Raw genomic sequence first — 238,612 nt, forward strand, 5'->3', positions numbered from 1 at the left:
AATGCTCCCGCCAAAAGGCACTCTGTCACATGCTCCCATCCTATTTATGTGCAATCCCAGGATGCATTGCAGGAATGCCTTCCCACTGGAACTGACATAAAACAGAGTGTGCCACTGGTTGGTTTTCCTCCACTGTCTAATGAGCTCCCTCATTGGCTGCAGTGGGGACACTCCCTCAGACCCAGTGAATCACACCTGGAAACATGTGACAGGCTAAACTAATAGATCAGGCCCTCCTGAGAAGCAGAACAGGGCCATAACTGTGCTTTGCCTAGCTCCTATTAGGAGGGTGCTACAGACATGTATAGACTGCTGCCCTCTCACAGAGCTTTTACATTTTGACCCCAGATCTGGCACACTTGCTGGGGATAAATTTGCTTGAATGCAAAGCTGCCTGAAAAATTAATAAGGGACTCGTCTATGCAGATGTTTTGTTGGGGCTTATACACATCTACAATGTTTTGGGACTGGTATTTACAAGGGACAGAATTTTGTGGAGCTGATTATATTCAGGGTCACCCTGAGGACTAGTATATTGTTGTTTAAATGCATGAAACACATTATATGCTCATATGTACACCTAGCCATTGCAGAAAAGAACATGGGTATATGATGAATCGTGTCTGTGGACCAATATGACTGCAATTCATTTTTCGTAAAGGCTCTTGTTATGGGTTAGGCTCAGAAAAAATGTTAACTTGGAAACTATGATACGTTTCCAATCAAATGGTCTGGCATTATCTGGGTTAGCGGTGATGTATTGTTGTGCATATAGATTGCTTTGGTTCACAATCAATTGATACAGATCTACTGTGAAAATCAGCTAAAAAGAATCAAGTGTGTTGTTAAATTTGCTGTCTTTACCTGAATTCTGGGTTGGGCTGTGAATGGGCGGATAACTGGTGCTGCTGAATCTGGGGCTGCCAAACAGGATTTGCAAGCACCTCTGGAAGGAAACTATGGCCTCTGTGTTCACATTTTTCGTGGTTGCGGTACTCTACTAGTGCTAGCCACCTCACCAGCTTGGACTGCACTTCTGGGACTTGCCATGTCACCATGAGATACTGCAGTACTGTGATAGTGGGCAGTATATGCAGAAGAGGAATGAGTATGGTATAACATCATACAACATGTTCAGGAGAGGAGTGCAGAGGGTATGAACACATTGAATGTGCAGGAGAGGAGTGTAAAGGGTATGTGACAGTTAGAATATGCAGAAGAATAAGTAGAGTATTACATTGGACAGGAGAGGAGCATGGAAAGTAGGAAACTGGGGTGGGAGTAGGGCAATGTGCAGAAGAGTAGTGTGGAGGTTATGACATTGGGCAGTATGTGCAGGAGAGGAATGTGGAAGGAATAACAGCTGGTTGTTTGTGCAGTAGAGCAGTGCGAAGGCTGACAGTGGGCAGGCATGAAGAAGGAGCGCATGCTCCGCAACGTGTCGCTGTTAGTCTGTAGCTCGGCATCCAGGATGTGACGTCACGGCCCTCGGACGAACGGAGCCTTGGCAGCCTATGAACCAGGGAAGCCTCCTGCAAGCACAGAGGAGACCTCCATTCCTAAGCACAGTTGTGTCCCGTACCAGAGGGACCCCCTTGATACCTGATGCCCAGGACCATTTGATTAACATTATCCCACGCTCAATTTACCTTACTCTTGTGAGTAAGATTGTTTTTATCCTGCATTAAAGTCTCTTGTTACTACACTTAGATTGGCTTTTCTGGTTCTTTCCCTTTTGTTTGGAGGGTTTGAACGGTGGCAGTATGTGCAGTTGAGACATTTATAGGGTATGATAGTGGGCTATATGTACAGAAAAGGAGTGTGGAGGGTATGACATGGAGTTACATGTTCAGGAGAGAAATGCGGAGGGTATAACTGTAAGCAGAATGTTCAATAGAAAGGTTAAGAAGATGACATGAGAACAGATAGTATGTGAAGGAGTGCAGTGTATAAGCAATGTATACCTCCCAACTTTTGAACTTCAGAACACTGGAGGAGTGAAAAGACATGCGGCGCGCTACGTCGCGGTAAATTGTGGGCATGGTTAAGCGCCTAGCAGTGGGAGGGGCTTAAGGGATATATTTAAACAAAACCCAGGCTTCCTTGTACCTATAAAATATGCTTTGATTGCTTTGTCTGGGCCTGCCTTAAAGAATACATTTAAAAAAATAGTGAGGGTCTGCATAGCAACCAGCAACTGTTGAGACAATGAAGACTTTGGTGAGAAGTATATAATGTACAGTATTGTATATATAGTGCAGGAGTGTGTAAAGCAGAGCACAGGGGTTGGGGAGTGCTGCAGTCAGTGACAGGTTTAGGAGACATAACGCAGGCTGATGGGGTCCAGGGTGTGTAATGCAATGTGTTCAAGAATCAGAAGAATGGAATGCATAGAGGGTTGTAATACAAGCGACTGTCAGAGACTGCGGACATGATACAAGAGACTGTCAGAGACTGGGGACATGATACAAGAAACTCTCAAGGACTGGGGACAAGATACAAGAGACAGTCAGAGACTGAGGACATGATACAAGAGACTGTCAGAGACTGCGGACATGATACATGAGACTGTCAGAGACTTCAGACATGATACAGGGGTTGTTGGAGACTGTAACATGACACAAGCAACTTTTAGAGACTGCAGACATGATACAAGGGTTGTTGGAGACTGTGGACATGATACAAGCGACTTTCAGAGACTGCGGGCATGATAAAAATGACTCTCAGAGACTGCGGACATGATATAAGCGACTGCCAGAGCCTGCGGACATGATACAAGAGACTGCCGACATGATACAAGCGACTGTAAGAGACTGTTCACATGATACAAGTGACTGCCAGAGACTGTGGACATGATACAAGTAACTGTCAGAGTCTGTGGACATGATACAAGCGACTGCCAGAGACTGTTGACATTATATAAGCGACTGCCAGAGACTGCAGACATGATACAAGCGTCTGCCAGAGACTTCGGACATTATACAAGTAACTGCCAGAGACTTCGGACATTATACAAGCGACTGTCAGAGACTGCGGGTATGATAAAAAAGACTGCCAGAGACTGCGGGCATGATAAAAATGACTGTCAGAGACTGCGGACATGATATAAGCGACTGCCAGAGCCTGCGGACATGATACAAGAGACTGCCGACATGATACAAGCGACTGTAAGAGACTGTGCACATGATACAAGTGACTGCCAGAGACTGTGGACATGATACAAGTAACTGTCAGAGACTGGACATGATACAAGCGACTGCCAGAGACTGTTGACATGATATAAGCGACTGCCAGAGACTGCGGACATGATACAAGCGTCTGCCAGAGACTTCGGACATTATACAAGTAACTGCCAGAGACTTCGGACATTATACAAGCGACTGTCAGAGACTGCGGGTATGATAAAAATGACTGCCAGAGACTGCGGGCATGATAAAAATGACTGTCAGAGACTGCGGACATGATATAAGCGACTGCCAGAGCCTGCGGACATGATACAAGAGACTGCCGACATGATACAAGCGACTGTAAGAGACTGTGCACATGATACAAGTGACTGCCAGAGACTGTGGACATGATACAAGTAACTGTCAGAGACTGGACATGATACAAGCGACTGCCAGAGACTGTTGACATGATATAAGCGACTGCCAGAGACTGCGGACATGATACAAGCGTCTGCCAGAGACTTCGGACATTATACAAGTGACTGCCAGAGACTTCGGACATTATACAAGTGACTGTCAGAGACTGCAGACATGATACAAGAGACTGTCAGAGACTGCGGACATGATACAAGCGTCTGCCAGAGACAGCGAACATGATACAAGCGACTGTAAGAGACTGCAGACATGATACAAACAACTTTGTAGAGACTACGGGCATGATACAAGTGACTGTCAGAGACTACAGACATGATACAAGCGACTGTCAGAGACTGCAGACATGATACAAGCAACTTTTAGAGACTTCGGACATGATACAAGCGACTGTCAGAGACTGCGGACATGATACAAGCAACTTTTAGAGACTTCGGACATGATACAAGCGACTGCTAGAGACTGTGGACATGATACAAGCGACTGCCAGAGACTGCAGACATGATACAAGAGACTTTCAGAGACTGCAGACATGATACAAGAGACTTTTAGAGACTGCGGGCATGATACAAGCGACTTTCAGAGACTGTCGACATGATACAAGTGACTGTCAGAGACTGAACACATGATAAAAGAGACTGTCAGAGACTGAAAACATGATACAAGAGACTGTCAGAGACTGCGGACATGATACAAGAGACTGTCAGAGACTGTGGACATGATACAAGCGACTGTCAGAGACTGAAGACATGATACAAGAGACTGTCAGAGACTGCGGACATGATACAAGAGACTGTCAGAGACTGAAGACATGATATAAGAGAATGTCAGAGACTGTGGACATGATACAAGAGACTGTCAGAGACTAAAGACATGATACAAGAGACTGTCAGAGACTGCGGACATGATACAAGAGACTGTCAGAGACTGCGGATATGATACAAGAGACTGTCAGAGACTGCGGACATGATATAAGAGACTGTCAGAGACTTCAGACTTGATACAGGGGTTTTTGGAGACTGCGGACATTTTTAGTAGTATACAAGAGACTGTGAGAGACTGGAGACATAGTACATGACATATTAAAAATAAGTGTCTGCAGCGCTCTCCTAAAACATAAAATGCTGTTAAAGTCTAATTTTCCTGAAGTTGAAAAGAAGATGAATGATCCCTTCCAGTGATGATGTGCCAGTCTTCAGAACACTGGTGAGTTGAACTATTTCATTTTATATTATTGATATGAATGTAATAATAGAAATAATGCGCTTCAATCAACCTGACAACATACCAACCATGGTGCCGTGATGATTGAAGCGCTAACACCAGCCAATGCCCCAAAATATCAGCCGTGGAGACCACCCACAGGCTCTCTTATCCACTTGCCAACCGCCGCAAGTACATATACTGTGGCGGTCAGCCCCGGCCAGGCAAAGTGACGTACCGGTACGTCACTAGCCTGTCACTGGCTTGTGAGCCAATGGAGGGCGAGCGCGCGCCCGCCCGCCCCGGCACGTTCCCTAACAAGTCAGTGCGTGTGACCGGCTGACCCGATGTCTGCCGGTCACTCGCGATCGTTCGCCGGGAAGGGAGAAAGGCAGGCGGCTAATGTAAACAAGCCGCCTGTCATTCTCCCCTGTGTAAAAATGGAGATCAGACGGTTCTACTATGTAGGACCGTTGATCTCTGTTTTTACACCAATAGCCATGTCCAATCACAGTTAGAATCACGCCCCTAGGACACACTTAACTCATCCCTCTCCAATACAGTTAACCCCTTCCCTGCCAGTGTCATTTTTACAGTAACAGTGCATATGTATAGCACTGATTACTGTAGTAATGTCACTGGTACCCCCAAAAGTGTCAAAAATGTCAGTCAAGGGTCCGATCTGTCCGCCGCAATGTCGCAGTCCCGCAAAAAAAAAATCGCAGATCGCCGCCATTACTCATTAAAAAAAACCACCAAAAATGACAAAAATCTTTCCCTTTGTTAGTAAACGCGATAACTTTTGCGCAAACCAATCAAAATACGCTTTTTGCGATTTTTTTTACCAAACATATGTAGCATAAAAAAAATTGGCCGAAAATGTTAAAAAAAATTGATTTTTACATTTTTTTGGGGGAATTTCATATAAAAAAATGTGAAAAATATTGTTATTTTTGCAAAATTGACGCTCTTTTTTTGCTTATAGCGCATGATCAAAAAATCGCACAGGTGATCAAATACCACCAAAAGAAAGCTCTGTTTGTGGAAAAAAAAGGACGTCAAATTCGTGTAGGTACACTGTCGCACGACCGCGCAATTGTCAGTTAAAGTCACGCAGTAAAAAATTACAAAAAAAACCCTGGTCAGGAAGGGGGTAAAATCTTCCGGGGCTTAAGTGGTTAATTAGATATCGAGGTCTTTCTGGGGTCCAATCAGGAGGGGGGTGAACAGATCCGCAGAGCAGAAAGGGACAAATGTAAATTTTTTTGTCTTTTTTCCTGCATTTTGACCTTTTCAGACCCGTGTTTGATCCATGGGCAGTCTGATTACATCGGTCTACCTCCCATCCGCCATGTCTTCATTAGGAACAACATGGAAGCACGCAGTCCTTTTCCATTTTTCTTGCTGGATGTGGATGGACTGGGAAGTGGAAATAAAATGACGTTTGATTACTCCTGTCTGCCCACTTTCTTGCAGCTTCTGATCATTCATGTCTGCCTAAAATAGTGACAATGTAAGAGAGAGGACCCCAGAACATGGAGTGTTCCTGCTGTATCTGTATACACTTCATATCTGGGCATGTCAGTTTCTTACACAAGGAATGTATGGAAGCCATCAGCCCACCATACAGCCTGAGGAAAGTGACGCACACAGAAGGCATTATTTATCACTCATATTTTTCTACAGACGAAAATGAAAGTAAAGGGGGAGGGAAGGGGGGCAGCTTCCGGTTGTCAGCTTCCGGTTGGCGCCAGAAGTGTTCGTACTGAGTGCTGTGTGCTCTGTGTTATTGTTACTGACAGTCTTCTCATCATGGCTAAATCTCCTCACAATGTGTGCGCTTTCTGTGGACAGAAGAGTGGAGGAGAGCTGGGAAGTCTGCAGAACACCAGTGACAGCACCATCCTCGCTCACTATAACTGCCTGGTTAGTAACTTCTTACTCCTCATTCACCTTGACAGCCATTGTTCCTCCTCATCATGTGTATTAGTGATGTGATCGGGGCACACTTCTCTATGGCCTTTGTATCTGCTATGACAGTTATAGCTGCTCACATTCTGCAATTCACACATCTTTGTATACAGCAGTAATGTTAGATACATCCAGGCTTGTAATAAGGATTGCTTTGTATGTGGATTAGTACAATCCGGGAGGGAATCCAATGAAGCTGCCTTGGCGTCTCTTTTTTTTAGGCGCTAATACCTCCTGGTAATCTGCCAATCAAATTCATGAAAAATCTGACAGCGACTTCTGCGTCTAATTCAGGAAGTTCTAAAATGCACCGCTTTAACCACTTCTGGAGCGGAAAATTTGCCCCGGGCAATATTTAGCGATTCGGCACTGCATTACTTTAACGGACAATTGCGCGGTTGTGCGACGCTGTACCTAAATAAGATTGATGTCCTCCCACCCCCCCCCCCCACAAATAGAGCTTTTTTTGTGGTATTTGGTCACCTGTGCGATTTTTATTTTTTACGCTATAAACAAAAAAAAGCAACAATTCTGAAAAAAAAATATATATATTTTTCACATTCTGCTATATAACATTCCGCAAAAAGAAAATTTAAAAATCATTTTTTTTTTACCATTTTAGGCCAATTGTTTTTCTGCTCCATATTTTTGGTAAACAAAATCGCAATAAGACCCCGTTCACACTGGGGCGAGCCGACTTTGCCGGGTGACCTGTGAAGTCGCGGCGCGCAGCTCGCACCACGACCTCGGAGCGGCCGGCACGGACTTCATATAATTGAAGTCAATGCAGGTCGCTCCGGGTCGCCCCAAAGAAGCTCCGGACCCTTTTTCTAAGTCGGAGCGACTTGTGTCGCTCCTATTAGAACGGGTCCTGTGCTACTCTATGGCGTGCGACCTACGGCGACCAGGTCGCCCCAGTGTGAACCGGCTCTAAGCGTATTATGGTTGGTTTGTACAAAAGTTATCGCGTCTACTAACTACATTAAACTGTCATTTTTTTTTAATAGTAATGGTGGCGATCTGCATTTTTTAGCGGGACTGTGACATTGCAGCGGACAGATCAGACCCCTAACTGACATTTTTGACACTTTTGGGGGGACCAGTGACATTACTATAGTAATCAGTGCTAAAAATATGCACCGTTACTGTAATAATGACACTGGCAGGGAAGGGGTTAACAGTATAGGTGATCAAGGGGTTAAATGTGTACCTAGGGGCGTGTTTCTAACTGTGGGGGGCGTGGCTTGTGAAATTACCAGAGAGACCTGTGATCCTATATAGAAGGATCACAGGAGCTCTGTTATTCCAGAGAGAAGAACGGTCAGCTGTGTTTACAACAGCTGACCGTCCTTCTCGCTCAGCGGGGAACGATCGTGGGTGTCAGGCGGCAATCTGAGCCGCCTGCCCGCTGCATCAGCTTCCCCGCTGAAAAAGTGGGGGCAGCACCGCCAGCGGCACGCGCTCGCCCCTTAGCTGCACGCATGTGACCGATGTACCCCTAAGTCGGTTTGCCTGGGAGAGGCACACTATATAGTATAGAGGCGGCGTGTGGTCAGCAGCCGGTTAAAGGTGCCCATACACAAGATATAAATTCATTGGAACATCTATCACTTGGAGTCCCGGTGCACACATATGCGATGCGGGAACCCTGCAAATCTACTGCGGGTTCCCGCATCGCATTCAACTCGCAGGCACTTCACACATATGCGAATCGCTGGGGGTGTCAATGCAAAATTAACGAAACCCCCAGATCAGTTTGGGTATCGCAGTGCGAACTGACAGTTTGGACATGAATCAGATTGCAGAGGTGTGAACACCCATGCGATCCGAATCTGGTGCAGACCCAAAAAGGGTCCTGTGCGTGTTGTGTCCAAATGCAAATTCAGCCATACAATATGTATGGCTGAAATCGAATCGCACAGACATCGCGTGTGATTTTTTTCAGAGCAGTGCGCTGCGAATCGCATGCAATGTCTGTCATCGCATACATGTGAACCGGCAAAGACAATTCGTTCGTTTTTCGTCCAGTTAATGGACGCAAATCTATCATCCGTTGTCTAGGCAATCAAAGGAAATTTTGGAAAATTTCTGTCTTAAAAATAAAAAAAAAACATAAATTAAAAGGTTAACCACTTAACCTCTGGAAGATTTACCCTCCTTTATGACCAGGCCATTTTTTTGCTATATGGCACTGCTTTACCATAACTGACACTAGGCAAATAAAATGTCCTTTTTTCTCAAAGTCGTCTTCCAGGACAGCCCATGAGACCTTAGGCTCCTCCCCCAGGGACAGGAAACACATTCCAAAATTCAAATAAAAGGCGGTGCCTTAGTCCTCACCTTCAGTATTTAGTGTTTCCTCCGGACAGGGGGTAACATGTTCCTGGAACTGAAGCTCCCGGTCTCCTGGACTGTCCTTGGAAAGACTTGGAAAGATGCATCTCCTCAGCCCATAGCGGTACCCCCTTAGTGCCGCAATAGGGGCTGACCGCTGTCTCCTGTTCTTCTAGCCTCTCGGCAGGACTACGGATGCTGTCTGGTGGAACGTTGGGGAGTCCACTCCGTTGGTCGGCTGGTTCCTTGGAGCAGAGTCCTGTGTACCCGGAACCGCTAACTTCGGAAGAAATTTTGAAGTTGGCGCCAAAAACGGAGGGGGCGGAACTCAGCGTATCCACTCTGGCCTCACGGGAAGCGACAGTGTCACTTCCGGCGCAGTGACGGCATCCGCGGGCGCCGGAAACCCTCGTTCCAGTTTCCGAAGGCGCGAACAGTGAGTACATATGGGCGACCGATGTTAGGTGGAAACAGCAGTGCTGGGATCACCATACAGAGCGATGGACACGACAGTAACCGCACAGGCGGTGGAAGTCGGCTCTGGCATCGGCACCTCTCAGGTAAGCAAGGGGAAATGTACACCCTATTTGCAGATACCTGTTAGGAACTCCGTTCCCCTTCCCCCCTCTCTTTTCTATCGTTAGGGGCAGGGGTTAAGCAGCACCGCTCCCTCTTTTCTAAATCACAAATGGGGGATAAGCGGGAGGTGGGAGGAGGACAAGTTTCCCTGATTATAATTCTCTTGTCTTTTATCTTCCAGGCCAAGGCTCAGGACAATAACCCACCTCAGCCCCCCAAAAAGAAGTGTGCTGTATGCGGAGAGAAACTGAGTTCCTCTTGGAACAAAGCAGTGTGCCGGGCATGTATAGCTAAACTGGTCAGAGACGACCCTGCAGTCTCTACCCAGAAAATGCTGACCTCAGTGAGAGATGAACTAAAAAGTACCATTAGTTCATTCAAAACTCTCGTTGAAAAGATGCAGGCACCAGTCCAGCCTTCCACCCCAGCTCAGGCTCCATTGGCCCAGGCCCCATCTTTGAATATCCCAGTGGGTTTGGAGGAAGTTTCTTCTTCCCACTAGTCCGGTGGGGAGCAAGAAGGATCAGGATCAGGGGAGGAACCCATAGACAAGGATTCCCATAATAGCTCCAACTTTAAATTGAGCTTGGAGGATGTAGATAACCTACTAAAGGCAGTTTATACAACTCTAGAAATTGAGGAGGAAGAAGTGCATCTCTCTAAGCATGACTTGATGTACGCTTGTCATAAAAAGCATGCTAGAGTGTTCCCTGTGCATAGCTCCCTATTGGATATGATTAAACAGGAGTGGAATTCTCCTGATAAAAAGCCTTTTTTTCCAAAGACTTTGAAAAGAAGGTATCCATTTGACAACAGTGGGGATCAGCCTTGGAACAAAATCCCTAAGCTGGATGCCTCCCTTTCCAGAATCTCCAAAGGCACTGACTTGGCATTTGAGGATTCAGGAGCTCTAAAAGACCCTATGGATAAGAGAACTGATATCTCTTTGCGTAGGGTCTGGGAAGCCTCCATTATGAGCTTAAAGCCAGCCCTGGCATCCACCTGCATAGCCAGACACCTGGAGCTCTGGCTATCTCAAATCCAAACACACTTGTCTGCTGGAACATCGAGGGAACAGATTAATAAATCATTTCCACTCTTGTTTCAGGGAATTGGATTCCTGGCGGATTCTTCAGCTGAAGCTGTAAGAATGGCAGCAAGGACCTCAGCTTTGGCTAATACGGCCAGAAGAAGCCTATGGCTCAAGACATGGTCAGGTGATGTTACTTCTAAATCTCGCCTTTGTGGTCTTCCCTTCACAGGAGACCACCTTTTTGGCCCAGGCCTAACAGAAGCCCTGGAGCGTACAGCGGATAAAAAGAAGGGATTCCCAGAAAAGAAGAAATTCCCCTATGCTCAGAGGAATGCTCGTGGCAGGGGTAAACAGCAGAAGTCTTTTGAAACCCAGCAAAATTTCAAAAAACATTGGACCGGGCATAAAGGAAAAGGGAAGGGCAACATTCTGTTTAACCCTCCTCAACGCCCCGACAAGCCCCAATGACTCCCTTCCCAGGGTGGGAGGAAGTTTAGGGGCCTTCCTCCCACTATGGAAGAGGATTTCTTCCAGCCCTTTTATTCTAGACCTAGTAGGCCAAGGACACAGGCTGGAGTTCTGTCTTCTACATCCAGAAAGAATCTGGGTCTCTCTGAGGGACGTCACAAGAAGGATGTGCTTGATGACCTCCTGTTTCCCAGCGGTCCCCTGGGCAGGGTTCCAACTACGTCCACTCCAAATGTTCTTCCTACAGAATTGGGATGGATAGTCAAGTTCCTTAGAACAGAAAGTAAAGGTTCCCACCAAGTTGAAAAGGACCCTTTGGGGGTGGAAATCCTCTCTTCACCTATCAATAAGGCGAAGCTGGACCATCCAGGTATCACAGACATATCTGCACCACCACCAGATGAACCAGGACAATTGGTTCCTCAACCAAGAGGTGTTTTTCAAAGTCACAACCCCTTGGGGCCTACCGGTAGTGGATCTGTTTGCCTCCTAGGCAAACAGGAAAATAGAAAAATTATTTTCCATAATCCTAGTAGATATAGAGATGATCCTGATAACCCCATACTGGCCCAAGAGGCCATGGTTGGCACGCCTTCAGGCATTGGCTGCACTACCTCCAATGACCTTCCCTTGGAGACTAGATCTCTTAACTCAAGGTCCGGTGGTCCATCCATTTCTCAGGACCCTAAACCTGTCGGCCTGGTATCTGAGGAACAAATTCTAGGTTCTCAGGGGTTCTCAGACAGAGTCATCCAAACATTGACCAGCTGTCGAAAACCGGTCACTAGGAAAATATATGCAAAAAGTTGGAAGAAATTTCATTTTTGGATGGTGGAGAATCAGAGATTTTCCCCAGATATTCCAACTATCTTAGATTTTTTTCAAGAAGGCATAGACAAAGGTCTCTCCCTAGGGACCTTAAAGGTACAGGCTGCCGCCCTTAGTGTCTTCCTTCGGTTCTCCCTTAGAGAAGACCCTAATGTGAATGCCTTTTTCAGAGCAATTGCCAGGACAAAGCCAACCAGGATTAAAACGTGTCCAGCTTGGGATCTATCCCTGGTACTCCAGGCTTTGGTTACCAGTCCGTTTGAACCCTTGGTAGACCTGTCAGTAAAAATGCTCACCCTAAAAACTTTATTTTTAGTAGCTATTACTTCGGCTAGAAGAGTTAGCGAATTACAGGCTCTCTCAATCAGAGAACCTTTTCTTATGATTTTTGACGACAGGATTGTGCTAAAAACAGATCCAGGATTTTTGCCCAAGAGGGTCTCTTCTTTTCATAGGACTCAGGACATAGTCCTTCCTTCCTTTTGCAATTTCCCAAACAACAATAAAGAAAGAGAATTTAGTTGTTTGGATGTCAGAAGAGCCCTTCTGAGATACCTGGAGGTGTCTAAAACCTTCAGGAAGAATGATACTTTGTTTTTACAATTTTCCGGCCCCCATAAAGGGGAAAAAGCTTCTAAGGCAACCTTAGCTAGATGGATCAAACAGGCTATCACAGAAGCCTATATGGTGAAAAAGGTGACTCCACCTTTCATTACTGCACACTCTACTAGAGCACTGTCCACGTCTTGGGCTGAAAGGGCCGGTGCCTCTCCAGAACAAATCTGTAAGGCAGCTACCTGGTCTAACTTTTCGACCTTTGTTAGACATTATCGCCTGGACCTCCTATCTTCTCAGGAACAGGCGTTCGGTCGAAAGGTGCTCCAGGCAGTGGTCCCTCCCTAGACTGGTAAGTTTCTTGCTTATCGTCTCATGGGCTGTCCTGGAAGACGACTTTGAGAAAAGATGGGTTATACTTACTGATAACTCCTTTTCTAATAGTCTTCCAGGACAGCCGGATTCCCACCCGATTTATCTGGTATTATGTATAAATGATATGTGTATATATATATCTATGTATATGTTTTACAGGGTGTCCTACGGTTCTCATGAAATACTGAAGGTGAGGACTAAGGCACCGCCTTTTATTTGAATTTTGGAATGTGTTTCCTGTCCCTGGGGGAGGAGCCTAAGGTCTCATGGGCTGTCCTGGAAGACTATTAGAAAAGGAGTTATCAGTAAGTATAACCCATCTTTTTCCCACAAATATAGCTTTCTTTTGGTGGTATTTGATCACCTCTGCGGTTTTTATTTTTGCGCTATAAAACAAAAAAAGAGCGACAATTTTAAAAAGAAAAAAAAATACTATAATATACAATATTTTTTACTTTCTGCTGTGAAACATATAAAAAAAATCGAATTTCTTCATACATTTAGGCCGATATGTATTCTGCTTCATATTTTTGGTAAAAAAATCCCAATAAGCATATATTGATTGGTTTACAGGAACGTTATAACATTTACAAACTATGGGATATATTTATGGAATCTTTTTTGCTAGTAATGGCAGCGATCAGCGACTTATAGCAGGCCATCCAAATTGCAGCGGACAATCAGACACTAACTTACACTTTGTCTGGAACCAGTGACACTGATACAGTGATCAGTGCTAAAAATATGCACTGTCACTGTACTAATCACACTGCCAGTGCAACGTTGCACCCAAACTTAATTTACGTTCCTTTTTCCCTACAAATAGAGATTTCTTTTGTTGGTATTTGATCACCTCAGTGTTTTGTGTTTTTTTTTTTTTTGTTTTTTGTTTTTTTTGCATTATAAACAAAAAAAGACCGACGATTTTGGAAAGAAAAAAAAACAATATTTTTAACTTTCTGCTGTGAAACATATCCAATAAAAAAATTAAAATCTAATTTCTTCATACATATTGGGCCAGTATGTATTCTTCTACATACGGTATTTTTGGTAAAAAAAAAATCCCAAAAAGGATATATTGATTGGTTTACACAAATGTTATAGCATTTACAAACTATGGGATATATTAATGGAATCTTTTTTTTTTTTTTATTTTTTTTTTTTTATGCTAGTAGTGCCAGTGATTAGCATCTTTATATTGGGTCTGCATTATTGCAGCGGACGATCAGACACTGACTGACACTAAAAGTGTTGATCAGTGTTAAAAAAAAAAAAAAAAAAAGCACTGTCTCTGTACTAATGGCACTGACTGGGAACGTTTGTTACCCCAACACTTCATATTCCCTATATGAGCTTAGTGTACCATGTAGGGCTGCACGATATTGGAAAAAAAGTACATTGCGATATTGAGAGGGCCATCCATCCAGGCTAAATACAGGGTTAAAACACACATATACTATACAATAAAATGCAGTATTGTGATGATGAGGAGGTCTTGTGAACTAATAACTTCCTATGCTCTCATCCTCTGGGGACAGTTATCATTCAGCATTGTTCCCAGCTATCTCTATTGACAAACCCCCCCCCCCCATGTTACAGAGAGGGGGAGGGGTTATATAGTCCTAACATACTTCCTTCCTAGAGTGACAACGCTGCTCCTCCTAGATACAGTACGGTTGTCACCTTAGGAATAGAAGTATGTTCCTAGCACGATCAGCAGGTGAAATTAAAGAAGAAAAATAAATTGTAAAAAAACAATTGTAGCCTCCGCCCCCACCTCTACAGACCGGTGAGCTGCAATAGGTTTCATTTCTGCACTTGAAGGGCTAGTTCAGCTTTACAGAGCTAACACTGCACCATCAGAAATCAGTGCCTGCCATTGGACGGGAAGATCTATAAGCAGAGAAATCGGGACTCACAGTTGTGGTAGAAGAATACAGCCCGACAATGCCGACATCCGTCCCGCATGTTAAGTCCGTCCTGCAGCTCTTCTGACCGAGCGGTGAGCGCGGCACAGCGAACCAATCAGGTGTGCAGGCACGCGTAATTGGTTCCCTGTGCCGCTGCTCACGGCGCGCTGCTCACCGCTCAGTCAGGAGAGCTGCAGGACGGACATAACATGCGGGACGGTCGGGTTGTATTCTTCTACCTTCCTTCACTGTGAGTCCCCAATATCGGCTGATCCGACGATGTGACTATCGCCCACTCCTGCAGCACGATATTCGATGTTACATCGAATATCGTTCAGCCCTAGTAACATGTACTTTTATGTGGAAGTATCCTGTTCTCTTTGTATTGCTACCTTTAATTGAAATCCCTGATGTTTCTGCCAGTCCCTCTGCTTTCCTGTTAAACTGACCACACTAAGCAGGAGAGCACAGCGTGGTCAGTTCTCTAGCTATGCTGGGAACTCCATGTACTCTCCTCCAATGATCAGACTTGTCCTGACACACCCCAGCTGCACAGCCATTCACTGGGAAGCTCAGTGTGCTGCTGCTGCTTCTCCTCCCCAGCTCTAATGCAGCTGAGTACAAAGGGAATGTAATCACTAATCAAAAGGGGGGGAAAAAAGTATTTATAGTTTTTTTTTTTTTTAATATATGTATAGAGAATGTTATTTGCGTGCAGCTTTTACTAGAGAAAGTAATGTATTCTAGTCCCTGCAGGAACACAGAATCCATTTGTTTCACCCTGTCAGAAATGAGATAGGCCTTGCCTTGTTTACATAGAGAAACAAATAAAAAACAAACTGTTGTTACTGCACATGTGTGGAAAGAATTTTAACCTGGAAGATAAACGTTTGTGTCAACGAACGGTCATATCTAAAATAAGGAGCATAGGAAAAGCACACGCAAGAAACACACAACCATTAAGATAGACAATTTTTATTTACCTTTTTGTTGTAATGTTTTTTTTTAACTGCAATTTAATTGTTTTATTGCAGTGTTTTCTTTTCTTGCAAAACATAGAAACATTAAAGCTCCGTAAAATGCCCATCTCTAAAGTCTCAAAACGCCCAACAAGCAAAATCCCATTCATTTCAATGACCCCTGTTCACATCTGAGCGTTTTGTCGCCTGAAGCCCAAAAAAGTACATGAGCTTCTTTTTTGGCAGATTACAAGTGTCAGGACCTGTCATCTGCCTGCTCAGCTGTGATTAGCGGAGAAATGCCCGCTGAGCAAGCCGATTCTGCTTAGTGGAGGTGGCCGTATGAAAAGAGCCTAAGGTGGCATGAGTTACTGGATCTCTTATCACCCCCACCTTACTGCACTGTACTTTCCTAGCGCGCCACTGCCCATCACTCCATCAAGCCAAGTACATACAGGCCGAAAGCCCGGCAACATCAGCCGGTTCAATAAAAACTGGCCGCCATTCGGACATTTGTATGGCAGCCGGTCCCACAGAAGCCGGCCATTCAGCATGCACGGAAAGAACTGGCTCCTAACTTTTTTTTTCTTTTTTTTTTTTTTTTTTTAATATTTTATTGAATTATAAAAATGCAAAGTTGCAAGCATACAATCAGCCAAAGTTGGCAAAAGTCTCCTAACTTTTTTAGCTGGCTCGTAGATTCCAAGAAAACTTGTCAAGCCCTGAGTTAATAGCAGCAAATCCGCAGGAAAGCTGCAGATACGCTGCTCTGCACCGCACCAGCGGTCTGGGGAAACCACAGCACATCAGTGTAAAAGCAGCCCTATACTATTGCTTTATACACCGACCTGAAGATCTCTTCTTTCCTGCTGCTGGCACCACTCTGGGGACCGCTAGCAGGGATAACAGAGTGCAGTTGGTATCACTCCATATGGGACAGGAGTCAGCACTACAGAGAGGTAGCTGCTTATGCGGCTCTTGCTCCCTACTACAGAGCCAACCTTAAAAGTAGCCCCTCTGCAAGTTCTGGGATGGTAGGTCAGCAAACTGAGGATGCGATCTACGGGTTGCTGACCATTCTACATATTTCTTTACTGGCTAAAATGTTTTTATTGACAGTTTGTTTTCTCAGATTTTATTTTACTTGCTTCGTGCTTTGTCCGACACCAGTGAATTCGGGCAAGAATTGAGGGAAATCTTCCCAACAAGGCCATGGACACCAATGAATACTTGACAGGGATTTTGTTCTATTTTCAGGCTCAAAACTAAAAAGTATAAAAATTAATAGTAAAGCAAGACCATTCCAATCTTGAAATGTTTTTGGTTTGCTTTGTTCGTGTCTTTGTTAATTTTTTTTCTTCCATGTTTCTGTCTTTTCATTTCAGATTTTCTCACCACTAGTGTTTACAACGGATACGGAGGATGAACCGGAATTTGTTATTCCATCTGTGCTAGCAGAGATTAAAAGAGGAAAATCGCTGGTATGACATTTACATCAATATATATATATATATATATATCAGAAATGTAGTACAAGAATGGTAGAAAATTCTTTTTTGGAAAAAGCTGCTTACCGGTCGTCCTTCCCTTTTTTTTTTTTTTTTTTTTTTTTTTTTGTGTTACTACCAGGAGAGATTTGGGTTTCTGGCAACAAATTAGGACCATTTGCAATGTTACAATGAAGTTGTCTCTGTGTAGTAATGTGACACCTATAGTTTGACTTAATGGTTTAAAAATATGAATAAAAGTATAACTTAAGGCCCCTTTCACACAGGCGGATCTGAATGGTCCCCCCATGCATCCCTATGGGGCATCGGATGTCAGCGGAGACATGTCAGCTGACATCCGATCCAATCCGTCAAATCTGGACGGATAAAAACCCTATTTTCCATCCGTCCTGCGGATCGGATCAGAACGGACCGACGTTTTTGTTTTGGATAGAGTGGAGAGGGATTAGAACATCTGCCAGTTTTTTTTTTTCGTTTTTTTTTGGTCCCCGGAGATTCAGCCTCTCTATTTGTCCTGTTTAACATTATCATTGAAAGTAAAGGAAAACCCCAAATTTTGGGTTGTTCCTAGAAAAGTAATAGAGGGCAAATCTTACAATGGGGACACGAGTTCTGGTAACCTGGGGGTTCCCAAATTTGCAGGTATTTCCCCTCACTACTTGTTTGGCTACGGGACAGGAAATGAATGGAAAGCTCCACAATGGGACGGAGATGGCGAAAAAAAAATTCTGATTGGGGGTTATAACCCTCCCTTGCTCTATCCAAAAAAAAAAAGCATCTGAGTGGGGCACAGCGTCAGTGGCATGTGTGGGTCGCCTGGGGGATCCCTCTTTCAGCTGGGCAGCCTGGGGATGGTATCTCCTGTCTGAGTACCTTGTGGGTCCCTGGTTGCAGCAGCGCCCCTTGGGTGGTGCGGTTCCAGGGAAATCTCAGGAGCACTTCCACACCCTCTCCTGGAGATGGCGGTAATTTCTGTGATGCACTTTCAGCCATCCTGGAGTTGTATGATTCTCGTGTAGAGGAGTTGCTTGGACACTAGGTGAGCAAGAAGCGCCCCCTGCCATTGCTCTCTTCCTCAGATCATTCGAAGCTCGAGTTGGGCTCCACCATTTCCGCATTTGCCGCAGCCCAGGATGATGTCTCCTCTTCTTCCTCGGACAATCAGTAGCACCTAATTTGTATTCTACTGGTCATGTAATTTCAGACAATATATGGTTTGGGGGGTCTTTAACAAACTCTGAATGCTGTAAGGGAAAAATAAAAAAAGCAGAGGAAAAATTGCAAAAATGGCCTTGCCAGCTAAGTTTAAATGTGGAGCACGGCCTGGAAAGAAAGGGTTAAGGGGTTTAGAAGGCGGGGCTTAAGATCATGTGACCGTTGTGATTAGCTGTCACGGTGGTCACATGATCGGAAAGTTGCCAATTGTAATCAGCGATCAGGGGGCTCTCCGTTAGCCACCTGTAACTGTGCTTGGAGCGGACAGGGCACCCACTCTCAGCACAACTCTATCGGCATGCTGGCGCATGCAAATATGCTGCTTATCGGCACCAAGGCCCGACCCCTGAGAGGCTGCATATTTGCATGTGCTTGACGCCAAGAGGTAATGGTTAACAGTGCATATATCTTGAGATTTTTAGTGTAGTAGTGAGGCTTTCACCCTAAAACTGAACTTCCGGGCAGATATGTAACAGTACTTGTGTATATTAGATCTCTTACCTTCCATTATTCTGTACCCCTTTTTTATAATTTTTGCAGCAGTCTTTGAAGAATTTTCTTCTCATCTTCTCCTTTCCTGGGCCCGCAGACACCAGTAATGATAATGCCCCTTTGTATTTTTTTTCTTTCTGAGCAGCCCAATTGCGTTACAACTTGCTGTAATGGGAGGACCCAAGCTGCTCAGACTCCCACCAAATACCGCAATTCTTATGGTTTTCATCCCCTGCTGCGGTCGAGCTTTAGTAAAAGAATATACAGTATCTCACAAAAGTGAGTACACCCCTCACATTTATGTAAATATTGTATTATATCTTTTCATGTGACAACACTGAAGAAATGACACTTTGCTACAATGTAAAGTAGTGAGTGTACAGCTTGTATAACAGTGTAAATTTGCTGTCCCCTCAAAATAACTCAACACACAGCCATGAATGTCTAAAACTGCTGGCAACAAAGGTGAGTACACCCCTAAGTGAAAATGTCCAAACTGGGCCCAAAAGCTATTTTCCCTCCCTGGTGTCATGTGACTCGTTAGTGTTAGAAGGTCTCAGGTGTGAATGGGGAGCAGGTGTGTTAAATTTGGTGTTATCGCTCTCACTCTCTCATACTGGTCACTGAAAGTTCAACATGGCACCTCATGGCAAAGGAGGATCTAAAAAAAATAATTTTTGCTCTACATAAAGATGGCATAGGCTATAAGAAGATTGCCAAGACCCTGAAACTGAGCTGCAGCACAGTGGCAAAGGCCACACAGCGGTTTACCAGGACAGGTTCCATTCAGAACAGGCCTCACATTGGTGGACCAAGGAAGTGAGTGCACGTGCTCAGCGTCCTATCCAAACGTTGTCTTTGGGAAATATTACATTTTGAGGTGTCGGATTTAGAGAAAAAGAGGGGGTACCTTTTGTCCAAATAACATGTATGAAAAAGATGAAATGGAGGCATAATGGATTTTGATGGTACCATAAACACTGGATGTAGATTGGAGATACCAATTTTGTATAAAGAAATATATTTATTAAATCACCATAAAACCATTGGTATAGAAAATGCATACATATAAACAGATCATATACATCACAACTAAAAAGACTCTGCATAGCTGATACCATGGATGGGACAACAAATAACCTGTATTATCTGCAATAAGCATCGTCCTTGTAAACTGTGCCCCATTTGTAAAGTCTTTTCAGTTGTGATGTATATGATCTATTTATATGTATGTGTCTTCTATTTTTATGGTGATTTAATAAATATATTTTTTAATACAATATTGGTATCTCCCGTCTACATCCAGGTGTTTATGGTACCATCAAAGTCCATTATGCCTCTATTTCCTCTTTTTCATTCATGTCTTTGGGAAATAAGATGTATGAGTGCTGCCAGCATTGCTGCAGAGGTTGAAGGGGTGGGGGGGGGTCAGCCTGTCAGTGCTCAGACCATACGCCGCACACTATCAAATTAGTCTGCTTGGCTGTCGTCCCAGACGGAAGCCTCTTCTAAAGATGATGAACAAGAAAGCCCGCAAACAGTTTGCTGAAGACAAGCAGACTAAGGACATGGATTATTGGAACCATGTCCTGTGGTCTAATAAGACCAAGATAAACTTTTTTGGTTCACATGGTGTCAAGCGTGTGGCGGCAACCAGGTTAGGAGTACAAAGACAAGTATGTCTTGCATACAGTCAAGCATGGTTGTGGGAGTGTCATGGTCTGGGGCTGCATGAGTGCTGCTGGCACTGAGGAGCTACAGTTCATTGAGGGAACCATGAATGCCAACATGTACTGTGACATACTGAAGCAGAGCATGATCCCTTCCCTTCGGAGACTTAGCCACAGGGCAGTATTCCAACCTAACGACCCCAAACACACCTCCAAGACGACCACTGCCTTGCTATAGAAGCTGAGGGTAAAGGTGATGGACTGGCCAAGCATGTCTCCAGACCTAAACCTTATTGAACATCTGTGGGGCATCCTTAAACAGAAGGTGGAGGGGTGCAAGGTCTCTAACATCCACCAGGCCGTGATGTCGACATGGAGGATTGGAAGAGGACTCCAGTGGCAACCTGTGAAGCTCTGATGGACTCCATGCCCAAGAGGGTTAGGGAACTGCTGCAAAATAATGGTGGCAACACCAAATGTTGACACTTTGGGCTAGGGATGCACCGATCCGACTTTTTTGGACCCGATACCGATATCTGGCGTTGTGAAATCGCAGATACCGGAACCGGTCAATGTTACCGATCCATCTAAAATGGCCATATCGGCGCCGATATCCGATCCGAATATCGGATTGGTGCATCCCTACTTTGGGCCCAGTTTGGACATTTTCACTTAAAGGAGTACTCTCTCTTTTGTTGCCAGAGGTTTAGACATTAATGGCTGTGTGTTGGGTTATTTTGAGGGGGCAGCAAATTTACACTGTAAGGCCTCTTTCACACGGGCGTTCCGTTTTTATCTTCAGTTCAGTCACGTTTTTTTTGTTACGAAACGGACACAGATGTCAATTTTTACATCAGTTTTACGTCCGCCGCTGCTCGTTTGTCGTCTGCCGACGCCCGTTTTACATCCGCTCACATCCTTTTTTTAACATTTTTCCATACATTTTTCATCGGTTTAATATCCGTTTTTCATCATCATTATTTCCCATGTCACTTTGCTCTTCCCCAGCATGCATTGGGTTTCCCATGCTGCTTTGTGGTCCCAGTGAATGACTCAGTGTGCATACAGTGTGTTCCCTGTGTGTTCTTGTGTCTTTTCCTGAGATTTATAGCAAAACGAGCAATGGCCCCTTCCTGATTTTGGGATGATGTCGCATGCTTTATGCTTCTGTATTATGTGAGGGGAGTGGAGAGCCGGAGGAGGAAGACTTTTCAGCGAAAACGCCGCACCTATTGGTCTCATCCCATGATGCTGAAGAAGCCCTCTGAGGGATTTCTTTCTCTACACTACGCGGATTTGAGACGGTATCCGGTGAAATTCTTCAATTTCACTCGAATGAATGTAATCACATTTGATTTTGTCTTGGAGAAATTGTTACCACGTCTTCAGCGGATGGACACCAACATGAGACGCAGTGTGCCTCCAGCGGAGCGTCTGCTAGTCACTCTCAGGTAAGTCAGCTGCTGTTGTCATGCTATAAAGAGGCCCCCCAGCTCTCCTGTTGCAATAATGTTTACTCAATAAGCTAACTCCAACCCACCTAGCCCCCCACTATAACTGACACACTGCCCTCGGAAGAAATATTTGGTAGGGCATCATATACATTTCCAAAAATTAAAATATACTTGTTAAATTTACTCACTGGCCACCTTATTAGATAATGTCAAATTAGCCAATCACATAGCTACCACTCATTGACTTTGGGTGAGGGTGGAGGGTGTTGTGCAATACTCAACATAGTATAGTTGCGAATAAGGGGCAAATGTCAGATAACATGTAATTGCCAAAGAAAATGTACTTTTCCGTTAATTCTTGTCTATTTTCCTTATGCCTAGGTTTCTTGCATCCGGACAGACATTCACGTGTCTGAACCATTATTTCCTATTGGGGATCTCCACAGTATCGATGATCGTTCATGACACCTGCAAGGCCATATGGGAGGAGCTAAGACCAATTGGAATGCCTGTCTCTGATGCACATGTGTGGTTGCAAATATCTGAGGGATAAATATCTGAGGGATTCCTGATGAAGACCCAATTCCCCAACTGCCTTCGGGGCCCTTGACGGAAAACATATGCGGATTAGAATGCCTCCTGGATCAGGCTCCAGTTATTTTAATTACAAAAAATATTTTTCATTGGTGCTGATGGCTATCTGTGATAGCAATTATAAATTCGTTATGGTGGATATTGGGGCATATGGTAGCACTGCTGACTCCCGAGTGTTCAGGACATCCACATTGGGTAGAAGGCTTTTAGATGGACGTCTGAACCTACCAGCTGACAAGCCACTGCCAGGAACATCTGGACCAGCTATGCCTCACGTCTTAGTGGCTGATGAAGCATTTGCCCTCTCACGTCATCTTTTAAGGCCATACGGCAAACATAATCTAACAAGCCAAAAAAGGATTTTTAACTACAGACTTAGTAGAGCAAGGAGGTTTGTTGAGTGCACATTTGGAATTTTAACAAACAAGTGGTGCATTTTTCATAGTGCCATACAACTTAAAGTGGAAAATGCAGAAGAAGTGATCAAAGCATGCTGTGTGCTACACAGTATTGTACGTGATAAAGAATGCATCAGCATGGAAGATGAAGATGAAACACATTTGCCCTTTGTGCAATATAGTGGACTGCGACCAAACCACTCTGCTCTTGCTCTACGAGATAAATTTGCTGATTATTTCATGTCCCCTGAAGGAGAGGTTCCATGGCAGTATGCCCATATGTAATCAGTGTCAAGATTGTAACTGCACTTTTCTCTTACGTCCTCCGACAGTCGCCGCCTCTTCATATTTGTCACTAATGGGGTTATTGACCTTTGCTCTGTAGGAGTAGCTAGGCAACAGAATATATTAATATCAAAGCTTTTAGCATATCCCACCCCCAGGGGGTGGTCCCCTCAGTCAATACCTCCCTGCTTCCTGCATTTCCAACTCAGTTTCTAATGCCTAGCTCAGGAGTAGGTTGGGCTGTTCCTGTGCTGGGGCTCTTAGTCTCCGCTTCTTTTCTCTTTTTGATTTTATTTGGAGTTTTTTCTCTTTCTTCTACTTAGCTGTTTGTTTTCAGCGTTAGTTAGCTTCTTCTGATGAAGATGATCGTGCGGAGCTGGGTCTCAGTCTGGCCACCCTGGATCCCAGGGCTCAGGGCCAGGGGCTTCCCAGCCTGCCATTGAGCGTTCAGCTTAGGTTTTGCCCTGGCACATTGAACGACCCATCCCTGTTCGCTGCAGGGATGCTATCGGTGAGGTGGCTACCTCACTGGACGCCATTGCGGTTTCGCACCGCAGTTCCGCTGCGTCATGCTTGCGACACTCCCTGTCCTCAGTGCAGCGGTTTGGTCGCTGGAGCAGGCTCCCCACGCCATCCGGACTGGTAAGTGTAACTCTGTGTGGGGACCTGTCTATTTGGGTGTCAGTCTGGGACTGTGTGACCCTGCATGTCTGTGTGGCTGCTGTGCTCCCTGTCAGTTCCTGTGTGGACTTGCTGCCTGTGTGTGGGCTGTGAAGGGGGAGGGCTCTCCCGCTCTGCTGGATGTAAGCATGAAGCAGTCTGATTTGAGGCATGCTCTGCGGCGATCATTTTTTTGAGGCAAAATCATGGTGGCCGATCCTGTGTGGTAATGCACGGCGTTTTGGCGGCGATCGATCAGGCCACATGTCGGCGTCATGTTCTATTTGCCCAAGGAATCCTCAGCCGGGCGGCCATGTTTGTGTAGCTTTGCATAGGCTTCATAGGGGCGGTCAGTCTTGCATCACTTCCTTTTGCTCTGGGACAGCAATCGGTGCAGCAGCCTGTGTGATCTCTCCAGGTTTTTATCTTCCCTTTTTTCCTGTATTCCTTGCCCAGTTTCTTGTCCCTGTGGGGGTCGGTGTATTCAGTGGGTGCGGTGGGCTACGCTCGCCGCGATCTTAAAGGGGCAGTACCCCTTTCTTCCTTATATTGCTGGGGCATGGATTCTCAGGATTGCAAGTTTCCTCCCAAAATGGTGGGGGGCCAAGGGGCTGCTGCTTCCCCCGAGGGGGCTGATCTGGCCACTATTGTGGCAAACTTAGCTGCTCAAGTGCAGATGCTGGTGGCTGATCGATCCACAAAACGGCCCAGGGTGTCTATTTCCTCTGATTCAGAGGGCGATGGGGCTGCTATGGCTGGAGTGCCCTTCTCAGGGTCTCACTCATCCCTAGACCTTGTGGGGTCTTACGGGGAGGCTGAGGTGGAAGGGGTTGATAATTCTCCCCCTGGCTCGTCTGAAGAGCTTGCACTCATGGATGAGTTAGTTGCTTCTATCAAGCAAACGCTGCATTTGCAGGATGAACCATGTCCTCCTGCTTTGATGTCCTCTTATGGGACGCAAAGGAAACGCAAAACATCGCAGGTTTTTCCTTGCTCTACGGAATTTCAGCACGCTGTTGATGAGCAATGGCGCAATTTAAAAAAGCCTTTTGCTGTACCAAGTAGGTTCAAGCTGCGTTATCCCTTTACACCGGCTACTGATGAGCGTTGGTGTGTGCTGCCTCAGGTGGATCACGCAGTGGTGATTTTGAATAAATCAACTGCGATCCCTGCTGAAGATACCCCCGGTGTTCCGGGACCCGACGGACAGGAGATTGGAATCTCTGGCCCGTCATGCCTATACGGTTGCTGGCTCTATGCTGAAGCCTATTTTTGCTTCCATTATGGCAGCCCAGGCTATTGCGGATTGGACGCAGGTGCTCAGGCGCACTCTGGTGGCTGACTCGGCCCCGCCGACAACTTTGGCTATGGTGGATCAGATTCATCAGGGTGTCATGTATTTGTGTGATGCGGACTTGGATTTAGTCCCTTTGGTTGCGCGTCTTTCTAGTGTGGCGGTCTTGAACCGTCGCCTGATATGGCTGAAATGTTGGTCGGTTGACCAATCTTCCCGCAAGACTTTGGCTAATTTGCCCTACGCGGGATCTCTCCTTTTTGGCGAATCTTTGGATACTCTGATAAAGGGTATTTCTGGGGGTAAGAGTACTCTCTTGCCCCAATCTCACAAGAATAAGTTTGTTCGTGGTAAGAAGAATGCCTCGTTTAGGCCCTCTCGGGGGTCCTTTCGTGCCTTTCGGGCGCACTATAAGGGTAAGCCCTTCAAGGGCCAAGGCTCTCAGAAGAAGCCGTGGATGGTAGGGATGCACCAAATAATCGGCGGCCGAACATTATTCGGCCGAAAATAGAGAAAATAGCACTTTCGGTGTTCGGCCGATTCAGTCAAAAGGCCGAATAATTTTGTGCCGAATAATAGGGCTGAACGATAGTCCATATGATATTGACTATCGTTCTGTGGCCGTAGGCGATATTCATATTGCCGAGGTCACGATATTTACAGGGGGAAGGGACTCGGAGGAGGACAGGAGGACTCACAGACTTCCGTGTTAGGCAGGGGAAGCCGGGACACTTCAGCGGTGAGCATACATACATTACTCACTGGTGCACTGCAGCCCGCCCCACACATTCAGTGAGTCTTACTCTCCCTAGTTTTTTCAATGGCACATTCAGGAAGCCAATCACGCCGTGATTAGCTGCACAGCGAACCAATCACGCGTGCCTGCACACCTGATTGGTTCCGCTGTGCCGCTACTCACGGCGTGATTGGCTTCCTGAATGTGCCATTGAAAAAACTAGGGAGGAGAGTAAGACTCACTGAATGTGTGGGGCGGGCTGCAGTGCACGAGTGAGTAATGTATGTATGCGGCTGTGCTCCTTTCCAGGCTCCTACTAGTCCACCTCCAGCCTCCTACTACTACCACTATGAGAGACTGTCTGTCACTGTATAATCTGATCGAGTTGACACTGACTGACTGTCACTGAGTAATTGATGTTACCACATTAACCCTGACCTGCCCAGTGCCCTGTATCTGCAATTAAAATTTACAAGGCTGCCTGCATGCTTCCTGATTTCCATTCCCAACATCCTTCCCAATCCCTACAGTGTCACTAACATTAACCCTATGGTACAAGGCTGCAGTGTGCACTGAATCCCATTCCCTACAGTAACATTTAGGGAGAGAGAGAGACATGAGAGGACGAGAGAGAGAGACATGAGAGGACGAGAGAGAGTGAGAGGACAAGAGAGACACGAGAGGACAAGAGAGAGGACAAAAAATTGGCAAAATAAATGGAAAAAATGCAAAACACCGCGTTCGGTTTTCGGCCTTCGGCCAAACATTTTATTATTCTTCGGCTTCGGCCAAGAATTTCATTTCGGTGCATCCCTAGTGGACGGGTAAGCAGAAGTCCGGGCCCGCTGCCCATAACAATGCGGCCTGAAGGGACGCCCTCACCCGGTTCTGGGGTGGGGGGACGTTTGCTCGGTTTTCTTCAACCCTGGCTGGACCGCATTCGGGACAGATGGGTTCAGGAAATGGTTCAATCTGGATACAAGATCGAGTTTCTTTCTCGGCCGGCGGGCAGATTTTTCCCCTCAAACCTTCAGCTGACTCCGGAACGCTTGCAGGATCTGCACCTGGTGGTGCGGGCCCAGGGAGTGGTGGTTCCGGTGCCTCATCGGGACAGATTTCGGGGGTTCTATTCCAATCTGTTCACTGTGCCCAGAAAGGAGGGCAAGGTGCGTCCGATTCTGGACTTAAAAGCTCTGAACCGCTTTGTGCGGGTTCGCAAGTTCCGCATGGAATCCCTGCGATCAGTGGTGGCTGCCCTGGTTCCGGGGGAATTCATGGCCTCCATCGACTTGAAGGATGCGTACCTTCACATCCCGATTTTCGAGGGTCACCAGAGGTACCTTCGATTTGCCATTGCGGAGGATCATTATCAATTCGTGGCGTTGCCCTTTGGTCTCGCTTCGGCTCCGCGGGTTTTCACCAAGGTGCTTGCGCCGGTTCTGGCCTTATTGAGGGCCCAGGGCATTTCTGTCCTGGGGTATCTGGACGATATCCTGATTCGGTCCGCGACCAGTCAGGGCCTGGTAAACGACCTGTCCATCACGATGCAGACTCTGCAGGAATTCGGTTGGACGATAAATTTTCCAAAGTCAACGTTGTGTCCGTCGGTTCGTCTTCCCTACCTGGGAATGATTCTGGACTCTGTTCAAGCGAAGGTCTTCCTGCCAGAAGACAAGCTTCGGACACTTCAGTGCGAAGTCAGGTCCCTCAGGGACAATCAGTGCTCGTCCCTCCGGACGTGTATGAGGTGTCTGGGATTGATGGTTTCGGCCTTCGAGGCGATTCCCTTCGCCCAGTTTCACACACGGGAGCTTCAGGTGGAGGTCCTGGCCAAGTGGGACGGGCGTCCGCAATCTCTGGATCTGCGGCTGTCGTTGAGCCGTCTCACCCGAAGGGGTCTTTTGTGGTGGCTCCAGTCCCTGGCGGTGTCGGGGGGGCAAGTCCTTTTGTCCTTTGTCGTGGACGGTGATCACCACGGATGCCAGCCTGTCGGGCTGGGGTGGTGTTCTGGGCGTTCTGTCCGCCCAGGGGACTTGGTCGGAGGAGGAATCCTCCCTTCCGATCAACATTCTGGAATTGCGAGCGATAAATCTCTGTCTTCTGCGTTGGACGGACAGGCTTCAGGGCCGTCCAGTCCGGGTACAGATGGACAATGCCACAGCGGTGGACTACATCAACCACCAAGGGGGCACCAGGAGTGCCCGAGCGGCTCGGGAAGTAACCGACATCCTGTCTTGGGCCGAGATGCACGTCCCGGCGATATCTGCAGTTCACATTCCGGGGGTGGAGAACTGGCAGGCGGATTATCTGAGCTGTCAGACCCTGGACCAGGGAGAATGGTCCCTTCACCCGGATGTCTTCCAGATGTTGTGCGCGAAGTGGGGGTCCCCAGATGTGGACCTGTTCGCGTCTCGTCTAAACAACAAGGTGGAAAGGTTCGTGGCAAGGACGCGCGATCCTCGGGCAGACGCCTCAGACGCGTTAGTGGCGCCCTGGCATCAGTATCGCCTGATGTATGCCTTTCCACCGATTCAGCTGCTGTCCAGGCTCCTTCGCAGGTTGGCCTCGGAACCGCACACAGTGATTCTGGTGGCACCGGACTGGCCTCACCGGTCTTGGTATGCAGACCTCGTGAATCTGGCGGTTCGACGCTCCGTGGCGTCTGCCACTTCGAGAAGATCTCCTGTCTCAAGGACCGATATTCCATCCTGCTTTACAGTCGCTGGCTTTAACGGCCTGGCTGTTGAAAGCCAGGTCCTGAAGGATAGGGGTCCCTGAGGTCATTCCCACTTTGATCAAGGCTAGGAAGGCCTCTTCGGGGAAAATTTACTACCGTACTTGGAAAGCGTACTTTGCCTGGTGTGAGTCCAGGGGGTATTCCCCTCGCTCGTACTCGGTGTCGAGTGTTGGCTTTCCTTCAAATGGGCGTGGACCAGCGTTTGGCGCTGGCCACGATTAAGGGTCAGATTTCTGCGCTGGCCGTTCTCTTTCAACGCCCTGTGGCGTCTAACTCTTTGGTTAGCACCTTTGTTCAAGGGGTGCGACATTTGGTCCCTCCTAGGAGGGAGCCTTTGCCTCCATGGGATTTGAACCTTGTTCTGTCCGTGTTGCAACATGCTCCTTTTGAAAATATCAGGGAGATCTCGTTGTCTCTGTTGTCCAAGAAGGTTGCCTTCTTGGTGGTGGCGATCACTTCGGCTCGCAGGGTGTCGGAGCTGGCGGCCTTGTCCTGCAAATCTCCGTATTTGGTGATTCACTTGGATAAGGTGGTCTTGCGACCTAACCCGTCTTTTCTTCCGAAGAGGATCTCGGAATTTCATCTCAATGAGGATATTGTTCTTCCTTCGCTTTGCGCGAAGCCTAAGCATCCGAAGGAGGTGGCTTTGCATTCCTTGGATGTTGCTAGGGCGATCAGGGTTTACCTGTCATCAACTAAATCCTTTCGCAAGTCGGATTCTCTCTTTGTCCTTCCTGAGGGACCTCGGAAGGGCATGGTGGCGTCGGCTGCGACCATCGCCAAATGGATGAGACAGACCATTGTGCAAGCCTATGCTTTGAAGGGGAAGGTTCCTCCTTTTCCTGTGAAGGCGCACTCTACCAGGTCTCTTAGTACGTCTTGGGCCTATCGTCATCAGGCTTCTGTGGCCCAGGTGTGTAAGGCGGCGACTTGGTCGTCCGTTCACACCTTTTCAAAATTTTTCAAAGTGGATGTTCAGGCATCGGCAGATGCTTCCTTTGGCCGCAAAGTTCTTAGTGCGGCGGTGCCTTAGGGTCCCTTGTTTGGGTCCTTGGCTGTTGGGGTGTTTTTACCCCTAGGTTACTTGTTCTTTCCTGGGTTGTTGCTCCTGTTGAGCACGTTTTCCTGTTGCCCAGTTGGTTCTCTTACTTTTGGTAAGGTTCCTTTCTCTGATGTGGGTACTGCGTTGCTTTAGGCGCGGCTGCTTTTTTCCCACCCCTCATGTCTACACTGCTATGGGACGTCCCCATTAGTGACGAATATGAAGAGGCGGCGACTGTCGGAGGACGTAAGAGAAAACGGAATTTTTGTAAAATCTTACCTGTAAAATTCCTTTCTGAGTCCTCCGACAGTCGCCGCCCCCGCCCCTCTTTTGGGGTTTGTTTATGTACTCTACTGCTATGCTACTGAAACTGAGTTGGAAATGCAGGAAGCAGGGAGGTATTGACTGAGGGGACCACCCCCTGGGGGTGGGATATGCTAAAAGCTTTGATATTAATATATTCTGTTGCCTAGCTACTCCTATGGAGCAAAGGTCAATAACCCCATTAGTGACGAATATGAAGAGGCGGCGACTGTCGGAGGACTCAGAGAAAGGATTTTACAGGTAAGATTTTACAAAAATTCCGTTATTTTCCTTTTGTTCAATAAAATAATATTTTCCTTTTTGTTCAATAAAAGAATAAAAACAAATTTTTTGTCAGTAATTTTTTTTTTATTAAAACGGCATCAAACATAACAACAAGTTCTGACTTTTTGTGGTTTTAACATGAAAAAAATAACATTCAAACTCCAAAGTTTTTTATCCAAAAAACGCAACATTATAGGTCATTGTAATAGGGACTTGGAGCATTCCCGAACTGCGTGAATGATGATGAAGACGTTTGGGCCTGGGACATGAAGGAGTCCTGTGAGCTGGAGGTTTGCTGGCTGCTGGAGGGGTTTGGCTGGGTGAATGGTGGTGCATGAGACGGTGGTCCACATGGTGGGAGGGTAGGGGTTGGCATCCTATGATATGGCTGCATTGGGTTGTTGGGGGGTAGGATTGCTGATAGCCATAATGGCCAGATGATGTACCCGGCATGATTGGATGCTGGAACGGCCTTTGCTGCATGTTATACTCTGGTATGGCTTCCCCAGCCATTGCAGCTCTTACACATGATATAGTAACATTTGAAATTTGCATTTGGACCTCCATTTTTCTGTTACTCTGGGTCTGTACCAAATAGTGGTAAAGGCTGCGAAGAAATGTGGCATCGTAATTATTTGGGTCATTGAAGGGGTCCATGGCTTCAGCCCTACGCATTGCCATCATGGCAGTGTCCATCTGTGTTGGTGCCGCACCTCTTCGCTGGGACCCTCTAGAAGCTCTGGGAACCTGTACAGTAGGGAAATTTGTTAGAACATTTGTCTTTACAAAATTTTTACAATGGGGCTTTTGGTTTGGTAAACTTCACTTACGGGCACATGTTGTCTTGCTTGAGTGCGGACTTGGACATGTTGTGGGGACACTTGTGCCGACGTTTGAGGTTGCGATTCGTGGTCACTTGTGTCACCCTCTGCTTCGGTGACGTCTTCCCCCTCCTCTTCAGTTTCTGTAATGTTGGAGCTGGTGCTGTAATACAATACATTGATAAATGATTTGTCCTACTATTCAAATTGATTACATTTTACGTAGAATGACAGCTTAGTACTCACGGTCTTAAGTCCATTACATTACGTAGGAAGGAGAGCATCTCAAAGAACAGACTTCTCTTCTTCTGGCTGACTCCTGCCCCAGCTCTCCTCAACCTCATCATTAAGTTCCCTCCTGTAGCGGTCCCTCTGTGACCTCCACATCCGTGATGATTTTTCGGCCTATGAAAAATGGATAATATGAACTTCATAACATGACAGATGTGAATGAAAGGTGAACTACAAGTCTCAGCATGCTAACAGTGAAAGATAAGGTAATATAACTTTATATTTCACCTATATGTCTCTTTTCGCATGCTGAGACTTGTAGTCCACCCATATGTCACAATTAGGTGGACTACAAGTCTCAGCATGCTAACAGTGAAAGATAAGGTAATATAACTTTATATTTCACCTATCTGTCTCTTTTAGCATGCTGAGACTTGTAGTCCACCCGTGTCACAATTAGGTGGACTACAAGTCTCAGCATGACAACCCCACCCTCACATCCCCCCAACAGCTACACTTACCACGTATGCCACGTTGCCTATCACTCAATGTAGACCAGTTGGGGGTAACCTCACGGAAAATTTCTTCCAACAGTCTTGACTTAGTAATGCGGTCGCTGTATTCCGTGCAATGCTTGTCCCATATGCCAGGCCTGGAATGCACAAGTTGTATGAGCCTTTTGTGGGACACATCACGGGCCATGACTGCAGGTTGATTTGCAAATGTACTTGGGGTGTGGTATTACTGGTGTTGATGTCACTTCCTAGACCACTACCTGGGTCAAAGTTTAGATATTAATACTGTATTTTATTGAAAAAAAAAAAAAAACTGATAGGAGCGGATGTCATCCGTTTTGCGTCCGTTCCGTTTTTTTTTTTAAGGAGGAAAAATAGGGGTTCTCTTCCGTCCAAAAAAAAGGACATGAATGGAACGGACGCTAAACGGATGTCAGCGGATGTCCATCCGCTGACATCCGCAATCCCATTGACATGCATTATGTCCGTTTTTTCATCCGAAATCGGAAGGGATGAAAAACGGACATACGGAACGCACGTGTGAAAGAGCTCTACTTTACGTTGTAGCAAAGCGTCATTTCTTCAGTGTTGTCACATTAAAAGATATAATACAATATTTACAAAAATGTGAGGGTGTACTCCCTTTTGTGAAGCACTGTAGTATCTGTCCACCATGTTGCACTTGTTAGCGATGTGGTGTCGCCGATTTAATCTCTTTCCCTTTGAGACTTCATCTGGATTTGCTCAAACTCATAGCCTCTTTTTTTATTTAGTTGCAGTTTCCATGGTATATTTTAATAGCAATTTTTTTTACCTGCAGAAATGTTCATACTGTAAACAATATGGAGCTACTATTGGTTGTGAAGTTAAAAGATGTCACAAAACTTACCATTATGAATGCGTGGAAAAAGACAAAGGCCTTAGAGACGACATGCGATATATGTAAGTTACATTTTACATTGTTAGTGTATTCTTTAGTGTTTGAAAAAACTCAGCTAGACAAAGCTGTTCATATGTTATGGAAATGTAGGTGTTAAATTAAGCTTACCACAAAGCTGGCCAATTTATCCTGATCATTATGATAAAAATACATTGGCAGAGGTTGGCTTTATTGAAAATGATTGGTAGATCCAGTGATGAAGGCAGCTGAAAAAATATGCAAATCTTGACTTTTCTTGTTAGACTTTTATGCAGGCCATACATGGGTAAAATTCCAAACCATTTGTTTTCCAAAAATCTGAATTTTTGTGCTGTAATGGTGCCACCATTGTATATTAAAAAAGAATAGCGCACACATGCAAAAGAAATGACTATCAAATATGGAGACAGTCCATAAATAAAAATGGGGATTTGGTCCCACCATATGGCCATATCGTGCTCAAGCCCACCACTACGTCAAAGTACCCCATTGTCAGTGGGTCCTACACTATCCATAAAAAAAGGATGAATCCAGACTTCTGAGGTTGAGCACCCCACCCCCCACACACACCTGTACTCTATCGGTGTCCACTATCAAGTAGATATAGGAGGAGTCCCTTGTAGTGCAGTTGCACATCTCTCCCAGCAAGGAGTGTTGTCTCCAAGGGTTAGAGAGGCTGGATTCATCCTTTTTTATGGATCGTGTAGGACCCACTGACAATGGGGTACTTTGACGTAGTGGTGGGCTTGAGCACGATATGGCCATATGGTGGGACCAAATCCCCATTTTTATTTATGGATTGTCTCCATATTTGATAGTCCTTTCTTTTGCATGTGTGCGCTATTCTTTTTTAATATACATGTCGCTTGGTTCATAGCTGCACCGGCTTTAGATATACATGTTCAGGGTGTGCTCCCTTAACTTTTTGCTTGTTTATAATGGTGCCACCATTGATTTCGAAACTTAACCATCCTTCTTTTTTCGATTCCATTTCTCACACGATTCTCTCATCATTGGTTTATAAATTAATTTTGTTTTTCCAAAAAATTTCAACATGCCCCGATCACTCAAATTCGATGGCTGCACGAAAATCTGCTCTTGCTGCAGTCCACTAATGGTGCGAAATTCGAACAAAAATTCTTAATTACGATTTTCGAAATAAAATTATTTTAGAATTTGACCCATGTATGGCTGGCTTTAGGCCCCTTTCACACCGGCATTCCAATCAGGTACACCTGCCAGTTTTTCAGACGCACCTGATCTATGTATCATAGGTCTATAGAGCCTTATGTAAGGCCTGGTTCACGCCTATGCAGGTTACAGCTGATGCATATTCAAGGTGCATTTTGTGTTTTTCAAAACACTTTTTTGATCCATTGAAGTCTATGGACCCAAAAACACAACTTGCTGGACCCTGGCCCTTTCCATAAAATCCACATATGTGAACAAGACCCATAGTAAACCATGTTACATGGATTGTAGTGTGTTTCTGCAAAACTGAAAACACACTTTAAAATTGCATAGGTGGGAACTAGGCCTAAAGGATATAAACAAAACTTGTATGTATACATGTATACACGCCTACATCCAGTTATGGGAAAAAACAGAGAAGGATTGTGTCTTTTTTCCATTTTTGCGGACTTGATCAGAGGTAGCCTGATGTAAACAGACAGCAAAGTCCGTCTACACCTGGCTGCCCATAGAGCTGACAGAAACTGAGCATGGGCGTGATATGTGTTCTGTTTAGCTCCGATCAGCACAGGATCTGCTCACAGATTCTTTGCTGATTGGAGCAGACTCTGCTCCATGTGAAAAGAGCCTTTTATAGGTTTTTCTGCCAAAAATCCCTATTGGGTAAAAGGTACAATCTCAAATACTGTGCAAAAAGAAGGGCCAGGGTTAAGGTAGAATTTTTCTAGGAAAATGTTTTTACATTTAGGCTGGGTTTAAACTAGCTGCGGCCGCGGCTCACAGCAGGGGGTCCGGTGTATCCCTGTTCTCAGTTTCTGGTTCGAATCGGGTCAAACTCTTTGCCTAAATTCGTACCTGAAACGGACCAGAAGACGCACAGGGCCCTTTTCCAGTGCAGACCGCGGCTTCCCCGGAGCTGTGTGAATCGGCTCTATTGAGAGCCGGGCATACTCTCCTGTCATGCAAATTGGATGCAGAGAAACTCACATCCAACTGTCAAAAGTGTGAACCCAGCCTCAAAGCGTATTATAACCCAATTTAAAAAATTATATTGTAGCTTTCTGGTCCTTAGATGTGGTGGCTGGATTTTTTGTTTTTAACACTTTTTTCCTGTGTTTCCCCCCCCCCCCCATCTACCCTGTTTCCCCCCCCCCATCAACCCTGTTTCCCCCCCCCCATCTACCCTGTTTCCCCCCCCCCCCATCTACCCTGTTTCCCCCCCCCATCTACCCTGTTTCCCCCCCCATCTACCCTGTTTCCCCCCCCATCTACCCTGTTTCCCCCCCCCCCCCCATCTACCCTGTTTCCCTAAAAATAAGACCTAGCATGATTTTCAGAGATGGCTGCAATATAAGCAATACCCTGAACATAAGCCCTAGTAAAATCCTTGATCTCAGCCCCTCCGTCTGCAGTATTCGGAGAGGGAAAGTAGAGCTCCGGAGAGTCCCATGAGTGCCCAGTGGTGCTGTAAGTAAGGTATTTTCCAAAATAAAATTACTAAAGGAGACACACTGCACATTACATAATCTTTTTACAAAATCGATTACATAATTTTACAATAACTTTATCCAAGGTTTATTTTTGGGATTACAGAATGTCATAATTGCTGACTTCTGAGCTGAGAGGGGGAGAGAACTTTTTTTTAACATTTTATTTTTTTATTCCAGGTTTTTTAGAACATAGAGAGGGCTAAATGACACAGCACAAGCACTGTGCTGTCTATCATGCTTTAAAGGATCAGAATATTTATTTATTTTAGGGTTACAATCACTTTAAGATCGTCATTGTACATACCGTAAATAAATAAGACATCCCCTGAAAATAAGCCCTAGTATGATTTTTGTAGCCAAAATTATTATAAGACCCAGTCTTATTTTTGGGGGAAACACGGTATCAATCCTGCTATTAACAGTTTCTGTCCAAGGAATACTGCTGCACTGAGCAGCATTTTTAGCCTGGTACAGGAAGTATGTTGGACTACATAACACCTCCCTCTCTTCTTAATAACAGGGGGTAGTGTTTTGTAGTCCATGAAAATACCAGGGAATAAGGCTGGCAGAAAGCACAGGAAGTTACCAGCTCACAGGATTTTTGTCCAAATGAACACCTATTTTTTTGGTTAAGCAGATAAAATATAACCCCTTCAGTGGGGGGGGGGGGGGGGTTTAATTTATCTGCTCGACCAAACAGACCAAGAATAAGAGAATTGTATACACTGTAACTCAGCGTCTCCTGGTCTTTTTGACATGGCTTTCATTGAAGGTAACCTGTGTTTATATAATTCATAATTGTTTAGGTTTGTGACAAGTTTACAAGGTAGAAAATCTGTGCAACTACTAATTAATTTATTCCATTTTCTTTTAGAAAATGGTACAATCCAATTGCTGCATGTACACAAAAGCAATGAGCCATTCTACATAAATGACTGACTTTCCCTGAACTGGCCCACATAGTAAATATTTTAACAAACCTAAACAAACTATTATGATATAGGATCAATTCAATTTATTTATTTATTTTTTTACCTTTTTAAAATTTCTACTATCATAGCTTGTGATTGTCAGATTTTTTATTCCGGTTTTCAAGCTTTCCACACGTTAACAATAATGGATGGTATATACATTAGAAACCTGAATCATACATTATAGGTTAAAACCACGCATGCATATCCAAAACAACCCAAAGAGACTACATTATACATCTCTAGAACTGCAGCAAACTGTTTTTAAGTTCATAATTTTTTAAGCCCAATTGACACAGAAATAGATATGCAGGCAGGGAATCGTACGAACAACCTCCATTTTCATAGTCTTAATCTAGCCATAGATTATGCAATTTTCTTTCCTTCTGCCATGGGACCCAACCTGTGGGCATATCTTTTATTGTCCATATAACCTAAAATTGCCTATTGATACCGTGTTTCCCCGAAAATAAGACCTACTGTTATTTTCAGGGAGGGCTGCAATATAAGCCCTGCCCCGAAAATAAGCCCTAGTTTAGTGCAATAGTGTGAAATACCTTCGGTACAGCGCTGCACAGCGCTCAGCTGATTTCCCGCTCTGCTCTTCTGCTCTCATAGCTGTCAGTGGGGGATCTTGGCCCCTCCCCTCTGCAGTGTTCAGAGTGGGTCACAGAAGCGCCGAGCATTATAATGTAATAGTGTGCCTCGTTACAGCGCCGCTCGGTGCTTCCGTGACCCCTAGCTGTCAGCGGGGGAGAAGAGAAGGAAGAGCAGCGGAAAATCAGCTGAGCACACAGCGGCGCTGTAACAAAATTATTAACACTATTATAATATAATGCTTGGCGCTTCTGTGACCCGCTCTGATATCCCCTGCTGACAGCTATGAGAAGAGAAGGAGATTAGCTGAGGGGCGCTGTATTGAAGGTATTTCACACTATTACATTACAGAAACACACACTGGACATTAAATAAAACAGTCATAAAGTGAATTCAAGGATTTTACAAACACTAAACTAGGTTCACACAGGGGTCTCCTGACAGGCAGGGAGGGAGATAAGACCTACCCCGAAAACGAGCCGTACTGTGCCCTTTGGTGCCAAAATTAATATAAGACCCGGGCTTATTTTTGGGGAAACACGGTAGCTTACATCTAATTTAAATTTTTACAGACATAGAAAAAGGATCTTCGTATGGCTGGGCACCCATTTTCAGCAGAATGTATTCTTCCTTCTCTAGGTTCAAAGATGGCATTTACAGAAACGATCTATGTTTAATGCTCTTTTTCTTTTATAGTGTCTCTTGTTCTAAACATGTTGAAGTAATAAAGAACAGTGATGCCCCAGAAGGTAAGTTTTTTGTTTTGTTTGTATGACCAATCGTAAGCTGTGGATTGGAAATTCTGCATTTTGTAGAACATGCTAATATTTACCACCGTCAAATGACACGCGTATTGTTTTCATTTTATGGAAGCTACACATTTCTTATTACAGTAGTTGTATTGCATTTTTCATAGAACAGAAATTTGTAATACATTTGTTAGGTAAATCACATTTCTTTTTTTTTTTTTTTTTTCTTTTGTTATAAGTTTTTATTGAATATTTCAACAAGGAATATAAACAAACAAAACGTCCTAGAAGACTGTATGAGAGCCGGTTCACATTTGTGCGGCTGCGGCGTTCGTATGTAATATCGGAGCGCACTGCTCCTTCATTACATGTGATCGGCTGTGCAGTGCGAGTTTAGCCATACACTTTGTATGGCTAAATTCGCACCGCACCCGCAGCAAACACGCACAGGACCCTTTTTGGCAGCCGCATCAGGATCGGATTGCACAGCGGTTCACACTTGTGCGATCCGATCCTGTGCGAACTGCAAGATCGCACTGCGATATGCGATCAAACTGGGGGTGTCGTTAAGATTACATTGACACCCCCAGCGTATCGCATATGGCAGTGTGAACTGCCGGGGGTGCGTTTGCGATGCGGGAACAGGCTGCGGATTCGCAGCCTTCCCGCATCGCATAAGTGTGAACCGGGGCTAAGGCAGGGCTTGACAAATTTGCCTAAAATCTAGGAGCCAGCTAAAAAAGTTAGGAGCCAGTTTTTTTTTTTTTTAAACGAACAACCAAGCTTTATTTAATAAAACGGATACTAAATTTACACATAAATACGACTAGAACCCCACTCTCCTCTATAGTGCAATTGGATGGAAACAGGCTGTCTGTCTCTTTCCATCCGATGCCATCTGATCCGATCCACGGGGTGGATAGAAAATAGAACCACTATCCGTCTGTTTTTGGTGGACAGGATCAGATGGCGGCAGATTACTGCTCCATAGAGGAGAATGAAGGGTCCGATCAGGTCTGCCTGAAAAACTGACAGGCGGACCTGATCAGACAGCCCGCGTGAAAGGGGCCTTCGGCTGTGGCATAACGATGAGGAAAAAAAAAAAAAAAAGATATTTTATATATATATATATATATATATATATATAATATATATATTTTTTTTTAATAATAAGAATTGGAAAAAAGAAAAACATTTTTTTTTATTTTTTTTTAATAATTAAAAAAAAGAAAAAAATTATTTATTTTTTTTACATTTAAAAAATAAATTAATAATGATAATAACCACACTCCCTGTCCACTTACCTTTATGCAAAGGTAACTGGACAGAGAGATGAAGCCTTAAAAAACTTCCCTCTCCTCTTTGGAAGGAGATGGGAAGGCATTGAGAACATGCATTACTCCCGGCCACCACAAGAGGGCGCCAGTTCCCCTAGCCTCTCATCTCACAGAAGAAGGCCGAAAAGCCGGGGCCTCAATTTTTGGACGGCGCGGAAGTTCGTTCACTCGAGGAGGAGGTGGGGGGCGCAAAAGGGACAGGACACCTCCTGCAGGGCACCCCAGGCGCCAGGTCGCTAATTCTAGTCGCAAATGCGACCTGGTGCCCGGGGTTTGTCGATCCCTGGTATAAGGTATCATACCAGTTACATCCCTGGAATTTTTTTTTTTATATTATTGTGACCTAAAAAAAGGCAGTCCTACTATTTGAAGCAGTAGTTTTAAACTCATGCCAGACATATTTTTGAGTATTTGACAGCAGTATCTCTAGCCAAACATGTTGGCTCTTCAAAAAAAAAACGTTTTGTAGCTATTGGGCTACAGTGGGTACAGTGCATTGTCTCCAATACAAAGATTTTGCATCGTTCAGTAGATATGGAGTGATTTAGCTCCTATATTTGGCTATTGATGCTGCTAAGCAATGAAGTAATATAGACCGAGGTTCCGGCCTTATTTCATCTTTTTGTATGATGGAGATTGTCAGGGACCGCCTTCCAGTACCCCTGAATAAGTGGACAAGTCCACCAAATGTGTGCATTCGTTCGCCACAGTCCCTTCAGCACAAAGGTGATACCAAAGAGGACATTGCATGTAGCTTATTTGGAGTGTAATACCAGCAAGTAAGGAGTTTTTCATTTGTTTCCTCCATTTTAGATGAGATAGAGGACACATGGGCAAACTGCATGATCTTATCTTTTTGTTCAACAGTGATACTTGATTGCAAATCTTTTTCCCAGCTGGCTATATAACCAAGACATTGAGGGCCGTGGAGGGATAATAAAGCTTTGTAAAATAATGATATACAGTGTGGAAGGTGGATCTTGGACCGCATAACAGTTTCAACATGGTTCAGATCAGACGGTGTACGAAGCAGCTGTGGCAAATTATGCACAAAGTGGGATAGATGTGCATATCGCCATCAATCAATGGTAGTGGCCTCAATGTTTCCACAAAGATTGTAATGGGTTTACCGTAATATTCTCAAGAATTTAATGAAACTTAGGTTGGCATTCTCTAAATCATCGCCTAAAACCTTTATCCATAGATCTGGCAAGTAAGTGTGACCAAGGAGAGGCATTAATGGAGAGTTGTACTTCCAGGCATTCCGGGAGTGTAATAAATCCCTTAAGGATAGAGTGGATAAGGTCAAAAGGGATGTCGAAGGTGCCAGCTCCCTAAATGAACATGGAAGCCACAGAACCACAGACAAGTCTTTGCAAGAGCTGATTCCACTTGCACCCAGAGTTTGGAGTCGCTACGTTGTTTCCAGTCTGCAATACGCTTTAGGGCAATTGCATAATAATATAATGTAAAACTGGGCAATGCCAACTCACCCATTTGTTTAGTTCTATAAAAGACACCTTGAGGGATTCTTACACGTCTGTCTTTCCATATGTAATGTGAGATGAGAGATTGTAGACTAGAAACAAAACCCATGGGAATTATTTGGAAGAGGAACAAAATACGAGGTAATATGTTGGTTGATCTTGATTACCTTTATTTTGCCCAGCCATGAATGGCAAATTGGAGACCTCCTATGTAGATCTATTTTGATTGCATTTAACAAAGAAAAATAGCTGTGTCTAAATAAATCTGATAAATAGGCAGTCAAACTAACGCCCAAATATTTTAGGGTTACTGGTTGCCAAAGAAAAAGAAATGAGGGGATGAGCTTCAACGCCTCAGTTGATGGGATAGTAATATTTAATATTTCGGACTTGGACATATACATTTTATAGTTCAATAAGGCTTGAAAGGTGTGTAGGGAAGCCATAAGATATGATAAATAAATTCTGGGTTGCTGAACATAAAATATCATCTGCGTATGCAGCTAGTTTTTGTTCTTTCCCTTGCACCTTTACTCCATGTATATCAGGATTATGTCTGACCATTTGGAGAAAGGGTTCCAGAAATAAAACAAATAACGGGGACAAAGTACACCCGTGACGTGTTGTTATATAATGTACACGGGTTACTTAGTACTCCATTATTCTTTACTCTCGTGGTGGGTGATCCGTATAATGATGTTACTCGACTTATCATTTTGGGACCAATTCCCAGGAATTCCAAGGTCGTCATTAAGTACTCCCAGTCCACCCCGACAAACGCTTTTTTCAGCGTCTAAAGATAACAGGGTGGGCTGGGAGCTGTGTCTGACATGAAATAATTTAGTTTGAAACGAGTTGTCCCTGGCTTCGCAGCCTGGGTCAAACCCTGTTTTGGTTTAGGTGTCTCCATCTCTGGAGCAGTGGGCGGAGCCTAGCAGCTAGTACTTTTGCATAAAGTTTAACGTCTATATTTAATAAAGAAATAGGACGGTAATTTCCGCAGTGGGCCGGGGGTCCTTTCCCGGTTTTGGCAGAACAGTTATATGAGCATTGAGAGACTCAGGACGAAAGCCCTCCGCACCCAATATTGAGTTGACATATGAAGTTAAATATGGATTTAGGGTGTCTTTAGATCTTTTTGTAGTATAAGATAGTATACCCATCGGGTCCAGGTGCCTTTCCTTGTGGCATTGATGGTGCTTTGTAAAATTCTTCCTCTGTGAATTCCGTCTCAAGGGCAGTCAGGACCTCCTTTTAGGTAATCTAGGTTGCCCAAAATACTGCGTGATTTTAGCCCTCTTTTTCTCTGGCGGTAGATCAGCCAACTCCCCCCTCACGTTGTAGAGGTCCACATATAAATTGCAGAAGACTCGTGCAATGTGAGGGAGGTGTGTACCACTCCTCTAGATGTTGTCTTAATTTTAGCAATAAAAGTAGCTGACTTTTTTTTTCCTTGAGATAGCAAGCCAGCATCTTTCTAGGCTTGTCCCCCCACTCATAGATTCTTTGGGAATTAAATTGCAAGCGGTTTTTAGATTGTAAGTTAAGTGATGATTTGAGTTCTTCTCTCTTTCATCACATTTTGTTTTAAATTTTCATTATCTTCTTCTGGGTTCCCCCGCCAGCGCTTCAGGATGCTCCTTTTCGGCAAGTGCCCTCATGGAAAGCCACTTTCCATGGGGACACCCGTGCGGGCTCGCTCCTCAGCCGCCCTATCTGCACCTATTGTCACAGAGTGGGTGGCTCGGCCCCGCCCCCCTGCTCATTCAGCACAGCATTTAATTGACAGCAGCGGGAGTTAATGGCTGCCACTGCTATCTGTCTGCCCAGGGAGGAGGGAGACAGTGGCAAGAGCCTCAGTTCTCATTCACATCGCTGGATCTGATCGGGCTCCGGTAAGAATAAGGGGGGCTTGGGGGGGGGGGGATTCTGCAGCAGAGAAGGTTTTTTTTTTTTTTTTACCTGAATGCATAGAATGCATAAGGTGTAAAGCCTTAAGGCTTTAGTACCACTATAAGGCTCCATTCACATTAGCACGTCTCCAAACTCACGCAATTTCCAGTGCAACTTTGATCCGACTTTACACTCTGGACCAAAGTCGCATCAAAGTAGTGCAGACACCTTTTCAAAATTGCGCACAGATTTGGATGGGTGCCATTGCAACCAGTGGGCTGCGACTTGTCATGTCCAAAGTCACATGACAAGACGCACAAGTGTGAATGAGCCCTAAATGTATGTATAGCCAAAACTTTTTCTCTTGTTTTGGATAGAGTAGGAAAGGGTTAAACCCTTGTCCTTGATTTTTTTTTTTTTTGTCTATTTTGTTGGGGAGACTTCTCTTCGTAACAAAGTGAATGGAAATCCCCTCTTTGATTGTCACTGGAACAGGAAAATTTACCATCATCTCTTTCCTGATGACAAATGTTAAAGCCTAATTCTAGGAATACTACAACCTTTTATATTGTTCGTTTGGGTCAGCTGGCCCAAACAAACTATTTAAAGTGATAGTATTCAGGAAGTTATTCTTTAAGTTTGGCATATCCAACGCTTTTTAATTTGCATCTTGGATTATCCATATTTATAAATAATTTGGATTGTTGTCTAGCTCGGTGACCACATGTTGGTGATCGATATTATATTGCCAATGGTTAATGACCTGGTGGCTGGGAAACACTGGGTTAATATCATTACTTTTGATTTTGTTATATCAGTCATGATAAACACGTTTTTGTTTGAAAAGAGAAGTGTGGGCATTACTGGCCAGAAGTCACCCAATTTATCACAAAGGTTCCAACTTTACCAGTTGCCCAATGACCATGTCGATCTGCCTTGTGGGTTTGATGGAAGGACTAACGAATACTATAGCCCATAGAACCATGTTAAGTTACTTGCTTTACTAGGCTCAAAAAGCAAATATCTTACATTGGAAGAAACCTCTGGCTCCCTCTTTACGAGCCTGGAAGGCACTAGTGATTGCCACACTCCCATTCTATAAGGCCACATATTTGAATTGGAGTTGTCCCCCGTTAATTTGAAAAAGTCAGGGGTTGCTGGATCTCCCTGGTGGAGACAAATGGTTTGTCCTACATGGGTGCTTTATTGGGTTGGGGGGAGGTGTGAATAGAGATACTAGCCCTCTGATGGATAGTGGGCCTACAGGCTTACTCTGCCTTTTTGGTTGGTATATGAGCTGAAGTCCAGGATACTGATGTATTGTTCTTATGACTCTCCTGATGGGGGAACTGCCTTACATGGAGTCAGACATAGTACCTGTACTGTTATCCTGCACTTCTTGCACTGTGTTCTTCCATTATATCTCTTTTGAATGTTGACCAAGTGGAGGGAATGTACTCACACGGAGAGGGGTGAGGGGAGGGTTTTGGTACTGGTTGGTCCTGTTTAACCCCTTCTTACTGTTTTCCCTTTTTTCTTTTTTTATTTGTTTCTGATACTCTTTGGTACCTTGTATATTTGTTTTGTATTGTATGGTTTTATTGCAAACTGAATAAAAATAATTTTCAAAAAAAAAAAAAAAGTGTGGGATATAAAAGAAAACAATCATACTTGCCTAGGTGAAAGCAGCACTGGTCTGATGCTGAATTTGTCCCCTGCCGTCTCTAAGAACGAAGCAAACAAATACCTTTGATCGCTCAGTTCTTGGTCTTCAGCAAGCAGAGAGCCATGGGGCTGTCAGTTAATGGCTCTCTGCTCTGCCCCTTCCAACGCTCACTAGATAACTGGACTGTGCACGGGGCGGGAGTGGCTGGCTTAGGCTCTTAACAACACGCTAAAAGGCTAGGGCAGCTGCTGTTCAAGCATCTGGATGGATCCCGACATTAAATCAGCTCTTCAGTAATTTTTTCGTCTTTCCATCTATTAAATCCTCTGCCCTTGTGTTAACTTTGGATAGCAAAACTTTTTTTTTCTGCCAGTAAATACCTTATACAGTCCTCTTTCTCCTTCTTGTCTGGTAAAAAGCCTAGGCTAATGACCTCATGCACAGCTCGCTCTCTAATGCCTTTTACACACGCAACGATTATCGGCCGACCGATCGGCCGTCTTTTGTCCAGTGTTGTTGTGTTGGTTGAAATGTGCTATAGACTGCACACACATTTTCTCGGCCAACAAAAACCAACTTCAGAAGTGATGTCATGTGCTGGTTTACTTTCCGTGTGTTTTTTCTTCTCTGAGCATGCCCAGTCTTGCTCATCAGATTTTTTTCTGCCGAAATCTGTACTGACTGACGGAAAATCGGCCGTTCTGTTGACGGCCAACAAAAATGTTATAGCCTGCACACCAGATTTTGTTCGGCCGAAAAGTCGGAGTCGGTTGTCGAAAGCATCATACTAACAAGCCGACAATCGGCCGATCGGACGTTGGCCGAAAATTCACGGCCAACTATCGATGCGTGTGTACGAGGCATTACTCTTATGAGAGTTTGCCAGCAAGGGAGGAGGGATGAGTCATAGGAGGGCCAATGATGGCTGCAAAGCTCTGTGTGTCTGTGTAAATCCAGGAAGTGAGCAGGCTGCGGCTTCAGATGCCCACAGTTAATATGGCTGCAGCCAGACTCAGTAGAGGGAGAATTCTGCAGTAGATTTGGCAAGTACAGAATCGCAGTACATATAAAATAATTTGCAAATTAGTTGGAGGGAAGCTTCTAAATGGCAAATATGTTTTTATTACAAATTATATGCGCAGACTGCAGTTCCTCTTTAAAGTCTGGACTGGCTGAGTGGAGTCAGCCGACGGCAGACTTTAGCCTGCTGTTGGCTGAATATGGGTCACAGGAGTGCAGAACTAAGTGCACTCCTGTGACCCACAGAAGTGGGGCCAAAAGAGCTTTGTACTAACTACATTTTTTTAGATATGTCATGTTAAAAGCTTTTTACGTAAACAGAAATGTTTTACACTCTTTCAGATACTGTAAGATCCAGAAAACCAGATCGTTCCTCCACATCACAGGAAAACAAAACCCCGGTAAAAAGAACAATTGTCACTGTTTTTCACTGTATCCTATTTAACCACTTTAAGACCGGAAGGATTTGCCCCCTTAATGACCAGGCCCTATTTTGTGATTCGCCACTGCGTTACTTCAAGGGACAATTGAATCGTGCGGCGCTGTACCCAAACAAAATTTACGTCCTTTTTTCCCCCACAAATAGAGCTTTCTGTTGGTGGTATTTGATCACCTGTGCGATATTTTTTTTTTTTTGCGGGACTGATGCATTGTGGACAGATCGGACCCCTGACTGACATTTGACACTTTTGGGGGGGATCAGTGACATTACTACAGTAATCGGTGCTAAAAATATGCACTGTTACTGTAATAATGACACTGGCAGGGAAGGGGTTAACACTATGGGTGATCAAGGGGTTAAATGTGAGCCTAGGGCAGTGATTCTAACTGTGGGGGGGGGGGGGGGGGCGTGGCTTCTGAAATGACTATAGAGACGTGATCCTATATAGAAGGATCACATGAGCTCTGTGATCATTTCAGGGAGAAGGACGGTCGGCTGTGTTTACAACAGCCGACCGTCCTCTCTCAGCGGGGAGCGATCGCGGGTTTTAGGCCTCCTAGCCACCTGAGAGTGATGTACCCCATACGTCGCTTTGCCCAGGAGCGGCTGCCTGCCACAGTAAATTTGCGGTAGGCGATCGTTAAGTGGTTAAAGAAAGAAACCTTTTAAAAACAGAAGTAATGTTTTTCTTTCTTTTTTTTGTTTTTATAATAACTGTGACATTGCAAGTTTAAAAATAGGTCATGCACACTTACAAAACTGAGAGGGAGTTTATAAAAATGGGAACAGCTAGAATCTGGCGCAACTGTGCATTACAAACAATTGGCTTTTATCATCAGCTTGTTCAGTTAAAGAGGAAGTAAACCCTCCTCTGCAACTTTTACCTATAGGTAAGCCTATGATAAGGCTTACCTATAGGTACTGTAAATATCTCCTAAACATGTACCGTTTAGGAGATATTTACCTTACATGCAGCCAGTGACGTCACTGGCACATGCGCTCTGAAGGAACGGCCGCTGGTTCCGTTCCTTCAGAGCCCCGTGCCGTGACCGTCGGGCTCCCGCGCACGTGCGTGGGAGTGACGTCACCGCGGCTCCGGCCAATCAGATGGCCGAATGCGGCGATCCCGGAAGACGGGCGACAGGTAAGCGGCCGGCACGGCGGGGGTCGTTCTAAGCATACTAGCTCATTATGTGTTTCTCTTTCAGGTTGCAAAAAAAAAAAAATATATGGGTTTACAACCTCTTTAAGCTTTCAAAATGAAAGGTAGAAGCAGAGATGCACCGAAATTTCGGCTGCCGAAACATATCGGGCAAAAATGGTGTTTTCGGGGAAAAAGGTGCCCATAATGGCCCCCAAAAAAAATCGCCATTTGAACACAGTTTTGCCATGAATTCACTGCATTTTCAGCCACAGTGTTACTGTGCTTATGGTTTGTTTTTCATAGGTAATGTGACTCGAAAAGCGCATCAGAAACGTAACACTGGTGTGTTATTGATGCATTCTTGCTGTGCTTTTAACGCATTTCAGCGGGGCGTATTTTGGTTTTTTTTTTGTTTTTTTTTTAACTGACAAAAAATGCAGTCAGCGAGATTTTTAACACCACAACAGAAACGCAACGGACCAATGGGAAGACATACATAGAATTTAAAGGGATACATTTTTCTTGTGCTAAAGGTGCCAATAAGGGCTGACAATAAATTCATATTCATTTAAATGTATAGGTTGAATAAAATAATATATAAAAATATATTTTTTAAAAAAATGTCATTTTTGGCCAAGTGCATCCTGCATTTTTGGTTTCGGGAACCAAAATTTCCATTCGGTGCACCTCTGTTGTCATGCACAGCTTCTCCAGATTTGGGCGGGTCCCATTTTGATAATTTCTCCTCTGTTTTGAGGCTTCGTCAGAAGGTCTCCCAGCTTTTGCGCAGGCTTAGTGCAAGACCTGGGAATCTCTATGTCCTCTTGGCTTCAGCATCTTTTCCTGCACAGCTCACACAAGTCGATCTTGCATATACAAAGAAAAAAAAATGGAAAATCTCCATATACTCAATCCTATATCCAAAGTTGAATGCAAAAAAAAAAGCTGTAAAAGTATTGTCGAATTTGGTCAAGCAGAAAAAAAAAAAAGAAAGAGATAATCCCTGGATCAACACTCTCTGGTGTTATTACCTATAAAAAATGTTAACATCCAGTTATGTTTTGTGGATTTAGGAATGTATGTAGCTTTGCTGGCCACAACAAATTCTTGAAGGCGTCTTTTATATTTTCACAGTACTTACTGTGAAGAAGCCTTTCTGTATACTGTAATCTCGTCCCCCCTTGTCTTTTGTAATGACCTGAAAGTGAATAACTCTACACCAAGTTTTCTAGAAGGAGGGAAACGGAGCGCCTCTAAGTGCAGTATGTTTAATCCAGGAATACATACAGAATATAAAAACTCACATGGGGTACATGTACTACATGGTATAGGGCTCAAGAAGGCTGGTGCCGGGAGATGGTAATTGAGTCCTAAGTCCAGTGACCGAAGATGGAATGCAGATAGAAGCTGGTGGATGAGGTAGGACAAACAAGGCCAGCCGTTGTCTTCCGGGATCCACTTCTGCATGTAAACTGGAACGCAGCGTATCGCCGCGTGACGTCACCGGGACCAGATGGGGAACACGGCGCGTTTCAGAGCATGCGCCAAGCTCTCAGCGGGCATGCGCGCTCTTTTTTCAAGTGTACGTACACATAAAGTGGGTACGGAAAGTATTCAGACCCCCTTAAATTTTTCACTCTTTGTTATATTGCAGCCATTTGCTAAAATCATTTAGGTTCATTCTTCCTCATGAATGTACACATAGCACCCCATACTGACAGAAAAACACAGAATTGTTGACATTGTTGCAGATTTATTAAAAAAGAAAAACTGAAATATCACATGGTCCTAAGTATTCAGACCCTTTGCTCAGTATTTAGTAGAAGCCCCCTTTTGATCTAATACAGCCAGGAGTCTTTTTGGGAAAGATGCAACAAGTCTTTCACACCTGGATTTGGGGATCCTCTGCCATTCCTCCTTGCAGATCCTCTCCAGTTCTGTCAGGTTAGATGGTAAACGTTGGTGGACAGCCATTTTTAGGTCTCTCCAGAGATGCTCAATTGGGTTTAAGTCAGGGCTCTGGCTGGGCCATTCAAGAACAGTGACGGAGTTGTTGTGAAGCCACTCCTTCGTTATTTTAGCTGTGTGGTTAGGGTCATTGTCTTGTTGGAAGGTAAACCTTCGGCCCAGTCTGAGGTCCAGAGCACTCTGGAGAAGGTTTTTGTCCAGGATATCCCTGTACTTGGCCGCATTCATCTTTCCCTCGATTGCAACCAGTCGTCCTGTCCCTGCAGCTCAAAAACACCCCCACAGCATGATGCTGCCACCACCATGCTTCACTGTTGGGACTGTATTGCACAGGTGATGAGCAGTGCCTGGTTTTCTCCACACATAACGCTTAGAATTAAGGCCAAAAGGTTCTATTTTGGTCTCATCAGACCAGAGAATCTTATTTCTCACCATCTTGGAGTCCTTCAGGTGTTTTTTAGCAAACTCCATGCGGGCTTTCATGTGTCTTACACTGAGGAGAGGCTTCCGTCGGGCCACTCTGCCATAAAGCCCCGACTGGTGGAGGGCTGCAGTGATGGTTGACTTTCTACAACTTTCTCCCATCTCCTGACTGCATCTCTGGAGCTCAGCCACAGTGATCTTTGGGTTCTTCTTTACCTCTCTCACCAAGGCTCTTCTCCCCCGATAGCTCAGTTTGGCCGGACGGCCAGCTATAGGAAGGGTTCTGGTCGTCCCAAACGTCTTCCATTTGAGGATTATGGAGGCCACTGTGCTCTTAGGAACCTTAAGTGCAGCAGAAATCTTTTTGTAACCTTGGCCAGATCTGTGCCTTGCCACAATTCTGTCTCTGAGCTCTTCAGGCGGTTCCTTTGACCTCATGATTCTCATTTGCTCTGACATGCATTGTGATCTGGAAGGTCCAATCAGTATAATCAAACACAGCTGGACTCAAATGAAGGTGTAGAACCATCTCAAGGATGATCAGAAGAAATGGAAAGCACCTGAGTTAAATATATGAGTGTCACAGCAAAGGGTCTGAATACTTAGGACCATGTGATATTTCAGTTTTTCTTTTTTAATAAATCTGCAACAATGTCAACAATTCTGTGTTTTTCTGTCAGTATGGGGTGCTATGTGTACATTCATGAGGAAGAAGAATGAACTTAAATGATTTTAGCAAATGGCTGCAATATAACAAAGAGTGAAAAATTTAAGGGGGTCTGAATACTTTCCGTACCCACTGTAACTTAACTGTCCCTATCTCCCTCCCTTGTCTCCCCTATCTGCCCCCCCCCCCTCTGTTCTTCCAAGTTCCATTGAGCACTTATGAAACCCATACATTGACTGCTTTTTTAATTGTTTGATCATTATGCTGAAGAAAAAAAAAAAAAGGAGCAGAGTGAGAGTAAGGAGATTGGGATGCGGAGGGAAGCTGAGGCAGTGGGGGGGGGGGGGGGGGGTTAGCTGAGGCAGCTTACATATGGAATTAGTATTATGCAGCATGAGGGGGTTAATATATTGCCACTGCTGGTCACTGATGCATTAGTGACCGACCAGTGGCAGTTAATTAACCCCTTTGTGCTGCATTAGTGCAACCAGTATCAGTGCAACCAGTGGTAATTAACACTGATACTGGTTGCACTAATGCAGCACAAAGGGGTTAATTAACTGCCACTGGTCAGTCACTAATGCATCAGTGACCAGCAGTGGCAATACATTAACCCCCTCATGCTGCATAATACTAATACCAATGGTAATTAAATTAACCTCTTGCCAACCCGTTACAGTACATATACTGTGACAGGGTGGCAGCGACAGGTGTACGTCGCTACCTGTTTTTGGTGTATGCCCCTGTTCTATCTGTTAAAATTATTTGGGGGAAAAAGTCATTTTCGGTTTTCGGCCAAGGGCATCCTGCATTTTCGGTTTCAGCCCAGAATTTTCATTTCGGTGCATCCCTAGTTTTTAGCCCCCAAGTGCATACCTTTTACATTTATCAACATTAAACCTCATTTGCCACACATGTTGCCCAATTAAACAGTTCATCGAGGTTGGCTTGTAAGTTGGAGACATCCTATGAGGATGTTATTCCACTGCATAGTTTGGTGTCATCTGCAAACACTGAAATGGTACTTTTAATCCCAAACTCTATATCATTTAGAAATCTATTAAAAAGTAAGGGTTCAAACACTGAACCATGGGGTACACCACTAACAACCCTAGACCATTCAGAGTAAGAATGAATGAATGACGCGGCTGGGCAGGAAGAGCTCAGTATGGCTGCGTTTTCTTTAGATTGTGGCAGTGAACTGGGGGAGAAGATTCCCCCACCCCAAAAGGTGACCTTATCCTTTTAATAGAATTGCTTATTGTTGTTGTTGCATAGGAATGCCTTTTGTAACATAATGACAGTTGATCATTTTTAATCTTTCTATTATCTTCATTAAGGTGAAGAGGACGCGTAGGTCTACACAAGGGTAAGATTTTAATTTTTTATAGTGGTTTTATTTGTCCTCATGTTTGCAAATATCCTTCACTTCCTGTCCTGGTGACAGAGTGGTTCAGGGCATGATGTGGCTGTAACCCTCAACAAAACTAAAAAAAAAAAATGGTTTCACTGAATGAAGTATTTAACCACTTGCCGACCAGTCACGTTGACTGTACTGCGGCAAAGTGGCTCGTTATCGTCTGGTGACGTAGACCTACGTCACCAGACATTCCCCTCTCTCCGCCGGAGGCTCGCTGTCGCTGTATTCGGTTACAGCGGGAGTCGGGCCAGGGGAGGAGCGGCGGTGATCACCGCACCAGTGTAAGCATGAGGGGTGGGAAAAACGCTAACCAAATAGTGAATGTAAAACTCCAAAGGCTAAACTTAGCCAACCTCTTAACATGAAGCTCAACCAGGAACAGGAGCTCACCCAGGAAAGAAAAAAACCCTTAAAGAGAAACAAACCAGTCTCTTATAACCCCCCCCCCCCTGTGAAACAGGAGCAATCATCCCGGATATTTTATCTTCAAGGCTAGCCAAAGCAGATGCCAAGTCATCCTTAGTAACATAGGTAGACACAGAGGCATTAGAGGTAGCAACAATACCTGATAAGTGTAATGGCTCCGAATCGCCACTTGCCTCTCTCAGGGGAATATAGCACAGCAGGAGCAAGGCTAGGAGTTCCTAATCCTGATAGTGTAATCCTGATAGTGTAACTAGCGTTCCCTTCCCTGCTGCTGATGTCCCAATAGTAGAAGAAGCATAAGAGCTGTGTCTGTCAATGGACGATAGAGAAAACTGGATTTTTGTTAGAACTTACCAGAGAACCTTTTCTCTGAAGTCCATTGACAGACGCAGGACCCACCCCTCTGATATGGGGAAGGTTGGTTTCTTCTTCTCAATGCTTGCAATGAAACTGGTATGCTGGAGCAGGGTGTGTGGGGTTATGCCTATAGGGACAGCCCCCGTAGGCGTGGTAAACTTTTTTTTTTTCCTCTAGTACTACTCATGTAGAAGGCAGCATAACCCAATGGTATAAGAAGCATAAGAGCTGCATCTGTCAATGGACTTCAGAGAAATGGATTTTACGGTAAATTCTTACAAACATCAGCGCAGCTGAAACGTGCTCATGCTAATGATGTTAATAAAAAGACTATGGCCCCTTTCACATGGGCGATATGATCTGCCTGTCAGTTTTTCAGGCGGACCTGATCGGATGCTCCATGCATCCCTATGGGGCAGCAGGTGTCAGCGGAGACATCTCCGCGGACACTAACGGCTATCCCATCCGATCCTGTCTGTGAAATCCCGACGGATGGAAACCCTATTTTCCATCCGTCTGGAGGATTGGATGAGAACAGACAGGCGGTCCGTTCTCATCCGATCTCCCCATAGAGAACAGCGGGGGATCTTACAGCTCCATCTCTGCACACAGAGCGGAGACGGAGCTGTCATCCGCCTGCTCAGCGGAAATCGGTGGATCTATCCCCCCGCTGAGCAGAACGGACTCCGTCGGGCGGTGCCCCTGTGTGAAAGGGGCCTATAGCTACATCTTCTGGCAGTAAAGAAGTATGCAGAATAATAATATGCATTATTACATTTTTTTTTTCAAAATTTTGTTTTGATTGGTACAAAACCATTATACATTCCCTATAGACTTCAACAAAGGTTCTTGATATTGCTGGGCATTCATATTTAGCATCATGTATTCTTTTTGCCCTAGGCTTGCCTTGTCATAATATCATGATATTTATTTAAATGGTCCATTTTTAATCTTTTGTAGTACCCTTTCCTCTCAACGGGCAAAAAAAAAGAACTACGCTGAAGAAGGTAAGGTTTTTTTTTTCTATTTAGGTTTTCTGACTTTGGAATGTTGCATTCTAGGAAATCAGCTAGCATCTCCTGCTCTGCTACAGATTTGTTACATATTTCTTTAGACTTTACATCAAACAGAATGTTTCGACTTATGCATGTGTAAGGATAACATTTTAATTTAGGGATATAAAGTAGTAGTAGTTTCATTGATACGACAAAAATGAGTAAAAAGATTTTAATGGTTTTAAAAAAGTTATCTCAGATTATCATCTGTATTTATAAACCGTGTATTGCTGAGTGATGGCATTTTGCTCATAAGTGTTCTAGGAATTGCCAGTGCTCCATAATTTGGTGGTTGGGTAACAACGCATTAGTGGTCAAAACCTTATAATAAATTGCATCTCAACCACTTCCCGGCCACCCGTCGCCTTTTTACTGCGTCGGGGGGGTGTCTCTCCTGCGCAAACCGACTTAGACCTACGTCGATCTCGCACAGGAAGCTAGGGGGGCGAGCACGCGCTCCCGCCCCAACTCTGCAGCGGGGAAGCCAATGCATGGGTCAGGCTCCGATTGCCGCCTGACACCCGCGATCACTCCCCGCTGAGAGAGAAGAATGGTCTACTGTTGTAAACATAGCTGTCCGGTCTTCTCCCTGAAATTATCACAGCGCTCTGATCCTTCTATATAGGATCACATGTCTCTATGGTCATTTCACAAGCCAGGCCCCCCCACAGAATCACTCCCCTAGGCTCACAAATACCCATTGATCACCCACAGGGTTAACCCCTTCCCTGCCAGTGTCATTATTACAGTAACAGTGCATATTTTTAGCACTGATTACTATAATAATGTCACTGGTACCCCCAAAGGTGTCAAAAATGTCAGTTAGGGGTCCGATCTGTCTGCCGCAATGTTGCAGTCCCGCAAAAACTCGCAGTTGCCGCCATTACTAGTATAAAAAAACAATAAAAACAATAAAAATGACCTAAATCTTTCCCGTAGTTAGTAGACGCGATAACTTTTGTGCAAACCAATCAAAATACGCTTATTATGATTTTTTTTTTTTTTTTTTTACTGAAAATATGTAGCAGAAAACAAATTGGCCTAAAATGTTTGTTTCTCTGTCGCTCATTGACAGACGTAGTCCTCGTTGATTAATAACAACTCGGGTTATACTGCCCTCTACAGGAGTAGGACTAGACAGGAAAGAAAACGTTTTGGCCACACCCTAGGGGCAGTCCCAGAGGGTATATCCTCTCACTTCCTGCTACAGCAAATCAGTTTTTTTCTGTCTAGTTAGGAGTAAGGACCTAGATGCCTTGCTAGGATCTTCGGTCCTGGCAGGATTTTTTTCTTAGAAAGATTTTTTAGACCGCTTTTTTCCTGTGAGATCTTCAAGCAAGAAAGCTGGAACTGGGCGACGTGCTGGATGTTGAGATCCAGTGGTCACCCCAGTTCAGCCTACGAGCGCGTGCAGGCCATAGCTCCGCGATGGGTCGGCCGCGACATAGTCCCACTGGACGGGGACTGACCCTGCGAGTTAAGCGTCTCGCTTAAACGCCAATGACCATGAGTCACGGCGTCCGTATTGGTCGACAGCCCTCCCACCCCGGTGGAGAGGGGTACTGTCAGGAGTTGGCGCCCGCCTGGTTCCGGTATGGTGAGTAGTATGTTCCCCCTTTTCCCCCTGACGGGTTTGTGGTGAACGCGGGCCCCTCTCTGAAATGGTAAGGATGGGTCTCCCCTCTATCCTATAACATGTCACAGATCCCCCTATTTGAGTGTGATTTTTGTGAACAAGAAACCAGGAGGCTTGGTTTGGGAGCTGACAATCTAATGTCATTTCAAAAACTGTAAAGATGACTGAAGTCAGTGGCAGTACTAGAACATTACTGTGGTAGCATAAGGTATCCTACCTGTCAGAGGTGTTCACAGGGCGATGTCTATGCATGTATAATTGCAGTCCAGATCGCATTCCTCCAGCAAGGGCAGGCTGCCTTCCGACGGCCCACGGACCTCAGGCGGCCCGCCAGGGTCCGGTACCGCCGGCCAGGCTGATCACCATCCAGGGTGAAGTTTGGGGGGCCGATGCACTCCCGCAGGCCGCTAGGCCGAATACAGCATCCCGCAGGCCGCTGCTAAGCCACCGCTATCCTAACATTGTCTTGCAGAGCACACGAGGCCGCCATATTGGCGTAGCCTCGTGTCTCCAGCATGGGGGCGGCCATGTTTGAGGTGACCAAACACCTCGTGGAGCCAGGGGGAGGCGCCGGAAGGCGTGTTAAGGGGCGGAGCCGCCTCCTTTACCCAGGAAAAAGGGCCAAAGACTTCCTGTCTGTAACAGGACAGCACTGAGCAAGCTGATGAAAACTTCTGTGCATCAGGGATGAGCCTTGGGGTCTCTCTCTCTCTCTTTGTGGTGTCCAAAAAGGCAGGTAACACTGAGGGGCGCTGTTGCGACTGGGGGATACAAAAAAAAGTTTTTTTTTTTTACTTTGTCATTTTTTGTCGCTGGCAAATGTCTTGTATAATCATTGACCCTGCCGCATAGGTATCCCCACCTGATCCCCTCAAGGTGGCCGCAGGAACCTCCAGTACCCCACTTGTTTTTAATGCATTATCGGCAGTTTTGGAGTCTTTGGTATCCCGGGTGGAGGTGGCCTGTCAGGGACGGGGGTCAAGAAGCGACCCCCGCCTACCCCTATTTTTTATCTGATACTTCAGATACGGATTCGGAGCTGGTCAATGCAGCTGCAGGTCCCTCTTATGGGGCTGTTGTCTCAGGTAATGTCTCCTCAGCATTGAGGAGAGCGTTTCTGCCTCCGCCATAGCACAAGAGTGGTGGATGCACTAGTTGTGTCCGTCCGGGAAACCTTTAGTCTTGAGGTTACACCGGCAGAGGTAGCTGAGACTGAAATTCTTTTTTGGGTACTTGTTAGCCTACCAAAAGGGCGAAGGATTTTCCTTTACCCAAATGGGGTCGTTTTGAAACGAACCCCTGTTATTTCCTAACGCATGGCTAGGCGCTATCCGTTTGAGGAATCCCTCTTTAAAGGATAGACGGTACCACCTTCTGTCTTGCCACAGACTGTTAGGATAAAGAGGACCTCGTAACCAACGAGGACCTTCCCTTTCTGCTCATAAAGAGTTTGTGCGTTCCGCGGGCGATAAGGCGAAACCCTCCAAAGCCCCTTCAGAGGGTTTTTCAAAGGGCGCTGGTCGGCTAAACAAAAAGTCCGGCGCAGCCAAGCCTGAAGTATACAGCCTGATGCGCCCCTACCCATCTCTGGGGTGGGGGGATGTCTTCACCGGTTTCCGGATCCATGGCTTGCCAGAACCCCGGACTAAGGGGTTCGCGAGGTCATACGGTCAGGATACAGGATCGAGTTTCGATCACTTCCTCCGGTACGATTCTTCCCTTCTAACATTGAACGGTTTCAGGGGTTCTATTCGAACCTGTTCACAATGCCCAGGAAAAGAGGGCAAGGTGCGTCCAATTCTGGACTTGGGGAAAGATGGAGTCCATCCGAACAGTGGTGGCCTCCCTGCATCAGGGGGAGTTCCTGGCGTCCATAGACATTTAGGATGCCTATCCTTATATCCCCATCATCGCAGGACATCAGCGTTTTCTTCGCTTTCCCAAAGATCATCTCTGGTTCCCACCAGGAGACTGAACTATCTGGGCTTAATGTTGGATACGTCCTGGGCAAGAAAGTTTCTCCTTGCGGAGAAACTCCAGAAGGTTCAGTCAACGATTCGGATGTTGCTGTCCGTCAATTGGCTGGGACTGATGGTGGCCTTCTTAGAGGCAGTACCGTATACCCAGTCTCATACCCGAATTCTCCTGAAGGAGATTTTTTTCTAATGGAATCAGAATTCCGATTTCCTGGACAATCGGATCCGGTTGAGCGAGCGGACCAGGAAGTCTCCGATGATCAACCAGGGGAAGTCATTCCTTCCGATAGCATCCAGGTTACCAATAGGGTATCGGAACTGAGAGCGATCAGATTTTGTCTGATTTACTGGACCGAGCAGCTCTAGAGCAGCCCGATTCGGATCCATGCCACGGTCGTGACACTTAGAAAGGGGCACTTAGAGTGTCCTGGTGGCCATCGAAACGACTAGCATCTTTCAGTGGACGGAACGGTTTGTTCCGGATCTCCCCGCAGTGTTCACTCCGGGGGTGGGAAATCGGCAGGCAGATTATTTCAGCCATCAGATTCTGGATCAAGGGGTATGGCCTCTTCATCCAGAGGTTTTTCACTAGCTGTCCCTTCATTGGGGCACCCCGGATGTGGATCTGTTGGCACCTTGGCTCAACAGGAAGGTGCGGAGGTTTGTAGCTCGCACCCGCGATCCTCTAGCGGACGCAGCAGAAACGCTGATCGCCCCGTGGGAGCAGTATCAGCTACGGCATGCCTTCCATCCTCTAAGTTACTGCGGGAACTTCTTCGCAGGATAGAGGTGGAGGGAATTCCAGTTATTTTGGAAATTCCGGACTGAACTCGTCGAGCCTGGTACGCCGACTTGGTGAGGCTAGTCGCGGACGCTTCTTGGAGACTTCCTCTCAGGGAGGATTTGCGGTCTCAGGGACCGATCTTCCATCTTGCTTTACAATCGCTGGCTTAATGGCCTGGCCATTGAGACCCAGGTACTGAAGGACAAGGGAGTGTCAGCTTCAGTTATTCCTACCTCTAGTTAAAGCAAGGAAAGCGACTTCCAGCACAGTCTTATATGGCGTGGTGTGAATCTTTTGGATTTCCCCCACATACCTATTCGGTGACCCGAATCTTGGTCTGTCTGCAACAAGGGGTTGAGCAGAAACTGTCCTTGAGCACTATCAAGGGCAAGGGTCAGGTTTCGGCGTTAGCAATCTTCTTTCAGAAACCTTTGGCTAATCATTCCTTGGTGCGGAATTTCATCCAGGGGGTGCGACATTTGGCTCCGCCAGTGCGCGCACCCTTACCGCCTGGGATCTTAATTTAGTGTGGTCGGTTCTTCAGAAACTTCTCTTTGAAGATATTAGGGAGATTCCCTTGCTTACATTATCCCAGAAGGTGGCCTTCTTGGTGGCCATTACTTCTGCACGCAGGGTATCAGAACTGGCCGCATTATCTTGACGTTCCCCATATCTGGTGGTTCATAGGGATAAGGTGGTTCTTCTTCCAGATCCATCCTTCCTTCCTAAGTGGTTTTCAGAGTTTTCATCTGAATAAAAATATTGTGTTACCTTCCCCGTGTCCTAAGACTAGCCATCCTTGGGAGTTTGCATTACACTCCTTGGATGGGGTTCAGAAGGATACACTTGACTACTACGAACTTGTTTTCGTAAGACGGACTCAATTTTTGTGATCACGGATAGCCCTTGAAGGGGGTTGCCTGTGTCTGCCGCGACCATATCTAGATGGACCAGTCAGACGATGGTACAGGCTTATTCTATTAAGGGTCGGAATCCTCCGTTCCCTGTTAAGGCGCACTCTACTCGGGCGCCTAGTGTCTCCTGGGTCTTCCGCCATCAGGCGTCAGCGATCCAGGTTTTCAAGGCGATGACTTGATCGTCGGTTCATACCTTTACAACATTTTATAAAGTTGATGTGATGGCATCGTCAGATGCCTCTTTTGGCCACAAGGTTCGGCAGGCCGCAATCTGAGGAGACTGTTGGTCTACCTCAAGGGTTTGTTGGGTGTTTCACTTAGGTCTCATCTTTTTGCTCGATGAGTCCTTGATGCTTCTGGTTGGCTCCGCTTGGGCCTTCTGGATTTTGATTTCTGTTATCCCACCCCTCATTTGTGGTACTGCTTTGGGACGTCCCGAGTTATTAATCAACGAGGACTACGTCTGTCAATGAGCGACAGAGAAAAATGGATTTTTGTAAAATCTTACCGTAAAATCCTTTTCTCTTAAGCTCATTGACAGACGTAGTCCTCGGTGATACAGCACCTTCGGGTTATGTTGCCTCCACAGGAGTAGGACTAGACAGGAAATAAAATGCTCTGGCCACACCCTAGGGGCAGTCCCCGAGGGTATATCCTCTCTCTCTCTGCCACAGCCAATCAGTTTTTTTCTGTCTAGTCAGGAGTAAGGACCTAGATACCTTGCTGGGATCTTCGGTCCTGGCAGGATTTTTTTCTTAAAAAGATTTTTTAGACAGCTTTTTTCTCCAGTGTTCCTGTGAGATCTTCAAGCAAGAAAGCTGAACTGGGCGACGGGCTGGATGTTGAGATCCGGTGGTCACCCCAGTTCAGCCTACGAGCGCGTGCAGGCCATAGCTCCGCGCTGGGTCGGCCGCGGCATAGTCCCACTGGAGGGACTGACCCCGCGAGTCAAACGTCTCGCTGAAACGCCAAGGACCATGAGTCACGGCGTCCGTATTGGTCGACAGCCCTCCCGCCCCGGTGGAGAGGGGCACTGTCAGGAGTTGGTGCCCGCCTGGTTCCGGTATGGTGAGTAGTATGTTCCCCCTTTCCTCTGACGGGTCTTGTGGTGAACGCGGGCCACTCTCTGTATGGTAAGGATGAGTTCCCCTCTATCCTATAACATGGCACAGATCCCCCTACTTTGAGTGTGATTTTTATGTGCAAAAAGCCAGGAGGCTTGGTTTGGGAGCTGACAATCTAATTGTAAACATGTTAAAAGATTGTAATCAGTGGCAGTATGGGAATCTTACTGTGATAATATAAGTATCCTACCAGTCAGAAGCCACGGACATGTAGACTGCTTTCCAAGTCAAGTCTCCAGCAATAGCAGGCCTTCCAACGGCCATGCGGTCCGCCAGGGTCCGGTACCGCCGACCAAGCTAAATCCCCATGTAGAGAAGGTGTTGTGATGCTCTGCAGTCACGCCGCTATTCGGTACAAACCGCCGCCATTGTTTGCTAGATCGCACGAGGCCGCCATTTTGGCGTAGCCTCGTGTCTCCAGCATGGGGGCGGCCATGTTTGAGGTGATCCAAACACCTCGTGGAGCTAGGGGAGGTGCCGGAAGGCGTGCAGAGGGGCGGAGCCGCCTCCTTTCTTCCTGGGCAGCCAGCCAAAAGACTTCCTGTTTGTGAAGACAGCGCTGTAACCTGTTGCAGTGAACTCTGAGCATCAAGTGGTGAGCCTGGGGGTCTATCTCTCTCTCTCTCTCTCTCTCTCTCTCTCTCTCTCTCTCTCTCTCTCTCTCTCTCTCTCTCTCTCTCTCTCTCTCTCTCTCTCTCTCTCTCTCTCTCTCTCTCTCTCTCTCTCTCGATCGATAGGGATCCCTAGCAGGTAACACTGAGGGGCTTTTGTGGCGCCGGGGGTCTGAAAAAAAAAAAAAAAAAAGTTTTTTATTTAAGTTTGGATTGTATTTTCCGGGTAGTTACTGGAATAATCATGGACCCTGCCACACAAGTACCCCCACCTTTTTCCCTCGAGGGGACCACGGGACCCGCCGGTGCACAGAGTATGGATGCATTTACAGCAGTTTTGGAGTCTATGGTGGCTCGGGTGGGGGCGGCCTGTCAGGGACGGGGGTCAAGAAAGCGACCCCCGCCTACCCCTATAATATCTGACACCTCTGACTCAGATTCAGAGATGGTCACTGCAGCTGCAGGTCCCTCTGCAAAGGCTGTTATCTCAGGTAAAGCTCCCTCAGACAGTGAGGAGGACGTTCATTCTTCCGCCATAATTCAGGAAGAAGCATTGGTGGACGCACTAGTTGTGGCGGTGCGGGAAACCTTAAGACTTGAGGTTTTACCGGCAGAGGCAACTGAAACAGAGATTCCCTTTGGTACTAACAAGCCCATCAAAACGGTGAAGGTTTTTCCTGTACCCAAGTGTTTTGGTAATAAAATTAAAGGAGAATGGGAGCATTCTAAGCGTACCTTTACTATTTCCAAGCGTATTGCTAGACGCTATCCGTTTGAGGAATCCCTCATTAAGAAATGGACGGTACCACCAGTGGTGGATCCACCTATTTCCATACTGAATAAAGCCACGGTTATCCCAGTGGAGGACACTTCGTCCTTTAAGGATCCGGTGGATCGAAAGATGGAAGCGGAGTCCCGCACTATCTTCTCCCTGATAGGGTCAGCATTTAGACCAGTAATTGTTATTGGTCTAGTTTCCCAGACACTAACGGAATGGGCGAGATTGGTACGCCAAGACCTAAGGGGAAAAGATATCCCCCAGGGAACATCTGATTTGATGGAACAGATTATACAAGGGCTACAGTTTGTCTGTGACGCAGCCTTGGATGCTACCCCCCTATTAGGGCATGCATCTATGTCAGCGGTAATCCTCAGACGTGTGCTGTGGTTAAAATGCTGGTCAGCTGACCTAGGTTCCAAAAAGACCTTGACGAATCTCCCTTTTCAGGGGAATCGCCTATTTGGGGCCACCCTAGATGAAATCATTAAGGATGCCACTGGGGGCAAGAGCACTTTCTTGCCACAGGCTGCTAAAGCTAAGGGACCTCGCAACAAGCGAGGACCTTTCTTTACCGCCCATAAAGGGTTCGCACGCCCGGCTGGAACAAGCGGGAAAGGCAAGACTCCTCCAGGAGGGTTCAAGAAAGGCTGGTCGGACAAACAGAGGACCGACTCAGCCAAACCCGAAGCAAAGGATTACACAGCCTGAAGGTGCGCCCCCACCCGGGTTGAGGGTGGGGGGACGTTTTCACCGGTATTCAGGACATTAGATCGAGCATCGACTACTACTACCGGTGCGATTCTTCCCTTCCAACATTTAAGTACTACAGGGAGCGGTAGTCACCGTTCCCTGAATAGATCTTTTCCTTTACCTTTTCCTAAGATTAGTCTCAATTCCCCACAGGAATCGGATCTGGTTGACCAGACAGACCAAGAAGCCTCTAGCCGGGTGACTTCGGTCCCTGAGGTTCAACCAGGAAAGATCACCGTTTCTGATGGGAATCAGGTGTCTGATAAATGTGTGGGAACAGAAGACGACCAGACTTTCTCGGATGGTCGGGGCCAGATAGCTCTAGGGACGCCTGGTTCAGATCCAGGCAGCGCCAGTGGTCCTAGAAATTCTAGGATGGCCTCGTCAAGCCGGCCTGGCCGACTTGGACATGCTAGTCGCAGACGTTCCGTGGGAACTTCGTCTCAGGGAGTGTCTGCGGTCTCAAGGACCAATCTACCATCGTGCTTTACAGTCGCTGGTTTTAATGGCCTGGCCATTGAGACCCAAGTACTGAAGGACAGAGGGTTGTCAGCTTCAGTCATTCCTACCCTTATTAAAGCAAGGAAAGCGACTTCCAGCAAGGTCTATTATCACACATGGAAGACTTATATTGCGTGGTGCGAATCTTTAGGATTTCCTCCACGTACCTATTCGGTGACTCGAATATTGGCCTTTTTGCAAAAAGGGGTTGAGCAGAAACTAGCCTTGAGCACCATCAAGGGTCAAGTTTCAGCATTAGCAATCTTCTTTCAGAAACCTTTAGCTACCAAGTCCTTGGTGCGGAATTTCATCCAGGGGGGGCGGCACCTGGCTCCACCAGTCCGCGCGCCCTTACCGCCCTGGGATCTTAATTTGGTTTTGTCGGTTCTACAGAAACCTCCCTTTGAAAACATCAGGGAGATTCCCTTGCTTACTTTATCCCAGAAGGTGGCCTTCTTGGTGGCTATCACTTCTGCTCGCAGGGTGTCAGAACTGGCTGCATTATCATGCCAGTCCCCATACTTAGTGATTCATAGGGATAAGGTAGTACTTCACCCTAAGCCATCCTTTCTTCCTAAGGTGGTTTCAGATTTTCATCTGAATGAAGATATTGTACTACCTTCCTTGTGTCCTCAGCCCAATCATCATCGGGAACATGCGTTGCATTCCTTGGATGTGGTTCGGGCAATCAGGGTATACCTGAAGGCTACGGAATCGTTCCGTAAGACGGATTCACTTTTTGTGATCACGGATGGCCCCAGAAAGGGGTTGCCTGCATCTGCCGCGACTATTGCCAAATGGATTAGACAGACGGTGGTACAGGCTTATTCTATTAAGGGTCAGAGTCCTCCGTTCCCTGTTAGGGCGCACTCCACTCGAGCGCTCAGTACTTCCTGGGCCTTTCGCCATCAGGCGTCAGTGGTCCAGGTATGTAAGGCGGCCACCTGGTCGTCGGTACATACCTTTACAAAATTTTATAAAATTGATGTCATGGCATCGGCGGATGCCTCATTTGGCCGCAAGGTTTTGCAGGCCGCAATTTGAGGAGACCGGTGGTCTACCTCGAGGGTTTTTTTCTGTTTGAAAATTTTTTTGTTGAGTCTCATCATTAAGGATGAGCATTGTAAACTTCTAGTTGGCACCGGTTGGGCCTTCTAGATTTGGATTTGATTTCCATTTTCCCACCCCTCATTTGTGATACTGCTCTGGGACTTCCCGAAGGTGCTGTATCACCGAGGACTACGTCTGTCAATGAGCGATAGAGAAAAATGGATTTTTGTAAAATCTTACCGTAAAATCCTTTTCTCTTAGCTCATTGACAGACGTAGTACCCGCCCCTCTGTTTTTGAGTTGGGTTGGGTTAAATTCTCTAAAGACTGCTTTTGTGACATAACTGATTTGCTGTGGCAGAGAGAGAGAGGATATACCCTCGGGGACTGCCCCTAGGGTGTGGCCAGAGCATTTTATTTCCTGTCTAGTCCTACTCCTGTGGAGGCAACATAACCCGAAGGTGCTGTATCACCGAGGACTACGTCTGTCAATGAGCTAAGAGAAAAGGATTTTACGGTAAGATTTTACAAAAATCCATTTTTACGGTAAGATTTTACAAAAATCCATTTTTTTTTTTTGTTTTTTAAATCAAGAAAAAGCTTTATTGAGAAAAATTCACACCATTACATTCAGAAAAAAAAAAACTGTCGGATGGCAGCAGCGAACCATAAACATCACATAGTCCACACCATGCCACAGTCCCCCCAAGGTTATCACATATAAGTAGAGTTCGATCCACATAAAAGAAAACATAGCATATGAAAATGCAAGAAACTCCCCCACCCCACTCATTCGAACCAAGAATTAATAGGAGTGCCACCCAAGGAATTACAATAACAAACGGTCCAGAACAAGATCATCAGGGGCCATGCCCGGACTGTTCAACCATACTCCCCATACCTTAGAGAATTTCTGAGGCACCCCCCTATGCTGGTAGATTACCTTCTCCATACGTAAAGTAGAAGCCATCTGTTCCAGCCACATCTTATACGTAGGTAATTCCTGTGCTATCCAGTGTCTCAGGATAAGTAAACGGGCCTGACTAAAATGTTAAATTTTTATTTTTTTATTTTTTTTTGAGAATGTCATATAGCAGAATGTGAAAAATATTGTTTTTTTTTTTTTTTTTTTTTTTCATTTTGATTTTATTTATTTATTTTTTTCAAAATTGTATCTCTTTTTTTGTTTATAGCGCAATAAATAAATAATCCCACAGGTGATCAAATACCACCAAAAGAAAGCTATTTGAGGGGAAAAAAGGACATCACTTTTATTTGGGTACAGCGCCGCACGACCTCGCAATACCGTTTAAACTAACGCAGTGCCGAATTGCAAAATAGGGCCTGGTCATTAAGGGGGCAAATTTTTCCGGTCTTAAAGTGGTTAAAGAAGCATCACTACAAATTTTTAATCCTTATGGTATCCATTGGTAGACCTAGTACTTTGGCACTTGATCCTGTTCTAATCTGTACTATGGTTGCTGGGCAGAATGGTTGGACAGCTTCCTGGGGGATGCCATAAGGATTTAAAATTTGTAGTGAGACTTCTTTAATTTCTATGCACGCTGTTTTTACTTAGTTGTGTTGATCATACCAAACAGGTTCCTGTTAGTAACCAGCTGTTAGGATATGGCATTATATAGCTTTGTACTATAAACAAACCTATTGTACATTCTTGCAGACACAGAAAGCTCCGCATCATCAGAACGTCCATCCACATCATCTGGAGCTAGATCATTGGTAAAGAAAAATATTGTGATATCGGTCACTGTGATATCGGTCACTGTTGTTTCTCAATGTATTTTATCGGAAATAACTTTTTCTTAGGTGGTTGGGTCTGTTGTACTGCAGATTAGATGGACAAGATTGTGGAGTTAAAATCCATCATTTTACCTAATCTTCCTCTGGTCAATAAGTGCTAGGACAGCTGGGTCTTTACCTGATTTTAGGGAACTTTTTAGGAGCTACAATTTAAGCTTAACTCTGAATATATATTTAAGAATACCACTAAATCTAGTTTTGAGATTCATAATAACAAAAATTTACATGTAGTAGACGTGCTTTAAAGGAGTTGTAAAGTCAGAAGGTTTTTTGTCTTAATGCATTCTATTCATTAAGTTAAAAAGCCTCGTGTGTGTAGCAGCCACCCCAGCACCCCCTAATACATAACTGAGCCCCATCTCTCTCCAGTGATGTCCACAGGTCCCTCGGCAGTTCAGGACTCTCCTCCTGATTGGCTGAGACAGCCACGGCACCATTGGCTCCCACGCCTGTCAATCAAAGTCCGTCAGCCAATCTGAAGAGAGAGGGAGCACCGCCTAATGGCAGCTCCGTGTCTGAATGGACACACGGAGCTGGAGCTCGGCTCAGGTGCCCCCATAGCAAGCTGCTTGCTGTGGGCGCACTCGACAGGAGGAAGGGGCTAGTTGAGCTGAAGAGGGACCCGAGAATAGGAGGATTTGGGCTGCTCTGTGGAAAACCAACTGCACAGAGGAGGGAAGTATAAAATGTTTGATATATAGATATATCATTTATCTCTCTTACGTCCTCTGACAGGTGCAGCCTCTTCCAAGTTTCATCACTATTGGGTAATGGCGCCCTCTGCAGGAGCAGGCTAGGTAGTGAAACTTCATTAAAAAGCTTTAACTAGACACACCTTAGGGGCTGTCCCTCTAGACATTACCCTCAGACACTTAGAGCTTACTAATCCGTTTCTTGCTGTCTAGCTCAGGAGTAGGACCTAGGATACCCTGCTGGGACTCCGGTCTCAGTTTTTTTTTTTTCTTTGAAAAATGTTTTTATTTTATTTTCTCACTCACTAACACTAGCTAGTCAGGGGGATCCTCCTGGAGAACTACAAGCGACAGCCTGGCTGAGCTTCGCACTGGATAATCTAGATTCTTATGGTACCCCAGCCTGGCTTACGAGCGTGCGCAGGTTGTGGTCCGCCAAGGCCTCGCCACAACGATGCCCGGTGGATGGGGACGATCCTGCTGAGGAATTTCTTCGCCGGGACGCATCAACCCTGGAACGTGTTGCAGCTTCCCCTCTTGGCTGACGGCACCCCCACTCAGGGTGGGAGGCGAGCTGTATCGGAATGGTGACCGCGGCCCATGGTATGGTGAGTGATGCTACCCCCTTTGTCCCGGGGGGGGGGGGTGATGTGGGCCCACTCCTGGGGATGTCAGAGCTGCGATCTCTGTGGTATCCCCCCTGGCCGGTCTGAATGGATCCTGCTCCTTATGGGGGCGCTCTAGCGGCGCCCACTGCGTGAGGGGGGGGTTGTAAGGCTCTTACCTTTGTCCTGGGGGGCTTCCTATGGTGGATTCCGCGGTGGCCAGGGTTCCTGGGCTCCTGACTGTCGGTGCTGTTTTTGGCCATCATTTTGGGTGAGGGCATGTCTGGCTACATCAGTGTAAGGGCAGCAGCCATTTTTGCATAACGTGCTTTTGGCGCCGTTTTCGAAGAGTGGGCAAAAGTCTAGATGTTCAAAGTTACTAGAGACATATCCCAACAGACTAAAGGCTGTAATTAAAGCAAGTATATATGCAAAAGTAAACCTATGCGCTACCAAATGGAGAGGAGACGGAAAAAAGGAGGTGGTAGAGGTAGAAAAATGGAGCACCAGAAATCTGCAGCTAATTTTGTAGTGTCACCACATACAGCAAATATAGATAAAAAGGTAAAAATCAGTGCAGACACTCTAAAATTGGTGAACCATAAATATCTATAAACTAGATAATAACTCAATACTTAAAAGATATCAATCTTCAAAATGACACAGTGCTTGAAGTACCAAGGTGAAAGTGAGTGAATATATAAAAATGGGGATAAAAATCAACGTAGATAATCTAAAATCCGTATACCCAAGAACCTGGGTGAGAAGAGGTTAAAAAATTTTTATATAAGGATATATAACACCTTTAGTCACAATAAAAATGCTGGATAGTAAAAATACTATAAAATCTTCAAATAGTGATAAATAAAGTGATACTGTGCAGAAGATGTAGGTATCCCAGAAAAATAAAGTGCTAGGGTGATTCTAAAAGGTGATCAACAATTAGCAGAATAAATTAGGTGAATATCCTGTGCAAAAGTGAGCAACTGTAGAAAGTTTTAATGTGTAAAGAACTGATCAAAAAGATCAAACAGAAACAAATATTGTAAAAAAATGACAATGTACCCTATGAAGAGTAAACCACTGTAACTCTTCGTAGTTGAGTGAAATAACTCACTAAATAATGACAAAAGTGATAATCATACCCAGAAAAAAAAAACACCTTGAAGAAAAGGTGAGAAAACGTGAAAATATGAAAAAATATATAAAATGCCCTATGAAGGGTGTACCACTATCAACTCTTCAGTAGTACAAAACAATAAGAAAATCAAGGTGTGATGGTGAACAATATCACAAAGTGACAAATGCACTGTGATTGATCTAAAAAGAATAAGTGGTCATCCAAGAGTAAAGTCAAATCAAATAGAATCAGTGCTCATAGATGAAACAAAAATCAAGTTCATATAAGGTGAGATGATCAAATGCTTCCGGTGATTCCCAGTGCGAACTTTGGTGAGCTAAGGTCCCACAAAATAGGTGTAATGGCCGCTCACTTCCATTAACACTCACAAGAGCATTTCAGGTATCACACGTCAACCTGCAGACCTTGGGGGATGTCTCCTCAGATGTTATCCTCAAAGATGTGGGTGCAGTATATGTAGCACAGTCCAAGTCCTCTAGGCCGGCTTCAGACAGGGGGTGACTGCTATGAAGCCAGTCTTAAAGCACTGTAAGGTTGCTCTGACTGATGTCATGTGCACATCAAATATCAGGCCCCTGAGCAATTTCCTGTTTGAAGCTTGTCTCTCCAAAACACTCAACAAGCCAAATCACATTCTTGTCAATGGCCCATGTTCACATCGGAGTGTTCTGTCCCTTGTCGCAAAATGCCTTTTGTAAATCACTTCCCCATACTTTGGGCGATAATTGTGACACGCGGGGGGGGGGGGGCAGGTTGGTCCCAGAATGGACTGACAGCAATGCCCGGCTGTGACCTTTCCCTAGCGCCGCTTTCCCTTTGAAGAATCAGAACGCGAACGGTCCCAGTGATCGGGGGGGTGTCTGAGTGGAGGGGGGGGGGGGTGCGCAATCTGGGATCAGACGCTCAGGTCTATAGGGAGGGAAGAGTTGGGTAGATGAAGCTTTGGATTTCCTCCTACTCTTCTTTCCTCTTCCTTTCTCCTCCAGACGTAAAGAGTGCCCCCTTTTTCTCTGTGATGTCCGTGAAGTGAATAACTCAACACCAAGTTCACTATATGGACCACTTATGTATTTATACATGTTGATCATATCTCCCTTAATCTCCTTCTCAAAAGAGAATACATTCAATTTCTCTAATCTTTCCTCATAGCTGAGCTCCTCCATCCCTCTTATCAGTTTAATTGCTTATCTCTGTACTTTCTGCAGTTACCCAATATCCTTTTTGTGAACTGGTGCCCAAAACTGAACTGCATATTCCAGATGAGGTCTTACTAATGATTTGTACAGGGGCAAAATGATGTCTCTCTCTGGAGTCCATGCCTCTGTTAATACAAGAAAGGACTTTGCTCACTTTGAAAACCGCAGCTTGGCATTGCATGCTATTATTAAGCTTTATGATCTACCAGAACACCCAGATCCTTCTCCACCATTGATTCCCCCAGTTGTACTCCCCCTAGTATGTATGATGCATGCATATTCTTAGCCCCCAAGTGCATAACTTTACATTTATCAACATTAAACCTCATTTGCCACATAGTTGCCCAATGAAACAGTGCATTGAGGTCAGCTTGTAAGTTGGAGACATCCTGTAAGGACGTTATTCCACTGCATAGCTTGGTGTTATCTACAAACACTGAAATGGTACTTTTAATTCCATACCCTATATCATTTACAAAGATATGGAAAAGTAATGGTCCCAACACTGAACCTTGGGGTACACCACTGATAACCTAAGACCATTCAGAGTAAGAATCATTAACCACTACTCTCTGAATTCTATCTTTTAGACAGTTTTTTATCCATTTACAAACTGATCTTTCCAAGCCTGTAGACTTTACCTTACAAATTTAGTCATGTATGGGGAACTGTCAAACGCTTTTGCAAAATCCAAGTCCACAGCCACCCCTCTGTCCAAGGTTTTACTTACCTCCTCCGAAAAATAATTTCCGATTTGTCTGACAACTTCTGTCTTTCATGAATCCATGCTGTCTGTTGCTTAAAATATATACTTTTTTTTTTTCAACAAGAACTCATCTATGTGGTCTTTTATTAAACACTCCAGTATCTTCCCAACTATAGAAGTTAAACAAACAGGTCTATAGTTACTTGGTAAAGACTTTTACCCCTTTTAAATATAGGCACCACGTTGGCCTTACGCCAATCCAACGGTACTATTCTAATGAGTAAAGAGTCTTTAAAAATTAGGAAAAATGTCTTTGAAATGACAGAGCTTAATTCTTTTAGGATCCGTGGGTGTATGCCATCCGGTCCAGGAGCTTTATCCACATTTACTCTGTTTAAAAATGTATGGACCATAACAGATCTGCAGGACTGTCAGTGTAAGCTGCCTCAAATATTGTATAGATTCCGCGCTAGAATATCCAAGGAATATAAGGGCTGCTGCCTACCTCAAATACCCCGAGGGGTATAACAATCTAAGAAAAGGAAAGGTATGGTGGCTCTGCCTAAAAGTAAAGTGTCATATGTGCAAAGAAAAAAAAACATATGTTCAAAAATGTATAACGACATAGCATTTGAATAAAGTGTTAAATGTGATCAGGTATGACCATACAAAAATTTTCTAAATATAAAGTGCTAAAGAGTGCAACAAAGCCTAATTATAATACCTACTAAATGCTATTATAAAAAATTATTATAATAAATCACAAATTATATCATCATCAAAATATAAATAAATAAAATTATATATTATAAATTGAAAAATGGTAAAATATTAATTATATCATCCAATAGTCCCAATAATTGCAAAAACTTGTGCAAAAACATGGTTCGTAATACTGATGGTGTGGAAATCACTCTGTGCAAGCAGGTGCAATCGTGCTCCCCCAATTGGACCGCACTCGCCAAATGGAGGTACCCCTACTGGGTCACAGGTATATAGCCAGCAAACTAGAGTTGGACTCCCCCAACCACTCTGGTACCGACCAGCACAGATAGATTCTCAGCCCACGCTTGTTATACGACAGTTCCTATCCAACGTTAGTATAAATGGTGGATATTCCTCATGGCTTTCATAGTGTAAATCTGTTGATATAAAGATTTTATTGAATGAATAATAGTACACTTACATTGAGGTAGAGAAGTAACCGCAGTAAAACAATAGCGTTACTCCGTTATCCCGACTGCTGGAACACAATGCATTCCAATGAACGGAAGTGAGGGTCACCGCGTAAGACTTTATTCATATACTATGTCATTATACATTTTTTGCACATATGACACTTTACCTTTAGGCAGCACCACCATACCTTTCCTTTTTTTATAGTGTAAGCTACCTGCCCATACATTGTACGGGCAGACAGTTTTACACTGACAGGAAGACTCGGTGAACTACCACAGCGTTCAACAATGCTATGGTAGTTCATTGAGAACTACAAGCCTACAGCTGCAAAGGCAGTCGGTAGTTGTAGTCCATTCATTCACAGAACACTGTGAATAAATGACACGGCCAGGCAGGTGAAGTGTTTTCTTTAGATCTTGGCAGCGAGCTCGGGGAGAAGGTCCCCCGCTTGCTGCCAAAATGGGGGATGGTACACTTGTAGCATGTTACACCCTGAATATGGGTGTAACTTATAACAAACGGTGAACTTATCCTTTAGAAATATGTTTATTAGAAATGCTTATTGTTGATGTTGCATAGGAATGCGTGTTGTAGCGTAATGAAATTTGATTATTTTTAATCTTTCTATTATCTTCATTCAAGGGGAAGAGGACACGTAAAGTTACACCAGGGTAAGATTTCAATTTTGCATAGTGTTTTTTTGTGTACCCGTGGTCGAAATATCCTTCACTTCCTGTCCTGGTGACAGAGTGGTTCAGGGACAATAGGCGTTTGTAACCCTCAAAAAAAACTAAAAAAATATGGTTTCACTGAATAGAGTATTTAATAATTTAGTCATGTAGAAATTATGTGGTGGATTAAACAAGAGTTGCTATTACTATGCAGGCAGGGTAATGTTTTAAAAATTATCTTGCAGTTATTCTATGGCAGCCCCGAAATTCCTAATACATGGCAGTGTTAATTTCGTCAATGAAAATATTTTCATTGTTTCTCAGACCACCATCCAGAGCACTGTGTGCATTACAGGCCTCCTCAGGCAGTCCAAAGCACTGTGTAGCAATTTACAGGCCTCCTCAGGCTGTCCAAAGCACTGTGTAGCAATTTACAGGCCTCCTCAGACCTTCCAAGGCACTGTGCAGCATTTACAGGCCTCCTCAGACCAACGTCCAGAGCAGTGTGTACATTACAGGCCTTCTCAGATCGTCCGGAACGCTGTGTGCATTACAGGCCTCCAGTGTTAATTTCATTCACTAAATTTAACACTATTTTAGTCTACTAAAATACGACTAAAGTAATTCAGATGACTAAAATACAACTAAAACGAAGATTTACATTTTAGTCAAAAGACTGACTAAAACTTAATTAAAATTTTACGGAAAAATTAACACGGCTACATGGGCAGTTTTGTAGATGTGCAGTAACTGGTACAACTCCTACCCCACCAAAATCAGCCACAGATATTGTAATCTGTATTAATCTGTGCATTATTGTTTACCAAACCTACTTACCACATATGTCAGTAAAAGCTTACCCATACAAAAGGGCCTTAACCACTTCTGGACCGGGCCTCTTTCTGACACTTGTTTACAAGTTAAAATCCATTTTATTTATCGTCCATTGACAGACGCAGCTGTAGTAGTACTAGGCAGTGAAAAAAATTCACTGACGGCATAATCCCACACACTCTGCCACAAGCCAGTTTCTTGCTGCCTAGTGAAGGAGTAGTACCTAGGTTTACTGCTGGGACTTCGGTCTCAGTTTTTTTGTTCTTTTGAGGATATTTCTGTTTATTTCTCTTTACTCAATAACGCTATCTAGTGTCAGGGGGGTCCTCCTGGTGAACTACAAGTGACAGCCAGCTGAGACTTCTCACTGGATAATATTGATCCTTACGGTCTCCCAGCCTGACCAACGAGCGTGAGCAGGTTATAGTCCCGCTCTAGGCCTCGCCACGACAGAGCCCCTGTGGACGGGGGCGATTCTGCGAGTGGGTGTCTCCTCGGGACACATCGACCTGGAACGCCCTGAGTCACAACGTACTCCCTGGCTGGCAGCACCCCCCCCCCTTAGTGTGGGAGGTGGTCTCTCTGGAGCGGAGCCCACCCAGTCATGGTATTTCCCTAGTGGCCTCTGGGGGGGGGGGGGGCCCATTCCTGGGGATAATAGGACCCCGTTTTCCGTAAGATCCCTCTGGCTTATGAGGATTCCGGCCCTGCCCTCCCTGCTCCCGCATGGGGATGCTATATTCAGCGCCCAAGGGGGTATACAGCGGTACCTTATCCTGTGGGGTCTTTTTAGGTAGATCCCTGTTGTGGCCTTGTACCTGGGTCCTGACTGCATGGCAGCGTTTGGCCGCCATCTTAGGTGTGGGCATCAGCTCCCTATGTGTGAGGTGATGTGGCCATTTCCCCTGGGCTTCCTATACAGTTGTATTGGCGCCATTTTGTTGTAGCCTGGAGCTACACTGGCAGTTTCGGCCTCTTGTGGATTGATGTCACTTCCTGTGACATTGCTTTCTGTGCACAGTTCTCCATGCTGCAGACGTTGCTGGTTCCTCTGTGAGGTGATACAGTATGGGGGTCGTTTCTGGGCATTCCCTGCACACTCGCGCTGTTTAAAGGGTAACTTTGAGTACAGCACGATCGGGCAGTGCAGACCGCGATTGCGAATTTAAAGGGGCAGTGCACGTTATTTTTTTTCACATTGCAAAATGGAGTCCCAGGTGGTAAATTCTCCATCAGACCCCCTCAGTGCGACTGCCGGTACGTCCGCTCGCAGTCCAATTTTGTCATTTTCTGCAGAATTGGAATGTCTGGCATCAAAGGTTGATCTTGATATTGACACTGCTTTGGGACGTCCCATCGGTCAAGAAGATTTGGAGCTGTGTCCGTCAATGAATGAAAGAGAAAACTCGATTTTTGTTTGATCGTAAAATCCTTTTCTCTGATGTTCGACGTACACAGCACCCGCCCCTCTATTGAGTTTGGTTTTATGTTCTCCTGACACTGCTTGTTACAAAACTGAAGTCCTATAGCAGGAAGTGGGAGTATACCTCTGAGACTGCCCTATAGGCATAGTAAAAAAAATTTCTGCCTGGTGTCCTACTCCTATGGAGAGCAACATAAACCCATCGGTCAAGAAGATATGGAGCTTTGTCTGTGAATGAACATCAGAGATATCGACACAGGATTTTGCGATTAAGACAAAAAAACAGTTGTCATATAAATTCATTACACACATATATTTCAAGCATTTCTTTCTTTTAATTTTGATGATCATGGCTTACAGCTTGTCAAAACCCAAAATTCAGTATCTCAGAAAATTAGCATACGTAAGACCTATAAAAAAAAGGATTGGCTTAATGAAAAGTATGTCCATTTACAATATAGTATGCTCTCAACACTTGGTCGGGGCACCTTTTGCATGAATTTCTGCATCAATGCGGCATGGCATGGAGGCGATCAGCCTGTGGCACTGCCGAGGGCTTATCGAAGCCCAGGTTGCTTTGATAGCCGCCTTCAGCTTGTCTGCATTGTTGGGTCTGATGTCTCTCATCTTCCTCTTGACAATACCACACATTCTCTATGGCAGTGATAGCAAACCTGGGCACCCGAGATGTTTTGGAACTACATTTCCCATGATGCTCAACTACACTGCAAAGTGCATGAGCATCATGGGAAAGGTAGTTTCAAACATCTGGGGTTCCAGGGTTCACCATCACTGAGGTTTAGGTCAGGTGAGTTTGCTGGCCAATCAAGCACAGTGTTTTTGTGAATGGCAGTGCTGCTCTCCAGGTGCCATCACTCACAACACAGCTGACTTTAGACTTGATAAAACACAATGACCAACACCAGCAGAGGACATGGCTTCCCAAATCATCACTGACTGTGGCAACTTCACACTGGACCTCATGCAACTTGGATTCTGTGCCTATCCACTCTTCCTCCAGGCTCTGGGACCTTGATATCCAAATTAAATGCAAAATTTTCCACAGTCGGAGATGATTTGGGGAGCCATGACCTTACCACAGCCATACTGCTGTTTTAAAGAAGTCTCATCAGAAGCTTGATAAATTCATAGCACTTATCGCCATTAAAATCTGTGCATGGGGCTGGCTGATGAGCTGTATAGTCGAAAAGTTCATCCACCCCTCCACACGTCGCTATCCAACCATGCTGGGAAAGAAAGATGGACTTCTAAAGTTTAGTGCACAGAGGTAGAGGGTGGCTACAGAGCCTGCACAGCACCTGCCTCCTCTGTACATCTGAAATCCTGCTTGCCATGCAGCCTTTGCTCCCTTTGTAGTGCTAAAAGCCTGAGCTCCTAACCTCCTGTAGCCATCAGCTAGTTCAGAGGAGATGACTGCAGTAGTAACTGTTGGGTGACTTGAGTTATGAATGACCGTGATCAGAGAGCAGCACTGTCATTCACAGGAACACAAGCCAATGACCTTTACAACACTACTCTTTCAGACAATTGTATTTGCCAGCTTTTGTTTTTGTGAATGGCAGTGTTCCTCTTCAGGTGCCATCGCTCACACCACCACTACTTCTGTAGTAATTCCCTCTAGATTAGTCGGCGGTTGTGGACTCAGTCTTTTTATTAGTGCCAAGAACGACTGAGGAGGCACATGGCTAAACACAAGAACTTTGCAGCAGAGAGTAGGTCATGGCTTCAATGCTGCCTGTACATTCTCCAATAGGAATGCCCATAATTTGGGCTTCTGCCTGGGGTGAAGCTACAGTTAGCATTGACAGAAATAGAAATTACATTTTATTTTTGAACCACATCGCAAACCTTATCTGCAGTGTGCAGTACGTTGATGAGAGTTCTTTAAAAAAAAAAAAAAATAATAAAAAACACAGCATGCCTTACAACTGTGCTCAGCCATTCACTTGCTTTAGAAATTCAAAGAAAGCAAAGCCCACATTTAATTTAAATAATGGTAAATCTAAAAAAACAAAGAACCCTTTTCTTCAGTCACAGAATGTTGTCTGCAGCGCTCCATACCACATCCTGCATTGTGCAGTCAAGTGTGGAGTAAACCCTGCTGTATCTTTTCTTCTTTATAAACAACTACCACTACTTAATTCCAAAACCATGGGGCTTTTTTCAGCACACCTGAAACATGCTCATGCTAATTATGTTAAAAACAGGCAATAGCTACACAACTTGGCAGTAAAGAAGACTGCAGAATATTAATATGCAATATTAAAAAATTTTTAAAAATTTTTTTTCTCTTACGTCCTCCGACAGTCACAGCCCCTCATACAGCCTTCACGAGTAGGTAATGGCGCCCTCTACAGGAGCAAGCTAGGCAGTTTTAAATGTTAATAAAAAACTTTCTACACTTAAGCACACCTCTAGGGGGCCGTCCCTCTGCCATTATCCTGATCCAGTTACCACTGTCCTTCAGTTTTATGCTGCCTAGCGTCAGGAGTAGGCTATGTTTCCTTGCTGGGACCTAGTGTCTGTTTCTTTTTTTTCTTGAACTGTGTGACGCGGCCTAGGACGAGGCTCCCTTGGTCGCACGGGTGTCTGCGGTCAGGGTCGCGGTCTGCCGCATTATTTGGCTGAAAAGCTTGTCGGCTGACCACGCTTCCAAAAAGACTGTCTGATGTCCCTTTTGTGGGGAGTCGTCTTTTTTGGGGACCCTCTGGATGAGTTGATCAAGGGGCTTGCGGGGGGGGGGGGCGGTAAGAGTACCCTTTACCCCCAAGCCTCTAAGGGAAAATCCACCTGCACTAAGCGGGGCCCTTCTTTTAAAGCTCATCGTGGGTCCTTTTATGCCTTCGTGGGAACAGGATAAAGGAAAATCCTTTGAGACCTCAGGTGGTCATAAAAAGCTGTGATCGGGTAAGGCAAAGGCCGGTCAGGCCGGTTTGGCGGCCCAGTCCACCTCTTTCTGAAGGGACGCCCTCATCGTTTCAGGGGTGGGGGGACGTCTGCGTTGTTTTCAGGAACACTGGTTGTCCTGAATTCAGGACAGGTGGGTTCATGAACTGATTCGTTCAGGGTACAAGATCGAGTTTCGATCTCGCCCCGCAGACGGGTTCTTTCCATCAAATCTCCATCTGACTCCCGATCATTTCAGAGATCTCATGGGGGCGGTACAAGATCTTCTCACCCAAGGAGCCATTGTGCCAGTGCCTTCACGGGACAGGTTTCGCGGTTTTTATTCACGGTGCCCAGAAAAGTGGGCAAAGTGCGTCCGATTCTGAACCTCTTTGTGAGGGTACAGAAGTTTCGGATGGAATCCATCAGGTCGGTGGTGGCGTTGGTGAGTCCAGGGGACTTTCTGGCCTCCATCGACTTGAAGGATGCGTGTTTTTTTCTGTCTCTTCCTGGGTGTTTTTTCTTATTCTGGGTTAGCTCCTGTTTGAGCTTTGTTGCCCTGTTGGCTCAGTTATTTTTTCTGGCCTGGTTGATACCTTGCCTTTTCGGTAGGTTGCGTCTTCCCAACCCTCACACCTGCACTGCTTTGGGACGTCACACTCTTGAAGGCTGTATGAGGTAGGGCTGCACGATATTGGAAAAAAAGTACATTGCGATATTTTTTTTTCAACTATATATATTGCGATATTGAGAGGAAATCATGGAAGTATTGCAGCAGCGCAGCCTTCTTCGGATTGTAATTGCAGATTGTACCATACAGCCAGGGCAGGCCAGGGTTAATGTTGTTGTAGGGATTGACAGTGACAGTCAGTGTGGATTAGGCACAGTCTGGACTCAGTGGTGGCAGGAGGTAGAAGAACACCTGAAATGACATCTGTCCAGTCCCACACGTACTGACTCGACTCTTCACTCTGAACTGTTACAATACAAGCTTGTTTCCAGTTCTTCAGTGTCAGTGTGCTGAGAGCCGCTGATTGATTACAGGGAGGAGCTGAGCTTCTCACTCTAGGTTCATATTACCATCAGCTGGAGAACTAGGCTAGCTGCAGGCAGACTGAACCTGTGGGACGGATGTCGGGCTGTGTTCTGCTACAACCACTGTGAGTCATCCTGACTTCTCCCTGCCTAATGCCTATGCCTTACATCGTATCTGCAGCGATGTGACTATCACCCACAGCACGATAGTCGATTATCACATCGACTATCGTTCAGCCCTAGTATGCGGGGCTGCGACTGTCGAATGACATAAGAGAAAATAGAGTTTTTGTAAGAACTTACCATATAACTCTTTTCTCTGAGTCCTCCGACAGTCGCAGCCCCCGCCCCTCTGGTTTTTTGGATCTTGGGGATATTGCCTTCTATTACTGCTTGCTACAAAACTGAAGGACGGTGGTAGGTGGATCAGGATAATGGCTGAGGGACGGCCCTCTGGAGGTGTGCTTAAGCGTAGAAAGTTTTTTTATTAACGTTTAAAACTGCCTAGCTTGCTCCTTCAGAGGGCGCCATTACCCACTCGTGAAGGCTGTATGAGGTGCTGCGACTGTTGGAGGACTCAGAGAAGAGAGTTTTACGGTAAGTTCTTACAAAAAAATTTTTTTTTTTTTGGTCCTGACTGTAATAAACAGAGAATGTACAAACCACTATACATTCCCTATAGATTTCAAAAAAGGTTCTTGATATTGCTGACCATTCATATTTAGCATGTATTTTTTTTTTAATGCCTTTGGTTTGCATTGTCCTAAAGTGATATTTATTTAAATGGTTCAATTTTAATATTTCATCTTTTATAGTAACTATTCCTCTCCACGGGCAAAAAAAAACTACGCTAAACAAGGTAAGGTTTTTTCTATTCAGGTTTTCTGACTTTGGAATGTTGCATTCTGCGAAATCAGAAAGTTAGTTCCCTGCTCTGCTGCAGATTTGTTACATAGTCCTTTATATTTTAAATCAAACAGAATGTTTCGACTTATGCATGTGTGAGAATAATATAACATTTAGGGATTTAAAGTAGTAATAGTTTCATTGAGACAACAAAAATTAGTAAAAAGAGAACTTTTTTAAAACCTCTCTGAATATCCTCTATTTTTATAAACCGTGTATTATTGGGTGATGGTATATTGCTCATAAGTGTTTTAGGAATTGCTAGTGGTCCACAATTTTGGTGGTTGGGTAACAACGTATTAGTGGTCAAAATCTTATCATAATGAAACTGCATCTTAATGAAGAAGTATCCCTACAATTTTTAATAATTTTGTAATCCTTCAGGAGACCTAGTACTTTGGCACTTGATCCTGTTCTGATCTGTGCTATGGTTGCTGAGCAGAATCGTTGGACAGCTTCCTGGGGGATGCCATAAGGATTTAAAATTTGTAGGGCTGCTTTCATTTCTAAGCACGCTGTTTTTACTTAGTTGTATTGGACATGCCAAACACATTTTTTGTTCGTAACCAGCTGTTAGGATATGGCAATATATAGCTTTGTATCGTAAACAAACCTATTGTACATTCTTGCAGACTCTGAAAGCTCAGAATCATCAGAACGTCCATCCACATCATATGGAACTAGACCATTGGTAAAGAAAGCATTGTAATATTGGTCGCTTGTTTCTCACTGTATTTTATTCAAAAGAACTTTACTTGAACTCCAGGCCATTTTTTTTTTTTTTTTTTTTTTGCTATAGGGCACCGCGTTAATTTAACTGACACATGCTGACAATTGACCCAAATAAAATTTGTCATTTTTTTTTTCCCCTACAAAAAAAACAAAAATCTTTTTATAGCAAAAAAAAAATTTAGGCCAATATGTGTTTTGCTACATTTTTTTGGTAAAAAAAAAATCCCAATAAATGTACTTTGATTGGTTTGCGCAAAAGTTATAGCGTCTACAAACTATGGGATATATACTGGAATTTGTATATTTTTTTTATACTAGTAATGGTGCCGATCAGCGACTTATAACGGGATATTGTGGCGGACAGTCGGACACTGACAATTTTGACACTTTGTGGGTACCAGTGACACTAATACAGCGATCAATGATCACAATATGCACTGTCGCTGTAATGACACGGGGTGGGAAGGGATTAAACATCTAGGGCAATCAAAGGGTTACCTCTGTGCCTAGCCAGTGTTTTTGTGTACTGTTAGGTCCTTTTACAAAGGGAAGTGATGGATTTTATTCCCTGCTTTGCAGGGGCACAGAATATATCACTTCCCCCCCCATGTCAGAACAGGGCTCTGCCTTTTTTTTTTTTTTTTTTTTTACATAGCCCGAGATCCGTTCTGAGTCTGTGCCCAACAATTGGTGGGTGCCAGCGGACATCTTTTGCCTGGCACCCACAGATCAGCGTCTGCTGTGAGTAATCACAGCAGAAGCGGCGGAAGTGCATAATCATGTATACTGCATAGGAGGGCCGCCCTGTAAGAGGTATATCTGCCATAGGGCGGTCCTTAAGTGGATAATAATTCCTAATGCAGGCTTTCTGAGGCAGAAAACAAATCTCACATTTTCTGCTCAGTTAAAACTTGACAGCTGAGGTTTGTAGTTCTGCAAAAAAAAAAAATGTTTTAAGGACACTTGTATTATGATTATTGAATAATTGTGTGCACAACTATGTTACCATATAAAATATCTTGATAGTTTGATATTTTTGCGTAAATACATTTTTTGTTATTTACTGACTATTAGACCACCTATTTCAGCATTTGATAACTCTGGTGGTGGGATTTAGAATTTACACTGAGGGCCTGAACTTAGAACTGTTGAAGACTGGTGAGCTACTGTGAACAGAGTAAAAATTCCCTGCACTGTTGCCCCCTCTTCCCTGATGATTTCTGTCCACAGCACTGGTCCATAGTAGTGTACTGACTAAGATGACGGATTTGCTGACACTTGTCCTTTATTTAGGCATACTGTATGCTGTGATCATTGACCGCATTGCCACAGCTGTTGTTTCCAGGTGTTACTGAAAGAGGTCACAGCCGGGCTCCCATTAAAATTTTGCTATGGGGCCCCATAACTTGTAGTCTATTCTATGCTCTAAACTACAGTTCTAAAAGGACTTCCCATTAAAAAGTATGATAAATAATAATGCTTTTTACTCGGTGACAACTAAACTTTTTTTCTCTTAATTCATCTTTTTCAAGCAGACAAGGAATCGTATCTCTGACTCAGGGTAAGATATCATTTCGGCAAGCATGCCTTTTCTTAGCAATACAAGGTAGCTTTAAAATGAAAACGCTAAGTAAGGTGCACCTGAGTGATTTTTATACCTAGCAATACGTTGGCAGTATTCTTGAGGCATACATGTAGATTTACATACGTGTTTTTTTTTTTTTTTTTTTTGCCGTTCTAGCAAATGTGAAAATGGGAGCACTGACCCACGATGCTCTGATGAATTGTTTAGTGCTAACTTACCAACATGTTTCAAGCACTGAGATTCCTTTTGGGGGCTGCAGTGTTTGAACCCATGTCTGGAATCTCACATTGTGATGTGATCTATAGGAGTTCTCATCTATGGGACATACAATATATAGCAATGTTCTGATTAGTCTGACACTAGCAAAAAAGAGAAAGGTGCACCTGAGCAGGGCATTATATAACCTATTACAAAAGTACCCCAGCAAACTTTCAAGCTGGCTGGCAAAATTGATAACTAAACTGTATGCGCTCCTCAGGTTAAAAATAGAGGTTTTTGTTACATACATTTGGGAATACAAGTAAACTTACATTGCTGCATCAAGACACATCGGAAAAGTGTGGCCCCTAACCCTAAACTATCTGATTTCCCAAATTTAGGACATATAGTATATTGCAATGCAGAAACTGATAAGCTGTGTGGTCGAATAGTTCACCCACCTGTCCACACGTCACTATCCAACCATGCTGTGGCAGGAAGATGGACTTCTAAAGTTTAGTGCACAGAAGTAGAGGGTGAACACAGAGCCTGCACAGCATCTGCCTCTGTACATTTGCAATCCTGCTTGCCATGCAGCCTGTGCTTTCTTTGTAGTGCTAAAAGCCTGAGCCCCTAACCTCCTGTAGCTGTCAGCTAGTTCAGAGGAGATGACTGCAGTAGTAACTGCTGGTGACTTGAGTTGTGAATGACCGTGATCAGAGAGCAGCACTGTCATTCACAGGAACACAAGCCAATAACCGTTACAATATTACTCTTTTAGACAATTGTAGTAGGTGCCAGCTTGTGTTTTTGTGAATAGCAGTGCACCTCTTTAGGTGCCATTGCTCACAACACCGCTACTACTGTAGTAATTCAATCTGGATTAGCTGGCGGGTGTGGTCTCGGTCTTTCATTAGTGCAAGGACTGAAGAGGCACATGGCTAAACACAGAAACTTTAGAGCAGAGAGTGTAGGGCATGGCTTCAGTGCTGCCTGTACATCTCCAATAGGAATGCCCATAATTTGGGCTTCTGCCTGGGGTGAAGCTACAGTTTGCATTGACAGAAATAGAAATTACTTTTTTTTTTTTTTTTCTTATTTAAACCACATCGTAAACCTTATATGCAGTATACAGTACTTTGGTGAGAGTTCCTTTAAAAAATATTAAACACAGCATGCCTTACAACTGTGCTCAGCCCTTCACTTGCTTTAGAAATTCAAAGCATGCCAAGCCCACATATAAAATAATTAATGGTAAATAAAAAAAAAAACCACCAGAACCATTTTCTTTAGTCACAGAATGTTGTCTGCTGCGCTCCATACCACATCCTGCATTTTATGCAGTCAAGTGGGGAGTAAACCCTGCTGTATCTGCTCTTCTTTATAAACTACCTCTACTTAATTCCAAAAACATGGATCTTTTTTTCAGCACACCTGAAACGTGCTCATGCTAATGATGTTAAAAAAAAAAAAGGCAATAGCTACACCTCCTGGCAGTAAAGAAGACTGGGGAATATTAATATGCAATATTAAAACATTTTTCAAAATTTTTTTTTTTATTTTGTTTGGTCCTGACTGTAATAAACAGAGAATATTCAAAACCACTATAGACTTCAACAAAGGTTCTTGATATTGCTGACCATTCATATTTAGCATGTATTTTTTTTTTTTGCCTTTTGGTTTGCCTTGTCCTAAAGTGATATTTATTTAAATGGTTCATTTTAAATATTTCATCTTTTATAGTAACTATTCCTTTCCATGGGCAAAAAAAAACTACGCTGAACAAGGTAAGGTTTTCTGACTTTGGAATGTTGCATTCTGGGAAATCAGAAAGTTTGTTCCCTGCTCTGCTGCAGATTTGTTACATAGTCCTTTATATTTTAAATCAAACAGAATGTTTCGACTTATGCATGTGTGAGAATAATATAAAATTTAGGGATATATAAAGTAGTAGTAATTTCATTGATACAACAAAAATGAGTAAAAAGATAACTTTTTTTAAAACCTCTCTGAATATCCTCTATTTTTATAAACCGTGTATTACTGGGTGATGGTATATTGCTCATAAGTGTTCTAGGAATTGCTAGTGGTCCACAATTTGGTAGTTGGGTAACAACGTATTACTGGTCAAAGTCTTAGAATCAAATTGCATCCTAAGGAAGAAAATCACTGCAAATTGTAACCATTATGTAATCCTTCAGGAGACCTAGTACCTTTGGCACTTGATCCTGTTCTGATCTGTGCTATGGTTGCTAAACAGAATGGTTGGACTGCTTCCTGGGGGATGTCATAAGGATTTAAAATTTTGTGGGGATGCTTTCATTTCTATGCATGCTGTTTTTTTACTTAGTTGTATTGGACATGCCAAACAGGTTTTTGTTAGTAGCCAGCTGTTAGGATATGGCAATATGTAGCTTTGTACCGTAAACAAACCTATTGTACATTCTTGCAGACTCGGAAAGCTCCGCATCATCAGAATGTCCATCCACATCATATGGAACTAGACCATTGGTAAAGAAAGCATTGTAATATTGGTTGCTTGTTTCTCACTGTATTTCATTTAAAAGAACTTTACTTGACCTCCAGGCCATTGTTTTTTTTTTGCGATAGGGCACCGCGTTACTTTAACTGATAATTGTGCAGTCATGCAACGCAGTACCCAAATAAAATTGGTCATGTTTTCCCCCCACAAATATAGCTTTCTTTTGGTGGCATTTGATCATCACTGCGTTTTTTTTTTTTTTTTTGCGCTATAAATAAAACAATTACTACGTTTAAAAAAAAAAAAAACAATATTTCTTACTTTCTGCTATAAAACCCATACAAAAAAAAAAAAATTAAAAATCACATTTCTTTATAATTTTAGGCCAATATGTTTTCTGCTATATATTTTTGGTTAAAAAACAAAAATCCCAATAAACGTATATTGATTGGTTTGTGCAAAAGTTGAAGCGTCTACAAACTATGGGATATATATATACTGGAATTTTTATTTATGTTTTTTACACTAGTAATGGTTGCGATCAGCGACTCATAAAGGGACTGCGATATTGTGTGGACAGTCGGACACTAACTGACACTTTGTGGGAACCAGTGACACAAATTCAGCGATCAATGCTAACAATGCACTGTCGCTGTAATTACACTGGCTGGGAAGGGGGTTAAACATCTAGGGGCAATCAAAGGGTTAACTGTGTGGCTATTAGTTTTTCTTTAAATGTATTGTTCCTTTTGGAAAAATTATATGCAGATATAAATGCATGTGCCATACATAAATACTGATCAATGGCTGTACTGTGACATGAAATAGAAGACAGATTAGACCAAAAAACATAACCGGCCGATACACTAATGACAATTGCCTAGGATGAGGTGTTCCACTGCTGTATATTCACCTAAATAGGGGGAACACCTTCTTCCCTATAAGCAAGTCCCATAGAGGCTCGGACAGCTTAGAGGTTAACTGTTGGAGTATTGTAATGGAATAGAATACTATGGAGAAATTTTCGATCCAGTGTGTTGTATCATTTTATTCATATATTGGTGCCAGCAATTTCCCATATATGCAGAGAATGTTCTATTCAAAGTTGATTCACCAACAGACGTCTAGTATCTAATCATTGTCTATATATGCAATGTAGCAGAGTGTCCCAGAGAGAGCCAGGAAAAGTCCTGTTCGGGGTTTATACATCACCCAGGCATCTCTCATATACCTTTAGGGATCTCTGAGCCATGATCCAGTTCGGATCTTCGTCCTCTTCAGAAGGCCAATTTAATCTCACCTGAGACAAACAGCAGTGCTCTCCCCAGCCTGGGAATTTAGACAACGTTTGTCTAGGAGAGCAGAAGGTTGGTAACACTGTCAGTGTGTGTCTTGGGAAGCTGGCAAGCTGTAGGCTTGCTCAGTCTGAGTTAGTGAGGGACTGCATTGTGTATAGTAAGTGCCGGGACACGGCTAGGCTTTTGTTTATTATTATTATTTCTGTTTGTTTTCCTTAAAGCACTGTACAGCACCTGTATATAGACTTGTATATAGCACCAAGAAACACCGCACTGTTTGTCACTAGCACACTGGATTTGGATCTGTGCCTGAAAAACTGCTCATCCCAGGGAGCTTTGCACCTGCTACCTGTTCCCCAGCTTACATATGGTGGAGGCCTGCGGGCAGTGGTAGTAAGTTAAATAAAATGGAAGGTGATGGCGCTGCTTATTTTATAAAGTGCAAATAAATATAAGATGTTTAAATATACAATGTTAAAACATAAATATGATTGAGGAATAAGTAAATAGATAAAAGATGCGGAGGTAAAAAAACCAATAACCAAGTAAAAAGATCAAACGTATGTAGTTATAAGGGATATAAAATAATCTAAAAATATTTTAAAGGTATATAAGAGAAACAACCACCAGAGGGCGTAATAAATTGCAAGATATGACAATAAATATGCTTGTGTATATGCCAAAAAATAAAAATAGACAATATAAATATATGACAATACTCAATGAATTGATAAAACTTATAAAAGGTGTTGGTTCCGCAAGTGATAATATAAATAATAGTGGATAAATTAAATAATAAATAAATAGTGAATAAGTGATAAATGTGCGGGAAACTTTTATGCACGGGATGGGTGTGCAAAAAAACGGTTGGTATACAGTGCAACAAAAGGTGATAACAAATCAATAGATATATCGAGGTGAATCAAAAATAAATGTGCCAAAAATATTTTTTATATAAATTTGCAGGTGGATACAAAAGAAATAAAATTTATATAAAAAATTTTTTTGGCACATTTATTTTTGATTCACCTCGATATATCTATTGATTTGTTATCACCTTTTGTTGCACTGTATACCAACCGTTTTTTTGCACACCCATCCCGTGCATAAAAGTTTCCCGCACATTTATCACTTATTCACTATTTATTTATTATTTAATTTATCCACTATTATTTATATTATCACTTGCGGAACCAACACCTTTTATAAGTTTTATCAATTCATTGAGTATTGTCATATATTTATATTGTCTATTTTTATTTTTTGGCATATACACAAGCATATTTATTGTCATATCTTGCAATTTATTACGCCCTCTGGTGGTTGTTTCTCTTATATACCTTTAAAATATTTTTAGATTATTTTATATCCCTTATAACTACATACGTTTGATCTTTTTACTTGGTTATTGGTTTTTTTACCTCCGCATCTTTTATCTATTTACTTATTCCTCAATCATATTTATGTTTTAACATTGTATATTTAAACATCTTATATTTATTTGCACTTTATAAAATAAGCAGCGCCATCACCTTCCATTTTATTTATCTATCTTTATAGCCTTTGGCTATAGTTTAAGGGAGGCTGCAGCTTATTTGTGCACATACTTTACTAATCCCTTGACATCCTTAGCGCGGATTTATTTATTCACAGTGGTAGTAAGTTACTACTTAAAAGGGCCAGTACCTGGAGTGGCTAAACATGGAGGAAATCCTCAAACAGTTGGTGTTATCCAATGCTGCACAGCAGCAAGCAAACTCTTTGTTTAAACAACAGATTGGTGTTTTACAAAAACAAACGCAGCAAACAAACGCTTAGATTCAACAACAAATTGGTGCTGTACAAAATCAAACCCAGTTGATGTTTGAAAAACTGACAAGTGCTGCAGAAGCAGACAAAGTTGCTGGTTGAGGTGGTGCAGACACTTGCACAGGAGTCTGCTGTGAAAACAGAAACAGTTAGAGACCACTCCTCAGCCATCCATGTTGGTCGCTTCCTGTCCAAGATGACTGCGGATGATGACCCAGAGGCCTTTCTGGTTACATTTGAGAGAACCGCTGAGAGGGAAGGCTGGCCCAAAACCCAGTGGGCAGGATTGATCGCTCCCTTACTTACTGGGGAATCGCAGAAGGCCTATTACGATTTGGAGTCCGTGGATGTAGGAGAGTATGAGAAAGTCAAGCAGGAAATCCTGGCGCGTCTCGGTGTCAACTTGGCCGTTCGAGCCCAGCGGGTCAACAGCTGGTCCTTCCGAGATGAGAGGCCCCCAAGATCAGATGTTTGACCTAATCCACCTGGCGCGAAAATGGCTACAGCCGGAGCCCTTGTCTGGACCACAAATAGTGGAGCGTGTAGTCATGGATCGGTTCCTGAGGTCATTACCAACTCCTTTGCAGAAGTGGGTGAGTCAAGGAGACCCCAAGTTGGCAGACAACCTGGTGGAGCTTGTTGAGAGGTACTATGCTGCAGAGAACCTGGTCACCACCCCTACAGCCGCATGGACTTTCCACCCAAAGCCACGGTCTCCCCAGACAACCGGTAAGACTGTTCCAGGGGAAGTGGGTGGTCAGCATGGCAAGGAGACAGGGGGGAGGATTTTTGGTGCCAGAGCTGAAGTTTGGCGTCCCAAACAAGGGAAGCCACTGCCTGTCAGCAAACCTAACTTGGGTAAAATCCGGTGTTTCGGTTGTCAGGAACTGGGACATGTTGCAGCAAACTGTCCATTGACAGATGAACCCATGCAGTGTGATATGTCTCTGAGAAGGCAGTCTGTTTGCTGCTGTTTCATGCGCTGCTGCGCCAGGTGTAGGAAAACACATATGCCAAATGACTGTTAATGATAAGCCTATTGCAGCCTTGCTGGACTCGGGAAGTCTAGTGACTTTGGTTAAAGCCGAAATGGTTGAAAATGTGAATTTAAATGCAAAAAAAGTTCCTGTGATCTGTGTACATGGTGATACTCGGGAGTATCCTATAGCGACTGTTCGCTTTGAAACTGATTTAGGTACGGTGACCCATCCGATCGGACTGGTGCCCCACTTAGGTCATGAAGCCATCATTGGTAGAGACTTCCCTAAGTTTTGGGAACTGTGGGACGGTCCCGACTCAGTCACCGTAACTGACTCAGTGGTGGAGCCAGAACCCCTGGCCATCACCGACAATGTGGGTTTAAGGGATACCTCTCACGGTTCCCCAGATTTTCCTTTCTCTGTTTTGGCAGGAGAACTGGAGGAGCCTGAGGAAGTCCCCACAGCCAGTCAAGGTGGACAACCTTCTGCTGACCCTGAGGGTACATTGGAGTTTGCTGATCTTAATGTACACAAGGAAAACTTTGGTACAGAGCAGAGAAAAGACCCTACCCTTGCCAGGGCCTGGGAGAATGTAGTAATGATTAACGATGTACCTGTCGAACCAGGGGACAGGCCCTGTTTTCCTGTTTTCAGCAGCAATGAGGATTTATTGTATCGTGTATCTAAATAGAACGATGAAATTGTTGAACAGTTGGTGGTCCCTAAGCCTTACAGACAGGTGGTGCTGGAATTGGCTCATGGACACTTACTGGGAGGTCATTTAGGGGTTGAAAAAACCACTGAAAGGGTGTTACGCAGGTTCTACTGGCCTGGGATACAGAAAGATATTGACAATTATTGTCAATCCTTTCCTGTGTCAGATATCAGCCCCACTATCCCACTTCCGAAGTCCTTTAGTGCCCTTACCCATTATTGAAGTACCCTTTGAAAGGATCACCATGGACCTTGTAGGTCCACTCCCCAAGTCTGCCCGGGGTCATCAACACATTCTTGTAATCATGGATTATGCTACACGTTACCCCGAGGCAGTTCCCTTACGCACTGCATCCGCTAAGAACATTGCTAAAGAGTTGTTCATGGTGTTCAGTCGCGTTGGGATCCCTAAGGAGGTCCTTACGGACCAGGGCACTCCATTTATGTCACGAATAACTAAAGAGTTGTGCAAGTTATTTAAGGTGACCCAGTTGAGAACCTCCATATACCACCCTCAAACTGATGGCCTTGTAGAACGCTTCAATAAAACATTAAAGAGTATGTTAAAAAAAGGTTGTGGACAAGGATGGAAAAAACTGGGACTTCTTGATTCCGTACTTGATGTTCGCCATCAGGGAAGTACCCCAGTCCTCTACGGGATACTCTCCTTTTGAATTGCTTTATGGGAGACACCCTCGGGGACTCTTAGACATAGCCAAGGAAACCTGGGAGGGGGAGAAGACACCCCACAAAAGTGTCATTGAGCACATCGCTCAAATGCAGGACAGGATTGCAGCAATCATGCCTATGGTCAAGGAACACTTACTGCAGGCCCAGGCTGCCCAACAGAGAATATACAACAGGGGAGCCCGACTCCGTGTCTTCTCACCTGGTGACAGGGTCCTGGTGTTAGTTCCCACTGTGGAGAGCAAGTTCCTAGCTAAGTGGCAGGGTCCCTTCGAAGTATTGGACAGAGTTGGGGAGGTCAATTATAAAGTGCATCAACCAGGGAAAAGGAAGCCAGAGCAGATTTACCATATTAATCTGTTAAAGCCCTGGAAGGATAGGCTGGACTTAACTACGAGGTCCGTCCCTGTAACATCTAGGGGTACGGAGTCCCCTCTGGTCCCTGAGGTCACGATTCCAGACACCCTGTCTTATTCCCAACAACAAGAAGCTAGAGAATTCCTAATAAGGAATAGAGAGAAGTTTTCAGAGTTACCTGGTACGACTTCCACGGTTCAGCATGATATTGTTACTCAACCTGGGGTCCGTGTCAAGCTAAAACCATACCGAATTCCCGAAGCTAGGAGAAAGGACATTAGTGACGAAGTAAAAAGGATGCTTGAGCTAGATGTCATTGAGGAATCCAATAGTGACTGGTCAAGCCCCATCGTTTTAGTCCCAAAACCGGATGGTACTCGGAGGTTCTGTAACGACTTCAGAAAACTCAATGCAGTGACAAAGTTTGACACGTACCCAATGCCCAGAGTGGACGAACTTATAGACAGACTTGGCAAAGCCCGCTATCTAACTACTTTAGACTTGACCAAAGGATATTGGCAAATACCCCTGACTGGTAGCGCCAAAGAAAAGACTGCGTTTGTTACCCCAGAGGGTTCATTTCAGTATAAAAAAATGCCTTTTGGGTTGCAAAATGCCCCTGCGACATTTCAGAGGGCCATGGACAGGACCCTAAGACCTCACCGACAGTATGCAGCGGCCTATCTGGACGATATAGTGGTACATAGCACTGACTGGGAGTCTCACTTGCCCCGTGTACAGGCTGTTCTGGATTCCCTCTTCAAGGAAGGTTTTACAGCAAACCCAAAAAAATGTGCCATTGGTTTAGAGGAGCCAGGTATTTGGGCTACACTATTGGTCGTGGAGTCATTAAACCGCAGTTAAACAAAGTAGAAGCCATCCAAGAATGGCCACGTCCTGCAAACAAGCAGGTCAGAGCCTTTCTTGGAATTGCAGGGTACTATAGGAGGTTTATCCCGAATTTTGCAACTCTAGCTGCCCCACTGAGCGACCTTACGAAAGGGAAAGAATCAGTAATGGTGAAATGGTCCCCAATAGCAGAACAGTCTTTCCAAGTCTTAAAGAAGGCTCTTTGTGCACAGCCAGTGTTGTACTCCCCTGATTTCTCCAAGGATTTCTTGGTTCAGACGGATGCGTCTGATGTAGGTATTGGGGCCGTATTGTCACAGGTATACAATGGGGAAGAACACCCTGTTGTGTACCTGAGCAGAAAGCTTAATGAACATGAGAGAAAGTATGCAGTCATTGAAAAGGAATGTTTAGCCATAAAGTGGGCCTTGGACGCACTAAGGTACTATCTGTTAGGGCGTCAGTTTGATTTGATAACTGACCATGCTCCTCTGAAATGGATCTCCCAAAAGAAGGAGACTGATAGACGGGTGAACCGGTGGTTTTTGGCTCTACAAGATTACACAGGCCAGGTGTTGAGATGGGGAATGTAGATGCCCTGTCCCGTGTTCACTCCTGTTTGGCCACAGGTGTTCCAACCCTGGGGTTGAAACAAGGGGGGGGGGATATGTAGCAGAGTGTCCCAGAGAGAGCCAGGAAAAGTCCTGTTCAGGGTTTATACATCACCCAGGCATCTCTCATATACCTTTAGGGATCTCTGAGCCATGATCCAGTTCGGATCTTCGTCCTCTTCAGAAGGCCAATTTAATCTCACCTGAGACAAACAGCAGTGCTCTCCCCAGCCTGGGAATTTAGACAACGTTTGTCTAGGAGAGCAGAAGGTTAGTAAAGCCCCGTACACACGTACGGATCGTCGTCATACAAACGTCGGCGGACGAAAGATCTGCCGATTGTACGCGTGTTAGTATGGTGCCTCCGACAGCTGTCTGCGCACAATCCGCGGACAAGAGTCTTTCTTGCAAACATGAAAATTTTTGTCTGCGGACACCAGAACGGACGATTGTTCGCCTGTCAGTACAGAATTCTGCCGACACACAGCTACAAATCCCAACATGCATGATCAAACCAAATGAGTTCCCGGAAGAATTTTCTCTAGTAAACTCAACATTTTTTTTCAGAAAGAACTTTCGGCTCGCGGCTGTCCAAGAAATAGGTGAAATGCGGAGCACATGCTCATCTTGATAAATGTGAGAAGAAGGAAGATGCTGCTCATAATGCCATACTTTTCTAATAAAAAGGCATGTGTTCTGTTATGATGAAGATAATGTTTGTCTATTCTATCTGTTCTATCAAAATTTATAATTAAATAATTTGAACTCTTCACCATTATTATTTTTTAAACAGCAAAGATCTAACTATTGATATGACCCTTTATTCTTTTATGAATTAATGTCTAAAACATATTTTTCAGGTTATGCACAATATTAAACATGTTAACAAATTCAGATAGGCCATTTTTTATTTTCAATTTTCTTTATTTTTTGTATCTCAGAAAAAAAAAACATGAAAACATTAATACTTTCCGTATAATAAACTAAACATAAAAAAGGTCCATTTGGACAAAATTAAAATAGAAACTGGCAAACAGGGGTAAAATAAATAATAGGGGGTTACAAAAATTAAAGTTGCTGGTAACTGAAATCAGGTTGCCATGAGGGCAGGTTTGGATCCTGCTGGCCATATTGCCACTGGCCATGTGGCATTTGGCGAGGTGGTGGGTGTTGTGGAGGTGGAGGGCACGGGTGCTCCTGGCATGCATGGCTGTGCTCATTAAGGATCCCGTTTTCAGCGTTTTGCAGCACATCAAGAATAATTTTTCTGGCATACTGACACTGCCTGAGGTCCACCTTATCCAAAATTTTGGCAGTCATGTTGCCGAAGGATTCATTGGCCTCTGGTTTCCTACGTAGGGCTATGGTGGCCTCCTGTATAAATTCATCGGTGATGTCGTCGAAGTGTTTCCTCTTTTGCCTCCGTTTGGCAGGAGGAGGTGGTGGTGGAAAGAGTTCCACAGGCTCCCCAGGCTCCTGGCTGCAACCTGGCTCCTCCTCAGTGACACTTCCCTGTTGATGAAATGAACAATTGATTAGAATGTTATAGTGTATATAAAAATGCATGTTTGTTATATTATTGTGAACAAATAGCAGACTTTACATACAGTGGCGTATCTAGGGTCTCCAGTGCCCTTGTTGAGGAGCTGTATTTGGCAACAACCCCCCCCCCCCCCCCCCAACATCAATGTAAAAATGTAACCCACCCCCCAAAAAAAGATTAAAGGGCATTAAAAGTTTCTCATTTGCCCCTTGTTTGCCCAGTGTAGATCTCTCTAGTGGGCAATCATTGTCTCAGGTGTGAAAAACAAGAAAGAGAGGGTTGAGAGGGAGAGAAAGAGGGGGTGTGAGAGAGAGAGGAGGGGGGTTGCAGAGAGAGAGAGGGGCCTGAACTTGCAGAGTGCTTGATGTAGGGCATTGAGGGTGAAGCGGTGCAGGTAAACAGGAATAAGGGAGCCACCTGCCTTGCTGACCCAGAATGAGAGACCAGAGACATGGAAGCAAGGATGGATGGATCATTTGCAGGAGCTGTTAGTTTTGTATTAAAAAAGGTTGAGCCAGAGGAATGCTGAGGCTCCAGCAGTGTTTGTTAGGACCAGAGGTGTGCTGGGGATGCAGCACTGTTTGTAAGACCGGAGGTGTGCTGGGGATGCAGTGAGAGGCAGTCTCAGTCTCCTGTTTTTTTGGCTCAGCTGCTCTCAATGTTTTACACCTGCATGAAGCAGCTCTCAATGTTTTACACCTGCATGAAGCAGCTCTCAATGTTTTACACCTGCATGAATCCGCCTGCAAACTGGGGGTTCTGGGGTGTGCAGGCTGAGTGGATTGTTCAAAAAAACAATAAACCAATGCCAATGTTTTTGTGACCCACCCCCCTTGGCCTGCGCCCCTGGCGGTTGCCTGTCATGCCAACCCCTTGCTATGCCCGTTTACATAAAGGGTCAATTATGGTTTACCTTATAATTTTGTTACATGATTAAATTTTAGCAGACAATATATTGTGAAATGCCATACCTGAGTAAAACTCTCCTCCAGGAAATCCTCATCCTGGCTTGGATCTACAGACACTGAGCCCTCTGCCGATGTAGAAGGCAGTGTTGAGATGGATGGCCTCGATTCCAAGGTGTCGGACAGGAATCGCATGTTATCATAGTACCACAGCCGTGGTACATGTCTCTTCTGTGCACCTGCTCCAGACTGGGTGGAATCTTCTATTTTTTTTACCTCCCGCCTGTAGGCACTGCGAATACTGTTTATTTTTCGCCTTACATAATCAAAATTTGCCCCAGGACAGACGGGCTTGTAGAAGGCCACCAAATGTTCCATGGCCTGTTTTTTATTTTTATAATCCGCGGACTTCACTTGCCACAAACACGGCAGTTGCCTGTACTCATCAATGAAACTGATGAGAAAGTTGTGGGTGGTGTAATTGTCCACCATATTGCAGGACAGTATATGCCTGCAAGACACAACACAACAAAAAACATATTAAAATAGCATGTATTTTGGCACATAATAAAGATATTCCTAATAAAAGCTGTATAGGGCCCAAAACACACACTTTCTATTAAAATAGTCGTACCTTTGTTTGTGGGGAAAAGTCGTGATTCGCCGCTCGATCGTGCTCCAACCCTCGATATGTCCGCTAGCGAATCGTCGGCCGAACGATCTGGCGTCCTTTAAATACAGCGCAGGCGTCAACTCCTCCTCCAGTGGCGGGCTTGTGCAGGGGTGTGTACGTGCCGAAGATCAGGCCTACATGCGACACACACACCTGAGGCAGTGGAACAATCGTTTTTTAATTACGAACCATGTCTCAACAATCTGGGAGCTCAATTAGTGTGGGCCGAAGTGATTGGGCCACCCGAAAATCAAGGGCTACACCCATGACAAAGCCAGAAATGGTGGAGATGGTCTCCATTTTAGAAAAAATGGACTATGATGGCAAGTTGGCTAATTACGACCGGCCCAATGCCAGGAAAGATGGCATCATGGATAAGGTGGTGGCCTGTTTGCAAAAAAAATTCGGTGTGGAGCGATCGAAAGATCAGATTCGTAAACGGTGGTCCGACCTGAAACACCGTGAGCAGGATCAGCTTTCCCAAATCCATCGGATTTTGAAAAAAAGTAAGTTTTATTTTTTATTTATTTTTTTAATCATGCAATATGGTTTTTATAATTTGGTGTATGTTGTATTAACATGTCTAGATTATAATGTCTATGTAAAAAGTTAGATTACTCATTTTAGTTATCATGTCGTGATTAGATCGATCTATTGTTGATGTTTTAGTATATGACATTAAAAGTCAGGAAGCCATAGTTAAAAATATATGTATTGTGTTGCAACGAACGTTCTTTCCTGCACGAATCTTCTCAGCAAACATTCCTATTAATCACAGATTATTATTCAAACCTTTAAATAGGAGAAAAACGTAAACTCCGTGCCAAACAATGGGAAAGGAGGAGGAGAGTTTTGGCAGCTCCATCTGCAGTTGCGGAAGAAGAGGAGGACATGGGCCCAGATGGTGGCACAGATTCGACTAAAGGTAATTGGTTCCTATGCACTGTCAAACATTAATGTACCATATTTTTCGTAGATAACCATGTACATGTCTTCATATGTGTTACTAAAAGAGCTATCAAGCAGGGCACCATGTCCTAACAAATGTACCTCTTGTGACTTTTATGATATGGCCAATGTTTTGTATTATGTAGATGAAGACATTATGCCTGAGGTTATTCTGGTGGAGACAACAAGTGACCAGACACCAGAACAACAAGAAGGTTGGTAGGCACAGATTTTTGTGTAGTGGGATCATAGAAATATGTGTATTTGCAATGATTGTTTAACCTTATATTCTTGTATTCCCTTACAAATTTACATTGCAGATGTTGCATCATGCCAGGATGTGGCATCCCCAGCCAGCTCAGAACCCAGATCTCCTGGCAACTTGCCAAGCAGCGTGGAAGCCACTTCCCAAAATGTTGAGGATCCCGGACCAAGTGTCAGAGAGCCAGTTGTGTGCCCACGTAGGTTTTTTCAGAATGATTTTTATCAGTGTTATTTTTAGCCTCCAATTGACAACACTAGTTCCCTATGGGAGCCTCTTTATTTGAATGGAAGTCGCACCGTAAGTCGGATCAGGATGCTCTGACTTGCGGGGCCACTTGCGTTGTGAAGATTTTTGAGGGGGAACTACACCAAAAAATTGAATAACCCACCGTGGGTGTCCCCCCAAGTTCACAACCCGGCCTTTTGTGTGTGGTATTGAGTTTGAGGGTATGCCCACAACAAAAAGACAGCGTGGGTTACCCCCAAAACCCCTACCAGACCCTTATACAAGCATGCAGCTTGTCAGGCCAGGAAAGAGAACGAGCAAGCGGACCAAACACCCCCTGGACCACAGCAGGACACATGCCCTCAACATGGGGGGGTTTTGTTGCTTTGGGCCAGGGGGCCTCTGCACCGCACACCCAAAAGCACCTTGCTCCCATGTAGAGGAGGACAAGGGCCTCATCCCCACAACCCTGTCTGGTGGTTTTGGGGGGTCATGCGGCCAGGGGGTTCCTAGGACTTTGGAAGCAACCTTCAACAAAGGGTGGCCCCCAGATCCCGGACACCAATCACTGTGTGAATGGGTATGGGGTACATAGTACCCCTACACATTAACCACATAAATGGAAGTGTATGTGAATAACGACAGGAGACGTTTATGAAATGTTCTTACATATCTTCATCCGGTCTTCTCCACTCTGCTCTTTGGATCTTCTCCTCTCCACTCTTCTGCTGTCCAATCTTCTGCTCTTATGTTGTCTGCTCTTTTGCCCTAGGCTCTTCTTCTTCCTCCTGTCCTCCTCCAATGCTGTTGCCGTGCATTTTGCCCGTCTCTGTTCTCTGTAGCTTAATATATATACATTACGACCATGCCCTCACAATGACGTCATCATGCGTTCACACCCCTAATGAATATATAGTAAGCTCAGGAGACCGGCAGAATCATCAGCAACAGGATCAGAGGAGGACAGGAGGAAGAAGAGCCTAGGGCAAAAGAGCATAAGAACAGGGTAGGTATTAACTCGAGAGTAATTAAAAATAACCTGGACACCAAATGTTTCTCTATTATGACCTCATGTAGGTGATTCACATTGACTCAGTTGTATATTTTTTTACAGATCATGATTTACCTACTTGCACTTTAGCAAAATTAACACGTGAGGCACTCCAATGTTGCTCAGACCTCGAGCAAATCAAGGAAACAGCAACGGCATTGCAATCAAAAATGCGCGATTTGTCGACATGATTGCCAAATTTTAAAAAGTTTTAAATACATTTTTTATGTTTTTATTGGTTCCTTTTATTACAAATGTTTTGTAATCTTTTATGATATCTTGATGGCACTCAGTTGTTAAGAGTGTACCCACGTTTGGGAAAAAAACTTGAAAACACCCTAACCCTAACCCTGTGAATGTTTCTTAAAAAAAATTTTGTACATTCAACAATGTGTGTTCCATTCTTTATTTGACTTTCGTTGGGGGGTTGAGATCTAAAGCTGTGTAAAGAAGCATTACATGTATGATGGCTGTCCTATTCCCATATTTACATGTTAATGAAAGCATTTTGGACACTGCCATATGCGAGTTGCTGGAGGTGTCAATGAAATGTTAAAGATCCCAACCGTTTATACGCATATCACAGTGCGATCTGACATTTCATACAGGATCGGATCATACAAGTGGGAACGACTGTGCAATCCTATCCTGATGCAGCTGAATAAATGCATCATGTGCGACTTTTGTGCGAGTGCAGTGCGAATTGAGACATACACTTTGTATGGCTACATTCACACTGAACACGCACACAAGTCGCATATGACCCTTTATTTCTGATGTATCAGGATTGGATGGCACAGTTCTTCAGACTTGTGTAATACAATCCTGTGGAAAAAGTAAGTGGCGGGTCACCCTTATGCGATGCAGGAAGGATGCAAAGTCGCAGACTTCCCGCATCGCATAAGTGTGACTCAACACTCAAGGTACTAGCAGTCCTAGGATTCAATATGGCATTGATATTGGCAGTAGAAATCAGTGTAGGGAGATCAGTGTAATCTATAGTGTATTGCTTGTTCGTTGCTCTAGTTCACTTTCCATTACTTATATATATAACACTTTGAGATGAACAATGATCAAGTTTCACATAACACTGACATATCCTACCATTGGTGGGCAGTGAGAAGGATGTCATAAATGAACACAACATAACAGGTGTAGGTACGTTGTTAATACCCTAATGTATTATATTAAATATATAGTATGGGCAACTTCTGGACAAGAACCACCAATGTAAGGTGACATTAGATGAACCTTGGGTGTGACCTAGTTCTCAATGTGACAGGGTTTGTGTAAATTTTGTGGGGTGCAGAAGGCACTTGTATTTACACCACTGGCTCAAAAATAACACATGGCCATCATCACTTTGGATCAGCTGGTGAGAGACTACAGTAAAGAAACACACTGATGAATGTATTAACCCTTATAACATATATAACACATGATTAACCCAAATAATTGTGTTTGGCATATGTGCCCAAATGATTAGAATCCACAATACAGAATCATTGCAATTTTGGTTTAATGTGTTGAAAAATAAGATATCTCTGACATTTATCTTGTGTGTCAAATCTTTAACAAGATTAATGTGTGTGTGACAGTGATTGCTGCCAGGACACAGCTCCTCTCCCCACGAAATAGTCCAGATATTCCTGGCGGATCTGACGGGCCCTGTGTGATGCCAATGCTGACCGTCCAACTTCCATTGACGTCATGGACTCCACTTGGTTAGAAGGTTGGGCCTCTCCACTTGTACCTGGCATAGCAGGGTCAATATCCAGTTGCTGCAATACATAATTTTGTGCATTCCTGCGTAGGAAGTTGTGCAAAATGCAGCAACACAAGACCACATTATCCACTTTGTACAGTGCCAGGTTTATGGACGTCAGGAATATCCGGAACCGGTTGGCCATTATCCCGAAGGCATTCTCCACAACTCTGCGAGCTCTGGACAACCGGTAGTTGTAAATCCTTTGGTCTGGGGTGAGGTTCCTCTGAGGGTAGGGCTTCATGAGATGCTCCCCAAGCGCAAAAGCCTCATCTGCGATAAACACAAAGCTCATACCCTCAACAGTTTGCTCCCTGGATGGCAGGTTCAGAGTGCCGTTCTTTAGACGACGAGCGAACTCCGTCTGATCAATAACTCCCCCATCCGAATTGCGGCCATTTTTGCCAATATCCAAAAAAAAGAAACTCATAGTTTGCATTAACTATGGCTAGCATGACTATACTAAAAAAACCTTTATAATTATAAAAAAATGTGCCGGAATTCGGAGGGGGGACAATGCGGGCGTGCTTCCCATCAATAGCACCCCCACAATTGGGAAAATTCCACTTCTCCAGAAATTGATCAGAAATCTCCAGCCATTGCTCTGCGTTTGAAGGAAACTGTGGGGAAAAAATAAAAATAAAATAATTAGTGCTTGAGCACATCACATTATTAATTACACACACAGTTGTCTGTTAAATGCTTATGCAACTTGTTAAAAAAATAAACAACAGGAAGGCAAAGGTTTGGATATGGGGATGTAACATCTACATACATTTATTTTCAACCTCCTATTGTTCTTATATTGTAAAGGGCCATACACACTATAAGATTCTCTGAAGACTTTTTCGTGCAGATTTACCTTTTCTATGTAGTGCAAGGGCCTGCCAGATTGCATAGGATTTGAAAGTGTTTGTTGGACCTCATATTATTTGGTTTTGGTAAATCGGAAGGATAAATTGTTCTGACAATATTCTAGTGTGTATGGCCCCTTATACTCACCAGCTAGAGCTGAGATTTACAAACTACAGCCCTCCAGCTGTTGCAGAACTACACATCCCATGAGGCCTTGTAATTCTCTGACATTCACAGACATGACTAGGCATGATGGAAATTGTAGTTCGTGAACAACTGGAGGGCCATAGTTTGAAGACCTCTGAGCTTGAGCTTTGGTATATGCTGACTTTGAGATTTAGCATGTGGGTGGGGGATGGGTAAGTAAAACTGGGCATTTATACATCAATAAGGGCTTCTGGTCAGTGAAGGTTTTAACATCATTACATAAACATAAACAATCATAGGTGGGAATGGATGGACTGATGTATTTTAGATAAATCATAAACTAGGTAATAAAACATTGGCCAAGGAATAATTGTTTGAGGGAAAGCAATAAAATTTGAAAAATTCGACATACTGTTAACAGGCAATGCGTTTAGGGACACATAGGAGAGAATGGTGGGGTGGTTAGTGGGTAATTTTACAAATGGTTAAAGATAATCTACATCTTTACTACTATGTGCATGCGGACAGAGGGTAGTTTACAAATAATGGCCTGTATCAATTGCTGTACATCCAAAAACATCATAATTCGGGTGAAACGACTAATACATGTAATGTAATGTAAAAAATCAAACATACCTTGATATAATCCTTCTGCAAGACCTTGATGATGGCAGAGCAGGTCTCAGGGATGATGACTCCAAGTGCTTGGGGGGAGATGCCTGTGGTGAACTTCAGATCCTGCAGGCTTCTCCCTGTTGCAAGATACCTCAACGTCGCAATTAACCTTTGCTCAGGAGTAATTGCAAGCCGCATACAAGTATCCTGCTTCAGAATATAGGGGGACACCAGGGCAAGAAGACGGTGAAAGATGGGATCCGTCATCCTCAAATAATTCCTGAAGTCATCAGGATTATTTTCCTGGAGCTCCCTCAGCAAGGACATATGAGAAAATTGATCACGGTTAAGCAACCAATTTTTCGTCCAGGAGGTCCGCTTCTTCTTCCTATTGCTCGTACGTCGTCTCAGAGCCAAAACTCCAACACTAACGACAGCAACGGACGAATTCACGGTCGCTATAATAAATTCTCGAACGATGTCTCGGAAAATAGCGAAATGTCGTCAACCAAACAAATGCTACCGAAATCAGCGTGAGATGCCCAGAAGGGTCACGGCCAAACACTCACTTCCTCTTTTGTAGCGGCGAACGTGCGTGGAACGTAGTGACGTCATTTTCTGTCGGCAGACAAATGTCCTGGGCAAGTTTTGAGCACTTTTCAACAGACAAACAACAAACACGCCAGCCGCGAACATTTGTAGGACGTTCTGTCGGCGGACGATCCGTACGTGTGTACGGGGCTTAACACTGTCAGTGTGTGTCTTGGGAAGCTGGCAAGCTGTAGGCTTGCTCAGTCTGAGTTAGTGAGGGACTGCATTGTGTATAGTAAGTGCCGGGACACGGCTAGGCTTTTGTTTATTATTATTATTTCTGTTTGTTTTCCTTAAAGCACTGTACAGCACCTGTATATAGCACCAATAAACACTGCACTGTTTGTCACTAGCACACTGGATTTGGTATCTGTGCCTGAAAAACTGCTCATCCCAGGGAGCTTTGCACCTGCTACCTGTTCCCCAGCTTACAGCAACTATGTTGCTACTTCGAATTGGGGATGAGAAACTGATAGAAACCATGTATCCAATCTCTGTCTATGTGTGCAACTATGTTGCTATTCCTGATTGGGGGTAGAAAAAGGGTCTTGAAATGACAATGGCGCTTGCCGATAATGTGGAAAAGTCATGTAAAGTATGAATTGTAATTAAAAGTGCTGCGCATTAAAGCCGAATGTGTGTTATTGTGAAAACAATAAATAATTTACATCATAAAACAATATCACTGGAGACCTAAATGTGTATAAAAATCCGTGATGTGTGTTGAAAATAATCAGTGAACCATTTAATATGTCCTGTAAATAATATCAAATATCCTGGTGACTGTAAAATTAAAATAAAAAATTATAACTGTATATACAGCTTAATATACTAATATAAACATGCTCAAATATCCAGATGATAAACAAAAGAAACTTTTTTTTTTTAAATATATGTCTACAAGTCCGTGATAGCGATAAATTACAATAAACAGAAAATACTACATATGTGTCTTAAGCACTTGCCGACCAGTCACTGGGACTGTACTGCGGCAAAGTGGCCGTCCAGCGACGTAGACCTACGTCGCTGGACTCCTCCCCTTGTGGGCGGCGCTCGCACGCCGCCGGAGGCTCGCTCCCGCTGTTTTCAGTCACATCGGGAGTCGGGCCAGGGGAGGAGCGGCGGTGATCACCGCCACTCTTCCCCGATCGTCGGGGAATCGAGTTTGGAGATCCGCCCTCTTGTGTAAACAAAGCGGCGCGGATCTCCTAAGTGACAAACAGTGACAGATTGCAGGGTTCAGCACCTCCCCCCACACACGTTAGTAAGCACCAGGCATACATTAACCCCTCCCTCTCCAATAAAATTAACCCCTTCCCTGCCAGTGTCATTTTTACAGTAACAGTGCATATTTATACCACTGATTACTGTAGTAATGTCACTGGTACCCCCAAAAGTGTAAAAAATGTCAGTTAAGGATCCGATCTGTCCGCCGCAATGTCGCAGTCCCGCAAAAAAAATCGCAGATCACCGCCATTACTCTTTAAAAAAAAAAAAACACCAAAAATGACAGAAATCTTTCCCTTAGTTAGTAAACGCAATAACTTTTGCGCAAACCAATCAAAATACGCTTATTGCGATTTTTTTTTTTTTTTACCAAACATAGGTAGCAGAAAACAAATTGGCCAAAAATGTAAAAAAATTTAGATTTTTACATTTTGGGGGGGGGGGGGGGGGGTTTCATATAAAAAAAATGTGAAAAATATTGTGTTTTTTCAAAATTTGCGCTCTTTTTTTTGTTTATAGCGCAAAAAGTAAAAATCACACAGGTGATCAAATTCCACCAAAATAAAGCTATGTTTGTGGGAAAAAAGGATGTAATTTTCGTTTGGGTACGGCGTCGCACGACCGCGCAATTGTCAGTTAAAGTCGCACAGTGCCGAATCGCAAAAAGTGGCCTGGACGTAAGACAGCAAAATCCTCCGGTGGTAAAGTGGTTAAAGTCCATGGTTATAATGAATTCCAAACACCAGTGTGTTAATAACACTTGAATAGATGGTGGTTCGTTCCTGCAATACTATGGAGCAGTTTATATGGAGATTTGCCTTCCCTCTTGTGGCTCCCCTTAAGGGTGTGTGCTTACCTTGCGGGATGTAATCATACGCTCCGTTTTAATGTCCAGCCTGGAACTCCACTGCTCAGCCCTGGATGATTTTTTTCAGAGTGTGAATTCCCAGTCAGTAGATAATTTGCTCAGCCATTCACATGGGGGAAAAAAATAGGAAGATCCATAGTGCAAATAACGTATTTTAAAAAAAAGTTATTTATTTAAAAAGATTAAAAACACTTGCATAGTGCTGGTGCTAAAGCACACCAGTCTGTAACAAATGAATTCCAGAGTACTGAGATCATGGACAATTCGTTCAAAGATACCTCTCTTGTTACATGTATCAATGTGTCCTCACTGATACTGTATCCACCGACAGTAGCCTAGCCCCTCCCCTAGGGGAGGTTACAGACGGATGAGAATTTCGCAGATTTTCTCCTCTGTTAAAACTCGATCAGACAGCTGAGTAGTTGTAGTTTTGCAATAAAAAAAAAAGTTTTAAGGACACTTTTATTATGGTTATTAAATAATTGTCTCCAAGACAACTATGTCACCATATAAAATATCTTGATAGTTGATATTTTTGCGTAAATTCATTTTTTGTTATTTACTGACTATTAGACCACCTATTTCAGCACTTGATAACTCTGGTGGTGGGATTTAGAATTTACACCGAGGGCCTGAACTTAGAACTGTTGAAGACCGGTGAGCTACTGTGTAAAAATTCCCTGCACTGTTGCCCCCTCCTCCCTGATGATTTCTGTCCACAGCACTGGTCCCTAGTAGTGTACTGACTACGATGACAGATTTGCTGACACTTGTCCTTTATTTAGGCATACTGTATGCTGTGATCATTGACAGCATTGTCACAATTGTCACTGAAAGGTCACAGCGGGGCTCCCATCAAAGTTTTGCTATGGGGCCCCATAATTTGTAGTCTATTCTATGCTCTAAACCTCAGTTATAAAAGGACTTCCCATTAAAAAAGTATGATAAATAATAATGCTTATTCTATGTCTTTTAACTCGGTGACAACTAAACTTTTTTTCTCCATCTTTTTCAAGCGGACAAGGAATCATATCTCTGACTCAAGGTAAGATATCAATTCTGCAAAGCATGCCTTTTCTTGGCAATACAAGGTAGCTTTAAAATGACCCTAAGTAAGGTGCACCTGAGTAATTATTATACCTAGCAATAAGTTAGCATTATTATTGAGGCATACAGGTATATTTACATAAGTTTTTTTTTTTTTGCTGTTCTAGCAAATGTGAAAATGGGAGCAGCGGTACACTGACCCACAATGCTCTGTTGAATTGTTTCAAGCACTGAGATTCCTTTTGGGGGCTGCAGTGTTTGAACCCATGTCAGGAATCTCACATTGTGATGTGATCTATAGGAGTTCTCATCTATGGAACATACAGTATATAGCAATGTTCTTATTAGTCTGACACTAGCAAAAAACAGAGAGGTGCACTTGGACAGGCCATTATATAAAATATTACAAAAGTACCCCAGCAAACTTTCAAGCTGGCCAGCAAAATAGATAACTAAAATGTATCCGCTTCTCAGGTTAAAAATAGAGGATTTTGTTACATACATTTTGGAAATACAAGTAAACTTACATTGCTGCATCAAGACACGTCTGAAAAGTGTGGCCCCTAAACTATCTGATTTCCCAACTTTAGGACATACAGTATATAGCAATTCAGAAACTGAGAGCAGACTCGCCTAGAGACAGTTTTACACACTCGAGGCTGCTGTAGATATGTGTAAATCAGACCACTGGACGTGCCACCCCTCATCCCTCCCATTCTGCCGTGCGACCACTTCTTGCCATGCTTAAAAATATCTGCTCTCCAACCTGCAGGCCCGGGTCCCACGTGGCAGGTGTTGCTGGGTCTCTCCTAGCTAGTAAGATCCCGAAAGTGATGATGATGATTTTTATTACTTCTGGTTTCTGCTGTCCCTTTCCTCTGAAAATAATGTACATGCGCTTACATGCTGGGGGTGCCCACGCAAGAACGTGAACATGAACGTTGATTGTGCTACACACATGCATATCGATGCACACTCCAGAGGGAAAGCAATAATTCTTTCACCATTATTTGGGGTTGACTCCAAATTCATAACATGTAAGAGCTTTTAAAGAGTCACCTATCGAATATTTTGAGTACCATTTTGAGTGTTGACGTTTCACAGGCATGTTCAGTTTTAAGACTTCATGTTGGGTGTTTGTTTCTAATATTTTAGATTTTACCAAAAATTGGGAAATATATATAAAGTATCTCACAAAAGTGAGTACACCCCCCCCCCCCACATTTTTGTAAATATTTTATTCTATCTTTTCATGTGACAACAGTGAAGAAATGGCACTTTGCTACAATGTAAAGTAGTGAGTGTACAGCTTGTATAACAGTGTAAATTTGCTGTCCCCTCAAAATAACTCAACACACAGCCAATTAATGTCTAAACCGTTGGCAACAAAAGTGAGTACACCCCTAAGTGAAAATGTCCAACTTGGGCCCAGTTAGCCATTTCCCTCCCCGATGTCACGTGACTCGTTAGTGTTACAAGGTCTCAGGTGTGAATGGGGAGCAGGTGTGTTAAATTTGGTGTTATCGCTCTCACTCTCTCCTACTGGTCACTGGAAGTTCAACATGACACCTCATGGCAAAGAACTCTCTGAGGATCTGAAAAAAAAGAATTGTTGCTCTACACAAAGATGGCCTAGGCTATAAGAAGATTGCCAAGACCCTGAAACTGAGCTGCATCATGGCAGCCAAGATCATACAACAGTTTAAAAGGTTCCACTCAGAACAGGCCTCACCATGGTCGACCAAAGAAGTTGAGTGCACATGCGCAGCGTCATATCCATAGGCTGTCTTTGGAAAATAGACGTATGAGTGCTGCCAGCATTGCTGCAGAGGTTGAAGGGGTGGGGAGGGGTGGTCAGCCTGTCAGTGCTCAGACCATGTGCCGCACACTGCATCAAATTGGTCTGCAGGGCTGTTGTCCCAGAAGGAAGCCTCTTCTAAAGATGATGCACAAAGCCCGCAAAACAGTTTGCTGAAGACAAGCAGACTAAGGACCTGGATTACTGGAACCATGTCCTGTGGTCTGATGAGACCAAGATAAACTTATTCAGTTCAGGAGGGTTCACGCGTGTGTGGCAGCCACCAGGTGAAGAGTACAAAGACAAGTGTGTCTTGCCTACAGTTAAGATGGTGGTGGGAGTGTCCTGGTCTGGGGCTGAATGAGTGCTGCTGGCACTGGGGAGCTACAGTTCATTGAGGGAACCATGAATGCCAACATGTACTGTGACATACTGAAGCAGAGCATGATCCCCTCCCTTCAGAGACTAGGCCGCAGGGGAGTATTCCAACATAACAACCCCAAACACACCTCCAAGACGACCTCTGCCTTGCTAAAGAAGCTGAGGGTAAAGGTGATGGGACTGGCCAAGCATGTTTTCAGACCTAAACCCTATTGAGCATCTGTGGGGCATTCTTAAAACGGAAGGTGGAGCAGCGCAAGGTCTGCTAACATCCACCAGCCCCATGATGTCCTCAAGGATGACTCCAGGGGCAACCTGTGAAGCTCTGGTGAACTCCATGTCCAAGAGGGTTAAGGCAGTGCTGGAAAATAATGGTGGCAGCACAAAATATTGACACTTTGGGGCATTTTCACATAGGGCTGTACTCACTTTTGATGCCAGCGATTTAGACAATAATGGCTGTGTGTTGAGTTATTTTGAGGGGACAGCAAATTTACACTGATATACAAGCTGTACACTCACTACTTTACATTGTAGCAAAGTGTCATTTTTTCAGTGTTGTCACATTAACCACTTGCCTACAGTGCACTTTCACCCCCTTCCTGCCCAGACCGATTTTCAGCTTTCAGCGCTCTCACACTTTGACTGAGAATTACTCAGTCATGCAACACTGCACCCATACAAAAATTGTGTCCTTTTTTTCACACAAATAGAGCTTTCTTTTGATGGTATTTAATCACTACTGGGTTTTTTATTTTTTGTGCTATAAATAAAAAAAGACTGAAAATATCGTGAAAAACCGCATTTTTCTTTGTTTCTGTCATAAAATTTTGCTAATTAGTCATTTTTCTTCACAAATTTTGGCCAAAATTTATACTGCTACTTATCTTTGGTAAAAATAACCCAAGTAAGTGTATATTATTTGGTCTTTGTGAAAGTTATAGAGTCCACAAGCTATGGTGCGAATCATTGAAAATTGATCACACTTGATGACACCTGATGTACCGAAGGCCTATCTCATTTCTTGAGGCACTAAAAAGTCAGGAAAGTACAAATACCCCCCAAATGACCCCTTTTTGGAAAGTAGACATTCCAAGGTATTTAATGAGGGGCATGGTGAGTTTTTTGAAAGTTGTAATTTTTTCCCACAACGCTTTGCAAAATTAAGATTTTTTTTTTTTTTACAAATTGCCGTATTAACAGGTTATTTCTCTCACACAGCACATGTATACTTGCAACTACACCCCAAAACACATTGTACTACTACTCCTGAGTATGGCGATACCACATGTGTGAGACTTTTTTACAGCCTGGCCACATACAGAGGCCTAACATCCAAGTAGCACCGTCCGGCATTCTAGGAGCACAAATTACACATATAATTTCCTGACAACCTATCGCACTTTTGAAGGCCCTGGAGCACCAGGACAATGGAAACCCCCATAAAATGACCCCATTTTGGAAAGCAAACAGCCCAACGTATAATTTTTGAGGCATAATGAGTCTTTTGAATATGTCATTTTTTTCCACAAGTTTTTGGAAAATGTGGAAAGAAAATGAAAACATTTTTTTTACACAAAGCTGTCCATTTATGCAATATTTCTAACACATAGCATGTACATAGCAAAAATTGCACCCCAAAATACATTCTGCTATTCCTCCTTAGTATGGCGATACCACATGTGTAACACTTTTTCACAGCCTGGCCACATACATATGCCTAACATCCAAGTAGCACTTTTCACAAAGTTGTCCATTTATCCACTTTAAGACTGGGCCTATTTTTGACACTTGGTGTTTACAAGCTAAAATCATTTTTTTTGCTAGAAAACTACTTGGAACCCCCAAACATTATATATTTTTTTTTTAGCAGAGACCCTAGAGAATAAAATGGAGATCGTTGCAATATTTTTTATCCCACCATATTTGCGCCGCAGTCTTCCAAATGCGATTTTTTTTTTGAAAAAAATTCACTTTTTTGAACTAAAAAATAAGAAAACAGTAAATTTAGCCCAATTTTTTTCCATAATGTGAAAGACCATGTTACGCCGAGTAATTAGATACCCAACATATCATGCTTCAAAATTGCGCATGCTCACAGAATGGCGCCAAACATTGGTACTTAAAAATCCCCATAGGCAACATTTTAAAAATTTCTGCAGGTTACTAGCTTAGAGTTACAGAGGAGATCTAGGGCTCAAATTATTGCTCTCGCTCTAACGATCGCGGCGATACCTCACATGTATGGTTTGAACACCGTTTGCATATGCGTTTGCTTCTGCGCGCGAGCTAACGGGGACAGGGCGCTTTCATTTTTTTTTTTTCCTATTTATTTTATTTATTATTTTTTTATTTTTACACAGTTTAAAAAACAAAAATGTTTTGATCATTTTTATTCCTATTACAAGGAATGTAAACATCCCTTGTAATAGAAATAGGCATGACAGGTCCTCTTTATTGTGAGATCTGGGGTCAAAAAGACTTCACACCTCACAACTACACTAAAAAAGAAAAAAAAAAAAATTGTTGAAAGAGGGGGAAAAAAAAAAGCGGCCCTTTAAACCGGTTGCTAGGCAACGTCTTTTGACCTAGCTCCGGTCCTCCAAGACCATAGAGTCGAGTGAGGGCCATCTTGCCCTCACTCGACTTCCTGTCTCTGAGGATCTGGGACCGGATAGATTTCCCCGCTGCCGTCGGGTCCGGTAAGCTGGGAAAACGTCTGGGACGCGGCAGGAGGGGGGGGGCACCTCTTCCCCTGCACCGTAAGGGTAATTCCGCGGCGAATCCGCCACTGGGACCACCCTTATCTGAAAGCCGACCGCCCGCCGTTTCAAAAAATACCGGGGTTATGGGGGCTATCTGCTGCCATAACCCCAGTATTTAGCTTTTAATGGCCGACGCAAATAGTCGTTAGGCGGTCAGTAAGTGATTGCATGTATATGGCAAACAGGTGACGATGACTGATGGGGTGACAGGTGACGATGACTGATGGGGTGACAGGTGACGATGACTGATGGGGTGACAGGTGACGATGACTGATGGGGTGACAGGTGACTATGATTGATGAGGTGACAAGTGACGATGATTGATGGGGTGACAGATGACAATCACTGACGGGGTGACATGTGACGATGATTGATGGGGTGACAAGTGACTATAACTGATGGGGTGTCAAGTGACGATGATTGATGGGGTGACAGGTGACGATGACTGATGGGGTGACAGGTGACGGTGATTGATGGGGTGACAGGTGACGGGCGATGGTCACTGATGGGTGACAGGTGACGGGCGATGGTGCACGGCGGTACTGATGGCAGTCTCTGGTGACTGGTGAACTTTAGGCTACGTTCACATGTGAGCGTAGCGATCGCGGGCAGAATCACTGCGATTCTGCCCGCGATCCAGAAATCATTGCAAATCGCGGGGTGCCTGTGCGTTGCCCGTGATTTGCAATAGCACCCCAAACGCTGTGCGATGTTGCTGCGATTTCCGCCTGCCGAATCGCGGTAACATCGCGCAAACAACGCATGACGTCCCAAAGAAACTCTTGTACCTTTTTTGGGCGTCATGCGTTGTTTGCGCGATGTTACCGCGATTCGGCAGGCGGAAATGGCGGCAACATCGCACAGCGTTTGGGGTGCTATTGCAAATCACGGGCAACGCACAGGCGTCCCGCGATTTGCAATGATATCCGGATCGCGGGCAGAATCGCTGTGATTCTGCCCGCGATCGCTGCGCTCACATGTGAACGTTATGGGTGTCAATTTCTGGGCACTGATGAGGTGACTGTTGGGTGACAGGTGACATTGGGGGGGGGGGCTGAGGACTGTGTGGGGACATTTATTTCTGTGCTTTTACTTTGTGACATGTGTACAGAGCAGTAACTCACTGTTTCTAGCTCTGCTCTACTCACACTGGAAACTGTATGAGGAGAGAAGAGCTAGTAACAGTGAGTTACTGCTCTTTGTTTACATTTTGTGATCGGCTGTGAATGGATTCACAGCCGATCACATAGTAAACAGTCACTGTCAGTGACTGTTTACTACTGCCGGTGACAGCTGTGTTCCTACGGAACACAGTGCCACCGACATGACCGCGCTGCGCGCTCCCGATCGCGCATGCGCGGTCATCTTGTGGGCGCCTTCATTGTGATCGGCTGTGTCATTGGAACACAGCCGATCACGTGGGAAACAGTCACGCCCATTGGCTGTTTCCCCCCTGCCTGTGACGGGGGGGTGTCCCGGGGACACCCCGACACCGGCAGTGCAGGGCGAAGCGCACGCGATCACGCGCCTGCCCTGCTTAAAGTGCCGCCGTCATATGACGGCGGCCCAGGATAATGGTCGCTCCGCTCCGCCGTCATATGACGGCGGGCGGGCGGCAAGCGGTTAAATGATATAATAAAATATTTACAAAAAATGTGAGGAGCGTAATCACTTCTGTTAGATACTGTGTGTGTGTGTGTATAATCGAGATAAATATTATAATATATATTACACACACCCCACCACCATCACCATTTTATACAGCACTTTACACACACATGCACGTACATTCACATCAGTCCCTACTGACAAGGAGCTTACAATCTGAGGTCCCTAACTCGCATTCATACATACACATACTAGGGCCAGTTTAGATAAGAGCCAATTAACCTACCAGCATGTGTTGGGAGTATGGGAGGAAACTGGAGTATGCCCAAGTAAGCACAGGGAGAACATGCAAACTCCATGCAGGTAGTGTCGTGGTTGGGATTGCAACCCAACCCTAGTGCTGCTAGGCATAAGTGATAACCACCTAGCCACTGTGTTGCTCAGATAAAGCAATGTACAAGAGCAGGCTTACATAATCCAGATCTGCGTTTTTAATGCTTTGTTTCATTTTTTTTTTTTTTTTTTTTAACAGTTCCTATTCCCCTGAACTTGCAAATAAAAAGCGTAGTCCTGCACAAGGTAAGATTTTTTTTTCTTTGTAGACAGACTTTCTGGAGAAGCATCTAGCATTTACTGAAAGCCCTTTCAAACCACAACACTTTTTAAATGGGCTGGGCTGGAAACACACTTTAACAACTTTTTTTTTTTTTTTAACAGCATTCTGCAAGCCACAGAGCGGTTTATTTTGTGCATTGTGTTACACTATAGTGCCAAATACTAATCAGCTTCCAGTTTTTTTTTTTTTGTCAAAGCTTAATTGAGCAAGCTGAAGTTATAAGCTGCACCAGATTTTGCACTCTCCTGTTTTAGTAAATCAACCTCACATATGGGTTTTTGGGTGCAATTCACAATGAATGGCAACACACGTATACCTTTTTATTGTAGTTCTTATTGTGTTGTAAACAAGTGCTCACAAATTCAAACGCACTTGCATCTTTTTCCATTTTATGCAAGCTGTTAATCTTGTATAGTTTTGTTATATTTAATTTGTGTTTATTATACAGAATATATTCACAATTGACAATGATTCTACAAGCCCCTCTCTTCAATTGATATGAAAATAAATTACCATCTGTATTTATAGACAGGTTTGATTAATATCTGGCTGGGTGATTTCATATTGGCAATCAATGTTCTAAGCATGGCCCAACCATAGTCCATAAATTAGTAGTTGTGCTTGTGGTAAGCCCTAAATAAAATTGAGCAAGTTCCCATTTCACTACTTGCCACAGTACATTTACTGCAGGGGCAGGCTGGATAATGTACATGTACGTCGTCCTACCTGTTCCAGACACCACGGATTGTGGATCCTGGCTATTTTTTCTGCATAGTGATGCTGCGATTGGTCAACATCTATCACATTGTACCTGAGCCAATCACAGCACCCTGAACCATGTGATTAGCTGTAGCCAATCCCAGATCACTAGTAATCACAGCTGTCATGAATTACCCATTCATAAAGTTGAAAACATCAAATCATTGCTGTTACAAATGACCATCATTGTAACCGCAACCAGAGTGTGTTAAAAATAAATAAAATACTGATCACCGCCACACCAGTCACATCATGACGCTGTACTGCACTGGTGACAGTATGTAGAAGAAAAAAAAATAAATAAAAAGATGTGAAAAAAAGATTTAATTTTCCAAAAAATTGCAAATTCAAAAAACTTGCCATGCGTCAGACTGTCTACTTTGCAAAAAGAGGTAATTCAAGGGAATTTGTACTGTCCTGGCATTTTGAGGGCCTCAAGAAATTAGATAGGCTGCAGTACACCAGAATTGACCAATTTTCAAATGAATATAGTTAGTTTGCAGACGCTATAATATTAATGAAAGGAATTAATATACTGTACATCCATTGGGATTTTTTACCAAAGACATGTAGCAGAATACATTTTGGCCTAAATTTATGAAGAAGTTTGATTTCATTGGATGTATTTTTAAACCGAAAGTAGAAAATATTTTTTTTCTTTTCTTTTTCTGTTTTATGTAGCAAAAAAATACAAAACTCAGTGGTGATCAAATACCACCAAAAGAAAGCTCTATGTGAAAAAAAAAATGGTATAAATTTATTTTATTTTGGGTAAACTGCTGCATGACAACGCAATTGCCAGTTATAGGAGCGCAGTGCTGAATATCAGAAAAAGACCTAGTCATGAAGGGGGTAATACCTTTCAGAGCTGAGGTGGTTAAAGTTCTATGCAACGCTGTTACCCTGATTTTAGTTTTACTGGTCAAGATAAGCCAAATTGTTTTTTTTTTTCTTTTTTTTAAGACTTGAATTTACTAACTTAGTTATGCCATATTAACCATTTGCCGACCGCCGCACGACTATTTACTGCAGCAGTCGGCCCCCTACAGGCAAACCAACGTAGGGCTACGTCTCTCATTCCCGCCGCTCTGTGGTGCACTCCCGTCGCCGCTGATGGCTTGATTGGGTTCAGTCATCAGGTCCAGACCAATGATTTTTGGTCTGAACCTGTTGATCAGTCCTGCCAAATCAGATTCTATGCTGAGCCTGTGTAATGTAAACAGGCTCAGAAAAGAACTGCTCTCCCCTCCCATGATCCTTTTTGGATTCATCGAGAGGAGAGAGCACATCTAACTGTGATTACTGCACCAAGCACACATACACACACTTAGGCACATTTCACCCCCGATCGCCCCCCCCCAGTTAACCCCTACACCCCCTGTCACAACACACACTGTATATAGCATTTTCCTATATACCTCTATAAGTGTGATTTGTGACCAGGTGTAGCGCTTGCGGCCGTTCCTTTTACACTTAGGATATCTCCCCCCCCCCCCCCTCCCAATAAAGATTTTAACCCCCTGATCACATTGCACACTAATAAACAAGTAATACTGTTTTTCTGTATTTTCTATTAGTGTGATTGTGACTTGAGTTAGCGCTAGCGAGTTAGTTTCTGTCCCAAGGGGGTTTAGGGTCCCTGCCACCCACCCAATAAAGATTTAACCCCCTGATCGCACCTACACCCCCTGTCACAACACACACTGTATACAGTATATAGCATTTTCCTATATACCCGTATAAGTGTGACTTGTAACCAGGTTTAGCACTTGCGGTCATTCCTTTTATCCTTAGGATACCCGCCACCCCCCCCCCCAATAAAGATTTAACCCCCTGATCACCCCCAGTTAACCCCTTCCTCCTGTCACATTGCACACTAATAAACAAGTAATATAGTGTTTTACTGTATTTTCTATTAGTGTGATTGGGACTTGAGTTAGCTCTAGCGAGTTAGTTTCTGTCCCAAGGAGGTTTAGGGTCCCCACCATCCACCCCCAATAAAGATTGAACCCCCTGATCACCCCTACACTCCCTGTCACAACACACTGTATACGGTATATAGCATTTTCTATATACCCGTATAAGTGTGACTTGTGACCAGGTTTAGCGCTTGCCGCCGTTCTATACTTAGGATACCCGCCACCCCCTCCCAATAAAGATTTCACCCCCTGATCCCCCCCCTGATCACATCCAGTTAACCCCTGTCACATTGCACACTAATACACACATAATATAGTGTTTTATTGTATTTTTTATTAGTGTGATTGTGACTTGTTAGCGCCAGCGAGTTCGTTTCTGTCCCAAGGAGATTTAGGGTCCCTGCCACCCCCCCCCCCCCACAATAAAGATTTAACCCCCTGATCACCCCCAGTTAACCCCTTAATTGCCCTGTCACAGTGTCACTTTTTATAGTGTACAGTTTTTTTTCTGATCACTATTATTAGTGACACAGGTGACATTAGCTAGTGTTAGTGTCAGTCTAAAATAGCACAGATCCCTGGCGCATAGTTAGAAATAACCCCTTGATTACCACACACACACACACACACACACACACACACACACACACACACACACACACACACACACACACACACACACACACACTTCCATTACTAGTATAGTGTTTGAACAGATCAATATCTGATCTGATCAGAACTATACTAGCGTCCCCATTGTTAGGGTTTCCAAAACGCGGTGTTTGCACGATCAGCACTGATTCCTGCCAGCACCTGCGTTTAACCCCTCAGCCCACCCCACCCAGGCAAGTGTAGTAATCAATAGATTACTGTCACTTACAAAAAACACAACACACAAAACCGCTGTATTAGCAGAGTCAGGCCTGATCCCTGCTAGCATTAGCAGTTTTTTTTTGGTAGCGGTTGAAATAGTCCTTGACAACCAGGTGCTTTTATTACCTGTGAGTCGCACTACTGTACCGGTAAATTTAGTTACCAAAATGTCCAAACGTGGGTACAGTAGTGCAGAGGCTTACAGTATACTGACCATGTCAGATGAGAGGGATGGGGAAGCCTCACTGGCAGGACCAGGGACAGTATACGAAGCTGATGACAGCAGCGGCTCCCTGACAGATAGCTCCGACGACAGATGGGTCCCTGTTATACCCAGGTGTACCCGACCCCATTCTGGAGTTGTTGAGATGCAGGAATCGCAGGTTGCTCGTATGGACAGAGTGTCGGTACTAGTGCCGCTCATCCTTCTGGCGGCCTGGCAAGCGCCAGCGGCCTATTACACCCTGGACCTAGTACAACCAGCACTGCAGTAACACTTGGTGATGGGGCGAGTCCCATAAGTGCAGTTGAAGCTGGTGCGGTGGCTAGCACGAGTAATCAGGGATGAGCCTGCGAAGTTGCTATCTTCGCTGGGATGTCTCAACTGTGGTACGCCCGCGTGTTGCTAGGGCCCCCCTCGGCTGACGGCACCCCCACTCAGGGTGGGAGGTTTCCTGTCTCAGAGCGGTGCCCACGTTCGCTGGACTGGTGAGTACTATTACTACTCCTCTGTCTCTGGACCATGTTGTTGGGGTGTGTATGTGGGCCCTCTGTTTTGGGGATGACAGTTCAGGTATGGGTTCTGTGATATCCCCCTCCTCGCTGTAGGTGCGGCTCCTGTGTTTCCCTTCCCTGTCCCTGTGGGGGCGTTGTCGCGGTTTAACCGCTGTGTGGGGAGTGTGGGGGTCTCCTACGTCCCAGGGGTGCTTGTGATGCTCTGTGGGGGGCCAGTGCATGGTTTGGGGCTGCAAATGGCGCTACTCCGTGCGGCCGCCATTTTGGTTGTGTGGGCAGGCTGTTCGGCCTCATAGTGTGGGCAGCAGCAATTTTCTGTCATCCTTTTGGCGCCGATCGAGCGCCATCTTTAGTGTGGGCATGATGTCCTTTGTGGGCAGCGGCCATTTTCTCCCCATTGACTTCTATTGGCAACCATTTTCTTGTGGCTCAGGGCTGGCTTTGCCTCTAGGGGCATGAGGTCACTTCCTCCCTTCAGCTCCTCAGCAGCGCAGGCAAGTATAACACACTGTGGGGGTGTTTTACTGTTTCCTCTGGCCAGGATTCCTGCTAGCACTAATTTTTCCGGATTCCTGTAGCAAGGGACAGGGTCTCCATTTGCGGTGCGGGCCGTGGCAATCACCGATTTAAAGGGCCTGCGTCATTTAAATTGTATATTGCTATTATGGAGTCCCAGGATAGCAAATTCCCCACAGACCTGGTGGATGGTTCAGGTATTCCTGAATCCGCTTCCATAGCCTCTCTATCTGCTGCACTTGCGACTTTAGCGTCAAAAGTGGATTTGCTGATGTCTGACCCGGTTTCTAAAAAATGGCCTATGCCCTCTCAGTCTTCTGATTCAGAGCCAGATTTGGTTGCCACGGACAACGTCCCCCCTGAGGGGTCCCTGTCCTCTCAGTTGGTTGTGGAGGAGGAGGATTCGTCCTCTGGGTCAGCGCGGGACCACGCTGTAGTGGACGCGCTTATCAGCTCTGTTAAGGAAACGTTAAATTTGGATGATGAGCCCCCTCTGTCGGGTAAGCGTGTTTCCTTCGGGACCCGCAAAGCCCAAAAATCGGGTCAGATTTTCCCTTGTCCCGAGGAGTTTCACGAAACAGTGAATGACCAATGGCGCAGTATCCAACATATGTTTGTGGTGCCCAAGAGATTTCAGTACCGTTATCCCTTTGCGGATCCGATGGATTCTCGCTGGACTGTGGCTCCTAAGGTAGACCACACTGTGTCCAGGTTAAATAAAGCCACTTTCTCTGTCGCTCATTGACAGACGCAGTCCTCTTTGATTAATATCAAATTGGGTTATACTGCCCTCTACAGGAGTAGGACACTAGGCAGAAGAAAACGTTCTGGCCACACCTTAGGGGCAGTCCCAGAGGGTATATCCTCTCACTTCCTGCTACAGGATGTCAGTTTTTTTCCTGTCTAGTCAGGAGTAAGGACCTAAGTTCCTTGCTGGGATCTTTGGTCCTGGCAAGATTTTTTAGATAAATTCTTTTTAGTTAGCTTTTTTTCTCCAGTTGTTCCTGTGAGATCTTCAAGCAATTATGCCGGATCTGGGCGACGGGCTGGATGTTGAGGTCCAGTGGTCACCCCAGCCGGCCTACAAGCGCGTGCAGATTCCAGCTCCGCGCTGGATCGGCCGCGAAACATTTAAACAATTATGCTGGAGCTGGGCGATGGGCTGGATGTTGAGATCCAGTGGTCACCCCAGTCAGCCTACGAGCGCGTGCAGGCCCTAGCTCCGCGCTGGGTCGGCCTGCGACATAGTCCCACTGGATGGGGACTGGCCCTGCGAGTTAAACGTCTCGCCAGGACGCCTACGACCAGTCAGAAACTGAGTCGCGGCGTCCGTTTTGGTCGACAGCCCCCCCACCTCGGTGGAGAGGGGTTCTGTTAGGAGTGGGTGCCCGCCTGTTCCGGTATGGTGAGTAGAATATTCCCCCTCTCCCCTGTCGGGTTTTGGGAATGGATACGGGCCCCTCTGTGGATGGTCAGACCCTCTTGATCCTGGGTTCCCCCTCTATCCTATGACATGCCTCACAAATCTCCCTCTTGATAGTGTGATTTGGTGAAAAAAGAGATACCACTCCAGGAGGCTTGGTTTGGGAGCTGACTATCTGATATTAACTGTAAAGAACTGGCGCTGTAAAAGGAGGACCCATGACTGAGAGCAGTCCGGGATGGGGACAGGGCGCCGCTGGCGTTACTGTTTGAAGTAGTCATGTAAGAGAGGGTGATATGATCAAGCACCTACCTAATGCTAGTGATGCAGCTTCATGGACTACCGCCATCCTCCCGCAGGCCGCCACCATCCTCCCGCCGGCCGCACGGAATCCGCAGGCCGCACGGATTCTGCAGGCCGCCGCCATCCTTCCACAGGCCGTCCGCAGGCCGCCGCCATCTCCCGCAGGCCGCGCGGGGCCGCCATTTTGGCGTAGCCTGGTGTCTCCTGCATGGGGGAGGCCATTTTGGATACACCCAGCTACCCGAGGAGTAGCAGTGGGAGTGCCGGAAGGCATGTAAAGGGGCGGAGCCGCCTCCTTTACCCGGGAAAACGATCCACAAAACTTCCTGTTCTGTAAAGGACAGCGCTGAGAGCAGTTCGGCATCAGGTAGTGAGCCCTTGGGGTCTCTCTCTCTCTCTGTGGGGGTCCGAAGCAGGTAACACTGAGGGGCGCTGGGGGATTACAAAAAAAAAAAAAGCTTTTTTTCTTTTTCAATTCTTATTTGCTGGCAAGTGTTCTTGGATTAATCATGGACCCTGCCGCACATGTATCCCCACCTGATCCCTTCGAGGTGACCCTCCAGTTCCCCATTTACTATTGATGCATTGTCAGCGGTTTTGGAGTCTTTTGTATCCCGGGTGGAGGTGGCCTGTCAGGGACGGGGCGCAAAGAAGCGACCCCCGCCTACTCCTATTTCATCTGACATTTCAGATACAGATTCTGAGCCTGTCACAGCAGCTGCAGGCCCCCCTTCTGAGGCTAGTGTCTCATGTCCCATCTACTCGGAGAGTGAGGAGGACATCTCTCCCTCCGCTATAGCGCAAGATGAAGCGCTAGTCGATGCACTGATTGTGTCTGTGCGGGAAACCTTAAGACTTGAACTTGTACCTACGGAAGCAGTTGATACTGAAATTGCCTTTGGTACTCGCAAGCCTACCAAGAGGGCAAAGGTGTTTCCTTTGCCCAAATGTTTTCAAGATATAATTAAGGAAGAATGGGTCCGTCCAAAACGAACCCCTGGTATTTCCAAACGCATTGCTAGACGCTATCCGTTTGAAAAATCTCTCCTTAATAAATGGACGGTACCACCATCGGTGGATTCGCCGGTTTCCAGACTAAATAAAGCTACTGTTATCCCGTTGGAGGATGCTCCGTCTTTTCGGGATCCAGTGGACCGTAAGGCGGAATCTTTTATCCCGCTCGATATTTACCCTGATAGGGTCAGCCTTTAGGCCAGTGTTCACCATTGCTCTGGTTGTACAAACATTGACAGAGTGGACCAAGTTGTTACGCCGAGATCTGGGGGGGAGAAGTCTCCCCCCGGCAGTATCGGATTTGCTGGAGCAGATGATACAAGCGCTACAGCTTGTCTGTGACGCCGCCCTGGACACCGCTTCATTGCTGGGGCGTGTATCGATCTCGGCGGGGCCCTTCGGCGCATGTTATGGTTAAAGTGCTGGTCGGCGTATTAAGCTTCCAAAAAGAGCTTTTGGCTGATCCCCCTTTTCAAAGGGATCGCCTGTTTGGTGCTACCTTGGTTAAAATTAACAAGGGTCTCATTGGAGGCAAGAGCACCTTTCTACCACAGGCTACGAAAGGTAAGAGACCTCGTCGCAGACGGGGACCTTCTTTTTCTGTTCATAAAAAATTGTTTCGTTCCTCTAAGGCGAGTGATAAGGCGAGCTCCTCCAAAGACCCCATAGGGGTTTCAAAGGGGCCTACGGCCGCATCACCTTGAATGCGCCCGATCTCGTCTGATCTGGGAAGCTAAACAGGGTTGGGCCTGTTTAGTACCTGTATGAGAAACTGCCTGGGAATACCAGGTGCTGTAGGCTTAATGCTGGTCGGGTAACAAAGATTCGGTCTTTGCAGACCTGAAGATAAGACCACGCAGCCTGAAGGGGCACCCCCACCCATATCTGGGGTGGGGGGACGTCTTCACCGGTTTCCGGACCCGTGGCTTTCCAGAAATCCAGACAAATAGGTTCGCGAGGTCATACGGGCAGGATACAAGATCGAGTTTTCGATCATTTCCACCGGTGCGATTCTCCCCTTCCTACATACGACTATCCCCGGATCGCTTAAAGGCTCTGCTGGGCAAGGAGTGGTCCGATCCCTTGGGGGGAAAAAGTTTCAGGGATTCTACTCGAACCTGTTCACAGTACCCAGGAAAGAGGGCAAGCTGCGTCCAATTCCGGACTTGAGGGCCCTCAATTATTTTGTCCGGGTGCAAAAATTCAAAAGGGAGTCCATTCGCACAGTGGTGGCCTCCCTGCATCAGATGGATAGTTTGGCGTCCATAGACATCAAAGATACCTATCTTCACATTCCCATTCATGCAGGACATCAGCGTTCCTTCGCTTTGCTGTGGGAGAGAACCATTATCAGTTGTGGCGTTACCCCTTGGTCTCGCCTCTGCTCCCCGGGTCTTCACAAAAGTGTTTTAACCCCGAATTTGACGCTGTTGCGACAGCGAGGCATGTCGGTTCTAGGCTACCTGGACGACCTTCTTGTCTGTGCAGAGTCTCCTTAGGCTCTGTTGCCAAACTTGGAGATCACCACGGTCTCTTTGGAACAGTCGACGACTCAGTTGTGATTGTCTGTCAACTAGCCTTCCCTTCAGATTTGCATGAGGGTTCTGGGACTAATGGTGCCCTCCTTCGAGGCAGTACCGTTTGCCCAGTCTCATACCCGAATTCTCCAAAAGGAGATTCTTCTCAAATGGAACCGGAATCCCGATTCCCTGGACATTCGGATCCGGCTGAGCGAACGAACCAGGGAATCTCTGGTTTGGTGGGTTCGATCACCAATGCTCAGTCAGGGGAAGTCATTTCGTCCAATCTATTGGACTATTGTCACCACGGATGCCAGACTATCCGGGTGGGGTTCTCGGCAGACTATCTGCTCAAAGGCCCTGGTCCCTGGAAGAATCCAGGTTACCGATAATGTATTGGAACAGAGAGCGATCAGATTTTGTCTGATTCACTGGACCAAGCAGCTCCGGGGCAGCCCGGTGCGGATTCAGTCGGACAATGCCACGGCAGTGGCTTACGTCAATCACCAGGGGGGCACCAAGAGTGACCTGACGGCCATAGAAGTGGCCGGCATCCTTCATTGGGCGGAACGATTTGTTCCAGCTCTCTCCGCGGTATTCATTCCGGGGGTGGAAAATTGGCAGGCAGATTTTCTCAGCCGTCAGATTGTGGATCAAGGGGAATGGTCTCTTCATCCAGAGGTATTTCACCTATTGTGCCTTCATTGGGGCACCCCGGATATAGATCTGTTGGCATCTCGACTCAACAGGAAGGTGCGGAGGTTTGTAGTTCGCTCCCGCGATCCTCTAGCAGACGCGCTGGTCGCCCTGTGGGGGCAGTACCAGCTACTGTATGCCTTCCCTCCTCTCAAGTTGCGGTCGAAACTTCTTCGCAGGATAGAGGTGGAGGGAATTCCAGTCATCCCTGTGACTTCGGATTGGCCCCGTCGGGCCTGGTACGCTGACCTGGTCAGGCTGGTCACGGACGTCCCTTGGCAACTTCCTCTCAGGAAGGATCTGCTGTCTCAGGGACCGATCTTCCATGCTGTTTTACGATCGCTGGCTTAACGGCCTGGCCGTTGAGACCCAGGTGCTGAAGGACAAGGGTTTGTCAGCTTCAGTTATTCCTACTCTTAAGTAAAGCGAGGAAAGCGACTTCCAGAAAAGTCTATCATCGCACATGGAAGTCTTATATCGCGTGGTGTGAATCCCTTGGGTTCCCTCCACGTTCTTACTCGGTGGCCCGAATATTGGCTTTTCTGCAAAAGGGGGTTGAGCAGAAACTGTCCTTGAGCACTATCATGGGTCAGGTTTCAGCATTAGCAATCTTCTTTCAGAAGCCTCTGGCTACTCATTCCTTGATGCGGAGTTTCATCCAGGGAGTGCGGCACCTGGCTCCGCCGGTGCGCGCACCCTTGCCGCCCTGGGATCTTAATTTGGGCTGGCTGTCGGTTCTTCAGAAACCTCCCTTTGAAAATATCAGGGAGATTCCCTCGCTTACTTTATCCCAGAAGGTGGCCTTTCTGGTGGCTATCACTTCTGCACGCAGGGTGTCAGAACTGGCGGCATTATCCTGCCGTTCCCCATATCTGGTGGTTCATAAGGATAAGGTGGTTCTTCGTCCGATCCATCCTTCCTTCCTAAAGTGGTTTCAGAGTTTCATCTGAATGAGGATATTGGGTTACCTTCCCTGTGTCCTAAGCCCAGTCATCCTTGGGAGTTTGCATTACACTCCCTGGATGTGGTTCGGGCGATCAGGGTACACTTGACTACTACGAACTCGTTTCGGAAGACAAATTCACTTTTTGTGATCACGGATGCCCTAGAAAGGGGTTGCCTGCTTCTGCCGCGACCATCTCTAGATGGATCAGACAGACGGTGGTACAGGCTTATTCTATTAAGGGTCGGATTCCTCCGTTCCCTGTTAAGGCGCACTCCACTCGGGCGCTTCCTGGGCCTTCCGCCATCTGGCGTCAGTCGTTCAGGTTTGCAAGGCGACTACCTGGTCGTCGGTTCATACCTTTACAAAATTGTATAAGGTTGATGTGCTGGCATCGGCGGATGCCTCTTTTGGCCGCAAGGTTCCTGCAGGCCGCTGTTTGAGGAGACCGTTGGTCTACCTCGAGGGTTTGTTGGGTTTTTCACTTGGGTCTCATCTTTTTGCTCGATGAGTCCTTAATGCTTCTGGTTGGCTCCGGTTGGGCCTTCTGGATTGGATTTTGATTTCCGTTATCCCACCCCTCATTTGTGGCACTGCTTTGGGACGTCCCAATTTGATATTACTCAAAGAGGACTGCGTCTGTCAATGAGCGACAGAGAAAAATGGATTTTTGTAAGATCTTACTGTAAAATCCTTTTCTCTTAAGCTCATTGACAGACGCAGTACCGGCCCCTCTATTTTTGAGTTGGGTTGGGTTAAATTCTCTGACACTGCTTTGTGACATAACTGACATCCTGTAGCAGGAAGTGAGAGGATATACCCTCTGGGACTGCCCCTAAGGTGTGGCCAGAACGTTTTCTTCTGCCTAGTGTCCTACTCCTGTAGAGGGCAGTATAACCCAATTTGATATTAATCAAAGAGGACTGCGTCTGTCAATGAGCTTAAGAGAAAAGGATTTTACGGTAAGATCTTACAAAAATCAATTTTTAATGCCCGTAGAGGATTCCCCGGTGTTTAAAGACCCGGCGGACAGGCGGGTGGAGACACTTTCCCGCCACATCTATCTAGTAGCGGGTTCCTTGCTGAAACCCGTGTTCGCTTTGGTAATGGTCTCTCAGGCTGTTGCAGAGTGGGCCAAGACACTTAGGCGCACTCTAATTGCTGAATCCGCCTCTTCTGCTGCGCTGGAGATGGTGGATCAAATGGCCCAGGCTGTGCTGTACTTGTGTGAGTCGGCCTTGGATGAGGCTCCCTTAGTCGCACGGCTGTCGGCGGTCACGGTTCCAATCTGCCGCATTACTTGGTTGAAAAGCTGGTCGGCTGGCCAGTCTTCAAAAAAGACAGTGACTGACATCCCTTTTGCGGGGAGTCATCTTTTTGGGGACTCTCTGGATGAACTGATCAAAGGGCTCACTGGGGGTAAGGGCACTCTTTTGCCCCAGGTGGCTAGGGGGAAATCGTCCCGCGCCAAGTGGGGTCCCTCTTTTAAACCTAACCAGAGGTCCTTTCGTGCCTTCAGGACACAGGAAAAGGGGAAGTCCTTCAAGGCCTCTGGTGGCCAGAAGACGCCATGGGCGGGTAAGTCCAAAGGCGGCCACACTGGCACAGCAACCCAGTCCACCTCGTCCTGAAGGGACGCCCTCACCCGTCTCAGGGGTGGGGGGACATCTGTGTTGTGTTCCCCAGCCCTGGCTGTCCAAGGTTCAGGACAGGTGGGTTCAAGAACTCATTCGCTCAGGGTACAAGATCTAATTCCGGTCTCGCCCCGCAGACAGGTTCTTTCCCTCAAATCTTCATTTAACTCCCGATCGTTTCCGGGATCTCCACCGGGCGGTTCAGGACCTCCTTGCCCAAGGAGTGGTCGTCCCGGTTCCATAGCGGGACAGGTTTCGGGGTTTTTACTCCAATCTGTTCAGTGCCCAGAAAGGAGTGCAAAGTGCGTCCGATTCTGGACTTAAAGTCCCTAAACCGCTTTGTGTGGGTTCAGAAGTTTCTGATGGAGTCCCTCCGGTCGGTGGTGGCATCCCTGAGTCCAGGGGATTTCTTTGCCTCCATCGATCTAAAGGATGCATATTTACACATCCCTATCTACGAGGGTCATCAGAGGTACCTCCGCTTCGCAATCGCGGAGGAGCATTATCAGTTCGTGGCGTTGCCTTTCGGTCTAGCTTCGGCTCCAAGGGTGTTTACCAAGGTGTTGGCTCCTGTTCTAGCCTTGTTATGGGTACAGGGGATTGCAATTCTCGGTTATCTGGACGATCTCCTGTTAAGGTCGAGTTCCACTGCCACCCTGTTGCGCGATCTGTCGATCACAGTTCAGCCGCACTAGGATTTCGGATGGACCATCAATTTTCAGAAGTCGACTTTGTCCCCTTAGGTTCGTCTCTCCTACCTGGGGATGATTCGGGGCTCCGCCCAGGCAAAGGTCTTTCTTTGGAGGACAAGCTCCGGATCCTGCAGGACGAGGTCAGGTCTCTCAGCGACAACGAGCTCTCCTCACTTCGGACCTGCATGCGGTCCCTGGGCCTGATGGTGTCAGCTTTTGAGGCAATCCCATTTGCGCAGTTTCACACGAGATCGCTTCAAGCGGAGATTCTAGTCAAGTGGGACGGACATCCTCAGTCTTTGGAAAGGAGGATTTCTTTGAGCCCACAAGTCCTTCTGGCCGTTGCTGTGGACTGTGGTCACCACGGACGCCAGCCTGTCGGGCTGGGGTGGAGTCCTGGGCAAGTTGTGTGCCCAGGGAACTTGCTCGGAGGGGGAGTACTCCCTGCAGATAAATGTCTTGGAACTGCGGGCAATCAGGCTCTGTTTGCTCCGTTGGTCGGCTCGGCTTCAGGGCTGCCAAGTGCGTGAACAGACGGACAACGCAACTGCTGTGGCTTACATCAATCACCAAGGGGGCACCAGGAGTGCCCAGGCGGCCAAGGAAGTGGCTGAGATTCTGTCCTGGGCCGAGACGCAAGTCCCGGCGATTTAGGTAGTTCACATTCCAGGTGTGGAGAACTGGCAGGTGGACTATCTGAGTCGCCAGACCCTGGACCAGGGGGAATGGTCCCTACACCCGTAGGTGTTTCAGATGCTGTGTGTGCGGTGGGGATCCCCGGATGTGGATCTGTTCGCATCTCGTCTCAACAAAAAGGTGGAAAGGTTCGTGGCACGAACACGTGACCCTCTGGCGGACGCTTCGGACAAGATTGGTGGTACTTTGGCATCGGTATCGACTGTTTTATGCCTTTCCCCCGATTCAGTTGTTGTCCAGATTCCTCCACAGGTTGGTCTTGGAACCGAGGTTGGTGATTCTGGTGGCCCCAGACTGGCCGTGTCGGTCTTGGTACGCGGACATCATGCAAATGGTTATCGAGCTTCCACTTCGAGACAATCTTTTGTCTCAGGGGCCGATCTTCCATCCTGCTTTACAGTCGCTGGCTTTGATGGCGTGGCTGTTGAAAGCCAAGTCTTGAGAGACAGGGGTCTCTCGTCGGCAGTCAGTCCTACCTTGCTCAAGGCCAGGAAGGCCTCCTCTGGTAAGATTTATTATCGTACCCGGAAGGCTTATTTCGCCTGGTGTGAGTTGCAGGGTTTCCATCCCCGTTCCTTTTCGGTGGCGAGGGTGTTGGCTTTCCTGCAAACCGGTGTGGATCAGCGTCTTGTGCTGACCACGATTAAGGGCCAATTGTCTGCGCTGGCCATTCTGTTTCAGCGTCCACTGGCGTCAAATTCCTTGATCCGCACCTTTATTCAAGGGGTACGCCATCTGGCTCCCCCTAGGAGGGCACCCTGGCCCCCTTGGGACCTGAATTTGGTTCTGTCCGTTTTACAACGTCCTCCTTTTGAGAACATCCGTGAGATTCCTCTGCCTATGCTGTCATGAAAAGTTGCCTTTCTGGTGGCGATCACATCTGCTCGCAGAGTTTCGGAGTTGGCGGCCCTATCTTGCCACTCCCCCTATCTGGTTGTTCATAGGGATACAGTGGTCTTGCGACCTCATCAGTCCTTCCTTCCGAAGGTGGTTTCAGACTTCCACCTCAATGAGGACATTGTCTTGCCTTCGCTGTGTGCGAAGCCTAAGCATCCTAAGGAGTTTGCTTTGCATTCCTTAGATGTGGTCTGGGCGATCAGGGTCTACCTGTCGTCTACTGAATCCTTTGAGGAAGTCGGATTGTCTTTTTGTCCTTCCCAAAGGGACCCCGGAAGGGTACGGCTGCGTCTGCGGCAACCATTTCAAAATGGATCAGACAGACGATTGTGCAGGCCTATTCGATTAGGGATTAGGTAATCCTTTCCCTGTCACAGCGCACTCTACCAGAGCGATTAGTGCGTCTTGGGCCTTCCGCCATCAGGCGTCGGTGACTCAGGTGTGCAAAGCGGCGACCTGGTCGTCCGTGCATACCTTTACAAAGTTTTACAAACTTGATGTATTGGCATCAGCGGACGCCTCTTTTGGCCGCAAAGTTTTGAGTGCGGCAATGCCTTAGGGGAGACAGGGTAGTTTTTTGCCTGTCTCCTCCTGTTGGGGTTTTTTCTTTCTTGTTTGTTTTTCCTGGGTTCGCTCCTGTTGAGCTTTTTGTTGCCCAGTTTTTTCTGGATAAGAAAAGATTATTTTCTCTGACCTGGGTGCTGCGTTGCCTCTTTGACGGTTGCGTTTTCACACCCCTCACATCTACACTGCTTTGGGACGTCCCAGACCTGCAGAATGAATGAGTGGGCGGCGACTGTCAGAGGACGTAAGAGAAAATAGAATTTTTGTAAGAACTTACCATAAAATTCTTTTCTCTGAGTCCTCTGACAGTCGCCGCCCCTCTTTTGGGGTTCATGGATCTCTGTACTGCTTGCTACCAAACTGAATTGGGAATGAGGCTAGCTGGGGGTATTGACCAGAAGGACAGCCCCCTGTAGGTGTGTCTATACAAAGGTTTTGTGATTATTCTAACAAAATCTTATGCCTACCTTACTCCTGCGGAGAAGGCCAATACCCAGACGTGCAGAATGAATGAGTGGGCGGCGACTGTCAAAGGACTCAGAGAAAAGAGTTTTACGGTAAGTTCTCACAAAAATTCAATTTTTTTGCAGAAATTGCGTTTGGAAAATCTGTGCGCTAATACCGTGTGACAAAAAAATTTGCAACATCCACCATTTTGTTCTATAGGGCCTCTGCTTTAAATAAATATAGAATGTTTGGAGGCTCAAAGTAATTTTATAGTAAAAAAAAAAAATATTTTTTCATGTAAACAAAGTCACAGAAAAGGCTTGGTTTTCAAGTGGTTAGAAGAGTGGGTGATGTGTGGCTAAGATTGAGCATAAAATTCTGGGACAGTTCAAACACCCCCCCAAATGACCCCTTTTTGTAGACACCCAAAGCTATTTGCTGAGAGGCATATTGAGTCCATGGAGTATTTTATATTTTGCCCTAAAATTCGGGAAGGTGACAATTTGGTTTTTTTTTGTTTTTTTTTTTGTTGTTTTTTTTTTTTTTTACAGAAAGTTGTCACTAAATGATATATTGCTCACGCATGCCATGGGTATATGGGAAATGACATCCCAAAATACATTCTGCTGCTTCTCCTGAGTACAGGGATACCACATGTGTGAGACTTTTTTGGAGCCTAGCTGTGTACGGGACCCTGAAAACCAATCCCCATCTTCAGGTTTTCTAATGGCGTAAATTGCTTATTTTACCTCTGCACTACCTGTCACAGTTTCAGAGGCCCTGAAATTTCAAGATAGAACAACCCCCCCCCCCAAATGACTCCATTTTGCAAAGTAGAAACTCCAATCTATTAGCTGAGAGGCATGGTGAGTCCATGGAATAGTTTATATTTTGCCACAAGTTTTGGGAAAATTCATATTTTTTTTTTTTTTTACACAAAGTTGTCAGTAAATGATATATTGCCCACACATGCCATGGGTATATGTGAAATGACACCCCAAAATACATTCTGCTACTTCTCCTGAGTACAGGGATACCCCATGTGTGAGACTTTTTTGCTGTCTAGCCGCGTACAGGACCCCGAAAACCAATCCACACCTTCCGGCTTTCTAAGGGCGTAAATTTTTGATCTCACTCCTTACTGCCTATCACACTTTTGAAGGCCATGAAATGCCAAGATGGCACAACCCCCCCCCCCCCCCCCCCAAAATTACCCCATTTTGCAAAGTAGACACTCCAATCTATTTGCTGAGAGGCATGGTGAGTATTTTTCAGCTCTCATTTTTTTGGGAAAATTAAGAAAAAAAAACAGTAAAATGCTTTTTTTTTTCCCCCCTCTTTTTTCAATTTCCAAAACTTTGTGACAAAAAGTGAGATCTGCAAAACACTCAACATGCCTCTCTGCAAATAGCTTAGCGTGTCTACTTTGCGAAAAGGGGTCACTTGAGGGGGGGCGGGTTTGTGCTGTCTTGGCATTTCATGGCCTCCGAAACTGTGATAGGTAGTCGGGAGTGAAATCAACAATTTATGCCCTTGGAAAGCCTGAAAGTGGGGATTGGTTTTCGGGGTCCTGTACTCGGCTAGACTGCAAAAAAGTTTCACACATGGGGTATCCCTGTACTCAGAAGCAGCATAATGTATTTTGGGGTGTCATTTCACATATACCCATGGCATGTGTGAGCAATATATGATTTAGTGACAACTTTTTGTAAAAAAAAATATATATTTCCCGGAACTTGTGGCAAAATATAAAATATTCCATGGACTCACTATGCCTCTCAGCAAATAGCTTGGGTTGTCTACTTTCCAAAATGGGGTCATTTTGGGGGGTTTTGGGCTATCTTGGAATTTTAGGGCCTCCGAAACTGTGACAGGTAGTGCGGGGGGGGGGGGGGAACAGCAGAATGTATTTTGGGGTGACATTCCACATATACCCATGGCATGTGTGAGCAATTTATCTTTTAGTGACAACTTTGTGTTTAAAAAATAAAATTAAAAAAAAATAAATGTAATTTTCCTGAAACTTGTGGGAAAAAATAAAATATGCCACGGACTCACCATGCCTCTCAGCAAATAGCTTGGGGTGTCTACTTTCCAAAATGGTGTCATTTGGGGGGGGGGGTTTGTGCTATCTTGACATTTCAGGACCTCCTAAACCGTTACAGGTAGTGAGAAAATGCAATGAAAAATGTACGCCCTTTGAAATTCTGATGGTGGGGATTGGTTTTCGGGTTCCCGTACACAGCTAGGCTCCCAAAAAGTCTCACATATGTGGTATTCCTGTACTCAGGAGAAGCAGCAGAATATATTTTGGGGTGTAATTACACATATACCCATGGCATGTGTGAGCAATATATCATTTCATTGTCAACTTTGTATTTTTTAGTCATTTTTCAAACACGTGACAAAAAAATGAAATATTCAATGAACTCAACGTGCCTCTCAGGACATTCCTTAGGATGTGTATTATTATTATACAGGATTTATATAGCGCCAACAGTTTGCGCAGCGCTTTACAGTGTGATGTCTACTTTCCAAAAAGTGGTAACTGGGGGGGGGGGGATTTGTACTGCCCTGCCATTTTAGCACTTCATGAAATGAGATAGGCAGTCAGAAATGAAAGCTGCGTAAATTATAGTATTTACACCATAGTTTGTAGACCCTATAACTTTTGCGCAAACCAATAAAAATACGCTCATTGAGATTTTTTTTTGTCTAAAGACATGTAGCTAAATACATTTTGGCCAAAATATGACATAAATTGAGTATATTGGATATTTTTAAAAGACAAAGTTGAAAATGGCATTTTTTCTCAATTTTTGCTCTTTTTTTTATTAATATCGCAAAAAATAAAAAGCGCAGAGGTGATCAAATACCACAAAAAGAAAGCTCTGTTTGTGGGGAAAAAAGGACGTAAATTTTGTTTAGGTACAGCATTGCATGACTGCGCAGTTGTCAGTTAAAGTCACGCAATGCCAAGTTGAAAAAAGGGCTCTGGTCTTTGAGCAGGAAAATCCTCCGGGGCTTAAGTGGTTAATGGACTGTACTTTTAACAAAACCATTTTTTTTTTTCTTACAGAAGCTGAAAGGTCTAGATCATCCAGCAGTTCATCTACGCCAGAGGAAACACCAGTACGGGTAAACAATTAAGCTGTTGCACTCCTCACATTTGCTTATTTATACATCAGAGGCTTGCAAGTCTAAAGGCCTCCAGATGCAGTCATTCTTCAGCCAATACTTTTCCACTAACACAGTTGATTTTTAAATTGGATTTTTTCAAGCCAGGTGGTGCGTGTAGGGCCATCTATGGCTCAAATTTCGTCTTGATTTAGCACAAATCCCCAGAAATACAAGCAGGCCTTAACGCCAATTCTGATTTTTGGAAACTGCAATCGCTGAAGGATGAACAGTAGTCGACAAAACATTCCTGAAGGGGAGTTTTCAGAAATCAAACGCCTTCAGTTACAAAGTTGTAAGAAAGATGGTATCTTTGACGTACTTGCTGAATGCTGTATTGATACACAGGTGTGGTGATAAGTTGCCAAAGCGTTGTTGAACAGTGTTGTCTCCAAGCTGCTTAGGTTAATCCAATTGCAGATAGGATAAACCGATTGTTGGTTTGGGAGGACTTAGCTGCGGTCAGACATATACTGGACACCGAAATTAAAGGGTCTCAAAACCTATTTTAGGAAATTAGGAGGTACACTTAAAACAGATACTATAAATACTTACAAGCATCTAACAATGGGAAGCCCCTGGTTTCAGCGTACCCCTTTGGGCACTGCAGCTGACTGGCTGCAAGTGCTGATTGAAGCAAAATCCTATAGCAGGACCTTTCATGAAAAGTCAATCAATTGATCAACTTCTTACGAACAGGAACGGGCATACATGGATCAAAATTAATTTGGTTCCTGCTGAATAAGATGAATTTTGATCCATCTATCGCCAGCTTTAGGTAGAGAGATTAATCTACTTACAAAGTCAGGCTATTTGTTTTTAGCAAGGACAAACTGGGATTATAAGCATAGCAAGGTTCCGTGGAATATCCCTGATCATGTCTATAGTCTAAAATGCCAAAAGCAAAGAAAATTTTGTCACTTTCTGTTTTTTTTTTTTTTTTACTGGCCGGTTAATAGCCGATGAAGCAGCTGATCAGACTGATCTGTATATGATCTGCTGTTTTGGCGGCTAGAGGAGAGATCCCGTGTCTAATAGACCCCTGATCTCTCCATATATTTATTAAAAAATAAAAATAAATCGGACCATTACGTTTTTTGTTTTTTTTTTTTAATGAAAAAAAAAAGTAAGTGCCCCTGGCCTCCTGTGCTTGTGTTCAAAGGTGAATGCATACATAGGTCGTGCATGCATAGGTTTGTTCACACTACACATGTGAGGTGGGGTTTTTTTTTTGCGCATTAAAAATCATCAAATTGTATTTTTTTCCAAAAATAAGTGTTTGAAAAACTGCTGTGCAAATATCGTGTGACATAAATATATGCAACAGCCACCATTTTAAAGAGGTTGTAAACAAAATAAACCCCTGTAAGACAAAGGCATAATGAGCTAGTATGCATCGCATACTAGCTCATTATGAAATACTTACCTTAGAACGAAGTCCCCACAATTGCCGCCTGCTCACCAGTGACACGGCTGACATGTTCGACAGTCCTGCTTCCTGGTTCACATCCTCTGGCCATCTAATGGGCCGGAGGTGCGATGACATCACTCCATTCATGCACGCGCGCGGGAGCCGCAGTTCACGGCACAAGGCTCTGAAGGAATGGCACGGGTGGCCGTTCCGTCAGAGCGCATGCGCTGGTGACGTCATTGGCTACATGAAAAGGTAAATATCTCCTAAACTGTGCAAGTTTAGGAGATATTTACAGTACCTATAGGTAAGCCTTATTATAGGCTTACCTATAGGTACACGTTATCAGAGTGGGTTTACAACCCCTTTATTGTTTAGGGCAGGGCTCGACAAACCCCGGGCATTGGCGACTAGAATTAGCGACCTGGCTCCAGGGGTGCACTGCAGGAGGTGTCTTGTCCCTTTTGCGCCCCCCCCCCCCCACCCACTCCCCGAGTTAACGGACTACCACACCATCCGATAATTGAGGCCGCGGCTTTTCGGACTTCAGTGAGAAAACGGGGAACTAGCGCCCTCTTGTGGTGGCCGGGAGTTTGAAAAGCAGTCACTAATGGCTGTTTCCCCTGCCTGTGCCTCAATGCCTGTCCATCTCCTTCCCAAGAGGAGATGAGAGGGAAGTTTTTGCAGGCTTCATCTCCCTGTCCACTTACCTTTGCTTTAAGGTAAGTGGATATGGAGTGTGGTTATTATTTTTTTATTTTTTAAATTATTAAAAAAAAAATAATAATAATTATTTCTCTAGCGCTCATTGACAGACGTAGTCCTCGGTGATACACCACCTTCGGGTTATGTTGCCTCCACAGGAGCAGGACTAGACAGGAAATTAAAAAGCTCTGGCCACACCCTAGGGGCAGTCCCAGAGGGTATATCCTCTCTCTCTCTGCCTCAGCAAATCAGTTATTTTCTGTCTAGTTAGGAGTAAGGACCTAGATACCTTGCTGGGATCTTAGGTCCTGGCAAGATTTTTTTTCTTAAAGGATTTTTTAGACAGCTTTTTTTCTCCAGTGTTTCTGTGAGATCTTCAAGCAAGAAAGCTGAACTGGGCGACGGGCTGGATGTTGAGATCCGGTGGTCACCCCAGTTCAGCCTACGAGCGCGTGCAGGCCATAGCTCCGCGCTGGGTCGGCCGCGACAAAGTCCCATTAAAGGACTGACCCCGCGAGTTAAACGTCTCGCTGAAACGCCAAAGACCATGAGTCACGGCGTCCATATCGGTCGACAGCCCTCCCGCCCCGGTGGAGAGGGGTACTGTCAGGAGTTGGTGCCCGCCTGGTTCCGGTATGGTGAGTAGTATGTTCCCCCTTTTCCCCTGACGGGTTTTGTGGTGAACGCGGGCCCCTCTCTGTATGGTAAGATAGAGTCCCTCTCTATCCTATAACATGACACAGATCCTCCTACTTTGAGTGTGATTTTATGTGCAAAAAGCCAGGAGGCTTGGTTTGGGAGCTAACAATCTAATTGTATACATGTTAAAAAGATTGTAATCTGTGGCATTCTGGGAATCTTACGGTGATAAGAATAAGCTACCTACCAGTCAGAAGCCACGGACATGTAGACTGCCTTCCTAATCAGATCTCCAGCTATTAGCAGGCCTCCCGAATGGCCATGCGGTCCGCCAGGGCCGGTACCGCCAACCACGCCAAATCCCCATGCAGAGAGAGTGTTGTGTGCCCTGCAGCACACCGCTATTCAGTACAGGCCGCCGCCATTTTTTTTGCTGGATCGCACGAGCCGCCATTTTGGCGTAGCCTCGTGTCTCCAGCATGGGGGCGGCCATGTTTGAGGTGATCCTAACACCTCGTGGAGCTAGGGGAGGCGCCGGAAGGCGTGCAGAGGGGCGGAGCCGCCTCCTTTCTTCCTGGGCAGCCAGCCAAAAGACTTCCTGTTTGTCAAGACAGCGCTGTAACCTGTTGCAGTTAAACTCTGAGCATCAAGTGGTGAGCCTGGGGGTCTATCTCTCTCTCTCGATCGATAGGGATCCCTAGCAGGTAACACTAAGGGGCTTTTTGTGGCGCTGGGGGTCTGGAAAAAAAAAAAAAAAAAAGTTTTTTATTTTTGAATTATATTATCCAGGAAGTGACTGGAATTATCATGGATCCTGCCACACATATTCCCCCACCTGTTTCCCTCGAGGGGGCCACGGGACCCGCCGGTGCACAGAGTGTAGAGTCATTTACAGCAATTTTGGAGTCTATGGTGGCTCAGGTGGAGGCGGCCTGTCAGGGACGGGGGTCAAGTAGGCGACCCCCGCCTACCCCTATACTATCTGACACCTCTGACTCAGATTCAGAGATGGTCACTGCAGTTGCAGGTTCCTCTGCAAGGGCTGTTATCCCAGGTAAAGCCCCCTCAGACAGTGAGGAGGACGCTTCTTCTCCTGCTATAATTCAGGAAGAAGCATTGGTGGACGCACTAGTTGTGGCAGTGCAGGAAACCTTAAAACTTGAGGCTTTACCGGCAGAGGCAACTGAAACAGAGATTCCTTTTGGTACTAATAAGCCCATCAAAACGGTGAAGGTTTTTCCTGTACCCAAATGTTTCGGTAATCAGATTAAAGGAGAATGGGAGCATTCTAAACGTACCTTTACTATTTCCAAGCGTATTGCTAGACGCTATCCGTTTGAGGAATCCATCATTAAGAAATGGACGGTACCACCAGTGGTGGATCCACCTATTTCCAGGCTGAATAAAGCCACGGTTATCCCAGTGGAGGACACTTCGTCCTTTAAGGATCCGGTGGATCGAAAGATGGAAGCGGAGTCCCGCACCATCTTCTCTCTGATAGGGTCAGCATTTAGACCAGTAATTGTTATTGGTCTAGTTTCCCAGACACTTACGGAATGGGCGAAAATGGTACGCCAAGACCTTAGGGGAAAAGATATTCCCCAGGAGACATCTGATTTGATGGAACAGATTATACAAGGGCTACAGTTTATCTGTGACGCAGCCTTGGACACTACTCCCTTATTAGGGCATGCATCTATGTCAGCGGTGATCCTCAGACGTGTGCTGTGGTTAAAATGCTGGTCAGCTGACCTAGGTTCCAAAAAGACCTTGACAAATCTCCCTTTTCAGGGGAATCGTTTATTTGGGGCCAACCTAGATGAAATCATTAAGGATGCCACTGGGGGCAAGAGCACTTTTTTGCCACAGGCTGCTAAAGCTAAGGGACCTCGCAACAAGCGAGGACCTTTCTTTACCGCCCATAAAGGGCGCCCGGCTGGTACTAGCGGGAAAGGCAAGACTCCTCCAGGAGGGTTCAAGAAGGGCTGGTCGGACAAGCAGAGGACCAACCCAGCCAAACCCGAAGCAAAGGAGTGCACAGCCTGAAGGTGCGCCCCCACCCGGTTTCAGGGTGGGGGGACGTTTTCACCGGTATTCAGGACATTAGATCGAGCTTCAACCACTACTACCGGTGCGATTCTTCCCTTCCAACATTTAAGTACTACAGGAAGCGGTAGTTACCGTTCCCTGAATAGATCTTTTCCTTTACCTTTTCCTAAGATTAGTCCCTATACCTCACAGGAATCGGATCTGGTTGACCAGATAGGCCAAGTAGCCTCTAGTCGGGTGACTTCGGTCCCTGAGGTTCAACCAGAAAAGATCACCCTTCCTGATAACAATCAGGTATCTGATAAATGTGTGGGAACAGAAAACGACCAGACTTTCTCGGATGGTCGGGGCCAGATACCTCTAGGGACGCCTGGTTCAGATTCTATCAGCGCCAGTGGTCCTAGAAATTCTAGGCTGGCCTCCTCAAGCCGGCCTGGCCGACTTGGACATGCTAGTCGCAGACGTTCCGTGGGAACTTCGTCTCAGGGAGTGTCTGTGGTCTCAAGGACCAATTTACCATCATGCTTTACAGTCGCTGGGTTTAATGGCCTGGCCATTGAGACCCAAGTACTGAAGGACAGAGGTTTGTCTACTTCAGTCATTCCTACCCTTATTAAAGCAAGGAAAGCGACTTCCAGCAAGGTCTATTATCACACATGGAAGACTTATATTGCGTGGTGCGAATCTTCAGGATTTCCTCCACGTACCTATTCGGTGACTCGAATATTGGCCTTTTTGCAACAAGGGGTTGAGCAGAAGCTAGCCTTGAGCACCATCAAGGGTCAAGTTTCAGCATTAGCAATCTTCTTTCAGAAACCTTTAGCTACCAAGCCCTTGGTGCGGAATTTCATCCAGGGGGTGCGGCACCTGGCTCCTCCAGTCCGCACGCCCTTACCGCCCTGGGATCTTAATTTGGTTTTGTCGGTTCTACAGAAACCTCCCTTTGAAAACATCAGGGAGATTCCCTTGCTTACTTTATCCCAGAAGGTGGCCTTCTTGGTGGCTATTACTTCTGCTTGCAGGGTGTCAGAACTGGCTGCATTATCATGCCAGTCCCCATACCTAGTGATTCATAGGGATAAGGTAGTACTTCATCCTAAGCCATCTTTTCTTCCTAAGGTGGTTTCAGATTTTCATCTGAATGAAGATATTGTACTACCTTCCTTGTGTCCTCAGCCCAAGCATCATCGGGAACATGCGTTGCATTCCTTAGATGTGGTTCGGGCAATCAGGGTATACCTGAAAGCTACGGAATCATTCCGTAAGACGGATTCACTTTTTGTGATCACGGATGGCCCCAGAAAGGGTTTGCCTGCATCTGCCGCGACCATTGCCAAATGGATTAGACAAACGGTGGTACAGGCTTATTCTATTAAGGGTCAGAGTCCTCCGTTCCCTGTTAGGGCGCACTCCACTCGAGCGCTCAGTACTTCCTGGGCCTTTCGCCATCAGGCGGCAGTGGTCCAGGTAGGTAAGGCGGCCACCTGGTCGTCGGTACATACCTTTACAAAATTCTATAAAATTGATGTGACGGCATCGGCGGATGCCTCATTTGGCCGCAAGGTTTTGCAGGCCGCAATTTGAGGAGACCGGTGGTCTACCTCGAGGGTTTTTTTCTGTTTTCTCTTTTTTTGTTGAGTCTCATCATTAAGGATGAGCATTGTAAACTTCTAGTTGGCACCGGTTGGGCCTTCTAGATTGGGATTTGATTTCATTTTCCCACCCCTCATTTGTGATACTGCTCTGGGACGTCCCGAAGGTGGTGTATCACCGAGGACTACGTCTGTCAATGAGCGCTAGAGAAAAATGGATTTTTGTAAAATCTTACCGTAAAATCCTTTTCTCTTAGCTCATTGACAGACGTAGTCCCCGCCCCTCTGTTTTTTGAGTTGGGTTAAAATCTCTAAAGACTGCTTTTTCACATAACTGATTTGCTGAGGCAGAGAGAGAGAGGATATACCCTCTGGGACTGCCCCTAGGGTGTGGCCAGAGCTTTTTAATTTCCTGTCTAGTCCTGCTCCTGTGGAGGCAACATAACCCGAAGGTGGTGTATCACCGAGGACTACGTCTGTCAATGAGCTAAGAGAAAAGGATTTTACGGTAAGATTTTACAAAAATCCATTTTTTTCTTTTTTTTTTCTATTACAGTAAAACCTTGGATTGCGAGCATAATTCGTTCCGGAAACATGCTTGTAATCCAAAGCACTCTTATATCAAAGCAAATTTTCCCATAAGAAATAATGGAAACTCAGATGATCCATTCCACAACCAATTTTTCATAAGTCTTTCAGTTTATAGTCTATATACAAAGATTATAGCAATGTGATAGGTTGTGTCATCATAAAATGTCCATCCACAAATGGCGCCTCCACTAGGGGATTAGAAGCAAAATCCAGCAGGAGCTACAGAGTATAAAAGAGAAGAGAGGCGCCTCTAAGTGTAGCAATATGGGGACATTTAATGAAGGTACAACATTTAGCAGCTCATATGGTTGATGATTAAAGAGGCACATCTAAGTATGCAGTAGGCTTGTGACGGTATCAGATTTTCATGCTGCGATTAATTGATTAAGGTTTTGCCACGGTATACGGTATTATCACGGTATTCTATTATTAAATTTAAATTATTAAATTTCCACCTAACTTCAATTTCATTGCTGAATTTAGGGGCTTTGGTTCACTTATGCACATTATTATATAGTCAGTCAGTACAGACTCTGTGAACCAGGCCTAAAATAGGTCATCAAGCAGTGTCTGGCCTAACTGGTGATAACTGGTCCTGGCGCTCGGCTCCGATCCGATGGCCTGGTCATTAAGAGGGCAAATCCTTGTGGTCAAGAAGTGGTTAAACCTGAAGGAGGTGTTGTTTATAAATTACTTTACTATTGCTTAAGGCCTGGTTCACATGTATGCGGGTTGGTGGTTCACATGTATGCGGGTTGGCGGTTCACATGTATGCGGGTTGGCGGCCCACATTTGCACAGGCATAGCAGCCCATTGATTTGAACGGGCTGCTATGCCCTCATTTTCCGCAGAAAAAAGGTGCATGCAGCATTTTTTTAAAATTCAGTGGCCTTGAAATCCATCCTGCTTTTGCACCATGCGACTAACCTGCAGTTCCTGCTCTGGCAAGCTTTCTGCATTTTTTGTATACGTGGGCACGGCATTTAAAAACAGTTTGCGTGTGCAGCAACGGCAGGTAAGTCGCATGGTGCAAAAGAAGGATGGATTTCACGGCCACTGCATTTTTTTAAATTCTGCATGCACCTTTTTTCAGCTGAAAACGCAGGCATAGCAGCTCAAGGCCATTCACATCAATGGGCTGCTATGCCTGTGCAAATGTGGGCCCCCAACCCGCATACATGTGAACCAGGCCTAAAGCAATAGTAAAGTCATTAATTGGTTAAACCTGCAGGAGGACCGGTGTTTTTATCTTGATTTGCCCCTTTAAAGACCAGGCCATCGGATCAGAGCGCCAGAACCAGTCATCACCAGGTAGGCCAGACACTGCTTGATGGCTATATAATAATGTAATGTGGGCTGCTATGCGTGTGTGTGTGTGTGTGTATATATATATATATATATATATATATATATATATATATATATATTAGAGCTGCACGATTCTGGCCAAAATGAGAATCACGATTTTTTAGCTTGGAATAAAGATCACGATTCTCTCACGATTCTCTGTGTAACAAAAAAAAAAAAATTGGGATAACTTTACTGTTACGTTTTTTTTTTTTCATTAAAGTCTATTAATTGCGTTTGAAAGACTGCTGCGCAAATACAGTGTGACATAAAATATTACAACAATCGCCATTTTTTTCTGTAGGGTCTCTGCTAAAAAAATATATAAAATGTTTGGGGGTTCTAAGTACTTTTCTAGCAAAAAAAAAAACTGATTTTAACTTGCAAGCAACAATTGTCAGAAAAAGGTCCAGTCTTCAAGAGGTTAAACTTCCTTTCTCCCTGGCAGAGGGAAGGAAAAGATACAAATGTAAACATTTTTGTTTATAGTTAGGAGACTTATGCTGAAAGGCTTAGCTGTGTGAGTGAATGAGTCATCCAGCTCACTAAAATGTATCAATTCACAAGTCAGACCCAGGAGCAGATAAACTCGGTATTTTAAAAATGCCACAATAACAATACCGTGGCTATGCAATACCGCGATATATCGAATTACCGAAAACCGGCATATGTCTAGTATGCAGGGATCTGGGGTAAAGCTGTCCACATAGACCATCTTCTGAACCACTGGCTCTCACCACTGTCAGTCTGCAATTGTGATTGGGAAGACTACCCTGCAGTAGTGATCTGAAAGCGAGACTTTGAATCGCTCGTGGAGCGCAGCGTGGAAGGGTGTGATGAAGATGGCAGTGCGGAGGATGGTCTATGTGGACCTCTTTACTCTGGATGCCTGCATACTTAGATGTGCCTGTTTTAATCATCAACCATGTAAGCTGCTAAATATTGAACCTTCATTAAATGTAACCATATTGCTACACTTAGAGGTGCCTCTCTTCTCTTTTATACCCAGTTGTGACATGACACTACTTGTATATCAAGACATCGCTTGTATATCAAGTCAAAATTTATTTAAAAAATTTGCTTGTCTTGCAAAGCGCTCTCAAACCAAGTTACTCTCAAACCAAGGTTTTACTGTATTATTATAAAAAAAGAATAAAAAAAAATAAATAAATATATATATATATATATATATATATATATATATATATATATATATAATTTTTTTTTTTTTTCTCCTCATCGCCATGCCACAGCTGAAGGCTCCTTTCACACGGGCTGTCTGATCAGGTCCGCCTGTCAGTTTTTCAGGCAGACCTGATCGGACCCTTCAGTCTCCTCTATGGAGCGGTAATCTGCCGCCATCTGATCCTATCCGCCAAAAACAGACGGCTGGTGGTTCTATTTTCTATCCATCCCGTGGATCGGATCAAATGGCATCGGATGGAAACAGACAGACAGTCTGTTTCCATCCGATTGCCCTATAGAGGAGAGTGGGGTTCTAGTCGTCTTTATGTGTAAATTTAGTATGTTATTTTATTGGAAATAAAGCTTGGTTGTTTGTCTAAAAAAAACTGGCTCCTAGATTTCAGGCAAATTTTGTCAAGCCCTGGTTTAGGGCATCTGCTTAAAAAAATGTATAATTTTTGGGGGTTTCAAGTAGTTTTCTAGAAAAAAAATGGTAATTTTGACATGTAGGAGAGAAGTGTCAGAATATGCTTGGGAGGGAAGTAGGTAAAGAACAAATAAACCCATCTCCTGTAAAGAAAGTAACACTTCTAGTAGTGTTAACCTTTTTATTCCCCTATCACACTCATTGGTTCCTCCCACCAAACCCTGTTTCACTGCTCTGGCCTGTAATAACATAGAAATTGGCGGAAAGAACCACCACACATAACGGTCAGCTGTACCTGATTTCCTGCTCAGTCCCAACCTCTGTAGATTTGTTAGTGGAAATAAAAGAAAGCTTAAAAAACCTCAATATTCAGCAATCGCCTAATACTAAAACTTTGGTTTGGAGCAGAATAACCCTTTAAATAAGTTTGAAACCTAGGAATGCCCCAGATGACAGATGCTATTTGCAGGGGACCTCAGAATTCTCTGTATACACCGAAATTAAATGCAGTGGATCCTACTTCCCTGCAGGAGGCGCCTCATCAGTCTTTCACATCCCAAAGCAGTCTTACCCACTGCGCCTGCAGCTAACCGATCAACACGTTTCCAAAGCAGTTTGTTTTAAAAGGAACTTGCATTAAATGTTTTAAAGGATAAGTTCATCTTTATAGAAAAGATAAATGCACATACATTTGCAGGAAAAAGAAATATGTATTTTTTTTATTTTTACCCAACAGTAGCCTGGAAAGCATTGCACCCACGATAAGCAGATCAATGTGGGCACCTGCAGACATGTCCTCTCGCTTTCAGTCTGTACGGGCTTTGTGTTTGAAAGCTAGAGGATATGTCAGTGGAATACGAGAATGTTCTTCAGCATCCCCACAGCCCATTGAAGCTACAGGTTGTCTGCAGTGGTGGCAGACAATACTTGTAGTTCATACACAGCAATTGATGAATGAAAGATGTAGCTGCGTAGGTGGAACCCTGCACAGCCAAGCTGTTTTTAAAAAGTGGCAATGGGTGTGGGGAGAAGAACCCTTTCCCGATGTCACGGGGGAAGGGGCAGCTGGAGCTGGAATGTTATATCATCCTTTCTCAACCAGTGTGCCGCCGGATCATGAGGGAGAAGGGCTGTCAGATGAGCCTGATTTCCCGATCCCCTGCCAAACTACATCTGCACTGTGAGGGAGCCCTGTCGGCTTAAAAAGTGAAAGTAAAGGGAGGGGGAGTGTGCTGTGCTCTCTGCTTCCCCCTACAGTGCAATACCTGGCTGAATGAGGAAAGGTACTGTGCTAAAACATATTTTCTCTTACGTCCTCCGACAGTCGCCGCCTCTTCATATTCGTCACATATGGGGTATTAGACTTTGCTCCGAAGGAGTAGCTAGGCAACAGAATATGTTAACAATAAAGCTTTAACATATCCCACCCTCAAGGGGTGGTCCCCTCAGTCAATACCCTCCTACTTCCTGCAACCATATCTCAGTTTTAATGTCTAGCTTGTCAGGAGTGGCTGGCTCTCTCTGTGCTGGGACTTTTTGTCCCAGACTCTTTCTTCTTTTTAATATTTTGTTTGAGTTTTTTTCTCTACCTTTACTTAGCTGTTATTTTGGTCAGCATTAGTTAGTTCTTCGGACGAAGAGGATCATGCGGACTGGGTCTCGGGCTGATCCCCCTGATCGCAGGTCGTGGGTCAGTGGCTTCCCAGTCTGCCATCGAGCGTTCAGCCAGGTAACGCTCCTGGCACAGTGAACGACCCATCCCTGTTCGGTGCAGGGATGATTGGTGAGGTGGCTACCTCACCGGACGCTGTGCGGTTTCTTAACCGCCATTGTGTGCGTCTTGAATTGCGACTCTCCCTGCCTCATGTGCAGCGGCTTGTTCGCCTGTGCGGGTTCCCCACGCCATGTGAGGTAAGTGTATCTATGTGGGGACCTGTCTGTCTGGGGGGGGTCTCAGTCTGGGACTGTGTAACCTGCCTTTATTCACACTGCTTGTCTCCCTATCTCTCGGCTGCATGCTGTGGGCTGCAAGGGGGGGGGGGGGGGAGCTGTGTGACACTGTGTGTGTCAGGCTGGGCAGTGTGGGAAGCTGTGTGCTGTGGGGCATGTTTTTATGGCATGTTGGGGCATATACAGCGATCGCTGCGGCGATCTAACATGTATCCATATAATGGGATAAGCTTGTGTGTGTTTTTATGCACTATGGAGCGGCGAATTTCGGCGCCAAACGACGCCATTTTACCGGCGCCCGCTCCGGCCGCATGGTTTACATGCACGGCGGCCTTTTTCTTGTAGCCTCCATAGGCTTACATAGAGCGCCCTGGCAGCATCACTTCCTCTTTCCTGGAACACCGATCGAGGCAGCAGCAGCAGCAGCGGGGTCTCCTCAGGTTTTATCCTTCTATTCCTGTTTGCCATTGCCTGTATTCAGTCTGTATATTCCCTGTGGGGGTCTCATTGTGCCTGAGTGTGGTGCGGTGGGCTGCGCTTGCCGCGCTTGCTAAAAGGGGGCAGTTAACCCTTGGTTGTCTGGCATACAGGGGCAATGGATTCTCAGGAGGGCAAGTTTCCCACAGTATTGGTGGAAAGCCAGGGGACCGCTGTTTCCCCCCCAGGGGGGATTTAGCCACTATTGTGGCTGGCCTTGCTGCCCAGGTGCAAATGCTGGTGGCTGCTCAATCTACTAAACGGCCCAGAGTTGCTCTGTCCTCTGATTCTGAGGGTGAAGGTGATGGGGCTGTTCTGGCAGGGACCCGCTCCTCTCTTGATCTAGTGGGGTCTGAGGTGGAGGCTGAAGTTGAGGGGGTCGATAATTCTCCCCCTGGCTCGCCTGAAGAGCTTGCAATCATGGATGAGTTGATTGCTTCCATTAAGCAAACGCTGCGTTTGCAGGACGAAGTGTGTCCTCCCGCTGCCTTGGCGGCTTATGGGACGCAGAGAAAACGCAGGACGCCGCAGGTTTTTCCCTGCAATGCTGATTTTCAGCGCGCTGTTAAGGATCAATGGCGCGATCTGCGCAAACCTTTTGCGGTACCAAGTAAATTCAAGCTGCGTTATCCTTTCTCGCCTGCCACTGATGAACGGTGGTGTGTGCCTCCACCAGTGGATCATGCAATTGCGGTTTTGAACAAAGCCACTGCGATTCCTGCAGAGGGTTCCCCTGTTTTCCGTGATGCCACGGATAGGAGACTGGAGTCTCTTGCCCGTCATACTTATTCTGTTACGGGTTCTATGCTTAAGGCTCTGTTTGCTTCTCTCATGGCGGCCCAGGCGATCGCAAGTTGGACGCAGATGCTTAGGCGCGTCCTAGTGGCCGATTCGGCCTCGCCGGCGACCCTGGATATGGTGGATCAGATCCACCAGGGTGTCATGTATCTGTGTGATGCGGACCTGGACCTGATTCCGTTGGCTGCACGTGTGCACAGCGTGGCGGTGTTGTCTCGCCGCCTGGTTTGGTTGAAATGTTGGTCGGTGGACCAATCTTCACGTAAAACCTTAGCCAATCTGCCTTATGATGGGTCTCGCCTTTTTGGGGAGTCCCTGGATGTGTTGATTAAGGGGATCACCGGGGGTAAGAGCACTCTCTTGCCCCATTTCCCCAAGGCTAAGGGGGCTTCTGGGAAGAAGCATGCGAATTTTCGGCCCCCTCAGGGGTCCTTTCGTGCCTTTCGGCCGCACTACAAGGGCAAACCGTTCAAAGGCCAAGGTTCTCAGAAGAAGCCCTGGTCTGGGAAACAGAAGTCCGGCCAATCCGGACCTGCGGCCCATAACAGTTCGGCCTGAAGGGGCGCCCTCACCCAGTTTTGGGGTGGGGGGACGCTTGCTCGGTTTTCTTCAGCCCTGGTTGGCCCGTGTGCGGGACAGATGGGTTCTGGAAATCGTTCGATCTGGTTACAAGATCGAGTTTCTCTCTCGGCCGGAGAGCAGATTTTTTCCCTCAAATCTACAACTGTCTCCAGAGCGCCTGCGGGATCTGCACCTGGCGGTGCGGGACCTGAGGGCTCAGGGTGTGGTGGTTCCGGTGCCTCATCGGGACAGATTTCGGGGGTTTTATTCCAATCTGTTCACCGTGCCCAGGAAGGAGGGCAAGGTTCGTCCGATTCTGGACTTGAAAGCTCTGAACCGCTCTGTGCGGGTTCGCAAGTTCCGCATGGAGTCCCTGCGCTCGGTGGTGGCTGCCCTGGTTCCGGGGGAATTCATGGCCTCCATCGATTTGAAGGATGCGTACCTTCACATCCCCATATTCGAGGGGCATCAGAGATACCTTCGATTTGCCATTGCGGAGGATCACTACCAGTTCGTGGCGTTGCCCTTTGGGCTCGCCTCGGCTCCGCGGGTCTTCACCAAGGTGCTTGCACCGGTTCTGGCATTATTGAGGGCCCAGGGCATTTCTGTCCTGGGGTATCTGGACGACATTCTGATTCGGTCTGCGACCAGTCAGGGTCTGGAGAAGGACCTGTCTGTCACAATGCAAACTCTGCAGGAGTTCGGTTGGACGATAAATGTTCCAAAGTCGACACTGAGTCCGTCGGTTCGTCTTCCCTATCTGGGAATGATACTGGACTCGGTGCAGGCGAAGGTCTTCCTGCCGGAAGACAAGCTCAGGACTCTTCAGGAGGAAGTCAGGTCCCTCAGGGACGTTCCACACTCGTCTCTGCGGACGTGTATGAGATGTCTGGGATTGATGGTCTCGGCCTTCGAGGCGATTCCTTTCGCTCAGTTTCACACGCGGGGTCTCCAGGCGGAGATCCTGTCCAAGTGGGACGGGCGACCTCAATCTCTGGATCTTCAGATCTCGTTGAGTCATCGCACCAGGGTAAACCTTCTGTGGTGGCTCCAGTCCCCGTTGGTGTCCGGGGGCAAGTCGTTTCGTCCGATCTCGTGGACGATAATCACTACGGATGCCAGCCTGTCGGGCTGGGGTGGTGTTCTGGGCGTTCTGTCCGCCCAGGGGACCTGGTCGGAGGGGGAGTCTTCCCTCCCGATCAACATTCTGGAATTACGTGCGATAAGGCTCTGTCTTCATCGCTGGACGGACCGGCTGCAGGGCTGCCCGGTTCGGGTGCAGACGGACAATGCCACGGCGGTGGCATACATCAACCACCAAGGGGGCACCAGGAGTGCCCGAGCGGCTCGAGAAGTGGCCGACATTCTGTCTTGGGCCGAGACTCATGTCCCGGCGATAACGGCGGTTCACATTCCGGGAGTGGAGAACTGGCAGGCGGACTATCTGAGTCGCCAGACCCTGGATCAGGGGGAATGGTCTCTCCATCCGGCTGTCTTCCAGATGTTGTGCGCGAAGTGGGGTCTTCCAGATGTGGACCTGTTCGCGTCTCGCCTCAACTACAAGGTGAAGAGGTTCGTGGCAAGGACGCGCGACCCTCGGGCAGACGCGTCGGACGCGTTAGTGGCCCCGTGGCATCAGTACAGGCTGATGTACGCTTTTCCACCGATTCAGTTGCTGTCCAGGTTCCTTCGCAGGTTACACTCGGAACGCAGCACGGTGATTCTTGTGGCACCGGACTGGCCTCGCCGGTCCTGGTACGCAGACCTCGTGAATCTGGCGGTCGACGCCCCCTGGCGTCTGCCTCTTCGAGACGATCTACTGTCTCAAGGACCGATTTACCATCCTGCTTTACAGTCGCTGGCTTTGACGGCCTGGCTGTTGAGACCGAGGTCCTGAAGGATAAGGGTCTCTCTCCAGAGGTCGTTCATACCTTGATCAACGCGAGGAAGTCTTCCTCGGGAAAGGTTTATTACCGTACTTGGAAGGCCTATTTTGCCTGGTGTGAGTCCAGGGGGTTTTCACCCCGCACGTACTCGGTTTCCCGTGTGCTGTCTTTCCTTCAGACGGGTGTCGATCAGCGTTTGGCGCTGGCCACGATAAAGGGTCAGGTGTCTGCGCTGGCCGTTCTGTTTCAACGTCCCGTGGCTTCCAACTCCTTGGTTGGCACTTTTATTCAGGGTGTGCGGCATCTGGTTCCTCCTAGGAGGGATCCTTTGCCCCCCTGGGACTTGAATCTAGTTCTTTCTGTGTTACAACGTGCTCCTTTTGAACAGATCAGGGAGATCTCGTTGTCTCTGTTGTCCAAAAAGGTCGCCTTTTTGGTGGCGATCACTTCGGCTCGCAGAGTGTCGGAACTGGCGGCTTTGTCCTGCAAGTCTCCGTACCTGGTTGTTCATTTGGATAAGGTGGTCTTGCGACCTAATCCTTCTTTTCTGCCGAAACGAGTTTCGGAATTCCATCTTAACGAGGATATTGTTTTGCCTTCGTTGTGCACGAAGCCTAAACATCCAAAGGAGGTGAGATTGCACTCTCTGGATGTTGTTCGGGCGATTAGGGTTTACCTTAAATCGACTGAGTCTTTTCGTAAGACGGACTCCTTGTTTGTTCTTCCAGAGGGTCCTCGGAAGGGCATGGCGGCTTCGGCCTCTACCATCGCCAAATGGATCAGGCAGACCATTGAACAGGCCTATGCCTTGCAGGGGAAGGTTCCCCCTGTGCCTGTGAAGGCGCACTCTACTAGATCACTGAGTACGTCTTGGGCCTGCCGTCATGGGGCTTCTGTAGCCCAGGTGTGTAAGGCGGCGACCTGGTCGACCGTGCACACTTTCACAAAATTCTACAAAGTAGATGTTCAGGCATCGGCGGATGCTTCCTTTGGCCGCAAGGTTCTTAGTGCGGCTGTTCCATAGGGTCCCTTGTTGGGGACTCCTGGCTGTTGGGATATCTTTGTATTCCCTGGTTTTTTTGTCTTTTCCTGGGTTGTTGCTCCTGTTGAGCACTTATTTTTGCTGTTGCCCAGCTGGTTTCCTTCCTTTGGTAAGGTTCCTTTCTTTGATGTGGAGACTGCGTTGCCTTTCGGCGCGGATGCGTTTCCCACCCCTCATGTTTGCACTGCTTTGGGACGTCCCCATATGTGACGAATATGAAGAGGCGGCGACTGTCGGAGGACGTAAGAGAAAACGGAATTTTTGTAAAATCTTACCTGTAAAATTCCTTTCTCTGAGTCCTCCGACAGTCGCCGCCCCCGCCCCTCTTTTGGGGTTGAAGGTATACTCTACTGCTATTCCACTAAAACTGAGATATGGTTGCAGGAAGTAGGAGGGTATTGACTGAGGGGACCACCCCTTGAGGGTGGGATATGTTAAAGCTTTATTGTTAACATATTCTGTTGCCTAGCTACTCCTTCGGAGCAAAGTCTAATACCCCATATGTGACGAATATGAAGAGGCGGCGACTGTCGGAGGACTCAGAGAAAGGAATTTTACAGGTAAGATTTTACAAAAATTCCGTTTTTAAAGGGCTTTATACGTGTGTTCCTGTGTGTGTTAGTGTGTGTCTGTATATGTGTGTACAAGTGTCTGTGTATACATGCATGTCTGTCTACGTGTGTAGGTGTGTGTACACATGTGTCTGTATGTGTGCATATATATATGTGCGTGTGTGCATGTATCCGTGTAGGGCTTATTTGTGATAGCAGCAAGGACTGCTTCTCCTCTAAAAAGCAATCCATGCTCAGATTGCTTTTTTGAAGCATTTGGCAGGCGGTAAAGAGGCAATATGTTGCCTCCTCACCACCTGTTTTAAGCCTGTAAATGCAGCATCCCTACACGCAACAGTACAGTGCAATGCATGCAAGTGCAGGGTCATTGCACTGCAGCCCCATTCATTCTGGGTATACCTCCAGTTGCAGGCACAGCATGTGTACACCCCCAGCTGTTGCCTCTGCAGCTAAAGGGGGAGAAGTTGGGGATGGTAAAAACAACCTGACATGTGAACAAGCCCTTGGTTCACATCTGCATGGCTGCGTGTAGGGCAGCCCTGTCATTTCAATGGGCTTCCCTATCCGCAAAAATGCAGTGAAAGAAGTGCCTGACCCTTTTTTAAATTACGCCGCACCAAAAGCGTCCCATGTTTTCCAATGTCTGGGGTATCATTAAGAATGAATTGGCACCCCTAAGGAGCAGAGCATTTGTCTGCTGGTCAGGAACAAGCACGATTTTGCGCGTGCTCCGCAACATACAGTAACATGAACTGAACCTTGGACAGGGGTGCCTGAAGACTGAAAATACTTTTCAAGGGCACCCCAACTGGAAAAAGGTTGAGAAACACTGTTATATGTTCACCCTAAATACAGGTGGAACATTGAACATGTTTGGAAGGTGAACTTTTCCTTTAATAGAAATGCTTATTGTATGCTGTTAATTAAATGTAAGAAAACCTGAGCATTTTCATTATTTTTTTTTTTTTATTTCTTTATATGTTTGAAGCAGAAGAGAAGGCGAACGTCTGAACCAAGGTAATTTTGGTTATTCATTGTAGTGTTATTTATTTTGCAACTATTATGACAGAGTAGCTTCAAAATGTAGTGAATTAAAGCGGAGTTCCGGCCACGGGGGTGAAATTTAGCTAAAAATACCCCCGGGACAGTCAGGGCTAGTACATTCCCCAATGGATAGCCTCTGTACTGTCCCGGTTCACACTTACCTTTTAGAAGAAATACTTACCTTGAAAATGTCTTGTCCAGCGCTGCCATCTCAGATGTGGGCAGCTGAAGCCAGCGCGTCCTCTTCTGCGTCCTCCTCCGTGTCCTCTTCTCCCAGAATGCGCTTGGACCGGCCCCGCTCGTCACTTCTGGTGCATGCCCAGAAGCTGTTCAGCAGGGAATGAGGCGCCCGCACCGGAAGTGACGAGCGGGGCCGTTTTTTTTCTTTTTAGGGAGACAGTTCCTTTTTCTGACAGGTACCTGCTCCCACTTCTGCTCTGTTTACCAAGTTGAGCAGAGCTGAAGTTTGGGCCAAAAAAAAAAGACACCACCACGCTTTGTGCCTTGTTGGACAGCGTGTGAGCAGTGCAGAGGTTTACCATACAGATCTGCGGTGCAACTACTAAGAAATCTTTGCCTTAGGACCCATTGAGGGTTTGCACACCATACAGGACCTATTTTTCTTGGTTACTTTATTTACCCCTGGTTGATGTTGTTTAATCTACATCAGAATAAAGTAATTGTTCTTTGCCAACCAGTGTTTCTACCTTAGGGGTGTGTTTTAAAGATTGGTGACATATTCTGCACCCCCCGCTGTCTCTGGATTCCAGGTGCAATTGGTGATGTGACAAATGTCATATAGGCAATACTCACACTGTGACGTATACAGTTTTTAAAAATGTCTTTATAATTATATATTTTTTGTAATAAAGAAAACAATTTTGAATACAATTATGTTTATATCAGTGCCTATAAAGTCCACGATCCCTTCCAATACAGTATTTCATTTAAGCTAGGACATGACACATTGCTACTGTATCTAAAGTACTACCCTGTAGCGATACAAACATATTAAAGTATAGGGTTCTATCTGTTTTTCATTCTTCTAAACAAAATATGTTTTAGTCAGTTATACTGTAATTATCTATCTTGGAAAAAATAGTAGACCAAAATTGCTTTCTTCCATATTTTCTTTGTTATAACATACAGGCAGATTTTCAATCAAAATAAGAAGCGTACAAGAAGGACGGGAGATAATTTAGAGGTATGAGCATATGCATACTGTGCATTCTTTGCAGCCTTATCACACTTCCTCCTTAGTCGGTTACTATAATTATACTTTAAGTGTTTGATGTTGCTAGAGCTGTATTTTTAAATGTTGCCTGTATGTCATCTGTAATTACCGTTGAATCGGGGTTTACATCAAACACCCAAATGTTAAAGTCAGATGTTATGTAAATGAAAAAAAAATGTTACATGGGGAAATTTAAACCGAATATGTGCATTTCACAGAATCACAGTGATCATTAAAATTATTGTTCTAGTTAAAGTGCCTGGTATAACCACATTATATTGATGGATGGAAGAAGGACTTGGAACAGGCTAAACCAGACCAGTGTGTGAAAGTGAAACTAGCCAATTATGTTACAGCTGCAGGAGAATTGCATCTGCAGGGGCATCCAACCTTTTGACCTTCCTAGGTCACATTGGAAGAGGATGAATTGTCTTGGGCAGCACATAAAGTACACGAACAGTAAAGCTGGGTACGCATGATCTGAATATTGGCTGACATTTGGGATGTGTGTGTATAGAAGTCTGTCTCTCAACCGGCTTCTGTCGACTGGGCATGCTGGAAAACCAGCAACCGATCAGTGCTGGCAGCCAATGGCTTTTGTTAGTATGGCAATCCATCAGGGTTTTTTTGTTCAGGCCGCTGGGTTAAACGAAAAAAAATAAAAATAAAAACTGATTTAGTGTACTTAAAGCTTCACTAAACACTCATCATAAAAAACTATCAATAAATGGTGTATTACATGCTGTTTGTACTCACTATGAGATCTGTGTTCTGCAAATGAACAGGTTGATCCTGCTTTTGTTTATCTCCCCCTTCTGTCCTAGTCCCCAATGCAGCTAGAGATTTGCAGAGCAGTGTTGGCAGCTCTGCACATGCTCAGCTTTCTGTGAGTTTCAGTGCTAAGCATTTCCTCCCTATCCCATCTGAGCAGCCCATGTGACTAGAGTCACACATGTGTGTGTAAATGACAGCCCACTCCCTCCCTCCTCCATGCTCACTAACCAGCTAAGCACAATGGGGGGTGGGATATTACATGTAGATTGATGGAGGCTTCACCTCCCTCTTATTCTGAGGCCCAGGCTGGAGGGGCGTGACACACCCCGTGACTGGCACAAATCTGCCCACACCATGATGTTGCCAAAAAATAATAAAGATTTTATTTCAAATATATATTTGTATAACAATTTAAAAAAGTTTATTGGTATTTTTTATTTTTAGTCTGTATTCCAAAGGTTTTTTTTTTTTTAACCTCCTCCCACCCGGCCAATGCATATAAATGGCCGGGTAGAAGCTTCAGGAATGTCCACTCAGAAGGAGGGCGGCCGCATGCAGGCGCAGCTGCGCGATCTGTGTCTCCAGGACACAGCACAACATCGCTCGGCAGGAGGTCTCTGTGATTGGCCCTCTTGATCACATGACGGCTGTGTCCAATCACAACCATCATTTAATGTCAATACAGCCATTATAACAGCGATCGGCTCTGCTTCTCTGCACACAGTGACAATGAGAGCGGATCTGTGCCGACAGCTGGTGGTCAGTAAATATTGAGCTGTTTTACTGCTTTTAATCACTGATCACCCAACTAGTGTCCCCAACACAGTAAAAACACCTGTCACACATCTGTCCCAGTAAAATAATCTGTTACAGTGATCATCGGCTGCATCTGTCCGTGATCATCGACCTCAGTGATCAACATCTGTCACAGGGCCTTCAGAAATGTGACAGGTACTTAGGAAATTGTGTAATTTATGCCTTTAGAATGCCTGACGGTGCTACTTAGATGTTGGGCCTCTGTATGTGGCCAGGCTGTGGAAAAGTCTCACACGTGGTATCGCCATATTCAGGAGGCGTAGCAGAATATATTTTGGGGTGTAATTGCAAGTTTATCTATGCCATCTGTAAGAAATAACTTGTTAACATGACAGTTTTGTGAGGGGGGGATCTTTATTACCCAAACTATTGCCTCTTACTAAATACCTTGGACTGTCATATTTACAAAAAAAGGTAATTTGGGGGGTATTTGTACTGTCCTGACATTTTAGGGCCTCAAGAAATGAGATAGGTAGTCAGTACATCAGGATTGATCAATTTTCAATTATACATAGCTTAGGTTGTACCGAAGACCTGTAGCAGAATACATTCTGGCCTAAATTTATGACGAAATTTGATTTTATTGGATTTCTTTTGAAACTGCGTAGGATATATATTTTTTTTTTTACAAAATTTTCTCTTTTGCGCTTATCGCAAAAAATAAAAAATCTAGTGGGTGATAAATGCTATCAAAAGAAAGCTCTATTTGTGTGAACAGAATGATAAAAATTTCATTTGGGTACAGTGTAGCATGACTGAGTAATTGTCATTCAAAGTGCGGGAGCACTGAAAGCTGAAAATTGGCCTGGGGAGGAAGGGGGTGAAAGTGCCCAGTATTGAGGTGGTTATTGTGACCAGCAGCAGCTTATGCTTCCCTGCAGACAGGCTGGAAAAGATCTGGGTCATGTGACAGCTGTATATTGATTAGGAAAAAGGTACTTCGATTTTTTTTTTTTTTTTTAATTAAAATTACAGTGCCATCATTCATATACAGAAATAGAAGGGACAATGTAATTTAAACAGTGCGTGCTTAGTATCACTTTAGGATAGCTGATGAGCAGAAAAAATCAGGCAGATCACAAGTTAGCGATCAAATTTCAACTATGTGCTGTGTGGGGAGGAAGAGGGAGGTTGAGCGCAACTGAAATCTGGGGGGCACAGCCCATCCCAGCACCCCCCTAGGCCCGGCCATGCAGCATTTACTTGCATTCACTGCCTTCGGTGTTATGCCAAACACAGCATCCTTCCAGACGTTCCTTTGTCTGGCTTATGTGTGCCAGCCACCGCCATGGCTGCTTTATCTATGCACTGTGCACTGCATTCCCGACATCCCTCTAGATTAAATAGGTACTCCTTATGAAGACCTAAAATCTTTTCTTCACTCTGCCCAAGCAGATCCAGGAAAGAATCCTCACTCTGCTCCTAACTGGGCCCTGGAATCTGACAGCTGTAAACCTACTGCAAATCTTAGCTGTCTTATTGTCTATGACTTGTGTGATGGACTCCTGACACCACCCCCCCCCCCCCCCTACTGGGTATCTTTTGCCATAGAGCTGCTTCCTCGTCACTGGAACACAGGAACAAGGTATTGTAGCTGGGAATTGCACCCAAGAACTAGACAACACTAGCTTGGGTGCAAACAGGATCAAACCTTATTGAGCAGAAATACAGGTTTTTATACACTTCAAAAATAGGGGCAGTCACCACATGAGCAATGCAAACTGTTAACCGTGATCTAATTAAACTGTAATCTAATTAACAGCTAACTAATTAACAACTAAGCTAATTAACAGCTAGGCACCTAGACAAGTCTTGATCATTCGGGGTGCCATTCCCTGACAGTCCGGCAACACTTGCACAGCTGCAAATAAAATACTCTTTAACACAATCCTAAAATAGATTAGAATTGATTGCAGCACTGTGCCACGAATAAGTAGTGCATCAAAACTCATCATTTTACCACACAATAATAAAGTGACAACTTATTACAGGCGGTCCTCGGGTTACAAACAAGATAGGGACTGTAGGTTTGTTCTGTCGAATTTGTAAGTGGGAACAGGTACATTTTTAAAGTGTAACTCCAGCCAAAAAATTCAGGAGTGATTTTCTCTTCCTAGGGGTAGATTTCCTCTCACTTCCTGTTGTCTCAGAGATGGGAAGTGAGATTAAATCCATCTAATGAGGATACAGACAACAGTAAAAACCCCACTTAGACAGATGTTTGCTTTAACATACTATTTGTTTTTCTGTGCAAGTAGATGCAGATACATGCAGATACAATGCCTAAACATTTTCAAACACTGTACAGTACAGTACAACCTTAAACAATCGTGGGGGAGGTAATGGGCTTGTTGGAGAGGATGGGCCTCATCATAAATAGCCCTGTAGCATCTCAGGCCATTAGTAACTTTACGGTAAACTTTGGTAAACCGCTCTGTATCAGGATCTTGCTCCTCTAACTTTGCCATTCCTGCTTCAATTAGATGAAAAGCTTCAGCTGTTTTGTTGAAAATGTTTTCAATTTAGGAGTTTCTATGTCCTGGTTTTCTTCCCTAAATACTATAACTTGCTGCTCTAGTTCAATAAGGTCTTCATTGGATAGTTCTTTGTCATGGGAGTCGAGTATCTCAATGATATCATTTTCACTGATGTCCAACTGCAGTTGATTACCAATAGCAACCACAGCTTGCCTGGTTTTGGCGATTTCTTCATCTGTAAACCCCAGAAATTCTTGTGTAAATTGGGGGCACAATGTGTTCCAAACTCCTCTTTTTTATATTTGTCTTTCACTTCATCCCAAGCATCAGCAATATTTTTGATGGCATCTTAAATGTTCTAATTCTTTCAGAACTCTCTTAAGATCATCTCATCCTTTCTGGTAGCCCTGACAGCTTGTTAGAATGTCCTTCGTAAATAATAGGCCTTAAAGGAGGCTATGGCTCTCTGATCCATTGGCTGAAGAAGTGATGTGGTGTTGGGGGGGTAGAAATACCACCTTTACATTGGGGTGCATGTCAGCTAAAGTGTTTGGATTTCCAGGGGCATTGTCAAGGAGTAGAAGAATTTTATACGGAATGTTTTTGCTAAAGCAATAATGTTCATCAGCAGGGACAAAGTGGTTCAAAAACCATTCCTCAAAGAGTGTAACTGTAACCCAAGCCTTTGAATTTGCCCTCCAAATAACAGGAAGCGATGCCTTGGTGACATTACGTAGTTCTCTCAGATTTAAGAAGTGATGCAGTAGCAAAGGCTTGCGCTTTAAATCCCCAGATGCATTGCCCCCAAGTAATATAGTCAGCCTGCCATTTGATGCCTTATGTCACTCTGACTCACCGCATCTCCGATCCCAGTAAAGAGCCTAATGACGTCAGCTCTTTACCATGTGACCAGCTGTGTCCAATCACCGCTGGTCACATAGTAAATAGGAAGTGCCGTCGATCGGCATTCCTCAGTTCCTGCCTGACAAGCACGAGTAGAGGAGCCGAGCGGCGGCTCTCCTGACGGGGGGGTCTGTGCTGGTAATCGGAACATGGATTACTAGTGCATACCCTTGGGGGATGCCACCAGGGATTGCCCACCCATGGCCACCAGGGATGCCCATCAGGGCTCAGGGACCCTTTCAGTGCCCTCCTCATCAGTGCTGCCCATCATTGCCATCTATCAGTGCCACCTATCAGTGCCCACCAATGCTGTATATCAGTGCTACCTATCAGTGCTGCATATTAGTGCCTGTCAGTGCGCCCTCATCAGTGCAGGAAAAAAACGTATCTATTTACAAAATGTTATAACCTAAACAAAACTTATTTTTTTTTTCCAGACTTTTCGGTCTTTTTTTATTTGTGTAGCAAAAAAGAAAAAACCTTGCGGTGATCAAATACCACCAAAATAAAGCTATTTGTGGGGGAAAGAAATGACATAAATTTTGGTTTAGGTACAGTGTTGCATGTCCGCGCAATTGTCATTCAAAATGCAACAGCGCTAAAAGCTGAAAATTGGCCTGGGCAGGAAGGGGGTGAAAGTGCCCTGTATTGAAGTGGTTAAAATAAAATAAGAGGCATGCTGATGGGCTTAGGTTAGTGGAGGCACGCAGATGGGCGCATATGTTAAGGGGGCACTCTGATAGGGACATCTGATGTAAAGGAGCACTCTGATGGGCACACCTGATGTGATGGGGACACCTGATGTAAGGAGGCACACTGCCAGTAATACCAGAGTCAAGTTGGCACTGTGATGGAGACACCTGATGTAAGAGGGCACACTGATGGGGACACCTTTTCTAAGGGGGCACACTGATGGGAGGACACCTGATGTAAGGGGGCATACTGATGGGGGGGGACACCTGATGTAAGGGGGCATACTGATGGGGGGGGACACCTGATGTAAGGGGGCACACTGATGGGGGGGGACACCTGATGTAAGGGGGCACACTGATGGGGGACACCTGATGTAAAGGGGTACTCTGATAATGCACCTAATGTAAGGGGCACTCTGATGGGGACACCTGATAAAAGGGGGTACTCTGATGGTGGCAACTGACTTATAGGGGCACCCAATGTGATTAATTACTCTGGTAGGGGCACCCAATGTGATTAATTACTCTGGTAGGGGTACCCGATGTAAGGGGGCACACTGATGGGGACACCCGATGTAAGGGGGCACACTGATGGGGACACCCGATGTAAGGGGGCACACTGATGGGGACACCCGATGTAAGGGGGCACACTGATGGGGACACCTGATGTAAGGGGGCACTCTGATAACTGCACCTAATGTAAGGGGGCACTCTGATGGGGACACTTGATATAAGGGGGTACCCTGATGGTGGCAACTGACTTATGGGGGCACCCAATGTGATGAATTACTCTGGTAGGGGTACCTGATGTAAGGCGGAACACCATTGTGGACATTTCCAGAATATTACCAGAGTGTGTGAAGGAAACGGTAAAAAATGCGCCAGAGAGCGTGGCTGTGCCAAAAAAAAGGAAGTAGACATGTACAATCGTTCATGGCATGGACTTGTGATTTGGACCATGGCCGGAAGAAAATTTTAGTAACCTTGATTTGTAAAGAGTGTGTAGTCAACTACAGGGAAATGTGTTACCATAATCCCTAGACATTGGTTTAAAAGAGGAACCCCCCATAATAGAGTGTGGGACTTTATGGGTAACAATAAGTTATGTAAATAGTAGTGATATATTTTATTATGTATTTGAGAAATTGTGATATATATATATATATATATATATATATATATATATATAATCTTGTGTCACTAATTCTTAATGATAACATATAGTACAGAGTATCATAAACTGTTTTTGGCCATATCACAAAAAATGGCTCATACATAAAATTTAAATGATACATAGTACAATACAAACAATGTTCCTAAAGGAGTGGTACATTATCCAACGCGTTTCAATACATATGTGATAAATTACTTTAATCTTCGTCAGGGATTTCTGAGTCCACTCCTAGAAAAAGGGAGTACAACATAATATCAGCTTGATAAAATTATATATTTTTTCCTAACGGAAAGAACATTTTAATATGCATCTGTGATTCTTCCCTGGGGGTAATCGGAGAAAAAGAGAGAAAAAAGGAAGAAAAAGAAAAGAGAAGAAAGAAAGGAGGAGGAGAGGGGGGGGGTGAAGAAAGAAGGGAGAGTTTCCCCATCCAACCACCCCATACCCCCCGGGGGAGAGATGTTACACCACATACCTGACAACCCACACCTTGCTGTATCTCCTATGGATATTCCTTTTTTTCTCTTTCTGATTACCCCCAGGGAAGAATCACAGATGCATATTAAAATGTTCTTTCCGTTAGGAAAAATATATAATTTTATCAAGCTGAAGTACTCCCTTCTTCTAGGAGCGGACTCAGAAATCCCTGGCGAAGATTAAAGTCATTTATCACATATGTATCGAAGCGCGTTGGATAATGTACCACTCCTTTAGGAACACTGTGTTTGTATTGTACTATGTATCGTTTCAATTTTATGTATGAGCCATTTTTTGTGATATGGCCAAAAACAGTTTATGATACTCTGTACTATATGTTATCATTAAGAATTATTGTTACCCATAAAGTCCCACACTCTATTATGGGGGTTCCTCTTTGAAACCAATTTTAGTAACCGGACCTCCTTGAATTTTAATTCACTACCCCTGCAGTATAACCTCCAATCTACCACGTGTTCTTAATGCAATATAATTGTGCAGAAATGTAAATGAAATCAATAATCCAAAGTTCATAGAATCCATTAGTAGTTCAGAAGAAGCCTCAGTTCAGATGCACTTATTCGTGCTAAACGCTTCAAGCAACTCTATGCTCAGATGTGAACAGGCATTTATAATAAAGTGTTCAAATGTGAAATCTTTAAGTGCAGTCTGTTATATTATCATGGCAAAATTAGAAAATGCTGCATTATGCAGCTCTTGAGGACCAGTGGGGCGAGATAAGAAATATGCTCAAGAAGAGTTTCGTATCCCCGGCTGGTAAAGGTGCGTCTGCAAGATCTGTCCGATACAATGTTTGCACCACTGTTCTGGAGATTTCCTGGCTGCATAATCTCGGTGAATACTTCTGCACAGTGAAAGGGTTTCTGGACCCGGCTCTTTTCAATGCTCTGACTTGGAGATGCAGACAAAATCCCCATTCTCCTCCATGGGCCTCATTCAGTGGGTAGAAGGCTAGCCCATGGTTTCCTCCAAATGTCCCTGTCCCGGTTGGGTCTGTCACCCAATCTTAGTTTAGGACCTAATCTTAGCAGTTAAAGGGAATATACAATGTATATTATATATTTGTTATTTAGTTATGCTCGGAGCTATAAAAAAAAAAAAAGTTAAAAATTAACATTTGAGCTCTTTTTACCATGTTCCCAAGGCTATTGTTTGATTTACTGAAAAACACTGTTTACAGTACTCAATATTTCAAGATGAAATCTACACAAATTTAACAGTGACCCATCTCCCTCCTTGCCCCCCTGCTCAGATGGTTCTGTATGAAAGTTTAGCTGGAAATGGAGAGAGAGGGTATAAAACAAATACACAAAAGGGAAGCTAGTATATATGGGATTGAGGTGTGTCCCAAATAGTACAAACACCAACAAAAATCATAGCCCACGGGACTTTTAACGAAACCCAACCCACAGATTAAAAACGCAAAAATGTATTATTTTAAACAAATTACATTACACACATTTTAAAATCCTATCATGATAAATAATTGCCAAAAGGATCCAACAGTAAAAAATACATAGGACGTGTGTAAATATATAAACATTCTAAGAATCTAAAAACACAAATTAATTTGGGGGAGGATAAAAATTCTCACCCTGTAACCGGACTTGCAATTACAGTTGTCTGAATCTTTACACATAACCAATAGATAATGGATAGCCGGGTACACTAGGTCAAGTGTCCAAATGGCTCAAAATGTTACACCAGACGAGGACACCCCCCTGGTCCACAAATTTTCTCACCAGGGGTTGAGGAGGGGAGGAAATCAAGCCAAAAGCAGGCAACTGGTGCCCCCAGACAACCCCATAGACCAATGGGCTGCTTATGTAGGATCCTAGAACTGAAACAGAATCTAGTCAGCCTAAAGCAATCGGGAGGCAAAGAGAAAAAGGTTAAAAAAAGGAAACAGTACACATTAAAGTCTTATACAATGAATAAAGCGTCAAAAAGAGAATGTGGTATACAGAAGTGCACTGACTCGTGAGTCTGTTGATTACAGAAGTGAAAGTGAACTTTCACTGGTCCACCCGGTGTGATATTTTGAGCCATTTGGTCAATTGACCAAGTGTACCCAGCTATCTATTATCTACTGGTTATGTGTGAAGATTCAGACAACTATATTGTAAGTCTGGTTACGAGGTGGGAATCCCCCCCCCCCCCCTAAATTTTAGTTGTGTTTTTTAGATTCTCACATGTGCTTCTCCTGAGGTAGTGAGTTTTGTATCTCGCGATAGACTTTATAGCTTGCTCCAAAAAAATTAAAGGAACACTTTTTATGTTTCAATGTTTTTTATTGAGTTTTTGTAAGAAAAGAATTTAACAGCACACAAGGAGCCAACATGGCTCAACCATATTCTTTGAAGGCAGTAAATTTCACAGAATACTTGAAATACAATGATGCCTAAGCAGAGAAGCACAATAGCAAAAATTAGAAACCAGTAAATCAGAAAAAGGAACAGTAAACGTTGGTTGGGCATCCATCAGATAAAGTGAAAACATAGAGACATCGCCCCCGCTTTATCACACTAAAGGTCAGATGGTCCGGGCCCGACCACCCCCCCCCGGCGCCCCTACGGGAACACACTGCGCCCTTGTGAGAGGACGGCCCCCGACCCCAATATCAAGCCCTCTACCAGAGGGGGCTGTAGCCTGTCATCCGTGCACTGTCAGAGAGTAACAAAAAAAAAAAGAAAGAAAAGAAGAAATGGAGGGGAAAGGACAAGACTGGGGGTAAAGGAGGAAACAGCAGAGGAGGGTAGCAGGAATGGGAAGGTTGGGAGAAGGAAAGAAACATCAGCGGCTGGTGAGAAAAGAGAGGGTCGACACCCAGGTCCCGCCCGCCCCTAAGGGGGAAATTTCCCCAACAGCTTGACCAAGGCGCCCGACCGCCCCTACGGGGGGCCCGCCAGGTACCTTATCCAGGGGTCCCACCTTTTGTCAAACATACGCATCTTGTCATTCAATAGCGCCACCATCCGTTCGTTTATCATGATCCAGGTCAGTTTGGCTTATAAAAGCTTGAACGGCACCACTGGGGTTCGCCACGAGCGGGCTATAGCTATTTTGGCGGCCGTGAACACAAAGGCGATAAGGCGCTTGGCGGGTTTAGTTTCACATGTGAGAGCAGGTTCACCCTGAGCTCATGTGGGATAACGTGAAAGGGTCTGGAAAAGCCGTGGAGACTATTATGCTGCCTGTAACATCATTTAGCATGACTGGTTTGGTGGTGGGTCAGTGATGGTCTGGGGAGATATATCCATGGATGGACACATAGACCTCTACAGGCTAGACAATGGCACCTTAACTGCCATTAGGTATCGGGATGAAATTCTTGGACACATCGTCAGAGCCTACGCTCATGCAGTGAGTCCTGGGTTCCTCCTGGTGCACGACAATACCTGGCCTCATGTGGCCAGAGTATGCAGCCACTTCCTGGAATTGATCTCATTGAATGGCTCCAATGCTCACCTGACCTAAATCCAATAGAACACTTCTGGGACATTATGTCTCGGTCCATCTCACGCCACCAGGTTGCACCTCTGTTCAGGAGCTCAGTAATGCGCCTCGGTCCAGATTTGGGAGGAAATACCCCAGGACACCATCCGTCTCCTTGGGACAGAGTTTCTCAACCTTTTTTCAGTCGAGGCATACCCCAGAAATTATGAACAATCTTAAGGCACCCTTTAAAATTATGGACAGTCTTGAGGCACCCCATCCTAAAATGTAAAAACTATTCTAATAGTTGTACATAATGCAGCAACATACACACAGTTAGGGCGCCCAACGTTGGAGGTACAAGTTGGTATTGACTAGTATTCCAAGGTTTCTCTTTTTCCTCAGTTTTTCTCCATCACTCAGCTAATATGACCCCAAAACTTATGGAGAGAAGCAGGGGAGGGTAAAACAAGCCTGCTATGCAGGTGACTGACATCCTCCTCAACTGATGATGTCATTGGTTGTTAGGTCGGCAGCTAGAGGGCCGTAACGGTGTGCAACGAAAACTTTGTGACTTTGTGTAATGTAAAAGGCAGGCTTCATCCACCCGCTGCCTTGTATACAATTTTTGGTAAAATTTTGGGGCATTTTGCTGAGTCACCGTTGAAGAAACCTCAAGGCACACCAGGGTGCCTGGGCACCCTGGTTAAAAAAAGGCTGTCTTTGGAGCATGCCCATTGTCAGGCATGCATACAAGCATGGGGGGGGCCAAAAAATTGAGTACCGTTTTGAGCTGCCGCAATCAAATTTCAGCAAAATGGACTAACCTTCTGCATCATTTTTTTTTTTTCACTTTGATTTTCAGGGGGTTTTTGAATTCAGCCCTCTAAAGGTTGATAATTTTCATTTCCAACAAACTATATGGCATCTTTTCATTCCTAACACATTAACCGGTCCATATCAGTATAGATATCTAGCATGATATTTTTCCCCATTGAAACCTAATGTGTTTTCAAAGTGTTCATTTACATTTTTTTTGAGCAGTGTATATTTACACGTGTCCGGTCTATTTTTTTCTACTGTTGGATCCTTTTGACAAGTATTTATCGTGATATGGTTTTAAAATGTATGTAATGTCATTTTGTTTCAAATACATTTTTGTGTTTTTAATCTGTGGGTTGTCTCTCGTTAAGTCCCGTGGGCTATGAATTTTGTTGGTGTATAAAATAAATGGCCTCTGCTGTTAAGCCAATCAATCAGATAAATAAAATTTAACATGCATAATAGTTTCCCTTTAAAAAAAAGGCTCCTGGCATTGTGTCTCCAAATTTCTCCAGCTCTTCTACATCTTTACCTCAAGTGTTTAGACCAGGGTTCCGTGGAACCCAAGGGTTCCTCCTGAGGTTGCTAGGGGTTCCTTGAGCAATGGGCAATTTCTGCCTCTCCCATATGTTACCAATGACACCATTGTTCCTTTTTAGCTGTCTGTAAGGGGGTAATTCTTCCCAATGATGACAAGAGTAAGGAGCATTCTTACCAAGACGCTACCCAGAAAAAACGAGCAGAAGGTTATCTGATTTAAACGCCTTAAATGAACGGTGAGCATAAAATCATACATTGATAGGGGGATAGAGAAAAGGCCATGACCACCAAGCTGTCTATGGACACTTAGGTGATACCTATCAACTAACGGAAGGCCAGTATTTGGCCCATAGTTAAATTCATTTCCATGGGATACAGCCTAGTAATGGTGTGAGCCCGCGCAGAAAATCCATTGCACTGCGTCTCTCCCCTGCTCCCGCACCTTGCAATTTCTGAAAATACAAGTGACTTTCTGCTCCAGAGGAACGTCTGTTGGCTCGACAATGTTGCCCCATTTACAAGAGGAACTGTATAACACCTCCTGAATAACAAATTTGCCCCCGATCAAAACGGGATTGGCTCTATGTACTTCAATTCAGTTTACTTGGTCTGCAGATATTCCTTTAGACACCGCCCCCCTCATGGTGAAATTAATTTGAAAATTCCAAATTTATCAGCATCCGCAATCTTGATGTGAGAGTTTAGTCTGCTATTAAGTACACTGCTGAAATTTAACAATGAATTATATAGTCCATGACTGAACTTCTTGATTATATAATGATAGCCGTATAGTGCTGAGCTGCTAAAATGGAAATATGAAAGAAGGTCATAATCCCTTGCTATCTGGTGGTACATTTTCAGTTTATTATTACATCTTGATCAAGTTTATATTGTGGCATGATTAACCTATGGATCCCTGAGCTCACCGCATCAACAAACTCCGTAAGGAGTGCATGCGGCTTGCCAAGGTTTCCATTGGTTTGATCTTCCGGAGTATGTGTGAGGCCGGCCTTGTGTGAGTGTGTCGTTGTTTTTATGTGTCATATATGTTTTCTGTTGCTATCTTTGAGCCTGTTGATATTTGTAATGTATTCCCCATAATGGGGTTATTTTAGATCATGTCTCAATTCTGATCCTTAATAAAGTTTTTCACTTTTTCACTGAGTTGGTTTGAGCATCCCTTTTTTGCAGCCGTTCCAAGGGGTTGTCTATGGCCCCTTAATTTGTATTTTGTACTAAGGAGCATTCTTCCCACTGACTGTCACATTAATGTATCATGAGTTGTAGATTTTTTTATTTTTAAGCAGGGGTTCCCTGAGACGAGAAATTTATTTCAAGGGTTTCCTCTGTGTTAAAAAGGTTTAGAGGCTGGTTTAGACAGAAAAAGCCTAACAGCCTAAAAAGTCACACAATGTATATCCACTGACACACCTGTGTGATTAATACAAATATTAAGCTAAAATATGCAAATTTGAATTTACATTTATTTTTTTTCTAGGCTCAACAAACTGATAAAAATGATGCATCAAATGAAGCTAACCTTAAGATGTCTGCATCCCCAGTGAAGCCAAAAGCTCAGCGTGGCAGGCCGCCCTGTAAGCATACTCAGTTTGAAATACAGGCAATAGTAGAGATATATTACAACCTGTGGGCTCTGTTTGTGTCTATTCATGTCTAACTGTTTTGGCTGTATACAAACTAGCTTCAGATAATTGGTTAGGTTTTATGTGGTCATAGCACAGAGTGTAGCTGCAGTGCCTTGAAAAAGTATTCATACCCCGTGAAAATTTCCACATTTTGTCATGTTACAACCAAAAACGTAAATCTATTTTATTGTGACTTTACAGTATGTGATAGACCAACGCAAAGTGGCACATATTTGTGAAAGGGAAGGAAAATGAAAAATGGTTCAATTTTTTTCTGAATCTGAAAAGTTAGGCATGCATTTATATTCAGCCTCTGAGTCGATCATTTTTTTAACCACCTTTCGCTGCAATTACAGCTGCAAGTGTTTTTGGGTGTGTCTCTACCAGCTTTGCACATCTGGAGAGTGAACTTTTTGCCTGTTGTTCTTTGCAAAATAGGTCAAGCTCTGTCAGATTGGCTGGAGAACAGCAATTTTCAAGTCTTGCCACAGATTCTCATGGATTTAGGTCTGGACTTTGACTGGGCCATTCTAACACATTAATATGCTTTTATCTAAACCATTCCATTGTAGCTCTGGCTGTATGTTTAGGGCCGTTGTCCTGCTGGAAGGTGAACCTCTGCCCCAGTCTCAAGTCTTTTGCAAACTCTAACAGGTTTTTTTCTAAGATTGCCCTGTATTTGGCGCCATCCATCTTACCATCAACTCTGACCAGCTTCCCTGTTCCTGCTGGTGTGTTCAGGTTGATGTGAAGTTAGTTTTCCTCCACACGTAGCATTTTGCTTTTAGGCCAAAAAGTTAAATTATGGTCTCATCTGACCAGAGCACCCTCTTCCACATGTATGCTGTGTCCTCCACATGGCTTCCTGCAAACTGGACTTCTGTAAGGTTTTCTATTAACAATGGCTTTCTTCTTGCCATGCTTCCATAAAGGCCAGAATTGTGGAGTGCTCCACTAATAGTTGTCCGGTGGACAGATTCTCCCATCTGAGCTGTGCATCCCTGCAGCTCCTCCAGAGTTACCATGGGCTTCTTGGCTGCTTCCTTGGTTAATGCTCTCCTTGCCCGGCCTGTCAGTTTAGGTGGACAGCCATGTATTGGTAGGTTTGCAGTTGTGCCATACTCCTTTTTTTTATTTTCAAATGTTCAAAACTTGGGATATTTTTTTATAACCTAACCCTGCTTTAAACTTCTCCAAAACCTTATCCCTAACCTGTCTGGTGTGTTCCATGGCCTTCATGATGCTGTTTGTTCACCAAGGTTCTCTAACAAACCTCTGAGGGCTTCACAGAACCGTTGTAGTTATACTGAGAATAAATCACACACAGGTGGACTCTATTTACTAATTTGGGGACTTCTGAAGGCAATTGGTTCCATTAGATTTAATTAGGGGTATCAGAGTAAAGGGGGCTGAATACAAATGCATACCACACTTTTCAAATAGGTATTGGTAAAAATGTTAACCATTTATAGTTTTCCTTCTGCTTTACAATTATGTGCCACTTTGTGTTGGTCTACCAAATAAAATTTCAATAAAATACATATGAACATCTACGCATACAAACAAAGGCAGCTTGCAAAATGTATAGACACAGTTCTGGTATATAGAAGATAGAGATTTGCAGCGCCCAGAGGAAATGTCACTTAGCTTTGGAAACTGTTCACAGTAAAAAGTTGTATAAAGTCGTTTAGCAGTGTAGATAAAGCATTATGCAGAGAATCATAAAGGTGAAAAGATCCTCCAGCAGTCCGTCACTCGTAGAGCATGGAGAAAAAACATGAAAAAAGCAACATAGCCTGATTCTGCTACAATCAGATACACATCGTCAGATGGGGAGGGTCACACCCGTGGTGGGAGATGGATATAACTGGTGAAAGTGCTGATACACAGAAGCTCCCTGCTTCCCCCATGCAATGAACACTCACCAGCTCCAAACTCTAAACCAGCATATAGTATGGGGAAATGCATTACAGCAATCCTCCTTCCACAGTGAAGCCACTCACGGATCAGCTGATAAGCAACCCGTCCTAAGGATCCCAAGCCAGCTCCACTTCCTCTCCTCTCAGTGATCATATAGGCTCACAAGTCACTCGTTCACATAGTGGGACAGATAAGGGCCAGGTAGTAAGTTTAAAACAACTCCATTTTATTAAAAATACAATATAAAAACGGAGCAGCCACTTACATAGACCCCGCCACTGTAACAGGCATAGCAGCGGCGCGACTAGTCTCAGCAGAGCACGCCCTGTAGTAAAACACGCCCAAGGCATTTCCGGTCAATCGCCGATCATCAAGGGGCTCACTATGTAAGTGTAAAATACATTTACGTTTTTGGTTGTAACATGACAAAATGTGGAACATTTTATACTTTTTCAAGGCACTGTATGTCCAGTGCAAGTGCTTAGCCAGCTCTTAACACAATAAACTATCCATCCCTGGCTACCTGTGTGTATGGAGCCTTAAACAGGATATCCCTCACATTGTAAATATATCCTGTCACTTTCTATTGAGTCTACAGGACCGGAAGTAAAAAGAAATCTCCCTAATAAGACAGTTGTGAAAACAGCTGACAGTGGTTTTAATACTCCCCTACCTAATCCATAATGAAAATAAAAGTTTGGGTCTTTAGATATTTATTTCATATTTAATGACCTTTTTACCTCCAACTCCCTTAACCTACTTGCTGTAACTGAAACCTGGCCTCAGGAATAGGGCTCAGCTTCTCCTGTTGCTCTGACCCAGTTCACAAAAAAGAGATTGATTTAGAATCCTTCTGTCCCCACAAAGCACTTTTCAGGTCCCCCCCCCCCCTCCTCTCTCTGTCCCTTTTCTCTTTTGAAGCTTCTCTAAAGATTTCTCTGATCTATCGGCCTTCTCGACCGGTGTCAAACTTCCTTAATGGCTTCTTAGGCTGCCTTCCTTACTTTCTCTCATCTAAAATATCCACTATCACTTTTGGCGACTTCAACATCTGTTATTGTTATCACCCCAACGACCTCTTCTTGTTTGACCTAATACAATAGACACACACTTTTACTTTGATGACAACACAGTTTACTTTGTTTACTTTGTATTCCCCTATCTCTGGACACTCCTTTTTCTCTCTCTGACAACCACCTTATCAGTTTCATATTCTCCTTGTCTTCAATCCCCTATCCTTCCAACTGGGAAACCTTTACCTGTAGAACTTTCGCCACTTTAACCCTTTTCTTCTCAATTCTACAACAGACTACCTCTACAAAAAAATATCTCACCCGTATCCTGCCCCCAACCCAGCTATTTCTGTCTATAACCGTTTACTATCATCCTCCCTGCATGCACTTGCTACCCTCACTGCAAAAAGATTCTGCCCCTTACCACTACAACCTTGTCAAACAGACAACACCAGAAATCTCAAAGGATCTAACCATAATCTTGAGTAACGGTGGAAAAAACGTTATCTTGGCAAGATTTTTCTTTGTACTGAATCCATGCTGATAAACAAACCTATTTCTCTTTCGTTCATTGACGGACACAGCTCTTGACTGTTCTTAACCATTGGGTTATATTGCCCCCTACAGGAGTAGGACACTAGGCAGGAAAAAGCTTGACTACGCTTATGGGCAGTCCCAGAGGGTGTACACCCACTCTCGGCTATCAGGAGGACCTTGTTCCTTGCTGGTATCTCTGGTCCTGGCATTTTTTTTTTTTTTTTTTTCGTTTCAAATTGAATTTTTTTTCTCTCCTTTTTATTATTTTGTTCCTGTGAGAACTACAATCAAGTGTTGAACTGGGCGACAAACTGGATAATATAGGTCCTTGGGGTCCCCCCCGTCCGGCCAGCGAGCGCGTGCAGAGCACAGTTCCACACTAGGTCGGCCACGACATAGCCCCACTGAACGGGTGCTGGCCTGCGAGTTAAACGTCTCGCCAGGACGCATACAAACTGGCTTCGGCCTTTGACGCTGCGTTTCCTCCTGCCCGACGGCACCCACATTACGATGGAGCGGTGTCCTGTCTGGAGCGGTGCCCACCCTGTTCCTGATGTGGTAAGTATCTGTCCCCCCACTACCACTGGAGGGTTTTGGGGTGGACGTGGGCCCCTCCCTGGGATGGTCGGATCCCCGGGTTCCTCTCCTTTCCCCACAGCCCCTCTAAAATTTTGGCGGGTCTTTCGGCGTCCACGTCACGGCGGGCGGCCCACTTTTAAGAGGGCTATGTCCTAATTTGTCCTTTATGTAGGGCTCAGGGGGAAACCCCCTTGGTTTTTTTTTTGCAGTGTCCAATAGGTGGTCCATTTGTGGACCCTTGGCCGGCGTCTCCTTGCGGAGTTGCAGTCGACGGCCTCCCCTGATATGTTTTCGGGGTGAGCTCAGTATATAGCGGCATTATTGGGTCTGTGTCCACACACTCTGAGTGCTCAGATAGTGACAATGATTCCTGTGCTCCTCTAGTCACGCTTAAAAAGGCGTGAGATGCACTGTGTCAGTGCGTGAAAGTTTAAAAATGGAGGTTGCAGCTGTTGCCACGTTGGAGACACCGGTTCCCTTTGGCACCCACAGGCCCTCCAAAGCATCAAGGGTGTTCCACTTTCCTCTTACTTTGACAACATTGTCACAAAACAGTGGGAATGTCCAAAACGCAGTGGTTGCTAGGCGTTTTTTTGCTTGCGATATCTTTATTAGGATTTAGTGCGTAAAAGGTGGACGGTCCCACCTGTAGTGGACTTGCCGGTTTCCAGGTCAAATTGAGTGACCTTTATCCCGGTTGAGTCCCTGACCTTTTACAGGTCCAGCTAATAAAAGCTCTGGTGCTCTTGTCCGCCATATATGCGCTATGGCTGGTTTGGCAATTAGGCCGTAACTACTATAACCCTGGTGTCACAAACTCTGACCGAGTAGGCTAAGCTTTTACGCCGGGACCTGGTGAGATAATAGCTTCCCCCTGTCTTTGCGGAGCTGTCGGACAGGTTGGTCCAGGGGCTACAGTTGTCTGTGATGCCTCTTTGGATGGGGCTCCTTTGATTTCTAGGCTGTCTGTATCAGCAGTAGTCCTTCGGCGTATTGTCTGGTCTGCAGACTAGACTTTTAAAAAGGCCTTATCTGATCTCCCTCTTGTAGGGGATCACCTGTTTGGAGCTTCCTTGGATGACATTGTTAAGGGTCTCGCAGGGGGAAGAGTTCTCCTCTTCCGCAGGCTACCAAGTGCAAGGAGCCCCGTCGTAGACGTGGGCCATTCTTCTCGGCTCCTAAGCGCCCTCTTCGTCTCTCAGGATCTCAAGACAAGGAATCAGGGCCTCCACCAGAGGTTCCAAGAGGACCCGGAAGACCTGCGGACAAGGCTGTCTCTGCATGAAGGGGCACCCTCGCCCGTATCTGGGGTGGGGGGGGACGTCTTCGCTGGTTTTCGGATCCATGGACCTTCCTGGTACAGGACAAGTGGGTCCAGGAAGTTATACTGTCAGGCATAGGTCTTGTCCTCCGGGAAAGGTTTTTTTCTCTTCCAACCTGCACTTATCCCCAAATCACTTATGGGGTCTCTTTGGGGCAGTGCAAGCCTTGTTGCTTGTTCCGGTACTGACTTCGGAACATTTTCAAGGGTTTTTTACTCGAATTGCTTTACAGTCCCCAGGAAGGAAGGCAAGGTACGTCCAATTCTGGACCTTGAGGCGCTAAGCTGATTTGTGCGAGTACAGAATTTCCATGTGGAGTCCATTCACATGGTGGTGGCGTCCCTACATCAGGGGGATTTCTTCTCGCATTTATCAACATCAAGGACACATGCCTGCACATTCTAATATGTGCTGGTCGCCAGCGCTTTCTCCGTTTTGCTGTGGACGAGGAGCATTATCAGTTTGTGGCGCTGACCTTTGATCTCACCTCCGCACCTGGTGTCTTCACAGGAGTGTTGGCCCCGGTGCTGGCATTGTTTGAGTCGGTGGGGGATCGCAGTACTGGGCTACCTGGACTATTATCTTCTGCGAGCAGAGTCTCCGACTGCTCTGATGGACTACTGGAGATTGCTCTGTGAACTCTGAGGGAGTTCAGTGGGATCCTGAACATTCTGTTCACAAAAAATAGCCTATCTTGGGCTGACTCTGGACTCAGCCTCAGCCAGAGTGTTTCCTCCTCGGGAAAAACTCAAGACCTTGCAGGAGGCAATTCATCTTCTGTTGTTCAGCAGACAGTCATCCCTCCGGGCTTGCATGTGTGTGCTGGGCCTGGTGGTGTCCACCCTTGAGGCGGTCTGTTTCCACAGTTCCACACAAGATCTCTCCTAAAGAGATTCTGGTGAAATGGGTCAAGGATCCATGGTCTCTAGAGGTGGCTTCGCTCTCTGGCACTTCGACAGGGAAAATCCTTCTCCTCCTGTACTGGACAGTTGTCTCTGCGGATGCCAGCCTGTCCGGGTGGGAAGGCGTCCTCAACACAGACAAACTGTGTGGGTCTGTACTCTGGCAGAGCCCAGACTGCCGATTAGTGTACTGGAACTCCGAACGATCAGACTTTGGCTCCAGGGGTGTCCGGTACGAATTCATTCGGACAATGCCATGGCTGTGGTCTATGTCAATCACCAAAGGGACACATAGTGTCCTTGCGGCTCGGTAAGTAGCCGGCATTCTAAGGTGGGCTGACTGATTTGTTCCAGCCCTCTCAAACTTCAGCCACAATTCCTGTGCAGGATTCAGGCAGATGGGATTCCGGTCATTCTAGTGGCTCCAGACTGGCCTCTCCGGTCTTGGTATGCCGATCTGGTGCGGCTTGTTGCTAATGCTCCTTGGGGACTTCCTCTCGGGGAGGATCTGCTGTCCCAAGGACCAATTTTCCATTCTGTTTTACAGTCACTGGCTTTAACGGCTTGGCTGTTGAACACCAGCTGCTGAAGGGTGGAGGTTTGTTGAATCAGTGTTTCCTGCTCTGTTAAAAGCTAGGAAATCTGCCTCTAGGAAAATCTATGATCGTACGGGGAAGAGGTACTTTCCGTGGGGGGGGGGGTTGAACAAAAATTGGCCTTGAGCACCATCAAGGGCCAGGTATCAGGTTTTGGCTGTCTTTTTCCAACGACCTTTGGCCACACACTCCTTGATACGTACCTTTCTTCAGGGTGTCCGACGTTTGGTTCCTTCAGTGCGGGCTCCGTTGCCGCCCTAGAATCTAAATGTGGTGCTTTCAGCTCTACTGAAGCTTCTCTTTGAGAATGTTTGAGACGAACTCTGTCTGTCATTTCTTCCTAAGGTGGTCTATGACTGTCATTTGAATAAAGATATTGTGTTGCCTACCCTGTGTCCCAGGCCTAAACATCTGAAGGAAATTGCCTTGCATGTCTTGGATGTGGTCCAGGCAGATAGGGTGTATCTGGCAGCTACGGGGTCTTTTAGGAAGTCAGACACTTTGCAGTCACGGATGGACCTCACAAAGGGTTGTCCACTTCTTCTGCAACCATTTCCAGATGGATCAGACGGTGGTTCAGGCCTATTGCATCAGGGGTCTGGTTCCTCCATTCCCTGTTTAGGCCCACTCTACTAGGGCGCTTAATGTCTCCTTGGTTTTCCGTCTTCAAGCGTCAGTAATACAGGTTTGCAAGGCGACCACCTGGTTGTCAGTGCATACTTTTACAAAGTTTTTTGTAAAGTGGTTGTGTGGTACCTGCGGTTGCTTCTTTTGGCCGCAAGGTTTTGCTGGCTGCTGTTTTAGAGGACCTGGTCCTCCTTTGAGTGTGTATTTTTCAGGTGAGCTCCAGTTGTTTATGGTTGAGCTCTATGTCACCTGGTTTGCTATGGTTAGCTTTGGGAATTTTTTTCTGATGTTTTCCCACCCCTCATGTTTAACACTGCTTTGGGACGTCCCGATGGTTAAGAAGAATCAGGAGTGTCTGTCAATGAACGAAAGAGAAAATGGGATTTTTCACTTACCATAAAATCCATTTCTCTAATGTTCATTGACGGACACAGCACCCACCCCTCTGGAGTTGGCTTTCTTCTGACACTGCTTGTAACAAAACTGAGTGCCTATAGCTGAGTGGATGTATACCCCCTGGGACTGCCCATAGGGGTAGTCAAGCTTTTTCCTGCCTTGTGTCCTGCTCATGTAGGGGGCCGCATAACCCAATAGTTAGGAAGAATCAGGAGCTGTCCGTCAATGAACATCAGAGAAATGGACTTTATGGTAAATCAAAAATCCCATTTTCATTACTCTCATTAATACCCCCTCATCCAGTCCTCATCCACTCCTTATCCACCCCTTTCTATGTATAACTCTCTACTTTGTCACTCACTGCCTCCACCAACTAACTCACTTACTGTCCACGACTTTACCAGTCACCTCAAAAACAATAATACAACTACAAGCCAGAGATCTTCCCTGTCTAACATATAATTTCTGCCACCACATTCAGTACTTTCCTTTTCTACTCTGTTACCACAGAGGAGGTCATTAAACTTTCTGGTAACACCCAACTAACCACCTGGCCCCTGGACTCATTTCCCTCACAACTACTGCGGTCACTCTTCTTTCTCTATTTTACATTGCCTAACTCACATCTTCAATCTCTACTGGCATCTTCCCCACCCCATTTAAAGTATGCCCTGGTCACTCCCATACTTGGAAAGTCCTCTGGACCCTACCGGTGTGAACAACCTATCTCCTTGTTCCCATTTAACTCCAAACTTTTTAGAAAGCTTAGTCTACAACTGCCAGTTACCAAATCACTGATAACCTTTTGATTGGAGAAAAAACAATATGGTACCAGCATTTAAAAAAGGGAATAGACCTATTCTTGGAAACTATAGGCGAGTCGGTCTAACATCAATAGTAGGTAAATTATTGGAGGGGATTATAAGGGACTATATCCAAGAATTTGCTATAGAAAACAGTATCATTAGTAGTAATCAGCATGGGTTTACGAAGGGTTGTTCTTGTCAGACCAATCTGTTAACATTCTACGAGGAAGTGAGCTGCCATCTAGATAGGGATGTGCCCTGTGGATGGGGTGTATCTGGATTTTGCAAAAGCATTCGATACAGTTCTCCATAAACGCCTAATCTACAAGCTGAGGTCTGCAGGCATGGACCATAAGGTTTGTTCTTGGATAGAAAACTGTTTAAAGGGGCGCATCTAAAGAGTAGTGATAAAGTACATGTACTCAAGACTGGTCTGGAGAGGTAAGTGGGGTACCCCAAGGTTCGGTCTTGGACCAATTCTTTTTAATTTATTCATAAATGAAATAGAGGACGGGATACATAGCTCAGTCTCAGTCTTTGTGGACGACACAAAAATAAGCAGGGTAATAACCACATCAGGATATAGAAATTTTACAGAATGACCTGAACAAAATAATGGAGTGGGCAACTACATGGCAAATGAGGTTTAATGTTTAGTTTGCATTTATGTTTGTAAAGCGCATTACTTTACATTTCTAATCACTAGGGAGAGAACCTCTGGGGGTCCTAGTGGAAGACTGATGTCATGCTGCAGCTACCAAAGCCTGCAGAAAATTAGCTTGCATAAAAAGGGGATATACTCGAGAGATAAAATTATAATCCTGCCACTTTATGAAGCTCTGGTTCGGCCACATCTGGTGTATTCTGTCCAGTTCTGGTCACCAGTCCTCAAAAGGGATGTGCTGGGTGATCACAGCATAGGAAAACAGCTATTAAGTCTCAGGGGGTGTAAGAGGACAAGGGGCCACACAATGACATTGGAGAAGAAGAGGTTTACCTTAGGCTGCACAGGGGGTTTTTCACTGTCGGGGTGGTAAGGATGTGGAATTCCTTTTCCACAATTGGTGGTGTCAGCGGGCAGTATTGATAATTTTAAAAGACTTTTGGACATGCATCTTAAAGAACACAACATAAAGGTATATGGGAAATATTTGACACTGACACTCGTACACCTACACAGGTTGAACTGGATGGACTATTGTCTTTATTCAACTCTACCTACTATGTCGCTTTTTAACCTTTTTGACCCCTTTGTCTATTTTACGCCCACCATTCTCAACACAACACTTCCCTCTTAAAACTCATTAACGACTTTCTGTGTGTTAAAATAAATGGCCAGTCTTCTGTAGTCTGTCTTATAGACCCTTCTGCTGCCTTTGATAGTTAGCCACTCCTAAAAAAAAAACCTCCACTTCCTTGGCCTTTGCGACTCAGCTGTTTCCCTTCTTACTCACCTCACTGCACCTCCAGTATCTTCCACTGTACCACCTCCTCTCTCTGTAAGAGTCCACCAAGGCTCTATAATTGAAACCCTTTCTGTTTTCTATCTACACCTCCTTCATGGGTCAGCCTCCCACAGCTTCCAATAACCTCTCTATGCAGACAACGTCCAGATCTATCTATCTACTCCTGTGCTCACCGTCAGTCTTCTTGCACATCATTGATTTACTGACTATCTGTATGGATGTTATACCACTTTCTCAAGCTCAATCTTTTCAAAATCAAGCTCATAATATCTTGTGCCTCCTCTCTGACATTTCCATTGAAATTAATGGCACAACTATCAGGCTCTCTCTTCGTGCTAGGTGTAATCCTGAACTCCAACTTTTCCTTTCAGCCTTACATCCTATCGCTGTCCAGATTTTGCTGCCTTAACCCATGTAACCGCTCCAATATATGCCCCTTCTTAACCAACAACACAAAGCACCCTTATTAACTCTCTCCTCGTTTTTTTGCAGCTCCCTGTTTACCAAACTTTACACAGGCTTTTCCCCTTCAGACTGGTATGAATGTTGCTGCCAGATTCATCCATCTTACCAATCGTTCAGTGTCTGCCACCCCTCTCTACCAATCCCTCAACTTGCTTTTGCTTACCCAACCACACTGTGTAAATGTGTGTGTGTGGGTGGGTGTGTGTGTGTGTATGTATATATATGTGTGTATGTATGTATGTATGTATGTATATATATATATATATATATATATATATATATATATATATATATATATATATATATCCTATGACTTTGCTTATACTAGTAAGTATTGTAAATACAGTTTTCAATTGGAAGTATAAAATATGCTTGTGTATTTCAGCTAAAAAGAAAATACAAAAAGCAGCAAGTACACAGAAGAAACACAAAATCTTTGCTACTGTACATTCTGAAGACATACAGCAAAGTGATGGAGATGCAGAGAGAGAAGAAATGAATGCTCAGGTTAGAGATGTGGAGAGAGAAGAGCTGGATGCACAGGCCAGAGAGGAGGAGAGCGAAGAGATGGATGCACAGGCTAGAGATGTGGAGAGCGAAGAGATGGATGCACAGGCTAGAGATGTGGAGAGCGAAGAGATGGATGCACAGGCTAGAGATGTGGAGAGAGAAGAGATGGATGCACAGGCTAGAGATGTGGAGAGAGAAGAGATGGATGCACAGTCTAGAGGGGAGGAGGGAGAAGAGACGGATGAACAGTCTAGAGGGGAGGAGGGAGAAGAGACGGATGAACAGGCTAGAAGGGAGGAGAGAGAGGAGACGGTTGAACATGCTAGAGGGGAGGAGAGAGAAAAAATGGATAAACAGGCTACAAAGTCCAACGAGGAAAGAGCCACACCACTGAGCCAACATACATTAAATGACTTTTGTATTCCAAGTACTTCCCAGGCACGCCTTGATATAAATGAGAATTTTTCCAAATTAAATGAGAATTTTTCCAAATTAAATGAGAACATTTCCAAATTAAATGAGAGCCAATGTAGAATAGCCAATTCAATCGAAAGTGTAGTCAGTGAATTTCGTAATTTTGTACAGCCATTTCAAACATTGTTCAAGCAGTTCTTGGACATCTGTCAGTCTTCGAACCATGGTATTTGTAGCAATCTTACCAATGCACATGGACAGAGTACATCACCAGAAGTGTGCCACAGACAAGATGCCACTCCAGATCCATTACCACTATCGCAGGCTAATTCCCATTACGCAGCCTTTACACATGACAACGCGAACGATGCTGACACTAATATCGAAACCCCTTCATCAGAAAACATCACCCCCAATCATGCAAAAGAGCCACCCAGAACACTTCGCTCTTCGTCTACCAAAAAAAGACTTCGCTAGAAACCCATGGTCCTAATTTGATGATCCACTTTTGAAAGTATATAACTGTTACTATTTGTTTTAGCAACTGAAGAAATTTCCATCTCCGGTTTCAGCTGATTACGTTTTTTAATTTCTCTTTCGTTCGTTGACAGACACAGCTCCAGAAACTTCTTGACCATTTGGACATGCTGCCCCCTACAGGAGTAGAACACTAGGCAGAAAAACCCTTTACCACGCCTATGGGGCAGTCCCAGGGAGTATACTCCCACTTCCTGCTATAGGCATTCAGTTTTTCTGCCTAGTCAGGAATCAGAACCTAGTTGCTTGCTGGGATCTTTGGTCTTGGCATTTTTTCCTTTTTAAATTGATTTTTTTCCTCTATTTTCTGTTCCTGTGAGACCTACAATCAACTTCTGGACTGGGCGACAGACTGGATATTCTAGATCCTTATGGTCTCCCAAGTCTGGCCAGTGAGCGCGTGTAGACCTCAGCTCTGCTGGACGGGGGCTTCTTGGGAGTTGAACGTCTCGCGAGGGCGCACACGACCTGATCCAGGCCTGAGTGGCAATGTGATTCCTGGCCACAGCACCCCCATTCTGATGGAGAGGTGGTCTGCCTGGAGCGCCACCCACCCGAAGGTAGGTGAGTGGTGTACCCCCTTCCTTGATGGCCTGTCGGGGTGGACATGGGCCCCTCCCTCCTTCCCACATGGCGTGTTTCCCCCCTCCATATGTCGGGCTCCCCCGTGGACCACCCCCCATATACCCACACCTAGCTCCCCCCCAGGGGGTGGCCATACCTAATCCAGATCTTATGGGGTGCTTTCCTGGTGGGGGCTCCTGCAAGGGCCCTCATTTACTGGCCGAATGTCCCCTGTGGGTCTCGGGAGCTGCGTGGGTGTCACGTACAGCCACCATTTTCTTCGTTTCCTATTGACTAAAGCGGCGGCCATGTTTTTGGAGCCTTGGGGGCGGTGAACCTCTAGTGACTGACACATGGACTTCCTCTTCCTTTCTGATCGCCACATGGTGTACAGCATACAGCGCTCTGCTCTGTGCTGACCGGGATGGTGAGAGATTGTGAGTTGACTCTTAGCAGTGATTCAGCTGAAAAAAAGGGGTGCATAAACTGTGGTTCTCTGATTAACATGGAGTCCCTGGAGAAAATTTCACCTCCTGTTCCCATTTCAGAGGCAGTGGGCCCTTCTGGGTCTGTCCACCCTGTCTGCAATGGCGGCAGCTCTGGAGTCCTTGGTGTCTAAGGTTGATATGGTCCTGCAAAAGAGGACCGGCAAAAAGCGTCCACGGCTTTCAACTGCCTCCTCTATCTCCTCAGATCCTGAGTCTGATCTGGCCACTGCGGACGCGAGTCACCCTTTCTGGGTCTGCGTCCACGCACCCTGAGTGCTCTGATAGTGAAGATGGTTCCTCTTCTGCTACAGCCACGCATGAAAAAGTGCTGGTGGAATAACTGAGTGTATCGGTGCGGGAAACTTTAAAAATGGAGGATGTGGCTGCGTTGGAGGAGCTGGTCACCTTTTGGTACCCACAAATCCTCGGAAGCGGCAAAGGTTTTTCCTTTTCCTGCTTATTTTAACAAATTTGTCGAAAATCAGTGGGGATGCCCTAAACGCAGTGTGGTAGTTCCTAAGGGTTTAGCTAGGAGGTACCCCTTTGAAGAGTCACTGTTAAAAAAAAAAAAAAAAAAGTGGACACTCCCCCCTGTGGTGGATTCTGCGGTTTCCAGACTGAACAAATCCACTCTGATTCCCTTAGAGGAGTCTCCGGCTTTTAAGGACCCTTTTGATAGAAAGGTAGAGACCTTGGTTCTGGTGGACCATTTGTTCCAATGGCTACAGTTTATCTGTGAGGCCTCTCTGGATTAGTTTCTTGGGTGTCTGTGACAGCAGTGGTCCTTCGGCGCATGATATGGCTGAATTTGCTGGTCTGCAGAACAAGCTTTCAAAAAGGTCTTGGTGGATCTCCCCTTTGTGGGGGATAGCCTGTTTGGGTCTTCCCTGGAGGAAATCATTAAGGAAGTGTCAGGAGGGAAGAGTACTTGCCTCCCATAGGCTTCCAGAGTCGCTGACTTCTCTACGGGACAACCTGGACATCACTGTGCAGACTCTGCAGGAGTTTGGTTGGACTTTAACCACTTCCCCTGGTTGGACGTCTTATGACGTCCTTGGGTTTAAGTGGGGATATCTGAATGATGCCTGCAGCTGGAGGCATCATTCAAATATAATTTTTTTTCTTCAGGCGATTCCCTACACCATGAGAACAATCGTAGCGGCTGAGGCAGTTCCGTTTGCACAGTTCCACACGAGACCTCTGCAGAGAGATTCTTGGCAAGTTGGACAAGAATCCACAGTCTGTAGACAATCTGATCCTGCATAGACTGCATCGCACTTCGACAGAGAAAATCTTTCCTTCTCCCTGTACTGGACGGTGGTCACCTTGGATGCCAACCTGTCCGGGTGGGGAGATGTTTTGTGCACGGATTGTACTGGGGGGGGGGGGGTCCAGAATACCAATCAACGTACTGGAATTTCGGGCAATCAGACTTTGTCTGGCCTGTTAGACGGTCCGTCTTCAGGGGTGACCGGTACGGATTCGATCGGACAATGCCAGGGCCGTGGCATAGGTCAATCACCAAGGGAGCACAAAAAGTGTCCTTTGCGGCTCGAAGTAGCTAGCATTGTAAGGTGGGCGGAATGTTTTGTTCCAGCTCTCTCTGCCGTGCATATTTCAGAGGTAGAAAATTGGCAGGCGGATTACCTCAGTCGACAGTAGGGATCGACTATCGGCAATGCCACTATATCGGGGGCCGATATGCACTTTCCCCGATATATCGGAATCGGCCCCTGAGGTTGCCGATATTTCGGGACAGTGCTTGTACCGGAGTGATGCCTGCAGCTAGAGGCATCACCCTGGTACTGGCGTCCATAGCAGACTGTCGGCTGTCTTGTAATGACAACCAATGTGGCTGAGAAGCTGCTCAGGTGTCATTACAAGGAGCGGGAGGGGACTTTGATCGGGTCTCCATGACATCAATTCCGGGGCGCCAAATTTAAAAAAACTACAGCATTCAAAACAGCATTTGAATTTGAAACATTCAAAACAGCCAAAATTGGCGTTTTGAATGCTTTTAAGTGCAAAGGAGGGGTTTGGGTCTTTTAGACCCCCAGATCCCTCCTCAACAGTGAAAAAATGTGGTCAGCGCTGTCCTTTTTTTATCTAACATACTGTGTATTAAGCGCTTGGACCCCCTTTTTTTTTTTTCATTTACCCTCCTCAACAGTACCTGTCAAGAAAAAAAAGATTTTTTTTTTAAATGTACAAAAATATCATCCGATATTCAGTGGCCAAAATATCGGTATCGGCTTTAACCACTTAAGCCCCAGGCCTATTTCTGATACTTTTTGTATACAAGTTAACCACTTACCGCAAAGTGACATATAGTTACGTCGGCTAACTTTGCGGTGTTATACCGGGATGATGCCTCTAGCTAGAGGCACCATCCCGGTACCGTGGTTTAGAGCCGGCGGATCGTTACCTGGGTGAGCGGTAGGGGACGTCCCCTTCCGCGGCTTTGCCCGGGTCTCCCGTCCCACCGGTGGAGTCCCAATCTAAGCCGGACGCAGCTTCGATCGGGTCTCCGATGACATAACCCGGTGGCGGCGTCCATGGCGTCACTTCCATGTTACTCTGCTGCAAAAGGCGGCAGGTTTAAAAAACTACTGTATGCAAAAAGTAGTTTTCTAGGAAAAAATACTGATTTTAACTTAACGTAAACAAAAAGTGTTCGAAATAGGCCTGGGGCTTAAGTGGTTAAAATCAGTATTTTTTTCTGGAAAACTACTTAGAACCCCCAAACTATATATATATATATATATATATATATATATATATATATTTTTTTTTTTAGCAAAGACTCTGGAGAATAAAATGGCAGTCATTGCAATATTTTTTGTCACGCGGTATTTGCGCAGTGGTCTTAAAACACTGCATTTTATAAAAAACTAAACAGTAAAGTTACCCAATTTTTTTTGTATATTGTCAAAGATGATGTCACACCGAGTAAATAGACACCCAACATGTTATGGTTTAAAATTGCGCACACCCGTGGAATGGCGACAAACTACGGTCAATAGAAATCTCAATAGGCGACGCTTTAAAAAATTTTAACGGTTACCAGTTTAGAGTTTGAGTGTAGCTTTTTTTTTTTTTTTTTCTTTTTAAATCATTGCTCACGTTCTGGCGATCGCGGCAATACCTCACATGTGTGGTTTGAACAGTGATTTCATTCGCGGCTCGACTTCCATATACGTTTTCTTTCATGCGTGAGCGAACGGCGACGGGGGGCGGCTAAAATTTTTATTTTTTTCCTATTTATTTTAACTTTATCACAGGTTTAAAAAAAATATCTGATCACATCCCTTGTGACAGCAATATGCAGTGACAGGTACTCTTTATGGAGGGATCGAGGGTCTAAAAGACCCTAGACCCCTCCACTACACCTCCATGTATTCAAAACATTTCATTTTTGAATACACTCGTTTCTTGAATCTGCCGCCTTTAGCAGCAGTGTAACCCGGACGTGACATCATGGACGCCGCTTCCGGGTTACGTCATCGGAGACCCGATCGAAGCCGCATCCAGCCAGCCGGCGGACGTGCCGGCTGGTTGCTCGGGTCTCCCGTTGGGACGGGAGACCTGGGCAAGGAGGGGGGGAACCTCCCCTCCTGCTCGCCAGGGTTACGATCGAGCGGCTCCCGAGTCGCATCGGTCGTTACCGCCGGAAAGCCAACCGCCGGCTCTAAACAACGGTACCGGGGTAATGCCTCTAGCTAGAGGCACCACCCCGGTATAACACCGCAAAGTCAGCCAAGGTACGGGTACGTCACTTTGCGGTAAGTGGTTAAAAAAATGATATTGGCCGATCACTAGATGACAGGCCTTGGACCAAGGGGAGTGGTCTCTTCATCCTGAAGTGTTTCACTATCTGTGTCTTTGATGGGGAACTCCCGAGGTGGACCTGTTGGCCTCTCGTCTTAACAGGAAGGTGCAGAGATTCGTGGTAAGGCCCTCGAGATCCTCTAGCCGACGCCACAGATACACTGGTGGCTCCTTGGGGCCAGTGCCGTCTGATATATGCCTTTCCCCCTCTCAAACTTCTGATGAGACTTCTACGGAGGATCGAAGCAGAAAGAATTTCGGTCATCCTTGTGGCCCCAGACTGGCCTCACCAGTGTTGGTACGGTGATCTAGTACAGCTAGTCGCCGATCTCCCTTGGCGACTCCCTCTGAGAGGACCTGTTGGCCCAAGGGCCGATCTTCTATCCTGCTTTACAGTCACTGGCTTTAATGGCTTGACTGTTGAAAGCCAGGTGCTGAAGGATAGGGGATTGACTGACTCTGTGATTCCCATGCCGTTAAAAGCTAGGAAATCTACTTCTAGGACGATTTACCATTGCGTTTGGAAAGCATACATTGCTTGGTGCAAGTCTGAGGGTTTCTCCCTGTTTTTTTAGTGGCTCGATTTTTGGTGTTCTTCCAAAGGTGTGGAACAGCACCTGGCCTTGGTTACTACCAAGAGCCAGGTTTTTGGCCTTTGCGATTTTTCTTTCAACGTCCTTTGGCTACGCATTCCTTGATTCGCACCTTTTTTCAGGGGATTTGTCACTTGGCTTCACCTGTGCGGTTTCCGTTGCCTCTGTGGGACCTCAATTTCTTCAGAAACTGCCTTTTCGAAAATATTCAAGATTTCTCTGCTGACATTGTCCCTGAAGGTAGCCTTTTAGGTGACTATTACTTCTGCACGCAAGGTTTCAGAGCTGGCAGCTTTGTCTTATCATTCACCCTACTTGGTGGTTCACAGAGATAAGTGGTGCTTCGCCCTTGTCAATTGTTCCTTCCTAAGGTTGTTTTTTGCTTCCATCTGAATGAAGACATTGTGTTGCCTTCCCTGTGTCCTAAGCCTAAGCATCCTAAGGAGATTGCCTTGCATTCTCTGGATGTAGTTCCGGGGAGATCAGGGTGTACCTGGCAGCTACCGCGTTGTTTAGGAAATCAGACTCACTTTTTGTCCTTACAGATGGACCTCGTAAGGAGTTGGCTGCATCTGCCACGACTATTTTCAGATAGATCAGACAGACAGTAGTGCAGGCCTATTCGATCAAGGCTCCGGTTCCTCCTTTCCCTGTTTAGGCGCATTCTACGTGGGCGCTTAGTGCCTCCTGTGCCTTCCGCCATCAGGCGTCAGTGATGCAGGTTTGCAAGGCGGCCACCTGGTCGTCTGTGCACACTTTTACAAAATTCTACAAAGTAGATGTGTTGGGATCTGCAGATGCTGCTTTTGGCTGCAAGGTTTTACAGGCCGCTATTTGAGAGGACTTGGTCCTCTTTGAGGGTGTGTTGTTTTTTCAGGTGAGCTCCAGTTGTTCCTGGTTTAGCCTTTGGGAATTTTTTCTGCTGTTTTTCCCACCCCTCATTTTGACACTGCTTTGGGATGTCCCAATGGTCAAGAAGATTCTGGAGCGGTGTCCGTCAATGAACGAAAGAGAAAATTGGATTTTTGTCTTACCGTAAAATCCTTTTTTTTTTTGTAAGTTATGCTTCCATTGTGAGTATCACTTCCAATAGTCTGTTAAGACATATCCAAATCAAAAAACAAAAAATGTAATATATTGAAATCTACAAGTCCTTCAATGAAGTGGCTGCAATTTTTTTATAACCCAATTGGTTTCTTTTTTTTTTTTTCTTAAGGTCTCTTTCACACAAACGTTTATTCTGGATATGTCTGTCAGTTTTTGAGATGGATTCAGACTGAGTCACAGTATGTCTTTGGGCAGGTGGATGTAACAAGGACAGATGTTTATATTCGCTTACATCGCATTTAGTTTATGTCCACAAAAAAGTGTGCTTTTCCGTTTGTTTGAGTGCGTTACATACAGAGTGCAGAGTTTAGGATTATTCTTCGTTCAGTGTCCAGGAGTGCATTATGTACAGAGTGCAGGGTTGTGCTATGTACAAAATGCAAAGTTTAGGGGTGTGTAAAGTGCAGGGTTTTGAGGTATGCTGTGTGCAGGGTCTAGGGGTGCGCCACATGCAGGGTTCAGGAGTGCTCTTTATATACAGAATGCATAGAAATGGCCCCTACCCCCATATATAACTGGCCTTCACAGCAAGGAGCACATGGAAGGTCAAACGCACGAATACGGTTTTGTCTATAGACTGTACACAGGGCACCCCTAAACCCTGTATTCTGAGTTCAGGGGTTTGCTATTTGCAGGGTTTAGGGGTGTGCTACATACAGAGTGCAAAGTTCAGGGGTGCACTATATAAAATAATGTAGGGTTTCTGGTGTGGGCTTTGTACAACGTGCAGGTTGTGCAACCCTGACTACCCGCCAAAGCTTCCTTGCATCTCTCTCTCCTACCTTGCAGAGAGATTGTTCTCTCTGGAGATCTGGCCCCACCATGTGCGCATGTTAGATCCAGGAGCCGCTGAGCAAAGCTGTCCCTTGTAAACACAGGAAGCTTCTGTATTTTCAAGTGACAGCGGGGAGCGGGAGTGCAGGGTGAGAGCCGGAGGTTGGCAGAATGAAGTTCCGGCTGCAAAACTGGGTGCAAGGGCCGCAACTAAGGACTGGTGAGCGGCAATATATTGCATTTTTGTTCTTGAGTTTAGTTATTCTTGAAGTGTTTATCTGCAGCAGAGTTGAAATAAGGAGCACCTTTATCCACTGATTGGGTGGTAGAAAAAAATGTCAGGACTGCTGACAGAAAACAAGCAACATATAATGCGTGTATAGAGCACATACTTGACACGTTTATGAGCTTTTCTCCCAAAACACTAGAAAAAATGTACACTTAAAAACAGTTGATGCTCCTAAACACCACGCGTTTCTATATGCTTAAAAAACCTTCACAAAAATGCCCTTGTGATTTATTTTTTTTTCTTTCCCAAGCTTGTCAACGCTCATTCAAATATGCCTGTAAAGGCCCAAAAGAAAAAAAACACCTGTATAAGCGGTATTTTTTATGCCGTGTTCATCAGAACATCAAAGCATTAGGCTACTTTCAGGTCTTGACATGTTTATTGTTGCAACGGCTTAAAATGTAGTGCAGGTAGAGCGTAGAGCTGTAGATAGGCAGATGTCTCAAGTCTCCAGGAAAGTTTTCTCAAGGACATATGAGGTAATTTGTACATTTTTCAGATCGTAAATAACTAAAAGTTGTTTTATTCCTTGCCACCTGCATGGATAACAAATGATTTCCTTTTTCAGTAGGGTTATTTAAAAATGCATACCAATCAAGTTTTTACATGCATGCATATTACCTTTCAAAACCAGCATATTTTCTAATCATTTTATTTTCATGAATAGCTTCAAAACGTGTATAATCCTATGCACTTGCACCAAGAGGTCTTCTAGATTTGTTGCCTTGTACAGGTGCTGAAAGGAAACTACAATGGTTTTGGGTACTTTTTTTAAATGTTTTAAACAACTCTTTTATAGATTTTTATATACAGTATAACAGAATCTTGGTTTACAAATACAAACCTTGTTGATCTCTAATGTATACATTACTGAAGGTGTAGAGAAAGTCCTACGCGGTTTTCACTTTACACAGTTCCTTATTGCGAACACATTTATTTTTCATCAATTACTTAGTTCTTTGAAAAATTATGGACTGCTCTGAAGACCATCATACATTTTAAGGTGCTATAAAGCATTTAGCAATCACTGAGATATTTTCTTGCAAATATTAAACAACCCTTGTTGTATTTATAAAGAAAAATAAATAAGCATGCCTATACTTACCCGCTCTGTGCAATCATTTTGCACAGAGCACCCTGATCCTCTTCCTCTGTCCCTCCAGCACTCCAGGCCCTTCTTCATTGGGTGCCCCCACAGAAAGGAGCTTTCCCTGGGGGCACCTGTGTGGGCTCGATTCTGAGTCCTGCTGCTGCTTCCATTGACACAGACAGTGGGACTCAGCCCTGAGCCCCTCCCTCTTGTGTCACTAGATTTAATTGACAGCAGAGGGAGCCAATGGCTCCTGCTGCTATCAATTTGTACAATAAAGAGAGATGCTCATGCATGCCGCTGGATATTTACTAAATACAATTTTTTGCCAGAACCAAGGCTGTATTTACAGAAGTCCAGACTGTGCCTATAGGTAGCAGAGACAGAGGCAACTTTTCCTATTATGAGTAAAAATACATTAATCTCATACAAGCTTATTCAGGTACACTATTCTAAACCACAATAGGTCCAGCAACAATATGTTCTATGTGATATTTGGATGGCAAACATTGTGTCTTTAAACTATACTAAGGTAAATCCATCCCTGACCAGAACTGGTTATAAACTATAGTTTACTCTCTGATCTGCAGAAAGTCAAGCAATGTTTTTCTGGCCTCCAACAATCCCAGTGCTACCATGGAATCTACCAGTATAATGGCCAGCCCCTTTATCCAGCTTTCTGCATACAGGTGGTGAATTTGATTTGGAAAGTCTATACAGAAGCAGGAGTGTTAGCGCCGGTTCACATTGCAGCGACGCTACTTCGCACCGCGACCTCCGTGGTCGCGGTGCGAGCAGCGCGCCGCGACCTTGGAGCGGTTGCCGCGGACTTCATAACATTGAAGTCTATGGCGGTCGCCTCCGGGTCGCCCCAAAGAAGCTCCGGACCCTTTTTCTAGGTCGGAGCGACTTGTGTCGCTCCTATTAGAACGGGTCCGCAGCTTCCCTATGGTGTGAACCGGCACTAAGAGCATTGGAGAGTATATTTACAAAATAAGCATGATACAGTAATGTAAATAGGCCATCTTGTTTTATGTTTTTTTTTTTAAATAAAGATGTGTATTTTCAGTGTTACTTGAGGATAGCATTTGTTTTATTATGAATATGGCCTGTGAAACCTGAAATAAAACAATATTGCAATTACAGCCTTGGGTGTTCTTTTTTTCAAAATTTTGATATGAAACCGATAAAAAAATATATTCATATATATATATATACAGGTGCATCTCATAAAATTAAAATATCAAAAAGGTTTTTTATTAATTACATTTAAAAAGTGAAACTCCTATATTTCTCTATCGTACATTGACAGACACAGCTCCATATCTTCTTATTAGGTTATGCCCCTCCCATCAGGAATAGGACACTAGGCAGGAAAAAGCTTTACCATGCCTATGGGGCTGTCCCTGCAGGCATAACCCCACACACTCGGCTACAGCTTCCAGTTTGTTTCTGCCTAGTTTAGGAGTAGGACCTAGTTCCCTGTTGGGACTTTGGTCTTATCTAATTAAGAGGGAACATTTTTTGTTATTTGTAATTTTTATTTACTAGTTAGTGTTCCTGGAGAACTACAAGCAACAGCCGGCTGAGGTTTCGGACTGGATAATCTAGATCCTTAAGGTCCAGTCTCCCAGCCTGGCCAGTGAGCAGGTTATAGTCCAGTACTAGGCCTTGCTATGACAGAGCCCCGATAGATGGGGACGAGCCTGCAAGTGGACCGTCTCGTTGGGATGTGATGACCTGGAACGCCCTGAGTCGCAATGTACCCCCTGTCTGGCAGCACCCCCACTACGGTGGGAGGTGGTCTGTTTGGAGTGGCGCCCACCTGGTACTGTGGTATGGTGAATAATGTGGTCCCCCCAATCCTCTGGCGGTCTCAGGGTGGATGTGGGCCCCCTCCTGGGAATAGTCGGACCTTCGGGAGATCCCTCGCTTCTCCTGGCCTCTTGGACATACCAGGCCCCCCCGTTATTCCCCTCCCCTTACCTAGTTGTTTCCTACCTTGGCGGTAATATTACAGCTGCCGTAGCGTTCCTGCGGGGAGGTGGGTGACTGTCCTGCTGGGGTCTTTTGTTAAGGACCTTCCAATGCCACTTGTTTGGGACTCCCCCCCTCGGGGGTCCGGGAAACCGCATGGCACGCTGTGGGGCCGCCATTTGGCTGTGGATTTGTGCTCATTTTCCATTGACAATGTATGGGCATCCGTTTTATGTTTGTTCCCCATAGGAATGCATAGGGGAGCCATTTTCTTGTAGTCCAGATCGCTGGAAAGGCAGCAGGCATGGCACATTTAATCTAGCAGTGACCCAGGCATTTTTTTCTGTCTCTATTTCCTGTGTCAGAACGTTTTTACTTTGTTTCACAGAACGTTCCAGCAAGCCTTCTGAACGGTTGGGTAATGTTTTTGGGGTCCCCTGTAGGTTTTCCTTATTCACTCTGCTATCAGATTCTACTGGATTAGGATTTGTGATACCACTAGTGCGGCGGTGGGATCACGATTTGCGATTTTTTTTTTTTAAAGTGACACTGCATTATTTTAAATCAGTGAAAAATGGAGTCCCAGGAAAATTTCTCACCTACAGACCCCCTCAGTGCGCCTGCGGGACCCTCTGGGTCACAGTCTGTCTGCTTATACAGCAGTCATGCAAAGCCTGGTGCCAAAGGTAGATTTTGTGTTCAAACATTAATAGCTGCAAACATCTGCTGCCTTCACCCCCATCGGTGGTATCCTCAGATTCTGAGGCAGATATGGCCGCCACAGACACCCCCCATCCTGATGGATTGGTGTCTGATGGTGAAAAGTACCTGTCCTCTTCAGCCGCTGCACAGGAACGCGCATTGGTGGGAAACTTTAAATACAGCAGATGAATCTACAGCGTCAGGTTAGCAGGTGTCTTTTGGCTCCCGCAAAGCCCAGAAGTCAGGCAAGGTGTTTCCTTGTCTGGAGCTTTTTGATGATATTGTAAATAAACAATGGCGGAGCATCAAGCACATAAATCCTAGACCGGCCAATCTGGTTCTGCAGACAAATCATCGGCTGCGTGAAGGGGCACCCTCAGCTGCTTCTGGGGTGGGGGGATGTCTTCGCCTTTTTCTGGAACCATGGACTTCCTTAAATCAGGACTAATGGGTTCACGAACTGATCCGATCAGGGTACAAGATCGAATTCTGGTCTTGACTGTCGGACAGGTTCGCAGATACGGTTGGAACTGGTGAGGTAGTGGGAAACTGACCACCTTCATCCTCTTAAGTAAAACTTTTTTTTTTTTTTATCATGTGTGGAGGAATGTGAGAGAATGTGTGAGTATTCGTGATCCGTACCTGGACTTGCATACCGCGATTCACCGTCTAGACCACTACTCTACTACTTTGAGTTTTCTAAAGTTTAATCAACCATTATATTATTGCATTATGTGTAACTGGTTAATATAACCTTTCTCAAATAAATGTCAGCACATGTTCTTTAATAGTTGTTTGTTCAAGACTTGATTGTTGCAAGACCTTCTTTATTCTTATTACACTGTATAACATGCACACGCACACACACAAAATTACTCCTGTATACTGTGCTGTAAATAACTGGAAAAACTATAAAAAAACGAAGTTTAAAAAAAAAAAAAAAAAAAAAAAAAAAACAAAAGAAACCTGTGTAACTCAGCCCCCCTAATACTTACCCAAGCCCATCTCTATCCAGTGATGTTGCAGGAGAGCCACAAAAGTCCAGGGACTCTCCCTCCTGATTGGCTGAGGAACACAGCATGCACCATTGGCTCCTTCTGCTATCCATCAAAATCAGTGAGCCAATGAGGAGAGAGAAAGTGGGGCTGAGCTGCAGCTCTGTGCCTGAATGGGCACACAGAGCTGTGGCTCGACTTAGGTGCCCCCATAGCAAGCTGCTTGGTGTGGGGGCACTCAGCAGGGGGAGGGGCCAGGAGCGCCGGTGAGGGACCCGAGAAGAGGAGGATCTGGGCTGTTCTGTGCAAAACCAACTGCACAGAGCAGGTAAGTATGACATGTTTGTTATTTTTAAATAAAGGAAAAAAAAACAAGACTTTAATATCACTAGAATCCTTCTGTAGAATACTGCCCCATATAACTACACACATTGGCTTGGTAGATGTAACATTTAAGAGGGACACCACTGAGTCTATGCCCTCTCTCCACCAGTCCAGTGTACCTCTGCCACCTCATTCCCAGTGACAGAATGAGGTCCCGCTGTGTACCTAGACCTCATACACACACTTACTGAACTCCTTTACTCCCATACCATGCGACCAGGCTATGGGTCCCCGTAATGCGGTTCAGTTCTAGTTGTTTTGGTAAACCAACAGCTGGGGAGGGAGCCAACTCACTGACCCCCTAGCTATCAGAGGGCCTGTCACCCTACTGCAGGTGCCACGCCTCACTACTGGCTGTAATGTATCATGCACTAGTTTGGTTACCCAAAGCAACTGCATGACTTCTCCTGCTTTTCTTGCTGAGTACAACTTCCATAGTTGCTTTGCTTCATACCCCACATGTGCTTTACTGACACTAGTTATTTTATACTGTATGCCAGAAACCTTCATGCACCCCTTTGACTTCAGATCAAGCTCAAATAGGTAATGCAACTTTGTGTACATTTTTCGATACAGTTCAACATGAACAATTTCAATGGAACATTGCCTAACTATCTCAACTAGTCTGCCCAAGCATACCTCAGCAAGGTGATAGTCCATTAATAACATCCTCCAAAGCTTGGTAGTTCTCCAGACTTCAATCTTCTACAGTGGGTATAGAAATAAATCACCTCCCTATTAAAATAATTAAATTTTGTTGCTTTGCAGCTTAAAATGAAAACAGGCAGTTTTTGCTTTATCCAGCTGTATTTACTCAGTGCAACTTATAACATCCAAGTAAAAGATACAACACCAACATGTCAGAAAAAAATTAAAAAACAGAATCACAGAGTTGGAAAAAGGATCACCCCCCCTCTTGAAAATAACTTGTAAACTCAATCAAGTGTAGGTAATACCCTTCACAATGGCACACAAAGCCATTTAACTTTCAACTGTGATAAGCTGTGGTCATTTTGATTAGCTCGGCGTAAAAAGAGCTTTCCTGGAGCATTTCAGTCCCTGGTAGTGCAACTGAAGCAAACAATCAACAAGCGATGGCAAGGCACTGTCACCGAGATCTCCGGGTTGTGGACAAGCACAAGTCAGGAGAGGGATACGGAAAAATTTCAAAGGCTTTATTAATGCCTAGAAGCACAGTGAAGTCTATTATTAAGAAATGGAAGGTATTTGGTACAACACAGACCCTCCCTTGATCGGGACGTCGCTCCATACTGGATGAAAGAGCCAGGAGCAAACTGGTCAGAGAGGCTACCAAGAGGCCTACAGCAACTCTGAAGCAGTTGCAGAAATTTATGTCAAAGAGTGGTTATTGTGTGCATGTGACAACAATATCACAAATTTGTATATGTGATGAGTGCGCTTTTTCTATTGTGATTATTAATAAATAAAATTATTAATAAAAATTCCAATATTAAACAATATTAAATGGTGATATGTGTAAAACAAAGTTTAAACACAAAATACATGTGAATGAAAATGTAAATCAATAAATTGATTAAAAAAGTCCCATTTCATGAATCTTCTTTCAAAGTGATGATAGTGATGAAAGGTGAAAGAATCAAAACAAATAAATGGTGATTGTGATATCCCTCCACCAGGTGAATTTCCTCCTTACCCGGCGGAAAAAAGGTAGGAGCCTTAGATGTATCCAATTTTTCCCTTGGCTTATATAATGTAATCCACCTTTAATATAGTGCTAACACCACTGTGTATAAGTAATGGCCTCTTACCATGGAAAAGATCTTTTACGTTTGTGGTACACTCATATATAGATGGCGCTATTCCTTCTTAATCTGTACAAGGTGCACGGCTCCCTCAGTTGTTGCAGCAAAGATAGTACTATTCTCCGCTCGAACATAAAAACAAATGGGGACTAATAGTGCATTAACCTTTACCAGGATTTATTTAAAAAGAATATTGCACTTACATTTATATGGCAGTTTGCAGGCATTAATCGGTCTAAAGCTTAGGAAATGTGTTTAGAGTCCTCGCGTCCGGCTGCAGCACGGACCGCGGGTGACGTAGTGACGGCACGCCTCCTTGCTGACGCGTTTCCTCCAATAGGACATCGACAGAGATAGGAGATAATCGGAATTCCCTTCTTCATCTTACATAATATTCCAGAACAAATCACATGACCAGTGGGACAATAAGATGGTTAAGATTGCCAGTTCTGTAAGGTCTCCTCTGCTGCCACTTCCAGCAATGTCTTCTCTCTACTTCCTCCCCACTCACCCGGAACTTCCTCTTCCACAGGAAATGTAAGTGCAATATTCTTTTTAAATAAATCCTGGTAATGGTTAATGCACTATTAGTCCCCATTTGTTTTTATGTTTGAGCGGAGAATAGTACTATCTTTGCTGCAACAACTGAGGGAGCCGTGCACCTTGTACAGATTCAGAAGGAATAGCGCCATCTATATATGAGTGTACCACAAACGTAAAAGATCTTTTCCATGGTAAGAGGCCATTACTTATACACAGTGGTGTTGGCACTATATTAAAGGTGGATTACATTATATAAGCCAAGGGAAAAATTGGATACATCTAAGGCTCCTACCTTTTTTCCGCCGGGTAAGGAGGAAATTCACTTGGTGGAGGGATATCACAATCACCATTTATTTGTTTTGATTCTTTCACCTTTCATCACTATCATCACTTTGAAAGAAGATTCATGAAATGGGACTTTTTAAATCAATTTATTGATTTACATTTTCATTCACATGTATTTTGTGTTTAAACTTTGTTTTACACATATCACCATTTGATATTGTTTAATATTGGAATTTTTATTAATAATTTTATTTATTAACAATCACAATAGAAAAAGCGCACTCATCACATATACACATTTTTACCCTTTTTTCAGTAGCAGCTTTTTCACAAGAACAGCGCACCCCCCCCCCCCCCTTCTTTTCAAATATCACAAATTCCCTACAACTGGTGGTTTGTATGGGAGCGTTGCAAGAAAAAAGCCACTCAAGAAAGGCCACATTCAGTCCCGACTGAACTTTACCAAAGCACACCTTGAAGATTCTAAAGCCACATGGAAAAAGGTGTTCTGGTCAGATGAGACTAAAATTTCATTATTTGGCCTCCACACCAAACAATATGTCGAAATCCACTACAGCTCATCATCCAAATAACACCATCCCTACAGTAAAGCATGGAGGTGGTAATATCCTGTTTATGGGGGTGTTTCTCTGCAACAGAGACTTGTCAGGATAGAAGAAAAAAAATGGATGGGGCAAAACCCCATCAAATTCTTGAGGAAAATCTGCTGCCCTCTGCCAGAAAGTTGTCAATGGGAAGAAGGTTTACCTTCCAACATGACAATGACCCAAAGCACACAGCAAAAATTACCACACAGTGGTTGAAGGAGAAAGGTGAATGTCCTTGCATGGCCTAGTCAGAGCCCAGACTTAAACCCCATTGAAATTCTGTGGAATGGCTTGAATGACTGAACAGTCACCATCAAATGTAACTGAACTTGAGCAGTTCTGCAAAGAAGAGTGGGCAAATATCGCAAAGTCTAGATGAGCAAAGTTCGTAGAGACATATCCCAATTGACTAAAGGCTGTATTTAAAGCAAAAGGAGGTCCAACTCAGTGATTCTGTTTTTAAATTTTTTTTTTTTTTTCTGACATATTGGGGGTATATTTTTCACTTGGATGTTATAGGTTGCACTGTGTAAATACAGCTGGATAAAACAAAAACTGTGTAAATAGTAGTGATCGACCGATATCGTTTTTTTTGTTGCCGATACCGATATTTTGCCCATTGCATATCGGTATTGGCCGATATTTTCGTACATTTAAAAATTGTTATTTTTTTTATTTTTATTTCTAGACAGGTACACTTGTGGAGGGATCTGGGGGGCTACAAGACTCCAAACCCATCCTCTGCACTTAAAAGCATTCAAAACGCCAAGTTTGGCTATTTTGAATGCTGTAATTTTTTTTTAATCTGGCGCCGAATACCCGGAAGTGATGTCATGACAACATTTCTGGGTTTTTACATGGAGACCCAATCAGAGCCGAATGCGACTTTGATCGGGTCTTCCGCGGCCATGCAGGCTGGTTGCCCGGGTCTCCCGGTGGGACGGGCGACCCGGGCGAGCTGCAGCAGCTTGTAATGACAGCCAAGCAGCTTCTCAGCCACATTGGTTGTCATTACAAGACAGCCGACCGTCGGCTATGGACGCCGGTACCGGGGTGATGCCTATAGCTGCAGGCATCACTCTGGTACAAGCACTTTCTCGAAATATCGGTCACCTTGGTGGCCGATTCTGATATATCAGGGAAAGTCGATTACTAGTAAATAGTACCTGTCACTGACAACAGTGGGCAGTCACAGACACTCTTTATGGAGTGATCTGGGAACTATTAAACCCCAGGTGTCTCCTCTGTCATTACAAGCATCTGATCACACCAAGATCAGTGTGATCAGATACTTTCTAAATTTAAAATTGGGGCCCTTTTTTTTTTTTTGCTCGTCGCTGCCAGTTTTCTTTACCACAGAGGTCATCAGGGACCTTGCAGTCCTTGACAAGCTCTCTGGTAAGCTAGAGGAACCACTGGCTTTCATGTACTAGCAGATATCTGTCTACAGGAATTTCAAGCATTAAAAACAGGAAACTTTTATATTGTATAGTATGTATTTTTTTCTTTTCTCTTGTAATGTACAGAGCCGGGTAAGTGTTATTGTCGGGCACAGATTTATTTCACAGTGGCACCATCTGCTATTTCCAGGTTTTCAGCTGGTGAATACTCTAATCCTGAACTGTAATCCTAATCTCTCAGGATGATTTATAGACAATGAAGATTCCATTGCCTTTTCCCACAACCTTATCCTGACATCGTCTTTAAATACCACTAGAAGGGGAGTGGCATGATATCTAGGGAATGATCTCCTGCGCTTATTTGCACTTTTTAAAATTGACAGAGTGGTTTATTTATAGAGTATCATGCAAAGAAGCTGCTTCTCTGAGTGTTTGAGCTGTTTGAAACTTTTTTTCCTCTGTCTGTTAACTCCCTTCCATGTTATCCAATGTGTACATGCATACTATAGGCATTGTCAGGAGTTAAGAGGTAGAGGAGTTCACAGGAATGAAAAAAAAAAACACCTCTAAACTCTCATCCTGCAGATAAATACGTGCATATAGATACTTCTAGATTGTAAGCTCTAAAGAGCAGAGCCCTCTGATTCCTCCTGTATTGAATTGTATTGTAACCAAGGGTGTAAGAACCCACACAAATCTGGGGGGGGGACAGCATTTTTACTCGCCAGGTATATGCTTTTTCTACAGTTTTGATTGCAGGACCACAAGCATTGTCTTCCTCACCATCACTAAAGTCACTCATGAGGCCAACTGCTCCTAAAGACACTTTCTCTGCATGTTCCTTTTCTGGCTCAACAAAATTATGCCTGACTGGTGATTCAGTGATCTCTTTTTGTTGACATGCTTCTGAGCTTGATGAGGATGTATTTGCTTTACTCGGCTTATTTGTAAAAAAAAAACTTGCGGATATCCATTCTGACTTTTTTCACTCAAATTGACTTTTGATCATAAAGCTAAGGTTTAGTAAAAATTAACCCACATGGCATTAATAAACATTAACCCACATGGCATTAATAAAAATTAACCCACATAGCATTAATAAAAATTAACCCACCTGGCATTAATAAAAATTAACCCCCAAATTAATCCCATGGCATTAATAAAAATTAACCCACACTGCTAATATTTACATATTAACAATATTACTTACCTTGTCTGTGGAGGTCCCAGGACAGGTCAGCAGCAGTGCACACTTCAGCCAGTAGCTCCTCCCTGCCGCCACTACTCCCAGTCCAGACTGCGACATGTGCGTCCTCCTTCTGCAGTCTGTACCGCGTTCCGCCTGTGCTGAAAGTGAAACCAGAAGGAGACCCCGGAGTGCTGACTACGCTGTTCGTGTAGTTAACAGCTACACACTGCGTGCATTCGCCTAACAGTAGGTGTTCGGAAGCCGAATGCACTGGACATTTTTACAGCGTAATCAGCACTCTCCAAGTACTAAACTGGGGGGATTTCACCATACCTGTCCCCCCCCCGCATTATTTCCTGTCCCCCCCGGTTCCTACGCCCATGATTGTAACTGTACTGTCTGTCCTAACATTGTAAAGTGCTGCGCAAACTGTTGACGCTATATAAATCCTGTATACTAATAATACTGTATATACACTATATTACCAAAAGTATTGGGACGACTGCCTTTACACACACATGAACTTTAATGGCATCCCAGTCTTAGTCAGTAGGGTTCAATATTGATTTGGCCCACCCTTTGCAGCTATAACAGCTTCTACTCTTCTATTAAGGCTGTCCACAAGTTGGAGTGTGTCTATGGGAATGTTTGACCTTTCTTCCGGAAGCGCATTTGTGAGGTCAGGCACTGTTGTTGGACGAGAAGGCCTGGCTCGCAGTCTCTGCTCTAGTTCATGCCAAAGGTGTTCTATCAGGTTGAGGTCAGGACTCTGTGCAAACTAGTCAAGTTCCTCCACCACAAACTCGCTCATCCATCCATGTCTTTATGGACCTTGCTTTGTGCACTGGTGCGCAGTCATGTTGGAACAGGATGGGGCCCCCCCCCCCAAACTGTTCCCATAAAGTTGGGAGCATGAAATTGTCCAAAATGTCTTGGTGTGCTGACGCCTTAGGAGTTCCCTTCACTGGAACTAAGGGGCCAAGCCCAACCCCTGAAAAACAACCCCGCACCATAATCCCGCCTCCACCAAATGATTTAGACCAGTGCACAAAGCAAGGTCCATAAAGACCTGGATGAGCGAGTTTGGGGTGTAGGAACTTGACTGGCCTGACCTCAACCAGATAGAACACCTTTGTGATGAATTAGAGCACAGACTGCGAGCCAGGCCTTCTTGTCCAACATCAGTACGTTTAACAGAGAAACAGCCTCAAAGCATAATGTTTCTTAGAGTCAGCATTTTTTTTCCCCCAAACATGGCGAGTCGTGTTAATGCCAAAGAGCTCAATTCTGGTCTCATCTAACCACAGCATCTTCTCCCAATCCTTCTCTGAATTATTTAGTTGTTGCTTGGCAAACTTTAGACGTGTCTGTACAGGTTCCTTTTTAAGGAGGGGGCCCTTGCGGGCTCTGCAGGATTTCAATCCGTGGCGGCATATTGTGTTACCAATGGTTTGTTTGGTGACTGTGATCGCAACTGCCTTGAGATCATTCACAAGCTCTTCCCGTGTAGTTCTGGGCTTAACCCTCACTTTTCTCATGATCATCCTTACCCCATGAGGTGCAATCTTGCATGGAGCTCCAGACTGAGGGCAATTTATGTTTTTTTTTTTGTATTTTTTGAATTTGCGAATAATCGCTCCAACAGTTGTCTCCTTCTCACCAATCTTTTTGCTGATGGTCTTGTAGCCTATTCCAGCCTTTTGCAGGTCTACAATCTTGTCCCTGACATCCTTTGACAGCTATTTGGTCTTGCCCATAATGGTGAGTTGTGAATGGAAGAAAGAGATTCCGTGGACAGGTGTCTTGTATATACATAATGAGTTGTTGTTAGCACCTTCTTAAACTGACAGGACTAATTTGTGTACCACATGAGCACATACTGTAGCCAGTTTTTGGGATCCAGAATGTTTGTTGGTTAATAGGGGATCAAATACCTATTTTACTCATTGAACTGCAACTTTTGTATCATGTGTTTTTTCTGGATTTTTGGTTAATATTCTGTCTCTATCATTTAAAATACACCAATGATAAAGATTAATAGATCGTTAATTTCTTTGTAAGTGGGCAAACTTACAAAATCTGCAGGGGATCAAATAATTATTTTCCCCATAGTATTGTGTGTGTTTATTAAGGAAAATTGTTTTCATTCTTACCGTAATTTTCCTTTCCTGGATCCTCTTCATGTCAGCCTACTATGAAAAAAGAGAGAGGATGCCCTTGGGGTGGGACTTTGAATGAGGTATGTACATTCAGTGACCATAGTACAAAGATTGTAAAAAATGACAATTTTTATTTGATGTAGTTGCATATGAATGATGACAACAATAAAACAACAACACAATGGGCATGCGACATAATAGCATCAACAATACACATGAATAACAATATCGATAAAAATGTGGGTTGCACTCATATATTGTAGTAACTCGACGCGTTTCGTGAGTCTTCAGTAAGCTCACTCATCAGGAGTATATATGAGATAAATTGTCTAAAAATGAATGAGACAGTAAACAACATGTTACTATATATGATTGAGGAGTGTGATATTGTAACATCTGTACATGAACAGAAATGAAAAAGATCACACTCACACATGACCCAAAGATAGATGGTGGATGCGTGCTCTCACGATGCGGGGGCTGCCATGGTCTAACCCGGGAGCTGACAGGACTTGAACCATTGGCGAACACGTTGGGGAGACAGGAGAGGAATCAAGATTGTGGAAAATGAAGCTTCTGCTTGATAGCGAAGTATAGGCTGAAAATAAATGAATATGCATCTCAATGGAGTATATAATTACATTGTTTGTATCACTAAGTGATATCCAAAGGATCAAGATAAGTATAATTGTATAATAAACTGCATAATGAGTCAGTCCAAGTAAATATTATATGAAGCAGGGACCAGTTGCCTCTAGAAATATAGAAGGATCAAGATAAGTATAATTGTATAATAAACTGCATAATGAGTCAGTCCAAGCAAATATTGTAGGAAGCAGGTACCAGTTGCCTCTAGAAATATAGATTGTATTGTTTGTAGTTCAAAATTAGATTTAAAGGGTAAGATACTATATCCACTTGGTGATACATAAAAAGTGAATGGGGTGTGGTAAGAAAAGGGGGGACCAAGGTGAAAAAAATTAATTAAGAATGATATATAAGAAGCAGAGTGGAACCCAAAATAAATGGTGATGAGTGATAATAACAAACATGTAGTGATTAGTGAATCCACTTGGGAATGGGTGAGAAAGACAAGGAAGGATGAGCCTCAGAAAGGGTGAAAAAACTAAAGGGATGCAGGGGAGGTGAAACATCATGAAAGGACCCAAAGAGGGAAAGAAAGCGAAATGGCAGCAGAAGAGATTGTCAGCCTACTATGGGTCAGCTCTGCCCTCTGACCCCTTTAGGACAACCTCTAACTAGCCTTTAAAGTGCGGCTGTCTCCCCTAGGAAACTGTTTCCTTACAAGCCTCGCGACACAGACCTGGGTGGGAAATCTTCGGCTGACATGAGGAGGATCCAGGAAAGGAAAATTACGGTAAGTATGAAAACAATTTTCCTTATTCCTGGACCTCCTCATGTCCGCCTACTATGGGACGTACCAAGCAATATTTCAGGAAGGGAGGGAATAAAGACTACAAAATAACTCAACCTGCTGTCTAAACCTATTTACACGAGAGACAGCCGCAGAAAATCATATGAAGAAGTTCTTCAGAAGGCAGCAAGGTCAGGCCCATTCTTTAGTGGTGAATGAAAGTGTTTACCACCATAGCCCGATGCTTACACTCTACTTCTGCCAACCCCCTGGCCTATATCCTCAAGGAACTGCCCTAGTTTTGTGCAATGTGCCGTAATTTCTGAAGGCAAAGGAAGCCGCAGGGAGCTAGTCAAACCAAACCATCCTGGCTGACTGACTGTTCAGGAAGGACTAACCCCTGCCAATGCCATGAAACTCCCCTAAACCCACTTGGGACACCAAGTGGTCATTCCCCTTGAAAAGACCATACTGATCCCAAGTTGGTCGAAGGGGAAGAATCAGATTGAATTCCTTTTCCTATTCTCTCCCTTTCATCTTCTGAAAAAGCAGGAAGAGTGGTTTCTCAGTTCACTTGGAAAGTAGTCCATGAAATGTTGGAACTTTGGAAAAAGCCATCTGGCCGAAAAGACTGAAAGAAGACTTTTTTTTTTTGTTTACAAAAACTCATAATCCTGATACACTCTAGAGAAGCAAGTATCCATTGCCACAGGATGTAGGGTTTACAATTAGTTGAATGCTACATCATTCCCTAACCAATATGGTGGCCTACAACAAAATTTAAACCTGAAGGAGACAAGGAATCCTAATTCTTCCGTGAAGAAACGCGTAAGAAGACTGCCACCTGTGGTGATAAGTGGAATAGCCCGAATTTCTTGATTCTGCAATATGGAGCCTCTGGCAATATAAAATGATCACCGATATCACATTTCAACCTACAGACCATCCATTGCCGCCTTCCAAAATCTGGATGAAAATACTAGTCTCCTGGAGTATGAAATCATGGCAGCACAATAGTCAAAATGGCCAACGAATCCTTGGAATCATCCTGAAAATCAGCAGAGCTGGAGGGAAAAACCGCACCAGGTGGAGTTTCCACATTATAGCCAAGGCGCCCTGACCGATGGTCTGAGTCCCAGGACCAGGAAAAGTAGAAAAGACCCTGGAATATCTCTGCTGACCCACACCAGACCTACGGGCAGCGTAACCTAAAGTTTTAAGAAGAACCTCACTTGTTCCAGGTTGAGAGTCACTTCACAGGGATCTATGAATTTTCTGGTCAATCAGACTGGTAAAACTCTGACCCTGGAAGATTTAATACCCTCCAAGATAAAACCTGCACTCGGGACAAAGGATAAAATCAGCACAATACACTCTAGAGTGGTAGACTCCTGACTCCCTCTTGGTGGACTAAGCAAATTACCATGGTAGTTGCCTGAAAAACACCCCCAGACCTCCTAAAAGAGACCGAATTGCTATCAGAACAAATCAGACTGCCTCTGGTTTCAACAGACTCAAACGGAGTTTAAATCTTGCCATCTCTAATCCTTGACATAAAGACCCACACACTGAGCACCCCAGTCCCAAGGACTGCCGTGTGTAGACACTAGTTTGGAGCGGCAAGACGGAGATCAAAAACCACAAAACTGTCAACCATACTCTCCTTCCCAACTCCATCCAAAAGAAGAGGTGAAGGAGGATGCTCCAGAGACAAAAATCTAAACCCCAGCAATAGGCAAGTTATTTGTCCCAAGACTGAGACACCCTGTCTACCGAAGAAACAGAGGCGTATGCATTGCCTGGCTGTGCAGAAACTGCCCCACCTGACATTACCCTAGGACTAAGGCCTGTTACAGAAAAGAGCAGAACCAGGAAGAGACAGACCTATCCGTAAGAAAAGAGCCCCTGTCCTGAGCAGTGTGCAGGAATATCCAGATATTCAAAAAGGTGAGTTAGTCCCAGAGACAATCTCTGGAGGTTCTGGCCCATCCAAATTACTGGAATGCCTGAAAGATCTTTTTGGGTCGGTCAATAGAGCCCATTCCAATTGTAACCGAACAAGAAGTCACCACAAGATCACACAAAGACTCTAAGGCTAGTATTGGGCCTAGCCTCCTAGCGCCCACAGCACTGGCGAGAGGCAGAGGGTCAATACAAGTGGGTTAATGGAACTGGGAAGTTCCACCTCCCAGAACTAAAGAATGGCTATCTCATTGTCGAGGAAAAATAAATTCAAGTCATCTACTTCACCGCTTTCCCCTTGCCAGCTCAGGCATGGTGGACGATAGGAAGACCAAGCAAGCACACATCACTTGCTAATAGACAAAGCCCGTCCTCCACTTTCCTCCTGCATAAATTGCTCAGGATCCCAGGCCCCAGAAGGATGGGCCTGACCTTAACTAGCACTGAACAGTGATCCAGGACTAAGTAGACTGAATTTGATTCTACTAAAAATTGATAAGATGAAAGCTCTCGAAGGTTCTGTAGTCTAAAGGGTTTTCTAGCAGCAGCGCTCCTACGTAGCTATATGCAGGATATCACTGAGGAAATGAATGCCCTAAGGATAGATAGTACCTCCAATAGGGTTCTGGGGCGGGTGCCATGACCAAAAAGCATACCAGGACCCAGAAGAATGGATATGACCTTCGCTTGCAATGACAGCGATCCAGGACTTAAGTAGACTGAATTTGAATCTACTAAAAATTGACAAGATACTCCAAGATCTAGAGGGTCCTGCAGGCTAGATTGTTACCTAGCAGCAGCACCCCTACTTAGCTATCAGCAGGATATCCCTTGAGGAAATAAATGCCATAAATATTGATAGTACCCTCTGGGGAGAATGCCAACCAAAAAACATACCATGACCTAGGCCAAGCCATCGTCTGCTACAAAACTTGAGAAAAGTGCTGGCGAGCCCAGACTATAGGAATATGTAGACTAGCGTCTGCTAAGTCCAGAAAAGGGCACCAGCCTCCCTTCGTCACCACCAGAATAATGGCTTTCCAGGATTCTGTCATGAAGACGGGAACCTTCATAAACACATCCATGTGTTTAGCACTAAGATAAATCCAAAGCCCATCCAATATTTGCGACCCAAGAGAGGGAATGAATATTTGTGCTCCACCTCTGCATCTGTATCGAAAGAATGCCCTGAGCCACAAATCACTCCTTTAAACTGTAACAGATTGGTGGAGCATGGGAGCTATGGCAAGGAACAGGAAACTACTGCAGAGATGAGAACATTTAACTATCATTGCTACTCAAAAAGTTAAAAAGGTCTTCCAGGTTATGGGAGGCAATGCAAATATTGTACACTGCTTTTTAAAACCTGCATTTGACCGTAGCCCTAGAGCAGTGATGGCGAACCTTGGCAATCCAGAACCACACCCCCCCACAATGCCGAACTACACTGCAGAGTGCATGAGCAACATGGGAAATGCAGCCCCAAAACATTGGGGCCGCCAAGGCTCGCCACCACTGCTCCAGAGCAAGGTAAACTGGGGTTGCCAACCGCGGCCCTGCAGCTGATCCAAAACCACAAACTCCTGTTGCCTCTGCCTGTAGAGTTTTGCAAAGCCTCAAGATGCAGAACATGTAAGGGCCCCCCTGGACTTAGAGTGGGGAACTGTCCCCCACAGCACTGGGGCAGCTTGACCCAGAAACCTAAGTGCACAATTATCAGTGTTACTGCCCTCTTCTGGTAAAGAGTTATATGTGCTGTAGTACAGAACCTGGTATTTCCAGGTGGTCCCCCATCCATGTACTAACCAGGTCTGATCCTGCTTAGCTTCTGAGATCAAGCACATACGGGGTGGTGTGGTGTGGCCATAGGCTATCTCCACTAAGGCAACTCTGATGCTGTAGTCCTGGGCCATCTCCAAGAGACACTGTCTTTAGCCAGGCAAACAAGCCTTTACCTGAAACTGAGACTGGTTAACACAAGCTTCCCAACCAGAGCCCTGGAGCCCTTTCTCCTCCACTCATGGAGAACCTCATCTGCCCTAAGCAATAAGGACTAATAGGATAGCCACAGGCTGCACATAAAGCGCCAGCTTATACTGTTGTCTGTCGCCTGCCAACAGAAGTAACCTTGTTGTGGGAGGCTCTCTGCAGCAGGTAGCAACAGTATTGTAAAGCAGCGGAAGCTATATGCCAACACTTGGTAACTACACCCAGTGTTCAGAGTAACTTTGAGGCTATAAATAGTGGACAGGAGAATCTCTGATTACCCCATTAAGGCATAGGCACATTCTCCCTCCTGGCAACGTAGCCTCCCAGCACCCCATTGTGGCTAAGCATAATGAGAGGAAGATCCTTGGACTACCTCCTTAACCACTTAAGCCCCAGGGGATTTGGCTGCTCAAAGACCAGGCCCTATTTTGCGATTCTGCACTGTGTGACTTTAACAGCTTTAACATAGCTTTCTTTTGGTGGTATTTGATCACCTGTGCGATTTTTATTTTTTGTGCTATAAACATAAATAATTTTGAAAAAATATTTTTGACATTTTTTTATATGAAATTCTCAAAAAAATGTAAAAATCTAATTTTTTAAATATTTTAGACCAATTTGTTTTCTGCTACATATTTTTGGTAAAAAAAAATCGCAATAAGCGAATTTTGATTGGTTTGCGCAAAAGTTACTAACCACGGGAAAGATTTATGTCATTTTTATTTTTATTTTTTTTAACTAGTAACATTTTTGACACTTTTGGGGGTACCTGTGACATTACTACAGTAATCAGTGCTATAAATATGAACTGTTACTGTAAAAATGACACTGGCAGTGAAGGGGTTAACTTTATTGGTGATCAAGGGGTTAAGTGTGTCCCTAGGGGTGTGATTCTAACTGTCAAGGGGCGTGGCTTGTTAGATCATAACAGAGACATACGATCCTACATAGCAGGATCGCATAGCCTCTGTGATGATGTAAGGGAGAATGACAGACGACTGTGTTTACATCAGCCGTCTGTCTTTCTCCCTCTCCTGAGGGAGATCGCGAGTAGCCAGCGGACATCGGAGCCGCCGGTCACAGGAGCGGACTAGGCAGGGAATGAGCGGGGGCAGGAGCGCACTGCTGGCGGTGCACGATCGCCCCCTACAGGCTCGTGGGCGAGCGACGTACCCATACGTCACTTTGCCTGTAGGGGGCTGACTGCCGCAGTATATAGTCGTGCGGTATTGCTGACACAACCTCCAAATTAGTGAAAATATGAAAGTGACAGCATTCACAGCCGTTTCAATATTTCAGTATGTGATCTACTGGGGAATTGAACTCAAGGTCGCAGGGTGCATAGCTCGCAATCATCCCCACTACACCATGGAGCGAGCCTTCAAAGACGTCTTTTGCATATTCTCCATCCTGACCACACAGCCAGACACTTGATTGTGGCTACACACAATGTGAGGGAGATCCTGTCTGCCTCTTTAAAGCAGCTCTAACACACATAAATGTACACAAGACTGAGATAAACTGACCCCACTTGATCAGGTCTATTCAGAGTGACCAACTGACGAAAATGTATTCCGTCCTGGCCACATGCATTGCTCTCTTTATCTTTTAAAAACCAAAAAAAAAAAAAAAATTCCTTCTCCAAAAATCTTCAGTGCTTTGAGGCTGTGGCAGCTTTAGGCCCCTTTCACACAGGCGGACCGTTCAGATCCGCCTGTTCGTTTTTTTGGTGGATCTGAACGGTCCCCCCATGCATTCCTATGGGGCATCGGATTTCAGCGGAGACATGTCCGCTGACATCCGATCCAACAAATCTGGACGGATGGAAACCCTATTCTCTATCCGTCCACCGACGGTCCGTTCCCATCTGATTTCCCCCATAGAGATGCATGGGGAACTGACAGCTGTGTCTCCGCACACAGCGCGGAGACACAGCTGTCCTCCTGCTGCTCAGCGGTCTCTTTTAAGGATCCGCTTGACCGCAGAATGGATTTGGATCTGAAAAGGATCTATCTGACGGCAGGTATGGCCTGCAATCCGGCCCTGGCTTTAGCAGCTCTATCCAAGGCTATGGAATCGAGGGCTGATGTAGTAGATGAGTCTGTCAAATCAGTGCCGAAAGAAGTGGCCAGGAGTTCCCCGGCTGTGGTATCCCTGTTGAGAACAAGAGGTATTCGGCTCCATCATTATTTGGATGACCTCCTCCTTCTGTCTCAAAACAGAGATCAACTCATAGATCATCTAAATCGGGTCGTGTCTACTCTCCAGAGGTTCGGTTGGCTGCTGAACGAAGAGAAAAGCCACAAGACTCCAACACAGTCCTTTGTTTACCTCGGTGCTCTGTTCGACACAGTGAGAGCGACAATCTCTCTTCCAGAAGGGAAAGTAGGTATAGTCCGGGATAGAGTTCGCTTCGCCCTCTCATCTTCCCATCTTCAAGCACGTCAATGCCTGAAGGTGATTGGGACTATGGACGCAGTAGTCCCAATGGTAAAGTGGGCCCTGTGGAGGATGAGACCCTTTCAGAAGGGATTCCTGCAACAATGGGACGCATGGCACCTGGATCAGCCTATTTTTCTGACTCCAGCCATGAGAGCGAGTCTCCCTTGGTGGTTGTGCAGAGATCACCTGCTGAACTGCCATTCACTGAGACCGACTCCGTGGGTAGTGATCACCTCGGACGCCAGCAATATAGGCTGGGGCGCCCACTGTCTTGCGGAAGTTGCTCAGGGCAGGGGGAGTTTTCCTACTCAAGGGATAGTATCCAACATCCTGGAACTTCGGGCAGCATTTCAAGCTCTGCGGGCATTCTCCCATCTGACAAAGGGTCTACCTGTTATGCTAAGGCTGGACAACACCTCAGCGGTAGCATATATGAGGAGGCAGGGAGGAACGCGCAGCTGGTCCCTACTGAGAGAAGTGGAGCCTATCATGTCATGGGCACAGAGAAATCTATCAGATCTATCGGCAGTCTACGTTCCAGGAATCCAGAATGTCCAAGCGGACTTTCTGTCCCGAGTAAACCTGGACAACGAATGGTCCCTCCACAGGGAAGTATTCAGCTGGATTCTGTCGTTGGGGTTCTCCCCAGAAGTTGACCTCTTCGCCTCCCCCTGCAACCACAAGCTAGGGAAATATTACATGAGGTTCAGGGATTCCCAGGCATTCGGGGTGGACGCCCTCTCGGATCAGTGGATATTTCACAGAGCGTATGCATTCCTGCCAGTACCGATAATATTACAATTTCTTCGGAGACTCAGGTCGGAGGCGGTAGAGATTGTGGCAGTGATTCCCTTCTGGCCCAACAGGCCATAGTTTTCCCCTCTGTCTCTTCTCAGTGTTCAAGATCCAATTCCACTGCCCATCAGACCGGATCTGTTGTCCCAGGGGTCTGTGCTCCATCCATGCCCTGCTCGTCTACATCTGAGGGTATGGATGTTGAGAGGAGGAGGTTGTAGACTTTAGGTTGTCCTGAAGAAGCAATTTCTACGCTTCTCAGTGCCAGAAGAGACTCAACAAATAGGGTCTACCAAAGAATTTGGTCAAGGTTTTCCTCACAGTTGGCTGCAAGACCTGATCCTCAGTCTTCCATTAAAATCCAGGATGTACTGAGCTTCCTGCAATCAGGTTTGGATCTCCTACTTTCAGTGAGTTCCCTCAGAGTCCAAGTTTCAGCCATTTCAGCCTTCACGGGTATCTCCTGGGCTAGTCATACCTTGATACGCCAGTTCTTTAAGGGAGCAGTTAGAATTAGGCCTCAAAGAAAGCCTAGGTTTCCCAAGTGGGACCTTCCTCTGGTGCTGGATTTCTTAACAAATCGTATTCAGGACATGTCTGAGTCCCTTACCATCAAAGAGCTTACTCTGATGATGGTCTTCTTAGTGGCTGTGACTTCGGCAATGAGGGTATCAGAGATTGGGGCCCTCGGGGCACAAGAGCCCTTTTTGACATTCTTTCCCGACAGAGTGGTACTTATTCCCATGCTGGATGCGAGACCAAAAGTGACATCGGTCTTTCACGAAAACGTTGAAATTGTGTTACCTACTTTCAGACAGGAAGAAGATTCTCCGGTTCATCCACTGGATTTTGGTAGTTGCATCAAAAATTATCTGGAGGCCACATCTCCCTTCAGAAAGTCGGAATATCTTTTTGTCGCCTTTCATGGCAAAAATAAAGGCTCAAGGGCCTCTACAAGATCAATCTCCTTGTGGATTATTCAGGCCATCCAGTGGGCTTATAGGGCTAAGGGCTTGACCCGTCCAGCAGCGGTTACGGCTCACATGACGCAAAGCGTTTCTACCTCTTGGGCAGTTTCCAGACACGTAGCTCCTGATGTAATCTGTAGAGCAGCAGCGTGGTCTTCCATCAATACCTTTTTATTCCACTACTGTGTCGAGCCAGCGGCTCTTTCTTCTGTAAATTTTGCTTTGCCAGTCTTGTCTGTTGACAAAGTGAATTAAACTTTTTTCTGTTCAGCACCTGCCCACCCTGTGTGTACGGCGAGTTATTTCCCGATACGTGTGCTGCCATGGAGTCTGTCAGGAAAACTGAAAATTTATATCAAATACTTACTGTAATTTTCCTTTCCTAATGGACTCTGTGGAGGATAGTTACAGAACACGTATGCTGAACAGGTGCAAAGATTTATGGGAGTGATGTCCTATGGGTAGGTTTGGAGGCGGGGCCAAACCCGATACGTATGCTGCCATGGAGTCCATCAGGAAAGGAAAATTATGGTAAGTATTTGATATAAATTTTCTGTTTTTTGTTCATGTTATACAATTTTGTAAATAGATAGGTTTTTCTTGCACTGATGAGCACTGATGAGGCTGCACTGACAGGCACTGATGAGGAGGCACTAATATGCGGCACTGATAGGCAGCACTGATGGGCACTGATAGGTAGCACTGATATGGAGCATTGGTGGGCACTGATAGGCGGCATTGGGCACTGATAGGCGGCACTGAGGGGCACTAATAGGCACTGATAGGCGGCACTGGTGGGCAATAATGGGCACTGGTGGGCAGCACTGATGGGGAGGGCACTGGCGGGCAGCACTGATGGGGAGGGCACTGGCGGGCAGCACTGATGGGGAGGGCACTGGCGGGCTCCCTGAGCCCTGATTGTTATCCCTGGTGGCCATGGTGGGCATCCCTGGGATCATGGGTGGGCATTCCTGGGGTCATGGGTGGGCATCCCTGGTGGTTCTAGTGGCACCCCCCCGAGGGTCTGCACTGGTAATCAATGATCTGATTACCAGTGCAGACCCCCCCCCCCGTCAGGAGAGACGCAGATCGGCTCTCCTCTACTCGTGCCTGTCAGGCAAGGAAAGCCGATCAATGGCTCTTACTTTGTGTACTATGTGGCCAGCTGTGATTGGACACAGCTGGTCACATGGTAAAGAGCCTATGTCAGTAGGCTCTTTACTGAGATCGGAGATGCGGTGTGTCAGAGTGACACGCCGCATCACCTATTGCCGCTCTGCGCGCCCCCCGGGGGCGCGCAAAGCGCATTATCCTGCCGCCGTCATATGACGTCCGGTCAGGATAATGCAACCACCTTTCCGCCGTCAATCGCCTACAGGGCGGGCGGGAAGTGGTTAAAGGTGTCCGGAGCGAGGACGAAAAAAGAACAGTTTCCTAGGGGAGACAGCCGCACTTTAAAGGCTAGTTAGAGGTTGTCCTAAAGGGGTCAGAAGGGCGGAGCTGAACCATAGTAGGCTGACCTGAGGAGGTCCAGGAAATATATATATACACACACACAGTATCTCACAAAAGTAAGTACATCCCTCACATTTTTGTAAATACTTTATTATATCTTTTCATGTGACAACACTGAAGAAATGACATTTTGCTACAATGTAAAGTAGTGAGTGTACATTTTCTGTCCCCTCAAAATAACTCAACACACAGCCATTAATGTCTAAACCGCTGACAACAAAAATTAGTACCCTTCTAAGTGAAAATGACCAAATTGGGCCCAAATAGCCATTTTTCCCTCCCCGGTGTCATGTGACTCATTCGTGTTACAAGGTCTCAGGTATGAATGGGGAGCAAGTGTGTTAAATTTGGTGTTATCACTCTCACTCTCTCATACTGGTCACTGGAAGTTCAACATGGCACCTCATGGCAAAGAACTCTCTGAGGATCTGAAAAAAATAATTGTTGCTTTTCATAAAGACGGCCTAGGCTATAAGAAGATTGCCAAGACCCTGAAACTGAGCTGCAGCTCGGTGGTCAAGACCATACAGCGGTTTAACAGGACAGGTTCCACTCAGAACAGGCCTCGCCATGGTCAACCAAAGCAGTTGAGTGCACATGCTCAGCGTCATATCCAGAGGTTGTCTTTGGGAAATAGATGTATAAGTTCTGTCAGCATTGTTGCAGAGGTTGAAGGGGTGGGGGTCAGCCTATCAGTGCTCAGACAATATGCCGCACCCTGCATCAAATTGGTCTGTATGGCTGTCGTCCCAGAAGGAAGCCTCTTCTGAAGATAATGCACAAGAAAGTCTGCAAACAATTTGCTGAAGACAAGCAGACTAAGGACATGGATTACTGGAACCATGTCCTGTGGTCTGATGAGACCAAGATGAACTTATACAAGCGTCACATGAAAAGATATAATAACTTTTGTGCAAACCAATCAAAATACTTCTTATGCGATTTTTTTTTTTACCAAAAATATGTAGCAGAATACAAATTTGCCTATATAGCAGAATGTGAAAAAAAATTTTTTTTTTCCAGAATTGATGCTCTTTTTTTGTTTATAGCGCAAAAAATAAAAATCACACAGGTGATCAAATACCACCAAAAGAAAGCTCTATTTGTGGGAAAGAAAAGAACATCCATTTTATTTGGGTACAGTGTCGCACAACCGTGTAATTTTCCATTAAAATAATGCAATGCCGAATTGCAAAAAATGGCCCGATCATTAGGGAGGAAAATCCTTCTGGTACAGAAGTGGTTAAAGGAGAATTTTCCAAAAAAATTTAGTTAAACCCATAAGAACTACTATTCCTTTATATTGGCGTTTGACATTTACAAATGCGGCAAATTAGAGATTGGAAGAAAGATTTTGCACTGGGAAAGATAAATAGTACATTTTATATATAGCTATAGAAATCCGACCAAAATGAAGGACAAATGAGGAGGAAAAAAGGACAGAGGGATATTTAGGGACAGTCCCTCGAAATCAATTACAGTTGGGAGCTATGCACATCTCAGTTGTTTCGGCAATGGTAAAAGCCAAGTGGGCTACTATAAATGTAGCATTTATTCAGTGGTTAGACTAGCAGTTCTATATTTTCACCAGTGGGTGGCACTGTGACTCTGAATTACTAACAGAGAATGCAGGTAAAATGAAATGTTTTGGTAATGTGAATTGACTAAAAAGAAAGTCTTCATCAACTAGTTGTAGCAAGATACAAATTTGTAGTATTTAACAACTTAAGCTCCAGGAGGTTTTACCCTCTTCTTGACCAGACCATTTTTTTGCTATTTAGTGCTGTGCTACATAACTGGTAATTGTGTTGTCATGCAACGCTGTACCTAAACAAAATGTATATCATTTTCACACAAATAGAGCTTTCTTTTGGTGGTACAGTGCCTTGCGAAAGTATTCGGCCCCCTTGAACTTTTCGACCTTTTGCCATAATTTCAGGCTTCAAACATAAAGATATAAAACTGTAATTTTTTGTGAAGAATCAACAACAAGTGGGACACAATCATGAAGTGGAACGAAATTTATTGGATATTTCAAACTTTTTTAACAAATAAAAAACTGAAAAATTGGGCGTGCAAAATTATTCAGCCCCCTTAAGTTAATACTTTGTAGTGCCACTTTTTGCTGCGATTACAGCTGTAAGTCGCTTGGGGTATGTCTCTTTCATTTTTGCACATGGAGAGACTGCAATTTTTGCCCATTCCTCCTTGCAAAACAGCTCGAGCTCAGTGAGGTTGGATGGAGAGCGTTTGTGAAAAGCAGTTTTCAGTTCTTTCCACAGATTCTCAATTGAATTCAGGTCTGGACTGGTCTTAGTAATATGGATTAATTTTAATTTTAATCTTTTAATTTTTTGATTATATGTAATATTTACTAATTGGTAGCACAGCAGTCACATTTATATTTGTGGATTTTTCTGTGATATATATATCTATAGAGAGGAATTCTATTATATTTTATTATATGTTTTACCCTCTACATATTGTATGAATTTGGATTTATATATTGATGCCATGTTAATTTGCACCGTTTTGCACACCTTGCACTGATTTATAACACTAATTAGAGGATTTTTAAGTTGATGTTTTATGGTTGCTTTAATATATTTATTTAGAAATCAGAGTTTTAAGCAAGCGCTATATTTGATCTCCTTTGAGATCATACACATTTTAATCACTTCCCTTATATATAGCGGCTGCTATTTTATTTTATTCAATTTTTAAAAACTAGAGTCTATTTTTTACCTAATAATTTTAAAATCCCTTGGCGCGTGGAATATACCTTGTATATAATCTTTCATCCTGGCAGAAATGTTGAAATGTCTCGATGTCTGTGCAGAGTTGTGGCGGCCACTGACATGAAAAAAGACAAGTGTCAGTGAGTGAGTCTGTTTTGCAGGACAAGGACATATTGGGACGTTCTATTAAAAACCGTGAGCGTCCCTGTAAATCCGTGACAGTTGGAAACTAACCATTCTGAATGGCTCATGTGATACCCTGACAACCCATCATAGCAATCACATGGGTTTGTTTATTCACACTCAGCTGTCATTTTGCCTCGGAGAAAGAGAGGAATATTGACAACAGTAGAAAGGTGCTCTTAAAGTGGTGTGCAAGCAAAAAATAAAAAATATTATAAGCTAATAGTAAATTGCATTTTTAAACTTTTTTGTACATTTAACAACTTAAAAAAAATCACCAAGTGCATTCCTTCCCCAGCATCCTCCTAAACCCCACAACAGGCCCATTACTGTTATGAGTGCCTTAATGGTCAAGAGGAGGAAGTCAGGAGGAGGAAGCCAGTCACTTGACTCTTCTGACCCATAAAAGATCTATATATCAAAGCACCTGGGCGTTCTGTGTACCGGGGGTGCCTAAATGTTTCTAAACCCCAAAACATAATGTAATATATATATATATATATATATATATATATATATAGTGGCTTCTCAATGCCTAGGTAAGGTGGCTGCATTCGTTTTCAATTTGCAGGTTTTATTTCTCAATTTCCAGCTGGTAATCCTGCCTCTAACATGCTTCCTGTTCCTGGAGGAAGACAATTTTGCCACCCAGGCTGGACTTCAATCATGTCTGTCTTTGTTCACCTCCATTCCAAAGGGGCTGATAGGATTAGTAGTTTACAGTAGAAAGATATGTTTGATTTCGGTTTTGGTTATGCTTACAGTTAGTGAAAAAGACACTGCATTTCTGACAAGACTGACATTATTTTCTGTACTTACTGAAAATGTTCTTAGCCTAAAAAAAGGAAAACTGTTACAGCCACCACATCTAAGAACTACTAAGCTGCAATTTATTGCATTTTTGTTTTGGTATTTGGATATCCTTAAACACTTTTCGCTGCTCCTTCAAGTACCCCCAATAGGTCATGTTTTCAGGATTTCCCTCAGATGAAACAGCTGTGGTAATGACTAAGGCAGTGAAACTGATCAAATCACCTGTGCAAAATAATAGACGGCCTGAAAACATGACCTGTTGGGGGTACTTGAGGATTGGATTTGAGAAACATTGACCTACAGCACTGTTTCCAGCTGGTCAGGTCCATACACCGTACGGACCTGCATTCCTCCTCTGCTCTAAGCTCATGGTCACTTCAGTGACCATAAACTTATATCAGACACTGCTGAACAAACCACTAGATCTGATTAGCAGCTAACAAGCCTCTGATCAGAGCTATTAACCTAAAAATAAATGTAATTGTAAAAAAAAAAAAAAAAAAAAAAACCTAGTAAGGGTAGATTTAGGCATGCATGGAAATTTCCCTTGCTTCTGAAACCCGATCCAGGTTCGGATGGCTCTCCATCTGCTACTGACGGGTGGTGATAAAGTGAGTCGATGCCTCCTCACCACCTGTTTTAACCCCATTTTTGACAGCAAATGAGCTGCGACCATGTGCATTGCACGCAGTTGCAGAGAGTTTTTTTTTTTTTTTATTCCATAGGTCATGTGCTTTCAGAAAATTTATGGTTGGGGGGTCTTTTACAAACTCTGAAAGCTGTAAGTAAAAAATAAAAAAGCAATGTAAAAATTGCAAAAATGGTCCGGCCAGCTGCGTTTAAAAGTGGAGCACAGGACTGACAGCGAAAGGGTTAAGCAGAAACTTAGGGGTGGAAACACTTCTAGTCGGGACAATCTAGAGCCCAGGGCGAACATGCCAAATGGCGTCCCTCTCAAGATGTTTGAGCATTATGTGTCAGCAAATATTCCACTCAAAAATTGAGCACTAATCTGCATGCTTACTCCCTAAGTATAACTCTCCTGAGTACAAATCCCCCTCCCAAAACAAACCTTTGCCACCCCTCTCCTAAAAAAGTAATCCCTCCTAGCACAAATCCTCTACCCCTCAAATTTCCCCTCCAAGTACACATTCCCCCCCCCACTCCAATTTCCCCCCTCTTAGCACAAATCCACCCCCTATATTCCCACTCCTAGCACAAATCTCCCCCCAAACAAAAATTTCCCCTTCTAGCACAATTCTCCTCCACCCTTCACCATATCACCTCTTCTATCACAAGCCCCCCCCCCCCCCCCCACAAATCCTTTTCCCCATCCCCCTTCCCAACAAAAATCACTATAAGTCAGGTCTCCTAACAATTCTTACCCCCTGCCACCCCCAAATTGTCCCACACAACACAAATCCCCCTCGCCCTTAATCTCCTTACAGCGCCCCCCCCCAACCTCACATGAAACCACAATGCCCATGGGAGTCGCCCCTCCTGCCTACCCCTTGTCCCCGACCCGAATGCCAATATCCTGTGTACCCCGCAGCGTTCCATGGTTCCTCCGTTCTGTGTCCTGTAGCCTCATTGAAGTTGGTGGAGGGACCTCTAAGCACAGCGACACAGGAGGTTGTAAGACTGAAAAACCTCGCGCTTATGGTGAATAGATCTCAAAAAATTTGTATTGAATGAATAAATATATATGTGAGCTGCCTGCTGCAAGAAAAAAAGTGCAAGTGCTTTTTTTAAACACAGGAGGTTGCCACTCCCAGAAGTACCAGATTCAGAAAAAATGAACTAAACCAGAGAGATGAAAGAAATGTATTAAGACAAACTTCAATTTTCTGCCAATTTTTCTGAATAGATATGTACCATCATGAGGGGTGGCCTGACCCCGTAATGACATTATAAAAAAGGAGGATGATGTAACATGCTCTCCAAGGCAAGTCACAGTAAAATTAGCATAAAAAAAAGTGTACATTTAATATTGCATCAGGTCGCTGGACACATTGCTGGCTATGGGAGGGGTGGGGGTTTAGGCATCATGTGCCTCTTTTCTTTTGATGTGATTGGCGACCCTTTAGAGTATCCTCTGGGCGCAGAGCGATAAGCCCCGGACCCTCCCATTCATGATTGCCGTCCTGTGATTGGTCCAGCCTGGACCAATCATGACTTCCGACGTCATAGGAGCGGTGCTTGGGCCGGGCATCACAGCCTCTCTCCCAGCCTCTCGATGGCCCCTCCACGCGGGCACAGGGCAGCCAGCTAGGTTCAGCGTGACCATGAAGGGGAGAGGAGCTAGAGGAGGCAGCTGCTGCAGGCACCACAGATCCTGGATTAGAGAGAACCGTGAGTGCGGCCGCCGCCCCCTTGTGAGCCTGTGTAGGCATTCTGAGGCTGCAGAAGGAAATGCAGAGCTTGATTCTTCAAAATGCAGCCGCCTCTACTGCTCCTCTTATCCAGTGTCTTTCTACTTACCCCCAGTGCTCTCTGACCAGCCCCAGGGCTCTTCAACCCAACTCCTCTCCTACACCCCCCCCCAGGGCTCTCCTACACCCCCCAGTGCTCTCCTACAGCCCCCAAGGCTCTCCGACACCCCCCAGGGCTCTCATACACCCCCCCCAGTGCTCTCCTACACCCCCCCAGGGCTCTCCTACACCCCCCCTCCCCCGGGCTCTCCTACACAGAAAGATGGCCTAGGCAAGTGATGGCGAACCTTGGCACCCCAGATGTTTTGGAACTACATTTCCCATGATGCTCAACTACACTGCAGAGTGCACGAGCATCATGGGAAATGTTGTTCCAAAACATCTGGGGTGCCAAGGTTCACCATCACTGGCCTAGGCTTTAAGAAGATTGCCAAGACACTGAAACTGAGCTGCAGCATGGAGGCCAAGACCATACAGCGGTTTAACAGGACAGAATTCACTCAGAACAGGCCTCACCATGGTCGACCAAAGAAGTTAAGTACACATGCTCAGCGTCACATCCAGAGGTTGTCTTTGGGAAAAGAATGAGTGCTGCCAGCATTGGGGGGGGGGGGGGGGGAGGGGTCAGCCTGTCAGTGCTCAATAAGTCTCTAATTATGTGAGCTCTAACATTAAAACCACTTGATCTTACCGGATACAACAAATATCCATTAGCCTGGATGATTTTGGCCAGAAAATTGCATGTGGGGGGCCCAGTCCGTCCTTATGTACCACCACCTAATATCTCTATTTTTATGTGGAATATCTCTAAAATGATGTGGGATCTAACATTAAAACCACTTGATCTAACTGGATCTAACGAATATCTATTAGCCTGCATGTTTTTTGGCCAGAAAATTGCATGGGGGGGAGGGGGGGCTAGCTCACCCTTATGTACCACCACCAATATCTATAATTTTATGTGGAATATCTCTGAAATTATGTGAGAATTAACGTTAAAACCACTTGATCTTACTGGATCTAACGAATAGTTATTGGCGGAAATTATTTTTAGCCAGAAAATTTGATAAGGGCGTGCCAGCCCCCCTCAATAATCACTTAATAAGTCTCTAACTATGTGAGATCTAACTTGATCTTATCGGATCTAATGAATATCCATTAGCCTGGATGATTTTTGGCCAGAAAATTGCATGTGGGGGGCCAGCCCGTCCTTATGTTTTTTATGTGGAATATCTCTGAAATTATGTGGGATCTAACGTTAAAACCACGTGATCTAACCGGATTTAACGGATATCTATTACACTAAATGATTTTTGGCCAGAAAATTTGATAAGGGGGGCCACTACCCCTAATTAATCACTTAATAAGTCTATAATTATGTGATATCTAACATTAAAACCATTTGATCTTACCAAATCTAACAAGTAGCTTCTGAAATAGCTAACTGTTTGATAAATTTTTTGATAAGGGTGGGCTGATGACGGGTTAGCCCCCCCCCAGCAAATAACTGTTAATATTGCATCTTCTGTGTGAGATCTAACGCAAAGAACAGTTGACCTAACCTGATGCAACAAGGATCTAACAAACTGCATATGTTTTATTCAAAAATTTTGATTTGGGGGGGCTAACCCGGCTGAGGTATACATTTCTAATATGTAAGTGCAATTATCTGGCTGTAAGGGTATATAAATATGCAGTTTCCTTTTTCAATGGAAGTCTCACAGTAAAGTACAATCATTAAAGCAAACCAAGTGCAAAATACTTTAGAGCAATACCTAAATTACCAATCTTTAGCAAAAAAGCCCATGCCGAGAAAATGTTAATCTATGTTCTATTTTCAAACTAGGAGTGTGCACCATTGCGGGCTTCTATTTCCAAGGCTACAATTTTACTGACAGCTCCCCGTCTCAACTAACCATTCTGAATGACTCCGTGATTACCTCGCCAGCTCATCATAGCAATCACATGGGTTTGTTTATAACACAATACTGCACACTGTCATTTCCCCTCACACAAACAGAGAAATATTGGCAACAGTAGCTGAAGAGATTCTCTTAAATAGTTTGCACGCAAAAAATGAATAAACAATATTATAGGCTACATGTAAACTGCATTTTCAAAAACATTTTTTGTATATTTAACAAATTATAATAAAAAATATAATACAAACAGTACAGTGCTAAGTTGTAAGGTACAAAACATGTAATAAACGTGATAAATTATTAATTCCAGGAAACGTATTAAATAGTCCCAAAAAAGTTATTTAAGATGACAATCAGGATGAGGAGTCCCACATGCGGTGATAGTAATTGAAAGCGGGATAGAGTAGGTGTCACCAGCCAAACCTCATGCTGCGCTTACTGGAAATCGTGTGACCCCCTAACTAAGGGTGGTAAATCTGCACTTCATTTACAATAACCAGGCCAAAGCTCCAGATGGCTTGGATGTCCTGCCCTGTCCCCAGATAAGATGGCACAATAGGGAAAGGCAGATGAATGCTGTAAAAGCAGCCCTCAGTGTTGAACAGAGATGTATAGTAACGAAGTAGAACTACTTAAGTACTGTACTTAAGTACCGAAATGCGGTATCTGTACTTTCCTAGAGTAGAATTTTTTTCTCCTACTTCTACTTTTACTTCACTACATTTTTTCGATGGTTTCAATACTTCTACTCAAGTATTTTTTTTTTGTGCTGCATAGTTACTCGTTACTTTAAAAAAAATTACCACTGCCAGAACAGTAGATGGCAGGTTGCATAAAGCTCAAAAAAATGTGTATAATGTCATTTGTAAATCAGCTCATACGAAAATAAAGGCTGTGTATAATAAAAGCTGCTATACCAAATCTTTCCAATAAAAAGAAAATATGAAACAAACAAATAAATGGTGCTACAGCGCTTAAAGTGCATCAAGAAACTACTAACAAACACAGGTTAATCATTTGAATAAATCATTTGAAATAATAAAAAACAATATGATGTTCAAACTTTTGACTTCTTTCTTTAATAACTACATAACACAGTACTTGTACTTCTACTTTCAGTACTTGAGTAGAATTTTTTTTTCAAAACTACTGGTACTTTTTACTTTTAGTACTTAAGTAGCAAATTTTTTGAAAAAACTACTTGCAATACTTAAGTAAAAAAAATGTTGAATACTTTAGTACTTCTATTTAAGTAACTTTTTCTGCGAGCACTTCCACTTCTACTCAAGTCACTTTTTGATCGAGCACTTGTACTTTTACTCAAGTAGAAATTTCGAGTACTTTATACAAGTCTGGTGTTGAATTCCCCCTCAGGGGTTTGTCAGGGGCGTGCTGGCCACAAAACAGCCCAAGCTCTGTTACAAGGGCAAATGCGCATGCATGTTCCTGCAAGTGCCCATCCTGCTGAAACAGGCGCATGAATATTCGCACGCAGAGGCAAACGCCTATGCACATGCACAGGCGTTAGCCGTTGACACTGGTGTCAAATGGCCTAGACAAGTGCTTTGCTGTCTGATCTGCAGCTTTACCTGTATACCTGTTCCTGTGATCTCTGCTTGATTCCTGTGTTTGACCCGGCATATCCTGACCATGCTTGCTCTCCACATATCCTGACCTCAGGTTGCCTTAAGACTTTAGTATTCTGTCCAGTTCTGGTTGCCAGTCCTCAGAAGGGATGTATTGGAGCTGGAGAGAGTACAGAGAAGGGCAACAAAACTTATTAGGGGATTAGAGGACCTTAATTACGAAGAGCGTTTAGAAGCACTAGATTTATTCTCCCTGGAGAAGAGACGCGTGAGAGGGGACATGATAGCAATTTACAAATACCTCAACGGTGATCAGAGCATAGAAAAAAAACTATTCAGTCGCAAGGAATGCATGAGGACACGAGGTCATACAATGCGTTTAGAGGAGAAGAGATTTAACCACAGGCTACGCAGGGGGTTCTTTACTGTAAGGGCTACAAGACTGTGGAATTACCTGCCACAAATGGTAGTAACTGCAGGGAGTATGGCTATTTTTAAAAGACTCTTGGACTTACATCTCAAGGATCGAAACATTCAGGGGTATGAGAAATGAATTTGTCCACACACACCTACACAGGTTGAACTGGATGGACTATTGTCTTTATTCAACCTCACCTACTATATAACTATGTAACTTTTTATATCTTTCAACTGCCTGATATCCTGTTACCAACCTCTGCTTGCACCTTGACCATTCTCTGCTGCCATTTATGCTTGTATCTGATCATCTGTTGCTGACCTGGCTTATCCTGACCTTGCATCCAGTTATCAGTCTGTCCTGCTCTGCATGGTGCCTGGTGATGCTGGTCCTCCATCCACTGTGTCTTAAGACTTTGTTAAATCTTTCATCTGCCTGATATCCTGTTACCAACCTCTGCTTGCACCTTGACCATTCTTTGCCTGCCGTTTTATGCTTGTATTTGATCATCCGTTGCTGACCTGGCTTATCTGACCCTGCATCCAGTTATCAGTCTGTCCAGCTCTGCATGGTGCCTGGTGATGCTGGTCCTCCATCCACTGTGTCTCTGCATCTACTGTTCCTGCTGCCATCTGCTGCTTCAGCTATCTAGCCCAGCTCTGGTGACACACCTGCCACAGACCTCTGTGACCAACGGAAGATCTTGCAGACCCTTACCTCACCGCACTCTCTCCGTCACTGTCGCAACACCAGTGGCCCTTGAGTAGGGGCTGTACGAGAGGTCTCCCTCTTCATGTCAGGTTCTGTCACAAGGTACGTGACAGGATTACTCTGTGTAATGCAACAAAAGGGATCCACATAGTGTGAGAACGTTTAAGAACCAATTTACTAAAAAAAAAAAAAAAAAAAAAAAAAAAAAAGAGTAAAACTCACAAAAGGAGAGATAACATAAGCATGTAAATAATTTTCTCCAGGAAGCAAGATGGCCGACCACAATCACGCATGTGTGCTAGCGTGTGTGCGTGGCTCCGCCCTACGCGTCATCATATTTGACATCATGTAGGGGACCTGATGTTACTCTTTTTTAATAAATTGGTTTTAAACGTTATCACACTATGTGGATCCCCTTTTGTTGCATGACATGGAGTAACCCCTGTGGGGGAATTCAACACTGAGGGCTGCTTTTACGGCATTCATCTGCCTTTCTATTTGCCATCTTATCTGGAGACAGGGGAAGATATCTAAGCCATATGGAGCTTTGGCCTGGTTATTGTAAATGAACTGCAGATTTACCACCCTTAGTTAGGGGGTCACATGATTTCTGGTAAGCGCAGCATGAGGTTTTGCTGGTGAAACCTACTCTATCCTGCTTTCCATTACTATCACGGCATGTGGGACTCCTCATAACTTTTTAAAAAAAAAAAGTTTTCTGGAACTATGAATTTATCCCGTTTATTATATGATGTTTTGTACATTATAACTTAGCGCTGTACTGTTTGTATTATATTTTTATAAGTCAATTGCATAGGCATTGTGCATAGCAGCTGTTTTTTTTCAAATTTTTCACCATTAGCGCAGATTTATTTAGGTTTTGGTAATAAAAAACAAGCTAAGTGCACGACTTCCCCACCATCCTCCTAAACCCCAGGATAGGCCCATTACTGTTATAAGTTGTCTTAATAGCCAAGAGGAAGAAGTCAAAGGGAGAGAAGCCAGACACTCATCTGAAGTTTTCATGGCACTTGGGCGTTGTGGGTACCTGGGGTGCTTAAATGTATATAAGCCCCTAAACATAAATGCAATACTGTATATAGTGGCTTATCACTGCCTAAATGAGGTGGCTGCATTCATTTTCAGGTTCAGGCTTGTTTTCTCTTTAATTTCGCTTGGTAATCCTGCATCTAACATGCTCCTGTTGCTGGAGGAAGCAATGGTTGCCACCCAGGCTGGACTTCAAATATGTCCGCCTTGGTTCACCACTATTCTATAGGGGCTAATAGGATTAGTAGTTTACAGAAGAAAGATGTTAGTATTTGCTTTTGGTTACACTCACAAGAAGTGACAAGGACACTGCATTTCTGACAAGACTGGCAGTATCTTCTGTAGATGCTGAAAATGTTCTTAGCCTAAACAGGAACTTAGGGCTAGGAAATCAACACACATGGTAGTGTACCTTCCGCAGCACTCAGTGATTCCTCAATCCCATGCATTGTAGCGTCATTGAGGTTGGCGGAGGGACTTCTCAGCACAGCGACACAGGAAGTCGCCACTTCAAGAAGTGCCAGACTCAGAGAAAAGAACACAGGGAGTTTCCTTTGCAGTGCAGCAGCATAATAATTATTTACAACCTTCTTTTCAGGTTTACTTGGCATTTTCGATTGGCAACAGGGTGTCTTGAAGGTTGTTATGACTATTAGGCTTCCTTTTATATTAGCGGTACCACCTCTGAAAAGCAATCCACGGTAGATCACTTTCCAGAGGGTGGAATAGTAATTGCTAACAGCCCTGTTTTTCTTTTCTTATTTTAAAATAGCTGAATGGCAGTTTTACATTGTGGGTCTCCTTGTGCCAAAAAATAAATAAAAATAGTCCTTAATTTTTCACATTTTACAAAAGCAAAAGAAAGAGGGAGGCAGTGAGGAAAAATGTACAGTGCAGTGTAAAAAAAAAAAAAAACACACACACAAAGTACACTAAATAAAAAAAACTACCCTTATAAAACACCTCCCCCCCCCAAAAAAAAAAAAAAAAAAAAAAACACCCTTTAAATTAACAAAATAAATTCTCTTAAAAGATTAGTTTACCTTTATAATATAACTGACCATACATTCCAACACCATTAAAAAATCTGCTCAAAGTTTGAAAAATACATTTTTTTTTAAATGGCATACTTTTAGGCTGTCCGCGCCCTCTTAGAAGAATTCCTAAAAAAATCTCCCAGGTGGATCTCCTCCCCGCCTCACAGGATTGAGCAATCCGGTTTGTTTAAAGCCCACACGTGTGGAGTGTACCACAGCAGCAGCAGAGGTAGAGAGCTCAGTGTGCAAGTGCAGGTTTAGATTAGTGCAAAAGGGTATAAAGACAGAGCTCAAGTGCTAGTGCATAAGAATACTTCCCCAAATATTGTATATAAATATATATATAACAATGTATAAATTAATTAAATGAATGTATTTAATTAATTTATGCAATCATTTAACACCAATAGTTCTCATAAACATATGGCATAAAGGTAAAGTGACTGTGCACTATGTGAATATTTATGGACTCATTAACACGTCCTAAGTGCATATACAAATAACTGTATGAAAAAATCTTGAACGAATAATATATATATATATATATATATATATATATATGGTGTTTCAAACGTGACAGTTTTTGACAGTTTTTCAAAAAAGTGCTCTTGTGCTCGATTGTGGTCAAACAAACAATGTGGTGACCATAAAACATCCAAGTGTAGGCTCGAGTGGAGGGTCATTCACCGTAATAACAGCCCACTTACCAGATGACCCCTTGGGGTCTAGTGTAGGTAAGTAGACCCCTTTAAGTTGCCCCTGGAAGTCCCTCTAGGTACCATGATAAAATCAGGGGCGCCTTCCTCTGGGATGGGGGATGTCCTCTGGGAGGCTTCGCTGTATTCCCTCGGTAGAGAGTGCGGTTTGGGGGCTGTGTGGAATCCCTCTAAAATCCACTTCTAAACCTCGTTTTTTTTTTTTTTCTTTTATTGTTTGAACTAGATGGACTTTTTCCTAAAGCGTTTGTTACCCTAAAAAAAAAAAAAAAAAAAAAAAAAAACAGATACGGTTTCCTACAGCATGTTATATAGCACAGTGCTTTGCTGTGTAATTTGGCCCCTTCTATCACATAAAAAACCTGGCTGATCCTGCATGGCTATTTCCTCCCCTCTGTAAACTGACCACGGTATACCATGACTGCTGAGCCCTGACACTGTGGCCAGAGTACGTGCCTCCGTCATCCGCAGCCCTTCTCTCTGCTCTCCTGTGCCAGCCTCCCCTCCCCGCCTGTCTGCTGTGTCAGCGCCCTTCCCCTCCCCTCCTGCTGTTCTCTTCTCATATTTATTATAAAATCATCCCACCCCTCTGTAATATAAAACTAAGTGCTCCCGTTTCTGTCTTATAGAAAAAATATGCCGATCTGTACTTCTATCAGAGCGGCTCCCGGCGATCATGTGACTGCTTGGCTTTCTCTCTCTCCTCTCTTCCCCTCCTCCCCGGCTGTCAGAGGCAGTACTCGGCCCTACCCACTGGAGTTGTCACCCAGGCAGAGGAGAGAGCCGAGGGATCAGCTGATCGCTGGGAGACACTCAGATATAGGTACAGATCGGCATATTTTTTCTAAAAGACAGACCCGGGAGCACTTAGTGTTATATTACAGAGGGGTCGGATGATTTTATAGTAGTGACTTAACAACCACTTTAACCAGACTAACTATGTAACTCAGCTATTGGCTCTCTTGTGCTGAGTGTAGTAAAGTCATTGGATGAGTTACGATGGAGGAAAGAGACTGATGTAAGTAATACATGGACATGGGTAATATTTTGGAGCTAAAAATATACATTTCTCAGTGTAAGTGCCGGTTCACACATATGCGATGCCGGAACCCTGCGAATCCACTCCGGGTTCCTGCATCGCACTCGACTCGCAGGCAGTTCATACTGCCATATGCAAACTAATGGGACTGTCAATACAAAGTTTACGACACCCCAAGATCAGTTCGCATATCGCAGTGCGAACTGTCAATTCAGACACAAATCCGATCGCATAGGTGTCAACACCCATGCGATCCAATTCTGGTGCAGACCAAAAAAAGGGTCCTGTGCAACTTTGGCCCAAATGCAATGTGAATTCAGCCATGCAATCTGTATGGCTGAATTCACAATGCACAGACATCGCATTTGATTTCCAGAGCAGTGTGCTGCGAATCGCATGTGATATCTGATATTGCACATGTGCGAACCGGGACTAAATGTCTACAAAGTGAGGCCGAGGAGAAATGAGCTGTTCATTTATCTCCATCAGTACCACTCCACACAGCATGAATCAGAGCTTTTTCAGGGTAATCAGGTCATTGGGGAGAATTAAACTGCTTACAAACATAACTGAATGAAGGTCTCAAAACAGGCAAAAGGCTTTGCTGCTGCTGAATGAAATAATGAGAGAAATGGAATAAAGAGGCGATATTCTGCTCCTGACAGAAAACAAACCGATCAGCTGCTTATGTTTATCTGACTAATGAAGGCCATGCAATGAAAGGAGTGGAGGCCGCTGTCTGTTGGACCCAGACCAGCTCTTGTTCACAAGGAAAGCGTCTTCTTTAATATAACATTTTTGTAGCACTCATGGTGTATCCACAGTGATGAGCTGAGCACAGGAGGCTTCCAGGAACTGCAATGATGTCTTTCATGGACTGACACTAAAAGGATCAGAGCGGTGGAGGTGATTAGCATTCTTCCCTCTTGGCCGGGGACACTTTGGGCTATGCGGCCTCTAAATTTATTGCAGAAAGATCAATACTTTCCAATAATATGAGAAACGCATTTTGTTTCCTCTAGGCTGTGGATACAGTAAAGAATTAAAGGTCAGGCTTTAATGGTTGTCTGCATCCCTTTAGGGGAGATTCATCCTCATTTCCTATGTGATGGGAGTCTCCGCAGTGTGTACACTAAAGCTGGCCATACATGGATCAGAACTTGGCTGGTTCAGCAGGGACCAGCCAAGATTAGTCAGGCTGGTTATACCCAAGTCAATCCATCAATTGACTTAAGTTCAACGAGCCTGCCCGATGTTTTTACATGTGATTACTGCTGGTGGCTATAGTTTCTAGCAGTAATCATTGTGTTCTTCCAGCCGGGAAGGCTCCCCCACCATCAGAGGGCAGTAGTGCTGCAGAAGGCATTCTGTCGGTGTTGAGGGGGGAATCCGGTGATTTTCTTTCCTTATACCCACAGTGGATGGAAAGAAAATCACACAAACAATCTATGGACTGCTTAACAGCAGCAAAGATCTGACAAGAGTTCTAACCCTTCCCCTCTCATGCCAAAGCTAAATAAAAAGGTTTTGGCTGGACATAAAACTAATGGGGTAATATAAAAAGAAAGGACACACGAAGTAATGAAACCTCTAGCAACCCCTACTGTAGCTTAACCACTTGCCGACCGCCCGCCGCCGATATACTGTGGCAGGCTGGCTTGGGTGCACGTATGGGTACGTTAGTTTGCAGGAGTGCTCCTGGGGCACTAGGCAGCAGGGATGTCGATCCACGGGGTCGGCGGCCGCAATTGCCGTCGGGTACCCATGATCGCTCCCCGCTGAGAGAGATCAAACACAGCTGACCGTTCTTCTCTATGAAATGATCACAGAGCGCCTGTGATACTTCTATATAGGATCACAGGTCTCTGTGTTCATTTCAGAAGTCCCTCCCCCATACAGTTAGAAAACACCCCCTAGGCTCACACTAACCCTTTGATCATCAGTGGGTTAACCCCTTCCCTGCCAGTGTCATTATTGCAGTAGCAATGCATATTTTTAGCAATGATTATTGTAGTAATGTCACTGGTCCTCCTAAAAGTGTCAAAAATGTCAGTTAGCGATCCAATCTGTCCACCGCAATGTCGCAGTCCCGCTAAAAATCACAGATCTCCGCCATTACTAGTAAAAAAAATCAAAATACGCTTTTAGGGATTTTTATACCAAAAATATGTAGCAGAATACAAATTGACCTAGAAAGGATGAAAAAATTTGATTTTTTTCATTTTTGTTTTGGGACTGTTATATAGCAGAATGTGAAAAATATTGTTTGTTCTTTTTCAGAATTGTCGCTCTTTTTTTTTGTTTATAGCGTAAACAATAAAAAATTGTACAGGTGATCAAATACCACCAAAAGAAAGCTCTATTTGTGGGAAAAAAGGACATCAATTTTATTTGGGTACAGCGTCGCACGACCGTGCAATTGTCCGTTAAATTAACGCAGTGCCGAATCCTAAAAATGGCCTGGTCATTAAAGGGGCAAATCCTTCCCATCCAGAAGTGGTTAATCAGGGTGTTGTACAAAAAAAGTTCCAGATCACACTGGAAGAAGTCAGGAAGGACAGCATGGATCCATGGGTCTCGAATATGGAAGAGCTCAGGAGTGTTCAGATACTAACCTGAACCCACCTGGTCTATCCCCTCTAGGACATTTAAATATATCAACCTGCACTCAATGGAAGAGAATTTGTTTCTTTTTTTCCCTCTAAAAAGGTGCTATGCACCAAACTGAGTTCACGCTTTAAATCAGGGGGTCAAAATCTATTTAATCTTGGGTCGCATCAGCCTTATGGTCGCACTCAAAGGCCAGTTATCTCTATAAGACTAGATGTCCAGAGTACACCCCCTTACATCAGAAGTCAAGAGTCCCCCACCCTCTCTTACATACAGTGCACCCCCTTTCTATGTGCTGCTACTGGGAAGAAGCTGCAGGTAGCACTGGGAGGAGGATCAGAAGAGGTTTGGAGTCAGCTGCCGGAATTTGCTGAATGCTGAGACCAGGAAAGCTGGCGACAAGAGGGTGCTGCGGCTGCACAGGGGTGCAGGATATGTAGGAAGAGTTCTGACCTCCTCTCGGCTGTGGATTGCTTAGACAGAGGGGCGGCAGAGATGGACTTCTCAGCAGCTGCAGAGAGAAGCGTAGGATCTGGTGTTGGAGTTTTCTCCTCCTAACTGCTGAGTGCTGAGACAAGGTGGGGGTGGAGATAAGGGGGTGCTGCAGCTGCAGAAGAAGTGCAAGGGCCACATGGAATGTCTTGGAGGGCCGAATTCGGCCAGCGAGCCTTGTGTTTGATACATGCGCTTTAAAGGGTTACCAGTGAGTTTAGCAATGAAAAAGTGGGTGTAGCACTAGATACTGTATTTAAGTCATATACTTGAAATTCAAAAATAAATACTCCTAGTGATCATCTAAGCTCAACAGCAAGTAAATTCACACAACTGTGCAATCTGGTGACCACAAACTAAAATATCACATACATGTACCAAACAATAAAAAAAACTTTTTTTAAAAAAAAAAAAGTGCAGTTTCTGATCTAAAAATCTTTTAGAATCGTAATTCAATATCAAGCGTCCACAAACAAGTTAAAAACGTTCAAACTCCTGTGCAGTTTTATCCTCTAAACGTGGTCTCTGCAAGATATTGCCTGTGGAACTACAGAACACCTCCTCCTCTTCCACATGTGTTCCCAGACTGTCCCCGACCAAGTGATGCACTCACCAAATCACATCCATGTACGTCCTTTGACTTTAGGTGGTTATACTGGGATGACCTGTAAAAAAATGTGCATTATTCCTTTCTAAAAAGAGAACTTATCCTGTAAAGTGTATTTGTTAAAAAAAATTTGCAAAAATTTGCAAAAACCATGTAACATAAAAAAAAATTGCAAAGCCCACCATTTTATTTTCTAGGGCCTCCGCTAAAAAAAAAATATATATATATATATATATATAAAATATTTGGGGGTTCCAAGTAATTTTCTAGCAAAAAATACAGATTTTTACTTGTAAACAAAAGTGTCAGAAAAAGGCCTGGTCTTCAAGTGGTTAAAGTTAGTTTAAACGCTTGCCAACCCACTGCAGTACATTTAATGTGGCAGGTCGGCTCGTACAGGCACAATTATGTATCTGTACATTGCGGCTTTGTAAGTGGACACAATAGACTGTGCTGCCATTCGCTGTAGCACAAGCCGATCAGCAGGTATAGCCCAAGGATTTATGGCCAGGACCCGCTGATCGGCTCTGCGCAATTGGTAAACAACACAGGCCTCTCTTCAAACAGCAGCAATGTGACATTTTTTTTTCTCCCCCTGCAAAGCATCTGACCAGAGCACTTTCTTCCACGTTTGCTGTGTCTCCCACATGGCTTCTTGTAAACTGCAAACGGACTACTTATGGCTTTCTTTCAACAATGGCTTTCTTCTTGCCACTCTTCCATAAAGGCCAGATTTGTGGAGTGCACGACTAATAGTTGTGGTCAGAAAACGAAGCAGAGTAAGTGAAAATTATAACAATTACGGTTGTAGTGTGCCGAAACCGACGTTCGGGCAGGCCTGTAAATAAAGAGGGCCCACCAAGATAAAAAACTTTGTAAAAAAAAAAAAAAAAAAGGGGGAGTGGTGGGTGGGGTAACCAAACACGTCAGCCCAGCATGGAGGGAAGCCCGACCCTAAATAGACAGGCACATCCCCTCCCACAACTGCAGGCTACGCCTTCCCATTTGTGGTCAGGGAACAAAGCCGAGTAAGTAAAAATTATAACAATTACCAAAGTACGGTTTAGTGTGCCGAAACCGACGTTCGGGTAGGCCTGTAAAAAAGAGGGCAAAAGAGATTTAACAAAGCAACCTTTAATACGCATGTACCCATTAACAATCAGCGGAAAGACATGATGTCCATGACATTACATGGCTAACTCTTTAAAAGCTTGTCTGAGCTCGTTTTTCAGTTAGGGTATGTAGCGCTTGTAAGCAGATGATTTGCACCGCCCCAGCCTCTTAAGGATGTAAACGGGTATGTTACGCCTAGAGGCTGCGGAAGCTGCCCCTATGTGAAAGGAATGACCGGTGAAGGCTGCGGTTCGCAACCTATCTTCAACAGAGTTCTTAAATACCCTATGAACCTAGACGTAGTGAGAGGGCTACCGTGAAGACTCAGTATGGGAGCGTCTTTGTCGTGACCTAACAAGGTCAGACAAAGGCGGTTCAGTAAACGAACTGGGCACCACTTGTTGCCTGTGGGGTACAGAGGAATGTCGACGGGCGGCCCCAATTGATTTGTTTTGGACTGCTGCAGCGTAAAGACAAAGCGGTCCCCCACCTTGACCAGGTTGGCCATCCTCAGCATATTAGAGGCTCTGTTTAACTTCCCCACTGTGAACTAATTCAGACGCAAGAACCCATGGAAGGCCAGGAATATAGTGGTCTTGATGGTGTGATTTGTCTCCGTTTTGAACGGTGGTGTATCCAACATGTCGGATAAAGCTCTGAACCGGTTACCGTCAATCGGCTGTCGTTTTGTGGGCTTGTGGCCTTCCAACCATTGGATGCCTTTTAAGATGTTCTTAATTGGGCTTGAAGACATGACGGTACCATGACTAGGATACGTGTTGATGACATGGAACAGCACACCTGTGAGATAAAGTTTAATCGTGTTGTGCACGAGCTTCAAGTTTAAAAGGCAAAAAGAGGAAATAGCCACCATGGTATCCAATGACTACGGGTCCGAAATATTGAATGCTGTAATAAATCTGACGAAGATGGTCAGAGATCATTGGACGAGCTTCTGTCATTGGCCGAGAGCGCCGATTGAGCTAGCATGCTCCCGTGAGCCATGAGCACTGCTAATCCAGCATGATCCGGGAATCGGGAATCCGGGAACGGTGGTGGTTTGTCTGGGATTCTTGCTGCTGTGGGATGTATTTGGAAGAAAACCTGCAATTATTCTCCCTAGAGAAGAGGCGCCTGAGAGGGGACATGATAGCGATTTACAAATACCTCAACGGTGATCTCAGCATTGAAAAAAAACTATTCAGTCACAAGGAGTGCAAGAGAACTCATTCAATGCGATTAGAGGAGAAGCGATTAAACCTCAGGCTACACAAAGGGTTCTTTACAGTAAGGGCAATAAGATTGTGGAACTCACTTTGACAAATGGTAGTAACTGCGGGGAGTATGACTACTTTTAAAAGACTCTTGGACATACATCTCCAAGATCAAAACATTCAGGGGTATGGGAAATGAATACGTCCACACACACCTACACAGGTTGAACTGGATGGATTATTGCCTTTATTCAACTTCAACTATTATATAATTTACAACGAGAGAGGACATTAGCTGCTGAATTGTGAGTGCCCAGCCCGTGCTCGCAAACCAGGTGGAAATGATGTGTTTCAGCCAGCCAAGTAAGTCTCCTGTCTAGGCTCATGATTGTGAGGGACGAGGACCAGCCCCTGTTAATAATGTCACAAGCCACCATGTTGTCAGTAAAGCCCTTCACTGTCTGTCCTACTCACAGTCACAGGTGACCCCATACCCGGGATGCTGCCATTATGTGGTACATTTTCGAAAAGGGCAGAAGTACTGTTGAGAGATGGCAAATTTATGGTCTCTGACAGCCAAACGTCCCTGAACCAATTGTCGCCACAAATGTCTGCGAATGATATGGATTTCTGCACAAATTGGTCATAAAATGTGGTCTGATCATCATCATCTAAGTCACAATAGACAATCACAGTCTGCTTAACCACTTGCCTTCTGTGCACTTAAACCCCCTTCCCATCCAGACCAATTTTTAGCTTTCAGTGCTCTCACAATTTGAATGACAATTGCTTGGTCATGCAACACTGAACCCATATGAATTTTTCGTCCTTTTTTTCACACAAATAGAGCTTTCTTTTGGTGGTATTTAATAATTATTATTATTATACAGGATTTATATAGCGCCAACAGTTTGCGCAGCGCTTTACAATGTGAAGGAAGACAATACAGTTACAATACAGTTCAAAACAGGAGGAACTAGAGGGCCCTGCTCGTTAGAGCTTACAATCTAGAAGGGAGGGTCAAGTGAAACAAAAGGCAATAATCTCTGGGTTTTTTATTTTTTACAAAAAAAAAAAGAAAAAAGACAGAAAATTTTGAAAAAAAAAAAGTTTTTCTTATTTTCTGCGAGTAAATTTTGAAAATAAATACATTTTTCTCCTTCACTGATGTGCGCTGATGAGGCGGCACTGATGGGCACTGATAGGCTGCACTGATGGGCACTGATGAGGTGGCACTTATGGGCACTGATGAGGTGGCACTTAGGGGCACTGATGAGGTGGCACTGATGAGGAGGTACTAATATGCCGCACTGATAGGCGGCACTGATGGGCACTGGCAGGTGGCACTGATGGACACTGACGGGTGGCACTGATGAGCGGCACTGATGAGCACTGATGGGCAGCACCATCAGTGCCCATAGTGCTGCCAGTCAGTGCTCATCAGTGCCTAGATGAGCAGGCACTGATGGGCACTGACTGGCAGCACTATGGGCACTGATTGTGGGCACTGATGGGGGGGGCACTGAGGGCACTCATGGTGGGCACTTAGTGTGTTTTATTTACCTTGTGTAATCAGGGCACTGGTGATCAGTGCCCTGATTACATTCCTCTGTGTCCCCGATGGCTGATCGGCTCTGCTCCTTCCTCACACTGCAGTCTCTGGAAGGAGCGCTGGCGATGAGAGATGATCTCATATGTTTACATATGAGATCATCTCTCATTGGATGGGCCGATCACGTGGTAAATGGCCGCTGTGATTGGCCATTTACCACGATCTGTGATTGGCTGTGTCCAAGGGACACGGCCGACACAGATTTTCCCCGATGCGCGCTCGCGGGGAGCCTGTCTCTGGGAGGCCGTTTAAAGATGGCCTCCCCGAAATTCGAGTCCGCGCTGTAGCCGTACTTCGGCTATAGCGCGGATGTGAAGAAGTTAAACTAATAACACACAAAGAATGAAATGTTGCCATGTTTTTATTGAACACACCATGTAAACATTCACAGTGCAGGTGGAAAAAGTATGTGAACCCTTGGATTTAATAACTGGTTGAACCTCCTTTGGCAGCAATAACTTCAACCAAATGTTTCCTGTAGTTGCAGATCAGATGTGCACAACGGTCAGGAGTAATTCTTGACCATTCCTCTTTACAGAACTGTTTCAGTTCAGCAATATTCTTGGGATGTCTGGTGTGAATCGCTTTCTTGAGGTCATGCCACAGCATCTCAATCGGGTTGAGGTCAGGACTTGGGACTTGGACTTGGGAATTAATTTTTCCTTCGATGATAGCAATCCGTTCAGGCCCTGACACAGTAAAGCAGCCCCAAACCATGATGCCCCCACCACCATACTTCACAGTTGGGATTTTTTTTCTTTTTTGCCACACATAGTGTTGCGTGTTTCTTCCAAACAACTCAAATTTGGTTTCATCTGTCCACAGAATATTTTGCCAGTACTGCTGTGGAACATCCAGGTGCTCTTGTGCAAACTGTAAACATGCAGCAATGTTTTGTTTGGACAGCAGTGGCTTCCTCTGTGGTATGCTTCCTTGAAATCCATTCTTGTTTAGTTTTTTACGTATTGTAGATTCGCTAACAGGGATGTTAGCATTTGCCAGTGACTTTTGTAAGTCTTTAGCTGACACTCTAGGATTCTTCTTCACCTCCTTGAGCAGTCTGCGCTGTGCTCTTGCAGTCATCTTTACAGGACAGCCACTCCTAGGGAGAGTAGCAGCAGTGCTGAACTTTCTCCATTTATAGACAATTTGTCTTACCATGGACTGATGAATAGCAAGGCTTTTGGAGATACTTTTATAACCCTTTCCAGCTTTATTGCAAGACAACAATTCTTAATTGTAGGTCTGCTGAGAGCTCTTTTGTGCAAGGCATCATTCACATACGGCAATGCTTCTGGTGAAAAGCAAACCCAGAACTGGTGTGTGTTTTTTATAGGGCAGGGCAACTGTAACCAACACCTCCAATCTCATGTCATTGATTGGACTCCAGTTGGCTGACATCTCACTCCAATTAGCTCTTGGAGATGTCATTAGTCTAGGGGTTCACATACTTTTTCCACCTGCACTGTGAATGTTTATATGGTATGTTCAATAAAAACATGGCAACATTTCATTCTTTGTGTGTTATTAGTTTAAGCAAACTGTGATTGTCTATTGTTGTGACTTAGATGATGATCAGATCACATTTTATGACCAATTTGTGCAGAAATCCATATCATTCCAAAGGGTTTACATACTTTTTCTTGCAGCTGTATCTGTTTTCCTGAGCCAAGCTGCCTCCCCAGCCTTCAAGAAAATTATTCGGAAGGAATGAGTGAATTAAGGCTAGGCGTGGTGACAGAATGAGGAGCCAAAAGGTCGATAATTAGACGTTTTTTATTATTGTATTTGCTGGTGGCTACACCCAATGGGTTGGTTCACCAACAAGAGAAACGAGTACAAAATGGCCCAAGCCTAAAGCCTTTGTCCACTTCTGACTGTAATAGAGTTTCCACTAAGGCTGGGTCGGTAGTGGCTGACTGTAAATTGATGCACTCGATCGTGCCTGATGGCAGAGCAACTAAACCTGTGTGGAACCCTTCTGTGAAACCCGTGAGTAAAACTCAACTAAACCTCGAGAAGGGTGGGAGTTGTGAAAGAAAGCCAGTGAGTCAAGCTGCACCTCGGTCAGTCATCTCCTGGGATAAAGGTGATTGAGGCACATAGACTTGGCGTGTGCTGAGAAGCAGATGGAGCAGATATGCAACAACCTGCAGGCACTGAAACTACAACCTCCTGCGTTGAAATTGTTGCATACCTGCGACTTGCCCAGAAACACAATAGGTCTCCTTATTTTGTCTCTTAAAGTGGAGTTCCGGGCAGAGAAACGTTTTTTTGTTGAACATACCCCCGGGACAGTCAGGGCTAGCACATTCCACAATGGCTAGCCTCTGATTTGTCCCGGTTCGCACTTACCTTTTAGAAGAAATACTTACTTAGAAATTTTCTTCCACAGCGTTTCCATCTCGGTTGTGGGCAGCTGAAGCCGGCGCGGTCCTCTTCTCTGTCTTCTTCCGCGTCTTCGTGTCCCAGAATGCACTGCACCGGCCCCTCTCGTCACTTCCGGCGCGGCGCCGCATTCCTAAACAGCTTCTGGGCATGCCCAGAAGCTGTTTAGCAGGGGAATGCGGCGTCGCCCGGAAATGACGAGTGGGGCCGGTGCGGCGCATTGATTCCTGGGAGCTATGACGTTTAGCTCCCAGGAATCATCGCGAGGCAGGAAGTGACGGGGTGAGCCGCGGCGCTGGAGGAGGAAGCTGTCATAGGTGAGTATTTACGATCGTCAATAAAAAGGTGAGTAAACAAAAAAAAAAAAAATAACTATCCAATTCCTTTTCAGGTGCGGCATACCTAGCGGAGGGGCACAAAAAAAAAAAATCTTTTTTGTGCCCGGAACTCCGCTTTAAGGCTCTTGATTTTGCAAGTGCCCGGGGTGACCTCTCTGGTGGCAGAAGACTATGGTTTGATAGCACATAAAGTTGGTAAAATGGGAATTAGAAGCACAAATTGCACAAGCTGGTGGTACGAGCCCGGCAAAGGGGCGACAGAACAACTCGATGTCCAAGTGGCCCCAGTCTACCCTGACGTTGAGTCAAAGTATCAATGTATAAAAATATGTAGCAAACTATTGCATTGACATAATCAGATACAAATAAGACAAGTGAAAAAGAAATTGTAATGTTTGGGCAATTCCTTAGGAAAGTCCCATGAGTGATGAGTGAAGAAAGAGTCCACACTCTTCACTCATCATTCATGGTACTTTCCTAAGGAATTGGCCAAACATTGCAATTCCCTTTTCACTTGTTTTATTTGTATCTGATTAGGTCAATGCAATCTTTTGCTACATATTTTTATACATTGATACTTTGACTCACTTATGTTATCCATGCTTTTGGATGACTCACTTATGTTATCCATGTTTTTGGATTACTCCTGTCACTAAGAGAGATATTATATACATTTTAATTTGTGTTTTTTTCACTAGGTAGCGCACTAGTATACAGGTCCTTCTCAAAAAATTAGCATATTGTGATAAAGTTCATTATTTTCTGTAATGTACTGATAAACATTAGACTTTCATATATTTTAGGTTCATTACACACAACTGAAGTAGTGCAAGCCTTTTATTGTTTTAATATTGATGATTTTGGCATACAGCTCATGAAAAACCAAAATTCCTATCTCAAAAAATTAGCATATCATGAAAAGGTTCTCTGAACGAGCTATTAACCTAATCATCTGAATAAACTAATTAACTCTAAACACCTGCAAAAGATTCCTGAGGCTTTTAAAAACTCCCAGCCTGGTTCATTACTCAAAACCGCAATCATGGGTAAGACTGCCGACCTGACTGCTGTCCAGAAGGCCATCATTGACACCCTCAAGCAAGAGGGTAAGACACAGAAAGAAATTTCTGAACGAATAGGCTCTTCCCAGAGTGCTGTATCAAGGCACCTCAGTGGGAAGTCTGTGGGAAGGAAAAAGTGTGGCAGAAAACGCTGCACAACGAGAAAAGGTGACCGGACCCTGAGGAAAATTGTGGAGAAGGACCGATTCCAGACCTTGGGGAGTCTGGAGTAGAAACATCTAGAGCCACCGTGTACAGGCGTGTGCAGGAAATGGGCTACAGTTGCCGCATTCCCCAGGTCAAGCCACTTTTGAACCAGAAACAGCGGCAGAAGCGCCTGACCTGGGCTACAGAGAAGCAGCACTGGACTGTTGCTCAGTGGTCCAAAGTCCTTTTTTTCGGATGAAAGCAAATTTTGCATGTCATTCGGAAATCAAGGTGCCAGAGTCTGGAGGAAGACTGGGGAGAGGGAAATGCCAAAATGCCTGAAGTCCAGTGTCAAGTACCCACAGTCAGTGATGGTCTGGGGTGCCATGTCAGCTGCTGGTGTTGGTCCACTGTGTTTTATCAAGGGCAGGGTCAATGCAGCTAGCCATCAGGAGATTTTGGAGAACTTCATGCTTCCATATGCTGAAAAGCTTTATGGAGATGAAGATTTCATTTTTCAGCACGACCTGGCACCTGCTCACAGTGCCAAAACCACTGGTAAATGGTTTACTGACCATGGTATTACTGTGCTCAATTGGCCTGCCAACTCTCCTGACCTGAACCCCATAGAGAATCTGTGGGATGTTGTGAAGAGAAAGTTGAGAGACGCAAGACCCAACACTCTGGATGAGCTCAAGGCCGCTATTGAAGCATCCTGGGCCTCCATAACACCTCAGCAGTGCCACAGGCTGATTGCCTCCATGCCACGCCGCATTGAAGCAGTCATTTCTGCAAAAGGATTCCCGACCAAGTATTGAGTGCATAACTGAACATAATTATTTGAAGGTTGACTTTTTTTGTATTAAAAACACTTTTTTTTTATTGGTCGGATAAAATATGCTAATTTTTTGAGGTAGGAATTTTGGTTTTTCATGAGCTGTATGCCAAAATCATCAATATTAAAACAATAAAAGGCTTGCACTACTTCAGTTGTGTGTAATGAATCTAAAATATATGAAAGTCTAATGTTTATCAGTACATTACAGAAAATAATGAACTTTATCACAATATGCTAATTTTTTGAAAAGGACCTGTATATTTTTTCAACACATTATATTTCTGGTTTTCAGGTATTTCTAAGTGCAGCAACCTCTCATTTCTAGCCAGCGCATCCCTATATCCTTTTTTCCAACTACCCTGATGTTGAACTGCGCGAAGATAGCCGCTGCCTTGGCTGAAACCGATTGATGATAGTCGTAAAAGGTGGTACCACCGTACTTGTTCCCCAAATCAACCAACTTGTGCATATATAAGTCCAGTTCCTCTCTACGATGTGGAGAATTGACACAGATCAGGTCCCTATACAGACCGAAGGCCAAAACAAATTCTGGAATGGACAATTTTTTGTTCAGCCTGGGATCTTTGGCCCTAAGCACCACAGATAGGTCACCGTATTTGTAAGCTTTACTTTCAACTATATATTGGGACGCTATGAACGACATGAGATTCACATCCTTGCCCTCCGAAATGTCTTTTTTAATGTTAGTAGGGACCATATGCACTGGTGTAATATGTGAATATGTGAAGTGGAGCCTTGAGTAGTTGGAGTACCTGCAACAACAGAGAGAGACAGATTGGGCAACGACCTGCATGGGTAGGAAATCTGGGGAATCCGTGGAGACAGGTGCCGGTATTTCTAACCTCTTCATTCTCTGACTCAGACTACTGATGGATGACAGAATGGATGCCCTCATGGCCTGGATCCCGGTTAAAGTAAGTATTGTCCTGCGTGCAGGACCCTGGATGTGGGTTATTCGCATTGGACACCAAAATTCTATATAACTCCACCTTCCTGGCGGTGGCGGGAAATGAAATTCCCCTCCGTCTTAACTCTGCGGCGATCTTCGGAATTGTCCATGATCTCAAGTAACTGGGCTTAGAAGGGACTTGGCTTCCTTCTGCGGCGTGGATAGAAGCCGGAATGGGTGGTCTAGCGTGCTGGGCAGGAAGAAGTCATCTCCTTGGTCTGACGCATGAGACATGCTGGGATGCTATTGAAAGTAAAACATTATAAAAGTTTGTACGAAAGAAACGTTAACTGGCGTTTTTTTTATAACCGAGAGGCGAACTGACCTATGAGTGGGATGTGAGGCCCTGCTAAAGCCGAGCGGCTGGTAGCGGAGCTATCTATGATTTGGACCTGCACTGTGCCATGAAGGATGGAGGGGTGTAGGCCTCTGGAAAGGTGACACCCTTACTGACCTTTGGCAGAATGTAGCGAGACTCTAGCTATGATTTGGGCCGATGGGCGAATACCTCCGCATGGGGATGGGTGTTGGTCTCAGAATAACTACAAAGTGTCCTATGCTCCCGTTTCTTCCCACCCCCTTCACGCCAGTTAATGATTGGAGGGTACCAACATATCAGAGATAACATACCTGTTTATCTTTATAGGGGTCTTACGGCTTGACTGAACATCTGGTTAGGTTTGTACGTACCACCTGTTGGTAAGCAAAACTGTGGTTGACGCTTCTGACGTGAATGACATGAGCGACTAACTCAATGAACTGACATGCCCTAGGAACGCCAACCCTACACAAAAGGCGGGGCCGAACTGCATTAGTGTGCCCTCTGGACAAATATATCAGCCAAGCGCTCACTCCGAAGGGGAAGACTGGCGTGCTGCTCTCCTCAGGCAGGGAACTCCAAACGGATACATAAAAGAAAGGAAAAGGAGGCGCAAACACCTAGTGCATTACCCGTGGTACTGTTAAAATAATTAAAATGCTGAATGCACACTCACAAACATGAAGAATTGAAATCGTATTGCAAATTCCCGTCACCCATGTGTTGGACCATGTCCTGGAAATTGCGACCGCTAACGCGTTCCTCAGAACTCTGAGGAAGGGGGCTTGACTCCTGAAACGCGTTAGCGGTTGCAATTTCCAGGACATGGTCCAACACATGGGTGACGGGAATTTGCAATACAATTTCAATTCTTCATGTTTGTGAGTATGCATTCAGCATTTTAATAAATTATTTTAACAGTACCACGGGTAATGCACTAGGTGTTGGCGCCTCCTTTTCCTTTCTTTAGTGTGCCCTCTAAGCTTCTTTTCCCTCAGTCGTAGGTCCAAAGTATGCCCCGCCCGTTTTTTTTTTTCATTCGTCGGAGCAACTATAGAACGATTAATGCCAGGACCGTGGTTTAATCAAAAACCTTTGGTGTCGTAAAACTCAAGAATGATGTGGCCGCAAAACCCGTCGGGAGTGTGCATTCGTGTACGTGCATGCATTTAACGCAGATGAACTGCAAGTTATACATAAACTCTAAGTCACATGAATAAAGCAGATACCCATGGTTTGTGCAAAACAGCTGTGCTGTAGAGTGTAGTGACCAGACTGGATAAACGGAAAGGGGGGAGGGTGGGGCAGCGGCATGCTGCAAGCGTGACTGTGCAGTTATACAGTGGTGGGGCAACCGCGAGAGAAATAAGCTGTGTGATTTAACCCCAGGGGGCCCAACTTGCCATTGTAACAACAGCGGACAGAGCAGCGACGAGCTTTAAAAGGATGGATTGCCATGGGTTACAGGAATCCCCTATACCACCAGGCGTGGCAGGGAGCTGAAGCAATGCAGTATGGATGATGGTGACACGACTTGCCAAGGTGTGCTTTAAAACCCTGCATGGTAACCCTGCTGAAGGGAACGCCGAAACAGGTGTTTGGGAAGGTTGCCTTGCAACTCGGTGAAGAGAAGAGAGCAGACGAGCAATAGGAGCCATACACGGCTCCCGTCTGTCACAGCCTCCCCAGGAGCACTGGCACGTGAATGACGAGTTGCACACGCTGGATGGAGACGACTGATGTGTGGGGCTGGCGCAGAGTTGGTGCGGGAAGTAAGCCCCCGTGCTGTGGTCCCAGAAAGGCAACATGGAGGAGGTAAGGCATGGAAGAATTGGGGTTGGATGCTGGCAGGGGGATCCGGGACCGAAGGGGTGGAGGTGCAGCCTGAGAAAAGGGGATGTTGCAGTTATTACATCCGAGGCAGACTCTCTCTCTCTTTCTCACCCCCCCCCCGGAGTGGCGAGATGTCAAAATGTGGGAAGTAGCGATGGGATACGGTGTGACAAGACTGACCACCTACCTCCATCTACGCTGAGACCGCCTGCGTGAGGCTGAGTCGGTCCGTTTCCAGATACTCAGTTTCCGGGGGCTTGCTGGCTGACCCGGAGGAACATATTGCAGGGAGCTCCGGGCGTCAGTGTAGCCGAGCCTGAACGGGCTGAGACAGTAACCCACGAGGTAGATCCTTCAGCAAAAGTGGGCCTATCCAACCATGTCAGCCCAGCGAGGAGGGAGGCTCGACCTTAAATAGGCCAGCTCATCCCCTCCCACAACTGCAGGCTCCGCCTTCCCATTTGTACTGTTGACAGATTCTCCCATCCGAGTTGTGAATCTCTGCAGCTCCTCCAGAGTTACCATGGGCCTCCTGGCTGCTTCTCCGATTAATGCTCTCCTTGTCTTGCTAGATTTGTAGTTGCCATTTTCTTTCCATTTTTGGATGATGGATTGAACAGTGGTCTGTAAGATGTTCAAAGCTTGGGATATATTTTTATTTTTTTTTTTACAACCTACCACTGCTTTAAACTCCTCCAAAACTTTATCCCTGAGCTAGAGTGTTCTTTGGCCTTCATGATGCGGTTTGTTTAATAAAGTACTCTAACAAACCTCTGAGGGCTTCACAGAACAGCTGTATTTATACTGAGATTAAACTGATTGTAAAGTCTCAGGTTTTTATTTTGAAAAAACAAGCATGTCATACTTACACAGAGCAGCCTGGATCGTCCTCTTCTTGGGTCCCTCTTCGCTGCTCCCTGGCCCCTCCCTCCTGTCAAGTGCCCCCACAGCAGGCAGCTTGCTATGGGGGCACCTGAGCCAAGCCGCAGCTCCCTGTGTCCAATCTCTACTGATTGGCTGACTTTGATTGACAGCCACAGGAGCCAATAGCATCGTGGTTGTGTCTCAGTCAGAGGGAGAGTACCAGACAGCCGTGGAACTCGTGGACATCGCTGGGCTTAGGTAAGTATTAGGGGGTGCTTAGAGGGGCTGCTACACCCAGACGGTTTTATCTTATAGCATAGAATGCATTAGGAATATAAAAAAAACCTTTTGATTTTACAACTTGTTTAAATTACACTCACGTGGACTCTTATTTACTAATTAGGTGACTTTGGAAGGCAATTGGTTCCACTAGATTTTAGTTTGGAGTAGCAGAGGACCGGGGGCTGAATACAAATGCACGCCACAATTTTCAGATATTTATTTGTAAAACATTTTTTTAAAATACCTTTTATCGTTTTCCTTCCACTTCACAATTATGTGCCACTTTGTGTTGGTTGATCACATAAAAATTTCAATAAAAATACATTTGCATTTTTGGTTGTAACATGACAAAAATGTTGAAAATTTCAAGGAGTATGAATACTTTTTCAAGGCACTGTACCATCATTTATAGGCACTATAACTTTCACGCAAAGCGATCAATATTCACTTATAAGTGCCGGTTCACACTAGTACGACTTGTCAGGTGACTTAGTCAGCCTGGCAAGTCGCGTTCCGTCGCGCTCCCATTGTTTGGTACAGGAACCGTTCTAATAGGAGCAACACAAGTCGCTC

General features: G+C 44.8%; 1 protein-coding gene across 1 annotated transcript; it reads left to right on the forward strand.

Moving 5' to 3' along the window:
* Nucleotides 1–6,609: 6,609 nt before the first annotated feature.
* Nucleotides 6,610–174,841, forward strand: LOC309548232 (uncharacterized protein; the record flags this gene model as incomplete). The annotated part of the gene is made up of 7 exons (XM_082248184.1): nt 6,610–6,728; nt 17,200–17,295; nt 32,875–32,996; nt 37,919–37,971; nt 129,427–129,485; nt 162,664–162,760; nt 173,826–174,841. Exons 1-7 carry the CDS (start codon nt 6,615–6,617, stop codon nt 174,839–174,841), a joined length of 1,557 nt encoding a protein of 518 aa, XP_082104310.1. The 5' UTR covers nt 6,610–6,614.
* Between the last annotated feature and the right edge of the window lie 63,771 nt (nt 174,842–238,612).

The sequence above is a fragment of the Pelophylax lessonae genome (genome assembly GCF_965119305.1).
Source record: "Pelophylax lessonae genome assembly, chromosome: 2".
Classification (NCBI taxonomy): Eukaryota; Metazoa; Chordata; class Amphibia; order Anura; family Ranidae; genus Pelophylax; species Pelophylax lessonae.